Source organism: Lepidochelys olivacea (assembly GCF_965140295.1).
Source record: "Lepidochelys olivacea isolate rLepOli2 genome assembly, chromosome: 12".
In the NCBI taxonomy this organism is placed as follows: Eukaryota; Metazoa; Chordata; order Testudines; family Cheloniidae; genus Lepidochelys; species Lepidochelys olivacea.
Genome location: NC_140422.1, coordinates 7,589,334 through 7,859,039, shown reverse-complemented (window position 1 = coordinate 7,859,039; position 269,706 = coordinate 7,589,334). Strand labels below are relative to the sequence as shown.

The 269,706-nt window shown below is 45.0% G+C and overlaps 3 protein-coding genes across 7 annotated transcripts; all 3 read left to right on the top strand.

Annotated features, from left to right (window-relative positions):
* Positions 1–30,975: 30,975 nt before the first annotated feature.
* On the top strand, positions 30,976–33,014 carry LOC311529189 (metallothionein). Its single transcript, XM_084644960.1, has 3 exons — positions 30,976–31,201; positions 31,914–31,979; positions 32,770–33,014. The coding sequence occupies exons 1-3, from the start codon at positions 31,171–31,173 to the stop codon at positions 32,862–32,864; spliced, it is 192 nt and encodes a 63-aa protein (XP_084501086.1). The 5' UTR covers positions 30,976–31,170; the 3' UTR covers positions 32,865–33,014.
* A 33,862-nt stretch (positions 33,015–66,876) lies between these two features.
* On the top strand, positions 66,877–199,224 carry NUP93 (nucleoporin 93). Of its 4 annotated transcripts, none has more exons than XM_084644580.1 (22): positions 66,877–67,029; positions 79,979–80,198; positions 85,914–86,031; positions 140,381–140,443; positions 144,702–144,830; positions 160,360–160,434; positions 162,978–163,067; positions 165,786–165,925; positions 168,772–168,904; positions 171,323–171,480; positions 174,477–174,642; positions 175,535–175,628; positions 176,718–176,909; positions 177,186–177,312; positions 177,424–177,496; positions 177,877–177,921; positions 180,098–180,214; positions 180,898–181,016; positions 183,277–183,394; positions 183,794–183,877; positions 190,684–190,812; positions 198,993–199,224. In XM_084644580.1, exons 2-22 carry the CDS (start codon positions 80,020–80,022, stop codon positions 199,101–199,103), a joined length of 2,460 nt encoding a protein of 819 aa, XP_084500706.1. In that variant the 5' UTR covers positions 66,877–67,029; positions 79,979–80,019; the 3' UTR covers positions 199,104–199,224. The 4 variants fall into 4 exon arrangements, with proteins under 4 accessions (XP_084500706.1, XP_084500709.1, XP_084500707.1 ...); XM_084644583.1 differs by lacking the exon at positions 66,877–67,029 and adding an exon at positions 68,878–69,004; XM_084644581.1 differs by lacking the exon at positions 66,877–67,029 and adding an exon at positions 69,752–69,771.
* Positions 199,225–222,804: 23,580 nt separating this feature from the next.
* SLC12A3 (solute carrier family 12 member 3) lies at positions 222,805–259,327 on the top strand. Of its 2 annotated transcripts, XM_084644220.1 has the most exons (26): positions 222,805–223,185; positions 225,692–225,838; positions 228,960–229,035; positions 229,644–229,739; positions 230,675–230,814; positions 231,746–231,856; positions 232,725–232,836; positions 235,025–235,155; positions 236,843–236,927; positions 237,749–237,903; positions 238,580–238,687; positions 239,735–239,858; positions 240,863–240,964; positions 241,654–241,809; positions 242,187–242,286; positions 242,771–242,882; positions 245,785–245,925; positions 246,547–246,653; positions 248,149–248,231; positions 250,180–250,257; positions 250,804–250,905; positions 252,780–252,891; positions 254,294–254,380; positions 255,260–255,395; positions 257,236–257,303; positions 259,022–259,327. In XM_084644220.1, exons 1-26 carry the CDS (start codon positions 222,883–222,885, stop codon positions 259,161–259,163), a joined length of 3,114 nt encoding a protein of 1,037 aa, XP_084500346.1. In that variant the 5' UTR covers positions 222,805–222,882; the 3' UTR covers positions 259,164–259,327. The 2 variants fall into 2 exon arrangements, with proteins under 2 accessions (XP_084500346.1, XP_084500347.1); XM_084644221.1 differs by lacking the exon at positions 231,746–231,856.
* Positions 259,328–269,706: the final 10,379 nt, after the last annotated feature.

Sequence of the window (269,706 nt, the reverse complement as noted above, 5' to 3'; positions counted from 1 at the left end):
TTGTGTTTTAAAGGTTATAAAGCTTTATCTTTTTGAATCTCAACATCTGCTCTCATTAAATAATTATTTGTATGACCACCCCATACTTTCCCACAACTGTGAAAATGCTTAAAAATAAACCTCAATATTCTCCAACAAAAGTATAAAACCATAAAAATCCAATTCTGATAAGCTTACCAACAGAACAGGTATGAGAAATCTGCCTGACCAGTAGTTATTGTTCCTGGGCAAAGACACCAAATATGGCTGAGAAAGAAATGGCTTCCCTGTCCCATGGGAATTTTTGAGGGTGTGAATATTTTTTCACATCCTGACTCCAAGGATGAAGTCAAAAATCTCGAAAATTCTCACAGACCAACAAACCAAAAACAAATTCAGTTGGGTCACTCAAAATATTTCATTCTGATAATTTCAAACGGTTCTGTTTTGATCTGAACTTTTCCTCTTCTTTTAAAAAAACATTTTTAGTCTGAATTTACTAACATGTTGAAACAAAGAATCATTTGGAATGAAAAAAAAATAACCACCCTTTCCGGTTCAAAAATATTGAAAAAGGGCTAATTTGATGTTTTCAGAACTTTTTTCCCTTCAAACATTTTTCAACTCAGGAGATGCATTGAAACTGTCCCTGTTTCGTGAACAATTTCAGTTTCAACGAATAGGCATTTCCAGCAAAAAAAAAAAAAGGTTGTCGAAAACCTGCTGACCATGAAAACCCCATGCTTTCCTGCCTGACTGGCAAGGAGCAAGGGATCCTGGTGCTTGGTCTCTGTGGAGATCTTAAGCCTTGTAATGTGCCCACGTATCTTGGTGATGGATGGCTAAATAAATGTAACACTAATAATCACTGGCCTCAAAGGTTTCAGAGTAGAAGCTGTGTTAGTCTGTATCCGCAAAAAGAACAGGAGGACTTGTGGCAACTTAGAGACCAACAAATTTATTTGAGCATAAGCTTTTGTGAGCTACATGCATCCGATGAAGTGAGCTGTAGCTCACGAAAGCTTATGCTCAGATAAATTGGTTAGTCTCTAAGGTGCCACAAGTCCTCCTTTTCTTTTGGCCTCAAAGGAGAGATCTTCTCAGGAATAACCACATGGGTTCAGAGTGTGGGAAAGTGAAAGACACTGACTGTGCGCCTCAGTGTTCTTTGTCATATTGTTCTTGCCTGAGACTGTGTCTAGTTAGTTTCCCTTGTTCTGTTCAACAACTTAGGCTAGAGTGGAGGAATGAAGGGTTCCCACTGATTTGTATATTTAGGGCTCTGATCCTGCTCTCATTGGAGGCAGTGGCAAAATCTCCATCAACTTCCATGGATATCTGATCAGGGTCACAGTTTGTAAGATCTCTGGTCATTTTACAAATGCAGAGTAATGAAGACAGCACAGAGTATACTGCATGCAAATTTGGAGTATTTTTTACATTGGTGTTGTGCAAGCTCAAACAAGCATCTTCTCAACATTGTAAAGTTTTGTTGGATTGTTTGGGCTTTTTACAGGCTGCATATATTCTGAAAATTAATAAGTAGGAAAAATAAATAAATGCATCCCATGCAACAATACTGGGAAGCTTCAGGTCACCTTTCAGCCAGAAGAGAACTTTAGTGGATGAGTTTGAAGTCTGAACATGTGAGCCTGTAAGAGAGGAAGGGAAAGATGGGGGCTGGTAGCAGGGGAAAGAGAAGAACAGAAAGGAAGAGGGGAAAGCAAAAATCCTACACAAGAAGAACGTCAGTTTTATAGACATATGGTGGCAGAGGCTAAACCCCCCAATCAGACTGAAGCGTCAAGCAGTGGTGGAAGGGCAGCCCTTAAGCCACCACTAGCCGCCAGTCAGAAAGCACCTGCTGCCACAAGAGCTGTAGGTAACATTTTTAAAGACCCCACCAGCCTGCCTATTCTCTACTGCTCCTGTTCCCAGCGTCATGCCAGGAGCAATGAGGTGCTCAGACTCTACAGTTATGGGTACCAGTATACAAAACCTGGATAGACAGCACATGAGGAATCAGATCAGGACACTGCCAGCCCTGGCTCCCACACTCAGCAGAGATACATGGGGCGAATGCAGTTGAGACTTCCCACCAACTGAGATTGATCCTCAGAGTAGAAAGGAGGGGAAGTCCTTCTTCCCCCTATGTACCTGTCAGTGGAGATGCTGGGCAGAGGGTGAGGTTGGGGATTCAAGTGAACAGGGTTTCTCAGAGAATCTAGGGAAGGTGATGCAAGCAACAGAAGAGGGTTCTCAGGAGTGGGAGTTGAAGAGAGATTCAAGCAACCCGATGTGGAAGGGGAATTCAAGGACTAAGCTGGATGGATGATTTAAGAGAAAGCAGCAAAGGAATAGGGAGCGAAAGGATAGACAGTCAGGACTGCAATGGCAAACCTTTTATTTTTGGTAGTCTCTTCCCCAACACTAGTTTCTTCAGCCACCTGGAAATATTTTGTGGCTGAGCGGTTGCCCTAGCATCAATCCACCCTCAACTGATGTCAAGCCAGTGACTGGAGGCTGATATGGCAGCTGGTGGAGATGGAAGTTCATAAAGGTGGAATACAAGGTAAATTCCAGGTCTACGTTTTGTCTACCAGAGTCTTTTCTAGCCTCACTTCACCTCCTTTCCATATGTGGGAGGGATTCAGTTCTCCCCTCATCAGGCACTGATGTAACTCCCATTAACATGAGAGTTACATGCACACATCAAAGGAAAAATAAATGCTTTAATCAGCAAGACATGTCCAAACCCACACCACCCAACCCAGAAAGTGCTAATGACCATGTGGCTCTAGTGAGGACCATCCCAGTTGTTTAGTTGTTTCACTATACACACCCTATGCGCACACACAAAATGCCATGACTGCAGAAAAGGTATTAACCCTCTTTTGTAGTATCACAAGAGATTTTCAAGTCTCCAAGGCCTAGAGAAAAAAAGTTCAATGTTTTCCCTCTAGATCAAGTAATCAGTTCATTCCTGACTTAACTAATTCCACTGATACTGAGTGTGAATTTGCTTTCTCCTCCCCAAAGAGAATAATAATCATTATTGCTCTCTAAGCGCTTTTGCAGGGGGGATAAGCATCCTGATCTTCGGTTTGCGTATTTGCAAACTGAAGTGCAGGAAAGGTAAAGTGACTTGCCTAGGGTTGTACAACACGTCAGTGGTAGAGCTGGGACTAGAACCCAGGACTTACTGATTCACAAGCCTGTGTGCAATCTGTTGGTTCACACTGCAAGTACTTAGTAACCCAAATAAAATCAAAATAGTATGTTGTATTATTCTGCACCTTGAACTGTTATTTATGAACAAATCATTGATTAGATCCTTAGTACAATAAAATATTGCTAATTTGCACTAAGGATTGGGAGACCCATTGTGAATTACTGGGTTTTGAGACTTAGAGGGGGAGTGAAACAACCCCTTGTGTCGCTTGTTCATGCATTGAGTAAGTTTAGTTTAGTTTTAATAATAATACTTCCTAATTTGCTAGCGAATATTCACTAGTATCTTCTTCCTTGAGTTAATCCCACCAGATGGGTTCTGCTCTACAAGTTCTCTTCCTCCGAAGTGCTCTGTTCAACGCCATGTCCTCTGTAATGCCACATGCTAACATGTCTTCCCTTATGACATCCCACCACTTCCTCTTACGTCGGCCTCTCTGTCTTTTTCCTTCAGTCTTCATTGGTTGGACACTTACGCATATCCTTGTGAGGAATGTGCCAGACCACAGCCAAGCCATCTGAGCCTGCACTCCCTCATTTTTTCATGTCTGGGTGTTACTGTGAGCATGTCTCTAACATACACATGCCTCATGTGATCTTTCTTGCTTACACCATTCATCCATTTCAACATTCACGTTCTTTTTCTTCTTTGCTGCCCAACGCTCAGCGCCATATATTAAAACTGCACAGACCTTTTATAGCCTTTCCCTTTTAATCTTACTGGTATCTTACTGTCACATACTACACCACTTCTCATTCTCCATTTGAGCCAGCATTTATTATCTTAGCTCTAATTCATCCTCCACGTCCCCATTTTCCTGAATTCTGTAGCACAGATGCTTGAAACATTGCTTTTCAGGTATTACCTGCCCATCTAGTTTCAAGAATAATTCTTCAGTGTTCACATTATTTGAATTACATTGTAAAAATCAAGAAGCCTTAGTAATAGGAGATCTCTTTACAGCTCCAGCCTCTGCTACAAATCATTCCTAAGGGGTCGTAGATTCATAGATTCCAAGGCCAGAAGATACCATTGTGATCACCTCAGCTGACCTCCCGTGTAACACAGGCCACATAACTTCCCCACAATAATTCCTAGGACATATCTTTTAGAAAAATATCCAATCTTGATTTTAAAATTGCCAGTGGTAGAGGATTCCCCCATGACGTCAGTAAATTGTTCCAATGGTTCATTAATCTCACCGTTAAAAATTTACATCTTATTTCCATTCTGAATTGGCAAGTTTCAATGTCCAGCCATTGGATTGTGTTACACCTTTCTCTGCTAGACTGAAAAGCCCATTATCAAATGTTTGTTCCTCCATGTCGGTACTTACAGATGGTAATCAAGTCACCCCTTAACCTTCTCTTTGTTAAACTAAATAGATTGAGCTCCCTGGGTCTATCACTATAAGCATGTTTTTAATCCTGTAATCATTCTCATGGCTCTTCTCTGAACCTTCTCCAGTTTCTCAACATCCTTCTCGAAGTGGACGGTATTATAGCAGCAGTCACACCAGTGCCAAATACAGAGGTGAAATAATGGCTCTCCTCCTGCTTAGATTCCCCTGTTTATGCATCCACCGATCGCATCAGCCCTTTGGGCCACAGCATCGCACTGGGAGCTCATGTTCAGCTGATTATCCACCATGATCCCCAAATCTTTTTCAGAGCCACTGCTTCCCAGAATAGAGTTCCCGGTAATGTAAGTATGGTCTACGTTCTTTGTTCCTGGATGCATACAGTTAGCCATATTAAAGCACATATTGTTTGCTTGTGCCTACCTTACTAAACAATCTAGATTGCTCTGTATCACTGACCTATTCTCTTCTTTATTCACCACTCAGCCAATTTTTGTGTTTTCTGCAAACTTGATCAGTGATGATTTTGTTTTCTTCCAGGTCATTAATAAAAATGTTAAACAGCACAGGGCCAAGAATGAATCCCTATGGAATCCTGTTAGAAACACAGCCATTCAGCTGTGATTCCCCATTCACCGTTATATTCTGAGACCTATCAGTTAGACAGTTTTTAATCCATTTAATGTGTGCCATGTGTGACGGGGCAAGGCCAGATGGCTATAGAAAAGTACTGGGAGATAGATATATTAGCTCCAGGCTAAACAAATCCCTGATACCAGGATAAGTGAAATGGCAGCTGCTCCAGGTCAATTAAAACACCTGGGGCCAATTAAGAACTTTCCAGAAGGCAGGGAGAAGGCTAGGTTGATTGGGACACCTGAAGCCAATCAGGGGCTGGCTGAAACTAGTTAAAAGCCTCCCAGTCAGTCAGGTGGGTGTGGATGTCAGGAGCTGTGGGAGGAAGTTGCGCTGTTGGAGAGACTGAGCAGTACACACCATATCAGGCATAAGGAAGAAGGCCCTGAGGTAAGGGTGAAGTGGAGCTTGAGGAAGTGAGGGCTGCTGTGGGGGAAGTGGCCCAGGGAATTGTACATGTCATGTTTCTAAAAGGTCAGCTACCAGAGCTGATACTATTAGGGTCCCTGGGCTGGAGCCCAGAGTAGAGGGTGGGCCCGGGGGGGAGCCCCCGACCTTTGCCCCCAATTAATCACTGAGACTGGGAGCCAACAGAGACTGTGCAAGGATAACTTCTCCTCACCTCCCTCACTGTCTTATGATGAAAATGGCTCAGTAGACTGTGACCCTTGTCTCTAGAGAGAGAAGGGTTACGTGGAGGGTCACAGTGAGCCTCTGAGGCTAGCGAAATCCACCAGGAAACATGGGACCCATGGAGGCGAGGACAGAGCTTTGTCACACATGTTAATTTTATATTTTTCTAGTTTTTTTTTTTAACCAAAATATCATGTGGTACCAAATCAAAAGCCTTACAAAGTCTGAGCAGAGTACATCAACACTGTTAACTTTATCAGCCAACTTGTACTCTCACCAGAAAAAGATAGGTTAGTTTGATAGGATCTATTTTTCATAAATTCATGTTGATTGGCATTAATTATATTACCGTCCTTTAATACATTATTAATTAAACCCCATATCAGCTGCTCCCATTGTTTTGCCCAGGATTGACATCAGATTTACAGGCTTATAATTACCTGGGTCATCCTGTTTACCTTTTCAAATATCGGCGGAACAGGAGCTTTCTTCCAGTCTTTTGGAACTTCCATGGTGTTCCAAGACTTATAGAAAACTAACATTAACGGTCCATTGAGCTTCTCTGCCAGTTCTTTTGAAACTTGGATGCATGTTATCCAGGCCTGGTGATTTTAAAATGTATAACTTTAGTAACTACTGTTTAACATCTTCCAGAGATAGTAATGGAGTGGAAAGAGTGTTACAGGTATGATAGACCCAGGCCAGTTGGGTTCAACAAAGTAGTAGAAGGCAGATATACTGGCCACTGGATTAGCAGTTTTCTGTTCCCTGACCGACCAGAGCAGGGGCTGCTCCAGGCTAAGGAGAACACCTGACTCCAATTAACCTGCAGAGTCAGGTGAGGCCATTACGCTAATATGAAAACCTGAGTCTAATTAAGGCCTTCTGATACTATCAAAGGGCTCACTCCAGTCAGGCTGAGGAAAGCCAGGGAGCCAGAGGAGAGGAAGTGCGGCTGAAGGACTGGTTAATGAAGACACCCTCAAGCCATCGGTAAGGGTGAAGAAGAGAGAAGAGGGAGAGCTGTGGGGAAGTGGCCCAGGGAAATGTAGCAACTCTGGCAGTGAAAGGTTGGCTGCCAACAGCTGCTGCCATTAGGGTCCCTGGGCTGGAACCTGGGGTAGAGGGCGGGCTCAGGTTCCCTCCAACCTGCCACTACAGAAACACCTCCTGGGAGGGGAAGACAGGCCCCTGTCAGGACAGGAGGCTAAACTGTTCTGAAATAAGCCCCTAGGGACAACAGAGACTGTGGCCAACAGGGCAGATTGGAAGAGGCCCTGGAGGTTTTTCGCCTTCCTCTGTAGCATGGGGCACAGTTCACTTGCTGGAGGATTCTCTGCTCCTTGAAGTCTTTAAACCACGATTTGAGGACTTCACTAGCTCAGACATAGGTGAGATTTTTCAGGAGTGGGTGGGGGAGATTCTGTGGCCTGTGTTGTGCAGGAGGTCAGACTAGATGATCAGAATGGTCCCTTCTGACCTTAGTATCTATGAATCTATGTTATGTTTTATTTTCTTATATCTGCCCTCGCTTCCCATCTAAACCAAATCATTTTTTTTAACTAGTATAGCCTTCTTTCTCGATTGTGGGGTTTAGGCAGCTAGTCATTTGGACTTGTTAACACTTTATCATTCACATTTTTTTTCTGATTAAATTCTTCCTCCGACCTGATTTGTCTCATAATCGTTTTCAGCTTTGTGAAATTGGCCCTTTTAAATCACCAGCATACGTATCACTGGTCTGAACTTTATTCTGTTGGCACATGATAAATATGATCAAGTCATGTTCACCTGTACGTAAATTCCTCTCTGTCTGCCATGTGTGTGTGTTGCCAGCAAGGTCGGCCAGTTCATCGTTGCCCTGTATCTTATCTAGTCATTCACTCCAAAGTGGGTGTACTGTGCCACCATTCAGACTTGATGGCGTTTTACACCCACTTTGCACTGCTGTAAAATAAATGACTAGACAAGCTGTAGGGCAAGGATGAGTTAGGCCAATCTCCCCAGTCAACACTCCCACAATACACAGCAGGTATCCCAGAATGCCATGATGCAGTGGGCCGGCAGGCACTGTGGGGGACACAGCGCACCATGTGTACGGCTGTGTGGACGCAAGCCTTGCGACATGGGCTGGTCCAAACGGCAGATGTGAACACACTCTTCGGAAATAGTTTTCCCAGTGGCACTATACCAGTAACTCCTATATCAGTTCAACTTCTGCAGGTAGACAAGCCCTTAGGCCCAGATCTTCAGAGGTATTTAGGTGCCTAACTCCCACAGATTTCAATGGAAGTTAGGTGTTTAATTACCTTTGAGGATCTGGGCCCTAGTGGCTGTGCTCCAGTAATTGATGGGCCATATGTTCAAGTTAAGTCAACCAAAGATTTTGTTAGCATCACCTAAAGTGCAAAAAAAACATGTATTGGTAAGGATATAGCTTTGGGATGCTATGCACCAAGGTGGTTTGTGTAACAATTAAATGGTCCTACAACAGGTGCATCCCTCACTTTTGCTTGCTCACATTCTATCCTGGTTGCATCATTCTGGCCTCTAGTTTTATGGCTTATAGCCACCAGGCCACAGCCAACCCACTGGGGAGCATACCAGTCAAAAGCACATGGCACAGCTCATTCCGGCTAGAATCGAAGTTATGTCATCTGTACATGACGTACATAGTAGGAAGAATCTCCAGAGGAACGTCTTGAGAGGATTCATAGGGTGTCCTCACACTGAGATGCATTCCACACCTGAGGAAGTGCGGAGGTTGATTACACTTGTATCTGTGTAGGCGTGCAGAATGTTTATTGTTTACAATAATATGTGAAAAGCATTGGCTGTGTGTGTTAACGTCCAGAGATCCCCTCTATCAATAGCTTGGGCAGGTTACAGAAGAGCTGACACAATAAGGATTAATGATGACAGCAACAGCAGTTCCATTATTCACTGTCGGATGGGTGCCAGAGTTTGTCAGTGCCACAGGGCTCGGCTTTTCAGAAGTGCTGCGCACCCAGAACTCTGGTTGAAATCAACCGCGGCTGTGAGTGCATCAGACTTCTGAAAAATTCGGCTGTAAGGGCACAGTCCAGCTCCCATAAAGTAATTGATTTCAGTTGGCGTTGGATCAGGCCCTTAACGTCTTGTCTATCTTAGGCATCAGTAAATGACACTGTAGTTCAAGCAGGGGTATCTGTCTCCATGGAACCTCACTAGGGCCACAAGCCTTAGTCCACAATGGAGACTTTTATCATCTCTCCCATACCCACTTATGCTCATGCATCACTTATTACACGGTTGTGCATTGGGTGTTGTCCACCTGGCAATTGTCATTGCAAGAACCATAGCTAACTCATTGCTGTATCAGTCGCCATCTTGTCATTTCAGACACTCTTGCCATGTCGTTCCATGCCCCCTCTATGTCTGAAACAACCTCCCAAGTATCATTTACAGAGCTCCTCCTCAAAAGTCACATATTCTGTCACATTCCAAATGCACATTCCCTTGTAATTCTGTTTCTCACATTGTTCTGTTTATTTTGGAGTGCCTTCAAAATAGGCTCTTTGAGGCAAAGAATCTGTTATTTCTCTGGCACAAAATATTTGTCCTACTGTACTGTACCATGTGAACCCATGGTTCTATATCAATAATAATAAATATTAATATCTAAAGGCCTAATCTAAAGCCCATTGAGGTCAACGGAAAGACTCATTGGCTTCAATGAGTTTTGGATCAAGCCCTAAGCAATGCTCTGTGGTTCTGTGGGGTCTACATAGCCTGTGAATTCATCCATTAATATTTTCTCTTATAGACAAGTTTGCATGGTCAATATGTGATCCAGCTACTCAGATGCAATCTTGTTTCTGGAGGTCAGATGTGAGTCATACCTCTCATGAAGATGAGTCTTTCATGAAATAGGTAACTTGACTAGGGCATGCCAATGAATATATCCAACAAGGTGCTGATGCTGATGGACAATGAAACTACTTCATTAACAACCTGAAGGTGTGCAACAGTGTCACATAAGAGGGGTGATGTGATGTTGTGTGCCTCAATGGTATGAAATGTGAACAGGTCTTTATCAATCCTCAAGAACATACATGCTGACTTGGACTTCAGACATTGCTTTTGTCTATAGTGTGCATTGACAGACTGATGTGAGCATATGACTGGAGGAAGTAATATGGCTAACAGAAGGTGGAGCTGAGACCTATTTCCACGTGGCTTCCCAAGAACTCAGTTTGACCCCAGCCTTTGTCACTTAGGTATCTTTATTTGGCATACAGCAGTGCTACGCAGAGTTGATCAGACTCCAACACAGGGGGGATGGATGCAGGGTACATCACAGCTCCAAAGTTACACAGAAACCTTCTCCCTTTATATACATTACACATCTCATTGAATTTACTATACATTGTATCTTGGACTGGCTCGGTTACTTAGCAGGAACCAATCCCTGTACAGCAGGCACTGTACATGCTTCGACTTCCTCTTTACCTCATCTCTACGTTCCTAACTTATTTTGTCCCTTGTTATCTAAGTTCATAGTAAATAGTGCCCTGCATGTTCTCCCGCTTATCTCAGTTGGCTCAGACATTCTGTCTTTTTAGCCTGCTGACCTATTTATTTAGCACAAACATTCTGTTTTCAAACTGATGATTCATTTATGTCCCTAGTTCTAGCTTCCAAAAAATGACGCCTCCCTCCATGTGTTAATTATTCTCTGCAGGCCAGGCCTCAGCTACAATCCATAATACCAGTAACGTGTTACAGTCACTGCATCTAGGCATCGGTTCAGCCTCCTCCAATAACCAAACTATGGTCAAGAGTGACTATTGTCTAGGTAACAAAATGCCTCCCAGAGAATATCGCCAATTGGCCCATGATGAGATTATGGCTACTTGAAAGTAACAGTGCTATCAGGTGCAGCATGCTATCTTAATAATGATTGTAAGAGGAACCTGTCCATTCAGACTGTGAATGCACAATGCAGGCAAATAGAACTGATGTGATATATACAGAACATCAGTGCAGAGCTGCACAGAATTCTTGAGCAGATCACCATGGATTCATTATGACGATAGCTTAATTTGTATTTTTTTTTCTTTTGTGCCTAGACACTTTGTGATGATGGGTATGCAATCAGTAAGTCAATCAATCAATCACCTTGTATCTTTATCCATGCATATCCACCACATATACAGAATCGAAGGTTTAGAAAATTCTGCTTGCCTATTTGCCTTGGAAAGTTATTTATTTAATTTAATTTATTTGTTTTATTTATTGGGCATGCAGGCAAAATATCAGAGTTTTAGTGAGTATATTTTGTATTTGGACTGGTAGATTTTAATCCTAGTTTGGCAAGGCAGTATTCCAGCCATGCTCTTCTGAATAGCTTTGCAAATGCAGTGCAGGTAAGTGCACATGGTTCATTGTCTAACTGCGTGTCCCTCAGATCTACCTATGAGTGGCTGGTGGTGGTTTGCCAGCCTTCCCTTGATACGTTTCCTGATGCAATACTGTCCACAGACTGTGTCTGTTGTCACCATTTGGGTTGTTGACGGCTTTGGGTTGCTTGTGGCATGATCCCATATTTGTATGCATCACATCCAAACACATAGCATCCTTTAATATATACTCTAGGAAACTCCTCTTAACAATTATGTCTCTCTTATATGAAAACAGGTTGCCAGGAGGGCTTGTAACCCATCAAGTGGCTGTGCAGTAACATGTCCAACAGTGATCAGGGTGGCTCAGGGCAAGGGCATGTCCCAGTGAATCATGGTTCTTAGTGCATCTTGTAGACACCTGGGCATCACTGCCATCCATGCTTGTTCAGTGCATGCAGCTATCATATGTAAGTGTGAGCAAACAGTCACACCATGCAGCCATTTATGTGTTAGCCCTGACACAGCAGTTAGCAGCGTCCTTTCCAGTGGAGCCTTTCCAGTGTGTGACTCACAGACTCATTCCAGTAAATCTGCACAGCAGTCAGAAAAGAGGCTCTTGGTGATACTTCAGTCATGATTGCTGGAGCCCCACAAATGTGAAATAACATGAAAGAAAATGATAAATACACAAAAAACCAACAAAAAACCTGACATCCAGGTGGCAGCACCACTCAGGTTTGGCCCGGCTGCCCCTTCATCGTCATGATGGACTGGTGGCTTGGCCAAACCTGAGCAGCACTCCAACCCCATGCATCAGGTCACAACGCCCGGAGTGGGGATCCCCACCCAGCGCTGTGGGATGATCTCTCTCTCTCCAGCTGCCTCTCCTTCCCCCACCCCAGGGCCTCCCCTCCTCCCCAGGAATTTCAGAAATTTCATTTTCTTTTGTTTCATCCCCTCCCCAGCCTTGCCACACCCCGACGGGGGACAAAACCAAATAAAATGTAATTCCTGGAAGGTAAAATGAAAAATTACAAAAATAAAAAGAATTTCCTGGGGCTTTCATGATTGCCATAGAAATGCTACAGATTTATTAATTGTATAAAACTTGTAGGCATACATGGGATGTATCCATCAGGATATATGTGGGACATCCTGGCACCCCAATATTCACCATTGTCATGTAATTAGGATATGTTTTGTACAAAGTATGCCTTGTGAGGTATCATTCTAAAAGTCTTGATCTGCTAGACAGCAATATCTCACTGGATTACATGTGCCATCGTCGTATGTGAAGTTACAAAGTTAGGCTGTGTATGTGTTACTGAAACATGTTCTGAGGTTGACAACACCCACAAGCAGCCTTTCAGGTACAACTGTAAAAAGGCCAAACAATGTTCATGGCTTATTGAGGAAAAGCACACAAGCACAAGGATTACCCCAAGAACGGGGTACAATAGAAACCTCTCAGAGATAGCACTACACAATGGGAACTGTTTGACTCAGGTCATAGCAAAAGAGCTTTTCAGCAAGTGGGGAGAAGATATAAAAGGAGGAAAATGACATCATGGGGGTACCTCATTCTCCCTACAACAGCACCCCTGGAAATACCTGAGGAATAAAGACTGAACAGGGGCGAACTGATGGTCCCAGGCTAAGGGATTGCTAGCCTGTGTATGAAAACCTAGGAAACCCAAGATGCAAAGCCAAGGCAGCTTGTGCCTTAAGAATCTGCCAGCCTGTTTATCACTCAGGGTGCGAATTTGCTAATTCATATCCTACCTATCTAGTACATTAAGCTCAGTTTGCAGTTTTGTTTATTTACTAGGTAATCTACTTTTATCTGTTTGCTATCACGTACAATCACTTAAAATCTATCGTTTTGTAGTTAATAAACTTATTTTATGTTTTAATCCAAACCAGTGTGTATTTTACTAAGGTGTCTGGGGAAGATCTCAGCTTGGTTACCACAAGTGTGCATGGTCCTCTTCACATTAAGGGAGAGGCGGACTGGGTGTTAAACCCATATACTGGCCAGATTTGACCAGGGAAGGACGGTACTGCTCTGGGATCCTAGGCTGGGAGGCTGGTGGTTAGAGAGCCTGCATGAAACTGCATGTGTCCCTACCTGTGTGAATGCTGGTCGAAGTGCAAGCTTGGAGGGCTTTGCAACTTGTCACAGCAGCACAGTGTGAGAGGGAACCCAGGCTGGTGGGTTAGAGGGCCCAGTGATACCCCAGTTCCAGGTGGCACCCAGGGGGGAACCTGTCACAACATGCTTCAGAATTTAGAAAAAGGTTCTCAGATAATTTCCACCACTGTTCACCTAGATGTGCTCACAACACCCCAGAAGGTACATCAATCTTGATTAAAAGTAGGGAAACTGAGGCACAGAGTGGCTATGATTTTCCCAGGGTCACTATAATGGGGTCATCTGTCCCTTTAAAAGCCAGGGAGCAGCTGATGTGTTCTGGAAAGGAGCCCAACAGGCAGGTGCTGAGAATCATCTGAGCTAGCTAGATAATAGCATCAAGTGATTGGGTCTGATTATTCCTAGCTAGGGAATACAAAGGAGGGCCCCCTCTATGAGGGAGCCTGGGACCAGGAGAGGGTTGGGAGTAGATTCTCCTGTGACAGCAGCAGAAGGCTGTGAGAGGACAGGCAAGCACTGAAGACCACCCCTGAGGCTGGAGAAGATCCAGCCATTAAGCAAGAGAAGGCCCAGAGAGCCTCACAATCTCAGTGAAGAATGGGACTGTGGCTTTTTGTTATTGTTCCACATTTCCTTTTTGTGACTAAACAAGACCCTGATGTAAGGGCCACAAACTGAACTGGACGTGGCCAGTTGTTTGTCCCAATCAAATTCACAGCAGAATCAAGAACAGAAGCCAGATTTCCTAGGTCTTGATCCAATGCCCTTTACAATCTCTGAGAGTCTTTCCATTGGCCGCAATGGCTGCTGGATGGGACCTCTAGTGCTTTAGCCAGAAGGTTATTCTTCCCCGCAGCTCGTTAGTACTGTTTGCTGATATCGCACTGGTGCAGTATGTCTGTTCATGAACCCTTGCCTAGGCCTGGAGCTGTGCCGTAGTTGTACTGTAGCAGCCAGTGTGCAGGGAATGCAGGCCATCGTCTGCAGTGGGTCATAACAACATAATATTGTGGTGGTTCTTTTAGCTATTTCTGATCACACACTAATGGCATAGGATTTTGCCCTAAGCTCCACACGAGACTTTGTGCCTGACCCCAGCTATGGTTCCGTATCCTTTCATGTCCCCTGTTTATCACTGAGTCTTACAGGCAACGGCTGTGGTGGGGTTATTACATGTCATGTTTCCTACTGCCTCATACACCTGTTCTTGGGGTTTGTGCAGCACAACTGGCCATTGGTGCCTCACCAGGCCTCTTCCCACATCCTAGTACCTGACTGCACCACCCAGCTGAAGATGGCGGAGGGTTAGGGTAATCCAGTAGACAAGCAGTTGTTTATGGAGTACCACTCTATTGGTACCCTAGAGGTGTGGCCTACTTTCATGCTTCTCGCAGCATCTGAATGGTAATGACCTTTTTTTGTAGGATACAGCCACGTGTGTTATTCTGAGTGTGAGCTTGTAGTCTACCACCACAACACGGCTTGTATAGAGCTAATGCAGGCTACCACCTTTGCTGGGAGAACAGTACTTTTGTTAATCCTTGCAGTGCTTTCTATAATTGCAGAAACTTTGGTCGTGACTTGTGCACTGCTTTGTCAGTCTGGTGTTCATGGAAATCCCTGGTTCTCGCTGGATTATTTCCTGGCAGTGTACAAAGAGGGAAGGGTGCCATGTATAGAACAAGAATTTGCACTCTAAAGGTAGCTTACGCTATATGTGCATTTCTGATTCTCAGTACTGGCTACAGCTGCCATGTTCAGTGCCTGGTTGTCACTGCCTTTTCCTTATCAGCAGTTCTTGAGATCAAACTCTGTACAGTGATTAACAGCCTTTACTTTAGTTTTGTTTGCAGTGTGGGGGGAGCTTTTTTGGTCGCAGGGTATTAGAGAGATAAGGTGGGCAAGGCGATCTCTTTTACTGGAGCAATGTCTGTTGGTGAAAGAGACAAACTTTGGTGCTTACACAAAGTACTTTCCCTAGACCTGAAGAAGAGCTTTGTGTAAACTCCAAAGCATGTCTCTTTCACCAACAGTCATTGGTCCGATAAAAGATATCACCTCCCCCACCTTGTCGCTTTACTATAATGTATTGATCTCTAACAGTGCTTCTGAGCTAGGTGATTCAATGTCCTTCCCAGTGCTGATTAGATGAGTCACATAGCCAGTCTGCTGGAATGATGCCTACTTAATATCAGGGCTAACCGCATGTAAGGCTGTCACACTTTTAGAGAGGAAGTTTTTCAGTGAGTTCATGGCTCTTATCACCCCTCAATATAGATATTAGAAACAAAGCTCTGAATCCCGGGATTGGTCATACGATCTTTTATAGCAACTGTCAAGCAGTCTGGAGTGGCTCACAAGCATAAGGACCGACCTCAGGGCAGACTGTGAAGTAGGAGAGCACAAACCCAAAATTGGTTGTGAGTTCTATACTTAGATTTTACTAACCACGTATCAAATGTGAACTCCTCAAGTGCTATAACAGCCTAACCGTAGAATCATAGACAGTCACCTTGGGCATGTCAGTCTATCTTGCCACTCCGGCAAGCCTGCCTTTGTGGTAGATGGTCCCTTACCTCAAAAATCACAACCACATTCAGGTTACTCCCAGTCCCAAAGGTCCAGTCACTTATCCCACGCCAATTGCACCTCAGATCTTATACCAAAGACAATGCTTGTAGCCAATCATATAATAAATTAACTAAAGATATATTAACTAAGAAAAAGAAATGAGACTTATTTACAAGGTTAAAACAGGAAAACATACACGAACAAATGAGTTACAATCTTACGTTCCAAAAGGGTAACAGAAGCTGCTATAATATGCAAGCACTGTATGTCCTTTAGGGCTAGCCCAGGCCAAGCACTGAGGAACTCTTGCTTATGCTTAGAAATCTTTGCCCCTCAGAGTTCCAGCATCATAGATATAATTTCTTCTTAACAAGGATTTTTATTCCCTTCCCCCAGAGTTCAAGGTGATGGGACATGTGCTTGTCCCATCTCTTCATTGGTGTGGTGGGAGCAATCAACAAAGTCTTTTGTCTGCTGATGTTCCACAGTGGCTTGTCTGGTGTCTCTGGACCTTCTTTTCTTGGAGAGGAGATGACCCCTCTTATGGTAAACTAGCATTACACACGTGGTAATGCTTCTCTCCTGACTGTAGGCGTTTACAGTTTTAGAGCAAACACTGTTATAGTTACAGGGCAAACACTTAAATATTGCCTTATCACACGGGGTACCGGCTGTTATAAGATGAAGACATACAGCATCCTACAAACATTTCATAAAGTCTAAACACATTTCTATCAATCCAATACCAGCTTTAACAATACTTACACCCAGGTGACCCAGACTGGTTTCCAGCTATGCATTTGTCAGTGTTCAATTGAAGCCTATGGGCCTTGGCACGAGCTGGCACCTGGACTGCCAGCATTACAGGAACTTGGTACATTTCCTTACTTTCAATACTTATTCAGTTGCTGCTCATAGGAAATGCCTTCTGCTTTATGGTTCCCCAATGCAGCATAGTCTGTACATGCACATTCAAGGTCTGATTCACTACTGCATGAATCTAGCATAAAACTGGAGTAACTCCATTGATTTCAGTGAGTAACACAATTGTTAAACTGGAATAACTCAGTGGTGAATCAGGCCCCCAGTCTGTAGACATAGCTGAATACCCATATAGATCTTGGACCTTATCTCACTTATATTGGTGTAAGTCAGGAAAAATTCTGTTCAAATCAGTGGGGCTACACTGGTATGGGATCAAAGTCTGGCCCTTGGTTTTCCATAGATCAATATGAAATGAGTGGCACAACACACACATACATGCTGCCTTTTAGAGTACAGCATGCCACAGGACTTGTCAGAGGCCCTGAATGGTACTGTTAAGGATTGGGTATAACTACTGCCCTTCATTTAATATTGTTGTGAGACGCCTTTAAGCTTCTTTATGAAACCAGATAGCTGAAAAAAAAGGGACCTCCAAACTGCATACAGGCACATGTCCCCACCCAAAGCAAAGGTGCATGTGGGTGGAGGGCTTTCACAGGCTCTTAGTTTGTGTTTGTCTGGGAGAGAGAGAGCAGAAAGACCAGAGAAGCTGAGAAAGAAGGCAGCAAGGAAGGAGTGATTGCAGCCTGAGCAAGGACTGGAAGTGCAGCCTTGAGAGAGCCTAAAGAGAGCATTTTTTGGGCAGAGTGCTCGCTAAAAGAGACTTGGAACTATCTCCCACTCTTGGATTCCTGCTGTATTCAGGTAAATGGCACTTTGTACATTTTTTGGATTGCACCAAAAACACCTGCCTCCATCATCAATTTCTCCTTCTAACAGAAACAACCTGCAGATCCCCAGATTTTGCATAACTGCTCAGGTCAAAAAGAGGCAACAGTACAAAAATTTTCATTACACAAGGATCTATAAGCCTGCTCTTTTAACCCATTTTTTTCATTCCTCTGCCTATATAGACGTTGGCTTCAGCTGGAGCCAAAAAGATCACACATGTAGATCATGTTGGAGGAGGGGAAAAAATCCTCTTTACACAAAATCAAGCAAAGCAATCAAGAAGGTACCCATGCCCCACTTGGGTATGGGCTGGGGTCAGTGCCTGAGGATATAAACCATCTAGTCCACATCTTGCCTTCACTTTCCTCAAGGAGACCTGGTCACTCTCTTCCACTCACTAACTGACTGGTCAGTCTGTCGCCTGAGCTGAGCCTTCCCCAGGGAAGCTAAGTAGCTGACTGTGCGTCTCAAGACCCTTCTTGCAGGTTTATAATCGTTGCTGTCAGCTTTCGGAAGCCTTTTATTTTCTGTTCTCCCCTTATTATTGAATACAGCTAGAGAGCTCTCCCTCCAGGCTTGACGTCTCTGGCAGGTGTTGCAGGGCAGGGCTGATTTAATTCCCTGTATCTGGGACAGATTGTTAACCCCTTTCTGCTCTGATCCAATGTGGGTTTGTACACCTCATTACACCAGCCTTTGATATGTATTCATCCAGATGCCCCCTCGACCATCTCTTTGTAATGGTAACTCTCCCAGAGACACATGTATATGGCCAGCAATGCTGCCATGAACTTTATTCCTCCCTTCCTGGGACACAGGTTGCAAGTCTACTGGTAATGACTATGCGGTGCTCTTGCTTTTGGTCTCATGCTGTTTTTTGGCACTAGGCCCCATTACTCAGTAAAGAGCTGATGGCTCTGAGTGGGTCTCCCTCAGGTGTCTTACTGCTTGTGTCTTGTCCTCTGTACTCTGCCACCGCTATCTCCAGCCGCGTAGTCCCATGCCATCAAAGGAGAGCGAAGGGAAACTGCTTAGTGTGCTTGTAACGCCGTCTCTTTTCTAGGACAGAACACCACTCACTTGGGGCCTGAGTGTTACATAGGCCTGAGGAGTGTGATGTGTTTCCCAAGAACTTGCACCTTTTGTGTACGTTTACACAATATGCCAAGTGGTGTGTGTTGCTGTGTCCACCGACTCAGATGAGACAAGTTTCCAACCTTGCACTGTTATGGTCCAGCTGGTTGCTGGTGCGACGCATGCGTGTGTTTTCCTGGTGTCTGGCGCGGGCGAGGACCACACTCTCATTATGTTGGGCTTGTGAGTGACTCGCCTACGGGTCGAGAGGCAGCATGACTGGTCCCACGCCTAGCCATTGAGCTTTTATTGGTACCAATGAAAACCGCTGCTGTTCTCATACATGGGATGTAGCTATGGACGTGGGTCACAATTAGGCATCACAATCACTGAGTGGAGCTGACTTTTCCGGTCAGTTACCTTTCTGCCACTGTGTTACTGAACGCATCTGCCTGAGTGCGTGGAACTGGGGCATCGTTGCAATGGTTTGACCACTGTGACAGTTGCTAGGCCAGGAGAAGACTGGCTGCCCGGGGACGTGCTGGCAGCTCTAACATGCACAGCCTTGGCCAGGACCAAGGAGCTGTGGTTCATGAATCATTGTTCAGTGGGATGATGGTGCTGAGGGCTAGGTGGCAATGGTGCCGTATGAATGCCTAGACAGATAAGTGGGTGCCTCACAAGGTTTCCTTTGTTGGGAGGCACAGGAGTTGATATCCCCTGGTGGACTCATGTTTGAATATATGGGGTCATTTTTAATCATCCCGTGGCCAGTGCTTCTGCAGTGCCACCTCCACTGAGTCCTTGATGCATTTTCCATTCCATGGATCTAGCCATGTTGCTTTGTGCAGTCATGTTTCCTTCTACCCATCCAGTACACAGTATCTCCGGCCAATTGCCAGCCATCAGCATCATGGGTGACTCATGCTTTTGGCGCCAGTAATTTCCTTGGCACATGCTTGGCCCTGTGGATACTGTATGGGGCATAGGGTCACACACCAATGTCCTAGCAGCTTAAAGTCTGCATGACCTAACGTCCCTCAGGGCTACATAGTGGTGTCTTCAGACACTTTGCGTGGGTAACTGGTAAAAGCCCAGCAACACTCTCTTGACAGCAGCTGTAGGCATCTTGAACTTACCTGGGGCAGTAATGTAAGGTGGTCGCACTGCTGATGTGGGGATGTGATGGTTTCCTATGAACCTGCCATCCTTTTTACTCGAGCCTTGCTCTTATTGACCCTTACATACAATCTCTTGCTAGCAGCCTGCGCATTTTCACACAACACTTTTCCTCCCATGTGAAGTGGCTTCAATTACCTGCCTCTCACGCATCTGGCACCTCTTTTCCTCTTTGTATGCCTGTGCAGGCTTGGGCTCTGATCCAAAGTCCATTAAAGAAGAGGTCCTGAAACTGTGGGACGTGCTCCCCTTGGGGGGCACAGAGGAATGTTCAGGGGGCATGGTGGCACCTGGGCCAGCCCCCACGAGGGGAGGGAGTGCCACCCAGTCCTGCCCCACCCCCAGCTCTGCTCCAGCCCCGCCCTCAGCTGCAGCCCCGGCCCCACACCTGGCCCTGGCTCTGGCCCTGGCCCCTGCCCCGGCCCCGGCTCTGTACCTGGTGGGTCCAGCTGCCAGCCCCCACCGTGGCCCGGCTGCAGCTCCGCTCCCACCCCACCACCAGCCTCGGCCCCTGGCCGCAGCTCCATTTCCAGCTCCGGACCCATTCCTGGCCCCAGACCCAACCCCAGCTGCAGCCCCAGCCTTGGCCCCCTTACCCTTGTCTGCATCCCCCCAGCCACATCCCCGCTCCCAGCCACAGCCCCAGCTGGGGGGGGAGGGGGCACATGAACATGAAGAAGGGGGGGCATGACCCTGAAAAGTTTGGGGACCACTGCATTAAAGGCAGTGGGCTTTGGATTAGGCCCTCAGAGAGAACAGCCAGTTCTACACTCTTAGAATCATTTTCTCCTTCTGTAAACAGACTGGACCAAATTTTGCTATCATTTCCTCCCGCAAAACCCTACTGAATTGAGTGGGGTTCACAGAGTCCTAACATAAGGGAAGGTAGAGATGGAAAAGGTCGATTGCATCATCCAGTCTATCTCCCTTCCAGTGCAGGAGGCTCAGGTGCCATTCGTGTCACTGAGAGCAGAACTGGCCCCACAGGTTGTGTCTACACTGAGCTTTTACTTAAAAATTTCCCACCATTGCATTAGCATTGGTGCCGTTCCACCCACGGGAGTATGAGCATAGGCAGGTCACCACCAGTTTTACTAGTGTGTCATCTAACAAGCTCAGAATAAGTCTAGGCAACCTGGTCGTAAAAGTACCATCAGCCACCAGCACCCTGTCTGTGCCGGCATTCTTCCCATCTCTTGTCACCTCCAGCAGAGTTGCACAAGTGAGAAACTTGAAGCAAAAGCTCAGTGTAACAACAACCGGTGAGAAGGAGCTTCCCGGCCAAAACGCCTGCCTGTGCGAAAGCGCCCGTGGCTGCTTTGCAAATGAGCAGGCTAGGTGAGTGAGCGAATGGAGGAGGCGATCGTAATGCTGCTGGCTTACTCATCAGTCCTCTAGGGAGCCGTGTGCAAAGAAGCACAGTTTGCCTGCCCACTAGGTGCTAAATTATATTGAATGGGTATAACATCACGTAATTAAAAGGGATCCAACACAGAAGAGTTGCTTGAACCTGCAGGACAAACAGCACAGCCATTTTTCCCCTTCATCAGCTAATTTAAGGTGCCACAAGTCCTCCTTTTCTTTTTGCGAATACAGACTAACACGGCTGTTACTCTGAAACCTGTAATTTGTACGTAAAAGGCAGCATGGTCTGGAGGAGAGAACACGGGCCTGGGAGATACAGGTGCGCCTCATTTTGAGCCTGGTTCTGACATTAACTTGTTGTATGGCCCAGGGCAAGAGTCACTTAGGCCACAGTTTTCAAACCCGAGTTCCTACAGTTAGGCTGCTAATTCTGTAGTTAAGCACCTAGAATTGACCCAATTGTCAGAAATACTGAGCACTCGTAACTCCCTGTAAAGTCAATGGGAGCTGCAGGGGCTGAGCTGCTCTGAAAATTGGGTCATTTTCATACAGGTGCCTATCCTTCGGCTCCCAGGCTTCAAAACCTCTGCCAGAATTGCTGCTTGCCTTCCCCGTCTAGAAAAGGGGGATAACCGCACGTGCCTGCCTTACAAGGAATATTGTGCGTCTTTTTTAGTTAAGGGTCATAGCATGCTTTGAAGAACAACACCGTAAATTCTAGGTATTATTATGTGTTTTATAGTGGTATTATAAGGGGTGTGTGTGTGTGTAGGTGTTTTATAGTGGTATATATCTACAAACAGCCCCTAATTGCTTCTCTGAAGCTTACAAAAGCCTAGGGCTAACTCTGAACATCGGCAAAACAAAAGTTCTCCACCAGCCAGCCACCCTTTAATAATCAGACCCAGCAAGGAAAATCTACATTGACAAAGAAGAACTGGAAAATGTAGAAGACTTCGCCTAATTTGGCAGCCATCTCTCACGGAGGGCAGAGATAGATGTCGAGATTCAGCACAGAATCTGCTGCGCCAGCCTTGCTTTTGGCAGACTGTCTCGCCGGGTGTTCAACAATCACAACATCAGAACACACACTAGACTTAGTTTATAAAGCGGGGGTAATCCCAACTCTCCTCTGTGGCTGTCAGACTTGGGTGACCTTTAGAAAACACCTGAAAAACCTGGAACGCCAGCACCCGCCCTTTCTTCGGAAGATCCTCAACATAAAGCGGGAGGATCACCCATGCCCTTATGCCAGTGTCCTCACAGAGGCCAACATCTTCAGTGTTGAGGCCCTGATTATCCAGCACCAGCTGAGGTGGGCAGGCACTGTGCACGCATGCCTGATGTACGCTTACGAAAACAACTGCTATACGCCCAACTCACCGAAGGAAAAAGGAAACAGGGAGGCCAAAAGAAACGCTTTAAAGACACCCTCAGAATAAACATGAAGAGATGTGGCATTGACACCACACGTTGGGAAACAGTAGCCCAGGATAGGGATAACTGGCGAAGACTTGTCAGAGAGGGAACGTCCACTGTTGAGGAAAATCACCTTGCCCTGGTCACAGAAAAACACCAGAAAAGAAAGGAAAGAATTGTCATGCAGCAATCACGTCCCAGCCCTGACTTCCACCACCACCTGCAATGTCTGCCAACAAGCCTGTGGCTCAAGAATCGGACTACTCAGTCAACAAAGGACCCATAAAAATAAAACCTGTGAAAGAGATCATCTTCGACTTTGAGGGATCACTGACAAATACAAAATCTTGTTCTGCGCAGCTTCCACAGGACTAAGGCCAAGATTTTCAAAAGCAATTAGTGATTTGGGGTATCCATTGTGAGACACCTTAAAGGGGCCTGGTTCTCAGAGGGCAGGTGCTTAGCACTTTCTGAAAATCTGGTGCCTTCCAGGCAGCTTAAATAGGGTCCCCAAGAATGAAGGCGTAGGAAATCACCACTCACTTTTGGAAATGTTGGCCAAACGCAGCAGCAGCAGCTGAGAATTAGGGTCGAGAAAGGAAGGAAACAAAAAAATGTGTTTACTTCTGCTAAAGGATTTTCCCACGTTGAAAATACCTCTTGGGCTTGGGCTTTTTCAATTCAGCCTAAACTGCTCCTGTTTAAAAAGCAAGTCATTTGTTCAGCACCTTCCATCCAAGATTCTCAAAGCCCTTTGCAACACATTAGCAAAGCCTCAGAAGACCCTTTATACAGATGGGGAAACGGGGCCACACAATAAGTTGAGCAGACCAGGAACAGAATCTCTTAAAAAAAAAAAACCCCAAATTCTGTTTCCAGGATAAACTAAAAGGAACGGGTACAAAGAGCACAGAACAAACCCCCTGCTCTAACCCCTAGCTCACATACCCAGTCCCCTTCGAAGCCATGTGACGGCACGATGAATAGTGTTACACACTTCAGAGGTGATGAACCTAACATTCAGCTGTGCGCTGCCGGGGTAGGGTGCAAGAGGGCTCTGATCACTCCTGCATTGACTGCATTTTTTTCTGGGCTGGCTGCTGCAGATGCTTCCATGTGAACATACTGTGGAGAGTTATGGACAGCTGAGCAGGGAGTTAGAGCAGAGACTCACACACACACACACCAACCACTGTGGCACTGGAAGGAGCATAAAGCTTCCCTAACCCTGGTCACGGAGTAAGTGGCCAGTGGAGCAGGCTGGGCCATTCATTCCTGGTTCTCTGTGCTACTGCCCGCGGCTAATCCAAACACACGACTCTGCCAGGAGCTCACAGGCCACTAACCCCAGGCAGCTCTGAGGAAGGAGTACAGGGAGACAGGCTGTATCACTGCTGGGATGAGTGCATACAGTGCTCTGCGCTCACACGGACACCCTCTGGGAGGAGCCCCGCGCTCCAATCTCCCCCCGCGGCCAATGGGGCCGCGGCGCTGAGCTCGGGGGCGCCGCCCCGGCCCGGGTGCAGAGGGGCGGGCGCGCGGCGCTGGCTGCGGGAGGCCGGGCGCGCGCGCGCCAGGGCCTGCCCCCGTGCAAAGGCGCCGGGCTCAGCAGTGCCCCGGGCAGGGGCCGAAGCGGAGCCGTGTGCAATGGCCGGGGGCGGGGGGTTTGCACTCGCTCTCTCTCGTCGGCCTGGATAAATAAGGGGCCGCGGTCGCCTCTCCAGTGCAGCTTCTCCTTTGGGCCGCCTCCCCCCGCCCCGCGTCTCTGCAAAGCCGGCGGCTGGAGCCAAGCAAGCGATGGACCCCCAGGACTGTCCCTGCGCGATCGGTAAGTGACGCCGCCCCCCGCTGCAGAGAGATCCCGGCTCGCCTCTGCCAGAGCCGGGAGCTCCGAGCGGGGCAGGGTTTGCCTCCCGCGCACTGCGGTAGCGATTGCGGAGGATTTGCGGGCTTAGGACTTGGGGGGGGGGGGTTTCCTCGTCCCGCGGGATGTAACCTCGGGGGTTTCTGTCCAGTCGCCTGTCTTTCCTGGTGCGCGTAGCCGCTCGGAGCACTTCGTTGTCTGCTGCACCGTGTTTGTCCTAGAGCCTGTAGACCCCCTGCTGGAGGAGTCCCTCTTGTAAGCGTCCAGTTACCCGCTTGAGGCCCCCAAACTGTGAGGGATGCCCTGCTGTAGCAGCTCCGGGTTTTTCCCCTTGAGCTAGCGATGAAAGTTGGAAGCAAAAATGTAGCAACCTGCGTTTAAAAAAAAACAACCCCAAGTCTTTTATATTTACTGTCAGTGGTCCTGAGGCCATTCCTGTCATCAGGGGCTTACGGGGAACAGCTTCTTCCCGGAGACCTGTTCCTAAACTTCCCTTAGACAAAAACAGTGAAATAGGACGTGCTGTCTGCATTCCCCAGGATCCAGGGGCTGATGGGCACGTGTGACCATGTGGATATTTATAAATATGGGTAGGGTCCTGGCTGGAATCTAACTTTTGAGAGCTGTCCGGCTTCTACCCCATGTGTCTTCATGGGATGTTTTGTCCCTTGTTTGTTCATTTTAGGTGGCACCTGCACCTGTGGTAACAACTGCAAATGCACAAACTGTAAATGCACGTCATGCCGAAAAAGTGAGTAGCTCCACAGATTTCAGTAACCCATCTAGCGGGTAGCGTTTTACAATCTTTACAGTCCATGCACATAGAAAATGTGCAGGTCTAACTTTTTTTAACAGAACCCATTGATTGATCTAGTAAGCCAAATGAGTCCCTGGAATAACTTCACCGGTTTTTTCCCCCCCCAGGCATGAATTTGGCCCCTTTCAAGAAACGTTTCTAAACTAACATCAAACAAATTCTGCCTTTATTTGTTACAGACCAGAGAGCCCTGTGAGACTACCAGTTCATTCATTCAGCTCTCACTGCAGTCTGGTCTCTTCAGCAGCCCCAGAACAGAGGAGGCTTCACAAGGGAAACTGACATGGGACCCATGTCTGCCTCTCTTTGTGGCTCCTTCCATGCTCCAGTGCAAGTCCTAGTAATTCCTTCCCCTCCTCCACAATGAACTGCAGAAAGAGGGGGGGGGGGGGCTGATAAACTGCTCAAAATATTAGTCCACATCTGCTGCCTTGCAAAGACCAAAGTATGTGTAGACCTGAAAGGCACCTGCAAAATAGAAGAGGGTTGGGGAAAGATGTGAAAGCCAGAATACACCCCAGGAGGTGAGGGTGTTTTAAACTGGGGATCCAGAATAGGAAGGTGGGGGGTAAATAGACTAACCTGGAGATGGTGAGAAAAGAATCGAAGGGGTTAAGGCATACATGGGAAGAGGAACAGAAGGCAGAAATAGCCGTGATTTCCCCCTATTGCTCCACATGATTTCCCCCTGTGAATACAACAGTTAAGGACTCAACTCTGTAGCCCTTGTTTAGATAAAATTCCCACTCAAATCAATGGGAGTCTGGCTTGAATAAGAACTATGGGATTGGGGTCTCCAAGTGTCAGAATATGGTTAGGTTATCATTTACCCTCAATGCAAAACTCCCATATGGGTTCTTATGTAGCCATAGCTGTGGAGGCTTATTTGGTCTGTCTCCGCCTGCCACACACACCACTCCAGGGTAGGGTCACTGTTTGGCGTGGACTAATTCTGACACTGTAGGGTTGTTTGGTTTTTTTTACTCCTTGTCAGGCTGTTGTTCCTGTTGCCCACCTGGATGCGTCAAGTGTGCCCAAGGATGTATCTGCAAAGGACAACCTTCCACCAAATGCAGCTGCTGCAAATAATGTAGGCAACTGCCCTTCCTGACAATGATCTGTATATTTGGTGACATGAAAATAACCTTATTGTGCTTTTTGTATATTTGTCCAAATACGGTTAGTATTTGCGATGTGAGCTTAAGCTACTTAAAGCAATAAAATTACATGTATATATGTACCTTAAAATCTCTTGCTGGTCACTTTATTCTTGGACAGCACGTCTCTCACCTATTGTACTCCTCCCCATCTTGCACACAAGTCCCCTGCAAAACAGCATAAAAGATGCAAAATAGCTTGTACATAAAACTCAATGGCCTGTATTTCCAGCTCTTTCAAAACAAATAACTGCTCCCCTCCTTAGTAGCAAGACACTTTAGATTTCTGTTAGGTATTAAAACCTACCATTCAAAGTGGGGTAATTTTCCTTCTTTTAAATGGCTTTTCTAGCACTGTTAAGGTCACATCCTGTAGCCCTTCCTCTGACAAAATTCCCCCACTGCCAAAGGCAAGCTCCTAATTACAAGTGCTCACTGCAACTCTATGTTAACTCCTGAGGCTTTAAAGGTTTACTTGGGTAAAACTCCCATTGCAGTCAATGAAAGTTGTGCATAGGGCAAATGCTGATAAAGGCATTCTTTATCAGCATTCTGATTATGTTACCTGTAAGAATCACTGTATTATCTTTTCCCTCCTGCTTGCTTTACTTTCCATGTAGACTAGTCCCAGTAGGACTTCGCCACACAAGCCCAGAGACAATCTGGAGGCTGCTAGGCATCCTGAACTCCTGCTTGCATCAGTGGCAAGCTGAAAGCACTTGAAGGATCAGGCCCTATGCAAAGCAATAATTGTGATAAAGTGGGATTCTGCTCAGAGTACAATATGTACCTGCAGAGGCTAGCATGTATACCTCTGTCCATTCTGAGTACCAGCTATCATGCTCCCTCATCACAGTCATCTATCACAAGCAGCGATATAGAGCTGAACTATTTGAGCCATAATGGGGTCCCAATGATCTTGTATAGGCAGCAGGTTTAAAACGAACAAAAGGAAGTATTTCTTCACACAACGCACAGTCAACCTGTGGAAGTCTTTGCCAGAGGACGTTGTGAAGGCCAAGACTGTAATAGGGTTCAAAAAAGAACTAGATAAGTTCATGGAGGATAGGTCCATCAATGGCTATTAGCCAGGAGGGGCAAGGATGGTGTCCCTAGCCTCTGTTTGCCAGAAGCTGGGAATGGGAGATGGGATGGATCACTTGATAATCACCTGTTCTGTTCATTCCCTCTGGGGCACCTGGCATTGGCCACTGTCGGAAGACAGTATACTGGGCTAGATGGACCTTTTGGTCTGACCCAGTCTGGCCGTTCTTAAGGTGTATTTCTCCCATATTCCCCAGTCACAACTCTCTACTTCTTGTGCTGTTCTGCCTTGTGTGAACACTTCTCATGGGTGGATGCACAGCCACCCACAGATAGAAGTAGGAGCACTCCAGCACATCCCATATATGTGACCTTACCCCTACCGGCCCAACTCACAATTGGGAAGTGGGCTGGAGTTGTGCGACTGCGCAGGAGCCATTTACTCTGTAATTGCAGAACTGTAACCCAGTGCTCATCTCCCCCCTCATCACATGATGCCACGGTCAGCCTGTGCCACGTGTCAGCAGTCTCATGTCCAGGGCTCCATAAACACCTCTATGTAGGTCAGTGCGAAAAGCACTCACTCAGTAGGATATGCCACTCCTCCACTATACTCAGTCTCATTTATTCTCTGGAGAACCTTTCTCTGATTCGTCTTATTTATCCTCACTCCAAGCTTTGTTGTTCCAGCCTCAGTGGATCTTGAGTTTTGCTATCTGCATGGATGTCTTCCAGCTGCAGGAGGTTCTCATTAGATACACTTGCTCTGCCCTGAGCTGGTATCCAACCAACAACCCAGCAGGCTCCTGTAGTCCAGCCTAGAGAAGAGGCATCTTCCTTGGAGTTTCAGAGTAGCAGCCGTGTTAGTCTGTATTCGCAAAAAGAAAAGGAGGACTTGTGGCACCTTCGAGACTAACCAATTTATTTGAGCATAGCTCATGCTCAAATAAATTGGTTAGTCTCGAAGGTGCCACAAGTCCTCCTTTTCTTCTTCCTTGGAGTGTTTCTCACAGTAAGGAAGAAGCAGGATTCAGTTGTGATGATTATAAAAGGGGTTGAGGTTGTTGAGGTTCCCGGACACAAACAGCTACTGTCGTTCTCTCTAGCTTCCAAGCTAAGTAACATCAGCTAGTGTCACCACACAGCGCCTCCCTAAATCTTGGACGGAGCTTGATTGCACACTAGCATGCCTGGGCGCCATAATTCACCACCAGGGAGGCAACACCGGCAGCTCTAGTGCAAACGGGACCCTGGTGTTTTCACCTCCCTGCCATGTCACCCTGTGGGAGCGGGAGATGCCATGACGGTGAACACCCCTGATCCCTGTTGCCACCAGCACTTTCCAACGGCGACCACCGTGTGCAAAGAGCCAAAGCAGAATGTGTGTGGCCACTCTGTGCTCCTCCTGGCCCCCCCTCCCCCCCAGCATGCAAGGCGCAGGGTTCAGGCCAGGGGGACAGGCCCCCAGAACATAGTCCTGTGGAGATGCTGGGCTGTGTTACAGCCCATAGGCAGGCCAGGTGAGGTGATCCCAAACGGACCCATTTCCTAGCACAGACACAGCTTCGGCCAGCACGAAATCAGGGGGGCTGAGAGCCACTGAACGCATTGTAAACCCTGCATAGGATTGAAACCACTTCAAGCCAGGGGGTGTGGCAGCCCCCCAGCACCTCTGTTCCCAGCGCCTGTGTGAGCCTTAGAGCTGGCCCTGATCGGTGGGTGCGATTGGAACAGCTGCCCCCCAGGCCCTCTAGTGCCATGGTCCTGATTAGGGAAACAAAATAACCATCACACTCAGGAAGAAAAGGAGGACTTGTGGCACCTTAGAGACTAACCAATTTATTAGAGCATAAGCTTTCCTGAGCTACAGCTCACTTCATCAGATGCATGCCCTGGAAACTGCAGCAGGCTTTATATACACACAGAGAATATGAAAAAATACCTCCTCCCACCCCATTGTCCTGCTGGTAATAGCTTATCTAAAGTGATCATCAGGTGGGCCATTTCCAGCACAAATCCAGGTTTTCTCACCCTCCACCCCCCCCCACACACAAATTCACTCTCCTGATACACGTCGCTCTCAGCGCCCTGGGCAATCGTACCATGCACCGCACTCGGGCAGGGGAGGGGGCCGGGGCCGGGGGTCGCACTCAGCGCCCTGGGGTCTATGAGGGAATCGCACCGTGCACCGCACTCGGGCAGGGGAGGGGGCCGGGGGTCGCCCTCAGCGCCCTGGGTGGGTCTATGCGGGAATCGCACCGTGCACCGCACTCGGGCAGGGGAAGGGGCATGGGGTTGCACTCAGCGCCCTGGGGTCTATGCAGGAATCGCACCGTGCACCGCCCTCGGGCAGGGGAAGGGGCCGGGGGTCGCACTCAGCGCCCTGGGTGGGTCTACGCTGGAATCGCACCGTGCACCGCACTCGGGCAGGGGAAGGGGCCGGGGGTTGCACTCAGCGCCCTGGGGTCTATGCAGAAATCGCACCGTGCACCGCCCTCGGGCAGGGGAGGAGGCCAGGGGTTGCACTCAGCGCCCTGGGTGGGTCTATGCGGGAATCGCACCGTGCGCCGCACTGCGGAGGCCTCCGCACTCAGCGCCGGGGCCTGCGCGGGGAACCGCGCCCTGCAATGCGCTCGGGGAGAGCAGGCTGCCACTCAGCGCCCTGGTCTGTGTATTGCACTCGGGGCGCAGGCGTTTCCACACCGCGCCCGGGTCTCTGCGGGGTTAGCACCGCGCAATGCGGGGGGGGGGGGGGTGTTTGCAGTTTGCACACGGCGCCCTGGTGTGTGCGGGGCTAGCATCGCGCAATGCAGGGGGGGGGGAGGGATGTTTACAGTTTGCACACGGCGCCCTGGTGCGTGCGGGGCTAGCATCGCGCAATGCGGGGGGGGGAGGGATGTGTCCAGTTTGCACACGGCGCCCTGGTGCGTGCGGGGCTAGCATCGCGCAATGCGGGGGGGGGGGGAGGGATGTGTCCAGTTTGCACACGGCGCCCTGGTGTGTGCGGGGCTAGCATCGCGCAATGCGGGGGGGGGGAGGGATGTGTCCAGTTTGCACACGGCGCCCTGGTGTGTGCGGGGCTAGCATCGCGCAATGCGGGGGGGGGGAGGGATGTGTCCAGTTTGCACACGGCGCCCTGGTGTGTGCGGGGCTAGCATCGCGCAATGCGGGGGGGGGAGGGATGTGTCCAGTTTGCACACGGCGCCCTGGTGTGTGCGGGGCTAGCATCGCGCAATGCAGGGGGGGGGAGGGATGTGTCCAGTTTGCACACGGCGCCCTGGTGTGTGCGGGGCTAGCACCGCGCAATGCGCTCCGGGAGGCTTTGCACGCAGCTCTGTGCGGGGGCACCCCCGAGCCCTGTGCGATGCGCTCGGCACGGCCGGGTTTGCACGCAGCGCTGTGCGGTGATAGGAGCCGCCAGCAGTCCCCAGCTCCGCTCGCTGCTTCGGGGCCCGTGTGCAGGGCTGGCGGGGGCGGTGGTTTTGCGCCCGCTCCCACGCCTCGGCCGGGATAAATAGGAGGCGGCGGGCAGCTCCCCTCCACACCTCGCCTCGCCTCCTCCGTGTGACTGAGCCGCGCCCGTGAGCCATGGATCCCCAGGACTGTCTTTGTGCTACCGGTGAGTGACTCCTCCCGCTGCGGAGACGCACAGACCCTGCTCCAAGCTGCTGGGCGGGTTATGGGGCTCCGCTTCCCCCTCGCTGGGAAACAGCCACGCTCCTTGCAGGGGAAGGGGAAGGATCAGGATCGACGCACCCGGGAGCGGCTCTGGCCTCTCCCTTCGGGGCCGCTGTGAAATCTCTGCGACTGGCTCCTGCAAACCAAACTCCCTGGTTCAAATGTCACTTGCTTTTACCTTCGCGCCCCGGGCTGGCTTGTAAAGATCCTTTTCCAGCGGGGGGGGGGTCCATTTGTAGGCTACTTTCCAATATATCCCCATGGAGCGGGGAAAAGATTTTGCAGTGAATTTTTGTCAGATCCAGGTAACAAGACCGATTCAAACCAAGGGATAACCTAGGGGTAATTCGTACTTAGCAGGGCAATGGGAAGCAATTGACTGAGATGAAACCTGTTGATCGGGGGTAATCAATTATTTGTTGTCAAGGTCCAGACTCAGGAGAAAAGAATATAATAATAACAAGTTAATAAGACTCTTTGTGGTGTGTTAAACACCTGGGGGTTTGGTCCATGGTCTGTCTATTGACTTTCCCTGTTGTTGAGGTTTTTTTTTTCATGTGGGTGATAAAATTCTCCCCTTGCCCCCCGATTGTCCTCTTAATTTTAGTCCAGCTGTGATGCTCATTCCCCCCCCCCCCCCCTTTATCTACCAGGTGGCTCCTGTACCTGTGCTGACTCCTGCAAATGCAAGAATTGCAGGTGCACCTCTTGCAAAAAGAGTGAGTATTTCTCTCCCCCTCCCCCCCTTTAAAAATGTTTTGTCAACCAAGCAGTTGCCTGCCTTGCTGAGACTGAGATGAATGAGGGTTTTGTGACTGGCTTCCATGGCAGCAGTATGGAGGCTGGAATATAGAAGCTAGAATTTCTGGCCTTGATCTAGCAAAACAATTAAGCCTGTGCTCAACTTTTAGTCTGTGGGAGTGGGCTGTGCTTTATGGGCCTGCTGCAAAGCCCATCAAAGGGAAAATGAGTCTTGCCTTTCATTTCAGTGGGATCTTGGGATCAGGCTGCAAGTACTTTGCTGACAGGGAATGGTCTTAAGCATATGCTTTAAGATAAGCAGGTGCTTTGCTGAAGCAGGGCATCTGTTGTTAAACTGTATACTTATTTTTGAAGTGTGGGCCTGAAAGGTGGAATCCGTGTCCTTTCCATAAGTATAATTTGTAAAAACTTCTCTACTTTCCAATGCCAACTAGTTGTTTTTTTCATATGCTGAGTGTTCTTAACAAAACTGTTGGGTCAGAGCAAGGATGCTGACCTATATTAAGGTGAGAAATGACCCAGGATTGTCCAGTCTTGACTTTTATGTGGCCTTTGTGAGGAATATGTATTAACAATACAACTGAGATGTTTTAATATTTTATAAAGTATAGTTCACAGCATGGTTTTGCTCCTTGTCTTGTCCATGTTGAACTTCCTTAAATTCTTACAGGGGAGGGTTGTTGGTGTGTGTTTGGTTTGTTTTTCGTCTGGCATCTCCAATAATCTTGTCTTGATTTTTGTCAACAGGTTGTTGCTCCTGTTGCCCAGCTGGATGCAATAATTGTGCCAAGGGCTGTGTCTGCAAAGATCCAGCAACCAGTAAATGCAGCTGCTGTTCTTAAAATGGCTATTTTCTGTTCTCCTGTAAATATTCTGTATGAAGGGAGAAACCTAATTTTGTTTGTAATGTAGCAATGACTATTTTGTACCTTTTCATAGAAATGTTGATTTGAGGTTGAATGAAAATAAAGGCCATGATTGGAGAAATGTAATGCTGGACTTACTCAGCATGTTCATTCAATTCAGTGATTTCCAGCTTGCAAGACTAAACCCCCTGTTCAGAGTTTAGTTCTTGCACAGGGCGTTAGCAGCACATCTCATGGGAGCATTAACAAGAACCCAGAGAATGCAGCTCATGCATGAAGCTTTAGCATGGGCTTGGCTTTGCTTTTGCCAGCAGAACTTCAGGCAAAAGGAGAAATGTTTTCAAACACAGTATTTCTGTAGTGGTGGCTCTGAAAGTTGTTTTTGTCCCTTGGTAGCAAGGAGAAGCAGCCTAGGAATCGCTGTGCCTAGAACACAGGGCCTAGTTCTGCAAGATGCTGACCCTCAATCCATTGTGCCAATTCAGATGCAAGCCCAATGCAGAGGGGTGAAGTCTAAACTGACGTAACATCCCTTCATCCTGATTTCTTAACACACATATTACATCAACTTGGGGCCTGTCTACACCGCCACTTCCAAATGCATTTATAACCAGCTAGTGACAGGGCTGGCTCAGAACATCTTTTGTGTCTATATGACATGGTTAGTAGCTGCAGCAGCTTACTCTATCCCCCAGGCTGGGAACATGGCGGTCTTCCTGTAACCAGCCCACAATGCTTTACGGTCTAGATAGGCTCCCCAACTCTGCAGGGATAACTGATCTGGCTAGCCTTCCAGCTCACTGCAGTAGGCCAGGATCTTCCAGACTAGGTTGCTGTAGGTGTTGCTCTGTATATATGGCCTGTAGGCACTCTACTCACATGAAGCCCTGTAGGCAAGCTGCTCAGAATGCAACAATACAAATACAACCAGCCACAAGGGTAGACATGGACATACAAAGGTTAAGGGGAAATAGCTGACTTAGCTACAGTCTCACTAATTAAAAACCAGGGGCTCATTAGAGTTTGTACACCTTTAATTGTGTTGGAAGGAAGAGGGGCTTAATAGCCCCTCGGTTATCATATTAGGACTTGTTGGCTTCTTGGTTGCTTGTCTGGGGGTTGCCGGGGTACCCATTTGTTAGCAGTGGGACTCAAAATGACACAGCAAGTAGTTACTATAGCCAGAGGAAAAGCCATTCCTGGGGCTGTTTTTTTTACTGACAGGTGGCAGAAATGACTGAGAATGAGAGGGGAGCTAGCTGAGAAAGAGTGACCATGTGCACCTGCAAGGAATTGGAGGAGGGAGCAGGGCAGCACAAGGATATGAGCTTTCAGGATGGCAGACTGGGGAATTAAGAAATCTAGTGAGGAGGCTGCACTGGGTGGAAGGATTAAAATCTACCACTTTAGAAAACGACCAGCTAAAGAGTGTGCAGTGCTCAGATGCTCCAGTAATGGGGGTCATAAAAGTACCCAAGATAAATAGAGCATGAGCCATGATGTGGCAGCAAAGAAGGCCCATGTCATTTTGGATCCCACATGTGGAGGGAGGCCATGGCCTCCTTGCCCCCTTCTGGGGCACTAGGAGTCTCTTAGGAATCCACGTTGTTTATTGTTGCTTGTATGCTCCCTTCTAAACTGCTAGATTTTAATACGTCTTCCCATTGCATCTGGCCAGAATCCATCTCCTAATTCTTGCTGCTCAGCAATTCCATAGCCTGGCTGGGCAAGCAAAGTGAGGTCTAACACTCAACTCTGGCATTACTAGTCTATTTATCCTCATAAAATCCCTGTGAGGATGGGACTGTGCTATTATCCCTACTGTATAGATGGGAAACTGAGGCGCAGAGAGACTATGTGACTAAGGCCTTTTCTACACAAAAAAAATTAAGTCAACCTAAGTTAGGTCAATGTACAGCTACCACAGTAATTACTGTAGTGGTTCATGTCCACACGATGCCCCCCACGTCGGTGGTACATGTCCTCCCCAGGAGCACTTCCACCAACTTAACTGTGTGAAGTATTGTGGGACACTGGAGCCCCTGGCCCAGGGATGTGTGGGTCAGGCTGTCAGCCCTAGGTTGGCTGGGCTCCCGCTGTGAGCTCCGTGCAGGGCTGGCAGCCAACAGGCAATGTAAGTAACACAGTATCTCCATAGACATGGCGTCACCCTAACGACATCGACCTAAGCACTACGCCTCTCATGGAGGGGGCGTTATTAGGTCAGTGTAGCGGGCAACGGACATCAGCGGGAACAACGCTGTAGTGTAGACACTGATAAGAGTTAGGTTGACATAAGATGCCTTACGTCCGCCTAACCGTAGTTTAGACCAAGCCTAAGGAAATCTGTGGCAGAGCAGAAAACTAGACCTAGATCTCCCAAGTGGCACCCTTAACCACTGCATCATCCTTCCTCTCAAAGGCGAGCTTCTGGCTAACATGCTGCTAGCTTCTAGCTAACATTATCAGCCCTTGGGCTCTTTCAAGATTACAGCCTCCCTGGTGCTCCCTCTGGGTGAGTATGCTAGATATGAGCTGGCAGTGCAGTAAGGCACGAATGCAATACTGGGCTGTGTGTCACCGGACAGGGAGAAGATAGCTCCCTACCTCACAGCATGTGGAGTATTGTGTTCAGGCCAGAGCCCCTCGGTACTGGAAAGATAGTAAAGAATTGGAGGGAGCTCTGAGAAGAGAAACAAAATTAATCAGGAGGCTGGAGGGGGTCTGGTTTCTGAGGAAAGACTGGAAATGTGGTTCAATACTTAGAACTGGGCTAAGGAAGGATGGCTAAAGTGGGGTGGGTGGGCATGAGGAAATGCTGCTCGTATCTGAAGGGTGTAAACCCCAAGGAAGGAAAGGGATTATTGAGCACAGTACACAGGGAGCACCCAGAGGGTGATAGGAGGAAATTAAGAAGGAACGTTCAGGCTGAATATCAGTCCGTGGGAGCTGGAGATACTCAGTGCCCTGGAACATTAGCCCAAGGTGTTGCAGGATTGGTGCCCCAAAACGGCAACACCCACTATCCGGGCACTTTTTGAAAATGTTTTATATTTGATCTGTCAGTTGTGGCTTTTCCTTCATCATCCCGGGCAACCACGAGTAGAGTTACCACCTTTGAAATGCAAAAATCCAGCAGTTCCGCCACCCCCACAAAACAAGCCCCAGGCAACCCCAACCACAAGGTAACTCCAGAATCTCCCTCCCCCTTCAACAGCCACTTATTGTATCTAGAGAGCTAACACATATGGATAAGATTGATGACATCGTTTTCTTAAACTGCAGAAGTGGAAGCACGGTAGCATCTTTAGCTGGACACAGAAACTTTTAACATCAGGTATCCCAGTATATTGTAATAATAATGCAAATCTTTAGACCCAGGTAAAAAAACCCCAGCAGATTAAATTATTTTTCTGCCAGCTGGCAATGCCATAAAAGAACTGGCCAGACCAGTCAAATACTGGCCCTACCAGGTGGTGACCCTAATCACGAGGGACTCAGTAATACAACTGTAAGGGTCTGGTTTCCTGTTCATCTGTCAGGATGCTGACAAAGGATGTAATTGGCTGGAGCAATTTATTTTCAGGTAATACAAGACTCTCATTTTAATCCAGAAAGTCCATTCATTGGGATGGCTCCCAAGGAGTTCATTTTTCCCCAGTATCTGTGGATATTTGAAGCTTTGTGGCTGCCTTTTCTGAAGCTTAGTGCTGGTCTTACTGGGACCCAGCTGTTACAAGGCTTGTGACAGGAAATTGACCTCTTTGGGAGATCTTACTCTGTTACAAAGTTTATGTATCATTGTGAGCCAGGGACTGGATGTAATTCCATGGGGGAGGGTGACCACAGCTCCTGCAGGAACCAAGAATGGGGGGCAATTAGGCAAATTCACTGAGGGTGTAACACCTCCAGAGAGGCGACCCCAGTGGAGACAGTCGACTATAGCAGTTCAAACTGGATTCTCCACAGACAAATAGACAACAAAAGGACTTCTGGATGAAAAGCCTGACTTTGAACTGACTCAGGGCCTTCTTTGCATTCAGTGTTGTAGCCATGTTGGTCCCAGGATATTAGAGAGACAAGGTGGATGAGGTATTATCTTTTACTGGACCAACTTCTGTCAGTGAGAGAGAGAAGCTTTTGAACTTACTCAGAGCTCTTCTTCAGGTCTGAGAAAGAAACTCAAAGCGTCACTGTTGAATACAAGATTTGAATAGATTGGTTAGCATAAGTGAACACCCATTGAACGGTCCCTTGAAATATATGTTAACTGCCTGTGCTAAACCATCTGTTCAAACCTTGTGACACTTTGAGTTAGTTTTCCAGACCTGAAGAAGAGCTCTGTGTAAACTTGAAAGCTTGTCTTTCGCTGACAGAAGTTGGTCCAATAAAAGATAATACCTCACCCACCTCATCAGGGCCTTCTTTCTCATCCAGCCAACAGCAGGATCTTCTGTCAAAGGAAGCCCCAATCCTCCCTAGCAGGGACTTGCACGGCTTTGGCCGACTGAGACCCCATCAGACTGAAGGAGGACTTCTGGTAAGTGTGAGGAGCACAGCTGGTGCCCAGCCTAGTTGCTAGGCAACCCAGCAAACTCAGCTGGGCCCAATGAGCCTTTCACAAATGGCTGTGCTGCCTGACTGGTCAGGTGAGCCAGCAGCCTGCTACCTGAGCCCAGCAGTGTAGTGACTGCTCATTGTGTACCATACCTATAGCTGAACTTGCCCTGCTCTAGCTCTTCACTCCCGGGTGCTTCCTGCCTCTGACTCTTCGCTTGGTTCTTTGACTCTGGCTTTACTGTACGATCAGTACCTGGATCTACACTTGCCATTGGTCTGAGCTGCTGCCACAATCACGAGGCTAGGCCCTGCTCCACCTGGGAGGTAGGCTTCCAATGCTCCAGTCACTTGTAGCAAGCGTATGTGTACGGGAACTTGTATCGGTTTTTATGGTTTCCTTGTAGTGCTTAAAAATTAATCTATTTGCCTAGAAAGAGCTGTGTGGTAACATATAACTGCTAGAAATTAGAGTTGCTCATCATCTTTGGAGGCTGCAAAATGCAGACTCTGGGCAGCCTGGCTTGCTGGGGATATCATAGGGTAGGCAGGGAACTGTACAGCCTGGAAAAATCCTGGTCCGGAGAGAGTGAGATACGGGCCTCCACGGGGGGCCTAGAGTAGGTGCCCTGGAGAGGGTACAGAGGAGGAATGCAGGTGCAGTTGCTCTGAATGGTGACAAGGCTCACTGAGGGTAACAGAGCTGGAGGAAACCCACTGAGACTCGGCTGTTTTGATAAAGGAACTGCTGTTGCCATAATGCAATATTTCTTTACCCTAGGCCTATTCAGAGTGCCTTAAATGCATGCCCTTAATTGTAATCACTCTGTGGGTAATACAGTAAACACAGGGTTACAGCCTGTCCTCATCTATACCCCAGCGATCCCATTGAAGTCTGTCCAATCATCCGCATCCAACTCCATGGTACATAGGTGCTTCTGCCATACAAACACTGGGGGATGCAGGGGCATTGCATGGATGTAACAGAAGCTAGATTTTCTTTGTTTCTAAAGGGCTTTGCTAAAACTGAGTTAATATTTCTGCATGTGACCAGGTCCTGCTTGAAGCTACTGCATCTGGTGGCTCTCCCTGCACGATATGAGGTGTCAACATTGGCGTGCCCTGCTGTAACAGATTCCCACTCATATGCCACAGAGACCTGTCATAATCCAGCATCTTTCTAATGGCAGTGCCAGGCTAGATCATCCCCTCACTTCCCAGAGCAGAGGGATACAGTTCCCCTTTCCACCCCTCCTGAACGACTTCTGGCTGCCTCCCTTCCTGCCTCCAACTGCTGTACCACTGAGGTAGAAGAATTTCCTCAGTGGTTCTCCCACTCTCTGGGGTTTTCTTTGCCTTTCCGTGCAGGCTCTTTTTGCCCCAGCAACAGACCTGTTTGTGGGGTCCCCTGAGAATAAACAGGGAAAACTGAAGATGGGGTGGTGGCTCGGGGAGAGCTTGGTCTCACCTCATGCTGCCTGAGTTGGTGGGAGTGTTGGATCATATTAAAGAAGTTCTGTATTAAAATCACAAATGAGTTTGTTTCCCCATAGTTTAAATTCCAGGGTATTACTAATTAAGAGGTCTCTTGGTTTTTGGTACTGTTTCTCTCCCTCTATGTGTGAAACTTGCAAGCTGCTAATTGTGTTAGTACATTCTAAGACAGAGTCTGTTCTCAAAGCAATTCTTTGTAACAACAACTACTCACACAGGGAGAGACTCAAAGCAATACTCTGTAACAACAGAAACAGCACCCAGAGACTCCCAGCCCTTTTGTTGTATTCATCTTGCTTTGTTAACAATTGTGATTAAAATAGAGATAGAGGATGTATGAGGATGGATGCTCGGTGTGGATAATAACTGAATGATCAGGGAGGTGCCAGCCTAAGAATCCAGTGTCCATCGGCTGAAGAAGGCATCAAGTGGAAATAAACAGAGGACCCCCAGAGGGCAGACTGGAATCCACCCAACAGCCTCAAGAATGGGAGAACCAAAGAACAAGATAACATCTGGCAGCACGGAGCCGTCAGGAATGTGCCATCTGCTGATTGATTCTCCAACAGCATGATGAAGCAATTCCCATAGACTGGCATAGGAAGAAATTCCTATAAAAATGGACTCTAGAAAGTGAGAACTTTGGGGTCTGATTCTGCAAACCAACTTCCAGGAGCATCACATGAGCATCTGACAAGGCCCTGCTCCCTCCTCATGTCCAGGCCACCTGGCCAGTGGCTTGACATGAGCAACTCTAAGGCTGGTAACTATGATAACAACCTTGCAGAACGTGTGTGTGTATGAATGAATGAATGGAATGTTATAGCTATAACTAACTGCTTACTATGATTCTTTCTATATGTATTCACAATAAATGTGGCATTTTGCCTTTTCCTCTTTAATAAGATCCTGCTGGTTTTTATTTTATTGGTATAACAGGAGGGGAGCCTAAAAGAAGGAAATGGGGGAGGAGGATAAAGCTGCGGTTGACAGCTGATCATCAATGTTCAGAATGACTCCTCCAAGACCTGCAGCGCCCCCTGTGCTCATGCAGTCTGACCTAGTGTGTAACACAGGCCATAGAACTGCCCCAAAATAATTCCCTTTGAACCAGAGCCTATTTCTCCTCCAAAAATCCAATCTTGATTTTAAAAAGCTATTAGCAATGGTGAAGCCGCCCGGACCCCTAGGAACGAATTGTTCCAATGGTGGCTAACTCCTGCTCTGACAAACGTGTCTTCTTTCCAATCTGAATGTGTCTCGCTTCAGCTTCCAGCCACTGGCTCCTGTTAGCCCTCTGTCTGGGGGGGAAGTGGGGGGGTTTCAGCCATGTTCCTGGGGCTCCCTTCCGGGGAGACCTATTACAATCCCGCACCGGCTGCCATGACTGTGATCAACTCCATATATCTTAAGGAACAGGTTTCAGAGTAGCAGCCGTGTTAGTCTGTATTCGCAAAAAGAACAGGAGGACTTGTGGCACCTTAGAGACTAACCAATTTATTTGAGCATGAACTCAATCCGATGAAGTGAAAGTTCATGCTCGCGAAAGCTCATGCTCAAATAAATTGGTTAATCTCTAAGGTGCCACAAGTCCTCCTGTTCTTCTTAAGGGAACAGAGGCCCTAACTGGTAAAGGATGAGGCCAAACCGGCTTTTAAGGGACTGCTCTTCTCTCGCTCTGCCCCCCACCCCCCCAAAGTGTCCCAGACCAGGGCACGTCCCTGCTCTAAGGCTTCCCAGAAGAGGCTACTCTCCCGCTGGCAGAGCTTCTGCCATCAGCACCCTTCAAACACCCGCCCCTGGGCCGCCAGGCCAGTGACTGTGTCCCAGGGGGCGCAATGCCCCGCTGTGCCCGGGTGGCTCCGGGGGGGCGTGGGGCAGGGCGCTGTCCCAGCTCCCCGCAGCCCGGCCTGGGGACTCTCCCCGCACGCGCCTGGCAGCGCACGGGCCCGGGAGCCCCTGAGTCCCGCTGGGCGGCCGAGCCCCGCCTTTGCGCACGGGACGGAGACCCGCTGCTGGGGCTCGGGGCCCAGCTTCCGCCCCCCGGGCAGGGTGGGGAGGGGAGCGATCGCGGCTCCTTCTTCCGTGCCCTGGCTGGGACAGGCTGAGCCTGAAAGGAGAAGCCCTGCCTGGGGGTGCAGCGGGGTCCGCGTGCCCCAGGAGAGAGCTGCGGGACAGGGCAATGCACTGGGGGGTTTTGCACACAGCGCCCTGGTCGGTCTGTGCCGACACAGCGCCGTGCAATGCATGGGGGGGGGGGTTGCACACAGCGCCGTGCAATGCACGGGGCGGGGTTTTGCACACAGCGCCCTGGTCGGTCTGTGCCGACACAGCGCCGTGCAATGCATGGGGGGGGGGTTTGCACACAGCGCCGTGCAATGCACGGGGCGGGGTTTTGCACACAGCGCCCTGGTCGGTCTGTGCCGACACAGCGCCGTGCAATGCACGGGGCGGGGTTTTGCACACAGCGCCCTGGTCGGTCTGTGCCGACACAGCGCCGTGCAATGCATGGGGGGGGGGTTTGCACACAGCGCCGTGCAATGCACGGGGCGGGGTTTTGCACACAGCGCCCTGGTCGGTCTGTGTCGACACAGCACCGTGCAATGCACGGGGCGGGGTTTTGCACACAGCGCCCTGGTCGGTCTCTGCCGACCAAGCGGCGTGCAATGCACGGGGGGGAGGGGGTTTGCACACAGCTCCGTGCAATGCACGGGGCGGGGGTTTGCATACAGCGCTGTGATCGGTCTGTGCCGAGACAGCGGCGTGCAATGCACGGGGGGAGGGGGTTTGCACACAGCACCATGCAATGCACGGGGGTTGCACACAGCGCCCTGGTCAGTCTGTGTGGCTACAGCACCATCGTGCAATGCACTCGGGGGAGGGGTTTGCAGACTGCGTCCCCCTTTGGTGTTTCGGGGGTCGTGTGCAGGGCTCGCGGAGGTTTTGCGCTCACCTTCACCCTTCCGCCGGGATAAATAGGAGGCAGCGGGCGCAGCTCGTGAGCCAAACTCTCCTCTGATCCCTGAGTCTCCCTCTGACTGAGCCGCTACTGAAGGAGCCACGCCAGCGATGGATCCCCAGGACTGTCCTTGTGTTACCGGTGAGTGACTCCCCCCGCTGGCGGGATGCACAGACACCTGCTCCAAGCTGCCATGGGGGGGTTCTTAGACTAGTCGGGGAGGCCAGGGCTTAATTTGTGCTAGGGCTAAGCCCCAGCACCTCTAGGCTTGGCAGTGCCTAGCCCAGCACCTGTGGTCTTTGCTGCATCGTTTGTGGATGTAAAAAAAAAAAAAAATTTTTTTTTTGAGACCCTGCACCTCTTGCCTCACAAATTAAGCCCTTCTGGGAAGGGCCTCTGTTTTCCCCTCACTGGGAAACAGCCATCATCCTTGCATGCCATCAGCATGGGCAGGGGAGAGAGTTTCGAGCTCTTGGAGGTTTCAGAGTAGCAGCCTTGCTAGTCTGTACCTGCAAAATGAACAAGAGGACTTGTGGCACCTTGGAGTGACTCTGGCTTTCCCCTCTGGGTTATGAAATCATTGTGAATGGATTCTGGAACCCAAACTCTCTGACTTGAATACCGCCTGGTCGTACCTTAGCAAGGTGGGCAATATTTAAATATCCTGTAAGAGGGCCAAGTATGTTTTAAAATACACTTTTTTCAGGGCGTGAGAAGATTCTTCAAGTAACTTTTTTCTCTTTTTTGGAAAGAGCCAGGGAACAGGAAAAAACAATGAAAATTGAGCCATGGGGTTGGATGGGAGCTTGGGAACTTTGTATAACCTGAAAAGGATTGTTGATAAAATTCTCCTTTTGGTGTCTGACCAGGTGTTCTAGTTGAACAATGCTGATGACCTCTCCTTTCTCTTCATCCCTCAAGGTGGCTCGTGCGGCTGTACTGCCGGGTGCAAATGCAAAAATCGTAGATGTGTATCTTGCAAAAAAAGTGAGTAGATTTTTTTTTTACCACTGATAATGTGGGTTAGATCGAAGTATTTTGACACTTTCATAGCGTATGAGCTGTAATTTCTTTGGAAGTGTTATTGCTGAGGCTTTGAGATGTAATCAGGTTGTTTCCAGTGAGTTGTGGGAGTAGCAAGAGTGGTGAAGAGGAGCCCAAAGTTTCAGGGCCACATTCTGCTCTGTTACTCCAGTTTAAAAGCAGAGGAACTGCTCTGAAGTCAATAGATACTCTGGTTATAGGATCCCAAACAGCAAAGCACTTAGGCATGTGCTTATTGAATTGGGTCCTTGCAATGGAATGGCTGAGAGCAGAGTTAGACCTTCGTAGGACTTGATTGTCAAAAGCCCTTGGAACCTACATTAAGAGAGGTTAATCTTTTAGTATAGAACAGGGAGAAGTGTGCCATGTATTCTTTCCTCTACTAGATACAGATCACAAAGGGGCAAAAAACCACCACAATCAAGACATCTTTCATACGTTGCATTTCCTGAGATTCTAGAGAATGCAGCATCTTTGTTGCTGTCAATACACTGTCTTTTTATTTTTATTTTGTTTAGGCTGCTGCTCCTGTTGCCCAGCTAGATGCAATGGTTGTGCCAAGGGCTGTGTCTGCAAAGAGCCAGCGTCCAATAAATGCAGCTGCTGTCCCTGAAATGGACATCTTCTGTTCTCTTATGCATATTTTGTGCGTAAAAAAAGTGGTGTTCCCACAATGGTGATTGTTGTATAACCCTGAGTGTGAGGACTGAAAATTAAAGGCTTTACTTGAGAAACAGAATGCCTGATTTTATTCATATGTCAGTCACTGATTTCAGTTGGCAGAACGAATCACTGTACAGCGTTAGGGAGTATTCTCAGTAACTTCTGCTTAGGGTTATAGCTGCCCGTCTGTCGTGGGCATGAATGAGAGCCTTGGGACTGAAGCATGCATGACCAAGTGTCTGCTCGTGTAAGGCCCCCTCTTCGGGCAAGTGCTGTGACTCTTACCTTGGGAAGCGTTGTGTGATTTATTTATCTGTTTGTTTATTCTTGGCCAGCTTCGCTCCCCTCTTCAGATGGGGCAGAAGCACCTGCGATTTGTGACCTCAAAGGGAATGGCAGACTGTCCGGCACGTACAACTCACGCCAGCCTCACAAAAATTCGACTCCTCTAGGGCGAGGGATCTGGAATAAGGATGGGTGACTTGGGCTTGTGCCTGGGTTGGTAAAAATGTTGTAAAGTCTGACGTGTGTTTGCTCTCTCCTTAGCAGTGCTTTACAACAAAATACAGCCAATATTTCCGACAAAATTGCAACTTGCAAAAGATGACTTAACCTATCGCCCCGATCCTGCAGAGAGCTCTGTGGATTGGGGCCTATAGCTATGTGCGTGTAGCTCCCGGATGTTCAAGAGCGTTACCAGGGTTCTCCTTAGCTGCTTTGAATCACTCACTATTGCGGCTATTTTGTTTGTTTGTCTTGGAAGGTGAGGCAAAATTCTTGAGCATTAAAATGTGTGGCTGTCAGAGGTGGTGCTAGCCCATTTGGGGGCCCTGAGCAGGAATATTTTGGCCCCCCACAACAGTTGGGGGGACCCCCTTGAGCTGCTTGGGGCCCTAAGCAATTGCTTAGTCTACTTACGCCTTAGTCTACTTAGGCTCTCAGTATCTAATGCATCTTCTGTATTATGTACAGGGTTTTCTGCATTCAGAACAGATAATGCAAATTGTGTGAATATTAAGGGAAATGCACAGTGGGGTCCTGACTTTTGATTGGTGTTACTAGGTTCAGCCATAATACCAATAACCGTTCAAATGATTCATCTAGCCTCAAAATGAAGGCCTGATTAAGAGATGATAAACAGACCAGGATGGGTATGAGTAGCCCCAAACAGGGGTTATCCCTCTGACTTTCAGCGAAGTAACTCCTGGGTGGGAAAGGACAGCCAGGCCCTACATGCTTGTTCGTAAGGTAACAATCTTAAATTAAAGTTTTACGGTCTTGATCCCGGAACGAGACACAGGTTTTAACCCTCTCCTCCCCGCATAAGTCTGCAGGATTTGGGGCCTCACCTTTGACCTGTGAACGCCTCCGTTCCTAGTTTGCAGTCTCATGCTTACCCCTGCCTATTTGTTACAGGAAGTCATGGCTTTGTCCCCATGAGTACAATCTTCATTTCCTTTTTTCAGAAAAGGAAAACCCTGCCACGGTGTTTCAATTACACTTTTCCCTTAGAAGGACATTTGAATAGCTGCCCTTAATAGTTTAACGGTATTTAAAGAGACACACCAGTGTTTTATTACATTGTTTGCTGTGCCTCGTGTTGATAAAATCTGGTGCGTCTTTAAATTTGATGGGTTCGTAAGTCGGTCTAGGAATATTTTCATACAAAGGGGTAGCTTTCTATGGCTTAAACAACACAAATCGAAATAGACTGGGTTGTGTCACAAATCCTGGATGTGACAACCAGTCTCTTAGCCATAACTACTCAAAACTAGCTGAAAGATGCAGTTTGATGACCTTATGAATGGGATGTATGAAGGGATTGCCTTAAATAGGGCTGGACTGGATTCCACGAACAAGGAAGTCCTTTCTAGTCCTATGTTCCTCAATGATCTGGGCACAGCATCTATGTAAGGGGTATTAGACCTTTGTTTTGCCATGCCCACTACTTTTGTTCTCCACTCAGTAACAAAATGACCGTTGACAATGGCAGGTAGCCTTCAGGCGAGGCATTGCTTGCACTGATTTATAGAACTTTAAATCACATTCATGATTTTTACCCACTGCTGGAAGCTGGCTCTGAGGGCATGTTTGTGTCAATGTCACCTATTCACTTCCATATCGCTGCAGACCCTGCTGCTCTTAGTAGTCAGAAGACTGCTGCTTGGAGTATTGTACCTTGTTAATTTGGAGTGGCTTTTGTTCAGCAACCAGTCGGTACAATTTCCAGTGTTAAGTGAAGCGTAAATATATTTCCTGACGGGCAGGGTGACACACTTTAGTGCCTAAGTGCATTAGCTCAGTCAGCACAGCGTCCAGGGGGAAAAAACCCAATAGGAGTAAGCCAAGGATGTCTCGGTAGCCATTCCTGGAGTCATGTCCAGGAAGGCTTTGCACAAGTTTTTAGGAGGAGAAAGGTGGGCTTGTGGTTTTAAGCATAGGACAGGTAATCAGGAGACTTGGATTTGACCACTGATGAGCTTTGCAACCTGAGGCAAATCATTTAATTAATTTGTCTGACTCTCACATTTGGAAAACAGGGAAAATGCTGTATGTTGGAGGCTTAAATAATTAATGCTTGAGATCCTTGGATGGAAGGTGTGGGAGAAATGCAAATCGCTGTCCTGCTAAGTGGTGGCTGTTCTTCCCATAATAGCTGCTGCGTCCATTGTGCCTTCTTGTGCGTTTCCTCTGCCTTCGTGTTTTGGTTCCCGGTTTTTTGTAAGAGCTGGTGAACGTATCACATAGAATCTCCAGCAGCAGTAGAAAATTACGGGCATTTTGTGCCACCCCAGGTCTGCCGTAAATAGCTTCCGCAACTAAAGAGAGTGAGTGGCTGGCCTTGGAACCTCCTAAAAATCTGTTCCGAACAGAATATCCAGTGTTCGAGCCGTTCAGTAAATGCGGGTTGGAAAACAATGAGCTGGGGGAAGAAATAGCAGGTGACTAAGCTCATTCCATTCCGGGCATGTGCGGGGGATATCAATAAGGCCTTCTGTGGGGGCTTGGCTTGCCAGTGGGGCTCACTTTGGCCCCTGCGGGAAGGAAACATAAGGAGGGGGGAGTGGTTTAATAGGGATATTCCAGAAGGATTAATTCACTTCATTGCAAAGGGCTGGAATCATGGGCCAGCAAAGCACTTAAGGACAGGCTTAACTTTGAGTATGGGAGTGGTACTCATGGCTTCAATAGGGCTTTCGAGTTAAACGCATGCTTGAGGCCAAGTCTGTACTACAAAGCTTTGTTGGAATAGCTCTGCCATTTAAGGGTGTGAGAACACCACACCCCCCAGCTTAGTGGTTCACAAACTTCTTGTGCTCAGGGCCTCTCTGTAAATGTTGAACGAGTAATTGGAGTGGGGGAGAAATGGCCTGTTGTGACCCAGAAAATGGGGGGGGGGGTGGCCTGTCTCAACCCAATAAACAGGTGTGGGGTGGGTCAGGTCCTGTGCTGGGGGGGAGAGGGGAGGGCTGGGTGGTGGGGCTTAGTGCCCACCCCACACTCACCCCATAGGGGTACCTCCTTCAGCTCCAGTTCCATGGGGCTGGCTGGGCTCAGCTTGGCTTCCTGCTGCGGGCATCGTGTTGGGGGCCCAGCTGGGCCAAACTGGTGAGTGGTGTTGCGACCTGATGCATGGGGTTGCAGCGCCACTCACTCGAATCTGACCTGTTTGTCCCTCCCCGATCTTGTGGCGGCTGGGCCAAATTTTAGCGGCGCTGCAATCCCAGAGGTTGCAATGCTCAGAGCTAACAGCTGAGCTCAGCCAGCCCTGAGGACCTGCCTGAGGACCCTTTGTAACAGTGAGGGGGCCCAATTTGGGGAAAATGTTGTAGCTATGCCAGCCAAATCCCCAGTGCAGACGCAGCGTAGGGAAGAGGGCTTCAGTCAGCTGTGCTAATGTTGCTCAGGGAGGTGGGAGGGAAGAACTCCTCCTCCTGTCGGCATACGCTGCGACTACATTAGGTGGCTCTGCTGATCTAGCCATACCGGCAAAGCGAGGGCCTTACCAAATTCACAGTCCATTTTGGTCAATTTCCCGGTCATAGAATTTTAAAAATTGTAAATTTAATGATTTTAGCTATTTAAATCTGAAATTTCATGGTGTTGTAATTGTAGGGGGCCTAATCCAAAAAGGAGGGGTGTGTTTATGTGTATGTGTGTGTGTGGCTGGGGGGTTGGGTTTGCGGTATGGCTACCCTTACTTCTGCCCTGCTGCTGGCAGGGCGCTGCCTTCCGAGCTGGGCAGCTGGAGAGCGGCAGCTGCTGGCCGGGAGCCCAGCTCGGAAGGCAGAGCCCCCGCCAGGAGCAGCATAGAAGTCAGGATGGCCTGGTCTGGTGTTGCCACCCTGACTTCTGCGCTGCTCCCTGCAGAGCTGGGCCTTCAGTCAGCAGCCGCCGCGCTCTGGCCGCCCAGCTCTGCAGGCAGCAGCGCAGAAATAAAGGTGGCAATACCATGACCCCTCCCCGCAAGTCCCTTTTGGGTCAGGACTCCCAATTTGAGAAATGTTGATCTCCCCTGTGAAATCTGTATAGTATAGGGTAAAAGCACACAAGACCCGATTTCATTGCGGGGGAGACCAGCTTTCACGGTCCGTGACGTGTTTTTTATGGCCGTGAATTTGGTAGGGCCCTAGTGCTTTGCTAGTCCGGGCCTTAAATTGTTAACGGGGAGGCTTTAATTGCAGTTCTTCTCGAAATGACTCTGTAAGTTGTCCAGCTCAAATTTACTGAGTTTACAAGTTGTGTGTCTCTCTGAAGTGCCACACAGCCTCCCTTAACCAACCTAAATGTATGTGTCTTCTGTACATTTTGCCACCTCTCTGATCACTTTCCCAGATTTTAATGAATATATTAAGCAACACCAGTCCTGGGTACAGAGCCCCTGAGCAGCCTATTGTGGATGTTTTGCCAGGATGAAAACTGACCATTTAATTTATTCCTACTCTTTGTTTTCTGTCTCTTAGCCAGTTTCTGATCCATGACAGAACTTTACCTCAGCCAAGGACTAGTTAGTTTCCTTGGTAGCCTCTTCTTGGAGGCTTTTTGAAAATCCGAAGAAATTTTATATCAACCTGTTCTCCTTTAGCCACTATTTTGTCGACAGGCTTAAAGAACTCATAGATTAGTGAAGCATGATTTTCTGTGGCAAAGTCTTTCATTTCGTGTTTGTGCAGAGCAGGGTCTCTCAAACTCTTGGTGCTGAGGGCCAAATTCTGTTTTAAAGTATCCCCCTGGACCGGGATATACATGTAAGACTCTATATTCCCCTTAGTCCACAGCATTCTCCAGTGCTGTCATTGGGAAGGTGTGCAGAGAGATCAGCCGTGAGGGCTGGAAACTTACTTTGCTTTTTCAGTGAAAACCATGATTCTGACCAATCTGAATATGTCCTGTGGAGCCACATCAAGTGGGCAGGATCTGGCCCAGGGACGGTATATTTGACACCCCGATCTAGAAATTTGATAACTCTGGTTGAAATGAGAATTAAAATGAATGTAGATGGGACAGAAGTAATGCTCATTGGGGTCTGTGATTCTCAGGATCACCTCTAGTGCCTTTTCAAAGATAGCTATGCCACTGGCTGCTGTCCAGTCCTCCAGCACAGAGGTGGATTTTAATGAGAGATTGCGTATCTTGAGTTAGCTGATCAGCCAGTTCATTCTAAAGACCCTTCAGGCCTCTTGGGTGTGTACATCCTGGTAACTTGGGGATTGATCTAGTTCTTATTCAAGTCAATGGCAAAGCTCAGCTTGACTTTCAGTGACACAGCATTTATTGGCCCCTTGTCTGCACTGTAATTTATGAATGTGTCTGGCGCCTTCTCGCTTGGCGCCGTGCTCTCTGACGGTGCACCCGGAAAGAGCAGGGTGAATGAAGCGGTTGAACTGCTGACAAAAATAGTCACAAGACAAAGGAGAGAGGAAAAGCAAATGCAGAGGGAAGACGCTAGGGCCCTTCCGTTGTGTTTAACTCTTTAGTAAGCTTGCTGCCTCTCTCACAGCGTATCTGCCACGAGCAAGGGAGGTGTCAGGCAAAAGTTACTGTAAGTCTTTGCTGCCACCTGCCTGTCCTTTCCTTCATCTCAACACTCCCAGCATTCCCTGCTGAGGCCCGTATTAGACTGTCCCCCTTCCCGGAGCCAGCCTTGCCGACCAGGAGGAGTGAACCTTTTTGCTTTGAACTGCATGAGAATGTGGCCTTGTGGGTATAAGGGCCCATCGATACCACAGTTACAAAAACGTCAGGGGACTTGGTTAAACATTTTGTCGTGTTGGCAGGACCTTCATCATAGCCATGGCTTTAATCCAGCTAGGGAACATCTAAACCAGGGCCCCAGGGGCAGAAAATCTGAGGACGAGAAGGTTGTACCGGAGGAAAGCAGCAGCAATCCACTCTCCATCCAGGGTCCTGCAGAGGTTCAGCGTGGAGGGCAGTATCGGCTGGAGAGGGGCATGGCTAGGATAGGAACACAAGAATTGGATCAGACCCAAAGGCTGTGTATGGAAGGATGGGGAGAATGCACTTCCTCAGCACGTCCTTCATGCACATTGAACCCGCAGGGCTGCTAGGGGCTCTCCTCCTGAAGGAACCCCCAAGAAAGGGCAAAGATAGTAATGCTCCCTGCTGTTCCTTGGCTGATTCCCGCCTAGGGTTTGGGCCAGGCCACTGCTTGTGCCAGCAGATCTGAATTCAGCTCTAGATCTCTACCCAGGCCACAGCATGTGATTTGAAAATGTGTCCGCATCACCCACGCTGTCTAGCCATGTTATAGCCAGACCCAACCCTGACCAGGCTTGTACAGGGACTATCAGTGTTTAACAGAGGGCACCTGTCTAGAGCTCGCACTGCAGAGGCAGGGGCTGGAATGGTCTGTGGCTACAATAGCCCATTCCTGCCACAGGAACTTGAACAGGATTCTCAAAGCCCAGAGAAGTTCATGTGAAATTTTCTAGCAGCCCAGGTAGGTAGGTCTACACGGCAATAAAAACTCCGCAGTGTGGCCTGGGTCAGCTGACTTAGGCTCGTGGGACTGGGCCATGGGGCTATAAAACTACAGTGTACGCATTCAGGCCCGGGGTGGAACCCGGGCTCTGAGACACTGCGAGGGGGGTGGGTCTCGGAGCCCAGGCCCCAGCGCAAAGGTCTACAGGGCTATTTGTGGCCCTGCGGCCCAAGCCCCATGAGCTCTGAGTCTCGGTGCCATGGGGTTTTTTTATGGCAGTGGAGACGTACCCACTGTGGCCTTGGAGGCTGTCGCTCCGTAAGTCCCAGCTGTGCGTACATTTCTCTGCAAGGAGCGGTTGTGACTTGATGGAATGTGTTTGTTTATTGGGTAGTCTTACATGCGTCTATCCCAGGAGCTAGGCATCTGCAAAAGTGAGAGTCTATAAAAACGCATGTGGACCAGTTCAAACTGGACATTGTGTGCTGCCCCTTTAAGGGACAGGTTAGCGCTTCTGGCCCAACTGCCTGGAGCGAAGTCAAGAAACACCCTGTCCTGCCATGGGGCTACATATATATATATATATATATAAACAGGGAAAGGAAATTGAGCAAGAGAGAGAGGAGATTAGAAGTCATGCTGGCTGGGAGGAGTTGCAGGCCCCATGATCCTAGCCTGAGCTGGGTTTTAGATACTATGTTTGGTTACTGACTCACAGGTCTGAGGTAAGAGCTTTTGGCATTTGGTTAAACTGCTCCTTCCCAACCTGCTGCCTAAGAGAGAGGCAGAAAACCTGCCTGCCGCATAGAACCCGAGGAGAACTAGGAACACAGCTGTCTAGGGATGATGTGGAGGCCTTCTTAAAGGGTTTGGTTTGGCTGGCTGCATTCTGGCCTCCCATTCTTGGATCCTATGTACCTTCCTATGACACAGCCTTCCCAAGCCACTGAGCCCAGCAGGAGTAAAGAGAAACTCTCCCTCTGCTTCCTTTTATACACCCCTTTCCACCCACCTCGTCCACCAAAGGAACATCCCTCCTCTAGTGTGTATCTCTGTTGCAGAATATATGGTACATCTAGTAGCCATGCAGGTGATGTCTTTCTACAGTCAGCTTTCTGTGAGAACGACTTAGAGACCTAATGTAGGGGGCAGATTGTGAGAGTCTTTTCATTCATTTCAGTGTGTTTGGATTAGGCCTGAAGAATGAGTCAAGAAAGAACACAAGTAAAGTCTCTGTGAGAGAACGCACAGTGGGCCTAGATCTGCTGTCAGTTACACCTGTCTGGTATCATGAGTTATGTCAAGACAGTAGAATATGTTTCAGGGTAAAACTGGGATAAGTGAGATTAGAATCAGTCCATAGATATGAGTTGGCACTGAATGCAAAAAGCCTACCTCTGTCGACAGCAGACTCCTTTGAGATTGAACCGTGCAATACACAGAAATCAAAACAACAGCTGACTGCATACATGTGGCACTGCAGAAATGTTATTACTTTGATAGTGTATCTTAATGCCTCCCAAGTATTTATCACTGAGAAGAGGCCTATGCAATACATTGCTCCAACTCGACAGTTAAGGATGCAGAAGCAACTTTGGTTTGGCATTTCTGAATTTATCCATTTAACCTTAATGTCATTTGGCCATAATCTGGGGATTTTTCAACAAGATGTTATCAATTTGCACATCTGACTACTGATCTTACGGATTCACAATTCAACCAGAATCCAAACAAGACAGAAGCACCCTTCCATGTGACTGGAAGTTGATTTTAAGGCTGTAAAAAAACATAGTAAATCAAAAAGGGTGGGGGAAAGGATGAGTGTTTTTCACAGATTAATGGGGCTTGTGCAGGAGCCAGGAAAGGAGATTTGATGAAGTAGAAAGGCAAAGAAGCCATTATGAGAGGAGACTATTGAGTTATCTTGTGACTGACTTATCATCAATGATTGATAACCAGGCAGTGAAAGGAGGAAAGCTGCCTCAGCCCTGTTGCTTCCGTTCTCTTCCGTCTGCTTAAAATGCCGCACCGGACGGCACAAATTCGGTGCTGGCACACACAGGGTTCACGCACTGGGCTCTGATCCCGTAGTGAGCTCTGTGGAGAAAGACCTCTGAGCCGAGCCCCAGGGCCACCTGTGATGCTCATTGCAGGAGCGGGGCCTGAGCTCGTAGCTGCTGTTCCAGGCCTGTGCTTAGAGAAGCTTGTTCCATGCTGAGCTCTAAAGTCATGCTCTGCTTTAGACAGCAGAGGGCGTTAGCGGACGAGTCAGCGCCTGACTTGCTCTCTTGCGAAAGGACTCCTGTGGCCGCGGTCTGTAATTCTGCAGTGACGCTGCTGCAGTCTCTAGTGTCTGGGGCCATTGTTGTTATCTTGCCTATTGAGAATATTCATTCAAAGGGGAGTTAGGCCCCAAACATGTTTTTATTTCTAGAGCTTTAAAATTCCTGATTCCTCTGATGCTGGGGACACAACTCAGCCAAAGGGGTGGGGTAAAGTCCAAGGGGCTCGTAGCCTGCACCAGCCTCAGAAACCAAGCTCTGAGCGTTCACTCTGCAGCTTTGGGCGTTTGGCCATTCGTAGGAGCAGAACTGGTTCCATTGTGGAGTATAGAAGCGATGGGCAGATGTTCCTACCCCAGCAAAACCCATCAGGCCACATTCAGCAGACAGCAACACCAGTGTAAATCTGGAATAATTCCATCAGTGTGGGGAGGGGGTGGCCCCTCTGTAACCCGGAGCAAAATCTGGCCCATAGTCCATTCTTCAGATGTTCTGAAATTAAAACAGAACAAACAGGGGTGCTCGATTCAACATTGACAACTCAGCATACGTAGTAGACAAAGGCTCCAGGGGCTCGTGTGTCGTTATTTATGTTCGGACCTAGCGTAAGTCATGCATGCTTTTTAAAAATAAAAAAAAAAGAGTTACGCTGAGATAACGGAGAGTTTAAATTCTGCAGAGAAAGCAGCGTAAGGCAAGCCAAATCGGGTACCTAAAAACCTTCCATCTGTTTTTCTTAAATGTTGGTATTTTTATTTATAACAAACACCAAGTAACTTGTAAGCATGGCAGGATAAGAAGATAAAGCCAGATCTACTCACAGGGTGCCATTTACCCCAGTGCAGGTTGGGGTGAAGGGGTGACCGGGCAAAGACTTTTCAGCCATCTTGGTGTCCTCAGGATTCGGAGTCGCTCTAGGAGCTGAAATAGCCCCATCTTAAAGTGGAGCAGCCCCTGACACGCTCCAATTTCCAGCATCCTCCCAGGAGCTGCTTGTGGGCTGCTCTGCAATCTGGAGCAGCCCAGATGCTCCGTGCACTTGAGAGACTCCCTTGCTCTCTGGCTTCCCTTGCATGGCTTCGGCGCTGGGATTTGTGAGGGGAGGCAAGGTAGGGCGGCTTATGTTTGGGGGTGGAGGTGAGACAATCTCCCCCAAGGTTTATACCTCACTGAAGTCTCACTTAAATCCTCATAATGGGGCTTGGATGGGACTTAAGTGGCTCATAGGCTGGCACTGTGCACCGGCTGGGTTCCCACCCCAGCACTGCTTCTGTCCTCAGGGAGCTCTCAGCCATTCAGGGGCAGCTGCCAAATAATTTGCTGAAAGAGAACCTTTCAGTCCTGCTAGTGGAGATGACTGTACCTTTGGATCCAGGCTTGGACTGCATTCAGGCCGCAGAGCTTCTGGCTTGGGGGTTGTCTGGTGCAAGGCAGAGCTGGGCTTTCTGGAGAGTCCCATATCAGGGCTCCTGTTCTTGGGTTATCCTAAATGGATAGACTCTGTTTTACGAGATGGCTTGAAAGGAATTTCCCCACATTTCCTCCTTTAGGAGATTGATCTCTAGCCACGTTTTATTCTTCCTGCACGATTCCAGTTAACAATTATGTCTCCTGGGGTTACAATTTGCACAGGGAGAGCTATTCACCCCATGTGGAAAGCCTGCACAAGGTCTATGCACCACACTTATGCCCTATTTTGAGGACTTGTACCTATGCCTTGTGCTGACCTTTGCACAGGTGAAATTCACTCAGCCCTTAAAGAGGCTATGCAATATTCTCTAAAGCTGGGCAGCATCCTTTCTTCTCACGGCACTCCAGAATGGAGTGGGCTGTTAAAGCCTCCTGGGTCCTGGCGGACTCCCCCATTTTCCAAAGGATATAGCTGTCCTGTGGCATCTGGGTAATTGCCGCTGAACGGGGCTTGTCGTGTCAACCATGAGATGACTATCCCCAGCTAGGGCTGTGCAACTGTGTCAGGGAATTGCGTGGGAAAGAGAATGTGTCTCCTTCCAATTTCCAGCCCAGGAGGAGCATGCAACAATGCGTTTTCCTTGTCCCAGCCTTCCATTTTCCTCGCTCTTTTGCAGATGTGCTCCATCCGGATCTCTGACACTGCGCCGTTAGCATCTCTGCAGCAGGGCCCCGGCGATATTCCTGTGCAGCGCGTTCACATACGGCAATGTACAGTGCTGCCCCGCCACACAAATACTCCCTCAACGCTGGATTCCGATTGCACTGACTCCGGTGCAAATCCTGACGAACTGCGGGATGACTCTGGCTTGTACTGGGGGCAGAATCTAGCCCGCAGTCTCTGGAAAGTGTCACTTCAGTGGAGAGTTGCTACAATAGAACAAAAAAAGGCCTGGAGCTCTGGGAACCAAGGTACAGCAGGCCCCTGGCTAATTTAAAAAGACAAAAATCTATTTCCCATTGATTATAATCGTGGGATCTACATTTCCCCCATGTCTCTGCTGTCACTGCACAGCTTCATGGTAATTGCTCTGAAACAGGCTGTTGGAAATAAAGCTCTGGCCTTGCAGACTCCTGCATGGCGAGCCCTGCAAAGGAAGAGGCCAGACGTGCCGAAATCAAATAGTCCTCCAGGAGTGTTAGGCCGCCTCGGATACTTGGCCGGCTCCACGTTAGAAGACCATAACGTGGCACCAACCAGTCTAGGGCTTTAAAAGCCCTGTTTTCATTAGCCCTGCCATGAGAGTCGCCTGTTTGCAGGGTGAAAGCAGAACCCCAGTGAGAGGAAGGAATAGATTCCTTGTCTCATTGTGCTGGAGCACACTGGCTAGTGCTTTCAGCCGCATTCTGTGGGGCCAGAATAACTGCCTGTAGGATGCCGTGGCCTGACAGATTCTGCTTCCCACTGCACTGATGTAAATCCGGCACCACTCCACTGCCATCCATAGAGTAACTCTGGGTTCTCACTGATGCCATTGTCTCCACATAGGATGACCATGTTGTCACAATAAAAAAAAAAAAGTGACAAAACTTTTGTGGCAATGTTTTTTTAGAATAATAGACTTCACGTTGTCACAGGGTGACTGGCCCCTTTAAGAGGTAGTGGTCCAGCCCCACTTGAGCCTCACTCGTATTCTGACGCAGGTGGCAAAAGTCATTGCAGCCAGATGGGAGGTAGATCATGTGGCTAAATCAGACCCATGCCCAGGGATAAAAGAGAAGCCATCAGAGAGCCAAGGAAGGAGAGCGCAAGCAGGCAGACAACTCTAAGGAGGCCTTCCTGCTTAGGGGGAAAGGACAGAATTAAAGGGGGCCAGCCCGGAGAACCTGCTTGAGGGCTGGCATTAGCCTGAGTTAACATCACAGGTCACAGAAGGGGGGATTTGAGACTCCTGCCCAAGGAGGGGGAATCTATGGGAAATGGCATACACAGGCCCCAGAGGAGGGCTGTGGGACCCCTGAATCAAGGGGGCACAAGGGCTAGTCTTGAGGGGCTAAAGATTAATTAGTATGCTGTAAGAGACTTCATAAATTAGACCCTTCACAGGGGGAATTGCAGTTTAAAAGATTTTGGGAGTGATGGCTTCCAATAGCCAGCCAGGGGAGTAGAGGGCTGTGTACCTGCAGGGCCATGTGCACAAGAGGGCATGGAGGGGGATGGTTGCCTGTTTCATAAAAATGCCAAAAATACACTTAAAACAATTAGTGTTCTGATGTCACTCCTGCCAGCTTCTGAATCATCAATGACATGCATATTTCTTAGAGAGGAGAACTTTCCCCAGTTACTCAGTATCCTGAATGAGTTAATCATGAATCCCAGAACAAATGTCATGAATGTTCACTTTGAGCAAAAGAATGGCTTAGGTAGTATCATCCACTCATTCGACTTTTGTCCTCCATCCAGGCCCCAGTCACTACACCAAACAATCATTCTACTGGACTCTTAGATGCCATTAAACAGAGAGCAAATTCCATTACATTCTGTAGTTAGAAAAAAAAATCTAACTATGAGAGTCTGTACCCCTATGTTCACCCCTTTTACAGGACTGTAATGAATTTCGTACAAAGTATGCCTTGTGGGGTATCATTTGAAAATTGATAATTTGCTGACCATTATTGTCCTGGTAAAATATGTGTGGCAATATTGTATGTAAAGATATAAGATTCTACTGTATGACATTACTAAGACAGGTTCCAAGTCTGGGGAGTAGTCACAATCCAGTTCCTCAGAAGCAAAAGACTAGCTGATGCCTCAGCCAGGTGTCAACAAAATCAAATGGACCATCACCTGGTTAAGTGACTATTTTTTGGCAGGAAAGAGGGTGTGGATGAAAAATCTACATCTTGACAAAGAAACAGGTTGGGGTTCTCATCCACGCAGACTTTCTGTCTCCTCAACCTCAGCTGAAGAAGATGCCCCAAATTATCTCTCCCTTTCTCTCTACCCACGGCATCAACAACACTTTGGATTCATGTAACTTGTTAAGCTGGGAAGTAGTCGTGTTTCACTTCTATTTTCTTGTAATCAGTTCTAACTTTTATGCCTCATTACTTGTAGTCACTTAAAATCTATCCTTCTGTAGTTAATAAACTTGTTTTACTGTTTTATCTAAACCAATGTGTTTGGGTTGAAGTGTTTGGAAACTCCATTTGGCATAACAGGATTTGTGTATGTCATTTTCTTTTAGTAAAATGATGGACTTTACATGAGCTTGTATTGTCCAGGAGAGAGCTGGCCGGTATGAGATGTACATTTTTGGGGAGAGTCTGGGACTAGTAATTTGCCGGTGTTGTTCTGCAGTGTAATTCAAGTGTGGCTGGCTAAAGCACTCATTCAGTATAACTGGGAATAACTTACATGCTGAAGGCTGCGTGTGAGCAGCCCAGGAGTGGTAGCTCTCACAGCAAAGCAGTGTAAAAGGGACCACAGACTGGAGAACTGAGGGGACACTGCTGTTCATTGGTCCATATTGTGCCCTGCGTAATGTCACACTAATATATTGAGTGATGGAATTAAAAACAGAACTTTCAGGCATCCCTAACTATGATACCGGGGCAGCACATGGATAACCATTACTGGATCAGTAACATTGATCTCAGCTACTTTTTGGCCCCCATTACTGTATCTCTGAGTGCGTCCCAATCTGTAACATATTTAGCAGAGTGGGAACTGAGGCACAGAGTGTAAAATTTGCAAAAGCATCTGAATAACTTAGGAGTAGGAGCCTAGATCCCATTTTCAGAAGTCACTTTGGCTCCTAAGTGTTCAAGTCACTTTTATAAATGGTGCTTAGGCTCCAAATCACTGAAGAGCTTTTGCATATGTTATTCCACCTAAGTGACTTGCCCAGGGTTACACAGAAGTCTGTGGTGGAGCAAGAAATGGAACCTGACTCTCCCAAGCCCTAAGTGCCCTAACCACTGGACCATCTTACCTTTCTTACATCACTTAGTTTCTCTGCCTCAGTTTCCCATCTGTAAAATGGGGAGGGTCTCAGTTCCCTCCTGCACAGGGGTGTTGAGGATAAATATATTAAAGACTGAGATGCTCAAAAACTGCAGTAATGGGGGCCATATATGTACCTTACACAGAGGACGGTTGCAGATAGCTGCACTTTGGCTATCTCTGCACTGAGATATGCATGGGAATAAATATATAAGTGAAGCATCGGGAAAGGTAGCAGCTGAGGAGAAGAAGAAGAAGAATGTAGCCAGTTCCATGTCACTGCTACAAATCAGCCCAAGCATTAAGCCAGACACAGCATCTTCTCACTGTTGTTTGCAAAAATGGGCAATAGCTGAACCATTTGGTTTCCAAGGGGCTCTAGCCTTTGGGACAGCAGCAGAGCTGGCTTTACTCTGCAAATGAAGCCAAGTGTCAAGAAAAGATGCCTTCTCTTTCAAGGATGTGAATGGACTTTGGCAGGGCATGAGGAATGTGGCCAAGGGAAGCGCGACTCCACGGCTGCTAAGCAGTCTTCCGTCTCACGGGCACAGAGGATGACAATCTGCCGACGTTTCTATTGGGCCAGGCACCAGGACAGTGGTCAGTAGGGAGCTACAGCTCACTTCGTCGGATGCATTCAGTGGAAAATACAGTGGGGAGATTTATATACATAGAAAGAAAAGGAGTACTTGTGGCACCTTAGAGACTAATCAATTTATTTGAGCATAAGCATAGAGAACATGAAACAATGGGTGTTACCATACACACTGTAACGAGAGTGATCACTTAAGGTGAGCTATTACTAGCAGGAGGGCGGGGGGGGGGGGAGAGAAACCTTTTGTAGTGATAATCAAGGTGGGCCATTTCCAGCAGTTGACAAGAACATCTGAGGAACAGTGCAGGGTGGAGGGGGAGAATAAACATGGGGAAATAGTTTTACTTTGTGTAATGACCTATCCACTCCCAGTCTCTATTCAAGCCTAAGTTAATTGTATCCAGTTTGCAAATTAATTCCAATTCAGCAGTCTCTCGTTGGAGTCTGTTTTTGAAGCTTTTTGTTGAAGAATTGTAACTTTTAGGTCTGTAATCGAGTGACCAGAGAGATTGAAGTGTTCTCCGACTTGTTTTTGAATGTTATAATTCTTGACGTCTGATTTGTGTCCATTTATTCTTTTATGCAGAGACTGTCCAGTTTGGCCAATGTACATGGCAGAGGAGCATTGCTGGCACATGAAGGCATATATCACACTGGTAGATGTGCAGATGAACGAGCCTCTGATAGTGTGGCTGATGTGATTAGGCCCTATGATGGTGTCCCCTGAATAGATATGTGGACAGAGTTGGCAACAGGCTTTGTTGCAAGGATAGGTTCCTGGGTTAGTGGTTCTGTTGTGTGGTGTGTGGTTGCTGGTGAGTATTTGCTTCAGGTTGGGGGGCTGTCTGTAAGCAAGGACTGGCCTGCTCCCAAGATCTGTGAGAGTGATGGGTCGTCCTTCAGGATAGGTTGTAGATCCTTGATGATGCGTTGGAGAGGTTTTAGTTGGGGGCTGAAGGTGACGGCTAGTGGCGTTCTGTTATTTTCTTTGTTGGGCCTGTCCTATAGTAGGTGACTTCATCTTCATCATCTGGACCCATGGAAAAGAAGCCCTTGAGGAATTCCACCATGATTTCAACAATTTCCATCCCACCATCAACCTCAGCCTGGACCAGTCCACGCAAGAGATCCACTTCCTGGACACTACGCTGCTAATAAGCGATGGTCACATAAACACCACCCTATACCGGAAACCTATTGACCGCTATGCTTACCTACATGCCTCCAGCTTTCATCCAGACCACATCACACAATCCATTGTCTACAGCCAAGCTCTACGATACAACCGCATTTGCTCCAACCCCTCAGACAGAGACAAACACCTACAAGATCTCTATCAAGCATTCTTACAACTACAATACCCACCTGCTGAAGTGAAGAAACAGATTGAGAGAGCCAGAACAGTACCCAGAAGTCACCTACTACAGGACAGGCCCAACAAAGAAAATAACAGAACGCCCCACACCACAAGGCCGTGTCAATATGGTATAAAATTATTCCCACCATTGCTATGATTTGCTCGGCAGAACAGTGACAAAGGCTGGTGGGAGGCCTAGTGCAGAGAACTCTCTTGTGGCTCCAGGACTTATACCCTTGTTAGTTAAGCCAGCTGAAAAGTAGGTTAACACAGGTTGTTCTTGGGAGATGTATCTATGCTAGGGCTCCTACTGATCTAACACCAGCAGCAATGGTTTTTGTGAAGACGAGTGTAGACAAGTCTCAAATGCCCACCCTCCCAACCTCCTGCTCCCAGTTGTCTTTTCAACTCCACCAGAAACTCCTGTGTGCCAAAACTGGCTCTGGGTCCCTCTTTTTGAGAAATCTGAGCCATATTTGGCCTGAATTCATCCCAGTGCAGATAAAACATTTGGCCACTGCCCAGCTATTTCTCAGGCTTGAAAATGACACTGGCAGGGACAATTAATCATTCTGTACATAAATTCTGAACTGAGATCTTTCACTTGTAATAATTGCTGCAGAGTCAGTTCCAACAGCTTATTAGAGCTAAAAGAGCTACTAAGTTGTAACTACCAGCCTATGCAAAAAGTTTGTAACCAGGTGCCATTGTCATTTATTCTGTATTGAAGGATTTTCTTATTCTTTGGTTTCATATTTGTTTATTTTGCCTGGATTCGCTCCAAGGCTATGTCTGGGGAGCTGCACCTGGAGCCAAACTTTTGGAAGATGAGCAGTTGGAAGACCAGTCCAGATGTGAAATGCTGATTGTCTGCAGAAATATTATTTGGGAGGAGGTGGATGTTTGGCCCTAATTTGTAAGATTTTGGAGGAAGAAGGGTGGGTCCCATCATGTGTGGTCTGGCGCATTCAGTCATACTATACATGCATGTGTGGGGGTTTGTCGACACAGCAAAGAAAAACCTGTGCCAGCCGACTCAGGCTCGGACTGTTTCATTGCTGCGTAGGCTTCTGGGCTTGGATTGGAGCCCGAGCTCTAGGATCCATCCTCCCCAACCTGAAAGTCAACACAACAATGAAACTGCCCCACAGCCCAAGTCATCTGGCACGGGCCAGCCGCAGGTTCTTCTTTGCTGTGTAGCCATAGTGTGTCATCCTGTGGGTACAGGCATAGCTGGCTTATCTTTGGTGGACAACGGTTGAGTGTATATTTTTGTTAATTGCTATATTTTGAAAGGGGACTGATATGAATTTTGTCGTCTTGTTTTGTCTTTTAATGACAAATCTGTTTCCACAATATAGCTCTAACACGTATGCTTGGAACTGCTAATTAAATTTTTCTGTCAAAGCCTCACCACACTGATTCTTTCCCTTAACTTAGTTTTTATGCCTTGCATTCAGTTAGGCAGCAGCGAATTATATGCACTGAACAACTAATTTGACAAACTTAACTCCCTTATTTTTGTGTGTGAATTGTCTGCAAAGACTCTGATTTTTACAGATATGTTCCTCATTCAAAATTATTTGATGAATGGCTTACCTGGATGCTCACAACCTAGCTGCCAAGATTATTGCTTTGGGTGTTCGCTGTTTGGAATTTGCTGTTTGCAAGGTGCATATGATTACCTAAGTCACATTGTTTCCAGAAACAAATCCTCCAAGACCCATAAATAACTCTCAAAATGGCCAGAGGTATGTTCCCTGAATGCTCATGCAAAATAGTCTTTGGGACAAAGACTGTCTTTTTTCTGCTTGTACACCGCCTAGCACAGTGTTCTTTCTATTGTCCTTCTAACATTACCGTACACCTCAGAAACATAGCAGATGGTGGAAGTTCACAAGAGGAGGCTGAATGCATTTGCCCATCGTTGTTTTAGAATTCTTGGGAATTAATTGGAGAGATCATGCTACTGAAACGGTAGTGTTGCACTGCATGGGCCAGCAGATTATGGATGCAGTAATCACACAGGGATGGCTATGGTGGTTTGGCCATGTCATCAGGCTACCTCATGGCAGAAGCACAAGATGGGTCTTAGATTGGATTCCACCGGGAGGGAAGAGATGGTGTGGAGGACAAAGAAGGACTTATCACTGGACAATCAAAAAGAATGCGCCCGCCATGGAGACTACTTACAATGGAGTCAAACATCTTGCTCTGGACAGACAGCAGTCAGAAAAATTGCTTGCCCCATTTGCCACTAGGCAGAGGAGATGTTAAACTAACCTAAGCTAGCACAGTGGGGTCCTGGCTCATGGCTGGGACTTGTGCTACTGCAATATAAATAATAACAAATACAGGCACACAGGAGTGTTCGCAACACTCATTCATAATTTATTCTTGCAAATAAAACTTTGACATGAAAAGTGAAAAGAAAGGGTCATAAATGCTGAAGTGAATTTGTGGGTTTATGCAAACGAACGTTACTGGGCACTTCTTTTACATTATTCGCCCAACCCTACTACCAGTAATGCCCAGGCTTTTGACAAGTGTTTTGACAAGCATTCCAGGACTCATGTAATGAAACATCTGTGTTCTTTACTCACACATCTGTAACACCTATGGACAATGGGCACTTTATAGTGGGAACCGTCAACTCAAACTTGCCTTGTTTGTATCACAACCGTCATGTTATTCAGACAAACTTGAATACATCAGTTAAGTACCTTAAGACCAATGGCCTTTATACATGTTCACTTCTATTTTTATCCAGCTGCTGGATTCATCACAGTTCTGGCATCATCATATATGGAGCTGCTGTGTGGCAAAATATAGTGCCGAGTATGTCAATTCTGCTATGCAAAATAATGCATGAGAGCAGTAATGCTATGGCTACAATGCAGGAAAGGCTCGATTCTGTCCTCTGTTGCAAAGAGTCAAATTTCCATTGACAGCAGTGTAACTGAGGCAAACCTGGCTATACATACGTAGGGGATAACGGATTCTGTTTTGCAATGTAGACATACAGTTCAGGTTTTATTTTGTATTGCTTTTCATCCAAATTGCATCACAAACTCCTCACAGAATCACTGTCACTAGTCCAATGCCAGAATTAAATCATAAAGGCCTGACAGAATTAGGTCCTAGGAATTGCTATTCATGTTTTTATTATTCCCCTGAGTTTGTTCCCATTCTTGATTCTTGCAGAGGGATTGTCTGTTTATCATCACCAATAGTTACAAAAATAAATAAATCATAACATCCTATGATGCGTCAGTCAGGGTTAATCCTTGTTAAAAATTCCCCATTTTGTTATGGAGTGCGCTATGAACTATTAGCCTGTCTGTCTGGTACCTTCATCCCGGTAGTGCAGCAATTTAGTGGCACTGGATTTATATAGGCCCTGACCCGGGGTGGCTCTGAGCTCACAACTCCCACCGGAGACAGTGGGAGTTCTATACATGGAGTGGCTACGAGACTGGGCCTGTAGATAATATAAATCAGCTGTCCTGCAAGAAGAAAAGATCTATGCTAAGTGTAACATTATCCCCTAGAAGCATGATGGGATAATGGCCCGAGCGCTCTCCTTTCTTTTTTGATGTTACATCTCATTGTAAAGCAACAAGCTTATCTCTGAATTTCGGGTTCTCCTGGGTGATTAGCATTTGTAAGCCTTGGGCTTCACTGATGCAGAGTTTGTGCTGGAAGGAGGCACTGGAGACCCTAATGAAGAGAAGTCCATCTGGAGAAGAGTTTGCAGCAGCAAATGGCCCCTGTAATTCCCACGTCATTGGAAGAGCTGTAGCCAGTTGATGCAGTCCCAAAAGTGGGCATTGCTGGCTCCTGGCTGTACTGTTGTACCCATCCCCCAGCTGCCTCTGCCACTGGCTTTGCCGTGGAGCTCCTGTGGAAATTAAAGCTGCCATCCCCGATGGAGCCCCCAAAGAAGATATTAATTATGATTATTATTCATGTTTATTATCGGTGTTCCTAGAGACCAACCAACAAAACAGGAACCAAACGTAAGATGAAATTCTATGTTGGTAAATGCAAAGTGCTGCACATTGGAAAACATAATCCCAACTACACGTACGAAATGATGGGGTCTAAACTAGCTGTTACCACTCAAGAGAGAGATCTTGGCGTCATTGTGGATAGTTATAGAGTGGATATAATGCCACTGTATAAATCCATGATACCACCATCCCTTGAATACTCCATGCAGTTCTGGTCTTCCCATCTCAAAAAAGATACATACTTGGAAAAGGTGCGGAGAAGGGCAACAAAAATTATTAGGGGTATGGAACAGCTTCCACGTGAGGCAAGATTACAAAGACTGGGACTGTTCATCTTGGAAAGGAGATGATTAAGGGGGGGATATGATAGAGATCTATGCAATCATTAATGGTGTGGAGAAAGTGAATAAGGAAGTGTTATTTACCTCTTCGCATAGTGCAAGAACCAGGGATCACCAGTTGAAATTAACAGGCAGCAGGTTTAAAACAAACATAAGGAAGTACTTCTTCACACAACTCACAGCCAACTTGTGGAACTCTTTGCCAGAGAATGTGGTGAAGGCCAAAAGTATAACTGGGTTCAGAAAATAATTAGGTAAGTTCATGGCGGATAGACCCATCAATGGCTATTAGCCAAGAAGCTCAGAGTGGCAACACCATGCTCTGGATGTCCCTAAGCCTCTGAGTGCCAGAAGCTGAGACTGGATGACTCAATAATTGCCCTGTTCTGTTCATTCCCTCTTACAGATCTGACACTGGCCACTGTCAGAAGACACGATACTGAGCTAAATGGACCATTGACCATTTTTATGTTTATGTAATCAAGATTGGGGCCCCACTGTGCTAGGTGCTGCACAAGCAGAGTAGTGAAAACACTGATAGCTTTCCCCTGTGGGTGAGTTCCCCCTGGGAAGCAGTAGTCCCTATTATCTCAGAGAGGGGCAATTTGCAACCCAATGCACCGGCAGGGTTGACTCAAGTTCCATGTCTATAATAACATGAAGAGAGCTGTGACGGGTTGGATCACAGAAACCCCTTTGGGGGCTGCCATCTGATGTGCCAAGACTACTTCTGCTCCTGCTTTCCTGCCCACTCAGACTAGGACTTCAGTGTCCTGCCTGGTTTCAGCCAGACCCGCTAGCCTGCTGCAAACCCAGACCCAGGTCTGAACCACGTCCCCTGACAGCTGCAGGCTTAACTGAAAGCCGCTTACAGAAGTGTGCCTGTCTTTGACACTCAGATGCCCAACTCCCAATAGGGTCCAAACCCCAAATAAATCTGTTTTACCCTGTACAAAGCGTATACAGGGTAAACTCATAAATTGTTTGCCCTCTATAACACTGATAGAGAGATATGCACAGCTGTTTGTCTCCCCCCCCCAGGTATTAATGCGTACTCAGGGTTAATTAATAAGTAAAAAGTGATTTTATTAAATACAGAAAGTAGGATTTAAGTGGTTCCAAGTAGTAACAGACAGAACAAAGTGAATTACCAAGCGAAATAAAATAAAACACGCAAGTCTAAGTCTAGTACAGTAATAAAAACTCAATACAGATAAAATCTCACCCTTAGAGATGTTTCAATAAGTTTCTTTCACAGACCGGACACCTTTCTAGTCTGGGCCCAATCCTTTCCCCTGGTACAGCCCTTGTTCCAGCTCAGGTGGTAGCTAGGGGATTTCTCATGATGGCTGCCTCAGAGCTATATTTTATATTTCTAGTTTCAGATACAAGAGTGATACATTTATACAAATAGGATGACCACACGCAGTAGATTATAAACTTTGTAATGATATTTTACAAGACACTTTTTGCATGAAGCATATTCCAGTTACATTATATTCACACTCATTAGCATATTTTTATAAAATCATATAGAGTGCGTCACAAGAGCGATCACAGAATTGTTGCTTTCTATCATTACTGTAAAATTATACAAGTCACAACTATTTGTTAACTGAAACCACAATACTTCATTGTCTGCTGGTGGGGTGGGATCATATATAGTGGAGGGTTTTTGAAAACAGGTAACTTTACAAAGAACGGGCGATCCCTAGGTCTGAAGGTCTGGTTACTGACTTTGCATCCAGAAGTCACAGTGACTGTGGGAATGCATGCAGTACCCACACATTAGGTCATCTCTGCTGACGGCCACAGAAGGGGGCAGGCTCATCCCTCCCCTCAAGCAGAGTGCCCTTATGGGCCCCAATCCCCAAGGTACATAGTGTCACCTGCAAAAGGTACTAAATTGCCTTCAATTCCAATGGGAGTCGAGGGCACTCAGTACCTTGCAGGATCAGGCTCAGGGAGCTCAATGACTGACTAGCCCTATGCTGGGATGCAAGGAGGGAGACTTTTTGTACCCTCTCGCTCACTTTCCAAACATGTGCCAATTTAGTCCATACTAAAGGCCTGGGATCTTGGTTGAATCTTGCAGGAAACAGGAACTGTTAAAAACAAAACATAACTAACCAACCCCCAACCTGGCAGCCTCCCATCCTAATCAAGTTGGTTGGAAGAACACTCTTCTGCCCAAGGACAGGGCATCCCTGTACATTCCTTGTGTTTCCTGTAATCTTGAAAATCACCACTGTGCAATCTTTAAAGGACTGTAGAGAAAAGAAAGAAGATGGTGGGGGGAAAAATCCTCCATCTACTATCTCTATCCTAGACAGCTGGTATTTTGAACTAGGATGCTGGATCCAGTGTCCTTGAAGGCCAGTGTCTGATGCTGGCAGTATGAATGTCAGACACCAGACAATCACGCAGCTCCATGTCACCAGCGAGGCAGACAGCATGAAACAAATCCAGATGGCAAGGTAAGAAACTACTAGGCAGGAGGGAAGGAGAGCTGTTCTCTGGCTGTCTTTTAAATAATGTTGCTGATCTTTCAACAAAAGCACTTAAAAGCCTTCAAACGGACAGCATCTTTACCCCTTTACCCTCTGGCAGCAGCCAAAGCCAGGAAAATGAGAGTGGGAGAATCTGCTCCTAGAGGATTTGTTAGTGTTAGCAAGGAGTATAGTGCATATCTGGAGGGAGGAAGGGGGAAGCAATCACTTTCTTCTGCTCTCTTGCGTGGCAATTTGATTTCTTTGTGATTTCACGTGGCACAAGAGAGCATCATTAACTCTCACACTGTTAAATATGTATATATAAGACAGCTAATATGCCTGGATGCCATAATCTTTAGACGCTTTATTGTAATATGCTTTTAATCCCCACCCTTGTTTATTCCTTTCAGTGTGGATTTCAGTGCCAAAATCATTACACAGTAATCTGATATATTTGAATCTCCTAGCTGTATTCTAATGGAAGATGTTTACAGAGTAAATTCAGGATGGGGTTACGTTGGCAAAACCACTTCCCTGAGATGGCAAATCGGCCAGACTGTAGGGTCAGAAACAGATTTCAACCCTTGGGGATTACACAAGGGGACCTGCACAGCCCCCAGAATGGGCAGCACTGGCTAGGAAGTGGGCGTGGCTAGGGCAGGGGACTAATTCAGTGCTTCTCTCCGGGTAGCTTCAGCTAGAGCAGCTTCCTTAGCGTCCTAGCTGTAGAACAAAGCTGCTCATCTCCCCAGCAGAAATCTGGAGCAATAGGGTAATGATGGCACCACAGCTGGCCACCCTCCAAATGAATCCCTACTGGAATAATTTACACCTCCCTGCAGCAGCCCTAAGGAATGTGGCCCCAGAGCTGGACAGTGTATAAATGGGCCATTTTTGTTAAGCGTTGCCCCCATACCAAACTGAACACGAATAAGAAACTGGGGACCAAATCCTACCGCCAGTAGTGTAGGGAAGTGCAAATTGCACCTTGGTCCAGCCTCTCCCCATATAACCTGGGGGTGATTAATGCCGGTAGAAAGCAGATGTTGTTTTCTGGGTCCTTCTCTCCTTTTCTTCTGTCAGCCTAGCTACCATTGCTCAGGGAGGTGGATTACCTGCCCAACAGGAGAATGCCTCCTGCTGGCATAAGCAGTGTCTACAGCACAGCGCGGTGTGGTAATTGTAGCCAAGCCCTCACAGGGGCATAAGCCAGGAGTAACGCCCTGGCAGCCACTGCAGCGCCCTGCTGTAAGGCGGGGAACCCTGCTCCTTGTCTGCCTAGTGCCTGCAGGCAGGGACCCTGGGTCTGAACCTGCCTTTGTTTCCCCTTTTGTTCATTTCACCCCCTCTTGGGCACTTCCCCTGCGGATCTGCCTTTCCCCCTCAGACCCGCTCAATCCGGCATGGTGAAGATGGCGCTCACAAGGGGCCGGGGGGAGGGTCCGTGCTGGTGCTGGGGGCGAGCCCAGGTGCTTCCGGCTGGGTGTTTGTACAGCGCCTGGCACCGCGGTGCTGAGGCAACCCCAGTCAGGCGGCACCGGCCCCGCCCCCGCCCGGGATCCGGTGCCCCGGGCTGCCGCTGGAGCAGGGACGAGGCCAGAGGCCCCCGCCTGTTGGGGGAGGGGGCGCCAGGCCCCCGCTGGGCTCTGCCCCCGAGGAGGAGCCCTCGCCAGGGGTCCCCACAGCCGGGGCTCCGCCCAGCTAGGTCCATGGGGGAATCCCCAGACCCCGGCCTGGGGGAGCCCGGCGCCCCCTGCACCCCTGGAGAGGCGGCCCCGCCCCCCGGCAGCCCGCCCCCCGGCGGCCCCGCCCCTGTCCCTCTCTACGCGTCTCAATAAAGTTTTGAGCGGGCGGCGGCGGCGCGGGGGCCGCTGGGGGATCGGCGGCTCCTCCAATCAGCGGGCGCGGCGCGGAGGCCGCCGGCTGCCGGAGCGAGTCCCGCGGCGGAAGGAGGCGGCAGGTAGGAGCGGGCCTGGGCCTGGGCCGGGGCGCCTCGTGCTCCCCGCCCCCTCGGCAGCTGCCAGCGGCCCCCCCGTCCCGTCCCGCCTCGCGCAGGCTCCCCGCTTGACGCCCCTCCCCCCCGCACGGCTCCCCCTGAGGTGGCCCCGGCGGAGCCCGGGGCGCCCCCTGGCGGCGAGGCCGGTGTGGCGGGCCGGCCCCACGTGCCGAGCGGGCCGGGCGAGGGGCCCGCCGCCGGGCAAAGCCGGGTGCCCTTGGCTCAGGGGACCGCCCGGGGACTGTGCCGGGGGAGGCAGCCGGGTCTAGTGGCTGGAGCCTCGCTCAGCCCTGCCTGGCCGTGGGTACGTTGCTTAACCCCTCCGTGCCTCAGTCCCCCCCCCCGGTAAAATGGGGGGAACAGCATGGTAAAGTGCTTTGAGGTGGCCAGCGGGTAGCTACAGCGTCCGTGCCAGATTCCGTTAATCCACGGGCTTCTCCGGCGTGTCTTCCCCATGCCCACCACCAGCCCTGCCGGCCCCCTCCACACAGGCTCTGCCGGAGGCGGTGTCTGGCCAAGGAGGGTTGAGTTCTTCTGATCTGTGGTGTTAATCGTTTTCTCCTGTCAGGTGAATGAGCTTTAACATAGTCGGGCATGTGTCTAGTAGCCTTCATCCTGGAAGATCCTCATGGCTGAGATTTTTCAAAGGCGCCGAAGGGAGTTAAGCGCCCAGATTCAGTGGGAGTCTGGTGCCAGAGTTCCCTAGGCTCCTTTCCTAGGCAGTTTCCCCGGTATGCATCTGATGAAGTGAGCTGTAGCTCACGAAAGCTCATGCTCAAATAAATTGGTTAGTCTCTAAGGTGCCACAAGTCCTCCTTTTCTTTTTGCGAATACAGACTAACACGGCTGTTACTCTAAAACTAGGCTCCTTAGAGATTCCTGCCCAAAGTGCTTTATGCATTTTTATGCAAACAATACACATGGATTCCTTCATCTGCTACTGACTACAGCCCTCTCTGGGGTGGTTCGTCATGGCGTCTGCTTAATACTGTAGAGCAACACTACGAAGCCACATAAGACAAGATGTGAAGAAACAGTATTGCATCTAATTGAAACTCCATTTGGGAATTTAAGTAGGTAGAATCTGAGGTGGCACTGAGCATTCTGTCTCAGGTGCTTGGTTGACTGGTTCTTGCCCACATTGAGCAGGGGGTTGGACTAGATGACCTCCTGAGGTCCCTTCCAGATATTCTATGATTCTATGATCACCATATGTGGGGGCGAGGGAAGGCATTTCCCCGCAGCTCAAATTGCAGTGACTTGGATGGTTTTTTGCCTCTGCAGCGTGAGGCATGGGGTCACTTGTCAGGTTTATCTGGGAATATCTCACTTAATCATTTCCCTGCTATTGTGGAGGCCTCGGGCATTGGTGCACTTGGGTCCCTGCTGTTCTCTGCCTGGGGCACATAACAGTCTTGTCACCTGTGGGCTGCAATACTTTAATGTAATTTTGGTTGTTGGATTTAGTGTGCAGGCATGTGGGGGATGGCCTGCAATGGACAGCAGGTCCACCTAGATGATCTGGTGGTCCCTTCTGGCCTTGAACGCTGACTCTAATAGTCTGAATTGGACTCCTCTTGTGAAAAGTGCTATGAGATTTTTAATGATCACAAATGACTGAGATCTCTGTTTAAAATCTATTCTGAAACACTGTTGTCAGCCGTACATTTCCCTGTAACACCATGTGAGAATATTTGGTTCGTTATTGACTCGGAGGCAAGAGTGTATCCTGATGAACATGTTGTTCTTTGGTGATATCACATCCAGTTACTGCCACATTCCATCGCTGGCTTAACTTGTAAGCTCTGGTGAGAATGCAGCGTTCAGATCACATGACATGATAGTTGCCAAGTAGCATTTTTAAATTTAGTGTGCTCTGTTAGAGAGACATTTGGAACAACAGAAGTGGGAGTGTGAACAGTATCTGGTAAACTGTACTTCAGCAAATGGTCATTTTGATGTATACAGGGCAACTCTCTTTGGATGCCTAGAGTGAGGCCTGCAATAAAAACCTAAATGAAAGTAACCCCTCTGAAACATATCTAAGCTTCAGCTTTTTTTCAGGCAAAAACAGGCTATAGTGATAAGTAGGGCCCTACCAAATTCACAGTCCCGTTTGATCAATTTCATGGCCGGAGGGTTTTAAAATTGATCAATTTCACATTTTAGGTGTTTACATTTGAAATTTCATGGTGTTGGCTCCTAACCCAAAAGGTAGCCAGAGGTGAGTCTAACCTCCTCCCCCTTGCCCCCCTGTAGGGCAAGTCCTGTCCCAAGTCCTGTCCCTTCCCAGCCCTGTGGGGACTCGCAGCTGGATGGGGCGCTCCCAGCAGCAAGGGGGAGATCAGATTTCATGGGGAAGGGCTTATTTCACAGTCCATGACACGTTTTTCACAGTCGTGAAATTGATAGGGTCCTAGCGATAAGCAGAGTTGACCTTACAGCTTCAGGTTCTCCATGTGAGACATAGCTGCCCAAATTGTGGCTTGTGGCCCCATATGGCTTGAGAGATGCTATTGTTTCCTACCAATGATTTCCCACTTACTTCCCTTGTTCTTTGGTTGGATGACCTATTAGTACAAGAAGGGTACAGGGGAATATAAATGTTACATGAAAAATATCCCAGGTGCAGGGTTTTTATGTAAAATTTAAAGGAAATAATGTCATCGGTTTGTTTTGGGCTCCCTTATTTTTCTCTGTATCTTCTACTTTCTGCTTCTATTGTTTTCTTTCCAGTGGGTTGGGATATGACCTTTCAACAGCTGGTTCTTCTTGGGCCACTAGCTTTGCTGAATCTTTCTAAACAGGATCCTCTCCATGTTATAGCTCTGATCTTTACAGGGCTGCAGCACAGAGTGATAAGATGATTGTAACATTGTTTGGTCCCATCTACACAGGCAAGGCAAAAACTCTTATAACATGGTTTGGGTGCTCGTATGTTAAAACATGAACTCCTGATGCAGTAAGAATTGCTGTGTAGACAGCTGCTAATGTGGAATGACGGGTGCCCAGCATGGCATGACATTGTCCTCTTCTCCCTCAGGTATAAGGGGAGGACAGAACTTTTAAGTCCCCTCCTTAGGCATGTTGTAGTTTTATAAATCACCCTGAGGTTTTGCTCTGTTGCAACTGGGCCTGCTTCCCTCCTGGTTCAGTCATCATGGTAGAAATACTCCTGCTGGAATTCTGCGTCACTATGGAATGCAGAATTTGTGCAGAATTAATGTTCCCTGTAGAATTTTATTTTTTCACACAGAATTTGTGATTTCTCCCTGGCGCTCCCACCTGTGCCTTTCACAGGTGGCTGGGGCTCCCACCCTGAGCCCCAGGTGGCTGGAGCTCCTGCTCTGAGCCTTGGGTGGCTGGGGCTGACAATGGGAGTGTGATTATACTGTGTTGTTTTGACAAATAAAATATGCGCAATGTGTGTTAAAATGTGTGCAGAATTTTTAATTATAGGTGCAGAATTCCCCCAGGAGTATAGAATATATGAGTTTCTACATCCTGACTTTTCAATAGAGGTAATGTCACAGTGGCTTCTAAATTTTCCTTGTAGTACCCTCTGTCAGTTCAGAGAGTGGAGAGAATTTTTAGTTTGATTTTCCTCCAAGGATTTTCAGAAATAAAATTGAATACTTGATGTAATCAGTTTTCCATGTTGCAAAGGTTAATGGTGGGGTGTCCCAATGACCTGTGCTAGGATCAGGTGCCATTTAATATATTTATTGAGGAACTGGAAAAGAGGGTGAATGATGAGGTTGCAACATTGACAGATGACACAATTATTTAAGATAGCTAAGACTAGGGAAGTCTGTGAGGAACTTCAAAGTCAAATGGCAGATGAAAGTCAGTGTTGACAAATGCAAGGTAATACACATGGAAAGGAATAATTTGAAATACTCAGACACGTTGCTGGGTCCTAAATTAAATAATGAAGGGTAGAGAGAAGGTAAGTCGGATGCACGTATTTATCCTTTCTCATAATACAAGAACAAGGGAGCATTAAATGAAACTGAAAGGCAACACGTTTAAAACTGATGGAAGGAGATTATTTTATGCAGTGCATAATTGACTTATGGAACTCATGGCTACAAGAGATCAATAAAACCAAGAGCTTAGTAGCAGTCATAAGAAAATTAGACTTTTGTATGGATAAATGTATATCCACAGTTAAAACAGATAGTTTTTGGCCTAGATATTCTTAATTCTAACTGGTAACTTTTAGAAACTGATAATATGGATATGGATATTCTTGCCCTCATTTGAAGCATTTGGCACTGACCACTGTTGGAGACAGGATATTGGACTAGATGGATCATTGATCTGATCTAGTATGGCAGTTCCTATGTTCGTAAATGACATTTATTTTTTATCTACCCTGTGGTATCTCACTTCATCCTGATGTGCTCAGTACTTGGAAGTGTTCTCAAACTGGATATCTGTCATGCTTTTAATTCATGGGGGAGGGTACAGTTCCTTTGGCTGAAAATACCCGGTTGGCTTGCGGTTTCGGCAGACCATTTCCACTTGTTGTACTATAATTTCAAGATGCTTTACTTTAAAACACATTTGGAACTCTCTTTAGTTTCAGGCTCTGACCCTGCAATTCATGCTCTTGCAAAATTGCTTGAGGCCTGCAGAATGGGGTTTTTACATATTGATCTTTTGGATTCTCCTCCAGCTTTCAAAAATATTTTTTCCCCAGCACCTATCTGCTCAAGGAAAAACAAAAGGAAGCAGGGAAAACCATAATATGGATGTTTATATAGAAAACTGATTGTATATCAACATTTGCAAAGCATAAAAACAGGCTGGTAATCAAAAATACTAAACAAGGTTATTTTTACAACATAGACAACATGTGGCTTGCAGCATTCATGTTCTAGGTTGTTTGTATGTAGAAATAGTAATATAATAAATTTTGGTAGATGTTGAAAAATCTGGGCTTGTTTTTTTGTTTTGTTTTTTACCCTCCTTCCCGCCAACCAATTTGAAATATTTACCAGACACTTCCTATCCAGAGGCTAGCATAGAAGATAAAGGGGGTAGAGTGGGAAGCGCTGGCTGTGAGGAGAAGGTACTAGAATTCCTGCCAAAATGCTGTCCCTAGATCCAGTCCAGAAGGTCCTTTCTACCCCCTCACTTGTACTTTCAGAGCCCTGGCTGCTGCAAGGGAAAGGGGACTCTGCAACTCTGCCCCATTCTCATCCTTGTGGTTTTTTATATCTTCTTTCCCCACATGATTATCTCTAGTTCCTAACTCTGCTGTTGCTGATAGCTTTCCTAGGAACAGCAGTGTGAAATTGACCTGATTTTTGTCTCTTTCTCCACTGCTTGTATTTTGAGTAGAAGTGCTGAAACTGACCCAGACATGTCTATTTCACATTGCTGAGCTCTCTGAGCCAGCAGTAGCTGGAACAGGGTCTTGTGGGAATGAGAGCAGCACTGGATTTATTCATGTTCACATCATATTTGAAAGAATATCTTCGCTAGATATTTTTTTTTAAATAGAAGCATGAACTTTAATCAGAGTTTAAGGGCTTACAGTCCTCTGTTCTCCGATGAAAGTTTCTTGCAGTTCATAGCTGTGTGGGTGACTGTTTTTAAAACTCTGAGTTTTAATGTCCAACTTAAGAGTCAGGTACCTGTGCTTTATCTGTTACATTTATCTGTTTCAGAACATTTTCCAGTAATAAAGGAATTAACATTTTTGGCCCATCTTACTTAAAGCTAATTAATTAGATGACATAAGCATTTTAGTATTTGAAAGATAACGGACACTGTTCACACATTCGAATATTTAAGCTTTAGATCTTTTTAAAGCCAGTTCAATAAAATATTCAGCGTGGCTATATTTGGAATACAATAATTACAACATTCTTCACAAGACAGTGTATCCGTCTTCTTTAGGAGACTTCGTTTTTTAATAGCAAACCATCATTGAAAATACTCTGTGTGGAGTTAACAAACCAGTCAGTCTCTTATGGGCTCCTTTTGGCTTAAATTCAGGCAACTAAAACAATCTTCGGAGTTTATTCTTGGTTTCAGAATGTTAGAGAAATGTTAAAATTTGTGTTTTATTGGACATGGAATAGTAGTTTAATGCAGCATCATCTATTGATAAGTTATTAATGTTGTTTTCCAGAAAAGCTGTGCCTGTCCTGGCTTTTAGCCCAGGGTCAATCTGGCATCACAGAAGTTAGTTTAATTTCTTCTTTCTGCATTTTCTTTCCCTGAGGTGTCAGTTGTTCTTTCCCAAGCCAGACATGAAAATCTGCCATCATTCTGCTCTTTACTGTAGTAGCAGTTCCCATCTTGAACAGCAGTATTAAGAGTCAGACTGCAGTCTCTTGAATGCAGTAAATTCTGTCAGTGTAAAGACTATCTTCTTTGTGCTGCTGTTCTGTCTAACCATTTAATGTTGTTGTTTGGAAAAAAGCCATTTGCTGATCATTCTCTAGATGAGTAGTGAGTTGTCATTACCACAGATTTGTTATAACCACAGTTAGTTTAGTGTGTGTGGTTAAAATAACTCCTGTTTATTCCAGATTTACCTAAACCATTCTCTGTTTTCACAGAGTTTGTTGAAATGGTCCCATATCTGAAAATTTATGGAACAAACCCTGCCTGGTGTTGACGCTGAGTCTATGGCTAAAAGTGCAGGTTTGGGAGCTGTTTTACACTGCACTGACTCTTCATGCTTTTGATTTCAGTGCTCTCTGAGACGTTAGCTCCTGCTTATGCTGCTGGCTTTTTATCGAGGTAGTTAATGAAAAAGGGAAGTGGACCGGATCAAATCAGATCAAACTAAATTCTGTGCTATTCTTGCAGTCAGTGCCATACACGCTGCTCCCTCAGAAACTGACATTAGCAGTCTTAACTGTATGGGAGCATGGTTATTCTGGTCACTGTCTGCCAACAGAGGCTGCTTCTGGCAGCCAAGCACAGGAGATCTCTGCTAAGGGGAAGCAGTTCACAAGTAAACGCTGAAAAAATGTCCTATACTGCATTGCAGGGCATGAAATTGCCTTTCTTCCACTGGCTTGCTAATCTTTTCTAACAAATCCAGTACAAACTATCCAGTCTGGTTTGTTGGCAGGCATAAACCTGATTGCCACGTCTGCCCCAGCACAGTTCGGTAGCTAGCCAGCAGTGGGTGGAGAATGTTTACATGGGCCCTAATGTCTGGAGGCAGGCTATTAGTTTGTGTCGCTGTGTTTATGCAAAATAATAGTATGAAATGTTCTTGGATTTTTTTTTTAATTAACTGCATGAGTCTGAATCACAAAACATAATACTTTTAAGCAAACGCCTATCTAGATAGTGCTGAATAGTTCTCTTAGCACTGGTAACAGTGGTGCTTAGCCACAGTGATGAAACTGGATGCCTAGTGAATATAAAATCCATTCCATTAGAATTCTTGGATTTCTTTTTTACTACACTGTATGTCTTAAGCAGAGGATTTTTAAAATACATTTTTCAGAGCTAAAATATGTTACCTTTTACTTGTGATCTCCCTCACTCTCTTCTTATCCTCCTTGTCAGTTCATGATGATTTCACCTTAGACTGATGATGGATGGAAATCATGTGATTGCCAGGATGTACTGGATATATTCAACATCACAGAAGGTGGCTGCTTGTTTGGATGTACTTGGATGACTTGGCAAGAAGTAGCTTTTGGCCCTTCCCTCCTACCGTGTTGGAAGGCTCAGATGCTCCCTCTTTGTGTGTGTGTGTGTGTGGGGCTTTGATCATTCCTCCCTCCTTCACAGGTATAAACTACTTAATTGTGATCTGACTGTGCTAATCAGATATCTCTTGAACAACTGAAACTACAGTAAGAGAAATACAAATGCATCTGCTCAAGGGAGCATTTTGTAAGAAGTTCAGTCTCTTTTGGGGATGCTGAGATGTTTAAACTGTAGGCATTTTCCTTCTATAAAATAGTCCTGTTTTCACATTGGACTCATTTGCTCTTTGTTGTTCAAATAAGCAAGTAAAATTACTTCTCATTATTCTCTTGCAACATATTGGTGTTAAAGGATCACAGTTAGTGCCATAGACCTTAGTTTGTCTCCTCTGATCACTGAGAAAGGAAGAAGGTGTGCTAATTTCTTTTCTGTTTAGGGACATTTTAAAATTCTGGATAAAGGAGATGATTTGGAGAGAGGGGACATTCGAAGGGGTTACACCAATGTTCAGATTTGGTTTAGGGAGGATCCCAGTTTGTGGATCAGTGCATTGAGGCTGATATGAGTGTAGGGTGTTTCTCCCCTATCTTCTCCTCTGTTTGAGTTCAGGAGTTAGCTGGATTTGTGGTTTCCATGTAAGGAGAATAATTCTTGGAAGTATGTGACCTCTATTTAGAGGACTTTTTTTTAAGATTGCAAAAAGAAAGATGGCCTCTGCAAAGGTCAATATCCATGCTTTGAGAATCGGGTCATGACCAAAGACAGATGTGGTGCCATGTTATTTGCCAGTGTCCTCTCTAAGGACAGGTTTCAGAGTAACAGCCGTGTTAGTCTGTATTCGCAAAAAGAAAAGGAGTACTTGTGGCACCTTAGAGACTAACCAATTTATCTGAGCATGAGTTCAAATGTAGCTCACGAAAGCTCATGCTCAAATAAATTGGTTAGTCTCTAAGGTGCCACAAGTACTCCTTTTCTTTTTGTCCTCTCTAAGGACACTCCTTTGTCTCACTTGTATGTCTACACTGCAAACCCCCCCCCCCCCCCAAAAAAAAAAAAAACAACAAAAAAACCAACCCCTGTGTTCCTAATTCAGGTTAGCTAACCCACATTAGCAAATTTAGGTTAAAATAGTAGTGACGACATGGCAGCTCTGCTTTTAACTCCGATTAGAAGATCAAATTCAGCTCCAGCATAGGCTTACAATCAAGCTGCTAATCAAGTTAAGAACGGACCTTGTTGTTTTTTTTTTTTTATTTTTTATTTTACAGTGTAGACATACCCTTACTGAGAATAATTCAGAAATATTGGTTATTTTTGTTGTTTGTTTTTGCTGTACTTGGAATGCTGCAAGTAAGGATAATGATGGGGTTGGGAGGGGGGGTGGTGGTGGTGGTGGGGACTCAAGGTTCCATTATTGTTGTTTATAGGATTCTGTCAAGATATATGAAATGTCTGGATGCTCTAGACGGGGTGGGGTGGGGTGGGATGGGGTATCGATGCATTTAATTAAAAAAAAAAAAAAAGGCAGCAAATGGGAACTAATTAGTCAGTTCCCAGAAGACGATTATGATGCTGATTCTGCATCAGAGTGACACCTTTTGTGTGTTGAACTACTTAGTCTAATGCTGAATGTTTAGCGTTGGTTCACATCAGCATTTGTGCTGGTCCAGTTTCACTTTCAATATCCTCTGCAGGTAACATGGTCATCTTTGCTCCAGCACTCTGCACATTGGAAAATCTTGTTTACTGAATGCTGATCATTACAAATAGTTTTAAAATAATACATCCTTCCTGTTCTGGGTCATCAGGCCTTCATGTAAACATGGCCAGATGTTCTCTGCTGGGAGAAACAAGTCCATTAATTAGCTTCTGCTCTTCTCCTTTTTTTTCTTTTTCTTTTTTTTTTTTTCCCCAGACTTCTAAGTTTATTGGTTGCATGGGAGGGTTAGGTGGATCTTATTTACCATTGCTAATGAGTTAGACATGTAAATCCCTTGCATTAAATGAAAAATAAATCCTATTTACAGGAGATATCTGCAGAGCTACATCAAGTTACACCTTTATTATGCCTGTCCCAACTTCATCTTGGGTTGAAAACAGCTGTTCTGATATTTAATTCTTGCCAAACACATTAAATTTCAGGAACTCTGAGCTGCTGCAATTTTTAGAAGTCAGAGCTCTTCTCTAGAGCAATGTTTGTCTTACATTTGGCCTGGGGTACTCCCTGAACAATCTGTGAATCAGAACAATATTCTGCTGCTTCGGTCTCGGTATCTTGCCTAGCCCTGTTCAGGGTGAGGCAAGATTCCATCTTTCCAGGCTTGTGAGGAACTGAGATCAAATTTTGCAGACTTAGGTGCCTAAAAAGTTAAGAACTGAAATAAGTGGCCTGAATTTTCAGAGATGCTGTACATGTGCAGCTCCCATTAACTTGACTGTGAATTTAATGGATGTCTGAGCCTGATTTTAGGCACCCAAGTTTGTCGTTTGAAGCCTTGTCTTTCATTAACCTAGTTTCAGCAAGGAAACTCATAAGAGGCCTTTCACACATCAATCCCTATAAGTCTACATTCCCAGCCCTTTTTAGAAATCTGTTCTGAATTCAGATTTATGTGATGCCTTAGTGACCCCATCAGTTACAGCCTGTTTGTTATCGACACACTTTATACTGTCCACTTCCTCCAGATGATCCATTCTACCTTCAATGTATGTATGTAATTCTTATTAACACTAATGAAAGTTTCCCATGTGCACTGAGGGAAGAGCGTATACCCTTCACGATGGAACAGCCTGTTCATATTTCTTCCATCTATGGACTTAGTGATGCATAGCTTTATATCTTTTTCTGAAAGATTAAAATAAAAAAAGAAAATATATGCAGGTTGAAACACAAGTAGTTTAAACTCAAGACCGAATTAATACCTTAATTAATTAATACCTTCACTTGGGCAGTTGTACCTTCTGTTCACTTCCACCTCCATATATTTGAATTAAATATGGTACTCCACTAGACTTGTTTTAAGTACATAAACCTGCACTAATAACCTCATCTCTACTAGGCAACTGCCTGTTTTAAGAGACCACTTTAAAAGTATCCTCAAGATTTACAGCAGTTTGGGGTGATCTGTAGTGTGATTATTCTGTACACAACAACCAATTATTGCACCCTGAGAACAGGTATTACTGGAATCAATGAGGGAACTTTTACTTGTTTTGTCAAGCAAGTCTCTCTCTCTCTTTCCTTAGGGGTTTCTGTGCGTGTGTCTTGTGTAGGACCGGCATTACACATGGACACTGAAGGGTTTGGAGAACTTCTCCAGCAAGCAGAACAGCTTGCAGCTGAGACAGAGGGCATCTCTGAACTTCCTCATGTAGAACGCAACCTCCAGGAGATCCAACAGGCAGGAGAGCGTCTGCGGTCTCGGACTCTGACCCGCACGTCGCAGGAGACTGCCGATGTCAAGGCGTAAGTACTTGGGTTTTTGAGACTCTGTTTAGAGCTAGGAATGCCGAAGAAACAGCCCATTAGCTTTTCAGGAGCTAACGTATTTAAAGATCTTGAAATGGAGCCGTGAAGTACTTTGGGTAGAAGTTAGGGAGACTCCTGTGTTTGGAAAGATCTACACATACCTCCTGCTTACGCGGTACAAATACTGCTTTCGATGGTGGTAATTTTGATAGGTATGATTGAGTCTCACCAATCGTCTCTTACCTTTTATGTGCATCCATTTATAACCTGTCACTTGATATCCCTCAGTCCTGCCCAAATCGCTTGTGTCTCTGCCTACCAGGAATCAGGACACAAAAAAAAGACTGTCAAATAATCCTGACTTTGTAAAGACCTGCTTCATGTTAGTTTGCCTTAGGATTTCCCAGATTTAAGTCCAGACCAGGCCTTCTGCAAACGGACATGCTGCATCTTAAATTTGGCTGTCTGATAAAAGAATACAGTTAGTCCCAGCATTTTTGTACGAAGTCGAAATGAGTTACTAAAACCCAACCCCACGCCATCACGGGTGTTGGGCTACCTGTGGTCGCCCAAGGACAACCTGCTCTGAACTGCAAATTTAAATATAGGGAGGGAATATGGGTTTGTGGATCAAGTGTTGGATTGGGACTCTGGAGATCTGGATTCTATTCCAGGTTCTGCAATCAACTCCCTGTGTGACTATGGGCAAGTCAGTTGATCTCTCTGAGCCTCTGTAAAATTAGGATAATGACACTGCCCTGCATCACAAGGGAGTTTTCAGGATAAACAGGTTAATGTTTTTGTGAAGTGCTTAGGTATTACAATGTAGGGCCCTGTCAGAAGACAGATAGGTTGGCTGACTGGCACCTCTGGCTTGAGATTGAAAATGAAAACTGGTCTCAGTTCCCTTACTGATAGCACAGACTTTAGCTGTACCTTCTAATGCAGTTTGATGAGAGTGCACATGCAGTTAGCCATTTGCACTCTTCCTAACATGGAGTTTGGGGATAAACCGCTGAGTGCAGCTGGTGGAGAAATTTTACACAGTCAACTGGATGGGCAAATAATTTAATTTCTTCTGCCACTAGGGCAGTAACTCAGAAGCAGTAAAACTTAGGTGGGAGGTTGGGAGTATTGTCCACCTCAGGTTAGCTGTCGAGATCTCTGAGTGGACCCCAGATTTTTAAGTGTAAGTCAGCAACTTGTGCACTGGGAAGTAAGTAATTACTTTGAGTTTTGGCTGTCCTTAATTGCCAGCTGATAGGATTTTTCCTAGTCTCGTTAAGAGAACACTCCATTCATGTTAAGAACTCTCTGTCCTTGCATTCCATATTTCTACACTGAAGTTCTCCGGCAGAAAAGCATTCTGGAAAGTGGGTTCTTGAATTTTTATTTAGAAAGGACAAAGTGTCTCCATTACGTACAGCAAGAGAAAACAACTTGTAATTTGGTTCGTAGAATCATAGAATTGTAGGACTGGAAGGGACCTTGAGAGGTCATCTACTCCAGTTCTCTGCTTTCATGGCAGGGCTAGGTATTATCTAGATGAGAGGTTCTCAAACTTCATTGCACTGTGTCATAAATATAAAGGGAAGGGTAAACCCCTTTGAAATCCCTCCTGGCCAGGGGAAAGCTCCTCTCACCTGTAAAGGGTTAAGAAGCTAAAGGTAACCTCGCTGGCACCTGACCAAAATGACCAATGAGGAGACAAGATACTTTCAAAAGCTGGGAGGAGGGAGAGAAACAAAGGGTCTGTGTCTGTCTGTAGTCGTCTTGGCCGGGGACAGAACAGGAATGGAGTCTTAGAACTTTTAGTAAGTAATCTAGCTAGGTATGTGTTAGATTATGATTTCTTTAAATGGCTGAGAAAAGAATTGTGCTGAATAGAATAACTATTTCTGTCTGTGTATCTTTTTTGTAACTTAAGGTTTTGCCTAGAGGGGTTCTCTATGTTTTTGAATCTAATTACCCTGTAAGATATCTACCATCCTGATTTTACAGGGGGGATTCCTTTATTTCTATTTACTTCTATTTTTTATTAAAAGTCTTCTTGTAAAACACTGAATGCTTTTTCATTGTTCTCAGATCCAAGGGTTTGGGTCTGTGGTCACCTATGCAAATTGGTGAGGCTTTTTATCCAACATTTCCCAGGAAAGGGGGGGGTGCAAGTGTTGGGAGGATTGTTCATTGTTCTTAAGATCCAAGGGTCTGGATCTGTAGTCACCTAAGCAAATTGGTGAGGCTTTTTACCAAACCTTGTCCAGGAAGTGGGGTGCAAGGTTTTGGGAAGTATTTTGGGGGGAAGGACGTGTCCAAACAGCTCTTCCCCAGTAACCAGTATTAGTTTGGTGGTGGTAGCGGCCAGTCCAAGGTGTAATATTTTGTACCTTGGGGAAGTTTTGACCTAAGCTGGTAAAGATAAGCTTAGGAGGTTTTTCATGCAGGTCCCCACATCTGTACCCTAGAGTTCAGAGTGGGGGAGGAACCGTGACACACTGTGACCCCCTTCTGACCACAAAAATTACTTCATGACCCCAGGAGAGGGGACCGAAGCCTGAGCCCACCCAAGCCCCACTGCCCTAGGTGGGGGGCCAAAGCCCAAGCCCCACCACTCCAAGCAGGGGGCCAAAGCTGAAGCTCAAGGGCTTCAGCCCCAGGCAGGGGCCTGCAACCTGAGTCTTGCTGCCCAGGGCTGCAAGCCGTCAAGCTTTGGCTTCGGCCCTGGGCAGCGGGGCTCAGGCTTCGGCCCTGGGCAGCGGGGCTCAGGCTTCGGCCCTGGGCTCCAGCAAGTCTAAGTCAGCCCTGGCGACCCCATTCAAAGGGGGTTCGGCCCCACTTTGCAGTCCCGACCCACAGTTTGAGAACCGCTGATCTAGACCATCCCTGAAAAGTGTTTGTGTAACCTGCTCTTGTAAATCTCCAATGATAAAGATTCCACAACCTCCCGAGGTAATTTATTCCAGTGCTTAACCACCCTGACAGGAACATTTTCCTTATGTTCAATCTAAACCTCCCTTGCTGCAATTTAAGTCCATTGCTTCTTGTCCTACCCTCAGAGGTTAAGGAGAATAATTTTTCTCCCTCCTCCTTGTAACAACCTCTTATGTACTTGAAAACTGGTATCATGTCCCCTCTGTCTTCTCTTCTCCCGACTAAACAACCCTAATATTTTTCAATCTTCTCTCATAGGTAGGGCCCTACCAATTTCAGGGCCTTAAAAAATGTGTCACGGAGTGTGAAATAAGCCCTTCCCTGTGAAATCTGATCTCCCCTGTGCTGCTGGGAGTGTCCCAGCGGTGGGCCTCTAACTGCCAGTCCCAGCTGAGCTGGGGCAGGACAGGACTTCTGTGCTGCCTTCAGAGTACAGCAGGGGGAACATCCGGAGGTGGATCTGCTCCATCATTCCCCTCCGTCCTCCAAGAGCAGCCCTGCAAGGGAAGAGCAAGTCCTGTCCTCCCCAGCCTGGCTGGGACTAGCAGCTAGGAGCTTCAGAGCCCGGCTCTGAAGGCAACACAGCAGTGAAGGTGACAATCCCGTGACTCCCCTACAACAGGTTTGTGACACCCCCCCCAACCCTCTTTTGCGTTGGGACCCCCATAGTTACAACACCTGAAATTTCAGATTTAAAACATCTGAAACTGTGAAATTTACCAATTTTTCAAATCCTAGGGCCTTGAAATTGACCAGAATGGATCCTGAATGTGGTAGGGCTCTACTCATAGGTTGTGTTTTCTAGACCTTTAATGGTTTTTGTTGCTTTTCTGTAGACTTTCTCTAGTTTGTCCACATCTTTTTGAAATGTGGCGCCCAGAACTGGACACAATACTCCAGTTGAGGCCTAATCAGTGCAGAATAGAGCAGAAGAATTACTTCTTGTGTCTTGTTTACAACACTCCTGCTAATACATCCTGGAATATGTTTGCTTTTTTGCAACAGTGTTACACTGTTGACTCATCTTTAGCTGGTGATCCACTATGTTCCCCAGATTTCTTTCTGCAGTACTCCTTCATCGGCAGTCATTTCCCATTTTGTTCGTGTGCAGCTGATTGTTTCTTTCTAAGTGGAGTACTTTGCATTTGTCCTTATTGAATATCATCCTGTTTACTTCAGACCATTTCTCTAGTTTGTCCAGATGATTTTGAATTTTAATCCTATCCTCCAAAGCACTTGCAGCAACTCCTCCAGGCTTGACATTGTCCGCAAAGTTTATAAGTGTACACTTTATGCCATTGTCTAAATCATTGATGAAGATATTGAACAGAACCAGAACCGATCCCTGTGAGACCCCACTCTTTATGCCCTTCCAGCTTAACTGTGAACCACTGATAACTACTCTCTGGGAACGTTTTTCCAATCAGTTATGCACCCACCTAAGCTCCATCTAGGTTGTATTTCCCCAGTTTGTTTATGAGAAGGTCATGCGAGACAGTGTCAAAAGCCTTACTAAAGTCAAGATATACCACATGTATCACTTCCCCCCCCTTTCCACAAGGCTTGTTACACTGTCAAAGAAAGCTATTAGGTTGGTTTGACTACTATTCCACCATTTTTTCTGTTATCCCTATAATATCTGATTTCACTCCCCACACCGTTCTAGTTCCTTCATTTTGTTAGCCAGACTCCTTGCATTGGTATACAAACATCTGGCTTTGCCCAGATTCCTCGCCTGATTAGGTACAGTCATTCTATTGCCAGTATATTGCCAATGAAGCTAACAGTCAGTATTGCCTGACTGTTAGCTTCATTGGTACTGGCACTATTATTTCCTCTTAATGCCCATTCTCCTACCCTTTCTCCATTGCTGTACTCTCTCTTCCTTGATTATCCTCCCGGTCAATATTAGAATCAGGCATGGAGATTACTCGTTTCCCCCAAGTTCCCGGTTTAAAGCTCTTTGTCTGCATCCCTTTCTCTTTCACACATTCCACATCCTTCCTGTCCTCCCCAATGTATGAATCCATTGCTCATGTTATTTTAGAGGCAAATTGCCTAGGCAGCCCTAGAATGAAGGGGTGGATCAGGTTCTGGTTTGCTGGGGTGGTTGATTCTCTTTGCCCTTCGCTTCCTACTAAGGAGGAGGCATGCAGTATAGGGTAAAGGATTTTGGAAAGATGTGGGAGGGCGAAGAGGAAAAGAGATGATCAGGGCAGACAGAATTACTGATAAGTAATTATTTTCCACTCAGAGGCTTGATAGAAGAAAATGCTGGAACTTTGAGTTTTTGGTAAGTGACCAATGTATTAATCTGCGGCACCACCATTTAAAATCAAACTGTATTCTGTTCTGGAAATGGCACTAAGTTACCAAGGTGCTTTAGAATTTTTACGAATGGAAAGATTTGACAGCTGTCCGCTCTTGCATTGGGCAATGAGAACAGCATTGGTTTAAAAAGGGAGATCCTATTTTCTCTTCACATCTTTTCAGGGCTGATAATACTAGATGTTATAGCTTTACACATATGTTTGTTCAGGGTTTGATGTAAAAAGAGAGAACCTTCTTTCTCTGTACATCCACTGATCTAAATATTTGAAATATCCCTGGCTGGGATGATTTAGTTGGGGATTGGTCCTGCTTTGAGCAGGGGGTTGGACTAGATGACCTCCTGAGGTCCCTTCCAATCCTGATAGTCTATGAAATGCAGATGTTTTTTCCAGAGATATTAAAAGTAGCCTTATCTGTTTAATATCAGATTTCTCCTTCTCCCCCATATAGATCCGTTCTTCTTGGGTCCAGAGGACTTGACATATCCCATATCTCTCAGCGGCTGGAGAGTCTTAGTGCAGTCACTACATTTGAGCCTCTTGAGCCTGTGAAGGACACTGACATACAGGTAAGAGCAGTCTGTGACCTACAGGTTACTTACACTCTCCCGACAAATAACTGGTATTTGTGGGTTTTTTTTTAGTCCAAACTCTTCTAAGATGGGCAGTTGCAGAAGCATTTTTGCCTTGTGTTTTGCTTCCTGGCAAGGTGAAGCACAAAGCAGAGAATTCCATGCAGTCAAAAACCTAGCCTGAAAGATTTGGGGGTTAGGTTTTGGATGAGGTGGTAGGTCTGTGTGTTGCAAACCTGGATTGTAGCAGGCTATCCCTCCCTTCTAGCTTTTAGACCTTTCTTGTGTTTGGGTGGATGAACTCATGTTGATTCACTCAATAATTTTAAGTGACTGGTTTTGGGGGCAGCTCTTTTTCTCAGTCAAGCCAGCTTGATTCAAGGAATATGGGGAGCGAGCAGCCTTCTTCCTTATAAATTTATGCTCTGTATTGTGGATCTTGTAATTGTGAGACCTTGTCCTATTGATAAGCTTACATGCCATGTTTCCTACTTTTGATCACAGTTTGGTGTAGTTTATTGATGTATCTGTTTTTGCTGTAAATCACCTTTACAGCATAGAGCTAGTCACCAGCATCTTAGGGGTAACTAGTTCGATAGTTTTAAATGTGACTTGTTTTGTCATGGTCTTCTTTTCACCTTGTATGAGTTGCCTGCGTTATTAGACTAACTTTAATAGTACTGCTGTTTCCAGCGCTGAGAAGAGAGCTGCTGGATTAATGGCTCAGTTAAGAGCTTGTTAGCTGTGGATCTGTAAGTTTTGAGAAGATTTGAATGGAGCTCGGCTTACTTATTGTTTAATGATTTAGAGGGTTATCCTCATCTTCTACTGGTGTACAGATAATTAAGGATATCCAGAAGGGTTCTTAGCCCTCATGGTTCAGGATATTGGCCAATCTCTACTGGAGCTGTAGGGTGCTGACCTGTCTTCCCAGCCCACGAAATTCTAAAGCTACCCCCACAAGTCTGTCGAGGCTTTCAGGGCACAGTTTTCTTTTTCAAATGCAGTAGAATTATCTGGCTCTCTGTATTAACTGAACAAGGTGGTCGGGCTCAGGCTGACAGCTAAAGCCCTGCCCTTTCTCCTGATTATCCAGATTTCTGATGATCCGATCTGGCTCCGGTCCCAATTAGATCGACTAGTCGGGGTGCTGCTGTATAAAGCTTGTGAAGTATCAAAAGGTTATCCCTCTGACCAAAGCAGGCTACAGGGTCCCAGAAGCTATTCCTTTTGTGTGTTTCTCTCCCTCTCCAGGGCCAGCCACACAGGATTTAGGTTGCTTCCCACAGCTCTCCTTAGCTGAGCTCTTTCAGCTTCTTATATGAATCACCTGACCCCCTTCTCAGCTGGATCTGAATATTGAAGAGGACTGGCTGGCCCCAGGCCCTTATAAGGGCAGACCACCCTGTTTTACAGGGGGTTAGAAGGAAACTTTCTCTGGGGACAGGTTAGCTCATCTGCCTACTGCAAGGGTTCTTGCACATTATTTGAAGTAGCTGGTATCGGCCATTGTCCGAGGCAGGGTACTGGGCTAGATGGACCACTGGTCAGATCCAGTCTGGTGATTCATATGTCCTCAAATTAGCATCTGCAAAGCAGTATTTGTGTGTGTGAACAGCTCTAGATAAATTTCTATGTAATCTGATTCCTTGTTGATATGGTACTTTGTTCCTCTTCACTCTCTAGCTGTTCCTACTGTTCCTCCCCCCCCCTACCCCGCCCCCGGAAGATTTTGCCACTCCTTCTCAGCAAAGATTAGCAGGGTCAGGAGATCTATTGCATGATCATAGAGTGATAGCTTTTACTGCTGCTGGTACTATTCACTTTCTTTCTTTTATTTAAATTTTATTTTATTCCTTTGTTCCAGTTTCTGATCTCTCTTATTAGAATTTATTAAACTTACTAGATGTCTTTCTTGACCCCAGTCCATCTATCTTTTTGCAAGAGCTCTTCTTCCTTTTTACATCTAGATTTACTGTAACTATTTATTCTTTTCTGATTTTGGGTGTCTGTCCTTTCTTGTTTAAGAGTACAATACACAGTCTTGCTGTAGATTCTCAACCCCCTAGAAATAGCACTAAAATTACTTTTTTGTTTCCAAGCTGTTTGGGTACATGGGCCAAATGTTGCCATTTATTTTTCATCCTCTTATATATTATGCATGTCAATCTTGATTTTTCTTTTGATTTTACCAAAACAACTTTAAGGTTTTCAACAGTCTGATTTCTACCAAATCTCAAGGTCTCATCAATAGGAGGGTTATTTGATACCATTAATCAAATGCTCCTTCTATTTTTAATTATTTTTTTGGTGTCTGAGGCCTAACACCCAAGCTTTGAGTCTTAAATCTTTCTTCACAGATGACTGTGAATTTAAGGGGGAGGGATAGCTCAGTGGTTTGAGCATTGGCCTGCTAAACCCAGGGTTTTGAATTCAATCCTTGTGGAGGCCATTAGGGATCTGGGGCAAAAATTGGGGCTTGGTCCTGCTTTGAGCAGGGGGTTGGACTAGAGGATCTCCTCAGGTCTCTTTCAACCCTGATATTCTATGATTCTATGACTGCCAGCAAAAATATATAAATTAAATAAAACGGTGATCTAAAACAGGAAGTATGACGATATTCCTGGTTTTATGTGATTTTACAGGCACAAGGAAGCTTCAGGGCTCTGCCTTTGGTCCCCTTATTGTTCAACTTCAATTTAATACAGGCACAAGGGTTTTCAGTATTTTGTGCAGGTTTGCAGGACATCATTCTCTGCTTTGTCTGAGGACATTTGCAGTCACATCTCAAGTTGTCTGGCTGATGTTGATAACTGTCTGTGTCTGAAAATACCTACTCAGAATATGGACAAGGCTTTGCTTGTCTGTAGGTCCCGGTAAACAGATGTCTGCAAGAGCATCTGGTTCTCTGAGAGAAATTTTTATCAAGGTTTTACTCATGTCAAGAGATCTTGGGTCTTGTATGCCTCTGGTTATCCTTCGCCTGTCATGTTGGTCCTGTTGAATCATGTAGGTTTTACTTGCTTGTTTATTTTAGAAAAAAGCTCCTGGTACCAAAGCTTTAGTGATATTTTAGCCTGATGGTCGTGATAGTCTTTTTGCTGGTTTATTGGCTGTTTCTCTAGAAGCCTAGTAGTCATTTAAAATAATTTTGCTCCTTTAGGGTCACATTACGCCACCTTTACTTGAGTAGTATTCTGTTCTGTGAGTTGTCCCATTTTGCTCAGTGAGTGGAGTAATATGCGAGTCAAGGAAGCAAGGGCGACAGTATCTGGCTTGCGATTTGTCATTGCTCTAATTACTCCATTATTTTACAGTTACGCTGGTTACTCTGGAAATGGCTAAATAAATAGGTTTTAATGTTGGGGGAGAAACTGTTTTTCTTGTACAGCATTGAGCGTGTGGCTAGCACTCAGTGACCACTATTCATAGTGTTTGTTAACAATAATGTCTACTCCAAATAATTTGTACGCCTTCAGTTCGGATTTATCTTTACCGACTTCCTTTGACCTAAGGCCACACCTACACTGGAGGTGTAAATTCCAGCTCAGGAAAGCACATACACAGGAGCTTTGATTGAGCTATAATGCTAAAAATAGGTGTGGCTCAAGTATGTATCTATGATCTCAGACAGGATTGTGTTGAGGCAGGTCTCCCATGCCATCGTGTCTATGCTGGTGTTCAATCAAACCTAGCCTGTCTACGTCTACCTGGACTGGAAGTTACGTCTCCAGCTATAGCGTGGACGTACCCTAATTGTCCTTCCTTGGTTCCTTTTTGTTTGCATTCTCTAGGCACTGAGGCCTTGTCTACGCTACCTAGGCTCTTCCAATGCAGCTATACTGGTATAGCTATACTGCAGAGCCCTCTAGTGTGGATGCAGTGTATGTCTAGAGGAGGAGGACATGTTCTTCCAGCACAGTAACATTACCTTCCCCATGGATGTTAGCTCTGCCAACAGAAGCCCTCTTTCCTCAGCATAGCTGGGGGTTTTTCTGGCATAAGTTTCTTCACACCCATCACTGTGAAGTGTAGTTTCTTCACACCCCTCACTGACTTGGCTATGCCAACAAAACTTCATAGTGTAGACCCTGCCTGAGTTTTTGCACTCTTCACCATAGTTAGAGCAAGCGTTTGCCAGGAGCTTACAATTCTAGCCACTCTTGCTTCAGGGGCAGCAAAACGTCACTGGAACGCTGCATTGGTACAGCTGTCTGCCGATGCACCTCGCATTGCAGGAGTGGGGGTGATCTTTGGGGAGGGAAATATAGGATCTACACCAGATCTGGTCTCTAGCCTTTCTTCATTGTTGCTGCTTGGGCTAGGGTTTTAAAAAAACATTTTTAAAAAATTATCTGTTATATGAATTTTAGGCCAGTGCTAGATTTAAACCCAGTCAAAGCTTCCTGCACAAGAAAATACTGGATATTGTCCTTTGACTTCCTGCCAGGCACTCTTACATCTTTTCCATGCATAGCACTCTAGAGAAAATTTTCAGGGCCCTATAAGAGAAAAATAATCTTTGTCTCCTGCCAGGTTATTTAAGCCTCTCAGGTTTTTGAGCTCTTTTGCCTAAATTATTGACTTATTTTCTTCCTGTCGTCTTGAGTTCTGTAAGTGGGCAGCATGGAGAGATTAGTCTAGCAGACTTCTCTAATGAGGGCAGTCAGCATTGCAGAGAGAGCATTCTGTCAAATTTCTGTTTCCTGTAGACAGGACGGAACACAAAAGGGAAAGACAACAGAAGGAGAGTCTTGGGGGACACAGGCCTATAAACCTAATGTCTTGAGTGGCTCAAAGTGTGAGAACCCAGGATTTCAACTTATTGGCAACCTCGCCCTATTTAGTTAATTAGCAGAGTGTCTTTCTATGCTGAACCCATTTTATACTGTACTCTTTAGTGCTGACTACAGAGAGGTGCACCAAATTGGGTCTCAATCAATTACCTGAATTATTTATCAGTCATAAAACCTGGATGACTTGTTCATAAAAGGGGTTAGTCCGGGAAAGTCTCCCACTAGAGTAGTTGGCTGGAAAACTTCTGATAAAGATTCTAGATTCCTGGCACATAGGTGAAAGAATTTTTTTCCACATATTTTAGGAATAACCGTGTTAAATTTTATAGAGGCAAGATAGTTTGCACATTCAGTCACAGCTAACAACATACAAGCTAAGATCCTGATCTTACAACTGCCTGTATGAGTGTCACTTAAGTCAATGTGCAAGTGAAGTAGCATCCATGCTTGGAGCCAGCTGCAGAAATGGGTCTTAATTTGTATCTCCTAAATGATTATAAACATTGTGACAGATAAAAGCAAGGGGCTTTGTGTCTTTTGTATTGTAATATGTGGTGCAATATGCATAGGCTTAGCAGAATTCAATTTTGATTTTTTTATCATTTCACCGGCTAGTATTGATATTTTTAAGCATTTGTTTATCAATTTAAATTTTCAGTTGCACAATGCATTTAAGCATTCCGCCCCCTGCTCACAGCCCCTCCCCCCTGTTTTTATCAGTATAAATTTTCACAGTTGCGGGAAATGATATATGCGGGGGTGGGGGGGAGTCAGATGACAATTCTTTAATGCCAGCAGACATTGCGATTCAAAAAGTCAAAGCTTTATAACCATTAAAACACAAATGGTCAACATCTCATGTCAAATTAGACAACATAAATAATCTTAAATCAAACTCTTAAGTTCTTAAGCAGCATTTTTTTAAGCTTTGCTTATCTGTAAACTTCATTAATTGTCAATGGAAATATTTTTTTTGTCAGTTTGTGTGTGTATGATGAAATTGACGTTTACTGACATTAACCTATAAAAATCGAATCCTTCCACGCCTAAATATGCAGTATCATACCCTGGTATGAAATCACTACAACTTCTAGACCATTGGTTTAAAAAATCTTCTGGTTTGACCCACAAGTCTGCTTGTTTTCATATGTGTGAGCATAAGAGCTGTGATATAACTATTGGAAATGTGCAACTCTCACGTTTAGGGCCTGATCCAACTCCCAGTGAAATCCATGAAAAGACTCCTGTGGACGTTGAATTCAGGCCTCTATGAACAATCCTGTTCTAACTGCTTCGAAAATGTTGGGTGAAATCCTAGCGCCATGAAAGTCAGTGGGAGTTTTGCCTTTGCCTTTACTGGAGCCAGGATAAAATGATCTGAGGGCCTGCATTCTTGCATTCCTTATTCAGGCAAAACTCCCAATGAAAGTTACTTGTCTTATTTATTGTTTCTTACGCATATGTACCCAGAGTATTGACTGGGATGCATCTTTAAAAATCCAAATACATCAAGTCAACACGGTAGGTTTCCGACCCATGATTAATTGTGACATTTAAACCCCCCCCAGTCATTTTGAGGTAGCATGGTCTCCCAAAACACTTAAACCAGGAAAGTCAAATATGCTGCTTGTGGCTTCAGTGGCTGAAGTCTTGAGACCATTCAGGCAGTGAGTGGTGGTGTGTTTTTTTTTTTTTTTTTGGTATGATGATGAACATTTTGTACTTCTATAGAGTAACTAAAATCAAGCTTTATAAATGGAAACACTGCCACAGCCTTAAAGGGGCAACCTCAAGTACTGTTTACCCTCCATTGTTTGCATCACCTTAGCCTGAAAATGCATTTTTCCTCCTACAGATTTTGTCCTTCCCCATTTGCCAAACATTGATTTCCCCCCCCACCTCCTTCAATTCTAATGGAGCTTGAAATTAACGTAGCTTTATTTTTGTGTAGTTTCCTTGTTCGTTCCAATGCATGTTGCCTGCACAGCTGTGGGGACCTTTTAACTATTGCAGAGCCAGTGTAGGGAACATCAGGGCAAACTCCCACGCTTTGGTTATGTAGGGTCAGTTGGTTGATTTCTCCCTGATCCCCATTATTTTCAGGAGAAATAGGTTACAAAAAGTGTAATGATGGCTGCTGAATTTTTAAAATGTTGCAGAAATGACAGACTTTGAAAATGATGTTCCTCGATGGTAGTCTTTATTCACTTATGATCAATGCATGAAGTTTACCACAAGGGCCAAACCCTACTTGCTTAAATAGTCCCATTGATTTCAAGCAGGATTGCATATGGACAAATAAAGGAGAAGATAAACAGCCAGATAATAAAATGTGGCCAAAGGCAATTTAACACGATAAAGGGAAAGGTGGAGAAGTGGAATTAATTTCTGACATGCAGCAGTCGGTTTTTGGAGTACAATCTGGAAGCATATTCAGAGTGAGGTGATCGGGGCACCCTTTGAAATATAACATAAAAGAAGGGAGAAATCTGTTCCACCTCAGAGTAGGGAGTTTCCCTGATGTATCTTAGAAAAATGAATTTAAATAAACATTTTTGTGGATACACACACATCCCATGGCCAGCTGCAGAATGGAAATATCTCAGTGAGTACAACAAGAATCCAATAGTTATCTGTGAGTGGCTTAGCTTCATGGCTTGCAGTCTTCACCAGGCGGTTGGGGGATAGTTAGCTAGCTCTGTTGATATCCTGCCAGTACTTGGTCTTGCAGTTTGTATCTTTGAATCACCAAATTGCTGTTTGTCAAGTGTTTATTTGGTCAAGTCTTCCAAAGACCTTTGGCAATAGAAAATAGTTGGCCTGCGATACAGTACTGAAGAGTGCAGGGGATGCTCATCCATTGTCCTGCGAAGGATAAATAATCGGCTGCTCCTCGCTTCCTTTGGCTGTGATGGGCGTGCTGAATAGCTCCATGTAGCAGGAAACAGAGTAAATTGTTAATACAATTTTCCCACTTGATACTTTGCCCACTCCATAGTTTACACACAACCAACGGTTTCTCCCACTTTGTATTTGTGATTTAATAACACAGGACTGTAGTGAGGTCTTAAATTACTAAGACTTTATTACTTTTACAAAATAGACTACAGTACGTTTAGTAGTAGTCTGTAATATGAAGCATTATCAGTAGTTTAAACTACAAAGTGCATTTTATTTCTGTTCTTTTGATGTTTTACATGCTAATTCACAAAACAGAATAATTCGCAGTTGGTGTCCCAGTTCCGCAAGTGAAGTAATGTGTTTCTAGAGCATGGCTTCTCAACCTGGGGATTTGAAACACATCCAGGAAAGTCATGGCCATCCTTTTTTATTTTATTTTATGGCTAGATTGGAAGTCCCAAAGCTACAGAAGAGATGTTCTGAAACTTTATCTATGCTAATATGATGTCACAGTATGGGTGAAAAGTAGAGAACCATTGTTGTAGTGTATATATTTATCCGATGTATTTAAATTCTACTGCCTACTAGTGTATTTTTATTGCTCCTGCATGCTCAACCCAGATGGTTTCTGTTTGTCTCAGACAGATCGTACGGTAGGCTTAAAAAACATTTTAAAATCGGGGTTGAATATTGGGTCTTAACACTTCGTTTTGCCCTTCTTTTACTTTGGCTGAGGGGAGTGCACAACTGTAATGCTCCTGATGAGGATTTTGCTTATCGCTGCCCGTGTTGCAGCACTCTTCATCTGAAGATCAAACATCTCTAGGAGGTAGGTGAGGGAAATAGAGAGATCACTTCTCCCATTGTTGAAATGCAGCCACCTCTAGAGTATTGTGTGTGGAAGCTGTTTAACTCCTCACAGGAACACTAAGCAAGCTTTTAAAATACCACATGCAGAGGGAGTCTAGACTGGCAGAATACAATTATCTGAGTTAGAATGACCCAGGTGACAGACTTCTCCTCTTGCAAAAAGTGCTTGGGGATCATTAGCGATTCCCAAGACTTTGGCATAACATCTTACCAGAAATACAGCACTTTTAGCAGCTTAGTTCCTGCTAATACTGTGCTGGAGCATTAATTCAGGACTGACTGGGCCCTGAGCAATTCTTGTTTGCAAAGTATTGTACTAACTACTGACCTGTCTAACATCAGCTTAATGTGCAAATAAACTATTAGAATCTATGCTAGTGCAGTGCAGGAAAAAGCGTAGCTGCCCTATTTCATCTATAAGATTATTGAACTTCAACATCTGTAAGAAGACGCAGTATTTTAGACAGGTTCCTGCAATCTGGCAACTTTAGCTTCTTCCATGTATAGCCTGTAACAGCAATTACTCTGGTTCAAGGCACCTATTGATTTTTAGGCTCAGAGTGTAGTTTTGTGAAACATTAATCAGTTTGTTTTGTAAAACATTGATGTTTCCATGAATTTTGAAAAGAAAACCTTGAAGAAAATGACTTTATCAGGATGGATTTTAGGGTTCCCCAGCAGCTGTTTGCAGATAGGATGCAGCAGCTTTGTGCTAGCGAGCAGGAACTTGACAGGGGAAACGGAGTATAAACAAAAGTGAAACTGACTGCTCTCTTTGCCTTGTCTGAGCTTAGAGAAATGGAAAAGGTGGAGAACATTAATGACAAAAAAGAATTAGATTTCTAAAATTTCATCTAAACCCTTGTTAATAACAAAGGGAATACATCTTGTTTTCAGAAATATATAATTTTTAACCCGATAGCGTCCCTAAAAGCACAAATACCACTTTCTTTCATAGAAACAAAAATGGTAAATAAACATGGATGCTTTGGGCTCTGATTCAGGAGCTAAACTTGGTTCATGGTCATGCATAAGTACAGTACTGCTGCTTCTCTTAGGTGGTAGCAGCTTCTCAGCCCCAGTGCATTGTAGCAAAGTATAGCAATGGATTAATAGATTTTACGGAGACACAGTCTCAAGATTGTTGGTTCTAAACTTGAACATTTACCTTCAGTCCTTACTCTTCAAATGGAAGAACTAAATGAAACTTTAGGGAAATTTTCCACACACCATGAAAAGCTTACGCTGACTTTCAATAAACTTTCCTGAGGTGAGCCTGTGAAATTTCATGGCAAGTGGGGGAAGGGAGTGGTTTGAACATATGGCTTACATTTATAATGAGAAGCCAGCTTCCATCTTAACTATGTTGTTTTAGTTCAAATCTTGTTGGTTTGCAGTAGTGCCTAGAGGTCCCAACTAAGGTCAGGCCCCATTGCGCTAGGTGCTGTATCAATACAAGAGTCAGTCCTTAACCTGAAGAGTTTGTAAACTGAATAGACCAGGCGACAGGAAGTATTAAGTCCATTTTAGAGTTGAGGAACTGAGGCACAGAGAGATTTAGGTCTGGATTTTTAAAGGTATATAGTCATTGCTGTGCTCAGCGTTTCAACTCCTAAGTCTCATTTTCAAAAGGGATTTTGGCACCAAAGAGCCAAAATCCCATTGACAGTCACTTTTGAAAATGGGACGTAACCATGTACATCACTCAGACTTGGCAGGGCTGAGTTAAGCAATGCCCAGATACTCTTAGAAATCTGGGTATAAGTCACTTGCATGGTGAGTCTGTTGCCAAGATGGAAATTGAACTCAAATCTCTTGTGCTCTAACCACAAGTCCATGCTTCAGCTCCAGCTTTCCCCTGGTATAGAGTGGTTGTGTGGTTTAAGTGTGAGGCTGGGTATGAAGAACTTTGGAGTTGTGCTCTCCACTCAGCCACTGATTCTTTCATGGAAAATCACTGAGCCTCTTCGTATTTCAGTTCCTCTCCAGTGGAAGGGGGATACATACTGTCACGGTGTCTGGAGTGGTGCCAGTCTCAGGTCAGATTGTCAGAAAACAGGGCAGACACCCCAAACTGGTGGCATATTCTATAATTAGATTTCACCAAGCCAGTAATAAATGTGAGCTCCTAGATCACTACACCAGTCTTACCATTGATTCACAGTCCCCTTCAGGCTCTTCAGTTATTCTTACCACCCAAACTGGACTTTGTGTTAAAAGGTTATTAAAACCAAAAAGCACATTACATTAGGTTTCTCCCAATTCCAAAGGAACAGCCGCTTACCCCATGTCAATGGATACTCTAGAGATATCTCACCAAAGACAACCTGAAAGCCAATTTCTATAGTAAACTAACGAAAGGTTTATTAGCTAAGAAAAGAAATGAGTTAGTGAGAGGTTAAAGCAGGTTAAAATACATTAACAAGTGAGTCAAAGTTCGTAAGTGTCCACTCGCTTAGTAACTCCCGCACTGTTAGAATCAAAACAGTCCAGAGATACAGGATTGCTCCCAGTGTTAATTTTTACAGCTGTTTTCCTAGAAAGCAGTCTGTCAAGTGTTCCCATCACAGCAGGGGTCTGTAAATTTCCCATTGTTGAATGCAATGATCCATGCTTTGAAGTTAGCATGCTTCTCATTTACAGTTCTAAGGCTACGGTTCTGATAGACCTCTATCATATCCCCCCTTAGTCATCTCTTTTCCAAGATGAAAAGTCCCAGTTTTGTTAATCTCTCCTCATATGGGAAGCTGTTCCATACCCCTAATAATTTTTGTTTCCCTTTTCTGAACCTTTTCCATTTCTAATATACTGTTTCTGAGATGGGGCGACCAGAACTACATGCAGTATTCAGGATGTGGGGGTACCATGGCTTTACATAGTGGTATTATGATATTTACTGTTATAATCTGTCCTTTTCCTAATGATTCCCAATATTGTCAGCTTTTTTGATTACTGCTGCATATTGAGCAGATGTTTTCGGAGAACTATCCAGAATGATGCCAAGATTTTTCTTGAGTGGTAACAGCTAATTTAGACCCCATCATTTCGTTTGTATAATTGGGGTTATATTTTCCAATATACATTAATTCATATTTATCAACATTAAATTTCATCTACCATTTTGCTGCCCAGTCACCCAGTTTTGTGAGATTCCTTTGTAAATTTTTGTAGTCTGTTTTTGGACTTAACTATCTTGAGTAATTTTGTATCATCTACAAACTTTGCAACCTCACTGTTTACCTCTTTTTCCAGATCCTTTAGGAATATATTGAACAGCACTGGTCTCAGTGGAGATCCCTGGGGGACACCACTATTTACCTCTCCATTGTGAAAACTGATAATTTATTCCTACCTTTGTTTTCTGTCTTCTAATTGGTTACTGATCCATGAGAGGACCTTCTCTCATATCCTATGACTGCTTATTTTGCTTAAGAGCTTTTGATGAGGGATCTTGCCAAAGGCTTTCTGAAAGTCCAAGTACTCTATATCCACATGATCACTTTTGTCCACATGTTTATTGACTCCTAATTCTAACAGATTTGTGAGGCATGATTTCCCTTTACAGAAGCTGTGTTAATTCTTCCCCACAAATCATGTTCATCTATGTGTCTTATAATTGTGCTGTTTACTATAACTATAGTTCCAATCAATTTGCCTGGTACTTCAGTTAGGTTTACTGGCTGGTATTTGTCAGGATCACCTCTGAAGCCTTTTTAAAAAATTGGTGTCACATTAGCTATCCTTCAGTCATATGGTATAGAAGCTGATTTGAGTGTTGGGTTAGATACCACAGTCAGTAGTTCTACAGTTGCATAGTTGAGTTCCTTCAGAACTCTTGGGTGAATACCATCTGGTTCTGGTGACTTTTTACTGTTTACTTTAATTTGTTCCAAAACCTCCTCTACTGACACCTCAGTCTGGGACAGTTCCTCAGGCTTATCACCTAAAAAGAATGACACAGGTGTGGGAATCTCCCTCACATCCTCTGCAGTGAAGACTGATGGAAAGAATTCATTTAGTTTCTCTGCAATGCCATGGTTTTCTTTGAGTGCTCCTTTAGCATCTTGATTTTCCAGTAGCCCCGCTGATTGTTTGGTCGGCTTTCTGCTTCTGATGTACTTAAACATTTTTTGCTGTTCTTGTCTCTTTTGCTAGTTGCTCTTCAAATTCTTTTTTGGCCTGCCTAATTATGTTTTTGCACTTGATTCACGAGAGTTTAAGATAAGCTATTACCAACAGGAGAGTTGGGTGGGGGTAGAGAAGGTAGCTTTTGTAGTGGTAAACACCCATTTTTTCATGGTTTGTATGTATAAGAACATCTTCTGTATTTTCCACAGTATGCTTCCGATGAAGTGAGCTGTAGCTCACAAAAGCTTATGCTCAAATAAATTGGTTCGTCTCTAAGGTGCCACAAGTCCTCCTTTTCTTTTTGCGAATACAGACTAACACGGCTGCTACTCTGAAACTTGTTTTAAAAAGTTTCTGTGCAGCTTGTAGGCGTTTCACTCTTGTGACTGTGCCTTTTAACTAGCTTTGTCATATTTGTGTAGTTCCCCTTTCTGAAGTTAAATGTTACTGTGGTGGGCTTCTTTGGTATTATCCCCCAAAGGATGTTAAATTTAATTATATTATGGTTGCTATTACTGAGCGGTTCAATTATATTCTCCTCTTTGACCAGGTCCTTTGCTCCACTTTGGATAAATCAAGAATGGCCTCTCCCCTTGTGTGTTCCAGGACTAGCTGCTCCAAGAACCAGTCATTAAGGGGGTCTAGAAACTTTATCTCTGCATCCTGTCCTGAGGTGACATGTACCCAGTCAATATGGGCATAGTCTCCCCTCCCCCCCTCATTATTGAGTTTTCTAGTTCTATAGCCACTCTAATCTCCAGGTGGTCAGTAGTATATTCCTGCTGCGCTACTCTTATTACTCAAGCATGGAATTTCTATCCATAGAGATTCTGTGGCACAGTTTGAGTCATTTGAGATTTTTATTGTATTTACTGTTTACTTGCTTTCTTTCACATATAGTGCCACCCCCCACCAGCACGACCTACTCTGTCATTCCTGTATATTTTGTCCTCTGGTATTCCCATGTCCCATTTATTATCATTCCACCAAGTTTTTGTGATGCTTGTTATGTCAATATCCTCATGGGAGCCGCATTGGATCTCAAAGCACTGTCCCAAGGGTAAGTGTCATTATCCCCATTTTACAGGTGGGAGAACTGAGCCCGTGTCTTTTTACCTTTATTTTATTTTCTTGGTACTGAGTCTGTGTGGTTCACAAACAGCATTGAACTCTGGGCTGTTTCTCTCCAACAAAGCTGCTCACCAAAGCTGTTACAGAAACCTGCAGCAGCTTCAGCTCTCAAACTATGATTAATATTAAACCTTTTCAAATCCAGCTCATTTACTCTGAAGTTACTCAACTCATTAATTTCACTGATTTATTTGATTTACCTGTCTGGGAAAGGCCACCAGTACAATGCTATATGTGTCTGCTTCTCCATCCAGTCTGTAGTAATTAGCCATATTGACTGCTTTCCAAAGCCTTACTTCTAGGCATCACTAGCCTCTAATTTAAAATGATCACTAACTAACAAGGGTAAAGGGTTTCAGAGATCTCCACAACCATTTGAGTTCAAACTGGTAAAACAATTCAGTTTCCCAAGCATAATAGGCACCTGAAATCTCTATTACATTACAGAGATTTTACAGAGCATTACAGACAAGACCCAGGGTACTTGGATGTGGGCATACACTTCCCAACTTTCTATTAGAGAACAAAGTGAATCAAGCCCACCTTTATCACTCCCCCCAAGCCCATGCCCCTTAAGGTAAATTACACACTTCCTAAGGTGAATCTATTTAGCTTATTCAGTTGGGCCCTTCTGGTGGGCTGTGTTCTCACCCCCTGTACTCTATTTCCCTCCTCTTTTCCAGCCTCTTCTCGTTTTGCTGTCCCCTCTTCTTTTCTCATCCCTTCTCTCTCTTCCATTTTGTTGTTCTTGGACTCCACCTGCGCTCATTCCCGTTGCTTTCCGTGTTCAGTTCCATGATTCCTCCCTTCTCCCCATTCTTCATACTATATGATGTAGCTACATTGTGGCCATCAGTAGGTTATTTATTTACCTTGAGTTAGATCATGAAAATCCTGTGAAAACAGATGCTACTGCAAACTTCCCCCTGTATTTGTTTTAACCTTTCATGTCTGTCATGGTCTACAGAAATTTAGGGGAGCCCTAGCTAGGAATTCATGTATATCTATCAACGTATTGTTTCTCAGCAAGAAGGCATTCTGTGCTTGAAACAAAAAGCCTGTGCTGGAATTTGAGTCGCATTTCAAAAGAGTTTGAACTTAGCTGGAACAATGTTTAAACCAAGCCTAATGGCCAGCCATAATGGTGTAGGAAATTCTGAGAGCTGAGAGTTTTAAAATCAATGTAGCAGCCTTGCTAAATCTTAAAGGTGATTATGTGAGATTCTCGGCTTTCATTTTAAAAAGAAAAAGGGAAGTTTCTAGCTGTTGTGGTTGTGAAGAAAAGCTTGAAAACATGACCAGAGAACATCTGAAACTAGAATCAGAGGGGTAGCCGTGTTAGTCTGGATATGTAAAAGCAGCAAAGAGTCCTGTGGCACCTTATAGACTATCAGACGTATTGAAGCATAAGGTTTCGTGGGTGAATACCCACTTCGTTGGATGCATGTCTGAAACTAAAAGGTACACAGAAAGAACCCTGAATTAATTTTTTTTTTTTAATCTCATGGGTTTTTTTTAAAAATCAGACTCAGATTCTGGGGGGGGCCTGATTCATGACAGACTCAGATTCGGGGGGGGGGGCCTGATTCATGGTTTATGAATACTTGGGATTGGCACTATTGAGTTTGAGTCAAGGTAGGGACCAGGATTAGCTGGAACCATGTTAAACATAGGAATTGCCATATTGGAACAGACCTGCTGTTCTCATCTAGAACAATATCCTGTCTCTGACAACGGCCAGTTGCAAGAGCCTCAGAGGAAGGGGTAAGAACCCTGCAGTGGGCTGATGTGTAGTCATCTGCTCCCTTTGTCAGGTCTAATAGTTAGAGTTTGGCTTAAGCCCTGAAGTATGAGGTTCGATGTCCCTTCCACAATTTTTTGTCATCGTTAATTCTGGATATGCTTGATATCTATAGAAATGTTCAGTTCCTTTTTGATCCTGTAAAATTTTTGGTCCCAACAACTTCCAGTGGCAGTGAGTTCTACGTTTACATATTGTGCAAAAAAAAAAAAAAATTCCCTTTATCCATTTTGAATGTTTGCCACCTTTTAATTTAATTTAATTAAATGTCTCCTATTTCTTCTATTACAAGACAGGGAGAATAGATGTTTCTGATCTACTTTCTAATTATTTTATAGGCCTTTATGCTCTCCCCAGTAAACGCAGTCTTTTTAATCTTTCTTCATACAAGAGGGTTGCTTTTTTTTGTAGGCCTTTGATCATTCTTGTCATCTTTCTTTGAACCCCCTTTGGTTCTGCAATACCCTTTTTGAGATGGAGTAACCAGTACTACATACTGTATTCCACCTGAAGCCCCACCATTTACTTTTTGATAGACTGAAGTCCAGCAAAACAAAAACGTAGTCTAAAACTGAAAATGGTAATAGTTTGCTGAAGATTTGATTCTTATCTTAGGTGAGTGGGTGTGTGCAGGTGGGAATGTCATACCGCATCTTGAAAAATTGTCTGCTCTGAATGTGTTTGGAATCCATCAAGATTCTGTAGGCTTGATTCTAATATATAGAAAGAGAAGCAGAAAAGAGATTTTCAAACAGAAAATGCGGGGGGGGGAGAAACAGCACTGCAATGAGGTGTGTGAGATATATCTACAAATCCTCTTGACAGTAATTGATTTTGCCAGCTATGGGTTACCATATAATAAGTCTGATGAAACATTTGTTATTTCTTTCCTCTTCTGCCCTGAGGCTTGTAACTGAAAATGGCATGTTTGAACCCTTTTATTCTGTCTATTAAATAGTTAAAAGATGCTGAAAGGCTTTGGTAAATCTGGAACCAGCACTAATTTGGCGATGAAAGGGACCCTCTATCATCCTGACTGACAGCCCTCCCACCCACATCTCTGTGAATGCTAAGCTGCAGAAGTTGATGCAGAGAAAACTTAACTCTGGAATGATACTGTGTGACTCCATAATATATATATAATGTATATTTGCATACATATAGCACTGTCATATTTTTCTTAGTCCATGACCAGCCCGCCTCCTAATTTAGTTTGTTCAGAATTAAAGATGGCATATCTAGGAGATTTTAAATGCATTTATAACGATGAGGAAAGAGATGGTTACTGAGGCCCAGCTGCTTTAGTAATGCCGTATATCAACATTATATCTTCTCTTCTATTTTCGTTTCACTGTTTGACTTGAGGTTTAAGTCTTTGGCTTCACATTTGCTGGTAGGATGAAGTGCTTAATGGTATTGCGCATAATTTGTTAGCAATATACCGTACTGTATTTTTGTTGCTTCTCTGTGGTTAAATCCACATGGGAGACATCCTACCTTCTGTGCTTTTTAAAGGCATCTTCCCCCACCCCATTAGTCAGGACAAGTTATTATCTTCTCAGATTCTCTTCTTATAAGTTTGTTTATAAGATGTATCCAAGCTTGCAGATTAGCTCTCATAACTGATTGAAGGGCTCTGACTGCTTACCATTTCTAGAACTGCGAAGAACTGAGAAAATAAGTAAATGTCTATGTCAAGATTGTTTCACCTTGTCCTAGAAAGATGACAATTCAACCTGAAAAATTTGCCTGACAACCCCCTGAGCAGATTTAGAGGAAGTCAGTTTGGCCGTGGGTGTGACACAGGCTGTTGCCATTATTTTCAACACTGAAATGTTGATAGAAAGGGCCCTCTCTTACTTCCTTTCTGCTAGGGACAGAGCGTGACTTTTAGAGTCCATATTTTACTGAGGGCTTTCAAATTGCATAGCAGGAAAAAACACTGTTAGGCAGATTCCCCCACAACACCCATCTGGGATTGAAGCTCAGACTTGGAGAACACATCATCTGCTTCTGAAAGGAAATGCACAGAGGCTGACCATGGAAAGAAAGACCATGGAGAACTGCTGCCTTACCATCTTATCTATTTCTTCCTGATCCAAGCTCCCAAAGTCTCTTGACCTGGCAAGGCCCCTCTCAAGAGCGAGGGATCCCCTTTTTCATATGTTTTCCTAAAGTCTATGCACTTTGCATATTGCAAAGTCCAGAATATGTTCGCTGTCTCGTGCAGGGCCAAGGGTATGACAGCTTGAAGAGCCAAAGTGAAACTCTAAAAGAACTTATAAAAGTTTCTGCTCTTAGCACTCACAAGGTTCAGTAGGATCTTCTTTGCTGGTCTGCTGGCTTCTGAAAACAGATCTTTCCTTTAATCCTCTTGTTAGATCTCCCTGGAGCCTGGATCACAGTCTCCAGAGTTCATATGAACTTCCCCTTGAAGTCTTTAGAATCAGAAAAGGATCTCAGGTTGATGAGGAATGAGGAGAAAGAAACATCCCAGGGAATGGAAATACTTTGCCTGGGTTGCATTTTCTGCTTGTTGCCATCTGGAACTCTGAAAACTCTGTCTGTGTTGATCATGCCAGGCAGAGAAAATAAATTAAAAGGGAAAAGGATAATTTGTTCTCAAACATATTTGCTGCAAAAGTTCTAATCTATGGAGCTGAAAACTGCAGATGTCTACATAGGCTGTGTCCTCATAGAGTTAAGGTTTTCTTTTAGTCTCTTTCGTTGGTGTAGGAGGCAATTGTGTGCTTGGTTGCACCACCTTTCTATCTGAAGTTCCAAGCTGATAAATAGAAAACTATCAGGGACGGCATCCTGTGCCTCTTTGCCTTCTATAAAACGCATGCAATAGACAGTGAAATTGAATTGCTGTCACGTGTCTAAATAACAGAAAGTTTTCTAGAGGGGCTTTTTTTTTTCCCTCCCACCTAGCATTGCAGCTCTTCTTTCTATGGGTGTTGACATATGTGCAGTTAATGCAGTTCCATGTGGAGTATGGAATTCTATTAAAGACCCAGGGGCGAGAGAACCAATAAGCTGTTTGCTTTTGGGCACTGACGGATAGGACATCAGAATGCAGACAAGGCAATTTATTCTGGAGGTTGCTGAATTAACCTGCTCCATTTTGTATGTCTCCAAATAACCCCATTTCCCCATCGGTTTCCACAGTTGCAGTACCCTACCTGGCCAGCAATGTAGGATAAACTATTCACAAGGCTTCACAGAGTGGGTCAACAGCTTTACCATCTAATGAAATAGTACACCATATCTTACGTTAGCCCCGATGGCTACTGATAGCTCCCTCCTGGCCATACAGAGTAATGCTGATGGGCCCCTGGCCAGGTGTAGGCTTCTGGCTTGCCTCCCCAGCCTACACCCGGTGCCATGGCTAGTATCTTTTAGACCCTTCCTCCAGAGTGCTGATATATTAATTCAACCAGATGTTCACAAAGTAACACATAACTCCCAACCAAAGCAGGCTGCCAAGACCCAGAGGCCTTAGTCACAAGAGCCAACCTTTCTCCTGCAGCCTCATCTTCAACTCTGCCTCTCAGCCCTTGATAGGGAACACTTGCCCCTTTCCCAGTGGGGTCTGATAATCAAACAGGGCTGGCAGGCCCCAGGCTTCTTGACTGACAAAGGGACAGACACCAGGAAGAACCAGGCTTGTGGCACTGACAGTATTAGATCATCTTCAGGGATCCAAAACAAACACTTGTATGTCTGGGGCACTGTATTCATGTTAGCCTTTCCCTTATGGAGACAGATTCAAATTCTAGATTTGGTCACCCATATCACTGAGCTTGGTCTCCTCCTAGATTCCACTGGGTGGTTTTCTGTGTTGCAAGACCACCATGACATTCAGTGGAAATTATTTAAGGTGCAGTTCAACTCTGAACAGTGATTGTGAAACTGGCATTTTCTGCCTTCTGTATATATTAAGTCCTATGTGCTCAGTTTCATGACTAAAATTGTATTGCTTGTTACCCGTGTTAACCCGGAAGAGCTAACACAGCCAAGAAGAATTAAGCTGGATTCTGTTTGTTATTATACATCATCATTAAACCATTGAAGGGTTTGCATAGGTGTTACCAAGAACCTTTATCACTGTAGAACCTTTATCACTGTTGGCATTAGAAGGAAAACACCAGCTGGACTGTCAGATCTCTTGTCAATTTTTCAGGGCTGGAAGTTGGGGGAAAAAATATCTTTTTACTTGTAAACTGAGCCGACTTGATAGGGAATCACTGACAGTAAGCATAGAACAAACTCCATGATGTCATTTTTACAGTGTCAGTTGTTAGTGTAAACTTTGTTTAAGTTTCTGATAAGGAGAAGGCCAGAACTGAAAGATGTGTTCCAGTTTTGGGCATAACTACATTGGCAAAGCTGTGATTTGTTTTTAGGGGGTGGGGTGGGGTGGGGTGGGAAGTAGGGTGGCTAGGGCTGGAATAGCAGCAAGTGATGGAAGCCCAGATGGAGTGGCATTGATATGGCTGTATTGGCGTCCCAAGACTGTAGCAGTTCAGCATTAAGTTGAATTGTTAGAACTTGGGAGTGGAGGGTTGTGCTTTGGGGAGGGGCAAAGGTCGTTGCATTGTTCCTCATTCTAGCTGATGCATTTTAGTTTCATTAAATATTAAATTAACAATTCTTAAAAAATACAGAAAAGAAATACAGTAAATCCTGATATTTTACAAAGGTTTTAGTGGAATACCTGCAACCTTCATAAAGTCAACGGTTGATGTTAAAAAACCAAACACCTTTTCTATACTAATTTCAGATGCCAAATATATCTGAATCTATAGGTTATTTGGAAAATCGAGGCACATCTCCTTCGATCTCTCTTTTAAAAAGTCATTTTCTGATCTGACAAATATCCCATTCTCTGTTCTTTGGAAAGATCTAATAACAGATTGTCTTACCATTATTTTATAGCACACGGTCCATTGTGAGAATGTAAAGATAAAATGGAACACAAAGGGTTGGGTTTCTTATGCTAAAGGTTATAAATTAGAAATAAAAATTGATGATATATTAGAGGTACTCCTCTCATGTCAGGAATTTGGAACAAAGCCTCCGTGCATAGACAAGGGTATAAGATTTCAGCACTTTAGATTTATCCATTAGTATTTGCTGACTGAAAGCAGCACGTTCAAAACAAATGAGTGAACTATTGTCAGACACGTTCTGGACAAGCAGGTAACGGCAGGTTTTTTGTTTTCATGGAGGCTCCACAGGGTATAATACAATAAGGGATGTCAGTTATAGACTTTGAAAGTAACAGGTTGAAATAGGTTCCAAGAACATTCTGGAACAAGAATGCCAATCCAAATATTTTTGTAGTGTTTTAGTGCGCCGATTCAAACATGGACTCAGTAGCTGCCCAATATCACTGAACTATATAGCCTGACTAGAACCCCACAGTGTTTTTATTTATGTAGAGAGGAGGCAGCGTTCTTTAGTGGTTGAATCTCAGGACTGGAAGTCATAAAGTTTAAGGCCAGAAGGGACCACCATATTGTCAGAATTGGGTTCTAATCTTGTTTTCAACATCCACTTCATTTGTGACCTCAAGCTAGTCAATTACATTTCCATGCCTCAATTTTTCTAACTGTAAAGGGGGATAATGCTTATCATATGGATCTCTGACTTTTGTGCTGCTTAGTGTTTATAAAGTGTTTTGGGGTCCTCTGATGGAAGGTAGTATGAATGTATTAAATATCTTCTCTTCATTGTCATTCAGAACCTGTTTACTTACCACGAATGTGTTTTAATATTCAGCAGTATTCCTTTTATAAGTCCTAATACACTGAGAATGCTGGATAAAAATGGACTTGCTTCTCCTCATAAGTGGACTGTCTGGCTTACTGCTCATAAGTGCTTTTACTCTTGGCCAGCCCCGTGTATTTTTGGAGCGTGAAGTTGACAGCAGTGGGAGAGCTGCTTCGATGACCTGAAAAAACAAATAAAATAAAATGGGCAGTTTCAGTCTAGTTCCTAGAGAATAGGTGTCTACATCATTATATATATTTTTGAAGACCATTAAACAGCCATTGAATGGCAGAATGTTTCAAGTCGTAACCAGCCTGGGGTGGCTCTGAATCAGCGACCTATGGCTTGTCTTCACTGCGGAGTTAACGCAAATTATAACTGTTACCCGTAACTTGAGTCCTGTCCACACACACACACCCTTAACTTCAGTGTGGTGGTGCTTTTTACTTGAGTTGACAGGATGTCAAAGGGTATAAGCTACAGCTTGAGTTAGCACAGCCTGTTACCAGCTAACACAGTCACTTTGTGCTGCTAATACAATCACTCTGTGCGGGTTGGGTGTTGTTTTGCAGTGTGGTTGAACTTACTTGAGTGAGGCTAACTTGAGAGGAGTTATCTTGGGCAGCAAAGACACAGCCCTGGTGGCAAAACTCTTTGTATCCCGTTACCAAGCTGTTGAGGTATTCTATCCCAACTTGCAACTTTTGTAGTGAAACCTGGGGAATAAAACTGCCACTGTGAACTGCTTCACAAAACTTACAACTGACCCTTCTGAAAAGACAAGGGCACTGCACATGTTCATAGAACCTTGGTTGCAACAACATTACAATGTCTTACCTCCTAACTTCCTCAGCTCCAGAAGTTCCATGGCCAGAGATTGGCCATTCATTTTTTCCATTGGTCGGAAAGTAATGTGTCAGCAGAAGAGAGTGAATGTATAGATGCCGGTACCTTTTGAGCCCAAGGAAGAAAATGGAAAATTCAGCAAGGGGTATTTGCAGGAACTATAAGGTATGCTTGACAAGACATGGTGAAGTTCTCTTGCAGTGTATTGAATGAGGCTGTGGGGATGAGAATGATCACTTGGAGTATGCTTCTGCTTTCTCATGGTTTCACCATGTTGGGTTAAGAACCGCAATGATTTATTCTGAAAAACATGGTTTAATCCAACGTCTCCAAACAAAAACAGCTCTCTAAGCTTAGTCAACAATTATTTTACACTGTGCAGTCGTACAATGGAATCACTTAAAAGAGAGGAAGATTCCCCCAGTGGTTCAGCAGCACGTAGATGGGAGATCTAAGACAGAAGCTAGATTTAAGGCATTCATTCTGTTACAAGCAGGGAATGAGTGGTGTGTTATACTTCTTTCCTGGAAGTCCAACATCCTGTCACTGATTTGGGTGCTAGTTTTTCTAGATTGCTCCAGTATGTTGAGTTGCCTGGATACGATTGTGATGGGGCCATATAGGCAATACCAAAATAAGCCTGGATTCAACACGAAACCATGGCAGCCTTCATGTATGTGGATGCAAACTTTTTTTGCTCGCCTTTTAGTTGAGAAATTGGTTTTTTTGGAGAGCCAGAGTCTGAATCAAGCAGTTAATTCACCGTAGCTTGCTTGCTTGATTGATTGATTTTTAGTGTTGCTGCTGTACCTGCTGAACTGCCAGATTAATTTCCTGTCTGAAATTCTGTCCTTTTATTTCTTTGGCGTATGCCGCCCTGCAGTTACAGAATAAAAAATTTCCTTGCAGTATTAGAGCACTATTTGGGTTAGGAACTTAAGATAAATCTGTTGGGTAGCTGTGAAAATAAGTTTTATTTCAGTCCCCTCTTGATACTCTGTGGTTTTATGTTGGGAGCTGTGCATGACAAAGAGAAGGATGAAGCCAGAAGCAATTTTAAAGAGTACGTCACATTTTTACTGTAATACTGAGCTATTGATTGTTGACTTATTTGTAGGCTTAATGCAGAACCATTTCCTTACTTAGTATCTGAATATCCATTATGCTGTTGGCTCAATGCCAGAAAGTTGAAATCCTGCATTTTCTGTTATAATTTGGCCATCCAAGAGTTCTAATGTGGTTTTGATTTTAAAAAGTGGACATGCCTTAAGTTTCCATGGTTGAGTATTTAAGTTCTGCATACTGGAAAGAATCTCTAAAATAAGAGCTTCATGTTGGTCCATGAAAACTAGTTATCAAGTGGTAGAAAGCATGAAACCATTCAAATTGGGCTCTTCAAGATGCACAGTGCTGGTGAGCTTTTTGACAGACATTGGGGCAAGTGTAGGAATGTTGTCTCATTGTTTGCTTGTACTCCTCCCTCAGTCTGTCCTATATCTATTGTCTTATACATAGATTACATGCTTTGGGGCAGGGACTGTTTCTGTACAGTGTCTAGCACAATGGGGTCCTGATTCATGACTGGGGCTCCTACGCACGATAATACAAATAATAAAAATGACTTTGCCATTATTTTTCTCTTTTATAGAAAACTTTCTTATATTGGCCTTTCCTTTTGTTCACAATTTTAAAAGATCCTTTTGAATTAAAGGTTAATAGCCTTGCATACCAAAACAGATTTCTCTTCTTCTGATAACTCATCTTGGCTGTGATGTACAACACTCCTTTCTTGTCTGGAATTTAAAACCATTGATTCCTTGCCCAGTCTCTTGTATTTCTTGTTCTGCATGGGGCACTCAGAAGCTCAGGGAGCCAGGCTGCTTAGACAGTCTTCTGGGTTGCAGAAACAAGAACTTCAAGCTCTTTAAAAATATATGTAACTGAGGACCTGATCTTGCAATTCTTACTCAAATGGGTAGTTTCATCCATAAAGATTATTCATATCCGCAAAGGTGGCAGGCTTGAGTCTATAGTTCATATGTTAGGATTAGAAGCAAATACAGGAAGTTAAAGGAGATTGCTGAAGGTTAAACTGCAGCTCAAACCTCAGCTTTGTACGGTACCAAGTATACGATAACAACAGTGTGGGGGTTTCTTTAAAAGATCAGGAACAAAGAATTTTCCCTCCGGCAACTGTCCTGTGTTTTATTGAGTCTTTTTCACTCCGACTTCTAGCCAAGACTTATTGCAGTCCATTTCCTGCCATTTCAGCTTTCCATTAAATTATAGGATTTTAGAAGGTAGAGTTATCACCTGTTAGACTGTACCTTTTAAAAAGGAAATGAGCAGCTTATGCTTGCCAAAAAGCTTATGATTTTCTCCCAGTGGGACCTAATAGTAATTGTTCAAACTTTAAAGTGAAAGTCAATTTGAGCCAGCAATGCTATCAACTGAAACTTATGCTGACAACATCTATGTTGAAATTGACTTTTCCTAATACTAAGGACGATCTGGGATAAATTTGTATTGCAAATCCTTATGCCCTCTTTCCTCCTTCCCCACCTCTCTAGCCATGAAGATGCAGTGTTTTTATTTTTAAATGATCAGCCCCTCTGATTGTCCGGTGCAAAGGTAGCCTTTCACGTTGTCCAACTTTCTTGCCGAGGAATATAAGGATATCAGAGAAAACCAGGCCATCTTCTCTTCCTTTTGTTGTTAGATGCCTGGCTACTCCAAGCTCCTGTTATTACTAGGTTTGATTGTAGACATCTTTCCGTTGGCTCCCTGATATACAAGGGATAGAGAAAGACAGCAATTATGAAACAATTTGGAGATGATGAATCCTCTTGTCATTTCCATATTTAATGGAAAAGAGAGATTCTAACAAGTTGTTCTTTAGATATTAAGCCCATCTTTATTAGTATGACATAGAGTGCTTAAAAATTATGTACCGTCACACTCTCTCCATTGACTCTGCTATGGCCATAGCAGAGTCAAAGCTTTTGTCACAGATATTTTTAATAAAAGTCAGGGGCGGGTCACAGGCAATAAAGAAAAAATCATAGAAGCCCATGACCTGTCCCTGACTTTTACTAAAAATATCTGCGACCAAATGGGAAGCTGCTGGGCAACTGCTGGGGCTGACTTGGAGCTCCAGGGTCCCATTCACCCATGACTCGGAGCTGCAGGGGTCCCCCTGCCGCCTGTGGTGGCTTGGAGCTCGGGGGCCACACCACCTCAGGTGGCAGGGGTACCCCGCAGCTCCCTGCCCCCATGGGAGGCAGTGGGACCCTGCAACTCCCAGCCACCCCGGGCAGAAGCCACGGAGGTCTTTAGAAATCACGGAATCATGAAAAAATTGTAGCCTTAGCCATAGTCCCTGTATACCTGACTTTAATCAGAGCTTAGCTTTAGAAGCTAGAAAGGAGAGAGGGCATTACCATATAACATTTTAATTTATAGAGTGGCAACTCCTATTTATAGACTTTAAATAATTGCAATGCCAATGCCAATTTAAGTTGACCTGTTCCACTTTTTTAGATTCTTGCAATTGCAAGAGATGATAAACTATCTCTCTATAGGAGGGTAAATTAATAGGTGTCCCGGAAGGCCTGGAAGTGACAGGATTTGATTGCATTCCTCGAACGCTTAATACCTAAGGCTCTCAAATTAGATAGCAAAGAGGATCTGTTGAAAGAATCCATGGACTTGCAAGAAAGGCCTTTGCTGATAACTAAGGATGCAGGGTGACAATTATTTTGGGAGTGTTAGACTACTTCAGCAGCTGGAGGATCCTGGTTGTAGGAAATAATAAAGATATTTTAAAAGGGGGGAAAAAAAAATTTTGCTTCGCTGCAGTTCACCCCTGTCCCAAAGTGAACATGGACAAAAATTCATATGGTCAACAGGGAACTGGTTCCAAATCAGTGTCTAGTTGGTTATTGCATTATATCTTGACTGACTACTTACGTTTTTTTTTATGATGATGTGGCAGTATACTTTGTAATGGCCATATTACTGAAGCTTGGTCTATGTAGTGGTCCAAAAGAAATGTCTTCTTCCAGAAAAGTGTATGGATGTTGATTGACCCAAACCCTATGCAGAAATATCCACAGGCCTCTGTTGTTGATCAAATGATGATGTAGAAAGGAATATATTTCAGGGACGTCTCTCTGAATTATACAACATGTTGCTGCATGGCTACCAGTTCAATGGGTACAGTTCAAGTTTATGACTGAAGCTAAATTGACTACAATATTGGATATATCTCTGAGTATTAAATATTATATGATGAAATTGTAGTTTTTACTTTCCAAACCCGATATACTTCACTATTCAAGATAAGATCCAGATGTTCTACACCAAAATTGTAGATTTGGTGGTCAGGATTTAAGAAGTCTGGCCCAGTATCCTTACTAGGTTACCTGCCATTAGTTGATCTATCTGGGCCATACGCATAACCTTAATCAGTATAGGGATATTTGCATAGGATCGTTTCTGTTGGGTTCCTTTTTTTGACAGCGTAGCAAGGCCCTGAATGGTAGTTGGAGTCTCTTCTAGTCTTCGGGGGGAAAATAAGTAATATTTAGGGGGGTTATTTTGTATGACATGTAAATTTATATAAAGTTAATGGATTATCAAAATCAGTTTTACCTGAAACTATATTGAGATGTGAGCAGTGCAGTTGTGACTGGATCTTTATGCTGCCCCCTTGTAGATGTTAAATGGATATCTTCCTAAGTACAATAGTCTAGTTACAGACAATAAGCAGTTGTGTATGCCTAGCTCTTTGTGGCAATAGTTGCAATTGATTAAGATACTGGCTTGACAGCCGTGGAGAATGAAGTCCTCATTTTATCCACAGACCAGGTACCGCGCAAATGGAGCCGTGCAACCTTTCCATCTCTACCATTGCTCCTCAATCCTGACCACTCATCATGCCCATTCAGTCCTTGGTCCTTCTTCTTGGAGCCAACAGAAATGTCAGTTAGTGTCAATTTCTCTGGTGGTTTTAGCATAGACACTTGTCCATCAGGAGCTGAAGCAAGATCAGCAATACTTTTTGCCAAAACCACTGACAGGCCTTTAGATGTTAATAGCTTTTGGTCACTACAGATCTAGTCTCCATTTGAGCTGGTGACCTCCAATTGAAAGACGCTCTATCCTTTTGCTATTCCTCGAAGGCAGCCCATGTCCCTTCTTGAGAGAGCTTGTCTTTATCTGTGCACTTGACAAGGTTGTCTTTTTGTGAAAGACTAATCCCTGTTTCGTATGGCTATGCACATTGCCTAAAATGAAAGCCTCTGTGTACTCTCCTCATCTGCCTGGAACGAGTTCTTGCTCCTCTTCTAAACTGGCAGCTTGCGACTCAGTTTTCTGTGAGCTTCTCTTATCAAGGGGTGAGTGAGGGATGAAATAACAAATTTTCCATATTTGCTTCCTTACCGGTGTGCTTGGGGGTGTCTGTGTCTGTCTTCTTGGGTTTGACCTTTCTCTTGGTGTTTGTTGCCTCTAGAAGAGTGTCTGCACAAGCAGAGCCGCTGGTCTTACAAGACACACAGCTTTGCCACCCTGCACCATGCTTGATGGCCGGACTGCGCCCTAAGATTTGTCACCTCCCAAATCTACTCACCACACCCGAATGATCTGTCCTACTCCTTGCCCTTGCCTTTCAGAAAGAGCTACTGTGTAGAAGCCAGAGTGCACTGGCACTTGTTAACTTTCGCACCCTACAGGCAAAGACACAAACTAGAAGGGAGGAGATGCAGAAAAGAGGGTGGAGTGGGAAAGACTGAGGCATTAAGGAGACAGGGAAGTACTCTTATCCCTGTTCACAAATAGTTTGCGGGGGGAGGGGGGGGATAGCTCTGTGGTTTGAGCATTGGCCTGCTAAACCCAGGGTTGTGAGTTCAATCCTTGAGGGGGCCATTTAGGGATCTGGGGCAAAAATTGGGGATTGGTCCTGCTTTGAGCAGGGGGTTGGACTAGATGACCTCCTGAGGTCCCTTCCAACCCTGAGATTCTATGATTCTATGTGCATGCAAGAGAAATGATACCACTAATTAAGCCGTTAGTTTTAAAACCTCTTCACCTTAAAATTTTATATCCTAACTGCCACAGATTCACAGGGTCTGGTCTGTGCCCCAGTCTGTAACCGGTCCTTTGGGAGTGACCCCTGTATTATGCTGGGTCCCAGGGATCCATACTGTTGCACAGGGCAGGCCCGTGGCCTCCACAACTCTGAAACTGGGTCTTTGGGCACCAGCTGGCCTCTAATCAAGTAACAATTTATTAGTCAACTGGCCTACAGAATCAGGAAGTCCTTATGGTAGCTTAGAGAAGCAAAGGTTAAGACACAGTCCATACTGGCTAGCGTCAGGGCTCCACTCAGCCATGCTGCTGTGAAAACCATTTTGGTCCTGTCTATCTGCCTCTCAGTTCCAGGTAAGAGCATTCCTGTGTCTCTCCAAGCCCCTCTTCTTATCCCCCCCATAGCTCATATGTTCAGCCTGCCAGAGTTTCTTGTTGTTAGGTGTCAGTTGTTCAGTTGTTGGGTTCCCATTTTCTTTGTGGATCCTCCATTGATATAGGTAGCCTCAGGACAGACCTTAAGGACCCATTCAGATCATCGCAGACAGTTAGGTGACACAAACACCTTGTGTCTCCTGCTTTACCTAGGAGCAGCACTTTAATCCTCCTTCACCCACTGCGTTGCAATGCCAGGGTGATAGGTATAGAGTCCTACGGCTAGTTCATAAAAAATACTACAATACAATTTCTACATTCATCACACACGCCACTTTTGGAAAGGATTCAAGGACAGGGAGCACCATCCATCAACTAAATGTAAAGATCTTTTTTTGTTGTTTCTTTCTACTCAAACCCAAGAGACAAATATTTTTACTTCCCCTCTGGAAGGTGACATCCTAGATACCCTAGCCCTACGCAAAGGAGACCGTACTGGATTGGGCCTAGGAGAGGAAAGGAAGATCCCCTCCACGCTCTTGAGTATCTCTAAGGTAATTTGTAGTGGCAAGAATAGATCTTGTTTTTTTTCATGTTGGTCTTCTGATTCTGGGACACTGTCTGCATAAAAACGGTGTTTGAAGGTGAAGCGGCAGGCTGTTGTCAGACCATGTTGCTAGCAATCTCATGATGTTGTCCCATCAGAAATTGCAACGTTGTGGTGTGTGAGGAGGAATCAGGTGTGTCTGCCAAAATCTGCAGGAATTCCCTGCGTCGTTGTTACAGGTATTTGGTACATATGGTTACGGTCTCTAACTCCCCCTGTGGAGAGGATGCGAGAACAAATAGTACACGATCGATGTTACTTATGGCGGCTGAATGCACTACTGGAGGGCGCTCAGGGACTGCGGTAACAAGTGCAGCGTAAGAACCTATATAGAACAGAATTGACTTAAATTTAACCCACCCGCACACCAACGTGGATTTCAAGTGAGCTTTCACATGTAAGATTCAAGTTGGCTCTACAAGGCAAGTGTGTGTGTTTTGAAGTGTCTGAACCCCATGAGTGTATTAAGCACCTTATTTCTAATGTCAGCATTTTAATCCTAGTACATGCGGATGGATCAAATGCACATTTCTTTAATGCTGGTGACAGTACATTATTATTTTTTATTTGAGTCCCCATCAGAAGAAATATTTTTTCCAAAAGGCTCACAAACCTTGGTCCTCTCTACTATAAACTATACAATGGATTATCTCTCCCCACTTCAAAACTTAAAATTAAAAACTCCAAACAAATCTGGGAACCAATGAAACATGCTGAACTCCACCATTCAGTCACACTGCTTTTTATTGCAGCTCATCGCCTTCCATTTAGATTATAAGTTCTTCAAGTTGGAGATCTTGTCTTCATACCTGCCTGTAAAATGTGTAGCTGTGGTGAATCAAGCCCTATGTTCTTCGTTTTCAGTCTTCAGCTGGTTCTGATCATGCAGAAGAAGCTGGTAGAAGTATAACCTGTGTGTGTGTGTTGCCTTTTGGGCCCTGTGCAAAGAAAATTCAGGGACTGTGTGTGAGGTGACGGAAACGGGTATTAATAATTACATTCTGCCTAATCATAGTAGAAAGATCATGACTGCGGGTAGCTGATGCTTTGCTACTTCCACTGAAGTTAATAATTCATTGTTGGGCTGTGTCAAAGGATGCTCTTAAATCAGGTCCCTTAGTGAATTAAGGACATCAGTGAGCCATCACTAGGCGTTAAAGTTGAAAGATGGACTTGTTTTTTGACCGTCATTAATTTGATTTGGGTCTCTATAAGATACTTGGTTAACTGCATTGGTTCTATGCTCGTTTGAAGGTATGGCAATGAGGGGTGCTGGATTTTAACTTCTTGTGCAATTCTATTAACTGTTGTAGTGGCTAAAATAAAAATACTGACATTAGGGAAAGTGTGTGTGGCCACCCAGCTGTATTTGAACATTATAATTCTATCTCTGGGTTAGGAGGACTTTGCATACGATGATGCTGAGGTGACAATTTTATAAAAGAGCTCTTTGAGCATGGACTTCATTGGATTTCCAAAGTGAACCTCCCAGTGAGAGTGCAGTGCTAGGAGAGAGACTCCAATTTGGTCACGTCAACACGTGCAGCCCTCTGCAAGCAGGATTGATGTTCAGGGCATGTATGTAAAAAAGGGGATAGTGTTCTGAATTAAAAATAAAATGTTCCTTTGCCTAATTATAGACTTTCTCACCATGCACTAACACTGCATGCGGGAGGGATTTCCAGACAGCATTTAATGGTCCAAACACTGGACTTTCTTTTAAATGACCATAGGCATGTTTTAAACATGCCTAGAATTCTGCAGCAAACTAGCTGTTCGGCTTAGGGTTAATTGTTTTTTAAGGTGATTATTCTTTTCAATGCTGGGGGTGGAAAGTGGTTTGAATATGCATGGCACATTATAATGTTGATAATAATATCCTAGTAGGCATTTAACAATTGCTTTGGGTAAATGGACACTTGTTACTCTTTGTTTAAAGGATTACAACTGCATTGTCACTGGATGCTGAGAGCATGGGTAATATCCTTGGTTCTTTGTTAAAAAGGCTCTAATTAAAACCAGTTCCTGCTCTTGTCTCTTGTATAAATATGGACGTGCAGTAGTTCAGCGACACTTTGTCAAATTGCTGACCTGGGTGCAAGTTCTCTCTTCAGTCTGACAAACTGTACCGCTAATTGGCGTGTGGGGCATGGACGGCAGGAACAGCACAGCTAGTGTTAGTGCTAATCTTTATTACAAGTCTAGAAAGGGGGGGCTTCCCCCTCCTGTCCGCCACTTGGGGCTGTCACTATCTGTAAACTAAAAGGAGAATTCTTTCCCCATCTGCCTAATCATAAAAGCAGCACACACTGACTGCTGTTGGGAGGCGTGGGGGTCTCCTAATGCCATGGGCACTAGCCCCTTGATTCTTGTCTGGAACAGACTTCAGGAAAGAGTCTGTACCTAAATGCAGGACTCCTCTGTGCCGTGTTATCAGCTTGATTCTTGGCTTTGCTGTTTTTTGTAGGAGAGGTAGCACGGTGTAGGGGCTCAAGCGCTGGTCTGAGAACCAGTCAACTGAGCTCCAATCTTAGCTCTGGCACTGACTCTTTCTGTGGCCTTAGGCAAGCCACTTTCTGTCTGCATTAGTCCAAAAACTTTATCAAGCATTGCCAAGCCCTTGCTTCCTTCCAGTGAATGAGGTTCAATAGCAATACACATTTCGCCAAGTTCAAATTTAGTTCTGTGCCGTTCTCATGTGAACGCACTTGTAGGATGCAAAACAGGGTATCAGTGTGGAGTTGACATTCCTTTCTCCTAGGTGTCCTTTTATTCTAATCTGCTCAATGTGACTCCTGCACTCACAGGCCTCTTGTCATCCTCTTGGTGTGTGAGGATTGATAAGTGTTTCTCTGCAGATCTGCTAACATCGGCAGTCCATGGGGTGGGTACTGCTGCCCTCTTTCTAAAGAGACCTAGAATGTCACTAATACTAGATAATCAGTCTCCACCAACCTGGTAGAGGGAGGGAGAGAGAGAATTCCTTAAGTCACTCACCAAAACCAGTGCGACTGTGAAGTTGGATTAACCGGGAAAAAGATTTTCAGGAAGGAAGCTACCTACCACTGTTTTAACTGACTGCCAACAATGCCCATGATTGTCACTGTCTAATACTCATTGATAATAGCAGACACTGTAGATATAGATGCTCAAACATGAGCTAATATAAGATCCAGGAGAGCTTTTCATGCTCATTTCCCCACAGAAGACTCTCTCAAGTGAATGAAATGAAGCACAGATTACTATGAAGCCCCAGTGATTGTATAGTAGGTTGCTTTAAGGGAGTTACTTGAATTTAAGGCGGGAAGTGGCAGTGGCTTTTGTTTTTCTGTTTGTATTGAAAGAAACTATCCCTTTGTCCACAGAGATGTAACTGTACATTTGAGAGGGAGGAAGTCTTTTGTGGGCTCTGATGAAGAGAACAGGCGTGCACGCACATACGAGAAAAGAAGATGGGAAGTGAAAGTAACTGTTCATATAATGTCCATAATTTAAAAGTCTGCTTGACCTGCATGGGATTTCCTGCCTCACAGGGTGAAGTCAGTTGAGTTCCTTAGACACACACCTCTTCCTTCACTCCATCTCTCTGATAGGCAGGTTAACATTTAGTTGTCCTATTGGAATATAGTTGTAGATGCCGATTGTCCAAATGACTGTGATGTGCACTTCACAAATTCTTAGAATAGATCATTAAAAATTGTTCATAACCCTTTCTGTACTATTTTTGCTTCTCTCTCTGTTTGGGACATGGTGCATTATAGTAGGATGTGCATAACTCCCCTTGCCACTGACCCCACAACCCTTGACAGTACTTTCCTACCTGCCCCTACAGTAGCTGCTACTATGTCCAATAATGATCGAGAGGCATGCTAACTGAATGTTTCTACTAAAGCAGCGGTTCCCAAACTTTAAAACCTGTCAGCCCCTTTCACTAAAAATGTCAAGTCTTGCGAACCCCCTCTGAAAATTGAGTATTTCCAGGGATTTTCTCCTTTACCAGAGTACGAATTATAAAAGCTGTGATCGTGGAAATATAAAATTCGTTTTTATGACATGCTTATTGCACACTATTTATTATTTATCATTACAGTATTTTTATTACATTATGAAAATGGCAATACTCACCCAAGAGCTCACTTTTGTAGCTTGTATCACTTTGAATAAGCTTGTTATAAAACAAGGCTCCTATCTTTCATCAAGGAGTATCAGATGTGAAACAGCATGAAGGGATTTAGGAAGCCAACTCAAAGAGTTCCTCCTACACAAGCAGCAGTCCAGGCAAACAACACACGTTACAACAAAGCTTAAACTTGTTCTTCATCAGGGCTTTGGAGCAGAGCCTGGAGCTGAGGCATGGAGCAGCTCCGGAGCAGTGGAGCTGCAGGTTTTTGTCTGGAGCTGGAGTGGAGCTGGAGCACAGCTCCAAAGCCCTGTTCTTCATAATAATTTTAAAAACAATACTAGCTGCCAATTTAATTTTAAAAACAGCAAAATATATCCACTTCCCTTTCCATTTCTTATAAGGAGTCTTGAAGTTTTAATTTCCTCAGTGTGATAGATATGCTTGCTTTGATCTTCTTAGCTCTTGGAAGTCCAGGGGCTCCAGGCTGTTGGCTCCATGCTGCCCGGGGTACCTAGGGACAGCTCTGTCTGCCATTAGGGAATTTTTTCCCTGAGAACCCCCTGTAACATTTTGCGAACCCCAGTTTGGGAACCACTGTACTAAAGTAATCAAAAGTGAAGCGATCGCCAGGCTTCAGATTTTACCACTTTCTTAGGATGAATGGGTGCAGTTCGCATCCCTCAGAGCTATTGCTCTCAGATATCTGCAGACTTGGGAAAGCAACACTGAATTGAGTTACTCTGCATTACATTACAGTAATTCCTAGATTCCAAGGCCAGAAGGGTCCACTGTGACCATCAAGGCCAGAAGGGACCACTGTGACCTCCTGTACAGCACAGGCCAGAGAATTTCCCCCAAATAATTCCTATAGCAGACCTTTTAGAAAAACAGCCAGTCCTGATCTAAAAATTGTCAATGATGGAGAATCCACCATGATCCTTGGTAAACTGTTGCAGTGATTAAGTACCCACACTATCAAAAATGTGCACCTTATTAGGTAGGCTTTCTTTGCAACCATAAGAGCTAGAAATGAAACATTTTTAAAATAAAAGCTTAAATGTAACTTATAACTCTGCAGCAATTTACATAGCCAAGAAGTAACAGAAAACCTTTGCAGCCAAGAACGTGACTCTTTTGTGCTAGACACTGCACAAATGCATAATATTAGGCAGCCCCTACTCCAAAGAGCTTACAATCTAAATAATACCCTTTCCTCCTTCATGCATGTGGCTATAAAGTGAAAGCAATCCGCGTGCCCAACACGTGGTACTATACCATCTAATTCTGAAGAGTAGGTTAGGCAGGTGGCAAGTCTTTCAAAAATGCTATATATCTGGGTTGGGAATGCAGTACTCTAGACTACATTTCTTTCCTACTCCGGAGAAAGGATGAGCTGCTGAAGTGTGCAGAACTATCAAGAGTCCCTCAGTTACTGAGTCACTTGAAATAAAGAGGAGAAATAAATGAACTAGATTATATCTATAAAAATACTTTAAAAGTATCCTTCTCCTTTCCCTTCCTCTCTCTGTACTGTGAAGCCCCTTAGTTGGCCTTAGAGATGCCCAGTATTGCCTCTCAAATTGATAAGTCTGAGTCACAAAGCACATTCTGCAAATATAGCAGCTATTAAATGACACAGCCACCAAAACAGGTAGTACAGTGTTAATTCAGAGATCCAGCTTTCTTCGCTGCCTAGAAATAAACTGTACATCTCTGTGGTGCTGCTGTTTTTGCTAACATTCTGTTGCTCATTGAGAGTTGTTTTTAATGAATAAAACAATGGAAATAGTGAATTGATTTGATGTTGATGTCTGTGCTGCATATGAACTTGGCGTTAACGCGCATTAAAATGGTGCTTTGTTAGTTCTTCATACTTCAAAAAAACAAAGCTCAGATGCCCGAGACTCTTGGATTTTTTGAGAGACCATATTAAATTTGCATTTGGTTGGCAAAATTTCTGCATGGTGAAGTGTGATTAGAGCAGGGTTATGTTGAAAAGCTTTAAAATTCAAAGAGTTCTGTGCACCAACAAATTGTTAATGTTGGAGGGAGCTGAATTGTTATGGGTTGTGTGCGTTAAATATGCAGTTTGAGTGTGTGCATCCAGCCGTCTGATAACAGTACGCTCACAAACTGTAAAGCACTTCATCATGGTGGTGTGTTTTAGAGATCAACAAATACATTCCTTAGTTCTTTGGTGCTTCTAATTTTTTTCTTTAAGATGGGGGTGGTTCGTTTCTCGATTTTTCTCTGGCTTTCTGCACTGTAATGATGGCACCATCACCTGACTGCTGGAATATACTGGCCTGACTTTAATCATCGGGTGACTGGCTCTTAACATGGTTTCATCTCTGCTGTTTTACATCCCTTCCTGTAATTGCATGATTGCTTGCAGCATTTACTTTCTTTTGGTGACAATGAAAGACACATTGATATTTTACATAACCTTTTACTTTTCATTTGATGTTTAAGGTGTATGTGAAAGAGTAATACTTTAACAAATTTTTCCTTCTTCTATAAGCAGCATATTTTATCCTTCAGATTCATCATAACAATATTATATATTGTTTAAATATCGTGGAAAAATGGTAGTTAAGCTAAACGTATGTTAATAAAGGGTCTGCATTTTCATGTCGCTGACAGTTTTGTTGGGCTGTATATGCCTGCAATGCAATAACCTCTACTCAAAGCTACAATTAAGTCCAAAGTGTAATTTAAACGGTATCTAAATCTTTAACCACCAAATAACCCAAACAGATAAAAACAATAAAGACTCAAGGCTCTTTTTAATAAAAAAAAAAATGACACCAGTTAATACACCGTTAAATTAAATGAACAAAATATGTTGTTTCAACATATTCTGCAAGTCTAAAATGGCAGAAGCTCTCTGTGTAAAATCTAACTACCACTTTTTTCAGCCTCATGGTATGTGCAAATTCATGCTGCTCAGTTAAGGGAATAGCTTCACAACTGGTGTTACAATCTGTGGCCACAGCACTGCATCACAATGCAGCAAATGCATTTTCCTGGTCTAAACATGACAGCTGAAACGATTATTAACCATGCAAGATGTCGGAAGTCATCAAAAATTCACATCAGAGTAATTGCAGTGGCTTGGGGGAAAAAACACAGTAGAATCTTTCCCCTTGCCCGGATATTGTCCCTCCCCCTTCTTAAATCTTACATGGTACAGTCCATTAACAATAAAATATCCTTCTGTAACCTATAAACTGCTACTCTCATCAGTTACTGGTTTCAGACTGATGCTTTCCTTAGAATTTGAATAAAGCACCACTGGAATATTACATAGATGCTTTATGGGCAGTGGTGTACAGCAGTTGAGGCAGCTGCTTTCTCATTGTCTTGCTGGACTCTTCACTGTCTCAGCCATTTCAGGACTTGCAGGTTTTTTTTTTTTTTAAAGATGAAAAAACTTGAGCGTTAATACAGAAAGAGACCGCTGTATAAGCCCAAATTTTAGGCATTTGAAGTATTGCAGCCACAGCCAGTGTTAACAGGTTTGTAACTCCTCGGTTCTGTGATCCACAGGTAGGATTGTCTATATTTAAAATATATAGAAAAATTAAGATAAAAGCTTACTGTTAAATAGGCTGACAGTTGTTTTTTAAGGTTTCGTATAATAATTTTTCTTGTGGATATTCCCATAGTTTGTTTAAATTTTGTAGGTGAGGAATTGTGACCAGGTGGATCATTTCAGAGGAATAGCCTTCTAATCAAAGAGAAACCTTAAGATCTATACCTTTCTCGTCTTATAGTATCCTTTAGAACAGCTCTAGGGTGGGGCAGTGTGGTGTTGGCTTTTGGATCTTGATTGTCGCCTTTTAAAAGATTATCTTTGACATTGTAGCTTTTGTTTGAATTTAATGAGAAATATACTAGTTTAACTTTTTGCGTGTGTTTATTCCTGTTTTTCTCACCTACAATATGAAACATCTACCGAAGTATTTTAAAAAAGATAAGACACTGTTTATAATATGGCTTTCTAAGGTATCACTGTGGTAGGAAAAAAAAAATATAAACATACACACACACACACACACACATCAGTTAGGGAAATTTTGCTAGACCGCCTATGTTTCTACAAATGCACTAGTGATTTATTTAGAAGACACATTAAACCTTATTTTGGGGAAGGGTTTCAAATCTGGCACAGAAATTACAATAATTTAAAGAGGCTCTAATACAAAGTATTTCCCATTTTCAGTAGCCAAGTAATATACTTGGCAATATTGTCTTTTTGCTAGTTATTTAACTAAGCACATAAAGAAACTAACATAGATTCTCTCAATTTTAGATTCACCCATTCCCTTCAGGTAATAGGGTGTGTGAGAACAGGGCTAAACTTACAAAATCATTGGAATATAAACCACTCAGGGAATAAAAATTTATATATGTGTGTGTGTGTGTGTGTGTGTGTGTGTCTCTCTCTCTCTCTCTCTCTCTCTCTCTATATATATATCTATCTCTATCTCTATCTCTATCTATCTTAGGGGCCTGGATTAGTTGGGTGAGTATCAGCTGATTATTACTCTAAAATTCACAGACTCTCAAACTGCATGCTAATTAGCAACTCTGCCTGTCTGCCTGTCTTTGGAATGGGAAATGAAAGTATAGCTTTTCCTTGCTTAGGCTGTATTCATCCTTTACAGTGAAAAGTGGATTAATCAAACGTGTCATGATGGGACCACAACTGTGCTTAAGAAGTAAAGGCAATAGAGAATTATTAGCCCACTTTGGAGATTCATCTCTGAGTATCAAGGTGTATAACATGACACGTCCTGCACCCTTTCTATTGTTAAGTGTGAAATGTGTGACCTGTTCTGCAAAGAGAAATGTTGAAGGACTGACATAGCTTGACCAAAAAGTTCTCTGTCTAAGCAAGATGACCTGTTTTAAGGAAGCCTCACCCCAGAAACAGTAGGGCAAGAAATTAACTCCTTAGATAAAAGACAATGAAATGTGTGGTTTGCATGTGTGAAAAGATGGAGGAAGCCATCACCACTGACCCTGTGTGGGAGATGGCTCAATTATCCTTGCAGTTGGTACAGTGTTGCAAATTATTTTCCTTTGTCTGAAGTGGGTGGGAGCCAGAGTTCAACTGAGCTTTGTAAATTAATGTATGGAAGATATCGAAGGCACCATTTTTAACAATTAGCACTAGCTCTGCTATAATAGAACTCTATCTGAAATCTAGTGGCAGCAGCCGGAGTTGGCATATTGTTTGCATTAAAGTCCTAAAGCTCATGTGCCTTCTTAATGTAACACACAAATAATGCTTGTACATCAGGAGAGTCCCTTAGCAAGGGTGGAGTACAGTCGGGAGAAAAATGGAAGCCTTTTGTCTACAGTGTGTACTTACCAGACTAGTGTAATGGTCAAAGTATAAAAAGTTTAAACCACAGGCGTATACTATACGTAGGTAAAGTAGATCTGAAAATAAATAACATTTGCATTAAAATATATCATTGACTGCAGTAGGAAATGATTAAAGATATGGCTTTTCTCACTACGTATTGTAATATATAACCATTCAAATAATAATTGTATAATTCTAACAGGCATATTCTTACTGACTTCTGTATTTTTTTATTGTAATGATCAGCAATTAATCATTCATAAGTAATTTTAAATGATTAGCTTATGGAATATATTGGCAATATGGTAGGAAAACATCATTTTTAAAGGCTACGAGATGTTTAAATTTAGCATTTAAAGATATCCTAGTATATTTTAATTTTCTTCCTCAAAATAGCTTTGTCTCCACTAAGGAAAAAGGATTTCTGTATTTTCCAGGGGAAATGCTGCCATGATGGAATCACTTTGAGTGTTAACCAAGTATCTCTGATTTAAAATATTTTGGAATAATGGACAAACTGGTCCAGGTTTATTTTCTGACTTGTCTGGATGATTTTGCTAATCTTTCCTAAATGCTTATTTAAGAGTGCATAACTTTGGAACTGTTGATTGTTTCAAAACACAGTTTTGTATAAATTGTGCTAGAGAACGCTTGTAGTTCTTGAAACTGAAATCAATATAACCTCGCCTCTTTTCTTTGTAGCTTTATCCAGCTCATTGGTGAGCGAGCAAAATAAAGTGGATTTTACTTTTGTAAGGTTTTCTTTTGCATGTCGGGTTGTTTGATTAAGATTTCAAATGGCTGTAAAAATGTTGCAGTAAATATCATTGTGAAAGTGCTGCAATAACTAAACCTGTCTGTTCTCTGATTCTGTATTGGCATCCTGCTTTAACTTGGTTATCATATTTACAATGCTGGCAGTATTTCGAGGTCTCTCTGAACCAGGCGTTGTCCCTCTGTCAATGGGCGTTGCTGTGCACGAGCAATGGGCGTTTAAAATATGGCTAGATGGTGGAAGGCTCTCGCTTCTACCTTTTTTATTCAAGAAGAAAGGTTACTAGTACTCCCAAGGATTGTGCAGGAAACAGGTAAATGTGGATTGCTGTAACACATTGAGAGCATGGTGTTTAGAATCCTTGTATATGATTTCGTTTGAGAATGGGAAGTGTGTCAAGCTCAAAGCGTTGAGCTAGCTAGATAAAGGGGCAAGAGGGGGAGAGAATACAAATTTTTCCATTAGATTTTACGTAAAATGTTTAGTTTAATTTTAAGATGCAACTTTTTTTAATATTCCTAAAACTGTGGAAGAATATGTATGCAAATACCGATCAGTAACGTGATCAGTTTCTAAAAAGCTGCAGACACCCATGTATTGCACAGAAGCGGTAGGGTTTGTATGCTAGAATGAAACAGGCAGCTCATCACAGAAGAATACAGTCTCTATAGCAGAGGTAGTGAGTGGCAGGGGCTAAGAACGAAGGAAGGATTACATTAAATGTGGGAAATGGCGTGGAGGGGATTGGTTAAGTATTAATTACCGGACTGTTCGTCTAATACACTGTTTCTCTTGACAGTGTTCCAGGAGAGACATGTAATAATCCAAGAGTGGTCTATCTTTTATTAATCAAATTGGCAGGTTAGCACTCGGATTCTAACTATATTTCGGAAGAAACTAGTTTTCCCTCTGCAGTTTCAGTGAGTTCTTGTGTCTGGCGACACGTTAATGATGATGCTGAGTAAGACCGTCACAGATATTGTTAATAGATCGAGTGCTTATCTCCTCTGTGCCTTGTTTCCTTTTCCTTGCTCGCCCATTTTGTCTAAGGATTCTTAATGGAAACTGGAGGGAAATCTGCCTTCCTGCATGGTGGCTGCACACTCCCTCTGTTCCCCTACATTTATAAGTCTGTCCTTTGGTGCTGACAGATTTCCAGTGACTGGTTTCTCAGTTCAAACAATCTCTCAAGGCTCCTGACCCAGCCCATCAGTGCGGAGAATTGAGGTGTGGTCCTCTGGGGTAACAGTGAGTTGAGCTTTCCTGCCCTTTAGATGTAAGAACACGGCCCTACCGGCCATTAAAAAGGAAAAAGTACATGTGCGCTTGTCACTAGATTTGAGCATAGTTTCATGCTCGGGGGGAGAGCACACAGCTTAGTTTTCTGGAAAATTATGTAGTAACTACGGTACTAAAATGGCAGCAGAAGAAGTAATAAAATGGCGTCATCAGTGAAATTAGTTTTGGTGACCTGATTCAGGGCGTTTCTCTGCTTAGTTTGAGGAAGAGATGCCTTCAGTGGCAAGTGTTATACTGCGGTACTAGTTATGACTGGCACTTTTTAAGACCAGGCAAGAACACTGAATCATTTTGATCTTCATTTAATTCCAGTATTCCATTTAAAGGAATGATGTTGGAAGAAGCTGGAATAGTAGCTTACCATAATACCTGATCTGAAATGATTTTTCTGTGTTAATTACATTGCTTCCTTATTGCTGTTTATAGAAGATGGCACTTTGGATCCCAAAGCCTTTAGAGCGAAATACATTATAATTTTGTTTATTTCAAGCAAAACTGCTGGTTCCTAAGAACAGCCCAAGTGCAGTGTTTTATTTTGATTCTAGTACTATGGTGCGTACACACTTTTTTGTACATTTGCAATAATGTTTCATTGTTTCTGCCATTTTTTATCAGGATGCTAATGCGGGTGCATTTATAAGACAGGAGAGATACAATAGCTCCTATTGATGGTTCTGAACAAAACCCCAGAGCAGACTCATTCTCTGCATTTAAAAATCTTGTTTAAAAACAGAATAAAAGACATTCATTAGTGGATTAGAAAATGGGAGAATTCGCTAGGATTGCAGTTTGATAAGATTAGTCACCACCTCAACTTCTGGTGTGTATGGTTCATTCACTTCTGTCTAGAGCGGATGTCATTGCTAATGGTAAAACACCTTGTGCCAAATTGGTTCAGCATAAGAGACTGATTCATACAAAGCAATCTATCAGGGTGGGTCTATCCCCCATTTCAAAGAATTGTATTGTGAGCAATGCTATAAATACAATGTTACCCTTTAACCAAAATGTCAAATTATAATTGTTTGCTTTCACTAATACTAATGGGAGCTGTGGATGAGGAGGAGATGATGATGATGATTACTTTTGTTTTCGGATATATTGTACCAGTGTTGTTAGCAAGCTGAGCTAGCACATTTGGGATGAACAGTGTAACAGTTGGCCATTCTATCTTAAACAATGTACAAGAGATCAGTCACCTGGGTTCTCTTGTTTAGGTTTTGACTTTTCCATCTGTAAAGGTGGCTGCCTTCTTTAGCTACCCTTTTCTCCCTTCTCAGATGTGGTGCGTCTATTCTTTGCCATGATATCGAAACAGATCAGGATTCTTAGTAACGTTACATCTTGTTTATTACTAATACAGTGAACAGAGTCTGTCAGGTGCTTTATAGAACAAATAAGACTTAGTTCCCAGTACCAAAGTGCTTATGGTTTAATTGTAGACATGACACAAAGTGAGAGTATGAGGATATCTAACAGTGGAGAGAGGAGGAATAGGAGAAGGGAGGATAACTCTTCTAATACGTGTGTGTATCATGTCAGTGATTATCGTAAAAGCTGATGCGCATGGGGATTCTGCAGCATTTCCTACAATCTACCATTTAAAGAGGCTCAGTCTCAGACAATTTGCCCCAGATCTAGATTTTATAAAAATAACGTTATATAAAATCTAACACAGATAGAAGTGTTTGTGACCCCTGTTCTCTCTAAGCTGTGCGTGCGCACACAGATCCTAAACCCTGCGCACACAGCAAAACACTGCACGCACAAAAATTTGCACAGAAGCACAACAGTTCGCACAGAAGAAATTTTTTGCACACACGGCCTGTCAAAAATTAGAGGGAACATTGTTTGTGACTTTAAAAAAAAATTCCAATAGAAACAGTTTTTTAACTACACATTCCCCTATGCTGTCTGCAGTTCAACCACAGCAATGTTGGGAAGGTGTCTTAGAACCCGAAAGCAAACTTGGCTGGTACACAAAAGTGAAAGTGGCTATTCTGATTTCATTGTCATGAAGTGGAAAAAAAACAGAAGAAATATTTTTAAAAAATAGTTTTAAAAAATTTCAGTTTTAGTGTGTTACAAATAATACAGGTAAGGGTATGTTTTGTTAACAATATGATTTTTTTTAACCTGATAGTCCCTTTTAAGATTAAAAATCTGTCCAATTTTATAATTAGGTTTGGGATTATTAAACCTCACAAACTCCTGTGATGTCGGTAAAATAATACTACAAAACAATGTGAATTGAAACATTTCTGTGGATTTCCATGTGCTATTAGGGATGAAGCAAATTGTAAATATCATTTCACGTAATAGAACAAAAGAGTACACCAAACAAAATGATATTGAATTAGAAGAAACCAAAATCAAGCTGAGACTCATTTTCCTATGCCAATAGTGACAATCTCTGCTCAGAAATAATCAGCGTGAGCAACACTGCAAAGCAGGAATATAGTTCTCTTTGGTGACTCCAGTCTAAGTGACTGACACTATGTACCAGCAGGGAATGGTAAATGCTGTTTATATTCACTGTATACGCTTTTCACTCTCCTCCATGGCTGTATACAGCAAATACAGTTTGGAGAACTAACATTTGTTGCATATGGCACAATGGAGATCTTTAATATCAGTAGAGAATATTAAGTTTGTCTCTGGGCTGAAAAGTCATCTAGTGGCGAAAGCACAGGGCTGGGAGTTAGGAGCTATGAGTTCTACTCTTGCCTCTACCATTACGCACTTATCTCCTTCACAAAGGTAATGTGAAGATTAATGATGGTCCGTCACTTTGAGATCCTTCTGGAGATGGAAGGTGGCAGAACAGTGTGAAATATAGTTAGTCTGTTAGCTAACAGACAATTGACATTACTCAACCTAGAGAGTTCAGTTGTCGTGTGCCTTGCAGCCATTGTAAACCTACTTGTGCTGCCCTCTTAGTCGCTCAACCCTGTCTGCTTTGTCTCTTTGACATGTGGACTTAAATTTCTTTTCCCATCCTGCTTCCTTTGAAAGTTACCAAGAATGAGAAGTATTATTGAATTGGTGCATCTCCCTGAAAATGTGGTGGTTGCCTGCCTCTTCTAAATCCAATGTACTGTAGTTCACCATTGTCGTATCTGTGTGAAACAGTTCGTCTAAGTGTAATCCCTTTTCCCCTAGTCTTTCGTTTCTTTATAGTTTTTACGAGTGACTATTTGTTCAGTGACCTTGTCGCTAGCAGTGGACACGCCTGCATCTGTGTAACATGCCTAGAGCCGTCCTATGTGCAAAGTTGTGAGTTGTGGAGCTTTACTCTGACTCTCAGGATGGTGGAACTGGAGAGCGTTTTCAGGAATCCTGCCTTACTATATCAATCCCCATATGGTGATCTCCTATCCTATCTTATGCCTGCTGTAGACTGTGGGCCAAATTTTCAAAAAATAGTCCCTGGTTTTTCAGATACAACTGCAGGAACAGTGATAGGCTGCAGATGTCCGGTCTGCGTGATTTGTGGGTGCACATGTTGCATGTGTTCAAAAAGCCAGTAGACGCATTCTGTGATTTGTACCTGTAATTGATAGAGGGCACAAAGTTAGTAATCATTATTAGCAGAATAGACCATAAAGGGAGCCTTTTCTTGTAACTCCTCCACTCCTATCAAGATGATGCCAATTTATATCTCTTATCCTTACCTTAGAGGCATTATGTCTGTCAGGGGAGAACATTTCACGTCTCCATTTGCCAATCCAAATGGTTTCATCAAGAGCCAAAGATCATGCACCATCTGCCCCACTCCAGTGGCAAAGACATCAAGAGAATCTACAGACTTCAAGAGAAACTGTTCTTTCAGCAGTTTCGAGAGCTTTCCCTGCTGTAGCTAAAAGCGGTAATGACATTACTGCAACAGAACCCAGCATAGCTGCGTCTGAAAACTCTGTTTCTAGCACAGATCAGATTGTCTAAAATGGTTAAAACAGTACTAGCAAAGATGTCTCATTGCAGGCACTAATCTACAGCATGAAGCAATTTGCTTGTAAATATTTGCTGTAGGCTCACTGTGCAACACAGAGATTAAAGGCTGCATTTAAAATTGAGCACTACATCAGTGATACCCTGACAGAAGGGCAGAGAGGTCCGGCTCCACCTGATGCCACCTTTTAAAGCAAAAGTTGCAACCTGCGGCTTCTAAACAGCATGCAGCCTCCTTGAACAGCCTTCCTGGCAAATGGCAGTACCCCATTTTTAGTTTTGCAATGTATGCTGCCCCCTGCTGAGTTTGAACACTTAGTTCTCTGCGTAACTACCCAGCAAGAAATTCTGCCGCTATACGAAAAATAGGTTACTGTGGGTATATGTCAGCTCTCTGTACAGCATTTTGTTGCTGTAGGAATAATTTCTGTGGCCCTCTTAGTATGTAGTGAATTAACACACATTAAAATATATATTAAAGTAGCCTTGCAAAATTCAACTTGCTTGAAGCAGTGTTGCATAGTTTTGCTTTGCTTTAAAAAAAGGCAAGTAACGTATCTTTAGGACCATCCCTGTGACCAGCATGATTGAGTGGCGTTTGTGCCTGAGTTAGAATATGTTTGAAATACTAACCACTGCAAAACGTATGTTATTCTCTGACCTTCAATTTAAAATGAATTAAATATGACCCACCATCCCATGGCGCTCTTAGACGTGGTGGCGATGGGGGACTGGTTGCCAACCTCTAAGAATGCAGCCAAAAGAGCAATAAATCTCCCTTGAGAGCAAACTGTTTCAATTTATCAATGTAGCGTTCTGTTTAACGATTATTGACCCTTACATTTTACCCCTTAAACTTAAAAATGTTTACCCCCTCTGATACCTAGTAGCTGATTCCTGACTGTGGGGAAATATTAGGGTTACCATATTTGAACATTCAAAAAGAGGACACTCCACAGGGGGTGGGGGAGGGAGGGTATTTGCTTGTGCCCCTTGCCCACGGCCCCGCCCCAACTTCACCCCTTCCCCAAATCCCTACCACAGCCCCACCTCTTCCCCTGAACGCGCCGTGTTCCCCCTCCTCACCTTCCCCCCCCCCCCCCACTTGCTTCGCGGTGCAAGCGCTGGGAGCAAGGGGGGAAAAAGCGGGCACTCTCTTGAGTGATCAGCATTCACTCTCTTTCTTGAATGATCAACTCTTCTTTGGGGAAAAATAATAATGGCAAAATCCTGGACGTTTTTAGATATTTAAAAATTCCTCCCGGATGGCGATTTAAGAACCAAAAAGCTGGACGTGTCCAGGAAAATATGGACATATGGTAACCCTAGAAATATGAATATTTCCAGTGTGCTCTGTTGCCTTTTTTCAGCTCAATCAATAATGGAAATCTCTTCCCACTTCAGAAATTCCTGCAGGATTTCCTAGCATAAACATAATGACAGGGAACTAATGCTTATTTGCAGTTTGACAAGCTCAGCTGCCTTTCTCAAACTCTGCCAACTTTCCATTCTGCTAAGCCCTGAAGTGCTAACTTTATCCTTCACCTCTCATTGTCTAATTTAAGGGTAGAAGAGGTAGGCCTCATTACGGTTCTCCATTGAGAACATCTGTTCTGCCATTGAGCCACGGACATGTTCCCTCCCCAAAGACCAACTCATTTGCAAGGTGTGTGTTTGTTGAACAATTCATACTCAAGACATTGTTATATACAGTGTGGTGAGCCCTGTTCTACCTTCCTTCTTCACTTATCCATGCATTCTAACTTATGACTTGACCATCCACTCCTTACTTGCATACAACTTTCACTGGACTTCTGGTGCCCACTTATTCTAATTTCAGACTTAACTGGGAGCTTGTTGTGAGTAAGAACTTCCAGATTGGGTCCTTGGCAGTGGAAACTACTTTTGCCCCATCATAATCCTACCATCTAAAATTCCCTAAGAGGAAAATCAGTTGTATAAAGCTTGCTGGGTCTTTCAGGCTCAGGCAGCAGATCCTAGGATAGCTGCCTTGATACTTTGGAAGAAACAGTATACCTCGTATGCATGCCAAAATCTGTACCTGTGTCCAAAATCTATTCACAAGCTGAAGCTTCCTACAGTAGAACCTCAGAGTTATGAACACCAGAGTTACAAACTGACCAGTCTACCACATACCTCATTTGGAACCAGAAGTATGCAATCTGGCAGCAGCAGAGACGAAAAAAATAAAAAGCAAATATTGTACAGTACTGTGTTAAATGTAAACCACTAAAAAAATAAAGAGAAAGCTTTAAAAAAAAAGTTTTGAAAAGATAAGGACACTGTTTCTGTCCTTGTTTCATTTAAATTAAGATGGTGAAAAGCAGCATTTTTCTTCTGCATATTAAAGTTTCAAAGTTGTATTAAGTCAATGTTCAGTTGTAAACTTTTAAAAGAAAAACCAAAATGTTTTGTTTAGTGTTACAAAGATTTCAGAGTTATGACCTGCATTTCCTTGGTGTTCCTAACTCTGAGTGTCTACCATATTTGTTTTGCTGCTATATCAGCCACAATGCAAAAGACCTCAAAAGATCTGCAAGAACTCCCAAAAGGTGTGTGATCTTGGAAATGTGAGAGGAGTCGGAGCAAAGCCCGAGCACTGCATATGCTACTCTGGAAAGTCCTCATCTTCTGCAGAGGCACAGAATTACTTACAGGGGCATGGCCACACCATATCATGTTATGCTGAACCCATCTGACATAAAACCAGCGAAGGCGTAACCAATAATGATAGACAATTCGTTATATATAGCAGGGCGTCGTATTGTTTCAGTAACCTCCAAGGCAGTTTTGCTGTACATTCCATGTTTCCAGACTGAGCTATCCTTGAAAGTAAAGCATGTCAAGGCATACCAATGCTAGTATATTCAAATGGTTTTCCGATTTTTTCTTAACTAAAGCAAACCACTGCGAATAGAAATAATTATAAATAAAACAAGATGCTTCATCTGGATCTTCCATCGCCAATGTATAGAGGCCACCACTGAAGAGTGGCTCTGTTGCCCACTATATAACTTTTCTCTCCCACCATTTACCTGAAAAAATTTCAATGTACTCAAAATCCAGTTATTTTAAGAATCTATAACTGGCCCAAAGCTACTGGGTTTAACACAGTTGGGATGGAAAAAAGGTCACAGATTGTTCAGTTTTTTTTCCTTTCTTCCCATGCCAGTGAAAAAGGAAGCTTTGCCATCCCATAAAATGCCCCAGTTCACTGAGTTGGCAACATTTGCTTCCTCGGAGGGCTAGAATACTGAGAGCAAGTATTAAAAGTATGGCCTGTTTGGTGGAAGTAATTAAGATCCTTCCACCAGCTAGGTGAGAATCTACTAACCTTATTTATTGCAGTAAATGAAAGAGACTTTCAGTCCTTTATCCAAAGGAGACCACTGAGACCACACATGCCCTTTCTCAGCAATTATTAATTATTTACTGAAACACTTTCTTTCTGGGATTCAAACGTGAGCAGGAAGGTGCTGACTACAGTAATTTCAGCCTTCCTGTCAGACAACGAAGGCAATAAAACTAACAGACATCAAATGATTTCAAGCTTTGAGAGAGTAATCAAGTGGCACAGATGTTCAAGCTTTACGACTTCTTGGCGTTCTAGGTGTAGCTGTAAAAAATAACCTCTTACGCCGCCTCCTGAGAAGATAATGCCTTGCAAACCAAGGTTTGGGGTTTTGTTTTTTGTAAATTCTAGAAAAACCTTATTTTACTGTCAGTTATTATGGTAGAAGAGCTTACTTTATCTAGGAAAGTGGTCACTGGTGCCTCAGAATAGATCATGTCGTCTCTACCCTGAAGTCTTATCCACTTCTCATGTTAATTTACAAGTTAACTTTTAGGACCGGATTAGAGATTATTTTTGACCAGAGACAGTAACTACATTACTCTGTAAAGTGGCCAAAAATGAGGCTGGATTATTATAGGCAGGGCTCAGAGCACTGCATATTACCAAGGTAGTCTAGCACTTTCCATTATAAGACCCTGTTTTCAGAAACTTGTAACCATGCTGAGCTTTAATAAATTGGGCTGAATTTTTCTGTGCCATGTGTCTGCTTTGGGCTCATTGTTTGTTTTTCTTTGAAAATTTCAGCCAAAATGGTTCAGCCATTTCTAAGAACAAGAGCAGAGAAAATACATTGGTTTGCCCACATTATAAAATTCTGACAACCTTTTCTTTGAATAGATCTAGCACCCCCATCTCAGGGACCTGAAATTTGGTAGAGTGATGGCCTTGGTGTCATGGCCAAGTTATGAGCCCTAGAAAAATTGCAGTTTGTACATGCTCAGTTGAGACCTGTTAGAACTTCACAGCTAAATTCCCTGAAGAATCCCTCCTGCACTGGGTATTCTGCAGCCTGGTGCTCCAGGGGACTAAGCAGGGCTTTCCCTGCAAATGCAGCTCTGGGCTGCTGAAGGCTGGGCATCAGAACTGAGATCAGGGAGACTATATTTCTTGTAAAAAGAAAAGGAGTACTTGTTGCACCTTAGAGACTAACCAATTTATTTGAGCATAAGTTTTCGTGAGCTACAGCTCACTTCATCGGATGCAGCTGTAGCTCACGAAAACTTATGCTCAAATAAATTGGTTAGTCTCTAAGGTGCCACAAGTACTCCTTTTCTTTTTGCAAATACAGACTAACACGGCTGTTACTCTGAAACCGATATTTCTTGTGCTGTCATAATGCCCATGCTCATACCCAGGCAGTGAGGAGAAGGAGGAAGCAACCTGCTACGGATGCAGAAGGGAAGAAAGTTGGACCTGGGGAGGGGCTTGTATTGAAGGGTGGGGGGAGACTGGAATGACAAATATGAGTATTGGAGCCTGGGGCTGGTAGGTGAGGAGAATGGGAAAATGGTATGAGGAGCTGGGGTGGGGAAGAGAGAGGAAGGGGACAGGACAGAAGGGGTCTGTAGCCACTAGAGGGCATCCTTCTACAGAGTCTGGAATGGAACCCAAGATTCCAGTGTCTTATGATTCCTCTGCTGTCCACGAATACCTGTGAAACCTATTGGCAGAATGTCTCATCCCACTTAAATGCTGGCTCTCATAGAAGATAACCTACTTCTGGTATCAGTTATTTTATTAGCTCAAGTAGCAGAGACCTCTGCAGTAAATCTAAAGGTTCCAACCCTGCTGATGACCCATGTGGGTGTCAGATTTGCCACATGATGGAATTTCTGTTCTTCAGTTTGCTTGTTTTAAAATTCTATGAAAGTGTTCACACACAAACTACGTTAAAATAACATTATTAAGGTTGCAAAGTCAAGCACTCAAAAGCAACCTTAATTCATCCCCCTGGTGTGTATGCATTTTGATATAATCCTGAATTACACGATCACATTGTATTTTTTCCAGAGGACCACTGTCTGATTCAGCCCACAGGATGGACGTGCTCTGGGGGATGAATCAAGGTTGAGTAGTGAAGGAGTCCATTGTCCTTAGGGCCCCTGCTTCTTTTTGTTGCAGAAGTTGGAAGGTGTGTAGTGAATGAGGCAGAGGATTGCTGGAAGTCAAAGCACGGTCTCATAGTTAAGGCAACTGAATGCTGCCCACAAGAACTGGATTCTATCCCTGCCTCTGCCACAACATTCCTGTGTGATGCTAGTCAAGTCACTTAAACCTAACTTCTCACAGGTTGTCACTAGTTGTGTGTTCCTCTTTTTCTATGGCCCTGACTTGGTATGCTGGGGTCTGATTTGCAGAAGGGTTGAGCACAGCTGCAACTGACATCAATGGGAGCTGTGCTTTGCACATAAAAAGCGTTATGTAATGCTATGTACTCTGAATTAACAGGTCCTAGGTGTCTCAAATTGGCACACAAAATTAGTGAAAACTAGATCTCAAAATCTGTGCCTCAGTTCCTCAGCTGTAAAATTGGTATAATGCCACCCCCTCATCTCACAGGAGTGTTGTGAAAATAAATTAATTAATATTTATGGAGTGCATCTCTCTCCCCCGTCCCACTCGCATCCCAATCCTACCATTCTCCCTGGTTCCAGAGAGGAGTTTCCTCAAAGCAGATACAGTACATGCAAATATTAATCTGTGCTTAAAACAAAAAGCCTTATGCCACTAGGTGGCAAAGTAATCAACATATAAGGAATAAGTAGTAGTAGTAGGTGGTCATCCTTTACGTTTTTAATGTATACCAGTTCTGGTTACAGACCCATATGTAACAAGTGCCAGAACTTATTTTTGTTAAAACAAAGCATGAATTAAGTAGCTGGGATTCATTCCAACAGCAGCTGCTGGAAGCTCCCCCTTCAGAAGTTGAATGATTAGCTTCCATTTAATTTAAAAAGTGATTGTCATGTTCCAGACCTAAAGTTTAACATGAGGTACATCTTCATTTTAAAACAAATCTGTTTTCTTAGGATAGGCATTGCGAGGTTTATTCCGGGTTTTTAAGTTAATAGAACCATATATTCCGAGGCCAGAAAGGATCACTATGGCCATATAGTCTGCATAACGTAGGCCATCGAATTTCACCCAATAAACTCTTCGTCAGGCCCCCAACCTCTGGTTGAGCTAGAGCATATCTTTTAGAAGACTTCCAGTCTTTTGTTTTAAAACTTCATGGCAGAGAATCCACTACATCTGCAGGTAAACTGTTCCATTGGTTAATTACCCTCACTGTTAAAAAAATTGCACCTTATTTCTTAGCCAGGTACATGAGCAGTCATCCTATCTCTCACATCATAGAATATCAGGGTTGGAAGGGACCTCAGGAGGTCATCTAGTCCAACCCCCTGCTCAAAGCAGGACCAATCCCCAATCTTTTGTCCCGATCCCTAAATGGCCCTGTCAAGGGTTGAACTCACAACCCTGGGTTTAGTAGGCCAATGCTCAAACCACTGAGCTATCCCTCCCCCCTGCCCCCCTTGAGGGCAATATCCTGAGCTCTGCTCATATCACAGTAACCACTTTCCCCCATGAAATCAATGATGTCCTCCTGTCTGCGCTGGTGGCTATTCTCAGGGGAGTCGCAGGCTCTAGTATAGGCCCTGGACATCTGAGTTCACGGAGCGTCTAGTGAAAGGAGGAGAGTTGAGTTTTAGTCAGTGAGGTGCGGAGTGCATAATTCTTCTCCAATACATCATGATACAGCTCGGTCTGCCGCTCCTCAAAGAGAGTTCATTCGTCACAGGAGAACTAGACAGCAGCCTCATCGAGAGTCACAGGGACCTGGGATCTCCAGGGTTATACTCAGCACCTTCGGCTTCCATCCCATCCAGAAACCTGCAGCTCTGGGTCTTGGAGGAAGGGTTTTCTCTGTGATAAATGAAGAGCAACATGTGGCACAGGAGGCATGTGACATTCTCTGTAACATCAGCATCCTCCTGGCAGGAGGGGAAACTTGTCCTCTGCTTGGTATACTAGACAAAGAGCCTTGATATCCTAGAGGCCCTGCTTGTTAGAGGCGAGCGTTATTGCTCAGAAGGCGCTTACATTTAAGAGAGAAGTGCTCAAGGAATGACCCCCTGAAGATGCCAGCAAACCTTATTGATTAGTGATCTTGGAAGGTGGGGGTTAGCAGAGGAGCCAATCAAAGATTCAGTCCTGTTCCAGTCAGTAGGTGACTAGGGTAGTCACTGACAGCTGTAGGGATAGTCCCCAACCCTACAGTTCAAAGGCAGCACACAAGGATCATCTGTCTTGATTTATCTTTAGAATTTGAAATTCATCCAGCCTTGGTGCTCAATTTTTTTTTCATTTTTTTTTTAAATCCTTCAATGAAGGCAAAACATACGTCACCTGCATGGGCTGTCTGTGCAATGCTGCCGTCAAGTGGCTTGGGGCACAGAGAATAGGGACCCTGTTATTGTTATCAGCTAAAGAGTTCTCTAGTTGCTAAACTGATTCAGGCCTGGATTTTTGGGAGAACTGAAAAACCAGGCTTCACCTTCTGGTTACCTGTGCATGTATGACTTTTATATCGCAATTGTCTGACTGTAATACATAAACTTGTTACGCTGTGCACGCATGCACGTAGCTCTGGATCTGTAGCGCCAGTGTGTGACTTATCACCCAGAGTCAGTGCCATGTTTGTACTAAAAAAATGCACACCCCCCAAAATTAAAAATGTAGCACTCAAGATCGTATAAAACTGCCCTCCACTCTGTCACATTGTGCACAGCTTTGCTTGTGTAGTGCCTATGGCAGATATCCTCCGTTAAGGGCTCAAGCATGTGTGAAACTGAGTGATGTCCTATCCCATGGAAGTCCGTGAGAGTTGAGGAAGTTCAGCACCCCTCAGGAGCCCACCAGCACTAGTCTGGGAATAAGGAGTGGTACTGATGGTCTGTAAGATCTGCAGGACAGGGACCATCTTTGTGGTGTGTGTGTGTGCAGTGCATAACACAATTGGACTCCGATTCCTGATTGGGACCACTAGGTGCTTCCACAACCACATATTCCTTATGATCAGTGCATATAACATCAATGGTATAACATGCTGAACTCCTACTCTTAATCTGAGAGCTTTCTTCAATTAACACACAGTTTTAAGTTATTCCTATTTTATCGGTCATTATAATTGATAGTTGTAGCGGAAATGAAAGTTGGTGGGTGTTTTTATTTATTTATTTTTTTAAGGCTTACTAATGAGTTGACTCCAAGCCCAGGGATAATAAACCTGGATGATTTGGCAATTGGAGATACATCACAGAAAAATTACAAAATAAAGATATGTGAATTCTGCTCTAATAAAGGCATCTTGGTTGGTCTTAGTGCTTGCTTCTGAAGGTAATGAATGAGATCCACACCAAATCTTTGAAATACGTGTTCTTGCTGATGAAGAGTAACAAAAATAACATGCAGGTGCAGGCAAGGTATTAACTGCAATGGCTTGCATGTTTTGCTAACCTAGACCAGCCATGTTTGAGTAAAAAATAATCTAAATAGATTTTTTTTTTAAATCCCCTTTTTTATGGTGTGCTGTGGGGAGGAGGGAAGAGACTGTTTGCAGACTTTTCCGGAGTGTTTTTCAACTGTTTAGTCATTTTACCCATTTGCAACTAATTTCCATAAGCTCTTACTCATGCTTTCCAGTTGGCCTCTAAAACTCTGCCCTTGCCTGAAGCTGTGAAGTCCAAACCTTCTTTACTTACTAGCGTCCAACAATCTTATCTTAGCTTATCGCTCTAACAAGCTTTCATCCTGGTTCCCTCAAATGGAGAGCGAGAGGAAGCAGTTGCTGGGACACAGAGATAAAAGAATAGAAGCAGGATACTTCACTAGGATTTAATGCATATTAAAACAGGGGATTAATGTATTTTCATTTTCACATTGAGCTTTATGGGCATCTTACTGTTCCTTGAGTGAAATAAAATGACCTTTAAACTCCTCAGAGGTGGACTGGGGAGGAAGCTGTTAGCACTTCTTTAAAGTTGAAAGAGCTGAGTAGTGCAGTGTGCATCTGATGTAAGGCTGATTTTCAACCAAAACTGTATTTCTCCTTTCCCTAGGGATTCCTGAAGAATGAAAAAGATAATGCTTTGCTGTCAGCCATTGAAGAGTCCAGGAAAAGAGTAAGTTGGAAAGGAGTATTAAAAAAATAAAATCCAAAAGAACATTTCCACAAATCAAGTGCTGTCTTTGATAAACAGATAAAATTTAAAAGCTCTTGATTCTTTCACAGTGTATGGAACAATTATAAATGGCTAGTACTACTTATTCTTTGCTCTATGAATAGAGTAGAATTTGTTTTTGTGTACATAGCCTTTGAAACTGTACTTTCAGAAAGTCCTTGCAGTATAATGAGTTTGATTTTGAGAATGTGGTAATTCTGTTAACAAGTGGGTTAGCCATTATGGGTTTGACAATAGATCTGAGACACACACACAACACAGAGTATTGGACATTAGAACCTCTTTATTAAAGTGGCAACGTCCTCTTTGTGACACTGAAAAGCACTCTGATCCTTACTTATTAAGAAATGTCTTGGGGAGGTAGCAGACTCCCAAGATGATAACTTTCCATAAAAGGACAATATGCAGTGAATTCACTGTAAGCATGTCTCAATTTACACGTCAATATGCTGAGTTGTGAAGTTCTCTACATACAGTGAGTACTTGTGTTCAGAGTCCAGCAAGCAATGGTGCTATGAGATTTAACTATTGTGTATATACAACATTCGAAGCATCTTTATTAAATGGTTTGTTTTTAGTGGGTAAATGTTCAGAGCTAAATTCTTTTTATATAAAAATGATATTCACCGAAGCTGTATGCAAAAATATTGCAGCACTGTGTTTCCATATACACACACACACACTCGAAACGCTTGTTTAAAAACCTAATTGGAATTTCTGTTTAATCATAAAGGTAATGACACTACAGTGGAAATATGGAGCCTAGCTGGACTACATAAGAGTATTTAATATTATACAATAAGGAAGAAACAAAAGTCTCATGATCTACTCGTATGCAGACACTGCAATTAAATGTTGGCTGTCAAATGGCCTTTTATGAAATCGTATATACTGTTGTTGTTTTTTTTTTTTCCAATTGACAGTATCCTAATATTGGGCCATAATGAGATGGAAAAAATTAGTGCAGCCAACCAAAACATTTAGTCACACACCACAGTGCAAAATTGTGTGTGCGTGTGAAAGAGAGAGAGTTGGATGAGGGAAAGGAAGTGAGATCTAGGTATGTCTTCATTACCCGTCAGATTGGCAGGTAGTGATCGATCCAGTGGGGATCGATTTATCACATCTAGTCTAGACGCGATGAATCGACCCCCAAACGCTCTCCCGTCGACTCCTGTACTCCAGCGCCGCGAGAGGCACAGGCAGAGTTGATGGGGGAGCAGCAGCAGTTGACTCACATAGCTGAAGTTGCGTAACTTAGATCGATCCCACCCCCATTGTAGACCAGGGCTAAGGCACGGATAGTCAATAGGCAGACAGCGGGTCAAATCCGGACTGCCAGATGCTTTTGAACAGACCGTGAAATCTTTTTATTTGCTTATTATCATTATTGTTGTTGTTATTTTCTTTGGACCTTGACTGTACCTTGACCAAGAAATATGAACCTTGACCAAAAAAAAAAAAAATGGATTACCCCTGATCTAAGATAATCTCCTCTCTATCTGGAGCTAATGAAGATGTTGGGTTATTTCCTGTCTCATTTGTTCGTGGCTACTTGTCACCATCACACCAATATTGAATGGGACTGCAATGAAGCAGCATCTCTTCTCTAGTGCTGTTGCTGAAGGAATAGTGAGCAAACTCCTGTCCTTCCATGAGTTTAAAAGTCATATCTGAAGGGCTCGCGTCTCATCAGTTTAGTCACTTCAGAGGTAAACTATCTTTGCTTCCAAGATAAGGTGGTCCTGTTTACTTCCTTGAATTTTGGAAAGGCTAAGAGAACAGGGCAACTTAGGGACCGTCCTTAAAAGGTGCTGAGCATGAACTCTATGTGAGTAGCAGGTGTTTAGCACTTTCAGACCGTTAATCATTGCTTTCCACGCCTCACCAGGGCCTATTTGTGTTTCTCACAATGTTCCGTGGCTCCTCCGACAACACCTGCCCATAGTCCAGTGCCCCATGTTGCATACTGTTCTCCTGGCCAAGGTTAAAGTGGGCTGCCTTAGCATCTATGAGCTCCACTCCTGCATGAGATGCTGCCACGACACTCCCAGCCTGGCAAGCAGGTGACAGAAAGTGGGAAGTGTTTTTGCTGTGAAGCCTAGCTCATTGAATTCCAATGCCACGTCTGCCCTGGAATCCAATCTCCTCCCCCGTAAGAAGAGTCAATTAAGTCCTAAAGTATCTCTTCTTATAGCTTCTAGGTCTTCAGCAGTCCAAGTGGTGGTTCTGTTATCATCTGCAGTGATTTCCCTCCACAAGCAGATGGAATACAGTCCCTGCATTCTGTATGTTGTTTATAAGACAGAGGCCCTAGTCAGGATCAGGGCCCCGTTGTTCTAGGCACTATACAAACACATAATATGCCACTTAGATATCCGGAATTTTGAGCTCTCTTCCCTGATTTTTTTTTGTTTTTAAATTCTTCAGGGGCGATGTCTTCAGCCTGCTTCCTGAAAAATGAGGAGTATCCCATAAAAGCCTCCAAATAAAACAGGGGCATTAAACACGCATCTCTCTTTCATGCTATGTCTTTTAGGTTTGTAATAATACAGTGAAACCTTTATTTTAACGGGACTGCCCAAGAGCCCACCAAAACTAGTTGCCTAATAGAGAGGCTGGTCTTTTCAAAGTAGATAGAACAAATTTGACCTAGAAACCTTGGATTTATTCTAAAGTCAAGAACAGAGAAGGAAGTGGGACAGGGAAGGTTGCCTGAAGGAATAGTCCTAGGTGCAGATTTCATTCACATCACTCTTTATTGTTTCCGTGTGGGAGGGCCCCCACCCCAGTCTGGAATGGGCTGGCTTCTCACGGAATGGGCTGGCTTCTCACACTCTGAGTGACACAGCTCTGCCTCCATACTGAAAAAGCATTAGCACCTCGCTCTCCAGAAGAACCTGGATCTGCCCCTACCTCCCAGTCTCCCTAGCTTGGAGTATAATGCAGTGTGGTTGCAGATATGCCTGTAAAAAGGCACATCAGATGATGGTGGCAGTGTGGGGATGGCATAATGGCCTCAGAGCAGATCCCTTTTACCTAGCCTGTCACCTGCAGCTGTTCGTTACCCCAGAAAGAGGTGTCGTGTCGTGCCATCTCCTCCCTCACTAATGGGCACCCAGCAAATGGATGGACTGCCCAAAATGGGAGTTACCCTGGCTGAGATGTAGGTCTGGAGCAGGGCATGGTCGGGTGGGGGCCTCCGAGCTCTATCCCCTTCATCTCCTTACTGAATTCACCTTTCAGCACTCATGGTGTGGAGCATCCAGCTTCTACTTGTCCCTGGACAAAGTTTTGAGATGCAAAGTGGGCAGTTCTAGTTGTTTTTATTGCCGGTTTTCCTATTAGCTATCTAATAGTATTGGATACTGAGGAAGTGTTTGATCAGTGATGTGAGGTGGCTGTAGGGTAGAGAGGTGGAGCTAACTGCATCTGACAGAGCAAGGAGGATCAACCCATTCCTTACTGGTGGTATTCCATGCAGAATGTGAATATGCAAGGCTATTTCAAATGCTCCTTGAAACCTAAAAGTGGAGCAGACTTTGCAGACTGTGATTCCCCTACTTCCACTTAATTGGACAATGTGATACAAAATTAAACCTGTAGTTAAGATTATGAGAAATCTTTTCCTCCCTTGGTAAGGCAGGTCTGTGAACAAATACTGCATCATCTGTATTTCTACTCCAGACTTTTTGGCAACAGAAGCTGCAGTTGGCACCAACTGATGAAAGTTGGGAGTTCAACCAATTCCCTGTGGTGTGTCTGGTAGAGATAGAATGAACCTCAGATTGCTCTCTGTGTTGCATCAGTAATGTACATCTTTGAATGCAAACCTGTTAATGTTATTTGTGTTACAGTAGTGCCTAGAGGCTCCAACCAGGAGCAGGGCTTGATTGTGCAAGGCACTCATTTTACAGAGCTAGACACGTGTTAAAATGGCTTCATTTTGCTACCCTTCACTTGTGTTTGAATCACCAAAAAGCTGAATAGTAATACCTTCTAAATTATTTCCTGCTGGACAATGGCTCTAGGGCTCTCTCAGTATTCGTTAAACTAGTTAATGTTTTTCTTGTCTTTCGATTCCTGTCTGTGCTTTACTTATAGCAGAACTAGTTAGTGGTTATAATTTATATTGTCCTTTAGAGACTATTTGGTATTTCTATGTGTTCTTTAGCTTTTATTTTTTCTCTGCTAATAGACCTTTGGTATGGCTGAAGAGTACCACCGAGAATCGATGCTGGTCGAATGGGAACAGGTGAAACAAAGGATCCTTCATACGCTTCTTGCTTCAGGAGAAGATGCTCTTGACTTTACCCAGGAAAATGAGGTATTTCTGAAATTTGATCAACACTGTGCATGGTTCTATACAGTCCACACACCGCTAGTATCTGGTGTTGCTGAATTCAATGGCGATTATTGTACAGATATGATTGTATGAAAAAAAGAGAGGTAGTGGTATTTATTTAAAATCTCTAGTGAATTCTACAGCGACTAGGACTTCTTAAAATGGCTTTTATTTACTGAGTGAAAGTAGAACACGTATTGTTATTCCCACTTATTATGCAACAGCTTACACAGGCTGGAACTCGTTAGACACATTGATCCCATTGGGGAGAACTTGGCCTGCAGTAATGCCAAGGCAGTTCTGGTGAAGTCATTGGAGCTGCCTGGGTATAACTGTGGGTAGTGTCTAAACCTTACTCTTATCCTATATCTCTCCAATATCATCTTGTACCGGCCTAGATAGATGACATTCCTTCTACCTAAGGGGAGCAGCTACATTCACTTGCTTGATTTGGCATGGGCTGACTTGGAGAGACCAAATGAACGGAGAAGTGTGGGAGTGTGATTTGGGTCAGGAAAGTTTTATCCTCCAAGTTTCTCTGTGCTGAGCCCAGTTTAACTGCAAGCCACCTCTAATTCACATGCTTCAAACAGCAAATGTCACAGCTTGGGCTCCTATTTAAGGTGCCATTTTCTATGGAGGTTGGTGTTTTATGCTTCTGAGTCCTCATCTGTATGTTTGTTCAATGCAAATTAATTAAGATGAATAAGAGTAACAAAATCATTTAAGGAAAGCTGGATACATACTTATGTGCAAATAAAAAAAACCCAAACAATTACCCAGTATATTTCCCTCCCCCCCCCCCCCCAAAAAAAAAAAACACCACCCCTCCACATTGTGAGCAGAACAGCACACAGCTGAGCGCAAAGCTATGGTAACGCGACTTCTTTTGTGCTGGGAGCACCAGGCCAAACTATGTCCCTGGAATGTGCAGTTACATCCCAGCCCCCCAGCCACTGTTCCATGCAAAACTATAACCTTGAAGAGGAGAAGCAGCATATTACTGCGCTTAAAAGCCTGAAAACAGTCCCAGTTTTTTTAGCCTTGCTTTTTTCTCCTCTCTCCTGTAAAGCTGCTGCTCCTTGGAGCCATTTATGGCACTGCACACTGCGGGGTGGTATTTAAAAAAAAAAATACTGGAGTTAATGGGCTATGGTCTGTATGGGGATTTGGAAATAATTAAAAGTTGTGAATGAAATGTTCCTCTTTGATTGCTGATCTCTTAAATATAGGTTAATCCAGTTAATACATTGCTTTTTATGGAAACACCCTCCCCCTGGAAGGTATTTTACTAGTGCTTTACTGTGGCTTCCCTGCAGGCACCAGCTTTGCTGTATTAGGAATGGCAAATAATGCAGGCTAAACTTGTTTAAAGCTAGGCAAGACCATCCCGTTGTCTTGCGACATGGGAGTCTGTAGATGCCGAAGCTATTCTGGTGTCTTCCAGCATCTTAATTTTGTGTGCAAGAGAAATATTTTGAAGTTTTTCTTTTGCTTTTCCTTGAAGCATCAGCTATTGGCTGCTGGCCAAAGCTGGATATTGTAATTAGTAGCCCAACGGACTGCTCTGATTATGGCAAATCTTGTCTTCCGACGTCTTCGATATCAAAATGGACACTAAGCCCATCCAAAGCACTTGACACACAGAGTGCACACTGGTGGAAAGAGATTTCCCCCCAATAATTTTTGTGAATGAGGTTTATAGAATGATAGTGCAGATCCAGTGTCTAAACTCCACTCTCCCCTTCAAAGCTCTTGTGGTATCAGTGTGTCATTTCAAGAGCATTTAAAATCCTTGATATATTCCAGTCCTTGCCTTGAGAAGTCAAAGGTCTGAGAGGTTTGAAGTGCATCTACTGTGTTAAAAGCCGGTTATCTAAGCCCCCCACAGCAGGTTGTTCTTCTAAAGCCTTGTTCCAGTCAAATAAGATTTGTGTGTGTGTGTGACACAAACAGACACAGCATGTAGAGTATAGCAGAGGCTTAATTGATATCCTTTGGAGATGCAGAATCAGTTGAAAAGGCACAGATCCAAACACAGCAGGAGGCAAGCCAGCCAGTGAGCCAGTTCTCAGGCTTTGGGCAAGCCAGTGTAGGCACACTGCAATATACATTACTCATGGAAATAAGACCAATTAACAGGCAAAGCTTATAATTCAAAGAAGCCAGCACAGAACTTGCTTCTGAATCCCACCTCTCCTCTCACCCCGCCACCCGCCAACTATTTCTCTCCAAAAACATGTTGAATGGGAAATAGGAGGAGATCTTGGTGTTTGTGTTGCGTGTTCCAGAACTGCTCATGTAATCAGGCCAGTTCACGTTAGTTCTTAGGCTTTTCTTTTGGCCTGTCATTCTGAGCTGCTGCGTTTTGCTCTATCCCGATCCTCCCCTCTCCTGTTGTAAAGCTTTGCTGTCAAGCAGCCCGTTCCTGCAGGGATGAAGAGGCCCTACTGCTCTAAATCTTCCTTCTGCCCAGTATAGCATGCCATCACGTTCCCTGAATTCTAGGACTTCATGATGCTTTCAGGCAGCGCTGCGCAAAAATGTGAGTATTTTGATGGGTGTCCTCCCATCCTGGTCTCCTGCACAGTAATATACTGTCCACTGGCCAAGCCATTTGGAGCGCTGACAAAATGTCTGCCCAGGTTTCCGCTTACAAATGTTCCTATGCATATGAGGTTAATGAATAATGCATCTTTATAAGCATGCGGTTTGGTGCACAAGTGAAAGTAAATGCTCGGCTGAGTACAAATAAAGGAAGATCCTTTTAAAAGGCAGCATTGTTGAGCAAAATTAATTTTAAAATAGAAGTGTGGTGACAGTACCGTCTAATGGCAATTTTGGGAAATGGATACTTTTGAAAAATAAATATTGCCGTCCCAGAAAAATCTTTTTTTAAAGACCTAAATTCTTGGCAGGAAGAAACAAATGTGAGTCGTGAAAGCAGAACAAACCATTTAAATTGTAGGACACTACATAAACATAAGGGTGTGGATGTGCATATACTGTATATATTTCTCCAATTCATTCAACACACTTTCTCCCTGTGTTTCTTTTCCTGCTACTGTTGCATTTAAGATAACATAGTACATGTTGCCTTATCAACTGCTAGTCTTTCTCTCTCTTCTTTTATAATCTTCACCTTTTAAATATTTGATCACCTCTGCCCTCCTCCCTGAAGAATCCTAAATGACCCCCTTTCCCCATTTCACAGTAGGAATAGCTCTTTGAGGTTGCTGGTTATAAAATGACAGCTTGCACAGTGCTCTGTTATTCCGTTTTGGGGCAGGGAGCAGCAAATGGCCTTTTCCACGTTAACTTGTTGACTTTAGTGTCCGCTTTTTAAAATGAACCTAAAAGTGCTGTCTCCAATTTCCAATTCAGTTAGGAGAGGTAATGCTGCTGTTTTTCTTCGAGTGCTTGCTCCTGTCAATTCCAAGTTAGATGTGTACGCACCGCGTGCATGGTCGTCGGAAGGTTTTTCCCCTAGCAGTACCCATTGGGTCGGCTGTGGAGCCCCCTGGAGTCGTGCCTTCATGGTGGTGTATATAGGTCCCTGCCGATCCGCTGCCTCCTCAGTTTCTTCTTGCCACCAGTGACGGTCGTTGGAGCAGCTCTTCCCTTGCTACGGCAAGCCATCCCCTTGTGGACTTTTCTTGTACCGGTAAATAGTTTGAAAACTTAGTATTAGTTAGTTAGTTTTAGTAGTTCATAGTTAGTTTAGATGAGTTTTAGTTGGGGGTTCCCCCCCACCGCATTTCCCCTCCCGGGGTCTGGGGCATGCCTCGGTCTCAGGGGTTCAAACCATGTGGGTCCTGTCCAAAGCCTATGCCAAAGGGAGACCCGCACGACTCCTGCTTAAAGTGTTTGGGGGAAGCCCATTAGATGGAGAAGTGCAAAATCTGCAGAGGCTTCCGCCCAAGGACTAAGAAGGAGAGGGACTTTAGGCTGAAATTGCTCTTAATGGAGTCTGCCCTTGGTCCCCAGGCGGCGTGCGTCCCCAAGCCCAGCACTTTGATGCGGAGCGCGCCGGCCTTGGTAAGAGAGGCTGCGGCGCCGAGAAAGGACTTGGGCTCCAGGGACCCTCAGCACCACCATTCACTGATGCCGAAGATCACCTCAGGTGCGAGTGCTCAGCATCGCTTCCATTCATCAGTCAGCACAAAAGAAAGACCAACAGAAGTCTCTCTCCCAGTAGAGCAGTGTAGTGAGGAGGCACCAGCGCGGTGCGTTCCACGCTGGGACATCCTACTCTGGCTCTGACTCAGCTGGCACAGTCAACTCGGGCCTCACAGGGAGGTCTATTGAATCCGGTTCTAGTGAAATCCCCGATGCGGGAGTGTTGGGGGGGAGGACTTAGACCTTCCCTCCACGCCAGACACCTGTGAGGCAGCTAGGGACCTCATTGTGACGATGGGGCAGTCCCCTGCACGGGCACCGGCACTGTAGAGGCACAGTGCCCTCTAAGGGCAAGCCAGTGGTGATGCGGGACCACTCGCCCTCACCTCAGCACTGCTTCCTGGCACCATGTCACTCTGTTGGTTGCTGAGGTCGGAGGCCTCATCAGACTTGGAGGCAGAGTCGTATACTTCTAGGCAAAGCCGGCGCCGCTCCAGACAAGAGGAAGGACAGGTATTGCCTATGATGCCGTGGCCACCCAGTGGCAGACGCTGGCTCAATGGCCCTTCTGAACCTCCAGGGCCAGGATCCAGATCCTTGTCGGTGGTTTCGGAGACATGGGCCCCTCCATCATAGTCATCTTTAGCCCAGGAACCTCCACGAGGCCAAGAGATGGGCATGCAGCATGGCACCAAGACCGCAGTGGGACCTGGCACTGGGTCCAGTACCGAGACAAGCACAGGCCCAGAAACCAGCACTGCTTCCTGCACCATGCAGGTCTTTTCGGTGCAGGGGGATCCCTGCGAGCCAGAAGGTCAGGAAGACCTGATGCCCCCCTCTCCCCCCACCCGCCCGGCATCTTCCTCATCCTGCCCTGATGAAGCGGTGGCAGGCACATCCACCACACTGCTGGCCATGGACAGAGTTGCTCAGAAGGGTGGCTCAGAATTTGGGCGTGCAGGCAAAGGAGGTGTTGGAGGAGACCAACCCCATGACTGACATTCTCGTGCCTGAAGGTCTCTCGAGGGTGGCTTTGCCCCTAATTAAAACCATCCATAATACTGCTAAAGCGTTGTGGCACATGCCCGCCTCTCTTCCCCCACATGGCCAATGGGTCTTGAGCACGGTAGAATTGGGATGTTCTCTGCAATTCTGTTCCCTCCCTCCTTCCCCGTCCCTCTTCAGGGACCCTTCTCACAAGCAATTCCTCATGCAGGAGGTGCAATCGCTCCTACTACTCAAGGCAGGAGAGGACGTCCCTCTAGAGTTCAGGGGCAAAGGGTTCTATTCCCGGTATTTCCTAATCCCAAAGGTCAAGGGTGAGCTCAGACCTATTTTAGACCTGTGAAACCTCAACAGATTCATGAAGATAAAGTTCTGCATGGTCTCCCTGGCTTCCATTATCCCCTCTCTGGATCTGGGGGACTGGTACGCCGCCCTTGACTTGAAGGATGCTTACTTTCACGTGTCCATAGTCCCATCCCACAGATGGTTCCTCAGCTTTGTGGTCAACAACACTCACTATCAGTTTACAGTTCTCCGCAGCCTCTCGGTGGCCCCTGGGGTGTTCACCAAGTGCATGTCGGTCATGGCAGCCTTCCTGCAGAAACAGCAGGTGCAAGTATTCCCGTACCTCGACGACTGGCTAATCAAAGACTGCTCCAGGGCCCAAGTGGAGGCCCATGTGAGCCTAGTTCGGATGGCGTTCCACAGGCTCGGTCTGATATTGAACGCGGCAAAGTTGACCCTAATCCCTACTCGGAGGACAGAGTTAATCAGAGCTCTCCTGGACTCCGATCAAGCCAGGGCAATCCTTCCGGAAACTTGCTTTCTCGCCATGGGTGCCATCATAGATGAACTCAGGCGATACCCCACCACTGCGGTGCGAAATTGCCTGAAGTTGCTTAGCCATATGACTGCTTGTACGTATGTAGTACAGCATGCCAGGCTGTGGCTCTGCCCCCTTCAGGCTTGGCTAGCCTCAGTGTACAGGCTGAACCGAGACCGCCTAGACAGGTTGGTCACACTCGCTCCTCCAGTTATTGAGTCCCTCAGGTGGTGGCCCGACCCACAAGCAGTATGTGCAGGAGTGCCCTTCTCTGGGCAACCCTCACTGTCTCTAGGAACGGATGAATTGGCGATGGGTTGGGGGACGCACTGAGGAAGAAGAATCAGGACTCGAGGTCTCTGGTCCCAAGCCGAACTTTCGCTGCACATCAACATTGGGAGCTATGTGCAGTTCACCTTGCTTGCCAGATATTTCAAACCCATCTACCCTGCAGATGGGTATCAGAATTGACAGACATTACAACAGCGATGTTCTATATAAACAAACAGGGTGGTGCTCACTCCTCTCCCCTGTGTCAGGAAGCCCACAAGCTATGGGACTTCTGCATTGCCCCCTCCATACATCTGCAGGCATCGCACCTTCTGTGCTCTCAGAACAAACTGGCCGATCATCTCAGCAGGTCCTTTCACAACCACAAGTGGTCCCTCTGCCTGGATGTCATAACCAACATCCTCCAGAGGTGGGGATTTCTCCAGATAGAGTTGTTCATAACATGGCTCAACAGGAAGTGTCAGCAGTTCTGTTCCTTCCTGAATTACAGCCCACGTTCGCTCACAGACGCTTTTCTCCTCCCTTGGAAGGGGCACCTGCTTTATGCATTCCCGCCCTTCCCGCTCATACACAAGCTCCTGCTGAAGATCAGAAGAGAGGGAGCATCAATGATCTTGATAGCACCAGTATGGCCACATTAACACGGGTTCACCACGCTTCTAGACCTGTCAGTGGACACACCTATAACACAGCCCCTGGTCCTGGACTTGATCACGCAGGATCACGGCTGCCTCCAGCATCCCAACCTAGAGTGTCTTCACCTCACAGCATGGAAACTCTATAGCTAAACCCCTTGGCGCTTGCTTGTTCAAACTCCGTTAGGGAAGTTCCCTTTGGCAGCAGAAAACCATCCACTCGAGCCACTTATCTGGTTAAGTGGAAGAGATTCTCAATCTAGTTTCTGCAAAAAGACACTCTGTCACTACAGTAATTGATTCCCATTATCCTGGACTATTTACTACACCTGAAACAGCAAGGCCTCGCAGTGTTGTCAATAAAGGTGCACCTGGCCGCTCTCTTGGCTTTCCATCCCGGTTCTGCTAGCCGGTCAGTATTCGCTAACCCCATGGTTGGCTGCTTCCTCAAAGGACTAGGTTGGCTGTATCCCAAGGAAAGATAGCTGACCCCGCCATGGGATTTCAACCTGGTGCTCTCAAGGCTGATGGGCCCTCCTTTTGAGCCTCTAGCAACTTGCTCTCTCCTCTGTGTTTCCTGGAAAGTGGCATTCTTAGTGGCCATAACTTCTGCCAGGAGGGTGTCTGAGCTTAAGGCCTTAATGTCCAAGTCCCCTTATACTCTTCTTTACAAGGACAAGGCACAGTTGTGGCCATATCCGGCCTCTTCCCCCCCCCCCCCCAAAGGTAGTTTCTCAATTCCACGTGAATCAGGACATTTTTCTTTCAGTGTTCTTCCCTAAGCCACATGCTAGTAACCAGGCGTGGATGGTCCACTTCCTGGATGTCAGATGAGCGTTAACTTTTTATATTGAAAGTACGAATCCATTTTGAAAGTAGACACAGCTCTTCATTGCAGTCGCTGAGCGGATGAGGGGGCTCCCAGTGTCTTCCCAAAGGATCTTGTCACGGATCATGGCTTGTATCAGGGAGTGCTATGACCTAGCAAAGATACCTGCCCCAGCATTGACAGTGCACTCCACAAGGGCGCAGGCTTCCTTGGTGTTCCTGGTGCAGGTTCCCATTCAGGACATCTGCAGGGCAGCAAGGTGGTCATCAATCCACACCTTTACATCTCACTACATCATTACTCAGCAGGCTAGAGATGATGCAGCATTTGGCAGAACGGTGCTGCAGTCTGCAACTTGGTGAACTCTGACCCCTCCTCCTGGGAACTGCTTGGGAGTCACCTACTTGGAATCGACGTGAGCAAGCATTGGAAGAAGAAAAAACGGTTATCTACCTCTCATAACTGTTGTTCTTCGAGATGCATTGCTCATGTCCATTCCAAGACCTGCCCACCTACCCCTCTGTTGGAGTACTCTGGTAAGAAGGAACTGAGGAGGTGGCGGGTCGGCAGGGACCTATATACACTACCATGAAGTGTGACTCCAGGGGGCTCCACAGCTGACCCGACCGGTACTGCTAGGGGAAAAACCTTCTGACTTGCATGCGGCATGCACACGCCTACTTGGAATGGACATAAGCAACACATCTCAAAGAACAACAGTGACGAAAGGTAGGGCATCATTTTTTCCATCACATTGGCTCAGTCACAAAAATTCCATGGAACAACTTGATTTAAAAAGAATTCAGAGGTCTACCTAGAATTCAGATCTGAAGTGGCACTAAAACTGCTCCTGCAGCTGTTCTAATAGGAAGTGAAAGGTGGGATGTGGGAATGTAAAAAGAGGGGAAACAATAATTTGTAAACTCCTGGAATTCTTTTTATGCATTCCTGAAAGGTGGAGACAATGGATATTTAAAGAATGGACTGTCGCTCGAGCAGTTCTCATCTCTGGCAGATTGTTAATAAAAATGATTTTCAAAACCATAAAGGTTATGAGGAAATTAAACTGGAGGAAAGAAAAATAGCCACGTGTGTTTAAAAAAAAAAAATTCCTATAACAATTGTTTGCTAGTTTGATGTGCATTTTAAATTCAAATGTTAACTTGTGCATTTCAGCCTGTTAGTCATACAGCCTTGTAGAGTAGCAGCCACATATATGCTCAGTGCTGCAAAACGATAGTGGAGGAGAGAGAAATCAGATTCAGAGATGAAAGCCTCGATCTTTATATTTGTGTCATTGAGGCATTGACTGAAAAGTGACATTGTCACAACGAACCCACCCACCCCCAGCTTGTGTTAGCAGTTGAGATCTCATCAGTGAATAATGACAGAGTCCATAATTTAGCATTTCTTTAAATAGTTCTGCAATTTATCTGGCACAGCATAGGGAGAGACTGCAAAGCACCATTTCTGCCTTCACCTCTGTTTCCCAGGAAACCTGCTTTAACAGCTTCTTTGTTCTTCAGAACAAAGCCTTTGTCATTATTTAGGTGAGTTTAAAGGAATATGTATCAGATGATTTGGCACTGGAAGAAGCATACAAACACTTCCAAATATCGGGATCCACTAGGAATGATCATTAAAGATTTTTAAAATGTGAGTTTATTGGTATATAATGTGTTTTTTAAACACGTGTTTTTAGTTTGAGGAAATTATTAGTCTTAGTACTTAAATTCACCAGTCTTTAATTATTTATAATTTCATGGGCATGTTTTTCATGTTCTAAATATCTCCGTATTTTAAATAATTCTCCACTGCACTGTTGCCAAGAAATGAAAACAGTAAATAAATCTGTATCTACTATTCTGCATAATGTAGCTAAAAATGATGGTCCAAATTTGACTCAGTATTGTTTGAGCCAAGGGGTTGTAAAACACCAATGTTCTGAGCTTCTGATAAGTTTCTGGGTGGAATTGCTGGTTCTGGGACTCTATTAGCTGAGAGACAGCTTCTCTCCCTTTGCTATACTAGTGACCTTGTATTTAGTTATTTCGATTTAAGTGCAAGAATGCACCTGTCCAAAGCTTAGACTCTTCCCAATTTACAGTCACAATCCATGCAGGATGATATACCCAGCAATGTAACAGAGCCGGATAGGTGCCAGAGAAATCAAAACTCAACAAAAATTATATAAGCTTAACTAGCCCTCAAGTCAATGCGGAAAAATATACCCCAGTCGTTCGATAAGGTTCCTGCAAATAGCCATTGCCATGTGTCTGGAAGGTCAATAGATTTGGGCCATTTTAGGCTAAAGTTGGGGAGACAAGGAGCCCTTGTCAAGAACATCTTGCCGCCAGTTCCCTCTCATCTATACCCAGGGGAGTCCAGTTTAAAAATCACTACTGACAGCAGCTGTGGCATGAACACAACACACACACACGAACATGAACACACACACACAGTCTCTGATATGCAGAACCCAGGCCATTTAAGGACATGGGTACTGCCATGCTGGACCATGGCAGAATTCATCTAATCCAGTGTACTGTAGTTGACAGAGGCAATACCAGATGCTTCAGAGGAAGATGCAAGAAAACCCTAAATGGTAATCATGGAATATCCTGCCCACAGGTGAAAAGTGGTTCCTAGAGATTTGGATAGGTGCCAGAGAAATCAAAACCAATCGATCAGCTAAATCTCATTTCTAAGTCGCTGCTGACATAATCAATGATTCCAGCACAAACACACTGGGAAGTAAACCAAAAAAGCCATGTTAACGTAAATCCTTATTAAAATCAGAGGGGGAAATCAGTATTTTGTCAAATACAAAGAGACAAAATTGGGAGGGAAAGATTTTAAAAAATATATTTTCAAGTATCTACGTGACACTACTTTAATAGTAGCAGGTAATAAACTTGGCAGTGTGATTTTAAGTCTTATGATTTTTTCTGTGTGAAATATTGATTTTAAACAAATGTAGGAAAGACAGTAACAAAATATAATAATGTCCAATTTATGAGAGGAGAGTTCAATAGAGATCCCTCATGAACGCAGCAAAAATGAGTAGCTCTGTCTAGTTTCAGATGCTGAATAAAAGTGTTATTTAATGGAAGATGGATATTATACTGCGATTAATTGTAGTAAGTGCTGCCAAAGCACAACAAACTTCAACAGATCTGAAGATAGCTTGACTGGACTAAACAAGGAGTGAAAAGAAAACCCATCCTGGAGCTGACTGTTCAAACAAAGACTGTTTAAAGTTAAAGACGTGCTTAGACAGGCAGTCATGGCAAACTGAGCCTTTCCAGTAATGGATATAACATGTCATTAAGCAATGTCTTTAGGTGATCTGATCTACACACAAGAATGTTAACATTCTGGATAGGTTACAAATAGGGAAAATAAGACATTTGACAATATTGATAAGGTGACGCCCAATGGATAATGGCTGGGTCCAGCCAGCTGTACCTGGCTTTACCATTAAAATGCTTATTTTAGAAACTATCCAACCCCACATGCTCTTTATCAGAATAAGCAACTAATTCCAATTTAGAGGCCATATAGGTGGACATGTGTTTTTAGTTTATAAGTACATAATATAATTAATTATCTATAATGGAATACTGTCCAAAGGTTAACTGGCATTAAAAAAAGACTCCTCCTACCAAAACAAAAGGAGATGTTAACAAACGTATTTTGAATTGGAGGGAATTATATTTTGGTTGGTAAAGTCCAAACACCTGCTCTGTCTTGATCAAGTATGTTCTGTTGGAAATAGCCTCTTTCCTGCCTCATACTGAGAAAGAGGGACGATCAACGAGTTATCTCAAGTGTCTATACACAAATGCAAGAAGCCTGGGAAACAAGCAGGGAGAACTGGAAGTCCTGGGACAGTCAAAGAATTATGATGTGATTGGAATAACGGAGACTTGGTGGGATAAGTCACATGACTGGAGTACTGTCATTGATGGATCTAAACTGTTCAGGAAGGACAGGCAGGGCAGAAAAGGTGGGGGAGTTGCATTGTATGTAAGAGAGCAGTATGACTGCTCAGAGCTCCGCTAGGAAACTGCAGAAAAACCTGAGAGTCTCTGGATTAAGTTGAGAAGTGTGAGCAACAAGGGTGATGTCGTGGTGGGAGTCTGCTATAGACCACCGGACCAGGGGGATGAGATGGACAAGGCTTTCTTCCGGCAACTAACGGAAGTTACTAGATCACAGGCCCTAGTTCTCATGGGAGACTTCAATCACCCTGATATCTGCTGGGGAGCAATACAGCGGTGCACAGACAATCCAGGAAGTTTTTGGAAAGTGTAGGGGACAATTTCCTGGTGCAAGTGCTGGAGGAACCAACTAGGGGCAGAGCTGCTCTTGAGCTGCTGCTCACAAACCAGGAAGAATTAGTAGAGGAAGCAAAAGTGGATGGGAACCTGGGAGGCAGTGACCATGATATGGCCAAGTTCAGGATCCTGACACAAGGAAGAAAGGAGAGCAGCAGAATATGGACCCTGGATTTCAGAAAAGCAGACTTTGACTCCCTCAGGGAACTGATGGGCAGGATCCCCTGGGAGAATAACATGAGGAGGAAAGGAATCCAGGAGTATTTTAAAGAATCCTTATTGAGGTTACAGGGACAAACCATCCCGATGTGTCGAAAGAATAGTAAATATGGCAGGCGACCAGCTTGGCTTAACAGTGGAATCCTTGCTGATCTTAAACACAAAAAAGAAGAATACAAGAAGTGGAAGATTGGACAAATGACCAGGGAAGAGTAAAAAAAATATTGCTTGGGCATGCAGGAGTGAAATCAGGAAGGCCAAATCACACCTGGAGTTGCATCTAGTAAGACATGTTAAGAGTAACAAGAAGGGTTTCTTCAGGTATGTTAGCAACAAGAAGAAAGTCAAGGAAAGTGTGGGCCCCTTACTGAATGATCGAGGCAACCTAGTGACAGAGGATGTGGAAAAAGCTAATGTACTCAATGCTTTTTTTGCCTCTGTCTTCAAGAACAAGGTCAGCTCCCAGACTACTGCACTGGGCAGCACAGCATGGGGAGTAGGTGGCCAGCCCTCTGTGGAGAAAGAAGTGGTTCGGGACTATTTAGAAAAGCTGGACGAGCACAAGTCCATGGGGCTGGATGCTTTGCATCCGAGAGTGCTAAAGGAGTTGGCGGATGTGATTGCAGAGCCATTGGCCATTATCTTTGAAAACTCATGGCGATCGGGGGAAGTCCCGGACGACTGGAAAAAGGCTAATGTAGTGCCCATCTTTAAAAAAGGGAAGAAGGAGGATCCTGGGAACTACAGGCCAGTCAGTCTCACCTCAGTCCCTGGAAAAATCATGGAGCAGGTCCTCGAGAAATCAATTCTGAAGCACTTAAGGGAGAGGAAAGTGATCAGGAACAGTCAGCATGGATCCACCAAGGACAAGTCATGCCTGACTAATCTAATTGCCTTCTATGACGAGATAACTTGTTCTGTGGATGAGGGGAAAGCAGTGAATGTGTTGTTTCTTGACTTTAGCAAAGCTTTTGACACAGTCTCCCACAGTATTCTTGCCAGCAAGTTAAAGAAGTATGGGCTGGATGAATGGACTATACGGTGGATAGAAAGCTGGCTAGATTGTTGGGCTCAACAGGTAGTGATCAATGGCTCCATGTCTAGTTGGCAGCCGGTTTCAAGCGGAGTGCCCCAAGGGTCGGTCCTGGAGCCAGTTTTGTTCAATATCTTCATTAATGATCTGAAGGATGGCATGGATTGCACCCTCAGCAAGTTTGCAGATGACACTAAACTGGGAGGAGAGGTAGATATGCTGGAGGGTAGGGATAGGATACAGAGGGCCCTAGACAAATTAGAGGATTGGGCCAAAAGAAATCTGATGAGGTTCAACAAGGACAAGTGCAGAGTCCTGCACTTAGGACGGAAGAATCCCATGCACTGCTACAGACTAGGGACCGAATGGCTCAGCAGCAGTTCTGCAGAAAAGGACCTAGGGGTTACAGTGGACAAGAAGCTGGATATGAGTCAACAGTGTGCCCTTGTTGCCAAGAAGGCCAATGGCATTTTGGGCTGTATAAGTAGGGGCATAGCGAGCAGATCGAGGGACGTGATCGTTCCCCTCTATTCGACATTGGTGAGGCCTCATCTGGAGTACTGTGTCCGGTTTTGGGCCCCACATTATGCAAGAAGGATGTGGAAAAAATTGGAAGACGTCCAGTGAAGGGCAACAAAAATGATTCGGGGTCTGGAACACATGATTTATGAGGAGAGGCTGAGGGAACTGGGATTGTTTAGTCTCCGGAAGAGAAGAATGAGGGGGGATTTGATAGCAGCTTTCAACTACCTGAAAGGGGGTTCCAAAGAGGATGGATCTAGACAGTTCTCAATGGTAGCAGATGACAGAACGAGGACTAATGGTCTCAAGTTGCAGTGGGGGAGGTTTAGGTTGGATATTAGGAAAAACTTTTTCCTAGGAGGGTGGGGAAGCACTGGAATGTGTTCCCTAGGGAGGTGGTGGAATCTCCTTCCTTAGAAGCTTTTATGGTCAGGCTTGACAAAGCCCTGGCTAGGATGATTTAGTTGGGGATTGGTCTTGCTTTGAGCAGGGGGTGGGACTAGATGACCTCCTTAGGTCCCTTCCAACCCTGAGATTCTATGATTCTATGAGTAGCAGTGAGCACACTCATTTAGCCACAGCTGTACAGACAAACGGGCCCGCAATTTTTGGTGGCCATTTGACAGTGCAGCCTTATTGCACCACAGTAGCATGGATTTAGTTTATTCCACCTTTAAGAGAAGAACAGAATCTTAACATAGAAAAATTGTGGTGAGCTATCCCCCCACTACCAAGCCAGCATGTCTCAAGTCTGGGTCACCTTTCTGGATGAGAAAATGATTTATTCTCCAGGTCCAATCACTCACTGACCTCTCTCTGCTAAGGTTGCCAACAATGGGGGGCCAGCGTTGGTAGGTAGTGCAATATTCTTATTCCTTTGTGAGTCTCAATACATTTCAGTGGGGCAAAATAGGAACATAAGAATTGCCACATAGGCTGGAGAAAGTGGTCCTTCAGGTTCAATGTCTTGTCTCTGACTGAAGTCAATATCAAATGCTTCACAGGAAGGTATGCAGCATTGTAATAAACAATATTTCAGTAACCATAAGCAGACAAATAATTATAAAATGCCTTCTGAGGGTTTCAGAGTAGCAGCCATGTTAGTCTGTATCCGCAAAAAGAGCAGGAGTACTTGTGGCACCTTAGAGACTAACAAATTTATTTGAGCATAAGCTTTCGTGAGCTACAGCTCACTCCATCAGATGGGGAGCATAAGCTTTTGTGAGCTGTAGCTCACGAAAGCTTATGCTCAAATAAATTTCTTAGTCTCTAAGGTGCCACAAGTCCTCCTGGTCTTTCTTCTGAGGGTGTTTCTTCCTAATCCGAAAAAGCGAAAAGTGAATGGTTGATTTGTGTGCTGAGTCAGGAAGGCTTCTGCCCTTTTATACATTTAGCATTAAGTGTAGATGGTACTAAGCTTACAATAGAGTAGTTCAGTGATGGTGAGTGTGGATTTCTACATGTGAAGAGTTCAGCAATAGGTTGCTGTGTTTTGCCTCTTGAGCATGTCTGGCCACAAGCAGTTTTGCATTCCCTGTCTTGTGAATAGGTAAGAGGGGGAAACAAAGAGGGTGGAGTGGTTTGATCTGTTTGATGTGGTGCACCACAAAGAGGCTGAACTAAAAATGCATGCGAAAGAGCTGCTATATATGAACAACAGACTCCTTAATCCCTGCCGTGTTTCTTGTTCAACAGCCCAGTTGTATCAGTGAGTTGGGTCCTCCAGGTCGCAGCTCTTTGGATAGCATGGAAATGGCCTATGCCCGACAAGTGAGTATGCTGAAAGGGGATAACAAATCATTGCCAATGCGCCTTAGCCACGACAGACATGGGAGAACCCCCGAGTGAGTGAAAAGAGGTACATCAGGACAGGGATGACCGCACCTGGCTGGGATGAAAATGCAGTCAAGAAAAGACAAGAAACTTAGCCTGGCTTTTTCTCAGAAATGTGCTTCTCTATCTACTGAACAATTTGCATCTAAAGGTGATGCTGATGCCATGTGTAATTACCCAGATCACTCATGGTTATACAGTAAATGGAAACTTTTTTATCCTTTGTTATGTGAGACTTTTCAAACTCATGTTAAAATGTAAAAGTATTCAAACCACTACTCTACATTCTCGCAGTTTTTCAGATTTCAGAGGCACCCTTGGTGATTGGGGAGGTGGCAGTGGGGAAAGAGACTCAAATATTCATTATGGCAGTTGTCAAGTTATATCCAGTTTTAACTGGGTCACTTATGAGGAACTGCAGAACACCAGGGCTGAATTAGATGGCTGCATTGGAACTGATCTGAAAAATTTCAGGAGAAGATATTAAATCTATTCATAACCATAAGCAATTATGTTTTTGGTTTCTTTGGTTTTGGCTTTTTGGTTTTTTTATTCAAAGACTAAGGTTCTGATTACCAGTAATATTGGAAGCAAAATAAAAGACAGGGACTTGATTTTCAGAATTGCTCGTGCAAAACTGCACCCAGTTCCTTGCACTGAATTACCAGGATTACATGCGTAAATCAGGTATTTGTGCAGACAGATGGCTAGTTACACATCTGTTTTGCCATTTCTATATGCAGTCATGGTAACTGTGTACAAAATTAGTTACGCATTGATAAACGTGTTTTTTAAAATTGGGGCTGAAATACCTTTATTCACTTAGCATCGGTTCTGATTCTCTTCTATTTGTTGTTAATCCATAATTAATTCGTTGGCTCCCATCTGCACTGTAGAACTACTGTGCTAAAGCCCCCATACAATAGGGTTCAAACCATGGTTTTAGATTACAGGAAGATCATTCCTCATTTTTCTGGAATAGATTTAGTTTACTGTAATAGCTCATGAATATAGGAATACTTCTAAATTCAGTAAATAAGACACTATCAGATCCCCTACTGCAAAAACGGAGAGTCTGAGTTTCAAAGGTCCTAGCACCTTCAGCTGCTATGGATTTCAGTGGAAGTTTAGGGTGCTCAGCACCTCTAAAAATCAGGTTATTGTTATATACTGTCTCAGCATGGTATCAGTACCTATTTAATAAAACTACAGTGAAGCTCTTTTTAATACGGGATAAAATAATTGTTCCATGCAGCAGCCCAGAACCATTCACAGGAGCCCAGTGAAGTTTAGTTTCAACGACTGCTTGGTAATGGAATAGTTCAGAGGCCAAGCCCACTGCTGTAGTGGTAGAGGAACGCATTACCATCATTGGGGACAGTTTGGATCCTGAGTACAGTTTCTTGCATCTATGCTAGGAATGCTGAGAAGATAATAGTATATCCAGCTGCTAGAGAGTAGGGGGGAGCCTTTTATCAGCCTCCAACTCTCCCTTCCAGGTAAATGCCTGGAAGGTTTTCAGAGGTAGCTCTAATTATCCCTTTTACCTGGAAGGGAAGGTTTCTGGGCTGGGAATGAAGGAAAATGTAGAAAAGAAGTAGCTAAAATAAGATCAAGATTTTTAAAAATGGGCATTATGCTCCTAAATCATTATTCAGGCACCTAAACAAGCAAGTGGGCTGAAGTCACCTCTGAAAATGGATGTGCCCAAATGAGGATTTAGGAGCAATTTTTGAAAATCTTCACCTAGCTTCTAATACACAAATAACTGAACTGTAATGAACAATTGATCTGTTCAATGCATATATTTCTCTCTCTGCAAATTACAGTCCTCAAGTCTTAAAAATTCCAAGAAGAGAGGGCAATGTTAGAGCAGCTTGCTCAATGTTTGGTGGAATTCACTCTGCAGGGCAGATAATCTCTTGCAGGACTGGAGGAATTTTAAGGCTCTGGGATGGATCTGAAAGGAATACTTTTTCTCTTGCAACACAGCTTCATTTAACAAGTTTCTGCTGTACAGGTTGCTCTGGGTTGGGGTTTATAAACACTGCTACCACTAAGGGACTTAATATGGTTTCCAGAATTCTTTTCCTGTCTCTTCGACAGAAATGGGAGTGGTGTACAGTGAACCGTCACTCTGACAGTCATATATCTGCCAGCAGTTTTCCCTCCTACGTTGCAATTAGTCTAACAGAGCAACCAGTGCAAAGCTCTGCCATGCAGAACAACTGAGTAACTGTATTGTTCCTGACATTCAAGCAGCTCTGGGGCTGTGGTAGTTTTGTGGGGGGTGCTTTTCATGTTGCTGCCCATCCCTCCCCTTGTGTCCTGGGTGGAAGGCAGCTGATGTGGGAAGAAAACTGGCTGGAGACCTTGAAGGCCATCCAGTCTTGAAGCCTGTTTCAAATTCTGCTGCTGTAACAGGGTGGAGGAAAGAACCATATGCATTGTGAAAATTGCTTACTTTTGATATGTTTCAGATTTATATTTATAATGAGAAGATAGTGAACGGACATGTGCAGCCTAACCTGGTAGACTTTTGTGTTGCTGTTGCTGAACAGGATGATAAGGTAATGCCAATCAGTTAACATAGGAAGATGTCCTTAATCTGTTTTCAGCTGTGATTAGCAGCCTGCTGACATTTACAAAAATGTACTGATATCACAAGACAAAATTGCATTGCTTTACAGAAGATAACAAGCCAGGAATGCAGTCTTCTTCAGTACAGCAGGGCCCGTGTGGTAAACTCTGGGACTGAAATTCTATTTACAGCGAGGTAGAAAAAAATGCCCTGTTGTTTCATTGCTTTGTGATCCCTAGAAACAAGTACTTCACTTTAAATGGATCCTGTTGTGTCTTGCTTTAAAAGCAGGCCCCCCGATATCCACATGTGCCATTGTGTACATGTGCTTTCAAAGAGTTCCTGAATGAAGGGGCTCATCTTCAGATCTGGATTGTGGAGAATGTAGGTTGGTCTCCAATAATAATACTGGTTCCTGTTTAAACCCAAGCACCAACTAAATAGCCTTGCAGAGGCTTTAAGCCAACATTAAATCTGCTTTTCCTATTTCACTCCCTCAGCGGGATTGCTGTGGTAGCAGACTCGTTGAAATATACTGTGCTGTGAACTTTAATTCGTCAAGTCTCAGCTTTGTTCCAGATTGTGCCACCTATCTGGGAAATCCCTTCACCTTCTTGCTGGCCCGTGGCAGTTGCTAAAGGTGCTATTGCAAAATAACACTGCTTTTGGACTTGCTGCTGTTTTTGCTTTTCTTCTTTTTTCCTCCACAATATTTCATATTACAGTAACACCCCACAGTTCCCATAAGCACCAGGGATGCGTTGTGCTAGGCACGCTCCAAATGCACAGCTGGACATAGTCGCTGAGCCAGAGATCTTCGTTGTATGATTTAGTATTTCTAACCTTTTCCTGAATATTGCAGCTCTTTTGTATTCTTTTTCTGGACTTATCGATTATTTTATTTTCATGTAAGTTATCCTTTTTTTAAAAAAAATCCTTGAAGAAATTACCAGTTGGATAAACATCTTGCAGGTGATAAAAGAGCCTGATTCTGCTCTCAGTTACATTGGTGTAAGTCAGGAATGACTCCAATGCAGTGGAAAAGCCATGTAGATGAGATCAGAGTCTCGCTCAGAGAGCTTTCAGATGAAAGAATAGCAGGGAGGGGCTTTTATCAAGAAGAGTAAAAAAAAAAAAAAAAAAAAAAAGGTATAAAGCTGTTTTTACTGTTGTTATCCATACATCAGTGTCCTTCACACAACTGTTTTCGATGAGGTGGGTATAATCTTAAAGCAGAAGGGTTGTAAGGAGAGAGATTGAATGCGTATGTGACTCACGCTTGGGGGAAGAAAGGAAGTTCTAGATGTGTACAAGTGATAGTGACTACTTATAATACTCCCCGGTTTTCCTCCAAAACAAACGCACAGACTATGAAGAGCTGTGGGAAGGGAACAGGGAAGTGACTCATATTGGAAAGTAAAGCCAGAGCAGAGGTTGCCAAACCAGGTGTCCAAAATTTCTTGGCCATCTAACAAACCTAAATGACTTTGAATGTACACCTGTACTAGAGATCTTAACAGACTCTGAGGGCTTTGAGCAATTCTGTATTCATTTTAACAGAGACAACTCAGAGTTTCAGTGCTTGTCACATAGAAGCATCGTGGGTGAAATTCTGACCTCATTGGAGTCGATGGCAGAACTCCCATTGATTTCAGTGTGGTCAGGATTTCATCTCATGTGTCTTACTATTTTAGTAGAGGAGGACTGGTCCTGTGTGTAGTGATAACTTAATCTGCATGAAGATGTAGGCCGAGGCCCCAGGGTCTCCACATTTTTTGTAATGTGGACCACATCTGAACAGACAGAGAGAGAGTCTTGTGGATACATGCCCTCCTGTTCGTGATTCCATAACTTCCCAGGGCAACTACAGCAATTGTTTATCCGGAAACTACAGCTAGGAAAGTATTTGTTTAAAGCAGGGGTGGCCAGCCTGGGGCTCCGGAGCCACATGCGGCTCTTCAGAAGTTAATCTGCGGCTCTTTGTCCAGGCGCCGACTCCGGGGCTGGAGCTACAGGCACCAACTTTCCAATATGCTGCGGGGTGCTCGCTGCTCCACCCCTGGCTGTGCCCCAGGCCCAACCCCACGCCACCCCTTCCCCTTCGTCTGCCACGCCCTTGCTCCTCCTCCTCCCCCCAGCCTCCTGCACACCACAAAACAACTGATCGTGGCAGGCGGGTGGTGCAGGGATGGAGGGTTAGGCGCTGATCGACGGTGCTGCTGGCTGATGGGGCGGGAGAGCTGAAGGGGGGGCTGCTGACGTGTTACTGTGGCTCTTTGGCAATGCACACTGGTAAATTCTGGCTCCTTCTCAGGCTCTGGTTGGCCACTCCTGGTTTAGAGTGATATAATGACTTGAAGCAAGGAAGCAGACCCATCACCAAGCCCCCAACCAGCTGTCTGAAAACCATAGTCAGTCATCTGTGGGCCACAGTCAGACAAAATCTTTGCAGGCAAATGCTCCTTCAAAGGAGGGTGATGCAGAGAAGGTTGGGAACATCGTTATCAGCCTAACTCTGGCGTGCGTCCTGTCACCTGGACTCATTCTGTCAGGCAGACAGAGATGGCTTACTCTGATGTGTGCTTCTAATGTCTTCGTCATAAGTCTCGAGTAGCTGTAACTTATCCTTTTTTATGTAAAACGATCAGACTGGGTAAATCCCTAATGGCTGTAATAACCACTGTTGTTTGAACGGATTCATTTCTAGAATATCTCTGATATGTGGGCCATGGTTAAACTAATGACAGAGGTATTGCTGGTTCCTGCAAGCGATGCGTTGAAAGTCCGGACCAACATGGAGGTGCGCATGGAGTTTGTAAGGCAGGCTCTGCGGTACCTAGAACAAAGGTAAGGCAAACATAATGGAGAAAAGCATCCTTAATTACATACAGCTACAACTTTCCTGTGGCTCCACTGGTATTCTCTAAATAGATACGTGCACACACTGAAGATTAGTGAATAAATCAGAAGAAACTAATTCCCCATCAGAGAGCAGCCACTGGGGTAGAGAACTATTCCAGTTTTGAAAAAATTCTTGAGTCCATTGGGAGACTGTTTTGAAGACACAACAACTATTTATTGTTCCTTCCCTGACACTCTTTATGTACTTGCCGAGGTGGCAAACAGGTGCTGGACATAATACAACTAATTGAAATAGATAAATTATCCCTGCCTACAAAAAAAATAGTCTCCCTCTTCCTCATTCCCATCGGGATGCTAATGACATGGAGATACTAGAAACTAGGGCTGGGTGAAAGTGGTGAGAATGCTTTGCTGAAAAGTTGTGTAAATACAGTTTTCCTTCCTTTTCATGCAGTGACCCTGAATATTTTGCTTTTTTTGGTGAAATTGCAGGAGACTGCAGTTGGAACGTATGACAAGGGCGGAGGGGGTGGAATGCTTTCATAACTCCGTGCCTGTCAGACTGCAAAAGGAGCTAAATGTGGCCTGTTTTTTGTTGTGTGTTCGCAATAGAAGTCCTGCAAAATTTAAGTTTGTCATGAACAAACCCACTAATGCGTTTGTTCCTAATGATTATGAAGCCTGTTGTTTTCCCCCCTGCCTCTCCAAGTTACTATATGAAAACACCGATAAATCAATAGCCAACGTTCTGTCAGTTTGCTTGTAGGGAAGAGAGCCATAGAGAGTACGATAGAATTTAGGCCAGACACAGATCATCAGTCCCAGCAAATATCAGCAAGAGCTGGGGCACAAACTGTCAGAGCTTGAACAAGGTGTGTGCACGGCTACGTGCACAGAACAACTGCAGCAGCAGGTAGGGTGCCCACAAAGTTAGGATTCAATGCAAGATTCCACTGACTGTGTGTTGAGCATTACAAAATCTGAACTGTTCATTGCATGAGTAGTCCTTCGTTCCAACAGCTGCCATCATGACATTAGCTGGAAAGTATGATCGTAGAGAGCAAACAATAGATATAACCTTCTCCAGGTTTGTGTAGGGGTTGCTAAGGCACTGGGGCCTGATACAGTACATTGGGATGAGGTGTTTTCCCCTACCATCATAGCCTCCTTCTGACCACGAACAGTTGGTTGCCATGCCTCATCAATACGCTGTCGCTCATTATCACTCATGGGCTTCATGGCAGCATGCCCATCTGTTTCCAGATGAATTGACCCATCAGAAGAATCCTCTGCTGCAAATTCTTCAGCATTAGCAATGCACAACAGGCCAATTCGGGTCTTAACCCAATTTGCTGAGTATCCAGCTTGGTAAATGATCACAACCACATTTTTTTCTTGCACGGTTTTTGAAATGAGGCCTTTCAGGCTTACTATTTTTAAAGCCCAACTAACATACTTCGCAGCATTAATTTTTATTTGCCATGAATTGGCCTACTGGCAAAGCAGACCCTTATGAGAGTGAACTTTCCCTACTGGAGTCGTCGCGCCCTACCACCCCTTCAGGTATGCCTTGGGTAAATTGAAGTCACTCACAGCTGGCCTTGTGTCAGGTCATTTACAGCAGACATCTGTGGTCTTAAACCCTGAGGAACACATACGTAACTCAACCAGAACTCTAGAGTTCTGATACTGTACTAAATTTAGCATAGCTTTTCACACATGCAGTTCAGTCTCACATATTAATCTTTAGCCTAGTTTTCTGTAGCATGCACACTAGGTAGAAGGCTGTTGAATTTCATTAGTTCATTACTGGCTGAAGGAAAAAGCAGGAGCTCATTTGTCCCAGCCATCCATATAGTGTTGCTACAGTTTTTTTAATTCATATTCCGGCCCGTTCCCTGTAGTTTCAGTACATGGAGAGTTTTTTATTAGCTTGCCTCGGTGAATTACTTTCACTTGTAGATAGTGTTCTCAAATCCACTTTCTGTATGTAGAGATTTTGCATCTAAATTCTCTTTTTCCCCTGTGGTTCCCTTACGGTAAGCCAGTGTCTCTGAAGTTTATCATTAAGGCCCTACTTAATTCGCGCAGATCTCGCAATATTAAGCTTCCATCGCAGTTTTTATTTTAATTAGCTTGCTTTGCACAGTCCACAATTTTGCATACATTTTGGGGTTTGCAATACACTTTTCCCCGCAGGAGTCCACTAGAACCCCATTTGTCTGAGCTGACAATGGCGGGGCTCCGACTGTCAGTTCCACGCATTAGTGGATGTAATATAGTTGCAGCAAAATGTCTGGTTATCAAAAAACAAACAAACCCATAACATAATACTTGAGTGTTTATATTGTTCCAGCAAATATTTCTTAAACAAATAGGTTTTCTCTGGCTTTTCCAAAATACCGCAATTAATAAAGGTCCATTATTACTTTTCCACAATTTTTTCACGTCTTGTCTGCAACTCACAATTATTTGACAAGCGTCCCGCAATTCAAGTAGGGTCTTACTGATCGTTTCTCCATCACAGACATGGCGAGAGCATGCATGTGGCATTTTAAATGTCATTTTGTCCTTGTTAGCATCGTTAGATGAAAATGTTTTTTGTTAGCATGAGAGTTGAGCTAGTGCACTGTGAACGTACAATTTCTCAAATGATTTCCATGTACAAACACCTGCATGAAGGAACATAACTCCATGGATCATGTTGCCCCCACGATAGTGTTTGCACTTCATAGTAATTCACTCAAGGATAGATGGTTCTTTTGAACAGGAAAAGTCATGGGCTTTTTGCAGGGCTTGTATTTTACTTCTATTAAAATGCTTTCTTACAGTTACAAGGATTATACTTTGGTGACAGTATTTGGAAACTTGCACCAGGCTCAATTGGGTGGAGTACCTGGGACCTACCAACTAGTCTGCAGTTTCCTTAATATCAAACTCCCAGCACCTGTCCCCGGTCTCCAGGTATGTGCAGTACCGTTACTGATACAGCTAATGTGCTATTGCACACTTCTTCACACTAGTGTAGGCAAGAGGCCAATGTAACCCCCTGATGATTTTATTTTATTTAGATTGCATTAGGCAGTGCTCTCTTTCCTTCCCCCCACCCTTGAATAACCGTAAAGGTTCATTGGTAAAATGGAGTATAGTAGATGGAAATCACTTGACTGTTTAGAAACAGTTACAAAATGGTGATTTTCTATATTTAAGCCTTAGAATTATGCATGTTAGAATTTTCTCTTAAAAGAGCATTGAGATATATTCAGCTGTTTAAAAACGACAGCTGTATGATTTTTCTATCTTAAAGGGCTAAATTTAAACATCTAAAAAGCAGCTTTCTTTTTCTGCTGCAGATTGCAGGTGCAAGTAATTTTGGGCACGACTTTGCACCCATAATGCTGTGCTGGCACCAGTTGCTGCCATTGAGATGTCTAACTACTGAAGCACAGGCAGAAATCAAGTGTTCGGCAGTCGAATCCAAACCAGCTCCGCCCGCCCATCCCCATCAGTGCAAAGTTGTGCCAACCATTACGTGAACCACAAAATTGTAGGTGCAAATAGGGAGGATGAAAGATTTGCGAATAGAGACAATTAGAAACAAAATAGTTGAAATTCAGCTCCTCCTTTGCTGACTTGCTGAGACCCACATTTAATGGGTTTTTTCCCTTGGTAACAGCATCACGAATACTTTATGGCCTAATCCAGACAAAGCCCTTTGTAACAACTTCCATTGACTTAATTGGGCTTTGGATAAGCCCCTGAATGGAGAGCAGAAAATGTAATTCCCTCTTCTGTTATCAGTGCTAGAGAATAGCCTCAATTTTTGCAACTGGAACTTGCTTTTTTGCAGCTGACAAGTTTCTGAGATCACCTTTTAAATAAAATCTGAATAACTGACAATAATTGGAAAGGTTTCAAAGTAGCAGCCATGTTAATCTGTATCTGCAAAAAGAAAAGGAGTGCTTGTTAGTCTCTAAGGTGCCAAAAGTACTCCTTTTTTAATAATTGGAAAGGGGGATCTCTTTACAGAATTACCTCCTATTGAAGTAATAGTCCGTGAACCCTTTCTTCTACTTATGGCTTCCATACGTTAAAGCTTTGTATCTGTTTGAAGTTGGAATTCATTTTAGCGTTTTTGTTTTGTCCCTGCCCGTAGCTGGGTGTATCTTCTCCCCAGCCATGTCCCCTTCTGAGCAAGGAGAATGAACCTCAGTGCTCCAAATAATCCAGTAGAAGTAAAAGAATATGGCTAGTGGGTGATTCGTAGGAGCTCAGATAGAGACTCACGATGGCTGCTAGCAGCATGAAATTATTTATAGGTATATGGATGAACAAATAGCTTAGCACTTCACTTATTATAGTCAATAAAAATATTTATTCTTTCCATCACCAAGCCCTTCAGCGCTTTTGTGCCTGTTCTCTTAATCGAATCACAGGGGCTCAAGGATGTGGTGATCTTAACTGCGGAGTATTTCTGTAGAAAGGTACAAAAAAAGCAATTCAATAGAGCATTTGAACCTGCTGTTCTGTACCTACTGGCTCGCTTCTGTGCAGTGGGAAGATTCTGAATGGCTCTCTTTCCTGTGAGAGAGAGACGGTGGGTGAGGTAATGTCTTTTGTTGGACCAGCTTCTGTTGGTGAGAGAGACAAGCTTGGTCCAATAAAAGATACGGCCTCACCCGCCTTGTCTTTCTAATACCCTGGGGCTGACACGGCTCTAATAATTCTGTTTCCTGCTGGAAGATAGATGAGGCCTGGCCAGTTCCAGGCCTAGAAGTGCCAAAATAAATAGTGAGCAAAGAGAGTAGATCTGTATCCAGAACACTGTTACTGATTCTAATCCACTCCTGTTCCCTCTGTCACCGTGATGTCATGCAGCTAGAAGGCATAAAGAGTTCCTTCCTTCACAGCCCTGGAGAGTGCACACAGGAATGTGCTAACAGCGGACTGCCCAATCGTCCTCTTATGCTCGTCCCATTGGGACTAAGCATGTCACTACTTATGCGAGTGGTTGCCACAGACCTGGCTGGTTTATGCTTTTTCCCAGCAAAATGATGAGGTCAACTCGTATAGATGCTACTAGTATGATTGGAGAGTTCTCATCCAGAGGGGAAAATGCGGGGGAAAGGGAACTAAAAGCAGGATGTTCTTTCATATCCACAGACACGCACAGCTTCCCCAGAACTTAAATCAAGTGGGCCTGATCCTGCATTTTTGTTACACAAATGGAATTCTGCCTGAAGTCAATGGAGAACTGAGTATGAGGGAGAACTTGAGTATTTTGCTGAAACAAAATGAACTAGGTGGTTGGCGCGTATAAAGAAAAATAAATCAAAGTATTGTGCAAGCTGTTCGATTTTAAAAGTCTTCCTTTGTTTCCAGGATGGGGAGGTGGAAGGCCATCCTGTTTGGGCATTGATTTACTATTGCATGCGCTGTGGAGATTTAATCGCCGCTTTGCATGTGGTGAATCGGGCGCAGCATCAGCTGGGCGAGTTTAAAACCTGGTTCCAGGAGTATATGCACAGTAAAGATAAAAGGTATTGTGACCTGGGAAAAATCTATGTGCTGTGAAAAATCGCTGTGGAATAAGGTTAATGCTTTGGGAGGAAAATAAAACCCTGAGGTCTCTTCTTGTGAAAATGGCTGGCTAATATATGCATTGCCTATTTAATTTACACATAAGTTTTCACATTTTTAATTCATGGCTTTGAAGTCTAGAAACCTCCACCGAGAGAGAGAGATTAGAAAACATGCAGGAATTTACACTTCAAAACTAATTTACTAGTGTTCGCTTCAATTTTTTAATGTATGATCCATTTTCTAGATCAGGGTAGAATATTGGACTTGATAGATCAAAGATCTGATCTGCTATCTTAAACCCTATATTTTACTCTTTGCTGTGACTGTTTTCACACGACTAGCCATGCAGCAAAGGAAACTGGTATTTTTTTACAGGATGAACTGGGCCTTGTAAAGGGATTCAAGCCTCAGCTCTGACTATGCCTGTTCTCCCTCCCATATACCCCCTCCCTCATCACTTCACAGAGTGCAGGTGACTTAGAGCTAGTCCTGCTGGAATTTGTGAGAACTAATCTGTTCTCTGTGAGCCCAGAAGAGCTGGTAAGAGTGACCCTGTGTTGGGCTGCTGTCCAGGACCTGGGGAATTGAGAGCATTGGGAAACCAGGCAGAGGTCAGCATCACCGCTGGGACTTGAGCCCCTTAGGGTCTGTCTACACTGCAACTAGATACCCACAGGTGGGCCGTGCCAGCCGACTTGGGCTTGCAGGGCTGGGGCTGCGGGGCTGTTTCATTGCAGTGTAGACTTCCGGGGTTGGGCTGGAGTCTGAGCTCTAGGACCCTCCCACCTTGCAGGGTTCCAGCCAGAGTCCAAACATCTACACCACAATTTCATAGCCCCATGAGCCCAAGTCAGCTGGCCCGGGTCAGCTGTGGGTCTCTTATTGCAGTGTAGACATAGCCTCTGTATCTCACTCCCCCTTGTGACAGAATTATTAAGACAAATTAAGGCCCCAGTCCTGCAAATGCATTGAGCCCAATGGGACTAGTTGTGTGTGTAAAATTACTCAAGTGCATACGTTCTTGCAGGATCAAGGTCTAAAAGAATAAATATGAAAAATGCTACAACTGCCATTAGTCAAGTTTTCTATTTGTTTCTTGCCTAATGTAGATTGATTCATAGACGAACCTGAGTCTCATAAAATCTGAAACAGTGCACGTTATAGCATTACTGTTCCAGAAACCTTGGTGACGACTCTATCATTGTTTCTATTACAAACATTTTAATATTATATGTTATGTTTGATTTTTTCTGACTTTATTACAGCTATAAAAATGTGCTCTGGCTACAGACTTGACAAACGAGAGCGCATTTCATTTTCATTGCTTTGACTCTGTTAGGTTTTTCTCCAAGGAAAACACATCCTAGAACGCATTGTGGTAATATTTAATGATAAAGATGAAACAGTGCCCCCATAAAGGGCTCGATACAACAAATTCTTACTTGCTTGAGTAATGTTTACTCATCCAAGTATTCCCATTGACCTGTGTGACTGATGATTACTTAAGTGAGAGAGGTGATGTAGCCTCAGGCCCAAATAGTTGATACCCATGTAACGCAATATAAACACATTCTTAAAACTGCTCCTTCTAATTTTCCATTTTGGTGTTTTTTCAAAAGTCTTTCCATTCATTTAATGTGTGTGTGTGTATGTATATGTGTGTGTTAGCTAATTTAAAGGGGAGAAAAATGCTTTTTACATGTTATGTAAGTGACATTAGTATTACTAGGGCTGCAGGTTTCTGTTCATAGAATATCAGGGTTGGAAGGGACCTCAGGAGGTCATCTAGTCCAGCCCCCTGCTCAAAGCAGGACCAATCCCCAATTTTTGCTTCAGATCCCTAAATGGCCCCCTCAAGGATTGAACTCACAACCCTTGCCATGGTGGTGAAAGTCAGATACTATGACTTCTCTGTTGCCGTAACTTCTGCATGGGAATGCTCTGTGTGGGTCATCCCACTGGCCCCGCCCTCACGCCGCAGAGTCGGCTTCTGTGTCCTGTTGTCTCCCCACTCTGGGTGTTGCAAGCTGCTGTATGGGGTCACAGCACCACTCAGGTTTGGCTCTGCCACCCCTCTGTCATGACTGCTGGGAGCGGTGGAAGGCACCTGGGCGAAATCTGAGTGAGTGGCATTGCGGCCTGGTGCACTCCCTCAAATTTGACCTGGCCGCCCCTCCATCATGACGGAAGGGTGGTCGGGGCAAACCTGAGCGGCGCTGCAACCCTGTGCGCCAGGTCACAGCACCCGGAACGGGAAGCCAGGCACAGCCCAAAGGTGACTGTGAGGGAGGGCTAACTCTCCAGTGTCCCCCTCCCCTCCTTGGGCCATTACTAAGCCAGGATTAGGGTTGCAGAGTCCGCATGGAGGGTGCTGCTACGGTTGGTCAGTGTCCCCGCGGTGTGGCAAGGAGGCAGCAGTGGCAGAAGAGGGTGACGCTGGATTGCGAGGATTTTGAAGAGGTATAATTGAATTTTGTTTGTCAGGGCATTTTTTTTTATCAAAACTCACAGAGCAGTCACTAAACTTTTACTAAATTTACCGTGACCACTCCGTGATTTTTCACCAGGACAAATCTGCAGCTCTAATGCTTATTTATTTGCAATCATAAGTGGTAAGCACAAGGATTGCCTTGCAGTGTGTGGTTTCAGAGTAGCAGCCGTGTTAGTCTGTATTCGCAAAAAGAAAAGCAGGACTTGTGGCACCTTAGAGACTAACCAATTTATTTGAGCATAAGCTTTCGTGAGCTACAGCTCACTTCATTGGATGCCACAAGTCCTCCTTTTCTTCTTGCAATGTGTGTTTCCCAAACAGATATTTACTTGCGTTTCATTTGTCCCTGTGAACCTGTACCCTGCACGTGTTTATCTGTTTCAAAGTGTTCTAACAGGGAGAAGGTTGGAATTTGTAGGTGTTCCAAGACTTCTTGTATAATCATTTGGTATTATTTTTTAGATTGTCCCCTACCACTGAAAACAAGCTTCGCCTCCATTACAGACGAGCCCTGAGGAACAATACAGACCCTTACAAAAGAGCTGTTTATTGTATCATAGGCCGGTGTGACATCGCTGATAACCAGAGTGAAGTTGCTGACAAAACAGAAGATTATCTTTGGCTAAAGGTAAGTGTGATTTCAATACTAGGATTCAATAGGCCACATCCTCTCAGCATTGGTCCATTGACTTCAGCAATCTTCACTGAGGCTCATTAGATGAGGATCTGACCTCGTGTACTTATAGCTATTGGAAGGTGAGGAAGGATGGCTCTTCCTCCAGCATTACACACAGTTATTCTGCCTCCCAGTACATTCCAATCTTAAGTCTTTCTGCTGCATTAAAATGACATGGTTTACGGCAGTTGTGGTGGCAAAATGGTGACAGAAACCTGTCCCAACTCCAGTCTGTCATTTCCCATGCCACCAGAGCTGACATTAGTGTGAAGGCTGCTTACTTATCCTCTGCAGAAAGAGAGTGGCTCTCCTCACTCAACAGCAATTCCCTTCAGCTGATTAAGGAGCATAACTAACTTGTTGCAAAGAGAGTCCTTTACAGTTCATCCTTCCTGGTTGGATCTTGGCTGAAATGTTGGCCTGGGAGTTGAGAGAAGAAGAAAATGTGAATAACTCTCTGCAGTGTTGGGGGTTCCACGGAGGGAATATGGGTAAATATTGGTCGTTAGGGTATTTTCTCCTCCTACATGGAAGTCAAGGAATTAGAATAGCGAGTTTGCCTTGTAAATGCAAAATGTTGTCATTATTATTGGTGGCTTGTGCCCCATGGATTTCATTTGATTGCATGCACAACTGTGAAGAAATCGTTAGGTGTGTCAAAATAGAATTCTGTTATTCTTTCTCGTCTCTTCGTGCTCCAGCAGTTGATTTAATGTAGGTCCAGTGTCTGACTGCAAGTGGCTGCTAGTCTATTGGCCAGCTCCTGGAAGAGCACTTTTCAGTTGCCTCCGTTATGCAGGAGACAGTTACTTAAAGGTCCGTGTTTCCCCTTTTTTGTATTTAGCTGAACCAGGTGTGTTTTGAGGATGATGGTACCAGCTCCCCCCAGGACAGGTTAACGTTATCGCAGTTCCAGAAACAACTACTTGAAGACTATGGTAAGGGAGCTTTTGTGGGACTGACTCTTTGGCTGGGGTTCAACCTCTCTGCTGAAAGTACTTTCTACTTCTTATGTAAACTCTAAAATCCACTTAGACCCTTCAGCTCCCCAGTTGCTTACTTCTGAGTCTCTGAGAGCCCTCAAATACAGCGAGTCCCTGAGAGGACTGGCAGATTTCATAAGAACTGCTGAATGGGTCATATGCCTTGTCATCAGTCCAGGTAAGTAACACCCATACGCTGTCCAGAGCAGGAGTCCCATGTGTTGTGTCCGTTCCAAATTGCAGATCGTTTTCTCTCTTCCCGGGTCTGCTAAACTCTTCTAGTAGAGCTGCCAGTTGTTGGAATCAAGGGAAGAAAATGGAGTCTCGGTCGCAGGAATGTCTTTCTTTCCAACATTTGTCTGAACACTTGAACCCCTGAGTTACTGCCTGTAGATGACCCTACCAAGTCACTCACTGAAGACTCAAACGAGTGAATATGGCAGGAGCTTGGCCGTATAAATCGTGGTCATTTCCACTTCGGAAGGTTTGGGGAGTGGGCGAGCGGTGAGGTGAGAGTGTCCAGTTCCTCCCCCGGATGCCTGTATTCAAAAATCATCTGGTCAATCTGACTGCTGAAAAAATACCGGGCTTGATTCTCCACTGCCCTGTAGTTTTATCGTTTATACGCTCGTACAGTGAGTGCAGAGAGATTGTAAACAGGTACCAGTGCTGCGAGTGGGTGGAGAATTCTGATTTGGTGGTGTTTTGCACTTGCTTTGCACAGGGGTAAATGTGGACACAAGGTTCAGGACAGTGGAGAATCTGTCTGAATTGAGGCATCTTTGTCAGGAGGGAGAAGAGGGACTCCTTTCATGATGAGTAACTGTGTTCCCTTCTGCTGCTGCAACCTTTCATGATGTACATGCAATAGGGCAATTATAGATAAGCCAGAGATGTGTGATTAGATATTCTGTTTTGTCTTGTGTGTTTATTTCCACGTGGAGTGAGTAAGCGATGGTGATGTACGGTGACAGAAAGCACCTACTGTCACAGATCGCAGTTGCAAAATCATCTTCACTTACACGGGTATGTTTCTTTCCTCAGGCGAATCGCATTTTGCAGTGAATCAGCAGCCTCTTCTCTACTTCCAAGTATTGTTCTTGACAGCACAGTTTGAAGCTGCAATTGCTTTTCTCTTCCGGATGGAGCGCTTGCGTTGTCATGCTGTTCACATTGCTTTGGTCCTCTTTGAGTTAAAGCTGCTCCTGAAATCTTCTGGGCAGAGCGCACAGCTGTGTAAGTCCTGCATGCTTCCCACTACCATTCAGCCCTGGCCTTTAACCCTGGAGAGACTGCAGGTGGACATATCCATCCTAACCCATCATTTGAACCAACAGTGAAACATGCCAGCGTTCCCTAAGGGTTAACCATGTGGGTCTGTTTAGATATTCACAGAGTGAGTGAGTGTCTTGGATGAAACACTGCTTTGATCTTTTGGTTAATGTAGGATGGTGCCAAAATGTCTGATGCTAAGAAATCTTGTTTTGGTCCATGTTATTTCCAATGTCACAGTAAGTCATGAAGCTGGCGACCCTCCCGGCATGAGGCGCCTTAATTTCGTTCGCCTTTTGATGCTCTACACCCGTAAATTTGAGTCAACGGACCCAAGGGAAGCTCTGCAGTATTTTTACTTTCTCAGGTAGGAGCCTGGGTCTAAAATTCAGTGGCACAGTTATATTATGTTAGCAATAACCATAGACTGTCTGTGAAACACACATTTTGTTTCTTTTGTTTTGTTTGTATTTTGCAGGAACGAGAAGGATAGCCAAGGAGAGAACATGTTCTTGCGTTGTGTTAGTGAGCTAGTAATCGAAAGTAGAGAGGTATGTTTGGGTAACCGTTTTCTTCACTTAAAGTGCAATTCACCCCTTTATAGAAGGCCAATTCAAGGCCTTGTGCACTACTTAAGCCAAATTGGCCTGAGACATTTAATTTCTCTCCTGGTCTGTTTCTCTCCCATTGCATGGATCAAGAGAGAACTGATCTATTTCTCAGAAAGGCCGTATGACCATATGTCTGGTGTTAGTTTAATACAGCACCAGAGGAGTTTGCATTTTTGTGTATTTATTTTAAATAAAAATCTTGGCTTCACTGAGTGCTGTTTGTGGTTTACTCAGGACTGCAACTTTAGGCTGCTACCAAGTGTGTTGCAGTAGGTGTGCAGTTAATTTCCTTTCTTTCTTATTTTTTTGTGTACCTGTAGTTTGATATGATTCTGGGGAAGCTGGAGAATGATGGCAGTAGGAAGGTGAGTTGAGAGCATTTTGTGTCTATATATGACATGATATATGTATCTCATTCTCTGGGCGTGGATGGATGTGTGTGCATGCACACAAGATGATTTTCCAGTTATTCTCGAGTCAATTTCTGGCTTTCCTGCATTTTTTCACAGCTAAGGTAATACCATGGTTACATGCAGACTATTGCTGCAAGCACAAAGTCATTGTGAGCTGCGTAATTGTGAAGGGGTGATGGTTGGCAAGGAGGAAGGCAAATTACAAGGGGTCTAGAATGAAAAGAGAATATAATTAAAGTATATATCTAAAGAGACAAAAGGCATAGTGTGAAATCCTGGCTCTATTGGATTCGGTGGCAAAATTCTCAACTGACTTCAGTGAGGCCAGGATTTCATCTGTTCTGTAATCAACAGCCCAAGATTTTGGCGTTGGATTTAGGTTTTGGGTTAAAGAAGGCTTATATAATAAACCAGTAGCTGAACCCATAAATAGCCTGTGAAAAATTTTTTTCTTCTGTTGTTAATGTGGAATATATATATACTCATTCGCTTTAAAGGAGAAATGTGTTGCAACCCCTTACAAATCCTTATGATTAAAGAAATGAGGGCTAACATACCAAAGGCATAGCACAAGTAAGTGATCCTGTCTCTCCATACAAATGAAGATGAATATCTGATCAAAGAATCAGTCGTCTTAACTGAGTGATGAATCTTGCTGCTGCTGCAAAAAAACCCCAAACAACTAAAATGTGTGCACACACCTAGGGTAGGAGAAAACTTGAGCTTCGTTTTTTAAACTGTATACAGTTCTGGAAAATGAATAAAAAGTTTCTGTTCAATGAAGCCCCATTTTTCTTTGTGCTCCTTAGTTTGGAGCATAAACCTAATTCCCTAACATGTTCAGATCTCAATAATCTTGCCTGATGTTTTACACTTACAAGTGTCAAAAAGTACTTTTGATTTCTGACAGAATTTTTCTTTGGACATTTCTCCCCTGTCGGCTTTTATCCCTTTTTAGGCTAAAAGCATCAAGCATAGGTTGCCCTATTTTCTTTTATGTAATGATCTTTTATTTTCTTAGGTTGCCCTATTTTCTTTTATGCAATGATTTTGATAGCTGCTTTCAACTACCTGAAAGGGGGTTCCAAAGAGGATGGCTCTAGACTGTTCTCAATGGTAGCAGATGACAGAACGAGGAGTAATGGTCTCAAGTTGCAGTGGGGGAGGTTTAGATTGGATATTAGGAAAAACTTTTTCACTAAGAGGGTGGTGAAACACTGGAATGCGTTACCTAGGGAGGTGGTAGAATCTCCTTCCTTAGAGGTTTTTAAGGTCAGGCTTGACAAAGCCCTGGCTGGGATGATTTAACTGGGAATTGGTCCTGCTTTGAGCAGGGGGTTGGACTAGATGACCTTCTGGGGTCCCTTCCAACCCTGATATTCTATGATTCTATGATCTTTCCCTGTGTTTTTCCTTTTTATATTTCTGTGTGTGGTATATTTAGAGAGAGAGGTTTCAGGTTATCTTTAATAATTATTCCTGTTTTCTTGCTTTTACTTGATTCCTTTCAAATGTAACTGTTTGTTTGTTTTTGTTTGTTTGTTTATGAAGACGGTGAGACCAGAATTCAGAACCATTTTTAAAGTAGTGAATCTTTCCAGGAATTTGTGATCCCATTTTTATACTTCTCCTATGTCCTTCTCAGAAACCTCTGGACATTTTTTTTCTCTCCCTTTTATTTTGTACTTTTTCTTTGTGCTAATAACTCTTGCCTTTCGTTTGTCAGCGTAACATTTTTGCAACCTGTCAAACATATATACAACCTTTCCGAAGCCTCTGAAGTGTTATATGCCCAAGTCTTTTGTGTTTCACTGTTCTCCCTGGTGATGTCTTCAGCAAATTAAAATAATTTAGAATTTGACCTATTATGTGGGTCATTTTGAATAAATTAGAAACAGCTGATATCTCAGTGCTCACTCCCCAGTTGGAGAACTCTTCTCTTACAAGAGCTCTTTCTATTTTTAATGTGGCCTTCTTATTTGTTCCCATAGAAATGTACAGTCCATTCTGACCACAATCTGACATGTATACTATTCATTGCCTTGACAGAATATTCCAGGAATTTAAAAACTGTCTGATTTCAAATGCTTTTTCCCCCTCTTCCTCCCCTTTTGTCTTGTCTCATCAGCCAGGAGTGATAGACAAGTTTACTACTGACACAAAACCTATTATTAACAAAGTTGCTTCAGCGGCAGAAAATAAAGGATTATTTGAAGAAGCTGCAAAACTTTACGACCTTGCAAAGGTAAATGTGTTCTCATAGCTGCCATCCATATCTACCTATTTCATCTTATTTTAAAACACATCAACATTGATTTGAAGGTTATTTTAATCTCAGAACGTGAACTGTCTTGACAATATTAAGCCCAAATCTTGCTCATCTCATTCTATAGCTCTTCCATTGGCTTTACTGAGGTGACTCGAAAGTAAAGCAAAGAGGACTTGGATCTTAGCATCCAACCCATACTGGGATTTAGCTATATGGTCCTTAAGCAGTCTAGGTTCCTGATCGATGTACAATCCACTTTTCGAATAATTGTTTCCATGAGCAAGATTGTTCTAGCCAGCAAAGCAATTTACCCAGTGTGTGTTCTTCATATTTAATTGAAATAGCATTTGGAAACAAGGCTAAAACAATAGGGCCTTTATTGCAGTAGGTACACTTACTTTGCTGTTGAAATCTATCTGAAGTCAAAGAGAATGGTGCGGTGGCCAGCTGTTTGATAGGGAATGGAATGCCACGTGCTTTTCCAATTTTCTGGTATAACAGATGGCTATCTAACCGGTAATAATGGAGTGCCCAATCTCTGCTCTCAGTGGGGAGACACTCAGCACCCACAGAATCAGGACTTTTTACATTTTCTTCACAAGGTGCGAGAGCCAGGTTCTGTAACATTGCTTTTTCTTTCACGTCTTTTTATTTAACAGAATCCAGATAAGGTATTAGAACTGATTAATAAATTACTCAGTCCTGTGGTTCCACAGATCAGCACTCCCCAGTCTAACAAAGAGAGGCTGAAGAATATGGCACATTCCATTGCAGCGAGGTAAGACTGGGAGTTGGATGTCTGAGACTGCAAAGTGACTAGAGTGTACCTGACCATTCCAGTTCAGGTTTCTACACCTCTGACAGTCAATACACTGGGGATTTTCTTAACCTTGCTCATGCTGGCTTGAGCAGTATCCTTATTGATGATTTCAATGGAGAAGGGGGCAGAACTTGCCCTGCCCTGCTTTTAATTACTGTATATTACACAAATAGAAAATGTAATCTCGTGTTCCTGGTCAGATGAATGTGACAGAAGCAAGATATATTCTCCTTGGTCAAATTAGAAAAGGAGACTTGCAATATCACTGGAAAGAAGGAGGGTGGTGGGGAGAGAGAGAGAATCTAGACAGCAATAAGTATAATTAGTTGTACATTTTAGAAAGAGAATTTTTAATGAAATTTCCTTAGGCAAATTAGTGAGTAGTGATTGTTAGTAGTAGTGCAACCCACTAACTTAAAGTTTGAATTAAGAATAAGCTTTAATAACTGGGGCTGTTTTGAGAGAATTGGAGACCAGATGGAAGTGTTGGAGGTTAGCATCCTGAAAACTTGGTTTTCCAAGAACCAGGTTTGTTTCATTGCTGTTTTAAGAAGATAGCATTGAATTAAAAAGGCAACAGATTTAAACTCAAAATGGATAAGGCTGTTTTACAGAAGATGAAGTGAACCAGTCCTGCCACAAAATGTTGTTGAGATAAAGCGCATTATAGGAATCCAAAAAGGAAGATTGTCATTTGCGGTTACAGTACGCTAACTGGGATAAACATTTATAAGGATCTTCAGCCTTCCTGCGCCACCAACTTTCTGGGGTTAGGAGTAAACTGCTCTCATTGGCATGTTGTTGCAAATAGTCCCATTTTTACATCTTCCTTTGAAACATCTGATGGGGCTGTTGTCAGAGACAGGATACTATACATCATGCTTCTGATGAAGTATGGGAATTCCTGAGTTTCAATAAAGGAAAATCCCGGTGCTTTTAGAAAACTTCTTAATTCTTACCCATAGTACCTTCTGCTGTGCAAAAAATAAATAAAATAAACTAAGCAAATCTCCAAGTATTTCTGTCCTTTAAAATGGTGTGTTGAGTTTTAGCCTATCTTTGACTTTCTTTACTGAAAAGTGATATTTTCAGGTCACTGTTTCAATCTATCCTATCTCCTGATAGTGAGGGTTAAAACAAGAGTGAAAATTAGTACTATATTGACTTAATATGATATTCAGTAGCCATCAAGAAGAATGAAGCCGATGGTTAGAATTTATGATATAACAGAATCTACAGTAGCACTTTAATAGCTTGTTTCAGTCTCCATGAGGGGGACTTCTAAACATGACTGTTCTATAGTACTGCTTTACAGCCACACCATCAATGGCTAGGTCAGCCACTTCTGCTTTTTCTCTCCACCTTGTGCTTCCTAATGTTCAGGACACTTGACTAGGCCATGGGTTTCTTTTTCCCATTTAATTATTGTATAGGGCTTTTCTTCAGCTTACGTATTGTGGACAATGTTTTAGTGACACAAGCAGCACTTGAGCCAGTGATCACCTTCTTGCACCATTTCGCAGAAACAGAGGACATGCCATCTACACAGTAGACCAAATGTCCATCTAGTTTGGTATTCTGTCCCCAGCAGTGGCTAATACAAGATGCATCAGAGGACAGATGGTTAAAAGTCTGTATAATGCACTTGACCAACTGCACTGTACTACTGGAGTGGGGAAGAGAGCCAGACCCTGTTGGCAATCTGTTCAGACTATAAAGAATGAGGATTGGTTGCTTTTGTATTTCTGTTCTAAGTAGTATAGCTAGAAATAATATTCCTAAGTGTCTAACCCTTTTTTAAGTCCTACTAAGGTATTTGCCTGAATATCCCAAGGCAGCAAGTTTCACAGGTAACTATGCTGTATAAGCAGTATTTTAGAGATGCTTAGACAACACCTGCCCATCAGATAAATAGGATTCCAGTTTCCATAACCAGTTGTCACTTGCATATGGAAACATTAGCAATGTAAATGTAAATAAACATTTTATTTGTGAGTAAGAATTAGGAGTGGGAGGAATAATTAAAGTGAGCCAAAGAGAAAGCCGCCAGAAACTCTGTTACGGTTAAGAGAAATGAAAGCTGCCTTTTTGTTGTTAGATGCCTCTGTCTTTCTGCTTCAAGCCTGATCTTCCAAGGAATTGCAAGTTAGGGACTCATGTCTATAAGTGGATGCTGTTTTGCACAGTAAAATTATAAACACTTTTTTTTTTCTTTCAGATATAAAGCTCAAGGGATAAGTACAAAGAAATCCATTGACTCCACATTCTACCTTCTGTTAGACTTGATCACATTTTTTGATGAATATCATGCCGGCCACCTTGACAGGGCCTTTGATGTAAGTTCCATTTGAAGTATAAGACTTACCGATGCCCTTGCAAACTCAAAGCATTTCATGTAACACGACTTAAAACAATAAAAAGGTGTCATGGGATCTTACACTGAATGAGTTAAAAGGTGCAGTGATGATACAGGAGTTTAAAAAGTGTATTTCTTTCCTGTAATCTGATCAGGAAGATTTTTTTCTTGAGACAGTTTGTAGCCCCCGACCAAAATGTTCATGCTACGTCAATGAATGGGTAAGCGGTAAAATGCTGTCAAATAGCATTATCAGGTACAATTCAGTTACGTAATGGGGTTCTTTGCAAACAGGTTTGTAATTTTGAATGTTACTTAGCATATGGTAGAGAGAAATTATGTTTAAAATCTACTCTTATTCCTGCTCTCCTTTTTGCAGATTATTGAACATCTAAAGCTCGTGCCCCTGAGCCAAGACTGTGTGGAAGAGAGGGTGGCTGCCTTCAGAAATTTCAGCGATGAAGTAAGCAACACCTTGTGCCCTCAACCTTTTGCTACTTATGCTATTTATGTGGAAGAGCCCTTTAGTTTTGCCGTTTTATAGTTTGTAACTGGAAATATTATTGATCAGGCCCAGATTAATTCCATATTCTAGTATTTGATCGCAAAGTTTTCCATTACACCACTTGGGCTCCTTTGTGCAGCATTAAGATCAGGCACTAGAAATCTCAGAACTTCGTATCCATTTTGTGGAACAGGATCTGTTTGGAATCTTCCACACCGTGTTTTATGAGTTCTAGAAAATTTATTTGAAAAGTTTCAACGTTTGTATTGAATTGGGCCCTCGATGCTTTCAACAGCCACTCAGCGTGTGAGGGAATGTGGGTTTCTTTCCTTCCAAACTAAAGGAAATTATTACTGGTTTGCAGGCTGCAGCAATTACCCTGGGAGATTGTCCATTGAAATTGACATGCTGGGGCAAAGCCTCCCTAGCACTTACTTTTGAACATTCTATCAAATGTTAGATGTAATCTTAAAATATATTAAAGAGAATTTTTAATAGCATAATCGTTTTTGGCTGCTACGTGAATTTGTAGATTCATAGATTCATAGATATTTAGGTCAGAAGGGACCATTATGATCATCTAGTCCGACCTCCCGCACAACGCAGGCCACAGAATTTCACCCACCACACCTAAAAAAGACCTCACACCTATATCTGTGCTATTGAAGTCCCCAAATTGTAGTTTGAAGACCTCAAGGAGCAGAGAATCCTCCAGCAAGTGACCCGTGCCCCATGCTACAGAGGAAGGCGAAAAACCTCCAGGGCCTTCCAATCTGCCCTGGAGGAAAATTCCTTCCCGACCCCAAATATGGCGATCAGCTAAACCCTGAGCATATGGGCAAGATTCATCAGCCAGATACTACAGAAAATTCTTTCCCGGGTAACTTGGATCTTACCCCATCTAAAAACCCATCACAGGCCATTGGGCCTATTTACCATGAATATTTAATTACCAAAACCATGTTATCCCATCATACCATCTCCTCCATAAACTTATCGAGTTTAATCTTAAAGCAAGATAGATCTTCTGCCCCCACTACTTCCCTCGGAAGGCTATTCCAAAACTTCACTCCTCTGATGGTTAGAAACCTTCGTCTAATTTCTAATCTAAATTTCCTAGTGGCCAGTTTATATCCATTTGTTCTTGTGTCCACATTGGTATTGAGTTTAAATAATTCCTCTCCCTCTCTGGTATTTATCCCTCTGATATATTTATAGAGAGCAATCATATCTCCCCTCAACCTTCTTTTAGTTAGGCTAAACAAGCCAAGCTCCCTGAGTCTCCTTTCATAAGACAAATTTTCCATTCCTCGGATCATCCTAGTAGCCCTTCTCTGTACCTGTTCCAGTTTGAATTCATCCTTCTTAAACATGGGAGACCAGAACTGCACACAGTATTCCAGGTGAGGTCTCACCAGTGCCTTATATAACGGTACTAAAACCTCCTTATCCCTACTGGAAATACCTCTCCTGATGCATCCCAAGACGACATTAGCTTTTTTCACAGCCATATCACATTGGCAGCTCATAGTCAACCTATGATCAACCAATACTCCAAGGTCCTTTTCCTCCTCCGTTACTTCTAGTTGATGCGTCCCTAGCTTATAACTAAAATTCTTGTTATTAATCCCTAAATGCATGACCTTACACTTCTCACTATTAAATTTCATCCTATTCCTATTACTCCAGTTTACAAGGTCATCCAGATCCTCCTGTAGGGTATCCCTGTCCTTCTCTAAATTAGCAATACCTCCCAGCTTTGTATCATCTGCAAACTTTATTAGCACACTCCCACTTTTTGTGCCCAGGTCAGTAATAAAAAGATTAAATAAGATTGGTCCCAAAACTGATCCTTGAGGAACTCCACTGGTAACCTCCCTCCAACTTGACAGTTCACCTTTCAGTAGAACCCGTTGTAGTCTCCCCTTTAACCAATTCCCTATCCACCTTTCAATTTTCCTATTGATGCCCATCTTATCCAATTTAACTAATAATTCCCCATGTGGCACAGTATCAAACGCCTTACTAAAATCTAAATAAATTAGATCCACTGCGTTTCCTTTATCTAAAAAATCTGTTACTCTCTCAAAGAAGGAAATCAGGTTGGTTTGGCACGATCTACCTTTTGTAAAACCATGTTGTATTTTGTCCCATTTACCATTGACTTCAATGTCCTTAACTACCTTCTCCTTCAAAATTTTTTCCAAGACCTTGCATACTACAGATGTCAAACTAACAGGCCTATAATTACTTGGATCACTTTTTTTCCCTTTCTTAAAAATAGGAACTATGTTAGCAATTCTCCAATCATATGGTACAACCCCTGAATTTACAGATTCATTAAAAATTCTTGCTAATGGGCTTGCAATTTCTTGTGCCAATTCTTTTAATATTCTTGGATGAAGATTATCTGGGCCCCCCGATTTAGCCCCATTAAGCTGTTTGAGTTTCGCTTCTACCTCAGATATGGTGATGTCTACCTCCATATCCTCATTCCCATTTATCATGCTACCATTATCCCTAAGATCCTCTTTAGTCTTATTAAAGACTGAGGCAAAGTATTTGTTTAGATATTGGGCCATGCCTAGATTATCCTTGACCTCCACTCCATCCTCAGTTTTTAGCGGTCCCACTTCTTCTTTCTTTGTTTTCTTCCTATTTATATGACTATAGAACCTTTTACTATTGGTTTTAATTCCCTTTGCAAGGTCCAACTCTACTTGACTTTTAGCCTGTCTCACTTTATCCCTACATATTCTGACCTCAATAAGGTAGCTTTCCTTACTGATCCCTCCCTTCTTCCACTCCCTATATGCTTTCTGCTTTTTCTTAATTACCTCTCTAAGATGCTTGCTCATCCAGCTTGGTCTACAACTCCTGCCTATGAATTTTTTCCCCTTTCTTGGGATGCAGGCTTCCGATAGCTTCTGCAGCTTTAATTTAAAATAATCCCAGGCCTCCTCTACCTTTAAACCCATAAATTCTTCAGTCCAATCCACTTCCCTAACTAATTTCCTTAATTTTTGAAAGTCAGCCCTTTTGAAATCAAAAACCCTAGTTGCAGATTTATTTTTGTTAATCCTTCCATTCAGTTTGAACTGAATTAGCTCATGATCACTTGAGCCAAGATTATCCCCTACAACCATTTCCTCTATGAGATCCTCATTACTCGCCAAGACCAAATCTAAAATGGCATCCCCTCTAGTCGGTTCAGCAACTACTTGTTGAAGGAATCCATCAGCTATCGCATCTAGGAAAATCTGAGCCCTATTATTATTACTAGCACTCATCCTCCAGTCTATATCTGGGAAGTTAAAGTCTCCCATGATCACACAGTTTCCATTAGTATTTACTTTATTAAAAACATTAAAAAGGGCTCTATCCATATCCAAATTAGATCCCGGCGGTCTATAGCACACCCCAAGCACTATCCCAGGGGAGGCTCTAATAGTTTTCTTCCCCAATTTAATTATTGCCCAGACAGACTCAGTCATATCCATTTCATCGCTTCTTATTTCTTTACATTCTATCTCATCATTGATATACAGTGCTACTCCACCACCTTTACCTTTTTTTCGGTCTTTCCTAAACAGCACATACCCCTCAATACCTGTAGCCCAGTCATGACTACCATTCCACCAGGTCTCTGTTATACCTATAATATCTGGTTTCACTTCCTGCACCAGTAACTCCAGTTCCTCCATTTTGTTACCCAGGCTCCTTGCATTAGTGTACAAACATCTTAATTTTTGCTGTTTGGCCTCACTCACATTCTGTACCCTATTAGGCACGGTTATTTTACTACCAGTATAACCTATTAGACTTGTATCTACACTGCCCTTCCTCCTACCTACAGCTGTATCCACTCTTACTTCATTTTCTTTCCACTCTATGCTAAATTCTGGCGTGGAGATTACCTGGACATCTCCCAACCATCTCCCCCAAATTCCTAGTTTAAAGCTCTCTTAATCAGTTGTGCCAGCCTCCATCCTAGAAGTCTATTTCCTTCCCTACTCAGATGAAGTCCATCCCGAGAGAACTGTCCTCTATCCATGAATGCCTCCCAATGGCCATACATCCCAAAGCCCTCCTTATAGCACCACTGCCTAAGCCATCTATTGATAGTCATAATCTTGTCACACCTTTGTTGCCCTTCTCTAGGAACAGGCAGAATCCCACTAAAGATCACCTGAGCCTCAATTTCCTTAAGCGTCCTCCCCAGCCTAACATAGTCTCCCTTAATACTTTCCAGTGAGAATCTAGCCGTATCATTTGTTCCCACATGAAGGATAATTAGGGGATTCTTTCCCGCTCCCTTTAGAATCCTTTTTAACCTCAGGTCTACATCCCGTATCTTAGCACCTGGAAGACAGCACACCCTCCTATTTTCTGGATCAGCTCTGGTTACAGGCCTATCTATTCTTCTCAATAAAGAGTCCCCAATCACATAGACCTGCCTTTTCCTAGTGACGGTGCTATTCTCCAGTCTATCCCCTGTTCCCTCTGGCTGCAAGTTTTTTCCATTCCCATTCTCCCTTGTAATCCTTTTTAACCCATCCTGTATCCTCCTGGGGCTCATATTTGGTGTAATCTCCATTAACTCTTCCCCTTTTCCTATAGGACTAACCGCTCTTCTCTTCTTCCTTGCCCTGTCACCTTCAGTGACTACCTGCTGAGCCCCTTCTTCATTTTCCAACTCTGCAAACCTATTCTGAAGCTCTATTTCTCCTTCACTAGCCCGTCTTTTCCTCTGCCTAGTTCTTTTAGTCACATGCTTCCACTGACCACTTTCCTCACCCAGTCTCCCCTCAGAATTCCCTAGTCCTGCTTCCATCTGCAAGTCTGAGCTTTTCCCTTCAGATACCTCATGTCTTTGCTCCATAATCTGCTCAAACCCCTTCCTAAACTCTACCAGACTTTCCACCTGCATCTCCAAACCTCTGATCTTTTCCTCCATCAGCTCTATCAGACGGCATTTCATGCAGACAAAACTCTTACCAGGTGCCCCCTCCAGGATCATGTACATACCACAGCTTCCACATCCAGTCATCTTCATTGTGTCATCTGCTACATGGGTCACTCCCACTGCCACCTCTGAATCTGTCATAGCCTTCCCACCTAAATCCTGTTAATCTGGGAAACACAAACCACACCAAAACACCACCACCCACAGCAAAACCAAACCCCACACAAGCACCACAAGACAAACTCCGCTTTCAAACTCCCACTCAAACTCCCTTGTTTACAGCTCTGTTTGCTAGCTCCTGTGCTGCTGCAGCTGTCTGTGCTGCTGCCTGACTGGCTGCTACCTTTATAGGACCCCTAGTCAGTGAAGCCCCGCCCCCTAATCAGGGCTCAGCTTCTCTCCCAGCACAAAGCCCCTACAAGCCTCTACACATACAAATACTACCAATACAAAGCCAAACAAACACAAATACCTTCTCCTCCAACAGAACTCCCACTCAAACTCCCCTGTTTACAGCTCTGTTTGCTAGCTCCTGTGCTGCTGCAGATGAAAGGCTTGTGAATGAATGAATGACATTTCCCTTCAAGCCTTAGAATTTATTGATTCCTTCCTGACTCATACATGTGGTAGACTGTTGCCCTAAAGTCACTTCCCTGTAATCAAACTGCTTTAGATTCTAACAGATGCAAATCCAGCTGAAGAGTTTAATATTGTGGGTCTTGACTCTTTTTGCTTGTAAATTCACCCATCTTCAAAGTACTAGCTGAGGTGGTAAAAGAAGGATTTTCCTACCATTTATTCTATCATGATGGTTAGTGGTAGGATGAAGCATCCTGAGCAGCCTTTACTGTGCTTTCTATCATCTTAGCACAAAAACTAGTATCCAAATGACCACCATGCCCATAGCTAATGCCACAGAATTTTAGGGAAAAAAAACCCCTCACTGTTGCAGCATAAGTGATGGTAGCAGTAGGGGGAATTTTCTAACATTCCATAGCATGGCCCATCTGTAAAGCATCCTCTCTGCCTACCAGTTTCTAATGAAGAACCACAGCCTTTTGACATAAGGGTTAGATCAGAATTTAAAAGAGAAGAGTGTCTGGAGCCATTTGAAAGCAATCTCTTCAGTGTAATACCCGGTTTCGAATACTGAATAGTGGTTGTCTTTGTTGGCCTTTCAAGTCCCCCAGTTCAGTTGATCTCATAACAACATTTTTAAGAAAATGTCTTGCTTGGTATTGTCAGCTTGGAAATGAACACAGGAGTAGGAAACTGACCGAATGAGTGACAGCCTAATGCTCAGGGACTGTGCCCATGCTGATGTGACAGCATTGCTGTCATCTCTTGACTCTGTTTGGAGCAATGAATCATACAGTACTAAGAATGGAAAAGGTACTCTTTTCAGTTTCACTCTTCATGTCCTAGATCAGTAGATCAAGTCTGTAGTGTCTTCATGGAAACCTTGGAAATCTGTCCTGTTTAGCAGCAGTTCAGCTGATGTCATCAACTTTTTTCTTCCCTCCGGTTTTATTTCTTTGGATATTTGCCATAAATCAGCGTATTTTGTTTCTTCAGAGTTCATATTCTTCTGCTGCTCATTCCCCACCTGAAGTCACAATCCTCTATTCGTTATGACCCAGTCATCTTCAAATCAAGTTAATTATGAGGTGGCATTTCTCAACACATCCTTCTGTATAAACAACAGATAGTGCTAGGCTTTCTGACCTCTTGTACTAACAGCAATGACTCCATATTGACCTGCTCTTCTTTCCCTTGTGTTCTTTTTTTCTTTGCATAGATCAGACACAATTTATCTGAGGTCCTTCTTGCGACCATGAATATTTTGTTCACGCAATACAAGAGGATGAAAGGCACAAGCCCTGCCACTCCTGCAAGACCCCAGCGTGTAATGGAGGATAGAGATTCGGTAAGGTTATAGTCCTTATCGTCGGTCAGTGATGTTTTCTGAATGCTTTCTTCTTTTGTTTCAAGATTTTGGGTCTCAAATGTATGTAACAATGAACCTCAGATGGTCACTATCTTAGACTGACTTGTTCTTCACTTACAAGACAGCTTGCTTAGGGTATGTCTACATTCCAGTTAACCCAGGCTCTTAGCTGGGCTTTAGCCTGTGATCCACACACACAAATCTCTGACCGGGTTTGGAGGCACTTTAAGCCTCGGCTACCTGACCTGGCTAGGGACGTGGGTTAGAACCCAAGCATTGCATTGACTGAGGCTTGAGCCTGCCCACTTTGTAGTGAGGATGCAGGCTTAAAAAAAAGGGTAAAGACAAAGATTTATGGGGGCTCAACCCTTTAATGTTGGGAAAGAATGTCATTGTAAATCGCACTACCCTAATTTTTAAAATGTAGTTACATCCTGTACCCTCTCTTATCAAGAAAAGTGTGATAAATTTGCCCATTGATGGGATCTTTATTAGCTATTGCCCCATAACTAATGCACTGAATCCAATGATTGATGCAGTGGATTTGACTGTTACACCGTTCACTATTAAGAACCTGACTCCCTCTCCTCCTGTCATTTAGGTTAGTGCTTTGTCCCTGATGTTGCAAAACAGATTTCTAGATCTTGTTTCCATTTTAACCTGAGTGGGGTGGGGTGAGGGGGAGGGATTTAAGGGACCCCACGATCCCAAAACTTCCACACCAAGGAAACATGGAAGGAACATGTAGAAATTCCTCAAGGGCAGCGAAATAAACCTCCAGTATGTGTCACTGCAGGGACAGACTTTAAACTGAACTAGAGAGTTTTCAGTATTACTGGTTACAACTGGGACCAAACCTCAAGTCTTTACGCAGGTAAACCTCCCATGGATAGGCCTGAGTGAGGAGTACAGGAACTTGGCCTTTAATTTAACTGGTTGGGGGGAAAAAATCAATTCCCCCTTTAGAGTTAATAACAACTCAGGTCGTAGTCAGCTTTATTTCCTGTGTTTATCACATACGAGGCAAATACTATAGCTTGACTTGCACATTTCAGTGTTAGAGAGAACCTTTTCCACAATAGATACATTTAAAAGAGAGTAAAGTTTACATTTTTTAAAAATCAAGGTGATAAAGTACCTTTTTGCTTTGATGTACAGTCTATACTTGTATAGGTTATTTTAAACACAAAACCCAATCTTGCAATAACAATTGTAGCCTAGAGTGGCAGAAGCAAAGAAGGACTTTTAGCAGTTGGGCTGTCACGTCACTTTGAACTTACTCTTATGAGAAGCAATCTCAGAATAATGCAAGATAATACCTGTAATATAATAATACCTGTAATATTATCCCAGAACTGGCGTAAGGGTGGAGGAGAGGCAGCCTTAGCTCCAAAGTCCCTTGCTTTTAAGTTAAGCCCTTTCCTTCTACTGTGTGTTTTGTTCATGTTTCACAGTGTTGTGCCGTATTGTGTAGGTTCTGTTTTCTGCCATCTCCACTGAGGTATAACTCCAGCAAGTCCCATTGCAAGGTGCATGGTTCTTCAGGGATTATAAAACTGATCATTGACAGGATTAGCTGCTAGCTAGCAGGACTTTGCATAATACGAAACTTATGTTTTCCGGAGCCATTATAATGTCAGCTTCTTTGCTGTGAAGGTGTTCAGTGAGCAGCCTGTGCATTCCTATGCTATTGCAGTTGTGGACAGCTGCTGATTATTTTCCTTGTTTAAAAATCCTTTTAACTTTTATATTTCAGGCATGAAAGCTTGTTACCTGGCTTTCTAGCCTAGTTATGGCATCGTAGCTATTTGGTGGTGATCAGAGGCACAACTGGATTTCGGTTTCAGTACCATCCCACTTCTGTGCAACAGGAGCTTACTGTTAGACGTTGCAGTGGGCGGTATGGCTGCTGTGCCCTGTTCAGTGGAGTCACTTGTGGGAGAAGAGGACAGTGGTGTTGATCATAGCTCCACAAGAATGAAGACATCTCCCTCCTGTGGAATTAGTTACATTTGCTGGGGGATGTAAAAAAACCACAAAACTATGGCCACCATCCTCTCCTTCCTTCTGCAAAGAAGAGCTCAGACCCACAGATCTGACCCCTGGGGCATGGAAGGGGAGGTATTTAATGGCTCTCTAGCGTGCTTCCCTTTCGCCGTACCATGCAGAAACCCCACCGGGGTGGGATGGCTCTGTGGCATTCCAGTTTCACTGTTGTTGGGGTGCTTATTTTTTGGTGGGGGGAGTGGATGAGAGAAGGAAGGGGCCTTGCTCCAGCAAAATCTCGCCCACCCAAATCAGCAGGGGAAGCCAACACAAGTTCCTGTAGAGCACTTCCCCTCTGCAGATTTGGAAAATACAAACCTGCCCCTCCCGGGGAGAGATTCTAGGGAAAGCTCCTGGCAGCCTGGCTCTTGTCAGCATTGTCCAGGGGACTTGACAAGATGAGGAGAGGCTGGGCAGCAGTGTAGAGTCAAAGGTTATTCACAGAGAGATCCGTTACCTTCATCAGATCTCTAGAGACCTGCAACTGCCTCCTGGAGCCCTTTAGCTTCTTCAGTGGTAGGGGACCCCTCCTCTCTTCGGGAGAACTAATAGGAAATGTCACAAATAGCACTTCTTGCAGTTTCCTGTCCCCATTTAGGTTATTCCTACTCAGAGGAGAATGGGACCCTGAGTTAGAAGAACCTAATTCTCTTAATCGCCACTTAAATGTGCCCACTGTTGCCAAATAGGGCCACTGGGGTGACCATCTTGAGCCATATTCCAGTGAAATCAGGGGGAGTTGTATAGGTCCATATAGAGCACACAGCAATGGGGATGTGCGCGTGCGCTTTTTCAATCTTCCTGCTTCCATTAAAATAATAAGCATCATCTCTAGCTTTCCTAATGCCAGTTGAAAGCCAAGCTACCTTTTAAAATATTTTTTAAATAGCCAGGTTTTTAAGTAGAGCAATTTTTAGGAATTTATTTAATGATGAAATTAATTGGCATCGTGGATTAAGAAACAAAATCCTATCCAGCCAGACCTGGTCTGTTTGCCAAGTTTCAGTCCGAAACAGCAAGCCACATTACGATCTGGGAAAGCATGTTTTTAATGGCAGCGGCAGCTAAACCCTAATTAACACGTCACTGCCATGTAATACACTCACCCAGTGATTTGCTATTAACTCTTTGGGACAGCTGAAGGGCATTCTCCTGGCAGAGGAAGTGAAAAAGCCACAGTGCGTTTTTTATTTGCAGTTGTTTTTTTTTCAAGGCACAAGTGAAAGTTGCGTTGTTTTGTTTTGTTGATTTCTTCCTGAATGTTCCTTGAGGAATTACAACCAATGGAACACCTACATCTCTCAGCTTCTTTTAACCTTCTCTGAAAACCACCACCCCTTACTGATGAGTTACTGCTGGGGTTCAGAATGGCTTTTTAAAAATATGTTGACTTCCATATCATCGCCAATGAAAAGATAAGGGGAACAGCAAATGCACTGACTTTAAAGAGGTTTGCTCAGCATTTATTCCCTGCTCCTCAGTGTTAGTATTCATCATAGGAATAATCTCCTGCCTTTCTATACAGCGCTTTCATCTCAAAGAATCATCCCGCACTTTTACAAACGTAACCGATTCCATTCTACTCAGTGATCACTTCGCCCACTGCTAATATGCAGCCCACCTGTGGGGCAAAATGTGGCTGCCCAGCAACTGTGCCCAACAGCTTAGGGAGAGCGTAAAAGAAAAATGTTGACAGTGGGAGAAAATACAGGGGTGATTCAGAGTCTGTGTACAGAAAGTTTTCATCTGATTTGGGATTTGGCTAGGTTACAGAGATTAATATCCCCTATCTCACTTAATAATTTTCCTGCCATTGCAGAGGCCTCAGGCATTGGTAGCAACTTTCTCCCTTCTGTCCTCTGCCTGAGGACTGAAATGCCTTAGGGTATGTCTACACTGCAATGTAAACCCAAGGTTAGTGGGACTCGAGTCAGCTGACCCACGTGAGGGAACCCTGGGCTTGAGCATCTACACTGTATTTTAACCCTGTGTTAAGAGTTTTCTAACTTGTGCTCGAACCTAGGGCTCTGGTGTCCACAATGCAGTGCACAAACCCGAGTCGAAGTAACTCTGTCCCACAGTCTCTAGTGCTCCCCCCTGCCCTCCAAAGTATCGTTGGTCTAGCCCTAGGACCGTGCTGCACTGTGGGGAAAAGTTACTGCCCGCCCTGCACTTTACCAGGAAGCAGCTCACTTTGCAAAAGGCTTGATGGGTTCTTTCTCCATTGCAAACCCAGGAAGCCCTCTGATAGTGTGCTTGCAAATCGGTGATCAGAACAGAATGGGTTAACGCTGACCTGAGCTTATCATAGAATCATAGAATATCAGGGTTGGAAGGGACCCCAGAAGGTCATCTAGTCCAACCCCCCGCTCGAAGCAGGACCAATTCCCAGTTAAATCATCCCAGCCAGGGCTTTGTCAAGCCTGACCTTAAAAACCTCTAAGGAAGGAGATTCTACCACCTCCCTAGGTAACACATTCCAGTGTTTCACCACCCTCTTAGTGAAAAAGTTTTTCCTAATATCCAATCTAAACCTCCCCCACTGCAACTTGAGACCATTACTCCTCGTTCTGTCATCTGCTACCATTGAGAACAGTCTAGAGCCATCCTCTTTGGAACCCCCTTTCAGGTAGTTGAAAGCAGCTATCAAATCCCCCCTCATTCTTCTCTTCTGCAGGCTAAACAATCCCAGCTCCCTCAGCCTCTCCTCATAACTCATGTGTTCCAGTCCCCTAATCATTTTTGTTGCCCTTCTCTGGACTCTCTCCAATTTATCCACATCCTTCTTGAAGTGTGGGGCCCAAAACTGGACACAGTACTCCAGATGAGGCCTCACCAATGTCGAATAGAGGGGAACGATCACGTCCCTCGATCTGCTCGCTATGCCCCTACTTATACATCCCAAAATGCCGTTGGCCTTCTTGGCAACAAGGGCACACTGCTGACTCATATCCAGCTTCTCGTCCACTGTCACCCCTAGGTCCTTTTCTGCAGAACTGCTGCCTAGCCATTCGGTCCTTAGTCTGTAGCTGTGCATTGGGTTCTTCCGTCCTAAGTGCAGGACCCTGCACTTATCCTTATTGAACCTCATCAGATTCCTTTTGGCCCAATCTTCCAATTGGTCTAGGTCCTTCTGTATCCTATCCCTCCCCTCCAGCGTATCTACCACTCCTCCCAGTTTAGTATCATCCGCAAATTTGCTGAGAGTGCAATCCACACCATCCTCCAGATCATTTATGAAGATATTGAATAAAACCGGCCCCAGGACCGACCCTTGGGGCACTCCACTTGATACCGGCTGCCAACTAGACATGGAGCCATTGATCACTACCCGTTGAGCCCGACAATTTAGCCAGCTTTCTACCCACCTTATAGTGCATTCATCCAGCCCATACTTCCTTAACTTGCTGACAAGAATACTATGGGAGACCGTGTCAAAAGCTTTGCTAAAGTCAAGAAACAATACATCCACTGCTTTCCCTTCATCCACAGAACCAGTAATCTCATCATAAAAGGCGATTAGATTAGTCAGGCATGACCTTCCCTTGGTGAATCCATGCTGGCTGTTCCTGATCACTTTCCTCTCATGCAAGTGCTTCAGGATTGATTCTTTGAGGACCTGCTCCATGATTTTTCCAGGGACCGAGGTGAGGCTGACTGGCCTGTAGTTCCCAGGATCTTCCTTCTTCCCTTTTTTAAAGATTGGCACTACATTAGCCTTTTTCCAGTCATCCGGGACTTCCCCGGTTCGCCACGAGTTTTCAAAGATAATGGCCAGTGGCTCTGCAATCACAGCCGCCAATTCCTTCAGCACTCTCGGATGCAACTCGTCCGGCCCCATGGACTTGTGCACGTCCAGCTTTTCTAAATAGTCCCTAACCGCCTCTATCTCCACAGAGGGCTGGCCATCTCTTCCGCATTTTGTGATGCCCAGCGCAGCTTTTATCATGGCTTCCATTTTCAGCAGAATGGATTGCAGATTGTTGGGACAGAGCGGGCTAAGGAAGTTGTCCCATGGAATTGTGGGATATTTCCGGCTCACTCCTGGTACCTGAGTCAAGTGGGGCTGCATCTATGCTGCAAAGCAGTCGGGCTCAGACCCTGGGTCCTGGCTTAACTCGAACTTGGACCCTCCAGCCCTGCAGAGTCTTTGGACCCTGGGTCCGAGCCCTGGGTAGGCACAATTGCAGTGTAGACACAAGGGGAATTAGGCTTGAGCCTGGGCTCAAGCACGGGCTTACGTTTCAGTGTAGACATACCCTCAGTGAAACCCAGGTTACTGGGCTCGACACACGACTAACTGGGTGAAATTTAATTGCCTCTAATATACAGGAGGTCAGGCTAGATGATCTGATGGTCCCTTCTGGCCTTAAACTCTCTGAAATATATTAAATAACCTACTGTCTCATAAATTGCAATGGGATCTGAGCGACTGCAGATCGTCAGAACCTTGGCTTTGCATCTCCCTTGAGAGGTCACCTCCAGCAATGAATTGCTGCTGCAGTGGTTCAACCCTGACTCGGCGGGAAGAGTGCCCCCTGTTGAATCACCAGCAGCACTGCTTGCAGCACGTTGGTGTTCTTGGAGGCCTCTCATCCAAATCCTTACTCAGCCCAACCTTGCTTACCTTGGGAGGGATGACCAACAGGATTGCAGCCCCGGATCAAAATGTGCTGATGTATTGCAGCTGAGGCCGTCTAGTTTTGTGTAGTGCCATACCTTTAGAAAACAGAGCTGAAGTCCCTCTGATCCTCCCTTCCCAGGGGTTTATACACATGTTATTTATATATCACAAGTGGAATAAAATGACGTTTGATCTCCGTATTAAATGAAAATTGTTTAGTATTTTCCTATAATATTATTAATCCAATTTTCCTTACATTTGAGACACTGGATTTATGCATTAGCCAAATGTGGATGCCCTTATTAAATTACATCCAGCCAGGTTCTGTTTCCATTGGCCAAATAACCGGTGTAATATTGTACTGAAAAGGGAGGGTCTTGCCCAGACAGGGTGCCGGGGTGCTGTTGTTACTGACTCCAATTATACAATAGGGTTCAATAACTCTGCAGTTTGTAAATCCCTGTACCCTGATTCATCCTGCCCTTGATTAACCATTGATATGCCCACAACAATCATAGTTGCTTCAACTTCCCAATTCATCCAGCAGACTGAAGAATGATCTTGTCTCATTATGTCTCTAAACACAGACTTTTCAGTATAACAATTTAAGTATACTTCATGTTTAGGAGGAAAACCTTACTGCAGGCTAACAAAAAGCCTCAGTTTTCAGCCTCAGATTTATTATGCACAGACTATGGCTAACCTAACCATGTAACCTGAAACATTTTCAAGATCCCGGAGTTGGTTTTTACGCATTTAATTTTTTTAATTCAGGAAATTTAAGAAAAATAGTTTTGGATGCTGCAGCTGCAGCTTGGCCACCTTTGTGCACGTGTCGTATTTTCTGTTACAGTAGAGGGTGTTAACTTTAATTTAATACCTTTATAGGCCTGATTCTCAGTTATGTTCACTGCTGTGGCAGAGCAAAGGCACTTTACAAGGAGTATAACCCACTCTGCCAGTGTGGGTAAGGGCCTTAGTGTAATAGAGAATGAAGACCTAAATGTATGTGTAGTGTGGCTGACTTCCAGGATCAATAAGTTTGTATTTCCTCTCATTTGTGCTTTAAAGTGTCAATTGTCACATTGCATTGATGTGATTTTTTTTTTTTTTGCATTTCGTAGTCCTCTTTTAAAGTAGAGAAGAATTTTGATACAGTGATGGAAATCAGTGAGATTGTTCTTGCAGCAGGGTAATACTCTGTTGCTGAAAAAGCCTTTTCTGGGGAAACTTTACATCAATGGGATTTTTAAATGAATGGGTGACTGAACATACTTTTGACAGTCACAAATGAAAATAATTGGATTTCCTTGCTAAACGTGGAGAAGCATTGTCAGAAGAGTAACAGTGTGAAAGAAAGATTATCTGTGCCTGTTTGATTTGGGAGTGTTTAATAAATGAGTCTTTAAATGAACCACTGTTCAGAGTTGAATGGTATTTCGATGGACCTAATTTAAAGTAACCAGTACTTAATTTTTTTATTTCTTAGCAACTCCGATCCCAAGCTCGTGCACTGATAACGTTTGCTGGAATGATCCCCTACAGAACGTCAGGAGACACGAATGCAAGACTGGTGCAGATGGAGGTCCTTATGAATTAGCACAGATGCTTTCAGTTAGAACTGTAGCATCCCCTTCCTGTCATTAGCTCTTTAAGCAGATGGGCCCAATATCATTTTGTATCCTGTATTTTTGTCAATGAAAATAAATTTCTTTGGTTTATATTTGTTTTTGACATCTTTTTATTTTCACCGATTTGTATTTTTTTATTCGTTTTTTAACCATTGCTTTATAGAAAAACATGCTTTAAGTAAATGGGCTGCCATACGGAGAGAGATGGGGTAGCTGTTATTTTTGGAGAGGTCAGTAAACTACTGTAGAGTACAATCAGGAAGTGACAGAGGAAGCTTTTAATGGCAATGCACTTTTCTCTGATTTGAGCATTTAATAACCACACAGCTTGGAAATCTTCACCTTTTTGGGCTTCTTTGAAAAATGAAGGTAATTTATAAGTTGAAAATATGTATATGTTCTTTGTCTTACATAAGAGCTGCTGTACATAGCATACATTGTTCTCTTGTGAATAACTATATACCTTTATATGCTGCAGTTCAGCTTTACATAGAATAGGTAGAGTTGGCAGAATTAGACTTTTATTTTTTAAAGTTTTGATGAATAATGTCAGTTTATTTTTCGTATTTTTAATTTTTATCAATTTAAATGTTCACAGTTGCAGGACATTGAGTTTTAAGCACACTTTTCAATTTCTATCTATTTTAAATTTTTCACAGTTGCAGGAAATTACAGGGAGGTCAGACAATAATTATTTAATGACGATTAGACACTGCAATTGTAAAAAATCAAAAGCTTTCTAACACAAATTGTCAACATCCCTTCAAAATGTACAAAGTAAATATCCTTAAATCAAACTGTAATAAGTTCTCATGCAGCATTTTCCTTACTTTGCCTATCTTGTAAATTTAGATGATCAATGGAAATATTTTTTTTTCATGGATTAGGGTGTGTGGTGAAATGGATGTTTACTGACTTTTTTTCTGATAAAAATCTAACCCTTCCAAGCCTAAGGAAACTGACACTTCAGAGGAGGTTTAAAATATGAGGCCAGATTCTGAGCTTACAAACGCTGGTGGAGATCCAATCTAACTGCACTGACGCCTTTGCAGGAATCGGTGAGGTTTCCAAAGAAAAACAGAAACTACTGTAACTGATTCAAAAGGATGATATTTCAGAAAAAGATTTGAACAGAAGAGTCTCATTAAATACCAGTCACTTTTTAGCCAGTCAAGACTTCAGGTTGCCATGACACAGTGTACAATTTACCCCCAGGTTAGAATGCTAGAGATCTGAAAGAGGAAGACCAAAATGTTCAAATGTGGGTGTCTGACGCAGGGTACAGTTCCCGTGGTAGCAAGTACCCACAATTCCAACTGTTGTCACTAAGAGTTCTGGGTGCTTAACACCTTTGAAAATCAGTGCTGCAGTGTGGATTTTAGGTGACTAAACTTAGGCACCCAAGTTTGAAAATGTTGACTGAAGTGTGTCATCAGGAAGGCCCAGGGATTGGATTGTATGAAAACTCACGGTCTAAAATACACTTGTATATAGCGGCCTATCCATCTTAAAAATGGAATGGGACAGATACCAGCTCTTAGCCTTTTTGCTCCTGGTCCTCCATAGCACCTGCTGTGTAGCTTTTCAGATCATGGAAATGTCCGGACATACATGGTTAGAAGCACAGCAGGTGTGTTCCAAAGAGACGAACCAGCAGTCAAGAGGTTAATACACAGAATAGTACCAGCTTTCCCATCTCGGTGCCCAGGATGGGAAGAACTGGTTTCCTATTTTGCATCACTGAGTAGGATTCGTAACATGTGTAGAGGGATATATAAACACACTGCTAGTTGCTGTTCTGAGTGACTTGCAAACTATTGGGTCAGATTTTTCTCACCAGCTTTTACCACACCTTTGTTATGCCTAATTTTGTCAACTTGTCTCTGCTTTACAAGAAACCACAAGACAGCACGCAGCGGGAGACTTAGTCCTGGGGAGTTCTAGACTGTTAGAAAGACGACTGTTACTGGTATTGATCATCTGTATAGCGCCACAAATGTATGTGGTGCTCTACAAAATATGACACGTTCTCTGGCCTGAAGAGCGTAAAGTGCAAGGAAGGACAGGAGGAGGCATAAGATGAGAGCACAGTTAAGGGAGGGGATGTTGAGATACCTAAACGTTATTCGGGGCTTGTCTACACTTACCAGGGATTGATGCGTGGCAATCAATACATGGGTGGTAGATTTAACGGGTCTAGTGAAGACCTGCTAAATCAACCACGGATCGCTCTCCCGTCGACTCCTGTATTCCACCGGAACGAGAAGAGTAGGGGGAGTCAACAGGAGAGCGTCTCCTGTCGGCATAGCACAGTGTGGACCCCGCAGTAAGTAGATCTAAGCTACGTCGACCTGAGTCGCACTACTAGCGTAACTCAAATTGCGTAGTTCAGATCGACTTTCACACATAGTGTAGACAAGGCCTGGAGGATGTATTGGAGTGATCCTACATACCAGCTAACTGCCTACATTATGGTTTCATAATGAAAAAAATCACTAATTCAACATGAAAATCTCCTGTCTTTAATATTTCTGGTATGTTTGGGCATTTCCTGATATGACCCACTTCACCACTTAGTCTGATCTGCTAGAGAGCACAGGGCTGTAAACTAGACAAGAGAGTGGGGCGTCTTTTCTAAAGCCAACTGTTTAATAATCATTGACCAAATTATTTCACTTGTGTTTTTTCAGGTGAAGTCCAGTCCCCTCTCTTTCCTTCCCCAATTCTCCACCTGTCTGTACGTCAGCAAGTGCACTAACTGGACGTCCTTAGTCGTTACCTTATAACACCCTATGTAATACAGGACCCGAGGAATCATGCCTTGTCCTAAGGCAGCACTGGAACTGCTCCCTCTCCGAAGAGATCACCTTGAGAGGAGCAGGCCTTTTTCCTGAAAGGCCTGCTTGTTTATAATTCCATCCCCTTGGTTATTTGCATTGGTGCATCTTCACAGTGAGATGGAAGACTTCCCGTTGCTTGTTTTTATTACTGTAGTTTCCAGTGCATGTTTGTCTTGGTGGCTTGTGTGTTACTTGTTCCCGCTCTGGTTAGCTATTAAGCCATGTTATTTTATTGGTGTAATTTTGTTCTTGAATTTGGATGATTAAAGGTCTCTTGGTCCTTTGCACAGCTGATGATTGTTTTTTCAAACCTGGTCTATTAGGATGCTGTTGCAGAGGCATCCAACAGATCTGGGGGAAATGGTAGATGTGATATATTTTGATTTTAGTGAGGATTTTGACATAGTGCCACGTGACAGTCTCCTAAGCAAAATAGGGAAATGTGGTCTAGATGAAATTACTATAAAGTGCAAAAAGAAAAGGAGGACTTGTGGCACCTTAGAGACTAACCAATTTATTTGAGCATAAGCTTTCGTGAGCTACAGCTCACTTCATTGGATGCATACTGTGGAAAATACAGAAGATCTTTTTATACACACAAAGCATGAAAAAATGGGTGTTTACCTTTTTTCATGCTTTGTGTGTATAAAAAGATCTTCTGTATTTTCCACAGTATGCATCCGATGAAGTGAGCTGTAGCTCACGAAAGCTTATGCTCAAATAAATTGGTTAGTCTCTAAGGTGCCACAAGTCCTCCTTTTCTTTTTGCGAATACAGACTAACTCGGCTGTTACTCTGAAACCTACTACAAAGTGGGTGCACAACTGGCTGAAAGACTTTAGTCAAAGAGTAGTTATCAATGGTTTGCTGTCACACTGGGAGGATGCATCTACTGGGGGTCCCAGAGTTATCCGTTCTGGCACTATTCAATATTTTCATTAATGGATAATGGAATGCAGAGTATGCTTAGAAAATCTGCAGATGACACCAGCTGCGGGGGGTTGCAAGCACTCTAAAGGCCAGGAATATAATTCAATATGACCGTGACAAATTGGAAAATTGGTCTGAAATTCAATAAAGACAAGTGCATTTTTAGGAAGGAAAAACCAAATGCACAGCTGCAGTATGGGAAATAACTGCCTAGATGGTAGTCCTGCTGAAAAGGATCTGGGGATTATAGTGGATCACAAATTGAAAATGAGTCAACAATGTGATGCAGTTGCTAAAAAGCTAATATGATTCTGGGGTGTATTAACAAGGGATGTAATTGTCCCACTCAGCTCGGGACTGGTGAGGCCTCAGCTGCAGTACTGTGCTCAATTCTGGGTGCTGCACTTTAGGAAAAATATGGACAATTTGGAGAGAGTCCAGAGGAGAGCAACAAAAATGATCAAAGCTTTAGAAAACGTGACCTGTGAGAAAAGGTTTTAAAAAAACAAACAAACCCTGGGTATGTTTAGTCTTGAGAAAAGACTGAGGTAAGGACCTGATAATAGTTTTCAAATATGTTACGGGCTGTTATAAAAAGGATGGTGATCAATTGTTCTTGTCCCCTGAAGGTGGGACCAGTAATGGGATTGATCTGCAGCAAGAGGGACTCAGGTTAGGTATTGGGAAAAACTCTCTAACTATAAGGTTAGGCTCTGGGACAGGCTTCCGAGGGAGGTTGTGGAATCCCCATCACTGTAAGTTCTTAAGAACAAGTTGGACAAACAGGGATGGTCTAGGTTTACTTGGTCTTGCCTCAGTGAAGGAGGCTGGACTTGATGACTTTTTGAGATTCCCTTCCAGCCCTACATGGCCATGATCTCACAGCCTGAACCCAAAATAATTACCAAAAAACAGACCCATTGAAGCAAACTTCATTTTAAGCTGCTCCTTCCATGTCATAGTGGCTGTAACTCCTGCCTCTGTGGCCTCCTCTTAAGCATATGTTTTAGCCGAAAGCTGGGCTGAAACAGGGATGACTTGCGCTGTGCTTTAACAGCCCACATGCCCGGTCTCTTGGGAGCTGACAGGGAAATAGATCCCATAGATGAAGACCCTTGGCTAAGAAAACATGGTGCTAACCCTGGAAAGCTCCATCCTAGCTCTCAACGCTAGCAGAGTCCTAGCAGGTTGCAGGGGATAGGCAATTTCTCAGTGTAGCATGATGAATGGCAGTGAGATGTGCAAGGAGAGAGGGGATACCCTGATGAATAAAGTACCAGTGAAATAACACTGTTGTGTTTCATGCTAGGTTTATAGGTTTCAAAGTAGCTCAGCTTTAGTCTTTCTTCCTCGGAGATCTTGTCCATAGTCCAGCTTAAATCTCCGAGTGTAGTGGGGTGGCCTCACCCCATGAGCATGTTGCTCTTTTTGTAAACCTGCCCTTACAGGAGGCTAGTGGACAGTTACAGATGTCCAGACCAAGGGTGGTTTTGCCCTCATTTCCAGATCCCACCTTCCTCCAGTCAGGGATTGATATCGTTGATGGGAGGACTGCATAGACATAAGTAGAGGGCTTTTGTTTTCCATTCCCTTTGCTTTTCATGGGCCCGCTAGCTCTCTGGGAAGAGAAAAGCACCTCCTGGTCTCTTCTCCCATCCATGCCCAAGTGCAGGTGGTGCTAATTCCTGTACAATAAGTCTCCTTTATGTTTCCAGGACAGCAGACTCTGTGACTTGTCTACTGTGCTGTATTCTGTGCCTAGTAAATCCATCTCTGTTCTGCTGTAAGTAAGTGCTTTGCTGCACAGGGCTGGGCTTTAGCTGCTTTGCTGAATCAGGACCTTAGTGACTCTCCATCTGTTATTCTGCTGTAAACATCTGAGATTAAATAAATCTTATAGTTACAAGTTTATTCTTAGAGAAGGGGGAAGCTTTCAATTTCTGCTCCCTTGGGACTCTGCCATGTAGAAAAGAACTTCTTTCTGCTTTATTCAGCTGGCCTATTTTCAGTTTTATCCTTTCTTAAGAAGCTCCAAATACACATTTTATTGCATTTCTCTCTGCCCCTTTCCCTGGTTTCTGTTTGTTACAGCTGTGTTCAGCTGCCCTTGGCATGAAATGTGTTTGCTTCTGTACCATTGCTCCCAGGTTTCTTAAGGTGTTTAATTTACTCTCTTGTTTTGGGGACTTTAGCTAGGAGACACAGTTTGTTTGTTCGTAATATTAATTCCCTTCACAGCTTTTTTGCGTGACCTGCCCAGAAACACTGTCCCTGGCGAAGCTCTTTTCCCTCCCATGTGTTTTGTTTGTTTGCTGTTTGGTTGGTTGGGGTTTTTTACTCTTCTGGTCTAGTTACTCTGCACAGCATCTTCTCAAATGTAGTCCTCTCCTTTTCCAAGATATGGTCATCAGTGCTCTGGGTGAGGTCTGGTCTCAGCTGGTGGAACATGAGATTATTCATCACAGGATGGGGATCGGAGCCACATGTTGGGCCTGGTGCTCTTTTAAGTTCTGTGATTCTATATGTATCCTGTAGGGAACAATCCTGTGCTGGCAAAAAGATGGTCTGGATGAATCGAATAACCCTTTTCCATCTCTGTTCTGATACTAACTGGTGTCTTTCAAAGGCACAGTACCAGTTCTCCCCTAAAGAGTAAACCAGCCATTGTTCAAGATACCATTATGATGCCCTAGTTCACTACCATTCTGGTAAACTTCAGGCCAATGGTGTTTGGGGCAACGCCAACAAAAGGCCTGGTCCGACCAACTGAGTTAGACTGATCTTTTTCAATGGTCTTTGTAAGCCAGCATCGTAACCCAGGTGTCCTGGGTGGGGTGGCGCCCAAGCTCTCTCCATTGCTGAAGGAGACTATCTAAAACAAATAAAACCTGGGCATGTTTAGTCTTCAGAAACGAAGACTGAAGGGGGGACCTGGTAAGTGTTGAACTATGTGAAGGGCTGTTAGAGAGGACGGTGATAGGAGAAATGGAGTGAGGGAGATTTAGGTTAGATATTAGGAAAAACTTTCTAACAATAAGGATATCAGAATACTGGAATAGGCTTTCGAGGGAGGTTGTGGAATCACCTTTCTAGGAAACCGTATTGCATGAAGGGCCTTAATCTAGAGGGTACAAACTTCCACTGGCCAAAGTATTTCTCTGAAACTGTTGATGTTGCCAGATCCTCTGAGTGAACTAAAGTACAGTTATTTTCCGGAAAGTGACCTTGGGTGTCATTTTTTCCATTAATGAGCCAAGTTTGCTGCTGCTGTAAATTGGCAAAACGCCATTGGCGTCAATGAAGCTCTGCTCATTTGTCTCCAAGAAGAGCGTTTTCCCCAGTGGACCCCTGTAACATTTTCTCAGGGTATAAGTGAAAGGATGAGGTTTGGGGTTTTGTTCAACTGTCAACGCTGCGAACTAAAGCTGGAGTCTGACCATACCGTAAGGGTCTTTCTGGTTCCGTGCCTCATCCCCAGCCATAAAGATTCTCCAGTTGGAACTTAAGTTAGCAGCTCCAAGGAGGGCTCCTCAATATTCAATAGCATGCAGCTCATTCTCTTAGCTGTGTTAGAGCTGCAGAGGTGACAGCTTTAAAAAAAAGGACACCTTGCTATTGAAGTAGGTAGATCTGACTGTTGACAAACAGGGAGCGGCGTTATTGAGTAGGAAAGTGCCATTTTACACGTCACATTTCTGGTTGTAACAGCTCTTTAGTGAAACATCTGTCACTATCTTAACTTTAGTTTAACAGGTCTTCTAGCTTTGTGGACTTAGTTAATTGACAAATTGACAGTGGAATAGACTGCTACCTCTGAGTTGGGCATGTGTTTAAGGACATTTTAAACAATATTTTTTGCAGGGGAAGGCTGATGGGTTTACATAGAGGGAACATTTTTTTAGCAGCAAAGCTAAAAATCATCACTGTGTAGTTCTAGCATGTGTTACTTGCCCAGTAAAAGAACAGTTAAAGTAAATATCCTTTTTTCATTCCCGCCCTGCAAGCATTTGTTTGAACTGGGTAAGGAGCGTTTGCTGTATCTCCCTAAGCTAAACCGTGAGTTATTTCTGGCTGTCAAGATCTCTGGCCTGCAGTTATTCCTCCGGCTGGCTGCATGCAGTTTGTGGCTAACCTGCCAGCCATCATCGCCTCTCAGACGTCTCTCCGGGAACTGCACTGAGATTAGCCTTGGGCTGTAAGTAGAAATCTTTGCACGAGCTGGAGTTGAACCGCACAGCCCTGCTTTGTGCGAACTCTTTGCCTTGTGCCAACGAGGAGAAAGTCTGTTTAAACACATTTCCAGGACATCTTCCTGCATTCTCCCAAAAGGTTTGCAGATCAGTTTCTTTATCTGATTTTTTTTTTTAAATAACGATACATATGTCGACCTCATAGGGGGTATTTGTTTAAAAGCGTTCCCAGTTGAGATCCTGGTGCTTTCCGTCATGTATATTGTGCTCGAATAATACTGAGGACTACTTAGCACTTCTCAAAGGTCCAGTCCACGGCCCACTGATGTCAATATGTTCCCCACTGGTTCAGGCTCTACGTGGAGTAATATAGGCTCCAATTCAGCAAAGCATTTAAACGCGATGGTTCATTGATTTCAATGAGACTTAAGCACATGCTTATGTCCTCTGCTGAATCTGGGTTTTGATGCTGTTTCTGCTTTGTGAGCTGCCTGGCCGGAATGCAGAACACCAGGCAGGAAGAAAGCCTAGTTTGGATAATCAGTTCCGTTATGTTTTTAAAAATACATGTGTCCTTTTTAAAGAAGTCAATAGCTATCTTGTATTCTATTCTGTTATAGGAGTGTCCCTTAGAGCTACTTCACCATCTGATGGAGCCACAAGATATCTATTGCTATGTCCTGATGTTGCAGCAGCAGGGGATGAGATTGCATTGCAGCGTGATAATGTTTTTCACCTGCTTGGTTCTTCTCTTTCACCACAATCCTGGCTGCTGAGACGAAATGGGTGTAGGCTCCTTTCCTGCCTGGGACTGGAGATGTTGGTAAATCGATCCTGCCAGATCTGTTGGCTCAGTGCTCTCCACGCTGTCTGATACAAGTATATATGACAGACCTATGGGAGCCAATCAGGCACACTGATTCTGGTAACACAAGGCACACCGGGTGTCTGCCAGTGTAAGCGAGATGAGAATCAGTTTATAGGCACCGCAAAGCCAGTGAAGGGCCCTGAAGGGCAATCTGTAACTCGCTTACCAGCCACCAAAGGAGAAACACGTATTTAAAATATAAACGTTTGTTGGCTTCTGAGTGCGTTGCCGCGCTGATGTAATTCTCAGAGTCTGTCCATCTGGCCACATCGACGCTACCGCTTATGTCGGCAAAACCCCACACCCAGATTTCGCCGGCATAAGCGGTAGTGTGCACAGTGCTGTTGGCGGGAGAGCTGCTTACACCAACAAAGCTCCTGCCGCTCGCTCGTGGAGGTGGTTTTATTTTACTGCCCGGAGAGCTCTCTCCCGTTGGCATAGAGGGGCTGACAATAGCCTGTGTCAGTATCTACTACTACTGAAAAACTGGCTTCTGGGTTTAATGCCTGGCTCCCTGTTGAGTACAGATTCCAGTTCAAGGTCTTTGTCCTGATCTTCAGAGCTTTCAATCCGGACGGGATCAACGAGCGAGGTGAGAGGCTGTCTCTCCCTGCACCACGATGCTAACCTCCCACAACAACTTTGTTCCACGGGCACAATGACAATCTCAGCCCCTAGCGTGACACCTGCAAGCACATGAGTGGGACCCATGCTATGGGTTTGTCCCTTGCAAAAGAGAAGAGAAACTGATGGGCTCACTGCTTTCAGAACAAAATGCAAAACTCAGTTCTGTGATTAAGCTTTCCCTCAATATGCTGTAAACCCCTGTCATGCCAACCTCCCTCCCTCAAAAAAAGGAACCCCAAAACCTTCCAACTAATCAAGCTATTTCTCCACAGGCTGGGAAGGAAGAAAAAGAGATTGTTAGATCTGTTTTTAAATACCTGGGAAGAGGGGTGCTCAGATCCTGCTGGAATGCGAGTTGCCATCTAATTCTGTGCCGTTCTGTTCAGACCCTCATCCCTCTGGTGTCTGAATGGGCCCTGGGTGGGTGGGGAAGTTGGGCCGCTTTTGCTTGCCCTTTAAGATATTCAGAAACTGTCTGAACAACTCCTGTATTTTCCCTTTTCAGACTTCCCTGTGGTTTCAGACATTCAGTTTCATTCTGCACTGTGTATTTTCAATGCTAAGGCCCTGCTCATATGATGTTGTAATGTAATGCAATGCCTCTCCGTTCCAGTGCAGTAGATTTCCTCTTCCCTGGCGTGCGCCAGAGGAGATGGAAACATGTCAATTAAAACCTTGTCCCGATTGTTAACAGCTCGGAGGAATAAACTCTGCTGGCAGAACGTTAAAAACAAGCTGTCGATAACGCACTGAAATGTTTCTCTTTTTAAACTAGATTAAGGTTCATTTGTCTTGTTTAACAGCCAGAATGGACCAAAGGAAAGTGAACAAAGGCCCCCCAGAGCAGAATTTGTCGGCATCTCTTAACTCTGTGAATAGAGGCTTGTTCTGCTGGACACGCTGCTTGAATGAGCCAGGTGTAGCATTTATCCCTTGATTAGAGTCACGGAGATGGATTGCCTTGACTCCGTTCCCTGGCACGCAGCCCAATCAAGTGGGTGGGTTGCTCGTCGGTGAGCTGCTGCATGGAATTCTACTGCTGTGTTTTATCAGTTTGATGCCACTGGGTTGCTGCTATGTGGCGTCGAAGCCAGCATTTAGAAAGGCTTTGGCTGGGCCAGTGCAAATGGTTTCCCCTTCTATAACAAAGGCTAGCTCCAGAACTCCTTCATTATTGTAAGAAATAGCAGGAGGTGGTGAGATGCCAGCTCATGGCAAAGGGATACAATAGCTGGGGGGCGGGAATGGAACGAGTAAGCTGTGACCGCAGGGGGGTTTGTTGAAAGGTTTCTGCAATCCGCTTTAGTGCGCCACGGGACTGAGAATCCTGCGCCACGGGACTGAGAAGCTGTTTGCAGAGGGGGAGGAGAGTCCTGGAGTCACAGGATGGCGTAAGGTATTGTTGCTGCAGCTGGTGTTGTGAATCAGGCCGACAACAAGCTCATCCTACTATCCGGCTATTTCACTACACCAGGGTTGCATCATACCACTCACCTTCGCTACACAGCCAGCGCCGGGAGTCTTCTGCGTTCCTCCACCGTTGCTGCACTTGCTTTGATCGTACACCGCTTGGATCCAACTTCGATGTACAACTCGCATGTCCTTGGAGACAGCTGATGCCTGTTGTTTAAATATGTTGCCAAAATAAAGCCCTTCCCTACAAGGCGTGTGAGATTTCCTGACCTGGAGCTCTTTTGAATGGAAGTTGATGAACTTGCGGGAGTGACATTTTGAAGTTTTGGATGGGTTACGGCAGAGTAGAGCTGAGTGATCTCTGCTGATCCTGAGCGACTCCCAATGCAATTTAGTCAGGTAGAATTTTCGGGAAAGGTTTAAATTCCGTTTGTGAGCCCTGAGGCTGTCTCTTAATTGGAGGGCTCTAGCTCTCTCTTAAAAACAGGTCCTTTTATGCACATTAGTATGAGCAGTTGGTGGTGCTAAGGGGGTAGTCATGCTTCTGTTTCAAGCTGTCAGTTGCCTCCTGGGTCAGGAAGGCCTTTTTGCTTTGGACCAAAGGAAGCAGCGTGAAGTGAACAAAGGCCCCGGAGCAGAAATTTGTTGGCATCTCTTAACTCCGTGAATAGAGGCTTGTTCTACTGGACACGCTGCTTGAATGAGCCAGGTGTAGCATTTATCCCTTGATTGGAGTCCCTGAAATGCATTGTCCGCATTCTGTTCCCTAGCACGCAGCCCAGTAAAGTCCATGGGCTGGTCCTCAAGGAGCTGCTGAATGGAATTCTACTGTTGTTTTTGGAGTCCCCTTAAGTAGTGTTGTCCACTGCACAGAAGATACTGGGTCTGATCCAATCATCTGCTCCAGGAGAGTAATGTTCTAAGGGTTTTGGCTGTGTAACAGTTTCTGATAGGGAACTGTAGGAAAGCCTGGTCCTCCTCGTGCCTTACAGCATGCCTGCCTGGGCCAGTGCTGTTCAGGGGGTAGAGATTGCCACCTCCGCTATGCATGGCAGGGCAGCTGAACCGTTCCCCTACCCTCTGCGTCAGCTCCCCTGAAGACACTGATTTGTGTGGTCCCTTGTAGAGGCCCCCGTGTTAAGTGTCCACCACCACTTCCAAGCAGCATAATTAAAGGGATTTTATTAGCCAGTTGTCAGAAGAAAGACCGCGGGAAATAACTGTACTGAGGTGGATGCTCTGATAAGCACTGCTGGGTAGGCACAAAGCATGGGGCTGGAACCTCACAGGGCAGCGAACGACAGCGTCTCTGATTCATCGCAAGGTAGCCTTTTAATCTTTCTGCAGCTCAGGGGACACGTGCTTGTTAGCTCTCGGTCACGTGCCCCGGAAAGGGTCAGGACATTGAGTAAGCCACTGACCTTCCTCCACAGGGCCTCAGTTCCCAGCGCTACATCTCCAACGCTCAGCTCCTGGGGGATTTGTCTCTCCCGCACAGGCTGGTCTCTTCCAAACCGATGGCAAAGAGAAGTGAGCATCTCTCTCGGGGTTCCCCCCAGGCCTCATCCACTTGGTTCCCCAAGTACTCAGTTCGACTCCGGTTCCTTTGTTTGGCATACACTAAAGCCATGCTGAGTTGAGCAGACTCAAGCCAAGGGGTTGGGTATAGGGTGAACCACAGATCCCAAGTTACACGGCAGACCTCTTCCTTTATCGATATTTACACAGTATATTGCCTTCCTTTATCTTCCTTTACCTCTTCCTTTATCTATATTTCACTGGACATTGCCTCGCATGCTTTGGGATTGGTTGGTCTCTGTAGGAACCAATCCCTGCACTACATGTTCTGGCCGTGCACTACTTCCTCTCTACCTCACCTTACGTTCCAGGCATATCTTATCCATTGCTACCTTGTCCATCGGAAATGGTTCCCTCCCTGGGTGCGCCCCTTTCTCTTAGCTAGTGTAGACATTCTGTTTTTAGCCCGCTGATCCATTTAGCTCCCTAATCCTGTCTCCCAAGAAATGTGGCCACACCCATGTCAAGCCAGGCCTCCACCCTTACCAACCAACAGCTGGGACCAGCTATCGTAAGCAGCTAGAAATGGCAGAGTCCAGACTCAAACTGGGGCATAGCTTTAGTTCAGTGTTCAGCATTCACATAAGTTTACTCTCCGGAAGGCTCTGCCTTCATCCCAGAAACCCCTAGTGAAGGCATTGCCGTAGGGATCGTAAGAAGCAATCATACATGTGTACCGTCAATGTAGGGTTTAAATGATTATTCAGTTTGCATGATTGTGGCCCCTAGGAGCCCTCATCACAGACCAGGACCCTGTTGTGCGAGGTGCTGTACAAACCCAGAACACACACAATCCCTGCCCCCATGGGTTTACAATCTAGCTATAAAGCTGGATTTTCCAGTGGTGCTAACTACGTTTATTTCTTTTGAAATAAGAGCTCAGCATAAGGGTGTCTAGAATAAAATATTTATGTTGATGGACCTGGTTTATTACACTGATCTAAAAAAAATAAAAGTTACAATGTGAAGTGACGGAGTGGCTACTACCAGTCTTGACACAAGCCAGCCAGAACACACCATGCCTGCATACGCTCTGACTACTCGGGGATGCTAAGTTCATGCAGAACTGTGTTTTCTGAGGAGCAAAATATTCTATTTGGTTCCTATACTGTGCCCATCACCCTGGCATCTGAGCACCTTCCAGGAATGCGTTTGGTGCCGTGACGAGCGTCAGCCGTATGGACTGTGGCCTTGGGATAATTTAGAGTGATCAGCCATCAGACAGCCGGCTCTTCGCCCCTGTTAGTTACTATTTCCATAATAAGGCTGCCGTTGGGGTAGCTAGATGGTCATGACGCTTCTGAACAGGCCCGTGGAGGTGACGCTGTGCTCAGCCAAGGACTAAGCCTAATGCCTGCCCAGTGCAAGGTGCCTAGAGGGTAGCACATGTGAGTCGGCAGGGGAGGGGCAAACAGCCAGGTCCTGGCAGCTTCTACGCTCTCTGCATATTTCATATGTAGGTGGGAGCCCGAGCTGCTGAGGAGCAAGCAGACAGAACCAGCGGGAGAGTGAGGCGCCCATTAAGACACAGCACTGGGTTTAAATTGCTCCTCAGGGAGGTGTCCTGGTTAAGCACGTCTGAATGAAGTGGATCATTCTCCATACCAGTGGCGCACCATGTAGAGAACAGGGCTGGCGCTCTGTGTGAAGGGTGTGGTCTGCAGCCTGTGTTCAATTCCCGCCTCTGCTACGAACCACAGGCAAGTTACAATCTCTCAGTGCCTCAGTTCCCCATTTGTTAACCACTAACAATAATACTCCTCCCCTTCATTGCTTAGATTGCAAGCTCCTTGGGGCAGGGAGTGTCTCTCACTATGTGAATTTACAGCACCCAGCGTAAGACAGTCCTCATCTTGGTTGGGTATTCTAGGTGCTGCTGGAATACAAGCTACTACTCCAATGTGGGGCATTGCAGATCCTGGCTATGATTCATTTCAAGAACCTGCTCCATCTATTGTCAGCCCTGTGAGCCATCAGTTTCCCACTGCAGATGCATAATTTCTGTTGCAAATCATCTCATTTCGCGCAGCTTTTCCTGCCCTTTGTCATGCTGTAGCATTGTGAATGCTATTACGCACTGCCTCAGTTTCCCCGTCATTGCCTCCCTTCCTCGGAAACTCTTCCTTTCTTCCCTCACAGATTGTGGGCCTCTCCGTCTGTTCTAACTGGACAGCTACCCAGAAGGCAAGTTCACATGATACAGTGTTTTACCTGGAAAGGGTTTTGTCCGCTTTAATTTCCCTCTGATTGCCATGTGTCTTACATGTAATTCTTGCCGAGAGATTTGCAGTTTAGACACTGGAAAGGCCCCCAAGCCCCAGACAGTTTCCGTCCTTGTCTTTATTTAGTGCTGGAGAGTTGTGGTTATTTTGTATTTACTGGAGACAGACCCAATTCAGAAAGTCTGGATCCAGATCTGCACCAGCAAGACGGACTTGTGGTTATTGCACTGGACTGGATCTCAGGCAAATTGGCTTCAGTTTACCAGCTCTGCCACAGGCTGTCTGGGTGACCTTGGGTAAGTCATTTAATCAGAAAAATAGGGATAGTGCTCCTTTCGGTTTGTCTAGTGAGAGCCCGTTGGGGCAGGAACTCTCTCTTACTATATATACGAACAGCTCCCAGCCCCAAGAAGTCTCCTTAACTGGTCAAACACTGAAAAAATTGAGAAAAATTAAAAATGGTTCTTTTTCCAAAAATGAAAAAATTTCACAAATATTTTGGTCAAATCCATAAAATCAAGCTGTATTGACAGCCATTACAGCAGTACCCTAGTGTCTCTCGGGCATGCCTCAAGCACTAGCTTAAAGTTCTTTGTTGAACTGAGGCCTTCCACAGAGCAGCGGTCTCCTTTATGTACAGCCACCTTCACCGTCCACAAGGCGTGCCTTGGGCAGAAAAAATGAATTCAAGACCACGTCTCACTGTCCAACACCCCAAAGGGAAAGCCTCTCAGCTGGGTTAGGGGACGAGGCCTGCCATGAAATCTGAAGTTTTATACAGTGTGAAACCGCAAAGCGCCACTGGATCATGTAGTCTAACCTAGAAGGAGATGAATTTACCCTAGGGTGTGTACTCGACTAAACCCCACCCTTCCAGCTAGAAGTTGGGAGATTTTTTTTTTTTTAGTTGAAACAACTGAACAAAAGTATGCCCAAGTGCCTGGTGCAAGTAAACGCTACCAACGCTGGTGCTTGATCCTGCAGGGTACCAAGTATTCTGGCTCTGATCCTGTATAGCACTTAAACACATGCTTAAATTTAATCACCTGCTTAACATTAACCACCTGCTTAAGTGCCTTGCTGGGGCGGGTCTGCAATGCTCTTCATGGTGCAGGTTGGGCCTATGGAGCAGTTGACTGTTGATTAATGACACCCCTTCTAATGACAACTGATTATTCCTCCTGGCCCTGAGGGTGGGATGCCCTAAGCTTTTTTGGCGGCAAGATGGGGCTGTTATCTGTTACTACCCCCTTGAGGCCAGATGGGGAGCTGCGCTACCGGACTCCACCCTCCGTATGCCACCACATCCAATTCTGCTTGTCAAGTCCTTGTTATGAGCCACCCCTCTGGCCAGGTCCTTAGTAGGCTCTGTCCCTTGCAGGAACAGGGAGGAGTGGCTCTAGCTCAGTGGTTCTCAGCCTGTGGCCTGCGGGCCGCTTGTGGCCCACTCGGCACAGAGCTGTGGCCCGTGTGACGCGCTCAGGGCCATACCGGTTGTGTTGGATGCAGCCCACATAACACGTTGTGGGCCATATATGTGGCCCACGCTGGTCAGCCGGTTGAGAACCCCTGTTCGAGGGGATTCGACAGCCCTCGGCCTAGGGGGTTTAGAGCCTTCTCTACACTCCTCCCCTGGGGTTTAGGGGAACCCAGGCCCCACCCATGCCCCTGGGCTCCAACGCAGGGTCCTCATGTGGAACAGAGCCTGGCCGGAGCCCCCCCCCCCAAGTCTGAGTTACCCCAGCGCCTGAGCCCAGCTCAGCAGGGATAGCCCCACCTCAGGTGGTGCCCGGACATGGTGCTGAGCTGCCCAGCGGCAGGACAAGCAGGCAGAGACCCTGGAGCCCAGGGCGGGGGGCCAGACTGTGTCCACAGAGGCCTGGCCTGGTGCTGCAGGCAGAGTCTGCCCCAGTGAGCTAACCCTGCCCCTGGTGTGCCGGCGGCGAGTCCAGCCCCCACCCCCCCCCAGTGCCTGTGAGGGGAGCTGGGGCTGGTGCCAGCATGGGAGGGAGGAGCGGGGATAGGGGTGCAGAGCGGGGATAGGGGAGCCGGGTGCAGAGCGGGGATAGGGGTGCAGAGCGGGGATAGGGGAGCCGGGTGCAGAGCGGGGATAGGGGTGCAGAGCGGGGATAGGGGAGCAGAGCGGGGATAGGGGAGCCGGGTGCAGAGCGGGGATAGGGGTGCAGAGCGGGGAGCCGGGTGCAGAGCGGGGATAGGGGTGCAGAGCGGGGATAGGGGAGCCGGGTGCAGAGCGGGGATAGGGGTGCAGAGCAGGGAGCCGGGTGCAGAGCAGGGATAGGGGTGCAGAGCAGGGATAGGGGAGCCGGGTGCAGAGCGGGGATAGGGGTGCAGAGCGGGGATAGGGGAGCCGGGTGCAGAGCGGGGAGCCGGCTGTAGAGCGGGGATAGGGGTGCAGAGCGGGGATAGGGGAGCTGGCTGCAGAGCGGGGAGCCGGGTGCAGAGCGGGGATAGGGGTGCAGAGCGGGGATAGGGGAGCCGGGTGCAGAGCGGGGATAGGGGTGCAGAGCGGGGATAGGGGAGCCGGGTGCAGAGCGGGGATAGGGGTGCAGAGCGGGGAGCCGGGTGCAGAGCGGGGATAGGGGAGCCGGGTGCAGAGCGGGGATAGGGGTGCAGAGCGGGGATAGGGGAGCCGGGTGCAGAGCGGGGATAGGGGTGCAGAGCGGGGATAGGGGAGCCGGGTGCAGAGCGGGGATAGGGGTGCAGAGCGGGGATAGGGGAGCCGGGTGCAGAGCGGGGAGCCGGGTGCAGAGCGGGGATAGGGGTGCAGAGCGGGGATAGGGGAGCCGGGTGCAGAGCGGGGAGCCGGGTGCAGAGCGGGGATAGGGGTGCAGAGCGGGGATAGGGGAGCCGGGTGCAGAGCGGGGAGCCGGGTGCAGAGCGGGGATAGGGGAGCCGGGTGCAGAGCAGGGATAGGGGTGCAGAGCGGGGATAGGGGAGCCGGCTGCAGAGCGGGGATAGGGGTGCAGAGCGGGGAGCCGGCTGCAGCTAGTGGCACTGCGACACAGCTCCCCGCACTCCCCCAGGCCCTTCCCCCAGACCCCTACCCAAATCCCCCATAATAGACCCTCAAATCATCTCCCTGCCACAGCCTCCTGCCACCCCCTGCCATAATCTTCCTAATAACCATCCTGCCACAACATCCAACCTGCCCCCTCACAGCTCCTCCACGCCCCCAAACCCTGCTTAACCCCCACCCACGAATAAACTCAAACCCTCCTACTGCCATGGCCCCCTGCCCATCCCACCTCCCCGCCATACTAACCCCATTTCCTCAAATAAACCCACCCCTTGCGGCACCCCCCGAAAACACCCCAATGAAACACCCCCCTACCAAAACCCTCCCTCCACTCCCCAAAGCCCCACATCCCCACCCCCAAACCTTCCCCTGCCACTGCTTCCCACCCCCCCCCATTCCCCAGTAAACCCACCTCTTAAAAGCTCCCCCATCCCTCACTGGCCCCAAACCACTTCCCTCCCACCAGTCTTCTGCCTCAGTATGTTCCTCCCCCAGCCCCCGCTGCACCCCTTATTCCCCTCAGGGCCCTTCTGCTGTCCCCAGCATCCAAGTCCATTTAGTCTGAATAGATCAGCACAAATGTCCCCAATTCCTGGCTGCATCAATCCCCCCTGCTCCCTTCTTCAATTGCTCCAGCCCCGTATAGCTTGCCCAGGAACTCGCCACAGGGCCCCTCGCTCCTTTAGCCCTGGCATCAGCATCCCATCGTTGCTTTGGAGTGTTACACAGGGCTGGTGATATTTCCCCTCCTCTCATTGTCTTCTTGGGGTGATCTGATGGCTAGACCCAGCCCCCATGTTGGGGAGCCTGCCACAGCAAATCTACGAGCGGGGAGAGCCAAAGGGCCGGAGTGGGACCCTGCGGGACAGAAGCCGCCATTGCGGGCTGAGTGTGGGGCAGGCTTGTGCTCCACTCCTCACCTGAGGCCTGCCCTGCGCCCCGGCCCAGGATAGACAGTTGACCACACATGCACACTGGAGAGTGGGGCCTGTCAGTTTTCCTCAGCAACCCCCCCCCTCCCCCTGCCCCGCAAAGACCATTTTCCTCAGTCGCTTATGGTTGGACGTCTAACAAGCCTCTTGCCTTCACAGCTCTGGGAACCTGAGTCCCTTCTCTTTCCCCTCCCAAGCCCAGCCAGCCGGCAGTACTGGCTTCCCTTCTGCCGGAGGAGATGGACGATGGGAGGGTAAAGCTTAAACTGTCAGCCTGAGAGTCAGTGGACTTCAGATTTGGGGATCCACCCTTGGCCTGAGCATTTCAGAGCCTTCATTAGCACCCACCAGAAAGAAGGGGACCAACTGAATGCACAGTAATGTTACAGACAGGTGGCTGGTTTGCGAGGCTCCAGAAATGTCTGAAGGGGATGAGTGTGCTGACGCAAGTTAGTGTTGCTTTACGCAGGGTCTTGTGAGGTAGATTGTGTAACCTTTACCCAAGCGAGGGAGTGCTTACCAAAGTGCGTAAGCTCATTGCTGTCAGGTGGCCTCACATGAGTAAGAGCCCACCCAAGGGAGCAAGAGGTGCATAAGCTCGTCCTCTGAGGTGCATAAGCTAGCTCTCTGCGGGCCAGTACATAAAACAATACAACCCAGAAGGAAATAACCCCCAGTAAAAGGAAGGCAGGTGAAAGGTGTAATGTGAATACAAAAGATCGCCAGAGGCACTCCAGAGAACAGACTGAATTTTCCATTAACCCGCCAGCCAGCATATACAGGGCTGAATTTCAAATGGCTTTTCTGGTGTCGCACTCAAACTTTATGACCTGACTTCTATTTGCTGTCTTGAGAGATCTTATCTGTAACTGCTTTTAAATGGACATGTGACTTCGGGAACAAGCGTCCCAGTGTTCAGTCCCTGGAAAAGCCCCTCGCCGCCACACACACGCGTACACCCACCTCTGTGCTGTTCAGAAGTTCTGTTTGATCAGATGAGATCAGCATTTAGGCCCCGATTCAGGCAGCCCGTCCCTATTCAGGGCAGCGCTTGAGAACATGCTTGTCTTTAAGTGCACGATTACACGCCATTGAGGTCAACTTGAAATTTAGGAGCTGTCCCCCTCATTGAAGCCAGTGGAACCTGAGCCTGGTTTTGGGGGCTCTCCTGAATAGGAAAGGAAATAAGCCTGCACTTAGTTGGCTTTCTGAATTGGGGCCATAATCTCTGGATCTTTCAAGACGTATTTCTAGAAATGGGGCCTCAATCCCTGCATGGGGCCCTTCAGGGCTACTGCAAGACAAATAATAATGACAGATTACCTTAGCATCTCCGTAGTATATTCAATATGGGCCCTATCCTGAGCGGTGCTGAATAGTGTACCCAGGAGTCCAGGAGCTGCAGCTACTCAGCTCCCTTGAGGTGTGAGTGCTTTACGCAAAGTAAATAATCCAGTCCCTGCAGGGTGTGTTCACTTCTCAGTGCACCCGGGTAACGCCTGTTAGTGCCGGTAGGAGTTTCACAGACTTCAAGCATCGGTTATACAGAAGCCCATTTGAAAGGCAATTTGGGTTCTGGAGGGCTCAGGGGGTTGTTAATGGTCTATGTGGTCTTTCATCTCTAGGTCACTCGCTTGAGGCCAGGCCAGGCCAGGCCAGGACTTGTTACCATATGAAGGGTGTTTGATGCCCTATATGGAATGGGTTCGTTAACTGGTGCCCACATCACAGTAAGTTGCCGCCGCTCTGGCTAATGGGCACCCTTGATGCCAGTCTCATTCTCAAGGTGAACTCCTGTAAGTTGCTCTTCCTGCGTGAGGTCTGGGCTCTGCATGGTAAGGTGGGAGCACATCAGTGGGACCCCATGGAGGAATCCCGCACTGCTGCCACCTCTAGTACAATACCTGTTGTGTGGATTAGCGGTTCACAAATCTTCCCAGCAGCCCTACCGCGCTGAGTCAGCAAAGCACTCGAGACATGCCTAGCTGTAAACGTGAGAAATCTCAGCCCTATCGAACAAGGCACCAAAGTATGTGCTTAAGTCAAGTCCTTAAAGTGAAGCAGGCACTTAAATACATCGGTGAACTGGGGCTTAATTTCTCACTGTGGTTTGATTATTTGTATTGTGGTTGTGCCTGGAGACCCCAGCCCAGGATCAAGGCCCTCTTGAGCTGGGCACCATATACATGTGTGATAAGACAGCCCCTGCTTTACAATCTGAGCATATGGTATGACAAATCGGGGGGCAGGGGAGGAAGATCACGAGATCACAATTGGGGAATAAGCACCAGTCTCTGCTTATGACAATGTGGTGCTTCATAGGAGCTCCTCCTGTGCATAAGGGGCAGCATGGGGGAAAGCCCAAAGAGACTTGATGGATGGGTCCTAATGGCTACACCGCTGGCACAGAAGAAGCAGCATCTGGCTTCAAGTTAGAGGTGACAGACAGTGAGGCCAAACTAGGGAGAGCCCTGAAAGTAAAGGCAAGAAATTTGTGTCTGTGATGGAGGAGCCTGTGGAAGGATGCAATGAGGGGGGATTAATTGGAAGATAACATTAATATCTGATTGGTTCATTGTGTCCCCATCACACAACTGTCATATTCTTTTGCACGGTGTGGTACGAGCAGCTCGGGGAGATGCTGCAGGTTAGGAGCAAGGCAGGTTGGCAGAGTTCTGTGAAAGGTGCTTGCATAATGCTTTCCAGCACTACCGCTGCTTCAGATCTGTACATTTGTCCTGGATTTTCATGATCTCTAATCCAGAGCATGTACCCAACTTGAACCATTCTTATCTGGTCTAGCTGGTGTTTCCAGGTTTTGATGGAGAATGTTGTGGAAGTCATGGAGATTTGCCTCATGAGCTTTCATGCTTTAACCCAAAGGCCAGGAGAGTTTAACTTTTGTTTTAAAAAAATCACTTCTCCCAAGAGATTGAGACACTGGCATTAGCAAAAGCAAAGTTTTAAACTATCTGACTTTAAAATCCCTTTCCCTGTCACTGTTCAACTTTCAGTCTCTTGAGATGTTTATTTCACTAGCTCTCCAGTCACTGTAGAGTCCCCTAGGGTAGACATGATCTGGATTTATAATGCTAAAAAAAACCATTTTTTTTTTTTTGCACAGAACCACTTCAGGTTTTCTCTTTATATCATACAGAAGGAAAATGAGCACAAAGCCCACTTTATTTCCCTGTGCAGGCCGCCTTCAAATACCTTTCCTAGTGTTTTGCAGGCAACAGCAAAAAATTCTTTTTGGTAAAATGTTCTATTTTTACACCATGCCTGTTTGCCTGTTATGCCTGTTTGCCAAATCCAGCTATTTGCGCACCACGCGGAGATCCATATTCTGGGAATTGCTCCAGATTACACACTACACACACATATGTGTCCACTCATTACAAAAACACGACACCCCAGCTTCTGATGTGCCAATAAAATATACCCCCCACCCCGCCACCCTCCAATGGCCCTAGTATATGCACACAGGATCCTGGTGATGGCATGTGGATGAAGGATGTGCTCGTATACACAATGTTGGTCAGAGAGCTGCTTGATCACATGCAGTTCTGAAAAATCTGGCACTGTGCTCACTACAGGGAACATAACTGTCTCGTGACCTAAATGCCTAACTCTTGGGTACCTGCTATCCTTCTGAGAATGGCCCAATAGTTAGGGGACCAACCAGGGACTCAAGGAGAGCCGAGTCCAATTCCTGCTCTTCTGAGTGACCTCACCTTGGGCAAGTCATTTAGTCCTTCTGTGCCTCAGTTCTCCATCTGTAAAATGGGGGTGATAGCACTGCCCTACCTCACTGGGTTGCTGTGAGGACTGAAGATTGGTAGTTGCTTAGGCACTGGGTAATGGGAGCCAGAGGGAGATAAGTTCACAGCTTTGCCCTCAGGCACTGCACATGAGTGGAGAACGCTGTGTATAATAATCAGACAGATCAATCATGGGTGCTCCCACCCCCAGTGCTGAGATGAGAACTGCAATGCTACAGCCCTATGTCTCTGGACCCCAGCAGGCACAGAGTGCTGCTCTCCCGTGCCCCACGCATACAAAGAATCACAAGCAACTCTACCCCGCATCTCCAATTTCCCTCTGCTCAGACAAGAGCCTACAAGCGGCTGAGTGCCTCCTGTGAGGTACTGCGCACTCTGAGCTCCCGCTCAATCAATAGGAGTTGAAGGCACTCAGCACCTGGCCATGTGAGGTCTCTCATCTCATGTCAGCCTCCTCCCTGTTTCTTCCCACAGTCTTCCTGGTGTTGGCAGGAGAGCTTTCTTCTCTGCCTCGCCTGTCATCTGGAGCACTCTCCCTGTATCCCCCTCACATCTTCCTCTCTCCATGAGATCCCTGAGGGAGACATTTCTTTTCTCCCTGAGCCTTTGCTCAACTCCTCTCTCTCTCTCGTTTTATTTAACTCTACAATTTCCCTATTCCACACTGCAAAGACCTTTGGGATTCCTGGTGTGTAGAGAAGGTGCTGTCTAAACTAAAATTGCACTGTAAATAGCTGAATCTGACACAGTATGTTGCATGAAGTTACATGACATAACAGAGAGTCTAGATGGCTCCTGTTTGACAGGCTTAAACTCAGCAGCTCTACCTGAAAGCCTCTGAGCGACATGGGCAGTGACAAGAAAAACCCAAGGAAAGGCCGATATGCTTCCTCTGTAGCCATTTTACAGAGGCCGTTCAGGCTGGGGCAATATCCCCAAGAGAGATCTGTTTATGTTTATACCTAACAGCGGGAACAGAATGTACCTGGTTAGGCTGCAGGGGAAACATAACTCCACATTCTCCCACTGATCTGTCCTTGGGACTTAATCTCCAATCTGTTATCGCAGCCCCGATCAGGCACTGGGAGTCAGCGATTCGGGTAACAGGCATTTTGATACCCCCTCAGGCTATACTTTCCCACGACCAGCTCCGGGTGGTTCAAGCCAATTAGTTTTCCCCGTGAGTAATTGATTAAGTGGCGGCCAGTTGGTTTGTTCTGGTTTCGCTGTGTATAAAGTCTCCATACGCTCCTGTGTGTCGCCAATCACATCACAGCTCCCCATCACTTGACCAAGAGAGACCCAGGCAGAGAGAAGAGCAGGGATGAAATGGCCACAGAATTGCCAGCCACAGAATTAACTGACTTGGCCCATGCCAGTGGCAGGTTCACCATTAGCACCCTGATCAGCACCGAGGACAGCGGCAAACCTCACTATGGACCGCCTGCTGCTGCCCCCTGCGAGGCTCCCCATCCCAGCCACCTCACCCACAGAAGCACTTTCTACATGAGGACCTTTGGCTACAACACAGTGGATGTTGTGCCGACTTATGAACATTATGCCAACACGAAGGCGGTGGGCGAAACCAATAAAGTTAGGCCCACGCTGGCAGATCTACATTCTTTCTTGAAGGTAAGCGATGTAGCAGGACTGTCTCAAGCATCGATTTACTTGAGAAGTGCTGTAGTCTGTTTGTAGTGAATGCTCTTTCTGTACTTATCTCTGTCCCTGCAGAAGAAACATAGACTTTGAAATAAGCCTTCTGCAAACATGGCTTCATAGAAAGAGTCGCTGAATAACTGTGAACCATGGGTGGAAATCATGATCTGTTCTTAATCTAGTTACTAACCAACAACAAAGGTGAAATCTGATGCTTTAGGTCACTGCAAATGGTTCTCCAGCTCCATTGCGGACAACCAACAGCTTTGGAGTGCTGAGTGCCCTGTTTCCACCTGGAGAAAATGTTGGCTCTTGGGACTTAAATATCAAGCAGATGGATCAGCTCATGACTCCATCGGCTTGTGTCACTCTCCTGAGAGGGCAGAGGTAAATCACACTGGCATATAGGATGAACAATGAATATTGCTGTAAAATTCATATTCCCAGACATAAAACAAACCTGCGGTAGTATTGTAATCTAACTACCCTCATGCTCTGCAATATTTTCCCATTGATGTCGTTCTACTGCATATGAAGAGGAAGCCTGCCTGCTTTCCAATAATAACAAGGCCTTGCTTCCATCATGTCCACGTAGAGTGAAATCTGTCTCCAGCTTTGGAATCCGCCCCTTCCTTGGTCCAAAACATCCCATTTCTGATGCTCTTCAGAGCATATTTTCCCTCCAGGCATGGCAAGGAGCAGCTAGGGAAGAATTGTAATTGCCAGGATGGGGACTGGGAGGGTCACCTGCATTCGGATGTATTTTTAAGTTATGCCAAGGATGCCGAGAACATGTAGCTAGGTGCCCCCCTTTTTAGTATTTTTATAAACTCAAGTAAATAAAGAAAAGAAAAGGCCTGGTAGAGGACTTGCAAAACTCAGTTGCTTCCTAGCAAAGTCAGGTCTGAGCTCTTGGGCCATGCATCCGCCTCATAAATGGTGGTGTAGGGTTATGTTTCTGTGTCCCGTCCTTTTTCTGTCCTGGGGGATAGAAGGAATGCTGTTGAAGTCTCTCTGCACGGTTATGGTCATTTACCTTGACCTTGCGGCAAACAGAGGTATGCTTGTGGTTTTTTATTTTCAAGTGAAATTAGTGCTGCAGAAAGTTCCTGGCTTGATGGACCAAGTGACTCTCATCCTGTATTTATCCAGCAAACAGATTGACTTTGGGCAGGGCAAGTTTTCCCTAAATTGCTCCCACTATTGTACCCCTTACTTGGAGGGGGAAGAGGGCTCCATGGTCTGTAAAATCTCTGGCCTTAGGGGTATCTATCTGCATCCCAACCCAGAACCCCCTTCTCTGTTGCCAAAGCTCTTAAGAAAGTAGTCATGGAGGTTCAGTAATTTCAAACAAGGTGTTTCAAGTTCTTACTCCAACTATTGGGAAGGGGCATACCAGCATGACACAGACTCAAGCAGTAAAGACTGCAGGACTGTGTGACATGGCCTGTACGCATCCTATTGCGAGTCACTCTGTTGTTGTGGTCTATGTCACAGGCCTCCTCCATGAGGGGTCTTTTGCTATCTCAGCATTCCAGGGATGAGCTGAAGATGGACTCGTTTCTCTGCAGCCTGTAGTCAGCAAGCTCCTGGGGCTCATTGAAACCTGCCATCATCTTGCCCCCGTGCTCGGAGATATTTTTGTCCCTGCACTGCTGATGAAAGCTCCGTCTGAGGCATCGTGTGAACAGTGGTTTTCCCATGCGTCCCACCGCCTTTACTAAGGGCCGTGTTTTTAAAAGTATTTCAGCACCTAAAGATGCAAATAGCTGCTTATGGGGGATTTCAAAAGCACCTAGGCACCTAAATCCCTCTGAAAACGCTTGCATCTTTAAGCACCTAAATATCTTTAAAATCTGGTCTTTAGCTTCTGTTTCCCATCTATAAAATGGCGATAACCGTGCTTCCCAGCCTCCCAGGATTGTGTGAAGATGAATGCACTAAAGATTGTGAGGTCCTCAGATCCGATAGTGACGGGGGCCATGTCAGTCCTTAAGACAACAGATTGTGAAAATCTCACCCATAGTTCCTTATATTTTTACAGCACTGTGCAAATATTAACTAACTGTGAATCAAAAATCCCAAAGTCTCCACTCCCCAGATCTGCTACTACTGATCTGCTGATGGAAACCACTGTATACAAGCTAGGTATTATTGTTATTTGCAAGTTCTGATTTACAGTATTTTAAGAAGAAACAGGAATATGTCTCTACTTGTAGGGTGGTGGTGTTCGTTATTTATATGATGGTGGTGTGAACTGAAATTGGGGTCCCATTGTGCTCAGCGCTGTACAGACACCTAGTGAGAGACAGGTCTTGCCCGGACAAACCTTGTTAGCACAACGTTGCTGCTTACCTCTAGGATTAAAAATTTCAAACGGAGGGTTGAAAATTGACAAGGTCGAATATGGTCCCAGACATCTTCCTTTCTGTCCCACCTCTATGCCCTGTTGTGACTTGATTTCTCTCTGCTTTCTCAGTCGGACAATAGTCATCTCCACAATCCCGTGTACGAGCCCCAGAGAAGTAATGGCCTGAGTGATGAAACTACTGAGGAAGATGGTGGTGAGGGTGGGGAAAAGCCTCAAGGAGAGCCTGTCCGATTTGGATGGGTGAAAGGGGTGATGGTGAGTTGTTGTTTTTTTTTTTTTGCTGCCTACAGACCAGAAGGAAGTGTAATGGGAGAGCTCGGGTCCTATGCTGGCAACAATTCACGTACAGCCCGATCTCGCCACCTTCACTCTCCCCAATTTGTAGATCACTCCTACCTTGACTTCAATGGGACCATACAGAGGGTAATGGCTTGGGTTTGAAAGTCAGTGCAGAACTTTTCTTCTCCCTGGGTTCACTGTATAATCTAGCTTATTTTACTGTGACAAGTATGCAACCCTGATGTCTCATCTGCCAAGTATAACCCATTATATTAAGCCACATGATAGCAGGTGACGTTCAAACTCGACAAATGGCAGGTGATGTAGGTAGGGAGGAAGGATGGTCCAGGGGATCAGTCTAGGACTTTGGAGACCTTGGTTCAATTTTGTGTTCTGCTGAAGGCATTCTGTGTGTGTTACAGAGCCACCCTGTGCCTCAGTGTCTCCCCTGGGAAATGGAGATAATAGCACTTTACTTGCTGTGAGCTTAGGTACATTAAAGACCGTGAGATGCTCGAATACTAGGGTGATGTGGCAAATAGAAGACAGATTCAAAGGAAACATTTGAATAATTGTTGCACATTACTAGGTTCTAACCTGACTGCCTCCACTGGGTATCTTTGCAGCAAGCTCAGGGAAGTCGCTGCTCAAGGTGCCGAAAAAACAATCAAACAAATGGTTAGGAGGTGTAAGGAATGGGATGAGAAATCATACTGAAAATATGTTCATTTCATTATATGTCAATCTGATGCCCTCACCTAGAAGACTCCGTTCAGTTCCGATCACCCTATTTCAGGCAGCATACAACAGAAAGAATGGGGGGCAGGGTGCAAGACCGGTGATGAAATAATTTGGGGCATAAGAAGGGTTCCATATGAAGGGAGATATGAATTGGGAGTAATCTTGGAGATGAGACAGATAAGAGGGATGTGATACAAGTATACATAACAATGAATGGTCTAGAGAGGGTAGATCAGACATTTCTATTAACCTGCTCTAATAATTAAGGCTACATTTTAGTCATGAGTACTTTTTAGTAAAAGTCACGGACAGATCATGGGCAGTAAACAAAAATTCGCGGCCAGTGACCTGTCCATGACTTTTACTATATACCCCTAACTAAAACTTGCAGGGGTGGGGAGTTACTCTGGGGGTGGCCTGGGGGGCGCCCTGGATACTGGGGGGGTGCGAGTGCTGCGTGGGGGTGCAGCCTGGGGAAGTGCCGCGGGTACTCGGGGAAGGTGCAGCCTGGGGAAAGCGCCATGGGTGCTGTGGAGGGTGGGGCACAGCCTGGGGGGACGCCTCGGGTGCTGTGGAGGGTGAGGCCCAGGGGGGCACTGCGGGTGCTATGGGGGTGGGGTTGGCAGGGCTGGGGCAGGCTCCCTACCCAGCTCCTGGGTAGCGGGAACTCCAGCTCCTAGCTCCATGTGCTGCCTCCTCTCCGCCCCAAGCCCCCGTTCTGAAGCTCCCATTGGCTGGGAACTGCAGCCAATGGGAGTTGCGGGGGCGGTGCCTGTGGGCAGAGGCAGCTCATGGAACTAGGAGCTGAGGGAGGGGAGTTCCTGTCACCCTTCCGGGGAGCTCCCCCCAGGTAAGCACCACCCTGCACCTCAGTCCCCAGCCCTGATCTCCCCCCACCCAAACTCCTGCTGCAACTGGCCCAGGGGCTGCCCGAGCTTCTCAGGTGGCTCCCAGGCCAGCCGCATTGTACTGCTGCAGAAGTCATGGTGGTCACGGAATCCCTGATTTCCCTGACCTCCGTGACAAACACGGAGCCTTGCTAATAATACAAGAACAAAAGGGTCCTTCAATGAAATGGAGAAGTGACATATTCAAAAAACAATAAAAAGAAATGCTTTTTTTTTTACACAGAATGCACAATGGATCTGTGGAACTCATTGCCACAAGGTATCAGAGGTAGCATGTTCAGGTAGAGAGGAGGGATGGTCCTGTGCTGAAGGCATTAGCCTGGCCCCTGAGAGACTCAGGTTCAATCCTCTACTCCACCACAGACTTCCTGTGTGATTTTGAGGAAGTCAGGCTACATCTACACCTCAAGCTAGGAGTGTGATTCCCCTGCTTGTGTACATGTATTTGCGCTAGCTCTCCTCAAGCTCGCGTGAGCATAAATAGCAGTGCAGCTGCAGTGGCATGTATAGCAGAGGCAGTGAAGGCATGGACGAGCCATGCCGAGTAGAGCCCCACCAGCTTCACGTTCGTGGATTCTAAGGCCAGACGGGGCCATTGTGCTCATGTACTCTGAATTCCTGTATAACACAAGCCAAAGACCTTCTATAAAATAATTCCTAGAGCAGATCTTTTAGGAAAAAAAGCATCCAATCATGAGCAGGGAAGTCACACCCCTAGCTTGCAGTATAGATGTAGCCTCCATCTCTCTGTGCCTGTGTTCTCCAACTGTAATGGGGATAACAGCAAGAGGCCTGACCTACCTCAGAGTGGTGTTGTGAGAGTAAATATACTGAAAGGTTGTGACGTTCTCAGCTATGGCCATGGGGGTTATAGAAATACCTAACACAGATCACTGAGGCCGAGAGCTTAGCAGGATTCCGAAGAGGATGCAGTGTTGCCAAGCGGACGGAGCACTGGGCTAAGATTCATGAGACCTGGGCTCCATTCCCTGCTTTGTTGCTGGGAGGCTGTGAGCAAGTCGCTTCCCTGCCCTGTGCCTCAGTTTTCCCATCTGTAAAATGGGGGATGATGATCCTGACCTGCTTTGTAAAGCTCTTTGAGATCTACTGATGAAAAGTGCTAGATAAGAGCTAGACATAGACATGGATAACACGAACACCACAGAGTTGCAATAGGAAGGATTTAAAAACTTCTAGAAGGGAAATTAAGCCTCCTGCTTCAGGGCTTAAACCAGCCTCTGACTGATGAGGTTAGGAGGAAACCTTCCTGTGGGCTGGTCACTCCACTTCATGGGTCTCAAGTATTTGGCACTGGCCACTATTGCAGATAGGATATTGGACTTGAGGAGCCATGGGTCTGAGCTGGCTATTCCGCTGTTTCTCTATTCACGCGCACTGTCAGCTATGCAGACGATCACATGAGATTAATGTGGCTGTTTTCCTTCTAGATTCGATGCATGCTGAACATCTGGGGTGTGATTCTCTATCTGCGATTGCCCTGGATCACTGCACAGGCAGGGATTGGTAGGTGCAGCTCCATTCTCTAGAGTTGCTAGCAACAATTATATTTGAAATAATTTGTTTAGTTGTAAACCCTGACAGAGTGCTTGGCACTATTCAAGACACCATGAAAACAGTCCCTCCCTTCCCCAATATCCTTAGGCCCAATTCTAAATGGCATTCAGGGGTCACTGCGCCCCCCATTGCAAAGCCTACTGATTTAGGAGCCTAAATCTCATTTTCTAAAGTTATTTAGGCACTTAGGAGACCAAATCCCATTGACTGAGGGATTTAGTTCCTAAATCTTTTTTGAAAAGAAGACATAGGCTCCTAAATCTGTTAGTTGTTGCAACACTTAACTCAGCAATGCCTAAATACCTTTAAAAATCTGGGCTTTGGTGTCTATGGGACAGCAATGGAGAAGATGGGCTAGGGATATAGACAGGCAGATGCAATATAGAAATTGGGCTCAGAAGAGGACATGGGCCCTTATCGACATCCTGGAAGAAGTGGGTTGAGGGGAAGGGTGACTTTATGGATCAGTGTATGGGGCACCAAGGAAAAGAGTCAGAGATGGTGGTATTGCTTTCTTCACCAGGCAACAAAGTGAAAATAATTCCTCTTCTCTGCAGCGCTCACATGGCTGATTATCTTCATGTCTGTGACGGTGACGAGCATCACAGGCTTGTCCATCTCTGCCATCTCCACCAACGGCAAAGTGAAATCAGGTAGTGCTTGGCTCCCATTTTTCTTCTGAGGGCTGGCCCTGGTCTCTCCTGGGGGAGGAGAGGGGGAAGAGGTCCCAGCTGGCACCGATCTCTCTCGGCTGATCCCGGTTTCTCTGGTTGGAGGGGAAGGGGGACAGGTTCCAGGCAGTCCCTCTCACCTAAGGCTGGTCCCTGGATATGGGGAAGAAGTGATGATAGAAGCTGTCAGTGACTGGCTGGAGGGGAGATGGCTCCTCCTGAGCCTCTGGCCCCCAGGATCCCTGGACCCAGCTCCCTGCTTCCCAGAACTCTGGGCTGCCATCTCCTCAAGCTACCTCCTCCATCTCTTCTGCTTCTGGGCCCACTCTGGCAGGAGAGGGAGCGGCTCAGCAAGGACATTCACATGACTTGTAGAGGAGTCTATGGCTAAGGGGGGGCAGTCCTGGGTGAAACAGAAATATGAAATCTCTGACGTGTTAAAGAAAGGTTCAGTCTGGTTTTGTCTTATCAACACCTAGTTCCCTCATGCCGATTTCTCAAGGGTTTGCTCTTGTCTAGTTCTAAGTCACTGTTCCAATCTCCCTTCAAACTCTTCCTTCTCCTAGGAAGGGATTCTTTATAAGCACAAAATTAATGCTTTTTAATTAGAGATGGGCCTGTCCCAAAATTCCAGATCCAGACTTGCCTGAACTTTGATATTCAGACCCTGATAAATTGCCTTGTAAAATGTTGAGCATCTTATCCTATCTTCCTGTGTCATTGTCACTCATCGTGCATACAGTGCATGGATGTAGATAGGTGTCTGCCACACAGGCTTTTGTGGTCTACTTGTCATTAGTTTGTGCGGAGGACAAAGAGTCATTAAGGACATGTTGTTTGGGTCATGAATATCTGTGATCACCTCAGGTGCTGCATGTGAAGTATTTAAACAACGAAATGTTTCTGGCATGTGTTAGGTGGCACCTATTTCCTTATCTCAAGAAGCCTTGGTCCAGAGCTGGGTGGTTCCATCGGTCTCATATTTGCCTTTGCGAATGCCGTGGCGGTGGCCATGCACACGGTGGGCTTTGCGGAAACTGTGCGCGATCTGCTCCAGGTAAGGAATCCGAGTTGTTTCATGCCCCCCCCCCCGCCCCCGATTTAATCCGCAAGGACTTGTACCGTGTCAACATTTAAGTCCTTCTTAAAGGCCAACTTCTGCCATGCTGCCGACAGTGAATCTAGTTGTACAAAAAAATCTGTATTTGTTCTTTCTCTTTCCCCTCAACTTGTCTGTCATTAAACTTTTTGCTCTTGACATGCCATTGCATGTGCATTAATCATAAGCAAATTAATAATCAGTAGTTGATACATGAATGGTAATTAATCACTTATAGCCACTGATTAGTTATCAATACTCAAATCAATAACCAACAATTAATAATCAACAGCAATCAATAACCATGGAAATCATGCTAATTAGAGATGACAATGACCGAGTTGCTCTTCCATTCCACATGTTTGCCAGTTCAGGCTTGTTCCATACAGCCTGCTCCTGCCTGGTTTGAAATTGGAAATTTGTTTTTTTAACGATTCACATTTGTTTTAAATATCATTTTAAAGCTGTTTATTTAGGAAGTATAAATGACTTTACAGATCCATACCTCAAACACACCGAAAATTATATAGACCTATCCATTCACGCAGTGGTCTATGGAACTTAGGTAAGACACAGCCCTGGTATTGAAGAACTCACAGTCAGTAGGTCCATAATGTTTTAATGTAAAATAAAAGTCTAGAAAAGTGCCTGGCAGACCAGATTTAAGGTCACCGCCGACTGAAATGACTTAGCTGGTTGAATGTTGGTACAAAAGAATGATGGTTTTATAGGCCTCTTCATTCTCTATTGGTTTTTAATAAAAAGAGGAATTTAAAAGTACAGAAAGACATAAGGAAGTGAAGGAATCGGATGCGGTCTGTATGGTTAGGTTCAACTCTGCCATCAGCTTCCAGAACTGCAGACTGCTGACTTGGGCTTCCTTTCCCAGGAACATAACTCGCCCATTGTAGACCCCACAAATGACATCCGCATCATCGGGGTCATCACAGTGACAGTGCTACTTGGGATTTCCTTGGCTGGAATGGAATGGGAAGCAAAGGTAACGGTCTCAATTGTTAGGATGAATGTAGGAATTTCCATACCGCAACACATCCATGGTCCAGCTAGTTCAGTATCCGGCCTCCAACAGCAGCCAATGCCAGTTGCTTCAGGGAATAGGGGACCTATACCCTCCCTGCAATAATACACCTAATTGCAAGGTTCTTACCACCAGGAAAATTCTTTCTGATCCTTCCTGATGATTGGGTTTTGCCCTGCAGCATAAGCATTGTCAGCCTAGATATAGTTTTCTTCTGACTGTTGAAACTGCAGAATCTGTTCTCATTCATACGAATATCCAAATCTTTCTTGAATCTTATCACCACGTTTGCCTCAGTGTTGTCCTTTGTCTGGTTCATTTGTTCAGATGCTGCTATTGGCCTCCTTTAACTAGCCACAAAAGCCTGCTGGCCAAGAAACCTAGGGAGACAGACAAATACAGAAGACTGTGCAAGGCACATCTCAAGGGTCATGCTGCATCTTGTAACACAGGTCTAGCCAGAACTGATGCTTAGCTTAGCTTGTTAGACTGGATGAGAACCATCTGTCCCCAAGTTTAGGAGGGGCAGGAAGCATGGTACAGAGGAGAGGTTGGGGGAAGAGGTTGGGTCGCTCCTTTGCACCAACTAGCCTTAGGGTATAAGCAGCATTGCAGCTTGGGAGGAATGCACAGGTTACTTCCCCTGGCCTACTAGTCACAAGGGCAGAATGTTGCTTCAGGGGGGCCTGTTTGAAGATTCCCAGCTGGCAGATGGGTGAAACTTACTTAGGAGTTGCCCACCAGTACTTTTCACTCCACCCCTTTGTACAGCGTTTGCAGCAGGTACTCAGCCAGCAGATTGTTCAGCTGGATTCTTTTGGTCTCACAGGCACAGGTGCTGTTCTTCATCATCATCATGATTTCCTTCATAAATTACATAGTGGGGACGGTGATTCCAGCCTCCGAGGAGAAGCAGGCAAAAGGATTTTTCAGTTACCGAGGTAGGTTCCAGCGGTGGCTAGAGGCAGGAGTTTGGGGGGGACTCTTACTAATTCTCATGGATGGCTGGGAGAGCCGGCGTGAATGACTGAGGTTTGCAAGTAAGCAAACAAACAGTGAAAAGGGAAGACAAATGCATCCCCTAAAGGAAGAGGAAGGATGGTTCAGTGGTTAGGGAGGCAGCCTGGGACTGGGAAGACTCAGGTTCAAATTCTTGCTCGGGAGCAGACTTCCTGTGTGATCTCACGCAACTTGTCTCTGAGCCTCAGTTCCCCACCTGTACAGTGGGGATAATAGAACTTCCCTACCTCCCAGGGCGGGTGTGAGGCCAAAGCCATTACAAGATCGTGAGGCATTTGGGTACTAAGGTGGTGGGGGTCAGATATGCACATAAGCTGGCCAGAATGTATTTTCAGTCAGTTTACTGTGTCAACTGGAGTTTAGTTCTAATGGTTATGGTGGAATGGGAACAAAACCACAGTGAAGGTTGCACCAGAGTTTTCTATTCAGCAGGACTCTTAATTATGATAATGTGCTAACAAATATTCTCTGCTACATGTCACAAAACGAGGAAGTCTTGGTGCTCAGACATCTCACCATAATCGCCGCTGTTCCATTTCGGTGGAGAGGGCCAGGTTAATTTTGGTGGATTATATGGCTTTTGGATCATAGAATCATAGAAGATTAGGGTTGGAAGAGACCTCAGGAGGTCATCTAGTCCAACCCCTTGCTCAAAGCAGGACCATCTCCAACTAAATCATTCCGTCCAGGGCTTTGTTCTACTGCACCAGCATGATTATGGTTTATTTACAAATGTAGATGAATGCTCGAGTACAGTGCTGAACTGAACATTTCCATATGGTCACTTTGCTCTCAAGGTCCTGGCAGTTAGTCGAGAGTAGGGCAGCATGTAACAGAAATGTATCTCGGTCAGGTCTGTTATGTGCCTGCAAGGAAAATAGCCTCTCACGTTAAGCGCCCGCTCTGGCCTGCTTGTTCTGAGTAAGAGCGGTGTGGTAACGATTAAAGCTTCCAGGGAGACAATGACACTTTCCTGATTGTTCTGCTGAACGTTTGCAAGGTGCTGGAGGCCCATAAGGGTCTACATCCAGGGGCAGAGAGGTGAATGCTCCTGCCGTGTGTATGAGATGGACCCAGCCTGTGTGGCAGGGGACCCAGCCCAATACATGTTTCAGCCCGGGACTGTGCAAACCGCTTTGGACCCTCATTCTGAGTAAAGAACGGAAGACCATTGGGACTCTAGAGTTCTTGTGGGTGTCATTTACCCAGCATACAAGTACTGCATAAGCCTCATTTTCATAGGAGCTGAGCATCCACAGATCCCATTGATTTCACTCCTGGGGATAAAATATGCTGGCATTTGTCTTAATTACCATTTACTCTTTGATGTGAGAAGGATCAAAATGCATTGGCTGAATGTGGCTATTTATTGCCAGGGAAAAGGCTTATCACTGAGAGAGCTCGATGGATCAATGGATGAGACAGTCGTGATAATTAAGGCTGTGATGAAATGCTTCTCTTTTGTTTAGTGAGTTTCTCCATTCCTGCTGGAATCATTCTCATCCCCTGGAGCAAAATCTCCAGGCAGGCAGTGGCAGAATAATTTTTTATATCTAGAAGCATCTTTAATTTGGACTCCGCCCTGTCCACTTTAAGGCCCGACCCTATAACAGATTGAGGGGTAAAAATAGCAAACAAGAAATTAGCTCATGACGCATCCTTTCCCAGCCCTCCTTAGACTTTGTGTTGCCTGTGTAGACCTTCATTTCACAATCAGATTGGCATGGGCAGATCCATACACCTGTGCAGGAGCCCAGGCCCAGATTTGTAAAGGTATTTAGGCACTTTTGAAAAAGGAACATAACCCTCTAAATCACTTAGGCCTTGCTTTTAAAGATCTTTAAGAAACTGGACACGTGTGTAGGCAAACCCACTGATCTGCTTGCAAACACAGTCTTAGACTGTGAACTCTGATCTAACTTTATGACAAGAAAGCACATAGCATGTTTTAGGGTGCTGTATAAATAACAATGAAACACTGCAAGGTTGCCTCTCAAGAGCTGTTCGTCACTGCAGCTACTGTTTCAATCATTGCCTTTAAAATGAAAGAAACGAGATTAAAATGATCTAGTAGATTGGAATTGATAGAAAAATATTTTTCTTCTCCAGCTGATATTTTTGCTCAGAACTTTGTGCCAAATTGGCGCGGACCAGATGGCACCTTCTTTGGTTTGTTTTCCATTTTCTTTCCATCAGCAACTGGCATCTTGGCTGGAGCCAACATTTCAGGCGATTTGAAGGTAGGTTTTTACTACTCCTGGCCAATACAGCATCACAAGGGCAAGCATCCCAGGTTGTGTGCTATAGGTAGGAATGAGGTTGTGCTGATCAAGCTCTGTGTGTCAGAAATGGGCAAACTCCAGAGTCGGCAAAACTTCCTTGATTGGCTTTTGATTTGGTAAATCCAAGAGCAGGCATGGTTTGGATCCAGGTCCTGCTTTACTTGGATAATTTTTTGGTCTATCTCTGGCCAAAATATTTTTATTTTCAAAACATTTTATCCAAATTTTGAAAGAACAGTAAAAATAATTTTAAAAACACCCCAGATGTTTTATTCATTTTTTGAGCAGCGATGGAACTGGTTGACATTTTTAAAATTTTAACACAATTTCAAGAAATGTTTGAGGATATATATATATTTTTACTGCATTTCCAACTAGCTCTACTCAATCGGTTCTTGGGTCCTGATCCTGCGCCCATCATCCACAGAGAGGCCCAGTTACATTAGCACAGGGGTCCAATGCCCAAAGCCTCTTGCAGGATTGAGGCATTGGATTGCACAGTGATGGATGCGCTACAAGACTCTACATAGAATGGAATAGAATTAATATTGGGCTGCCTACATTTATTGTACAGACACGGTTGAACTGATTTGGATAAATCAGTTGCCCGTGCAATAAACTGAACTATTTTTGAGGTTAGAGAAAGTTTGGTAAGCTTCGTTTCTTCATTTCCACAGGTCTCTGCCCTTGCTGCCTGGGGCATGAGTGCCAAAATCATGTGAGGAAGACTGTTCTGCAGAAGTGTTGAGCTAGCCGCAGATTAGAAATGATTGGAAATCTCTCCAAAGGGCTTGGGCTCAGGAGATTCCCAGCTCATTTTGCATCCCAAACAAATGTCAGATAGTTTGGCTATAAGTATCCAAATTGAATCAGTTATAGATGGGCCCAGTGTGCTGATTTGGACTGGCATGCCGAATGCTCCGGAGTTTGGATCCATGGGTTTGGGTTGCATGATACATGGAATCCCAGCCCTTCTGAAAGAGGAGGTGCTTATTAAAGACGAGAGCAACAAACTATAGACACAAACAAACAGGCTTCTGCACAGCCCAACTTTGTCTTCTTTATTCACCAGGGATCACCCCCTCCTCCCTTGTAATGACATATTTATAAAGTTCAAGTTTATGGCCATTTCTGGCACCTTGGATCCTTACGAGGTTTGTCCAGCCCGACAGCTGTTTAGTTGATTTTATAGCTCCTATCTTGTACCCGAGGCTTTACCTTACTTTAAACCTTAGTTCCTCCTGTACCACTGACACATTGGGCAGTGCAGTTCCTCTATTGATCAGAGTCACTCGCTCGTTGTGATACTTCTTCCCAGATGAGGCCAGTGCATGCAATATCCTCTGTCACTGTCACTTTAAGTAGATTAAAACAACGTTCAGTACGACATGCTCTGAGATTTCCAACACGCCAGCCCATCAATCCCACTTCACCTTCAAACATCTAGCACCGAAAGAGGGCTTTACAGAGTGCCCAGCAGATTAAGAAATCCAGACTCTGGACAATGCAAGTATCAGGTTGAAAGCTGTCCTGTGGTTTTTGAGTATCTAGGAGTGTTTTCTCTTCTTTATGGCTACAAAAATGAAAGGTAATTTTGTGGTGCCTATGGAATGCTGCTGTGTAACTCTGTGGTTGCCTTGCTTAGGATCCAGCTGTAGCCATTCCCAAAGGCACTCTGATGGCTATATTGTGGACTACAATATCCTATCTGGCTATTTCTGCTACAATTGGTAAGTAACATGCATAGACTTAATCCATGGCAGTGGTGGGGAAGTGACAAATGATTAAATGTTCATGGTTAATTTAATGTGTGCTTTCATGTTCATTAGGGACAGGGCAATTCCCAGTTTATCAGGAATCCTGGGACACAGGGCACTTTGATTCAGTCTGGCTCAGATATCCATTCTGATTCTGGGCACCAGCAGGGGTGCAGAGTGGAGGGGCATTAAACAGTAAAAAGACAGACTAATAAAATTATAGTTTGATGATTTTTTTTTTAAATTTCATGATTTTTTGAGATCTGACTCAGGAATTTTGACCTCTTGAGATTGGCAACCTTGCAAGTGTCTCCAAAGAATTCAACCCAGGTTTGACACTGGGCCCAGTACGTACTATCCATGGTATGGAACCTTGGGAGCTTTAGTTAGCACTGGGTGGATGCCTATACAGGGTGGACATGTCTGATACAGCTGAAAGTTACTTTAAAAACAAAACTTAGTACAAGTTAATTCCAGGAGCAGCCAGGAACTTGGGACACTGGGCAAAATGAATGGGCAGTCTGTGATAGCCGCCATCTTAGTTGGGACATTGGAGATTGGAGGTCCCTGGTTCAGAGGGGAAAGCATAAGCTGTTACAGCTTGAGCTAAAGCTCTCTAGATGGGGACTGTGACAGACGTATCTCCTCTGTGGATCAGGCACAGAAGGGCACCTGTAACACACATTCAGTAGTGGGTTACAATTACACAGGGACCTTTGTTAAAGCACATCTGGGCATCATGCATCGTATTGGAAAAGACAGATGGGAAGTGAATGGGAGCTGTTCCCTCCTAGGTGCCTGTGTGGTACGAGATGCCTCTGGGAGCCTGAATGACTCCATTCCTTTTGGCTCTCCGGGCTGCGAAGGACTTGCTTGTGGCTATGGATGGAACTTCACGGAGTGTGCTCAGAAGCAGAGCTGTAACTATGGACTCAGCAATTATTACCAGGTACTGTCACTCTGGTGCTCTCAGCAGCATGGCTTAGAAGGCTGAAACAGGGTTGGTCACTTTGGCCTGGGGTGCGGAAAATCCTAAGATATCCATGGCTGGTGGTTCTCACCCCCTTCCCGCCCCCACCCCAGTTCCTTTGCTGTACTCCGTTAGGTCTGCATTAGCGCTGCTCAGAGCGGAAGTAGTAGTCACATCCCAATGCAGCCAGTAGCCACTGAGGGTGATAGGTCAGTTGCCTGAATTGCTGCTTTCTCTCTTTTAAAAAAGTAACTTGCCACAAATGAGGAAGGGATCCTATAGATAACGGGCTCTTTCCCTACGCCACCCTGATTCATTCCCAGAGCCTCCTGTGACATGAACGAGGTGGGGCCCTGTGGGGGAAAAATCGCATGTGACCGTGTAATTAAAGACTGTATTATAATGCATAAGCACTAGAGGGCTGAGTTAAGGTTGCACAGGCAGCCTGAATACTGGCACTTCCTACCTTTTGAGTGCTTGACTTTGCAATCTTAATAAGGTTCTTTTGACATAGGGTGTTTTGGGCTGTAATAAGCTGTGCTCTGAGGAGCTCTGAGTGGTGGCTGTCAGAGTCTGAGGCTTGCAGGGGAAGGAGCCCAGGCTGTTAGGCGCCGGTGATGCTGGAGTGATCTATCGCTTCCTGTTTTTTCTGTAGAGTATGAGCATGGTATCTGGATTTGCCCCCCTGATCACAGCTGGAATCTTCGGGGCCACCCTTTCTTCTGCTTTGGCCTGCCTGGTCTCAGCACCCAAAGTCTTCCAGGTGAGATGGTGGCAGGCTCAGGGGACCATGAAAACATCTGCAGCGTTGTCTTTCATGTATACAATAAACATGAGTCCACGGCAAGCTAGCAGGTCCCTGGCATTTCAGAGCCATAATTACAGGCTGAGTCTCCACCATGCGTAGGCACTGTGAGTTCTAGAACAAGCTGAATAACCACCGTAGTTGGGCCTCACAATGCATCACTGGTAGGGTGACCAGATAGCAACTGTGAAAAAACGGGACAGGGGGTGGGGGGTAATAGGCGCCTATATAAGAAAAAGTCCCAAAAAACGGGACTGTCCCGATAAAAATGGGACATCTGGTCACCCTAATCACCGGGAATTGCCAGCTTTCTGGACAGATTCTTTAATCTGATATTCTTGATGCCTCTGGGGTTTTTGCCTGGAGCTTTGTTCCAGCAGCTCCCATCATGCGGTGCGGCCCACGAGCTGGGGCTTATGCACATTGCTACTTTTTCATGCTGTCCCCTTGGCTTTGCTCCTACTTGGCTAATCCTAATGGGACAGATTCTGTCCTCAGTCACTCCCATGCAGCTTCTTCCCTTTCAGTGGGCTTGCAAGAGTATAAATGAGGCAGTATATGGCCCATTGCTTTTGTTCATTTTATGAATTAAGATAATTAAGGTGACATCTCCTGCCCTTTCCATAGTGCCATCCGTGGTGGCAATGCCCCATCAGCAGAGAATAAGTGTGCTAGGATTGTTACCACTGATATTGGGATGTTATTTATTATTTATTACTTATTTATTTAAGTTAGTTATTACAGTTAGCTTTTCCAAAGTGAAGGGGACCTGATAGCAGGAATGGGCAAACTGGTTCTAAAAATATATCAGCCCTGTAGGGTGGGGGCCAAATTCTGTTCTCACACTGTGTAAATCTGGAGTAAGTCCACTCAAGAATAAGGATATACACTGAGCCAGTGAAAGTGCTTGAAGCTGAACCCTGGTTCCATGGACCCTTGCTCTCAGCTCTAACCAATAGTCCGCAGTGCCTGTCAAGTCTAGATGACATCTCTTCCTCTCCACAGTGCCTGTGCAAGGACCAGCTCTACCCTCTGATCGACTTCTTTGGGAAGGGCTATGGGAAGAACAACGAGCCGATCAGGGGTTACATGCTGACCTACATCATAGCAGTGGGGTTCATTCTTATCGGTAAGTGCTTCAGATTTAATAGGCTGCCAGATCCAGTAGGTAGTTTTCTCTCCTTTTTTTCTACAGGCCGATTAATGATCAGTGTGGTGCCAGGTGGCTCTTTCTTTGTCAAACCAAATTCCTGCCTTTGTTAACTTCTTCCACCGTGGTATGAAGAATGGCTGCAGGTTTCCTACACACAGGAGGCCAGAATATAAAATTATATCCTACCAAAGGATGAGTGCAAGGTAGATTGGGAGAGCCTAATTCTACCCGCTCTTACACGCTTGGCTAGTCTGGAGTAGAGTTACTCCATATTTACACCCAGGTGAGGGGAGATCAGGCCCAGATGTTTCTTACCTTCATGGAACAAAATCTCAAATCTAAGAGAGTTCTGTCCTTCGCTCAGCAAGAAGATTCTGATGGCTACTTCTCCAGTTGCACTGAAACCTGACCAGCCAAGCCAGCACTGAGCGCAATTCCCTCCCAGGAGCAGGGAGCTCAGTAGGGCGTATGTTAAACCACTAAGACATGGCTGCTTTTTTAACTGAAGTTTGATCTCGATGGAAGGGGCTAATCCTTCCCCAGGTGCATTCTAATATTAGGGGGAAGAGTCCTTTCATAACAAATACACAGGAAAAGAGAGAGCTGGAATATCCAATGGCTCTTCAGTATCATAGAATCATAGAATACCAGGGTTGGAAGGGACCTCAGGAGGTCCTCTAGTCCAAACCCCTGCTCAAAGCAGGGCCAATCCCCAATTTTTGCCCCAGATCCCTAAATGGCCCCCTCAAGGATTGAATTCACAACCCTGGGTTTAGCAGGCCCATGCTCAAACCACTGAGCTATCCCTCCGCCCCTAAGATGTTGATAGACATCTTAGAAATCTCTACGATAGCTGGAACAATCAGCCAGGGCTCTCAGTTTCTTCTTGATTTTCACCTTTCTCCCATTCTCAGAGGTTAAGTTGGCCAGGGTGTAGCAAATGCACTAATGAGCTATCCCTCTCTTTCCCGTCCCTGTAGCGGAATTGAACACGATTGCCCCAATCATCTCCAACTTCTTCCTGTGCTCGTACGCACTCATCAATTTCAGCTGTTTCCACGCCTCCATCACCAACTCACCGGGTGAGTGATCGCTACACTGGTTCTCGATAGCTACACCCGTCTTGTTGGCTGGGAGGTAGTGTCAGGGGTCTCTGAGCTTTACAAGGCTGGAGGGTCACTCTCTGCATCAGGGTAAGGTGTGAGACCTAGCCCAAAAGTTTCATAGTAAGAAGCTCTTTGAGCTGAACAAGGCGATATGCTTGGAGGATCCATGGTGGTTAGGAGATGGGGAATATCTTCAATTCCATAAACAGAGCATCTCTGGGTGGGGGTGGTTGGGTACAGGTGTTTGCTCCTACTCTGAGAGATGTCAGGTTCTCTTTCCACCCCGCCTTTGTCTCCCAGTGTTACTAAGAAAGCATGAGCCACTGATACGGGCACTAGCCTAGGACTTGGGAGATGTGGGTTTACTTTCCTACTTTGCCACATACTTTCTGTGTGACCTTGGGCCAGTCGCTTAGCCTCCATGTGCCTTATCCGTACAGTGGGAGTAACCACCCTGCCTCCCAGGGGTGTGGTGAGGATAAACACGTTAAAGGTTGTGAGGCGCTCAGGTGTGGTGGTGATGGAGGCCAGATAAGTACCTAAGATAGATAGGGTGCCCCTGTTCTACTCTCTCTCCTCAGAGGCTGGAGGACCCCTCCCCCAGGTGTGAGGGAAGAATTTAGCCGTGTAAGTGATGAATGTATTTTTGTGTCATGTCCATGCAGGATGGAGACCATCCTTTAGGTATTACAGCAAGTGGGCTGCGCTCTTTGGTGCCATCATCTCTGTCGTGATCATGTTTCTGTTGACCTGGTGGGCAGCCCTGATAGCCATTGGCATCATTGTCTTCTTACTGGGATACGTGCTCTACAAAAAGCCTGGTGAGTAACTGGGGCTTCTTGTTCTTAAACAGACAGCGGCTCTAGTGAAAATGCCAGGCTGAGATATCGGAAGTCTATTGGTCTCGCAGCAGGGCAGCATCAGTGCAAGATTGCACCAAGCTCTCTTCTGCCAACAAGGCAGTCAGCTGGGAGAGAGGTTTCTATGACGCGGCCAAGCCTGCTATAGTAACTGAACCCAAACCCTCCCACATGCTTCACACGGGCAACTAAACAAACCAACGCATGCACAGCCAGGCTCTCTGGAGCAACCCTACAATAACAAAGCAGCCCATGCACGTGCCCAGCTCATTGCCAGCATCACTCCTATTTCTGTTTTTAAATGGTCTAATATGTTCCGAATGATTGTCCCCCTCCAGAAGTGAACTGGGGCTCATCTGTGCAGGCTGGTTCATACAACTTGGCCCTGAACTATTCCGTAGGACTCAACGAAGTCAACGAGCACATTAAGAACTACAGGCAAGTAATAGTGCTGTGTGGAGGATGACGGCAAGGGAACATGGCCCTCATCCCCAAACACAGAAAGGGCTCATGAATTGAATAAGTCCCCCATGTTCCCCTCAAAGGCATGACTAGTCAGCTGAACCCCAAAGGAGACTCAACTGAGTGTTAGTAACCTTGTTTAAATTTCTGCTCCTCTCTGCACCTCTGGGTTGCAGCCAGGGCCAGAAGGATGGAAGAGGAAGAGAGTTTTCACAGTCTTTTCAGCCCAGCTAGACACCAGAAGTCCTTGCAAGGAAGCCTGAGGTCTCCAGCCCAGTTGTGTACTTCCTGGAGGATCTGATAGTTTGGTAGTGAAGGACCCACGCATCCAAAAGATACTGCGTAGATTGGGTGGGTGCCAATAGCCATACAGGGGCATAGTGATCAAATTCCACCAGAAGATCTCAGCAGTGACTTTTTTGCTGTAAGTTACCAGCCATCTTTTCTTCTTCCTCTCTAGACCCCAGTGCCTGGTCTTAACAGGCCCTCCCAACTTCCGCCCAGCTCTGGTGGATTTTGTGGGCACTTTCACCAAAAACCTCAGCTTGATGATTTGTGGGAATGTGCTGGTAGTAAGTATTTTCGGTTCAGCTTCTCTCTACCACCTCCATAAGAGCAGCACGAGCAGCAGTGCAAGGTGGGGTAGGATGCAGGTATCTACACCAACCCTAATCTGGCATCTGTTCACTGCCAGTACAAAAGGAGTAAGCTGTGTGATATATTCCCTGGCAGGGCCCTGAAAAATAATATCCAGGGTTGTTAAATGCATGGGGATGACTCTTCCAGTCCTTATGTAGCCCATGCAAACTGCAGGTCTTTGTTTCCCTCTGGTGGTGGGGTCACCTACGAGGTTCATGAGGCTGATACTATCTCTAGCTAAGGAGCTGATGTGGTAGAGACTTATGTTTTCAGCTCTGAAGATCCTGGGTTCAAACCTCATTAACGGCCAAGGAGTTGGTTCAATTTGAGTTTTGCCAGAGAGAGGATTTCAGGATTTGATGCCCTGACTTTTGAGGAGTTGGCACATAGCAGAACCTTTGCGGGTTAGTAGTCTACCACCGCTGAGTGAATGAGCACCTATGCTGCCATACCCCTCTGTCACAATGAGCTTGCAAAGCCCTCAACATAGTGCATGAGAGCTGAAGATAAAGCATTCTTGGCTGAGGGGTTTACCTGTGGCACAAGCTTCCTAAGGAAATTAGAGTAGTCCAGAGTTGGGGCACCCTGAGGCCAAGATAAAGACGCTTTTCTTTGACAGAGCATAACAACCTGAAGATAAAAAACCAAAAATAATCTCCAAGCAAAGCCTCCTTTAACTAGGGAGAGGAACTCCATGAAGATCACTAGGAATCTCATCATGGAGATATCTGGGAGTCACTTAGATACTATGGTCTTCTTTTTTCGTCTGTCTTAAAAACAGTACTGTTAGATGTCCAAGTCTAGGTTAGTGATCCAATGGATTGGTTCAGGTGATGCGGAGTGGATGGCAGAGAGCTCATGGGGATACGATGGTTTGGGATGTTGATTGAGGAGGCGTTCTGTAGTTTGATGTCCATTTCTGAAGTCACAGATAGGGTTGTGTTTCAAAGTCCCCATTTATGGAAAAGGCAGGTACATCTGTCATGTGTTGTGGGATGCAGCTAAAAGTCGACCATATTTTCTATGGGAATAAAAAGCCATGGGGGTTCTTTGGTTGGGTCCTTGATGAGGTGTTTGACTGGGATGTTGGCATCCTTCCACCTTGCTCACTGTGGTGATGGATTGTATAGAAGACTTGGAGGTAGATAGACAAACCCAATTCTTTATCATGTACCTATGATTTAAAAATATATTTTTAGGCACTGTTAAATGACAAAAAAAAAAAAAAAAGTAAACTCATGTCTGTTGGAAAGATCCCAGGCAATTAAGCAATATTTGTGACCGGCTACAACGTTGTCATGGGCTAATGGCCTCCTGCTGCAGATGAATTGTCAATGTGAAGATCAGGCATTGCTTTTGAAAGGGGACATTGATCATAGGACAACATTCTGTCCCAGTGACTTCATTTCTTCCAGACCAAATGGCTGATGTAGATGTATTCATTTTTGCCTGAGGTGTAGCAGACTGACAGTTGCTCGCACAGAGCCTGATCAACAGGAGCATAATCAGTACATTGTATTACTAAAGATAATCTTGCAGTAAAGGCACCAAGATGAGGCTCTGTGGTCAATTTCTGGCTGTGTGCGACCTTGGGCAAACCACTGAGGCTAGGATTTTCAAAGCTAGATTGGTACATGAATATGGATCTGTGTACATAAAAGTCCTTCTTTAAAAGCAACCAATGAAACCTGCATTCCAGGCAATATCATGAAGGCTTTTCACAGATTTTACCAGGTCCTGTGCCACATAAAACTTCATTGACATCAGTGAGATTTTGGCAAAGGCAGGACTGAATTCTGGTATCATTTAAAGTCCACAGAAGTTTTGCCAGAGATCTCAGTGGGAGACAGAATCAGGACCTGGATCAGGACTTCAGGATTTGGCCCTATAAGATTGTCTTCAGCTTCCAATTATTTTCAACCTTATTTTACACAGACACAGTGAGCCCTGTGGAGCCACTATTAATGTAATGTGTGTGTGGGATGGGGAACATGTATTCCAAATCACACTGCAGTGTGATGAGGATTAATCGAACTTCTGCCTAATGATGGCTTGGAAAAAGTACAGAGAAGGGCAACAAAAACGACTAAGAGGATGGAACAGCTTCCCTATGAGGAGAGATTAATAAGACTGGGACTGTTCAGCTTGGAAAAGAGACAACTAAAGGGGGATATGATAGCGGTCTATAAAATCATGACTGGTGTGGAGAAGGTGAGTAAGAACCACTTAACACAAGAACCAGAGATCACCCAGTGAAATGAATAGGCAGCTGGTTTAAAACAAACACAAGGAAGTATTTCTTCACACAATCCACAGTCACCCTGGGGAACTCAATGCCAGGGGATGTGGTGAAGGCCAAAAGTATAACTGGGTTCAAAAAAGAATTAGATAAGTTCATGGAGGATAGGTCCATCAATAGCTATTAGCCAAGATGGACAGGGATGCAAGCCCATGCTCTGGATGTCCCTAGACCTCTGACTGCCAGAAGCTGGGACTGGATGGCAGGGTATGGATCACTTGATAGATTGCCCTATTATTTTCATTTCCTCTGAAGCATCTGGCACCGGCCACTGTCAGAAGACAGGATACTGGGCTAGATGGACCATTGGTCTGATCTAGTATGGCTGTTCTTATGTCATCCCACATTTCCAGGGGCTAAGTCTGGATCTCATATATGATTCAGGAGACTGCAGGACATTAAGCTGTTTGGTGCAAAGTAAAGCATATTATTTTATGGGGATAAACTTAAAACCACCAGCTAAAAATGGTTTGCATGTCGCAAACACACCGAGCCTTAATGCTACTGTTGTGTCCTTTCCTCCCACTCAATAACAGGGACCATGCAAGCAGAAGATGCCAGAATCCAGGCTCACCTCCAATGGCCATACAAAGTGGCTGACCAAGAGAAAGATCAAAGCTTTCTATACGGACGTGGTAGCTGATGACTTGAGAAGCGGAGCCCAAACACTTATGCAGGTAAAGCCCTAAACTGGATATGAATTATGAAGGAACTGCAGTCCCCTGCTGTAAATCTTGCATCAAGGAATTCTTCAATGTTTCTTACAAGGGGCCTTCAACCTTTTCACTGAGAAGAGGTCAGTATTGTTGGGGCCAGCATGATTTGCTAAGGGATGGATTATGACTTGGCGTTCATGCCCGTCCAAGGGACTAGAGGGGAGTAAAAACTCTTCTGGTGGTCCTTCATGGGTTAGCCAGCACTCTTCATTCCATCTCTGGAGCAGGTGGGTGGGGAATGAGTGGACCCTTAGCTCAACCCCCCACTCACTGGCCAATGTTATAATTTGCTGTTGACCTATTCCAATGGCATATTATCCTTGTCCCCCATGGAGCAAGGAGGAGGAGTTAAGATTTAGAGGGGTGTCTCTGAGACACAGTGCTCCTGGGACTGCTCCTGGCATAGTGCAGTTTACACACTACTCCTTGCTCAGAACTGGGCCTAGAGGGCACCATCTAGTGGCTCCTGCGTCATAGGACTCTGTGCATGTGATGATACCTTCAGATGAAATAAATGCATGTGTGTATGGCAGGGATGTATATATAGTCCTATTAACACTGGAAAAATATCTATTAACCAAGGCATCCGGTCTTGGGAAGATGAAACCCAATATCCTGGTGATCGGGTACAAGAAGAACTGGCAGACAGCTCACCCTAGGACGGTGGAGGAGTACACTGGAATCCTGCAGTAAGTTGGGAGGCTGGTTGATGATAGTGTTGCCTGCTTTGTTTGCTCCCAGTTGAACAGTAGGGAGTTCTGGGTGAACTGGAGGACACTCAGGAAGGAATATGGTGGTGTATAACTAGTCCGCTTTCATGGCTATCCATCTTCATGAATGCACTGCAAAGTTTGACACCAGCAACCTCCATTGGCTCCCAGTTTAGCCTCTGGAAACTTAGCAAGGCTGTTGCAGCCACTGGTCAGCAAGATGATTGGTGGGTGTTGGTGGGTGTTCAGGGCTACTACCAGTCTCTCACTGCAGTGGGGAAGGATGGGCTTGAGGCTAAAGCAGGGGACTTGGGAGTCAGAAGGTCGGGATGGAGGTCTAATTCCTAGCTTCCTGTGTGACCTCTGGGAAGTCACTCAGTCTCTCTGTGCCCCAGCTTCTCCTTCTGTAAAGGGGGATAAGAATACCTACCTGACCCTGAGTTGTGACTTTCTTTAGAAGGGCAAAGCCTTATTTCCGTGATTGTTTTTATTAGCATGTGTTAAATTAGGTGGATTCCAACCACCACAGTTTATCTGCACCTCAGACGTCTAAATTGCTCTGCCCATTATTGCATCCATACACTGACTACATCTCACCAGCTGCCTTGACCACATCTGATAGGCAAAGGCAATCCCAGGGATGTGTTTGCTTTAGCTTTGCTCCAATTAAGGGCTGACAAGCGTTTGCATCAGTAGCATTTCCAGGCACGTGGGGGAAGAGGATCTGACAAGCTCTGTGCTCTGCACAATCCTGCCCACCCTCTCCATGGGTGGAGAAGACCCTGGATGCAGCAGAAAGATGACAATTCCGTTGCATCATGGGTGCCATGGAGCAGTGGTTTTTGGAAGCTCGCTATGATCTGGGAAGATCCACAGGCCACACTCCCCCCTACTTCCAGTGTGGAAGGGAAACACAGCCACTGTGGTACTGGGGCCTGTGCCCTTAAGGGCTGAGCTTCCCAGACAGCATCTGGGTGGGGCACTGGGAAGCTCTTGTTAGGCACAGCCAGTTGGAACTGGACACAGAATAAAGCAGAGCTCTTGCATTCACCTGAAGCACGGAGTGATCACTGAACACCACCTCTACCACAGCCCTGGGACTGAAGTGAGTAGCTCTTAGACTGCTCTGTGCTGGAGTAGGAAGGGTTCATGTCTCTGGGCTCTCTCTGAGACCCCTCAAGGTGTAGCCTGGCCACCTAGGATTTGTGCTGGGGGCAGGATTTGCTCTGTAGTAACCTCAGTTACAGTGATCACACCAGTACTATTTGTCTTGAAGTTTTGGTTAGCTTTTAAAGGCATTCCCCACTGGAAAGGCTCAGAGGTCAGATTTGTTTGGTGTCTTGTCTCTAACAGTGACCAATGTCAGATGGCTAGCATACTGAACTAAAGGGACAGCCCCTCTGAGCCTGTTCCTAGATTCCCATCGAATGCAAAGAATGTCAGTGCTAAGTGTGTGTTCTCGCTCTCGTTCCAGTGATGCGTTTGACTTCAAGTATGGAATATGCTTAATGAGAACGAAGGAAGGGCTGAATGTTTCCAGAATGATCCAGGCTCACAGTAAGTGTCTGTTGCAGCCACACCTGCAGGAACTGCACCAGCTGCTGCTGGGGTGAGACTGTTAGATCCCTAGTCTTAAGTAGCAGGGAGTGCACACGGGCATATCAGTTGAATGGATGAACACAGTAACTCAAACACAGTAAGTCAAACCCACTTGCCCTTTGCAGATCAGTAACGGTGCCTTTCTTGTTAATAATTAAACAAGGTGTCAAATATAACCTGCAAGAGGAAGGGCTTTGACACAGAACTTTGACTGTACATGGCCAGAATCCTTCTGACTCCTCAAATTCTTCCAGTTACTGCAACTGAACGTGCTATTCTTCACTTCCAGCCCGAAATCATTTCATGGCAGTACTCTGCACTGTTCCATCCGAGCGGCTGCACTGGGGAATGTCACTGGGGAAATGAAGTGTATAACATATTTCTGGGTCATTTCAAAGTGCCCCCTAGCCAGCGGCTAATTGGGTGGCATGGTGAAGGCATGTCCGTTTCATAGCCAATGGCACACAAGGGAGTGGTACTGCCAGCATCACATCTGACCGCCTTTGACGGCCCTGTCCCAGTGGATCAGGTACCCATCTTGCTGCTGGGTGAACTGGAGGTGGCCTTTCAGTGTGAGATCAAATAATACAAACCCACAGCCTTCAGGACCACAGGCAAACCCCTGAACAACTCAGTCACCGTACCTCACCACAGACTTCTGGGTGGGATTGTAAAATTCAGAGCTTGCTTTACAGAGCTCCAGTGTCTGAGATCAGCCTGGCCGCTTGGTTCTCCGTTAATTCATCACCGCGCCCACAAAGAGTGATGAAAGGCTATAGAACGAATTGCCAGTGTCATTACAGCAAATTACTCACAAGGTGACCATTCACTCCCGTGCAGAGGGCTCACACAAAGTCTATGCACCACTTAAGACTCGCTTGAACAGTGCCCGGGCCTTGTGCTCTGCCTTGGGGTAAATTCACCATAGTGAACAGCAGTCCTATGCCATGCACATCTCTGAAATAACAACGAGCTCCTCAGGAGCAGCTGCAACACCCTCTGCCACGGGTGCACAGGAGTTCTTGGGGCTGACAGAAGTGGTCTTTGTCTAAAGTCAATTACCTTCTGCTTTTTAACATGCTTTAAATCTTTGTTAGGTTCTGTTCAGATTGGCTAACGATGAAATTCACCATTGTGCAAAAGGCTGGCATGAAGTCTATGGACCATTTAAGTCTTCAGCGTAGGGCTTAAGTGGAATTTAAGTGATGTCTGTCCTTTGTGCTGGCTGTCTGTGCAGAAGTGATTTTTCCCCTAAACCAGCACACATGCAGCAGAATTTAACGTTGCAACTATAAATGCAAACGTTTTCTAAACTAGCTTTAACTTTTCTGTTCAGGATGTTTTTAAAGTTCAAATTAAAATGAATGTAAGTTCAATGTTCATTGGATTTAGCCATAATAGTTTTCTAAGTGAAAAGAACCTTCCATTGTTTTGTCTTTCACGTCTCCATTGCCTTTATTCTTTATTCTTCAACGAAAAACTGTAGAATTGGAATTAATTTGCAAACTGGACACCATTAAATTAGGCTTGAATAAAGACTGGGAGTGGATGGGTCATTACACAAAGTAAAAATGATTTCCTCATTCTAATTTTTTCCCCTACTGTCACTCACCCCTTCTTGTCAACTGTTTGAAATGGGCCACCCTGATCACCACTACAAAAGTTTTTTTTTCTGCTGCTGATAACAGCCCACCTTAACTGATTAGTCTTGTTGCAGTTGGTATGGCAACACCCGTTGTTTCATGTTCTCTGTGTATATAGATCTTCCTACTGTATTTTCCACTGCATGCATCTGATGAAGTGGGTTTTAGCCCACGAAAGCTTATGCCCAAATAAATTGGTTAGTCTCTAAGGTGCCACAAATACTCCTCGTTTTTTTTTATTCTTCTCATCATCTCTTTTGCAGTTAACCCGGTGTTTGACCCAGCAGAAGACCCTAAAGAGAACGGAGCAAATGGTGTGGTACCCACTGTGACAGGCACATGTTAGTTCTAATCACGTTCATCTTTGTAATATGAAATGCTCACGCTCCAACTTGCAGTGAAAAATAACGATGTTCTACCATATCAGAGCCAACTAGCTGACTGATTTTTGGCTACTAGTTACACAGGGACCCTGGCTGCAAAGTCCAGATCTGAACTTCGCTAAAGTTTGGGTCAGCAGGGTTTGGGGATGTTTGGATCAAGCGTTTTGGTCTAACCAAATACAGAAATAGGGTTCAGCTACTAAGCTTTGCTCTGGATCATACATTTACAGGATATGGCCTAGACCAGTGCTTCTCAAGCTATCTGATGTGGGGGGCTGGCATTTTTTTTTCCAATGTGCATGCAGGCCAGCAGCCAATGGCTCGCAGACCAGCATCGGTCCGCAGACCACCACTTGGAGTAACACTGGTCTAGACAGCATTTTGCTGTAGCCTGCAGGCTGTAAATAGGAAGGGCCTGCCACCTGCTGCAGAGAGTTGGAAGAACAGCACATGTCAAATTCCAGGACCTGTCTCTCATGCTGTGGGTTCTTTCCCCCTTGCTAGTGGATCCGGATGCCCTTACAGCGGAACAGCAAGCAAGCACCATCTTCCAGACTGAACAGGGCAAGAAGACTATTGACATCTACTGGCTCTTTGATGATGGAGGTGACCTTTGACCTTAATAAATACTCCCAGTCTGCACACAGATTTGGGACTTTTTTATCTCATTATTTCCATCCCACCCTTCATTCAGCTCATGAATGAGTCTGATCACTGAAGGTTTTCTGCGCTGCAGCTGGGTCTCAAGCCACTGCAGGGCAATGACCTCTTCAGCTGTGCTCATCCCCATGCATCACCCCCATCTCAGTCATTTCTCAGCAGTGTCAGGGTCAAGTTCTCCGAAGGACAGTTCCTACCCATGCATTTCCAGCTTTCCGCAGGGTGAAGCCCTTCTCAGCAGTGTCCGCCTAGTAGTTGTCAGCTACCCCCAGATCACTGTACTGCTCCTGTACAGTGCTGTTAAGCTCCACCAAAACCTTGCCATGCTTGGCCAGCGTGGCCTACTGAGGACATTGCCTGAGATTCTCAAAGGCGATGAAGAGAGGTAGGTGCCCAACTCTCATTGAAACCAGTGGGATTTGGGTGCCCAACTCTCTTGGACTCTTTTTGCAAATCTCACTCATACTCTCTTTGCAAAATCTCTCCTGCACTGCCCTTTCTACCAGGACTGCTGATAGCACAGCAGGAGGCTTTCAATATAATCGTTTTGAGCAGAAAACATTCGACAGCAGCACTGGCTACAGAGACTTGCTTCTGTTAATCATGTTTGTTACAGTAGCACCTAGGGACCAACCGAGATGGGGGTTCAGTTGTGCAAGGCACGGTACAGACATAAGCAGTAGGCTGTCTCTGCCCAAAAGGGTTGCCATCTAAATAGACAGGACAGACATGGGGTAGTGGAAAAGAATACAATCTACAAGCAGAGCAATCAATGTGATGATGGCAAATGGAGTATTTGTTCCATGATTTTTTCCCCCAAGAGTGTTAGGTAGGAGGAAACAGCTAAACGGAAAGACAAGAGAAGGGAGAGGAGTGACAGGGACAGAACAGAGGAAAACCTCGAGGGGAGGAAGGTAGGAGGGTAAGATGTGGAGTGAAGCTGAGGTGAATTACTATATTATTAGGGCTGTCAATTAATCACAGTTAATGCATGACATTAACACAAAGCAAACTAACTAGATTAAAAAACATAGTTGCGATTAATTGCAGTTTTAAATGCACTGTTAAACAATACCAAAATACCAATTTATATTTATTATAAACACTTTTTGGATGTTTTTCTACATTTTCAAATATATTGCTTGCGATTACAACACAGAATACAAAGCATACAGTGCTCACTTTCTATTATTATTTTTTATTCCAAATATTTGCACTGTAAAAAAAGAGAAAAGAAAGAGTATTTTTCAATTCACCTCATACAAGTCCGCTCAGTCCTACGTCTTGTTCAGCCAATCGCTCAGACAAACACGTTTATTTACATTAATGAGAGAGAACGCTTCTTATTTACAATGTCACCTGAAAGTAAGCACAGGCGTTCGCAATGCACTGTTGTAGACGGTGCTGCAAGGTATTTACATGCCAGATATGCTAAACCTTTGTATGCCCCTTCATGGTTCGATTTGTAGGCACTAAAGTTTTACACTGTGTTTGAGTGCAGTTATGTAAAAAATAATAATTCTACATTTGTAATTTGCACTTTCAAGATAAAGAGACTGCACTACAATATTTGCATGAGTCTCCATCTGGGACTAACTGCAGCCCAGAGATCTGGCAATGCAGGGTGTGATTTTTAGCTGGGGACATTTAATACTAGACGGAGCAGTACGCTAGAAAATACATCCCAGGGTGCAATCTCACACTGGTGGGGGGATGGGCTGGCAAGCACACAGAGTCTTCTCCATTTCTGATTTAGAATGTTAAATAGTTGTTTCGTCCCCAAAAGTAAGAACCAATCCTTGTGCTCTTCCCTGTGGCAGGTCTCACGCTCCTGATTCCATACCTCCTCAGCCGCAAGAAGCGGTGGGGCAAGTGCAAAACCCGGGTGTTTGTTGGTGGGCAGATCCACAGGATGGATGAAGAGAGGAAAGCGTGAGTGCATTACTGAGCATTGATCAAATAGAGCTTGTGAGACCATTAGCTGCCACTAATCCCATCGATAATTCAGAGTCACTTCTGTTATGATTTTTTGTACACAAAGTGCCTAGTACAAAGCCTAGTGTAGCCAATAGGAGTCTTTCCATTGACTTGAGTGGACCTTGCATCAACTCTGTATATTCAGTCAGAATAGCGTGTCTTTTGGATTAATTGAAATAACTAAGGAAGAAAGAACAAAAGCAAAGTCTCCATGGGAGAGCCCAATCTGTGTGTCTGCTGTGAAATCAACTCAACCGCCCAAAATGGCAGCTTGCCTCACCAGATTCCTAGAAATGTAAAAGCACAGCATACAGAAAACGAAAGAATAACAGTTACCTGCCACCTACCCCACAGGTTGTACTATCTCACAGATTTGCTGCACCTTCTGGGGATTTAAGTCTGGAATTTTGCTGTTTATCCAACACTCTTCTCTTCGTTTTAGAAATGTCAGAAGCTCTTTTTTTTTATTTTGATCATTTTTAAATTGTATTTCTTATGCATTGGTGCCATAGTCCTGGTCATCAGCTTGTGTAAATCAGCGTAATTCCATTCCAGCTAATGGAGCTATGTTGATTTTCATCATTGGAGGATCTGCTCCATTTGTTTGTTTGTCTGTTTATTCTAAAGTGACATTGCTTGTGTTTGTGGGAAAATGTATTGAGAGTACACAAGGGTTGAGAATAAAAAATGCAAATATGATTTTTAAAAATCCAAACCCTAGGGCCATGGAAATGAAATTCCCGCTGGTAAGAGGCCTGAACTAGGTGGCTCGTGAAATTACAGGAGCTGAACACAGAAAGAGCTGTCAGCAGTAAATGGGAAAGTAGCTGAATGCCACTACAGAAGATGTGGTAGTTAGGTGATATTGTTAAATACTCAGTGGACCAGAAAAAGAGAAATTGGCAATGCCATGAAAGCTTCCCCTGCTACCTCCCAGTTCTGACTTTTCACCTTGAAGATGACCGTGCCAATACTTACTACCTGGCTAAATTCTTACTACCATAAGTGGGCCTAGTGTTTGCAGGGCTTGTTAGGCAGACAGATATTTACAATAATACTCTTCTTTAGCACTTTACATCAGTAGAGCTCAAAGTGCTCCATAAAAGAGGTCAGTAGCAATTTCCCTATTTTACAGAGGGGGAAACTGAGGCACAGAGAGGCAAATTGACTTAACCATGGTTACTCAGCAGGCCAGTGGCGGAGCCATGACTAGAACCCAGGTCTCCTGAGTCTCAGGCTACTGATCTGCTTCTCTTGAGTCTTAAATGTTCAGAGAGTTTCTGGGATGGTCAGTAAAATATTGAGCAGGAAAAACTGAGTAGATTTTTTAAAAATCCCCCCTTTTTCTCTCTTACAGGATTGTCTCTCTGTTGAGCAAGTTCCGACTTGGGTTCCATGAGGTGCATGTCCTTCCAGACATTAACCAGAAACCACGCCCTGAACAGTACGTTATTGCTACAGTTTTTGTCTTTGCCTCTTTCATTCTCTAGACATGGTTCCTGTGTGTGTGTGTGTGTGTGTGTGTCTTGATTGTGGGTATATCAAGTGGTTAATAAGTCCATCAATGGCTATCCTCCATGAACTTATCCAGGTTTTTTTTAACCCAGTTATACATTTAGCTATTGTAACACCCTATGGCAATGAGTTCCACAGGTTAATTTGTGTGTTGTGTGAAAAAGCATTTTCTGTTGTTTGTATTAAACCTGCTGCCCATTAATTTTATTGGGTGACCTCAGTTTTTTGTATTGTAGGAAAGTATAAATAACACTTCTCTATTCACTTTCTCCTCACCATTTGTGCTTTTATAGCCCTCCGTCATATTCCACTTCAGTCACCACTTTTCTAAGCTGAACAGCCTTGATCTTTTTAGTCTCTCCTCATATGGAAGCCATTCCAGACCCTTGATGGTCTTTGTTGCCCTTCTCTGAACCAGTTCCAGTTCCATGATATCCTTTATGAAATGGGGGAACCAGACCTGCACCCAGTATTCAAGGTGTGGGTGAACCATGGATTTATATAGAGGCATTATGATATTTTCTGTCTTATTTTCTACCCCTTTCTTAATGGCTCTTAACATACTGTTAGCTTTCTTGATCACCGCTGTGCATTGAGCTGAAGTTTTCAGGGAACTATCCATGATGACTCAGACCTGACCAGCACTCTTGTTGATCCAGGATCTCTCTTCAGAAGACAGAAACAAACAACAGCCGCCATCTTTCTAATGTGATCCCGTGGCTTGCTCACAAACCCTAGCAGCATTTACCCAGTACAGCAAATGTCAGGACAGAGCTCCAATCCTATCATGCTCTTTGTTTGTTTGCAGCATCAAGAGATTTGATGACCTGATCGCCCCCTTTAGGCTGAACGATGGGTTTAAGGACGAGGCCGTGGTGAATGAAATGAGGCGTGACTGCCCCTGGAAGATTTCTGATGAGGAGGTTAATAAAAACAAAGCAAAGGTAGGGACATGACCACTGCTATTGGGAGATTTCAACAGCTGGGCAAGGGAGATTACCTAGGAATTCTCATGTAAAGGATTTTCCTGACCTAATCCACGATTCAGAAAGCTTTTCTTGCTTCCAGGCTTTTCCAGGATCCCAATCCTGTAAGGTGCCGTGAGCGCCTCCTGTGGGTTGCTGAGCACCCTCCACTCCCACTGAAATCACTACAAGGCAATAGCATTCAGCACCTTACAGGATTGGGCCGTTAATGATTTGGGAGCCCTCTGGGCTCCATCCTGCACCTACTGATGTCAATGGAAGTGTTGCTGTTGACTTCACTGGGTGCAGACTGGATCCTTCAAGAGCTCGTCTGCTGCTGTGGAGAACAGAGTGAGCTGCAGAGGGTTTTCATGCTGATTCCATGCTGAAGCAGTGGAAGGACCAAAGGGTTTGGAAGAGAGAGGTTAAGGGAGGCGGCATCGTTTGGCTGGAGACGAGGTCAGCAGGCAGACCGGGCTGACTTTAGGAATGCCCGGTGCTGGCAACTAGGGGCCTCACCAGTAACTAGGGTGAGGTCATGGTTCATCCTTAATCTCATGCAGGGCCGGATTAACCTTTTGTGGGCCCGGCGCCAAACATATATGTGGACCCCATGGAGGCAATGGAGCATGGCGAGGGGCCAGCCAGAGGCAATGGGGCATGGCGTGGCAGGGGTGGCCCTGCTCCGCCCAATGCGAGGGCACTATTTACAAACCAACAGTTGCCAGACGCACAGTGGCCTGCCCGACCCTGTGCTGGCAACAAGCCCCTTCCCCTCAGGGGCAGGCCTATGCCGCACCACACAGCCCCCCCCGCCCAACACTCCCCGACTCCCTGTGGCCAGAGGCCCCTTGGACCCACTATGCCTAGCGCCCGCCCAGACCCACCCACAAATGCACAGGATCCTGCACAACACCACCCCTGCCCACAGCCCCACGACAACTGCCCAGCACCCCCCACAGAACCCCCACTCCCTAGTGCCCCAACACACACAGATCCTCCCCACCGCTTCACAGCCCAGCAATCCCCCATACTCTCCACAGACCCACTCCCCCAAGCTCTGCCTCCTGGCCGCACTCACCAGCCCTCTGGGAGGCGACTGTGTCTCCCGGGCTGAGCCGGCAGTGCAGCCAGGGCTGGTCCCAGGGCTGGGAATCGCTCCGGCCCCTCAGGAGTGGCGCGATTAGCCAGGCCAGGGCCTGCCCGGCCGGGCTCCCTCAAGACGCACTTGCCAGGAGGGTCCCAGCCAAGCCCTCCACACTGTTCCCCCCCACACACACACACACAGACACACACCTGGCCGAGACTGGCCAGTCTTCTGCACCAGTCCCAAGCGGCCCAGCTCTGGGGGGACAGGTGGGGGCCCACAGGTGGTGGGAAGCAGAGACTTCCCAGAGCCGGAGGTGCACTGGGGTCTGAGCAGGGGGGGTGGGGCGAGGGAGCAGAGAGGAGCCCTTGGCCAGCCAGCGGGCGGGCCGAGAGGAGCAAGTGGTGGGTGGGGGGAGCCAGCGGGGTCTTGGGGCACAGGGCAAGCAGAGCAGGCCGGGGCCCCTTCTGAGCATGGGCCCGGCTCCATGACGCCACTGGAGCCATTGTAAACCCAGCACTAATCCCGTGGGACAGTCCCGAGTGTCACAGATCTCTCCTCTGTTTGGCAAACGACCACAGCCCTGCAGCATGCGCTCAGGACTCACTGAAGTCGATGGAATGACTCCCACTGGGGACGACGGGTGTTGAATCAGGGAAATCCACGGGCATTCCGGGGGGACGCTGCCTGATTGACTTTGTGCTGATGTGATTTTTACTTCTTGCTCCTTAGTCACTTCGCCAAGTGAGACTGAATGAGATTTTGCTGGATTACTCACGGGATGCTGCTCTCATAGCCATGTAAGTAACAGCAGCCTCCAGGGTGATCAGGGTCCATAATGTGCCTCTTATGTATTGTCTTCTCCAGCAAGTCAGTGTATTGACGGGCTGTTCTTGTTCTTGGATAGATTACTATGGAAACAGTCCCTTCAGTCTTTTCCCTTCTACATAATAACAACTAAGCAGACACTACCAGTCCATGTATGCCCACAAGTATACCCCCTTCTATGCAGCATTTGCAGAAAAGCCCACCGAAAAATACTAGTTTTCTACAGTGATGGCCTCATACACTATGAGCGATGTTATTATAGGAGGTAGGGCTCAGGATCATTACTGTAGCATAATGCAATATTTTTTCAATTTGTTTGTACAATAGTGCAGCAGTTTGGAGCAGACCTAATTGTGTAGATTGGATAATTGCTCCTCTGATGATATAATCTCCACCTAGAAGGCCAGGTTCTCTGCTGCTCCAGAAGAGGGGAAGGGGCCACAAAAAAGCTGGTTGCAGCTCCCTGATTCAGGTTGGCTCAATGCTGGAACCTGTCCTGGCATAATTTAGAGCAGCCTCAAGGTTGCTTTAAACTATACCAGTGGGTAGAATCCCATAAAAAGGCCAATCTCAGGCTCAGAATAGCTGGAATGCAACAGCACTCCAGTTGTATTGGCTTTGCCAAGGTGGTGTGTGGGAGTTGTGTAGGAGTGGGTTACATGTCACATGGCTGATGACTCCACATGGCGGGGGAATTCTCAACTGGGGAGGTCCATCTGCTTTCTGGCCCCTGTTTCACCTCCTGAGTGGTGCAAAAGGGCTGGATTTCACAACAAAATCTGGCCCATAAGGCCTATTGGGTGTAGATTTGGAGGCTACATTCATATGGCCATAAACAGGTGAGCAGGTGTCCCTGTGTCAGTGATGCCCAGTTAGATTTTGACTCTTGTGAGACTGTCATTCATTCAGAAATCTTTTCAACCCTCCAGACAGTGTTGGTCACAAATGTGACACAGGAAGCCGAGCCCCTCTCCTGTCAAGGCCAGCTGACTGAATTCACTTAACTTTCTTCTGGTCCTTGCCCTGATTGTAAGAGCTACACGTCACGAGCACTGAACTCCCCCCACAGCCTGTAGTCACAGACCACCTAGTGACCAGTTGAGGAAACACAGCTCTTCATTTGTGAATGCTTGACATGACACAACCTATTCAGGGAACTGAATCTTAAACAGGGGCTGCCTATGGAAGCATCTGCAGCACAAGGACTGTTTATAGGGCGAGTCAAGTTTACCAGTTCTGCTCAGCTCCTCTGCTAGCAGAGATAGTACAAAGAAAGCAGAATTCAAAGTGAACAGGAATCAGTGTGGTGGACAGGACCCAGAAAGTTGGTGGCACGCAGTTGGTATGAGGTTTCAGAGTAGCAGCCATGTTAGTCTGTATTCGCGAAAAGACCAGGAGGACTTGTGGCACCTTAGAGACTAACCAATTTATTTGAGCATAAGCTTTCGTGAGCTACAGCTCACTTCATCGGATGCTGTAGCTCATGAAAGCTTATGCTCAAATAAATTGGTTAGTCTCTAAGGTGCCACAAGTCCTCCTGTTCTTTTCGTGTATGAGGTGGATCTATAATCTGCAAATCTACATGGACTCGTTACACAGGGAATAAAACTCTTCCAAGGCAAAAATAGATGCAAGGGTTTTCTCCTCCCCCCCTTTATACCTCTCTTGTTTTTGTTCTTCTCCTTTCCAGAACCTTGCCAATAGGCAGAAAGGGGCGATGCCCCAGCTCCCTCTATATGGCCTGGCTAGAAACCCTCTCGCAAGACCTGAGACCCCCAGTTATTCTGACCAGAGGAAACCAAGAAAATGTTCTGACGTTTTACTGCCAATAGAATGTGGTTGAATGCACGGTGGGTTGGGATGTGACTTTTTCAGGCCAGGTTTTGGCCTTGGAATGAACTCTTCCGGTTTTTCGGGTGCTAGTCACTGGTAAAAGCAAACTCTCCTGGTTTCAGCTGATGGCAACCATTGATAAAGGATTACTGATGGGAAATGACTAACACTGGTTTATACCACTCTGCTCTCCCCCTCCTGAAAACTGATCTCGCTGATCCTAGTCTTTGCATATCCCGGGAGCGCCTTAATACCACCACATGCCAAATGTTGTATGGGGGGAATAATGTGTTCTTGAGTTCTCTAATGCAAATTCCTGGGTGGGACCTATTGGGCAACAAAGAGGAGGCAGTAATGGGGGGAAAGTTAGAGGTTTTACGTGGGAGTTTTCAAAGCTGCCTAAAAGATTTGGATGCCCAAATGAACTGGGCTTCCAGTTCCCCCAGATATCATCTGGCCCATTTATTTCCCATTAATTTGCTGAAAACGACCCTGTGATTCCAATCAGAATGTGACTGCTGGCTGTTAGAAGCTGGGAAATTCATCAAAGATTCTAGCCCCAATTGTATAGTAGCTGTATACTCCTTTGTCAGTGAAGGAAAGAGGCTGGTGAGAGAAGAGAAAGGGGGTGAGGGAAAACTGGAAGAAAAATTAATAGGGACGGGTCTTGCCTTAGAATTTTGGGGAAGAAAAGGGAGACCCCACTGCATTACAATCCTGCACTGCAGCGTAGAGGTTTGTGCCAATGACCACGCATTGCTCCAGGATGTTCTGCTGCTGTGTCAGCACATATTGTGTCTCCTTTGTCCCTACAAAGGAAACTGCACTGTTAAAAATCTGAACTGTTCCATTCTCATGACACTCAGGAAGTCAGGTTTACTGACCCTTAGTAAAGCTGAGGAAACTGAGGCAGAGAGGTTAAGTGAGAGGCCCAAGGCCACACTGTGAGTCACTAGCAGAGCTAGGATTAGAACTCCGCACTCTGACTCCCAGCCATTCCCTCATTCCTGCTGGCCACACTGCCTCCCTCATTATTATAGCCATTTTACAGCTGGCGATGCTGAGAGAGGTGATGTGATCTACCAAAGGTCACACAACATGTCAGTGGCAGACTTCGGGTCTCCTGATCCCCAGGCCAGTTTTCTAATCAACCTTCTTCTAAGATACTGTCAGAGACAGATTTGGTTCAGAGTGAATGCTACGGGGAATGTGCTCACCATAGGGTTTGACAGTGATACTGCCATCCTCCCTGGTCGTGTTTGTTTCAATGACCTACCCTGACCCCAATCAAGCATTAGCGAGCGCACTTGTCTGCCTTCCTTAGACCCCCACAGAACACTGGCGGGGGGTACATGAAACACGCCGCCCTGCAGTCCTCTCTTCTATTAAAAACGGGTATTAAGCTCGCAAAACCCATAGGCCTGTCGGGTGAGGGAAAGTGGCTGCCCATGTGTGAAATGAGGGGGGAAATGAGTGGCCCACAGTGGCAACTGATGCTTATTGTCTTCTACCATTTCCTTCTGGAGTGACACCTTGGCATTGCCCTGAGCCTTAGCTCTGTCTGGTGACACTGCATCACCTGGTCTGGCTGTCAGCACCTCGGCCTAAGGCTGTGTGAAATTCCCTGTTCTTGCTCCCACTGGTTCAGTTCTGCCCGCAGCAGCATGGTGGGAGCAGTGGTGAAGACAGGGGTCCAGGGGTAACCCTGCTCAGGGCAAGGCAGCGTGATAGGATGCTTAAAACCCTGGCAGGTGCTGGTGCCTGTCCGCACTAGTGCTCCCATGTTTGAAACCACTGGTGAGACTGCTACCCGAGCGTCAGCAAAGCCTAGGTCACCCTGACCTTGGCATGGGTACCAGGCTCTGCTTTTCACAATGGCCATGGATTGTTTTCAGCCATGTGTGACGTGGGCAGCACAAATGGACTTCTCTCCAGTGCCGAGCCGGAGGCTGGTGTTTTTCCACCCAGTAAACTCTTCCATCATGGAGAAAAATCCCTCCCTCCCAGTACTTCAGAGACGTGAGTGACAGAGGCAGCCAGGCCAATTCATTTCTTGTCTTTGGGATGGTGAAAGGTGCTGGGCTGACCTGGAGACTGCAGTCCTGTCTTTCCTCAGAACAGGTAAAGCCTGGGCAGCAGCAATGGAGGCTTTCCACATGCTGGGTCTTAATTCGGACCAGCTGTCATGGTTCCATTTCCTTGGCCCTTTAAATCCTTGGCCTCACCTGCACATCCACCAATGTGATATATGCCATCATGTGCCAGCAATGCCCCTCTGCCATGTACATTGGTCAAACTGGACAGTCTCTACGTAAAAGAATAAATGGACACAAATCAGACGTCAAGAATTATAACATTCATAAACCAGTCGGAGAACACTTCAATCTCTCTGGTCACGCAATCACAGACATGAAGGTCGCTATCTTAAAACAAAAAAACTTCAAATCCAGACTCCAGCGAGAAACTGCTGAATTGGAATTCATTTGCAAATTGGATACTATTAATTTAGGCTTAAATAGAGACTGGGAGTGGCTAAGTCATTATGCAAGGTAGCCTATTTCCCCTTGTTTTTTCCTACCCCCCCCCCCCCAGATGTTCTGGTTTAACTTGGATTTAAACTTGGAGAGTGGTCAGTTTGGATGAGCTATTACCAGCAGGAGAGTGAGTTTGTGTGTGTATGGGGGTGGGGGGGTGAGAAAACCTGGATTTGTGCTGGAAATGGCCCACCTTGATTATCATGCACATTGTAGGGAGAGTGGTCACTTTGGATGAGCTATTACCAGCAGGATAGTGAGTTTGTGTGTGTGGTTTTTGGGAGGGGGGTGAGGGGGTGAGAGAACCTGGATTTGTGCAGGAAATGGCCCAACTTGATTATCATGCACATTGTGTAGAGAGTTGTCACTTTGGATGGGCTATCACCAGCAGGAGAGTGAATTTGTGGGGGGGGTGGAGGGTGAGAAAACCTGGATTTGTGCTGGAAATGGCCCAACTTGATGATCACTTTAGATAAGCTATTACCAGCAGGACAGTGGGGTGGGAGGAGGTATTGTTTCATATTCTCTGTGTGTATATAAAGTCTGCTGCAGTTTCCACGGTATGCATCCGATGAAGTGAGCTGTAGCTCACGAAAGCTCATGCTCAAATAAATTGGTTAGTCTCTAAGGTGCCACAAGTACTCCTTTTCTTTTTGCGAATACAGACTAACATGGCTGTTACTCTGAAATCTGCTGAGATTGTTATCCTTAAAGACCAGTTAGATTATGGAACAGCCTTTTCCACCACTGCATCAGAAAGCCAGAGGTAGGCAGGGCTTGATCCTGCCAGGTGCTGTGTGCTCTGGGGTGACCAGATGTCCCGATTTTTGGATCTTTTTCTTATATAGGCTCCTGTTACCCCCCCCCCACCCCATCCCGATTTTTCACACTTGCTGTCTGGTCACCCTAGCCATCCAGCAAAGCACTGAAGCATGTTAACAGAGTGACTCCCATGCTTAAAGCCAAGCATGTGCTTTAGTGGTATGCTGGACCAGTGCCAGGGAGCTCAGCGTTGCATCAAAGGATGATGTGCTAAGTGCTAAGCAAAGTGCTATTTGCAGCGGATACATCTGCTAATGTGAGCACAGTCATTGAATCGGTTGCTAATTCTTCAGGAGAGAGGGAGGTTAGTGAGATGCCAGAGAGGATGGGCTGCTATGTTCAGCTTCCAGCCTGCCTGCTCCTCTTCAATGTCAGCCAACTATAATGTTGCTGGTCACGGGATCTGTTTTCAGGCCTCCCCTCCTCTTTAAACATCAGCCACCAGCAGGGCAGCTGGCCCCAGGCTCTATTTTGAGGCCCCAGTGATAAACTTCAGGTCCAGCAGTCAGGTGCAATGCTCTCTCCAAGTGCAACTGAAAGCACAAACTGCTCACGCCCTCTACAAATATTCCCACCCTCCCTTCCCAAGAACCCAATTCACAGTAGGACTAACGGCTGCCACAGGAGTCCTGGCTGTTTAAGTTCCTGGGACTTCCCCTCAAACCACTCCATCATCTGGTCTTTTTTTCTGATTGATGAAAGGTCACATGCACTTACCTATAGAGTTTATCTGTCGCAAACAATCCTTAGAGGATAAAAAGTCCCTTCAGCACACGAGGACAAACAAGGAGATCTATTTTCAAAATACATAGCAGATGTACAAGCATTTATATCCGGTGCATACCGCAGAAGACTCCAGTCAACATTAATATGCTCCCATCCTGTCCATTGTACATATAATGCATTGCAGCAGTGGAGAAATGCCAGCAGGTTTTGCATCTGTTGTTCTGGCAGGGTCTGGTGCCACTTTGAGTTGTGTCCCCTGGTCTGTGGGGAGCTTGCTTCCAATGATGAGCTTGGTGAGTCTGGGGCGTTGATTGAAGGCTAGAAGAGTGTTCTCTAGAACAGTCCTGCACCAATATCAACTTCCTGGACTCACGATCAGCTTCAGCAATGGAACATTACAAACAACCATGGACAAGAAACTCATGGATCACCACACCTACCTTCACAGATCCAGTAACCACCCCAAACACACCAAGAAATCTGTAATCTACAGCCAGGCATTCAGATAGCACAGAATATGCTCCAAGGAGAAATTCCAGGATACACACCTTAACACCACCTTTAGCGAACAAGGATGCTCCACCAGAGAAGTAGATCACATCATGGAACAGGTCACCCAAAGACCCCAAGAGAAACTACTTCAATATGGCCGGGGGGAGGAGAACCTCCGACCACACAGACCTCGTTGTCACCTGCCATATGGGGTATCATTAAACAATTACAACCCATCCTCAATGGGGACCACCAAATCTTTCCCAAACCCCCTCTTCTGGCCTTCAAACAGCCCCCCAACCTTGCCAAACTCATCATCAGACACAAGCTCCGCACAGACCAGGACCTAAGAACTTAAAGTAGTGCCCAGACCCTGCCATAGCAACAGATGCAAAACCTGCAGATGTCTCTCCACTGCTACAATGATCAACACCCTCCCACAACACACCTTTCACAATCTGTGGGTCCTCCTTCACATGCCTGTAACAACATGTGGTATACCTCATACAGTGCACTAAATGTCTCAACTCTGTGGGTGAAACCCAGGATAATCACTGTGTTCTCGAATGAACTCACACAGAAACACAATAAAAGACAAAACATTCTGTCACTTATGGGTGTACGCTTTTCACACAACAATCACTCCATATCTGACCTCTCAGTTCTCCTCCTTAGGAGAAACCTGCACAACACTGTCAAAAGAAAAGCCTGGGAACTTACATTCATAACTTTGCTAAACACTAAAAATCATGGTCTTTAATGAAGACAATGGATTTATGGCTGATTACAACAATCTGTAACCTACTAGCCCCCCTTTTTTGCCCTTGGACTGCAGGGGTGTTAACTGGCCACCTCCCGTTGAATGGTCTCTTACTATATACGTTAACTGCGCATGATAAACAATCTGTTCCACCTTGTATTTAGCTATGACACTCTGAGTGCCTTTCCCAGAACTGAAGAAGAGCTGTGTATTGCTCAAAAACTTGTCTCTTTCACCAAGAGAAGTTGGTCCAATAAAATATATGAACTCACCCACCTTGTCTCTCTAATATCCTGGGACTGGCATGGCTACAACAAGACTGCAAACCTTGATTCTGGCCTTTCCTCACTTTTGAGGGCTTGACTTTGCAACTTTAACCTTCCCTTAAGTGTGTGTGTGTGTGTGTGTGTGTGTGTGTGTGTGTGTGTAAATAATAATAAGTAAAATAAGGATAATGATTCTTCCATGCCTCCTGGGGTGCTTTGAGCCTGAATTGTTTACTGTTTGCCAAGTACTTTGAGATCCTTGGGTTGAAAGCCCTATGCAAGTGCAAAGTAATCTTAATATCTGTTGATGTTATAGGGCAGTCCTAATTCAGGCAATATCCCTTTGTCTTTAATTAGGTTTTTGCTGAATTACAATTGTCCGGTTGCACTGTACTTTTGAAAAGGGAACATCTTTTATTTCTAAGGGTTAGGATCTTGCATTAGCAGGAGTGTTGAAAGCAAGCTGATAATCTCACCCAAGGGACTTAATTCTGATGGGTTTTACACCAGTAAACACTTTTGACTTCAGTGATTTAATCTTGATTTACTCCAGTGTAAGTGAAATATAAGAATAAGGCCAAGGAATGCAGCTGTATCACAACAAGCCTGGATTTCTGATCCATAAAGGGCCTTGTATTTTTGAACATTGGAGTTAATTGTACATTAGGGCATTTTGATCACATGCTGGTCACCCCATGTTTGCTAAGTTCCTTCCAAGTATGCATTACCACAGGACAGAGATGAAGCTAGGTATAGAATAATTACCGACGATACATGTTCTTGCTTTAGCTTAAAGTGCTCAGGATCATCAGCCTCTGGGACTGGCACACACGCGGCCAGATTTTCAGACGTGCCTACTCATTTTGGATCCCTCGATTCCTGGGAGCCCATCTTTCGACAGCTTGGGCTCGATATTCTGAGCAACTGAACACCCACAACCTGAGATGTCTCAAGATGGGCACCCAAAATCAGCGGCCACTTTTGAAAATGTTGGCCTCAGCCACTTTTTCACAGAGTCAAAGGACTAGTCCCTGTTCGCTCCTTTCCCCTACCTTGGCATCTGTTGAAGATGGGATAGAAAAGAGTTGAATGGAGAGTAGCTGCCTACAATTTTTGTGAGCACAGTACTTTCAAACCCTTCGGAGACTGCAGCCATATGCAGTAATATTCAAATAGATGCATTGGGCTTGCAGCCTGGGAAATGCCAATGCTCCAGGCATTAATGAGAATAACACTTTGCTCTTATGACAGGTTTCAGAGTAACAGCCGTGTTAGTCTGTATTCGCAAAAAGAAAAGGAGTACTTGTGGCACCTTAGAGACTAACCAATTTATTAGAGCATAAGCTTTCGTGAGCTACAACTCACTTCGTCGGATGCATGCCGTGGAAACTGCAGCAGCCTTTATTTATACACAGAGAATATGAAAAAATACCTCCTCCCACCCCACTGTCCTGCTGGTAATAGCTTATCTAAAGTGATCATCAGGTGGGCCATTTCCAGCACAAATCCAGGTTTTCTCACCCTCCACCCCCCCCCCCCACAAATTCACTCTCCTGCTGGTGATAGCCCATCCAAAGTGACAACTCTTTACACAATGTGCATGACAATCAAGTTGGGCCAAGTTGTGTAAAGAGTTGTCACTTTGGATGGGCTATCACCAGCAGGAGAGTGAATTTGTGTGGGGGGGTGGAGGGTGAGAAAACCTGGATTTGTGCTGGAAATGGCCCACCTGATGATCACTTTAGATAAGCTATTACCAGCAGGACAGTGAGGTGGGAGGAGGTATTGTTTCATATTCTCTGTGTATATATAAAGTCTGCTGCAGTTTCCACGATATGCATCTGATGAAGTGAGCTGTAGCTCACGAAAGCTTATGCTCTAATAAATTGGTTAGTCTCTAAGGTGCCACAAGTACTCCTTCACTTTGCTCTTACTTGGCACTTTATAACTTCAAAGAGCTTTACAGGTGTTAATTGATCTTTCATGGACACAGCATGGATCCTTTCATGGGCAAAACTCTACCTGACATTGACAACTGGACTGCTCCAAATGTCCTTATCATGCAGGACTTCATGGTGAGAGGCCCTTCCCCAGGTGCTTGGGGAGATGGAGGGCATGGGGAGCCTTTCCCCATCGCATACCCTATCCAAGAACTAATCACAGTCTCAGACCATCACAGACTCTCTCTGTGCACCTCTAGGAGCCCACGTTGTCCCAAGGGGGTAGGCAGTGATGAGGAAGAAGTGGGGCCATGGCTCTTCCCCGCCTCCTACACTGGATCACAGAGGAGACCAGCCATTCTGGGGGACCAGGCTGTTCTGCACAGTGGGAAGTGCAAGAAGAAATTGTGTCTGAATCCCTCCCCAAGCCCAGCACGGGGCAGTGCAGCTCCATATTGCCTCTCTACTCAGGCCAGTGCCCCGGTGGCGTGATCTAGCCCCTAAAGGAACTCTACAACCGATGTAAATCAGTTTCTCTGAGAATCCCTCCCTCCCATATCTTAGTTTTTTGGAACTTGTGGAAGCAGCAAAGAATTGGATCCAGGATTAATTTGTTTAAAATGTAACAGAATTATATAAAGTTCAAGTGCGTCATCCCCTTCACTCCGTGCCTGATCACAGCCTTTGAAAAATGCATTTGCCACCAAGGGAAGCAAACAATCAGTGGATGTGTGGACCTCCTCTCTCTAATCACAAGGCAGAAGAGCGTGCTTTGGAGACTGCAGGACCCACTGTGATAGAAAGCACAGATGTTTGAACAAACACCCTGCAGAATCAGGGACATCAAAGGAACCATACACCTGACTCACTAGCTGACTGAACAAGATGTCACTCTAACTCAGCTTCAAACTTCCTGGAGCTGACAGCTCTTTCTTTGGGCTCTGACTGATCCAGTAAAGACCCACAGTTCCATCTGCAGCTGGACATGGTGAGAACCATTCTGTTGGTTGTTCCTGCATGGTTTAGGAGTGCTGCCTTTTGGTGTGGTGTGAAAAAGGGAGAGCTGGTTTTTTTTATAGATATCTATTTAAAAAGAAGCTTAAAAAACACCAGCTGCCAGCCACAGCTTCTCCAAGGTCTAAATCATTGTGTGAAGGCTTGAATCCAACCCCTGGGATTCTTATATAGTGGAACTGGAAGGACATCTCTTTCCTAGCAGCACTGAGTTCTTCCTTGTGTCCTTTACCAGCCAGACATGTTTATGGCTTTCCCTGCCTTTGTCCTCTAGCCCTCTCTGATGCTTAGGCTGTGGCCTTTTCTACCATTGCCAGGTCAGGAGTCTGTATCATGCAAAAAGGCTAAAATGCCATTCTGCTGTTGTACACGTCCATATGATCTGGTTAGATTCAACTCTGGTTCCAAATTTACTTCTCGTTGTGGAGGTGGTCACAGGAATTCCGTAGCAAAGAAAGGGCTTAGTAATGCACCGCAGTATGAGAGCAGTTTTTGGGCTCTGGGAACAAACGGAAAGGTTTGGTTGCTATATTTAGTACTTTCCTGTTGACTTTGTGATCCAAGACATGATTATTTGGGCATGTAAGGGCACGGAGCATGCTCAGCTGCAGAGCATTCCCAAGGCATAGAGATCCAGGGGTTCTGCCACAACACTGCCGAATTGGACATGTGCTCAGTCCCTGTGGGACATATGCTGGGCATGCCTTTGTCATATGCTCTGAGTAACAATGGATTGGCTGTCCATATTACTTGCATGTTACTAGCCAACCGCATCTTCCTTACTCACACTTTTGCTGAGTCTGCTCGTGAACAGCTAGATCACACAGCCAACACCCCTGGGGGACTTTATTACAGAGATGGTCCGGAGCTGTGACGTTTGCATCCACAGCCATTCTTTTCCAAAGACAGAAAGGCTGCACTGGAGGCAGTCCTATGGAGAATGAGAGGATGTGTTACAAACTCAGAAGCTACCCAGAAGGAGAAGTGACACCCAGAAGGGGGAGGAAAGGCCAACAAGAGGAGCCTCTCTGCAAAGCAGAGCTAACTCAAGGAGGAAGAGGACAGAGTGAGAGGAGAGACACCAGGGCCAATTGGAAAAAGAATCACCATGGGGAGGTGACCTCCAAATCCCCAGAGGCGTTACCCTGGAGAAGAAGGAGAGCTCATGGGATGCTTGCAGTCCATATATAATAACAATATAGCCATACAGAATAAGAACCATAAAGAATAATATGCCAGCCCTGCTCCTTTCCTTCCCCCCACAGAAAATCCAGAGCTTCTAAACACAACAATACAGACTCTGTACTTGCCTTTAGGATGGAGTTATCCTATTATCCCTTGATCATCCTGTGCTGCATCTCCTGACCGGTGGCAAGGTGGAACAAAATGCAGAGTGAGAGACAGGGCTATTCTCTCATGCAGAGAGAACATCTGAGGGATCCCCAATATCCTACTCCCATGACTTGGCCAGGTCCTGACTCCCCTCTGCCCAAGAACCTGCCCAGAGAAAGGAAAAAACCGAATGGTGGGAGGTTTCAAATGACATTCCAAACTGTCCGAGAAACATCTAGGGCAGGAGCAGGGCAGGAGGAAGGTGGGATCTGGCCTCGGCAAGTGCTCAGCCCTCTGTCCCTCAAACTTATGTTCGAGTTTAATCTTGATTGCAGAAAAGGCATGGTGACTTCCATTGTTTGCGTAGTTCATGGGTCAGTGGAAAGCTGAACACAGTGTGGAGGAAATGACAGCCACTTATTGAAACCACACAGGAAAATTCTGACAATAAGCTTGGGACTAATCTCTTCAAATCCCAAAGACCCTACACTAGACACAGACACCCCACCCACAAGATCCACTCCTAACATTTGGATGGTCCTGTGTGCCAACGCCGCATTGTAAAAATCTTGCTTTGGGCCTTTACAAGGTGTGCCCCTTTAAATTCCTGATCATATTGGTCTCTCCTGCCAAGCCCTCTTCCACTTCCAGCTAGA

Excerpts from the sequence above, each read along its gene's own strand:
- SLC12A3 (XM_084644220.1), top strand. The coding sequence starts at position 222,883 with ATGGCCACAGAATTGCCAGCCACAGAATTAACTGACTTGGCCCATGCC. Across the intron at positions 231,857-232,724 it reads GAATGGAATGGGAAGCAAAG|GCACAGGTGCTGTTCTTCAT; the intron begins GTAACGGTCTCA and ends TTGGTCTCACAG. Across the intron at positions 236,928-237,748 it reads GGCTATTTCTGCTACAATTG|GTGCCTGTGTGGTACGAGAT; the intron begins GTAAGTAACATG and ends GTTCCCTCCTAG.
- LOC311529189 (XM_084644960.1), top strand. The coding sequence starts at position 31,171 with ATGGATCCCCAGGACTGTCTTTGTGCTACCG. Across the intron at positions 31,202-31,913 it reads GGACTGTCTTTGTGCTACCG|GTGGCTCCTGTACCTGTGCT; the intron begins GTGAGTGACTCC and ends TTTATCTACCAG. Across the intron at positions 31,980-32,769 it reads GTGCACCTCTTGCAAAAAGA|GTTGTTGCTCCTGTTGCCCA; the intron begins GTGAGTATTTCT and ends TTTTGTCAACAG.
- NUP93 (XM_084644580.1), top strand. The coding sequence starts at position 80,020 with ATGGACACTGAAGGGTTTGGAGAACTTCTCCAGCAAGCAGAACAGCTT. Across the intron at positions 140,444-144,701 it reads TTGAAGAGTCCAGGAAAAGA|ACCTTTGGTATGGCTGAAGA; the intron begins GTAAGTTGGAAA and ends CTCTGCTAATAG. Across the intron at positions 183,878-190,683 it reads TCAGAAATTTCAGCGATGAA|ATCAGACACAATTTATCTGA; the intron begins GTAAGCAACACC and ends TTCTTTGCATAG.